A 263,002-nucleotide genomic window follows, 5' to 3' on the forward strand; every position below is an offset into this window, starting at 1 on the left:
CCCCATAGAATATAGTGTAACCCCACACAGAATATAATACACCCCCATAGATTATACTGCAAACCCCCATAGAATATAATACAGCCCCCCATATAATATACTGTAACCCCCCATAGACTATAATACAGCCCCCCATAGAATATAATGTAACCCCCATAGATAATACAGCCCCTCATAGAATATACTGTAACCCCACACAGAATATTAAACTTGGGCTGAAAGGTGGCAGATGAGGTTTAACAATGATAAATGTAAGGTTATACACATGGGAAGAAGGAATCAATGTCACCATTACACACTGAATGGGAAACCACTGGGTAAATCTGACAGGGAGAAGGACTTGGGGATCCTAGTTAATGATAAACTTACCTGGAGCAGCCAGTGCCAGGCAGCAGCTGCCAAGGCAAACAGGATCATGGGGTGCATTAAAAGAGGTCTGGATACACATGATGAGAGCATTATACTGCCTCTGTACAAATCCCTAGTTAGACCGCACATGGAGTACTGTGTCCAGTTTTGGGCACCGGTGCTCAGGAAGGATATAATGGAACTAGAGAGACTACAAAGGAGGGCAACAAAATTAATAAAGTGGATGGGAGAACTACAATACCCAGATAGATTAGCAAAATTAGGATTATTTAGTCTAGAAAAAAGACGACTGAGGGGCGATCTAATAACCATGTATAAGTATATAAGGGGACAATACAAATATCTCGCTGAGGATCTGTTTATACCAAGGAAGGTGACGGGCACAAGGGGGCATTCTTTGCGTCTGGAGGAGAGAAGGTTTTTCCACCAACATAGAAGAGGATTCTTTACTGTTAGGGCAGTGAGAATCTGGAATTGCTTGCCTGAGGAGGTGGTGATGGCGAACTCAGTCGAGGGGTTCAAGAGAGGCCTGGATGTCTTCCTGGAGCAGAACAATATTGTATCATACAATTAGGTTCTGTAGAAGGACGTAGATCTGGGGACTTATTATGATGGAATATAGGCTGAACTGGATGGACAAATGTCTTTTTTCGGCCTTACTAACTATGTTACTATGTAATATAATACACCCCCATAGATTATACTGCAAACCCCATAGAATATAATACAGCCCCCCATATAATATACTGTAACCCCCCATATAATACCGGCCCCCCCATAGAATACAGCCCCCCCCCCCCCCCCTGAGAATGGCCCCACAGTCTATTACTCACTCACTGATATATTTAAAACAAACACACACATCATCCTCACCTCTCCTCATGCCTCGCACTGCTCCAGGATCGGCTCCGGTCTCAGCGGCGGCACACAGTGGGTGCGCAATGAGGTGATGTTATCACGCACCCGCAGTGTCAGAGGCAGAGGGGAATAATGGGAGAGAGAGCGTCATCTGACTCTCTCCTCCATCATTTCTTTCAACTGGGCATAGTTGAATGCGGCGGCGGTGGCGGGGGAAGTTGGCTCTGGCGGCAGGCGGGCCCCCCTGACTCACGGGCCCCATAGCGGTGGTACGCCACTGGCTGGGGGTCCCTGAGGGAGTGGGGACCCTAGACAGCTGCCTGGTCTGCCTGCCGCTAACACCGGCCCTGCCCTGAGTGCGCGAAGACACTTTCCACAATAAACATGGGCTATTATCCTTACCCTTCCAGTACACATGACTATAGTTCTACACTGTTGTGGCAGATTGGAAAATGCACATTCTGGTCCCTTTTTTGTCCCCCCTTATATAAGCATATAAAATATGCATGAATTTGGTGTTTTTTCCCTTTAAGTGCAATTATACAACACATAAATTTCAGGGCAAATGATGACAATGCAGATATGGACTACTGGAATCACAGCAAAGAGGAGATATTTACAGAAAAGGAGACCCCATCTGATCCTAGTGAGTTAGAAGCAACATCTACTTCAACGAAGAACCAAATCTTTGGTAAGGCTAGACATGTATTTATATTTGACACATTACAAATAAATGGAGACATTTCACTTCTGCTTTGAAGAAGATTTAAAAGGATCTGTTTGGTTTTGGGTTAAAATTACACGGTGACTTTGGCGGCAACACAGGTCGTACTGCTAAAGATCTCTATGTTGTTACTAGACTGTAGCTTAAAGGGGTGGTCCGAAATCCAAATTAATTTTTATCCGAAGGGTAAGTTCACACTAGGCCTTTTTTCAGTGTTGTTTTCATGCTTTTTTTTTTGGAAATATTCAGCTGCTTTTTTCAGTAACAGCAATGTCTATGTCAATGCCTTGTGCCTCAAACCTTGTTCCTCTGAATTCATGCCTGCGCCCTGTGCCTCTGGCTTCATGCCTTTGATCTTTTGACTTGGTGCATTGTACCTCATACCTTTTACCTCTGACTTCATGCCTCGTGCCTCTGGCTTTGTGCCTCTGGCTTTGTGCCCCTAGAGCATGACTTATTGTAGTGGCATTTATTTAGGCCACTTTCATTAAGTCCAGAGCCCAGACTCCCTGTGTCGTTAATGTCAGTGTGAGCAGGTTGCGGGATGCAGTGACGGACAGGAGACAGAGCAAGGGTTAACGTATTTACTTAACAATAATGTACTCCATGCAGGGAGATAAAACAGTTCAACAAGAGTAATGCAGATAATATGAAATAGAGGGTATGCGGGGTGGGGGTAATGCAGGTTTACAATAGCAGTAAAAGTTCTTAAGGTGCAACTTATCAGACAACTTCCAAATTGTAGAGTTCATGAAACAAGCGATGGCGCCAACAACGGTTAGCATGGAGTTGATCCGATGTAGTCCTGAAGACCACGTCGAGCTGGGTCCTGGCGGCAGCGGTTATTCTCTGATGCCCTCTGTGCGATCCTTAGTCCAGGGGCAGCTGTGGTGAGGAGTAAGGCAATGACCACAGCGCTGTTGGGGCCCAACAAATATGCACCAGGAGGTCAGGGTACAGTTCACGGTCACACACCAAGTGCTTCTCAGACGGTATGTGCGTAGCAGCCTCTCGCCTGGTCCGTTTCGCACTTTGCTTTGCGGGGACCAACGGGTGCATGGCATGTCTCTGCTCACAGTTTCTGCGGGTGACAGCGGGGATACACGGACGCCGACCTGCGCTGCTACGGTGCTCGGAGGATGGAGCACTCACCTCCCCCTGCCGTGCGCTGTCTGTTCCCGCCGAGTCTGCCTGCTTCCGCACGCACTTTCTCTTTTTATCCTCAAACACGCTCCCTGCTGCCAAGTGCACAGGTTAGTCCAGTTCTGTAAGCTTTCCCCCAGACAGCAGGGGAGAGAGCCCCGACAGTTCCGGACCCAGCGCAAGGAAGGTACCCCCATCCTGGTCCTTCTGCTTACATCAGCACCACAGGAGTGATGATCCACGCTTCTCTATGAGGGGATCTGATGATGGTCTCAGCGTTGGTTATGACGGGGGATGTTACCTGCCAGACTGCGTATTTCCTTAGTTTCAATAGTGTCCAGCTCATTAGTTGAGACATAGAGATATAAGGATTCTGAATAAACGTCCATGTGCTCCAAGGTGTGTAATGTATAAGCATCCCAATGCTCTGCCTATTTATATAGTAAAATGTTATTGGTTTGATCTTTTGGCAATCCAGAGCCTCTGCCCTGCAGGACTTATTGTACTATGGTAAGCTGATCTGTAACCAAGGTTTAGTTTGAGCCCAGGAGGACTGGTGAAAGATCAGTCCTGTTTTATTAAGCACATGTGAGTTTATTATTTGTCTACAACAGTCCTCATTGCGTTAGTGGCAGTAGCTATCACCATACTTTTGCTGTGCAGTAGGAGGTGTTTAAGGTTTATTCTATGGCTGTTGTGTTTATACAAATAATTCATCTAACAATTATTGTGGCTCATTATTTGTGTTGGGGTACAACAGAGGAGTGTTTCACTTTCTCCGTTTCTGCGGTATAATTTGTTTTCCACATTTGAACTAAATATTAGGCATTATAGACATATACCAGGCACTCACTACGGTGATCTATAGTTGTCTATTTTCTCTTCTGATCTCACAAACCGGTTACTATATCTAGCCTAGTTCTTGCCCAGGACTTCGGTCCTTTTGGGCTTCTGTACCTGCACTTGTGCTGTTTCTCTGGAACTAGTCCTGTTGTGCTGTCCGGAGGGACATACTGGAAAAAGGGAATTCGATTTGCAGGCAATTCCTCAGGACAACACCCTTATTTATTATGTTTATCTTTAGGCTTACATAAAATCAATCTTTCTACTGATCGTTCATCCATCACGTCTCCATGGCACGAGATTGAGCTGGGGGCCATTAAAGTGTTTATCTTAAATATGAGTTTAAAGGGCTCGTATAGACCATTTGCATCCATCCTTCTGTGATACTTTGAAAAACACTGGAGGATGGATGTGGGAGCGGCCTCTTAACCCCTCGTGACCCTGTCCCATCATAGGCCAAGGAAGGACTTCCCTCTGGTGTGCTGTCCTGAGGGACTACCTTGAAATCTAATTACCAGTAGGTCTTATACCCTTTATACATATTATAAAGATAGACAAATCGATTTGCGGGACCCAGCTCCAGCAGCCATGTCAGTTGTCTGTAACCACTGTATGAGAGTGCTGCGAAGCGGCTCGTATCTGCCGTCATCTCCAGCTCCTTTTTTTATTAGCCGGACTGGCGTGCGCCGAGCCTACTAATCAGAAAGTGCAGGATTTGCGTGGTCACTGGAGCTGGGTCCTGTGAACTGATTCGCTCATCTCTTATGTAAGAATTGTATAGGAGAGAAATCACAATCTCCACCATTGGCTTGCGAGAGTCTCAGCAGAGTGCATGCCGTCATTGACTGCAGTCTGACTAGAGCTGTAGATCAGGGGTGTCAAACTGCATTCCTGGAGGGCTGCAAACAGGTCATGTTTTCAGGATTTCCTTGTACTGCACAGGTGATAATTTAATCACCAACTCATTATTTGTGTAGGTGATTAAATTATCACCTGTGCAGTACAAGGAAATCCTGAAAACATGACCTGTTTGCAGCCCTCCAGGAATGCAGTTTGACACCCCTGCTGTAGATACAAGTTGCCTTAAAGCAGCCCATGTCCGCTGCTGACAAAAAAATAATTCAAGAATTTACGAATATACTGTATTATGGAGTCTAGAGTAATTTCTACTGCCGTTACAGTTGCTTTGGAAATAAAAGGTTTAACGAAAGGAAAAAAAACCTTTTGCCTTTTTTTTCTTTATATGAAGAGTCCCTTTCATAACCACAACCACATTTGTTGAAGATTTTCTGTTTTGACAGATAGCGCGGATGTCTGCAGCAGCAATACATATTTCACAGGAGATGATAAGGCAAGTTTTAAGAAAATACTATACAGCTCTTTTATGTTTGCATACATCAAACAAAAGGTCAGCAGTCGCCTGCAATCCAGGTGTTGTGAAGCTACAACACCCAACATTCCCTCGCAACCTTTTGGGAGATGTAGGTTCCCAGGAAGTCTACTTGAGAACCACTAAATGCTGGGAACATCCTACAACAACTGCCGTTTTAGAGAAAGTTTGACCCAGTCATCTAGTCACCACAATTTATCCTTGCCATTGTTGCTTACATTCTTACTCTTATCCATTTTTCTTGCTTTCAACACATTAACTTCAAGAACTGACTGTTCATTTGCTGTAAGGGTGTTTCACATGTTTTCCTTACAGTTTATGCTTTAGTGCGGTTTTCTGAAATTTTAGAAAATCATTGCAAAATGTATGGGTTTGATTCATCATTTGCTCCTTTTTAAGTGTTTGTATTTTATGTCTTGTATTATTCATTACTGTTTTTCACCCCAAATTCCTCAAAATGGCGCAAGTCGTTGATGAATTTTGCCCTACATAAAATGTTTCTTTTTTCCCACGATCTTTTACCATTTTTTGTGTCTTTTTAGCAAAAAGTTGAGTAATTATTTTAAAATGTTGTGCATTAGTCTTTTACTGCTCCAAAATAAAAATCCGTGTGTATATAGGAAAAGGGAAAAAGTGGGAGAAAAATAAGTCAGCTCACCAGTCTCATGCAGATTTCAGTATATGTCCACACACGGAGCCGCCCTGATTAGAGGCGCAGTCCAAAGCCAGCAATAGAAGAAGAAAGTTCTCCAGCGTAGATCTTCATTAAAAAATCAGAAGACATGTTAAAACCAAAAATTAGGTCATATGCAACATAGAAAAGGGGTCCCTGGTGGTCCTCACCGGCGCGTTTCGACCATTCAGGTCTTATTCATGGTATAAAGACAGACCCACATCACTGACATTAAATACAAAAGGACGTAAGAACAACAGGTGCATTAATTAAAAACATCAGGAGAGCAATCACAAACACTCCAAGGATTAACCCTGTAGAAACCACATGAGCAAAGATTATAACATTGGAATCCTTGCGGTAATGAACCGGTAACTTTGAAAAACCACACTAATGAAACTTGTGAGCAGAGCAATGGTGGTAAATTTTTTTACTATAAAAGCCCACCAAAGATACTGGAATTAATTAGGACTAACAAAAAAAATCATATAGAAATTATTCTTACAAGGTCTACATGTCTATAAAAATTGATTAATCAAGTTGCAATATAAGATCCAGGCGTTTATTTAAACCTAGCGGCACTCTCGACTGGAGTCTAAATATGCAAAAGGATTCACGATGTAATACTTTTCGTCTATAGTCATAGTAAGCCCCCTGCCCCAACTACCTTAAGAGTGTCAGTATTACCAGCGTGGGTTATTTTGCAATCATTGGACACCGCTGAGATATTATGAGTCGCAGTGCTAGTAGCTTCGGAGAGGTGTTTTCGAAAACCTTTTAAGGGGACCTATAGTGTATCCCACATACTGAAGTCTACATATAACACATATATCTACAGGTAACTTTGACATAGGGGGAATAACCGAGACATGGTTAGATGAAAGCTATGACTGGGCAGTTAACTTACAGGGTTACAGTCTGTTTAGAAAGGATCGTAAAAATCGGAGAGGAGGAGGGGTTTGTCTCTATGTAAAGTCTTGTCTAAAGTCCACTTTAAGGGAGGATATTAGCGAAGGAAATGAGGATGTCGAGTCCATATGGGTCGAAATTCATGGAGGGAAAAATGGTAACAAAATTCTCATTGGGGTCTGTTACAAACCCCCAAATATAACAGAAACCATGGAAAGTCTACTTCTAAAGCAGATAGATGAAGCTGCAACCCATAATGAGGTCCTGGTTATGGGGGACTTTAACTACCCGGATATTAACTGGGAAACAGAAACCTGTGAAACCCATAAAGGCAACAGGTTTCTGCTAATAACCAAGAAAAATTATCTTTCACAATTGGGGCAGATTCCAACCAGAGGAGCAGCACTTTTAGACCTAATACTATCTAATAGACCTGACAGAATAACAAATCTGCAGGTGGTCGGGCATCTAGGAAATAGCGACCACAATATTGTACAGTTTCACCTGTCTTTCACTAGGGGGACTTGTCAGGGAGTCACAAAAACACTGAACTTTAGGAAGGCAAAGTTTGACCAGCTTAGAGATGCCCTTAATCTGGTAGACTGGGACAATATCCTCAGAAATAAGAATACAGATAATAAATGGGAAATGTTTAAGAACATCCTAAATAGGCAGTGTAAGCGGTTTATACCTTGTGGGAATAAAAGGACTAGAAATAGGAAAAACCCAATGTGGCTAAACAAAGAAGTAAGACAGGCAATTAACAGTAAAAAGAAAGCATTTGCACTACTAAAGCAGGATGGCACCATTGAAGCTCTAAAAAACTATAGGGAGAAAAATACTTTATCTAAAAAACTAATTAAAGCTGCCAAAAAGGAAACAGAGAAGCACATTGCTAAGGAGAGTAAAACTAATCCCAAACTGTTCTTCAACTATATCAATAGTAAAAGAATAAAAACTGAAAATGTAGGCCCCTTAAAAAATAGTGAGGAAAGAATGGTTGTAGATGACGAGGAAAAAGCTAACATATTAAACACCTTCTTCTCCACGGTATTCACGGTGGAAAATGAAATGCTAGGTGAAATCCCAAGAAACAATGAAAACCCTATATTAAGGGTCACCAATCTAACCCAAGAAGAGGTGCGAAACCGGCTAAATAAGATTAAAATAGATAAATCTCCGGGTCCGGATGGCATACACCCACAAGTACTAAGAGAACTAAGTAATGTAATAGATAAACCATTATTTCTTATTTTTAGGGACTCTATAGCGACAGGGTCTGTTCCGCAGGATTGGCGCATAGCAAATGTGGTGCCAATATTCAAAAAGGGCTCTAAAAGTGAACCTGGAAATTATAGGCCAGTAAGTCTAACCTCTATTGTTGGTAAAATATTTGAAGGGTTTCTGAGAGATGTTATTCTGGATTATCTCAATGAGAATAACTGTTTAACTCCATATCAGCATGGGTTTATGAGAAATCGCTCCTGTCAAACCAATCTAATCAGTTTTTATGAAGAGGTAAGCTATAGGCTGGACCACGGTGAGTCATTGGACGTGGTATATCTCGATTTTTCCAAAGCATTTGATACCGTGCCGCACAAGAGGTTGGTACGCAAAATGAGAATGCTTGGTCTGGGGGAAAATGTGTGTAAATGGGTTAGTAACTGGCTTAGTGATAGAAAGCAGAGGGTGGTTATAAATGGTATAGTCTCTAACTGGGTCGCTGTGACCAGTGGGGTACCGCAGGGGTTGGTATTGGGACCTGTTCTCATCAACATATTCATTAATGATCTGGTAGAAGGTTTACACAGTAAAATATCGATATTTGCAGATGATACAAAACTATGTAAAGCAGTTAATAAAAGAGAAGATAGTATTCTGCTACAGATGGATCTGGATAAGTTGGAAACTTGGGCTGAAAGGTGGCAGATGAGGTTTAACAATGATAAATGTAAGGTTATACACATGGGAAGAAGGAATCAATATCACCATTACACACTGAATGGGAAACCACTGGGTAAATCTGACAGGGAGAAGGACTTGGGGATCCTAGTTAATGATAAACTTACCTGGAGCAGCCAGTGCCAGGCAGCAGCTGCCAAGGCAAACAGGATCATGGGGTGCATTAAAAGAGGTCTGGATACACATGATGAGAGCATTATACTGCCTCTGTACAAATCCCTAGTTAGACCGCACATGGAGTACTGTGTCCAGTTTTGGGCACCGGTGCTCAGGAAGGATATAATGGAACTAGAGAGAGAGTACAAAGGAGGGCAACAAAATTAATAAAGGGGATGGGAGAACTACAATACCCAGATAGATTAGCGAAATTAGGATTATTTAGTCTAGAAAAAAGACGACTGAGGGGCGATCTAATAACCATGTATAAGTATATAAGGGAACAATACAAATATCTCGCTGAGGATCTGTTTATACCAAGGAAGGTGACGGGCACAAGGGGGCATTCTTTGCGTCTGGAGGAGAGAAGGTTTTTCCACCAACATAGAAGAGGATTCTTTACTGTTAGGGCAGTGAGAATCTGGAATTACTTGCCTGAGGAGGTGGTGATGGCGAACTCAGTCGAGGGGTTCAAGAGAGGCCTGGATGTCTTCCTGGAGCAGAACAATATTGTATCATACAATTATTAGGTTCTGTAGAAGGACGTAGATCTGGGGATTTATTATGATGGAATATAGGCTGAACTGGATGGACAAATGTCTTTTTTCGGCCTTACTAACTATGTTACTATGTTACTATGTATGTTACATTCTACCAAGTAGATAACTCCTTCAGAATTACAATTCATATATGTTTGAATAGGATATGTAATACCCGTCATGCTGGAAGTAAAACTATTAGTTTTTTTTTTTAACAAAATTGCAGTTTTTAAATGGATAGTGACCACATTTAAAAAAGCCTTTGTACGTTAACCAGATTTTCTTTTTTGTTGTAGTCAAATTACTGCTTGAATAGAGACATGGGGATAAGATATATCGTAAAGAAGGTGCCTTTTTTGGCTAAATAGCGAATGCGGGCTGTGGTGAAACACTACCTGAGTGGGTTGGGGAACATTCGCTTGGCATGGGATTTAAGCACTCAGGCACTATTTCTCCACTTAAACAGTCTATTCCAGTTTATTAAACATCATAAACCACATGACATACAGTCTATTTCATTACATCCATGAACTTATCACGACCATCAGTCTGTTCATGCAGCAGATAAATTTCTCTGCCATATATTACAATCCCTTTGTCCGGGGTTACCTTTCAGGAGCTTCACTCCTCACGCTGACTCCATGTCAGTCCTGGCTTTGCCACCACAGAAGCTGTCCCAGGCTCTGTAGGTCCACGGTCTCTCACGTGCTTCCAGGAAGACTCGACTCACAGAAGCTTCCAACACAGACCATCAGGACTCACACTCTCACCAGGTGCTTGCAGGACTCAAGTCCATCCCAGGACAATCTAACACCCTGAGCATTCAGATCAACGATCTCTCTAGGTGCTTCCAGGAAACCTCCACTCACAGGAGCTTCCAACACTGACCGTCCAGGACCTTGAACATGGACCAAACAGATCCTCTGACCATGTGACCAGACCTCAGTCACATTATATGGTTGTAACCACTCCCCTAGAGTGTGTGTGGTTAGCCAGTCCCGCCCTGCTTACCAGCTAACCCTATAAGCCCACCCTTATAAGTAAACACAACAAACTATTGTGGAACTATAAGTCCCAGCATAACCATATCATTTTGGGCTTACAGCACAGAGCACCTCTGCGACACATACCGGCCATTTACAATCCTGCCGGACTTGTCTCATCACCATAATTATGCCTCCAAGCACATCCTGAAGCACACACACAGCGTCCCCTGGCTGTAACATGGGTCACCGCACCACATACCCTCTCCCTCTGTTCAAACTTACGGGGTTGAACACATGACATAAACCATAGGTCCCGATACTGGGTACCCATTTCACATTGCCCTGCAAGTCGAGAGGAATGTCTCAGTTGGTTTTGGGCATCATTCAGCATCACACCTTTGTTAGGCCTCCCCCGCCCCCAGCGGTCAGTATGTTGGCCCTGGGCTTCAGCCCCCGAGTCACTATCCGTCTGTGTTACCAGACCCTTTTTAGTCAACCCACTTTCCAAGTGTACCCCTTCACGTGACCTTTCCATGGCCGACTCCTACTTTTGCAGTCATGAGTCCACCGTCCAGTCGAGCCTACTGTCTGGTCTGAATCGGACTCTTCATTACTAAGTCTGCTACCAGGTCTCCCACCTGGGTCAGTCAGCCTTGAGCTAACAGAGGAGTCACTACTTTGAACTCTTCAATTCTTTAGGGTATCTTTTTGTATCTCCATACCATGGGTTGGAAGTGGTCACCATCTTATATTCTGCAGCTGTTTATTAATCTTCAGATGATCCAGTCTTTGCTGCTCTATCTCCTTCAAATATGTCACCCGGTATTCATGAAGCATCCGAATGTTCCTAAGGCTTTCTACTGAGCCAATTACAACAAATGGAACCATCCCATCTTTACCAGTTACCTGGACTTCACCATCATCTGGAATCCTCACTCTTGCCACACCGGATCGATCTATTCACCAGGTCCTCCATCGCTTTTCCATATGTACCAATGACTTTCCTCACCAGATTTCTGGGTACTCGAACAACGTCTTCCACAAAGCCCAGCTGACTTTGAGCCTTCCTGGCATGCTCCAAACATCGAGAGGCTTCCTTATTCCTCACCAGGATCATCTGTTTCGTGCGAAGACATTGTAGGTGCATATCCTTCAGGATAGCCACCCGCTTCACTGTGACTTCCCTAGTGGACAGTATCACCAACTGTTAGTCTCTAGTGCCAGGTTCACACTATGCACTTCAACCACCTTCTTAAAGGCCTCATGCACACCTTCACCGGTACAGGCTTCTTGCACCTCTTTGGGTACATCTATCACGGTCTTGAAGAGCGAGGACTCACTCTCTTCATGAACAGACAGCTCCAGTTTTGCTACGGACCTGTTCCATCAAGACATCTGCCACGACCGGGTGACTGTCTTGTTCTGCTTTTAGCACCAATTCTTCCTCCGCTTTACACTCTTCCAGATCCCTAGCCAGGATGGACATTGGCAGCTCCACCTCGTTACCACTCTGGCACTGCAACTGTGAGTCTGCGACCACCATCTCCTTCTCTTGCAGAAGACCTCCTAACGTTTCTCTGAGCACTTCTACATCTTCCCTTAAGGCTTTATTCACACTTTGCCACATTGACAGGTGACCTCGGAGCTCAGAGACTTCCTTCTCCAGCTCATCCACCCTGTGCTCAGTTGCTTGTCTCCGATGCCTTAACTCGGCCTGTAAATCTGTCACCTTTTGCTTCTCATGAGACAACTCATTAGCGAGATCCTGGACTTCCTCTTTATCAATCTTCTCAGAGGGTGCAATTTGTTCAGCCCCTTTGCCTCTTTTACGTCTCCGGCGACGGGAGGAAGACTTGCCACTTGTACTTGAGTCAGCCATACTGCACTCTTTTCTGCTGGCGTCCTATCTGAATGGGAGTCACCACCACCTGGTCGGTCATCTTGGAACCAGCAGTCGCCACTTACACAGGTCATATTTTCTGGTATGGCTGCCCCACCATCCTGACGTCACCTTGTGGAGCACTGTCGTTCCCGTGTGTCAGTGTTTCTGTCAGCACACCATTGTACTCAGTCCTAGCGGATATAACCATATAATTTTGGGCTTACAGCGCAGAGCACCTCTGCGACACATACCGGCCATTTACAATCCTGCTGGACTTTGTCTCATCACCATAATTATGCCTCCAAGCGCATCCTGAAGCACACACACAGCGCCCCCTGGCTGTTACATGGGTCACCGCACCACAGGGCATTATCTAAAATATGTGCAAGTTTCGGATCATTATGTAGAATGGGAACATATTTCTTAATAATTTGAATAATTTCATCATATTAAGGACTATAATTCGTAGAAAAATTAATCATAACTGGGAGCATGCAACATCTTGGAGATTAGGGCTACTATATTGTCTCTTCCTATTTTTTCTACCATTGTTGGTATTTGTTTTATTTTTATTAATCATTTTTGTAGAAGAGGAATCTGGATTCACACCATTATTGGACAGTAATGTGTTTCTGTCTATTCTATTAACCACTGTTTTTGCCCTAGTTAAATTCCAGTTAGAATAGCCTCTATCGCTATGTCTAAGTGTTGCTAATTCAGCTTCCTGTTTATATTTCATTGCTGAACTACAGTTTCTTTTCAACCTAGTCAACTCACCCACTTGGTATATTCTTGATGACATGTTTAGGGTGACAGGAATGTGCCTTCAAAATCGAGTTGCTGTCAGTGGGTTTTCTGAAAGGGGAAATTGTTACCTTATCCGTAAACTTATCCACTGATAAAGAAATATCTAGATAATCAATAGAAATTTTAGACAAGGTAAAAGTGAAAGACAAATTAAATTCATTATTATTGATGTAACTGATAAAATCAGTGACCAAAGTGGTTTCACCCTTCCAAACCAATATGAAATCGGCAATATAGCGACCAAAAAATTCTATATTCTCAATAAAGGGATTATTTTCATTGAGGATGTGCTTCTCTTCCCAAACCGCTACAGTAATATTAGCTAGTGAAGGGGCGCACTTTCCTCGCATACTAACTTTATTTTGAATAAAAAATAAACCATCAAATGAAAAATAGTTATGGGTAAGTAAAAAAGAAACCAAAATAAAAGATTGAATCTCCTCCCTATAGGAGCTATATTTATCCAGAAAGTATGTCAAACTGGATAGAATAGTTTGATGCGGAATAGAGGGGTATAAACCCACCACGTCACAAGTTACCCAAGAAAAATGTTGAGACCACTGAAAGCCATCCAATGCGGAAATTACCATTTTTGTATCTCTAATATATCCAGGAAGGTTAATAACTAAAGGTTGTAAATAATGGTCGACCCATTCCCCAAAAATTTCAGAGAGTGAACCAATACCAGAAATAATAGCCCTAAAGGGGGAGGGAAAACATTTTTATGGATCTTGGGAAATGCATGATAAATGGGAGTCACAGGGTGTTTAAAAATCCGGCTTAAACTTTATTCCGGGAAAAGAGTAGAAGGGCTTTATTCAGGGCATGTCATAGTAAAAAGAGACAAAAAAAATGCAAGGTGAAAAAGGCGATAAAACCGCAAATAAAAAAAAAAAAAACTAAACTCACCAAATACTCTTCGTGGGAACATTACCATAGGGCTCATTCAAACTTCTGATTTTTCCACATCTGAGAAAAAAATACCAATTTTTTTGATCAGACTTTGATCAGAGAGTGGTTTGAGTGTCATCAGTTTTTCTCGTACATGGAGGAGAAAATAAGAAAGTTTCTCAACCTTCTCCATTTTGACAGTTCAAATTTGGTCTGATGTTTTTGATGGACCCATTCACTTGCATTGCTGATTTTGATCGGGCCCCCAGATCACAATCAAACATGTCTACGTGATTTTCTGTCGATCATTCGGCCTGCAAAATTGATCGTGAAAATCAATGTCTAAATCAGCCTTTGCATTGTATATCCAACCCTTGGCAGGTGGGGTTGTCATCAGATGATTAATGTTATTCACTTCACCTGTCAGTGGTTTTTGTCTGGGCTTCCACATTTAGGTATTTTAAGGCAATTTGTGAAACTAAAACCAATAATGGATCATAAATGGAAGTCACTTGAAAAAAGTGGGGTCCATTCATAAGGAAGTTTTTAACAAAATTATGTTATAAAACTCCTTGAAAACCATCTACCGCACTTTTTTTTAAAATCCATTCTTGACTTTGGCTTCAAAAACTACAAGTCCCCCTCTGAATGTGGAAACCCAACCTGTTGGTCTATGTTAGATATGAAGACATGTGTCACTAATACATGACACCTGCTACCGATGAACCCCGTAGAAATATTTTGTAATACTGTACGTACTAATAACGATGTTTGCGTTTTGTTATTAGTCTGCTAAAACTGAACTTCCCGAGAAGTTTCAAGTCATTACGACATCTTTGTCATACAGCATTATGAGCAGGATCGATGTAGATGAAGATCAAGTCCAAACATCCATGATTATTCCTTCTATAGAACAGGAGAGTGGAGAAAGTGAAAGAAACAGGAAGATACTGTTAGCATTAGATACAAATGCTGAAGTTCAGTCACTTATACCTGAATTAAAAAGACATTCAACGGAAAAGCCAATGAGTTTTCCAGAAGTTGAAGTTAAGAGAAAATGTAATAGGACAAGTGATGGGATAAATCTGTGGAACGTTTGGTCTATGAATCAGGAGCAGCAGTGCAGCTTGCTAGATAAGGCCAGCCGGGCTGAGGCCATTGTACTGACTATGCTGTTTCAGAATGGATCATCACAGCTTTGTCCAGCCAAGGTCAGTTTTCGTAATATATTTCAGACAATAAAATAATAATTGATTGAATGGACATTAATGTATACCTCCATTATATTGTCCACAGAAACAGGGATAAATACATCATAGTTGGGGTCCGCTAGAACACCTACTGATCATGAGAACCGTGGTCTAAAAATCCTTGTGCATGAGACCATTAAAACATACACACATGGGCAAAATTATTGGTTTTTTTTTGTTCAAATAAATTTTTATTAAGAATAACAGTACAATTAACATGTTTCATTTGCATTTTCAATACAGAGTATTTTTCCCCCCTCTCCCTTCAAACAGCCCCCTTCGATCCCAAAGCCCCCCTCCCCCACCCCACAAAGCAGCTCGTCTTGTTAATTACTGCCATCATTAAAACAATTGAGTGTCTAATCCCTCAACCAATCGTATAAGCCACACTTCACATTACTATCCCATAGCAATCCATGGAGACCACATTTTATTGAACGTTTCAGTTTTCCCTTTCTTCTTATAAATCCCCTTTTCTAGTGTCAGGCCCTGTTTTACGTACTGGAGGAATTCTCCTCTTGACGGCGGCTCTTCCCTAATCCAGTTTCTAGCTATCACCTTCCTAGCCATGTACAACAATCTAGCTATAGCTATCTTTAGATGTTTATCCACCCCAATCTCATCCACGCATCCCAACAAGCATACAACTGGATCCCTTGGCACCGTGCATCCATACGCACCTTCCATACGACTTAAAACTACCACCCAAAAGGCAACCAACCTCGGACATGTCCACATCATATGGAAAGGGCAAAATTATTGTTACCTTTCTGGTAAAGTACTAAAACCCCCTTAATGGTCACTGAAATAACATGAAACGGACAAAAGTAATTTCCAATTTAAATTTATTGAATATCAACTAATGAATATCAAACATTGCTTTTCAATTGTGGTCATGAGAAGAAAAAACTAATGAAAATGACCTGGAAAAAATGAAAATAATTCGACCACATGGACATGCTAAACTAAGGTTTGTTCTGTAATTAGCATGTCTACAAACTAGTAATCAGTCAGTAATGATATTGAGGGCGAAAAGTAGTCACTGTGCTTTTTAGGATCATGATTTGTACAACACTGAACATGGATCAAAGAACGCTAAGGAGAGAGTTATCTCAGCAGGTAAGAAAACAAATTATAGACCAACATGGTAAAGGTTAGAGCAATAAGATCATCTCCAAACATCTTGATGTTCCTGTTACTACAGTTGCACATATTTTTCAGAAGTTAAAGGTTTATAGGTGTATAGCCAACTTCCCTGGACCTGGCCTCAAGAGGAACATTGATGACAAATTGAACAGAAGTATGATGGTAACCCGAGAGCCCAGAACAACTTCTAAAGAGATTAGAGGTGAACGTCAGGTTCATCAGTGTCAGATCGCACCATTACGTCACTATCTTGGCCAAAGTGAACTTCATGGAAGATGACCAAGAAGGAAACCATGGTTGAAAGCAAATCATAAAAATGCGAGACTGAAATTTGCCAAACTGCATAGTGACAAACACAAAGCCTCTGAGAGAATGTCTTTAGGACAGATGAGACAAAATTGGAGCTTTTTGGCAAGTCACATCAGCTTTATATTCACAGATGCAAAAATGAAGCTTAGGAAACAACATTTAACTACTATTACACATGGAGGAGGCTTGGTGATGTTTTGAGGCTGCTTTGCTGCATCTAGCACAGGTTGTTTTGAATCTGTGCACAGTAAAATGAAATGCCAAGACTATGAAGGCATTCTGTAGCAATAAGTGCTGCCCAGTGTTAGAAAGCTTGGTCTGAGTAACAGGTCATGGGTCCTCCAACAGGATAATGACCCAAAACACACAGCCAAAAACATCAAAGAATGCCTAAGAGGAAAGCATTGGATTATTGTGAAGTGGTTTCTATGAGCCCTGATCTGCTGTCTGGCCGTGATCCAGGGGTATCTGTCTTTTTAGGCGTGCATAAAAGCACGGTCGGCTACAGTTTTGTGCATCTCTGAAAAGAAGGATACCGCTGAACAGAGGCCAGATGGAGTTCAGAGTAACTGCTGCCTCATTATAATGAATAGATCCCTCTGGGAATTTATCTATAAGTGTAATCATGATATTGACTCAATGGTTCTTGTCCAGAAATGAGTAGCAATGGATGTCGCTAAGTGAAAATTGAAAATCTGCCGTTGTAGTGCCCATACATTGTAGTGCCCATACATTGTTGTGCCCAGTATTTTATAGTGCCCAATACATTGTGCTAAACTCATGCTTCTGGAGACATGCACCCGTAAATTAAGCGGGCGCTCATCGCTATAGAAGTGCCAGACATACAACACTAAATGTGGTTTAGATACACTGGGGCTCAGAAGAGGGGGCATTTGGATTTGTGAGCACAGAATTCCCTGGATTTCGATTGGGGGCAAGGAGCCATAGCACTTTTCCAGAGCATTTGTGATACTAGTAATATAGAAGCCCAATATTTTCCATTGACAATTGACGGACCTGAGTGTGACTTGCTTTTTTTGTGGGTTGAGTTAAAGCTTTTATTGGGAACATTTTATATAACATTTTGGATCACACTTATCCTGTGCTCTACGCTGAGCACTTGCAGCGGGGTTGCCATCTAAATCTCCGAGTGATGTGATTAAAATAAAACCGCCGATGGGTAAAATTTCCAAAATGGGGTCACTTGAGGATGGATTCTGCCACTTGGGGGCTCTGGATATGGAGACCGCAAAGTATTCTACGAAAATTTGTTCAAGAAGCAAACAATGCTCTATCCCTCTTGAGTCTCGCCGTATGGCTTAGCAGTACTGTACAGCTTGTATAAGGGGTATTGCCATATTCAGCAGAAATTGTGTGACAACATTTTTGTGGTAAAAATGTTATTCACTGCTTAATGGTATACCTTTCTCTGACACCCCCGTTGTGTAAATTTAATCACTGCACCATTAGATTAATTCATTGAGAATTGCTGCTCTTTGACTTTGGAGGCTCTTCCAGTCTGTCATGGCTCCCGCAAACCATAGCAGCAATATCTGCGCTATAATATGGCGTTCCTTCCCTTCTGAGCTTTCCACTGTGCCTGAAAAGTATTTATCAATTACATGTAGGGTATTGGTGCACTCAAAAGAAAATGCACAATACAGTATGCTGCCCATTTTTTTTCCTATTTGCCCTCATAAAAACTACATTTGGGGCTAAAACAACATTTTAGTGGTAAAAACTTAATTATTCTTTCTTCACTGACCAATGGTATAAATTTCTGTGAGGTACATGTGTCAACATGCTCACTAGAAAAGGGAAAAAAATCCAGCAATTTCAAATAGATATTTTTTTTTTTTATATTACAACGTCACATTTCATAGATAATCTATAAAAAAAAATCCATGATGGATTTTTTATAGATTATATATTAAATGTGACGTTTTAATATATATATTTTTTCTATTTGGGGTTGCTGGATTTTTTACCTTTTCTATTGCACTCCACCCAGTATCCAGCTGGGAATCTATTATCTGTGGATCCCTCTGTGAATTTGTGGATCCGTGAGCTGCACTAAACTCTGGGAGAGCTGATGAGTATCCAATTTTTTTTTTGTCTATGATCACTGCACCCCTATCTGAATTAATTGAGAGGTGTAGTTTGTAAAATTGGGTCTCTTATCGGGGTTTCTGCTGTTCTGACACCTCAGGGGCTCTGCCAATGTGACATGCCACCCTAAGGTGAAGGTTAAATCAGCTGCACTCTCAATTATTTGCAAAATTATTTAATAAATGAAAATATTCACACCACAAAAGAAACAAAAAATAAATCTTGTGTGATAGGAAAAAAAATCAAGTAGCGTGTGACGATTCGACCTCGTCTGGGTCTTTTTCAAACAACGTTAAGGTTGATTATAATTGGCCCAATGGATGCTGTACGGTTTAAGGTGCTGGGGGTTTGCTTGGAGAAGTGGTGTCCTAGGAGCTATGTGAAGGTGCATGCTTCAGCAGCATCCACTGGGCCAATTATAATCAACTCTAGTGTTGTTTAAAAAAGACCCAGACGAGGTCGAAACGTCACACGCTACTTGATTTATTTGCCTATCTAAAAATCTAAACTCCAATCCGGCGCACCTTCCCTTCTGAGCTTTGCAGTGTGCCTGCAAAGTAGTTTTTGGCCACATATGGGGTATTGGCATACTCAGGAGAAATAGCGTAACAAATTGTACAATTCATTTTCTACTATTATTCTTTTTAAACAATAATAACTAGGGACCAAAGCAACATTTTAGTGGAAACAATGGTAATTTTCCATTTACCCAGGCCAATGTTATACAATTATGTGAATTGCTTGAGGATTAAAAATGACCACTACACCCCTAGAAGGATTTCTCAAAAGGTGTAGTTTCCAAAATGGGGTCACTTGAGGGGGTTTCTGCTGTTTTGGCATGTCATGGGCTCTTCAAATGTGACATGGCACCCGCAATCTATCACAATCACAATTCCAGCCCAAATTGTTCCAGAATTCAATTGGCACTCCTTCCCTTCAGAGTCCTGCTGTGGGCCCCAGAAATAGTTTCCCACCACATATAGGGTATCTGTGTACTCAGGAGAAGCTGTAAAACAAATTCTACTGTGCACTTTCTCCTGTTACCTTTGTGAAAATGAATAATTTGGGTCTAATGAACATTTTTGTGGGGAAAAAATTAAATTTTCATTTTTTTTTTCACATTTATTCAGTTCCTGTAAAGCATGTGAAGGGTTAATTAACTTCTTGAATGTGGTTTTGAGCATGTAGAGGGTTGCAGTTTTTAGAATGGTGTCACTTTGGGGTATTTTCTGTCACATAGACCCCTCAAAGACACTTCAAATTGGGATGTGGTCCCTAAAAATTGGTTTTTGTAAATTACCGATCACCTTTTAACCCCTATAATTTCTTAACAAAAAAAAAAATGTTTCAAAATGATGCTGATGTAAAGTAGACATATGGTGAATGTTTTTTATTAACTATTTTGTGTGATATATCTCTCTGGTTTAACCCCTTAATGACCGTCAATACGTCTTTTAACTGACCTGAGATATAAGAGAATAGCCTCCCCATACAGGTGACAAACCAGCAGCTGTCGGCTGTACACTATAGCTGACAACTTTCTGCATCAGCGACGATCAGTGTTGTCACCGTCCATATCTATTTAACACCTTAGATGCTGCTGTCAATAATGACTATATCATATAAATGGCTAACAGAGTGAGGGGGCATCCCCATTAACACCCAAAATCATGATTGTGTGGTCCTGATGTTTGCCATGGCAGTTCACAACCAAATAGCGGCCTTAGAGTCTGCCGGTTACAGCAACCTATTCAGAAGTTAGCAACATTTAGGTGGTAAAAATACACTTTTTCATTCCTGTCATGTCACAGGAAAGGTCAAAGAGGCCCGGCGCCTGCGCAGGAGCTGTGGCAGGAAGCAAAGAAGAGGATGTCATCGTATGAAGATGGGAGGCGCTAGACCCGCACCGCGACGCCCATCGGAACGGACTGGGACGCCCCTGGGTGAGTATAATCTAAAGGTACTGTCACACTAGACGATATCGCTAGCGATCCGTGACGTTGCAGCGTCCTCGCTAGCGATATCGTCCAGTGTGACAGGCAGCAGCGATCAGGCCCCTGCTGGGAGATCGCTGGTCGGGGAAGAAAGTCCAGAACTTTATTTTGTCGCTGGACTCCCCGTAGACATCGCTGAATCGGCGTGTGTGACACCGATTCAGCGATGTCTTTGCTGGTAACCAGGGTAAACATCGGGTAACTAAGCGCAGGGCCGCGCTTAGTAACCCGATGTTTACCCTGGTTACCATCCTAAAAGTAAAAAACCAAACAGTACATACTTACCTACAGCCGTCTGTCCTCCAGCGCTGTGCTCTGCTCTCCTCCTGCTCTGGCTGTGAGCGTCGGTCAGCCGGAAAGCAGAGCGGTGACGTCACCGCTCTGCTTTCTGGCTGCCCGGCGCTCACAGCCAGACCAGAGAAGCAGAGCGCCGAGGACAGACAGCGGTAGGTAAGTATGTAGCGTTTGTTTTTTTACTTTTTAGGATGGTAACCAGGGTAAACATCGGGTTACTAAGCGCGGCCCTGCGCTTAGTTACCCGATGTTTACCCTGGTTACCGGGGACCTCGGGATCGTTGGTCGCTGGAGAGCGGTCTGTGTGACAGCTCTCCAGCGACCAAACAGCGACGCTGCAGCGATCCGGATCGTTGTCGGTATCGCTGCAGCGTCGCTATGTGTGACGGTACCTTAACTCGTTTTTCTTATCTTTCAGGTTACATCTGGGGCCTTATCTACAGCATTACAGATAGTAGATAAGCCCCTGATGCCGGTAGCTTATAGGCGAATTTTGGGGTGACAGATTCCCTTTAATGTTTTTCTGTGGTATGACTATTTGGATTAACCCCTTCTCGGCATGCGCCATACTAGTACTGCTCTGCGATCGCACAGCCTCACACTGAGCACCGCGGCGATCGTGTGCGGGTGTCGGCTGTATGTGACAACTGACAACCCGCAGCACCACCGCTCGTGGGCATTTAACCCCTCTGATGCCACTGTCAGTAGTGACAGCGGCATAGAAAAGCACCGCGCAGGGAGGGGGCTTCCTGCATGCTTCCCTCAGAACAACGCGATGCGATCACGTTCTGAGGTTTTTCTTTCAGACTCCCGGTTCCAAGATGGCTGCGGGGTCCTGCTGGGAGGTGGCTTCTCAGCGCCTGCTAAGAGCAGGACCTGAAAAGCCTCCTTCACTGCCTGTCAGATCGCTAATCTGATACAGTGCAGAGCAAAGTGTCAGATCAGCCATCTGACACTATATAGTGAAGTTTTAAAAAAATATTAGCAAGTGTAAAATTAAAAAATAAATAAATATTTTCCCAATAAACATATTTATTTATGTAAATAGAAAAAAAATAATAAAAGTACACATATTTGGTATCACCACGTCTGTAACGACCCGCTCTATAAAACTGTCCCACTAGATAAACCATTCAGTGAACACCGTAAAAAAAAAAAAAACTAGGCAAAAAACAATGCTTTATCATCATACCGCCAAACAAAAAGTGCAATAAAATGTGATCAAGAAAAATAAAAAAAGTTATAGCTCTCAGAATAAAGCAATGCAAAAATAATTATTTTTTCTATAAAATAGTTTTTATTGTGTAAAAGCGCCAAAACGTAAAAAAGATATAAATGAGGTATCGCTGTAATCATACTAACCCAAGGAATAGAGCTGCCTTATCAATGTTACCACACGCGGAGCGGTATAAAAAAAACCAAAAAGCAATTCCTGAATTCCTGGTTTTGTTCATTCTGTCCCCCGAAAATCGGAATAGAAAGAAATCAAAAAATGTCATGTGCCCGAAAATGGTACCAATAAAAACGTCAGCTCGTCCCGCAAAAAAACAAGACCTCACATGACTCTGTCGACCGAAATATGAAAAAATTATAGCTCGTTTTCGCAATAAAAAGCGTCTTTTAGTGTGTGACAGCAGCCAAACATAAAAACCCGATATAAATCTGGTATCGCTGTAATCGCACCGACCCGAAGAATAAAGTCACCTAATCACTTACACCACACGATGAATGGCGTAAAAAATAAATAAAACCAATTCTTCATATGCTGTTGATTTTTTCATTCTGCATCCCAAAGATCACAGTAAGGCTTGGCACACATTTATCCTGCGCTCTGCGCTGAGCGCTTGTACATCTGTTAATGGAAATATAGGGGGCTTCCACGTTACTGGTAGCACAAAGGCTCTGGAAAAGCAAAATGGTTCCTCACCCGCCAAAAGAAATTCAGCAAATTCTCTGCTCCCAAATCCAAATGCCTCCACAATTCTGAGCCCCAGTGTGACTAAACAACATTTAGTGCCCACATGTTTGGCATTTCTGTAGTGAAGAGAGCCTGCCTAATTTACAGGTGCATGTCCCAAGAAGCATGAGCTGGGCATAATGCACTGGTCACTACAACGTACTGGTCACTACAATGGTAGTTTGCAATTTTCACTCAGCAACTGCTGCCTGTTTCTGGAAAACACGCATGGAGTCAAAATCGTCACTACATCTGTAGATAAATTCCCAAAAGGTTATTATTTCCCAATTGGGGTCACTTGAGGGGGGTTTCCACTGTTTAGGCACATCAGGGGCTCTCCAAACACGACATTGCGTCCGCTAATTATTCCAGTAAATTTTACATTCAAAAAGTCAAATGGTGCTCCTTCCCTTCCAAGCACTGTTATGCGCCCAAACAGTAGTATTTCCCCACATATGGGGTATCGGTGTACTCAGGAGAAATTGCATAATAAATATTATGGAGTAATTTCATCTGTTACCGTTATGAAAATGCAAAATATTGAGCAAAAAAAGTTTTATTTTGGGTTCAAGGTGCTCAATACACATCTAGATAAGTTCCCTAAGGGGTCTAGTTTCCAAAATGGTGTCACTTGTGGGGGCTTCCACTGTTTAGGCTTATCAGGGGCTTTTGAAACGCGACATGGCGTCCGCTAATTCCAGGATATTATACATTCAAAAAGTCAAATAACGCTCCTTCCCTTCCAAGCCCTGCCGTGCGCCCAAACAGTTGTTTTCCTCCACATATTGAGTATCTGCTTCCAAAGCGCTGCCAATATGCCCCGCGGACACATAGCCTAAGGGGTAATTTACTTCTTTACTAAATGAAAATGTAAATGAACTATGGATATGTGATGTCTATTTCTATTGTTTTTATGTTCAATAAAAATGTATCTGATTATTAAAAAAAAAGAAGGTGAAAACAGGCTGAAGGGGGTCAAGCTAAGGGAACCATAAGTTTTTTTTTCCAAGACATTCTCAGAATTTTTTTCTTTGTTTACTTTTTCTATTGAACCAAAAGTCAAAGGTAAAAAAGCAATGTCTGATTTTAATTAGTTGATATCCAGTAAATTGAAGTTTACTTTTGTCAGTTACCAGTTATTTCAGTGACCATCATGGTTTCTTCGTACTTTAACAGAAGGGTACAAACAATTTTGTCCATGTGTTTTGGACTTTAGGAGACCAGTTGTAATGAATGGTGATTATAGCAGACGGATCCCCAGCGATCATACGTTTCTCACATATCCCATCAATAATATTGTATATGGATAAACGCCTTAGGGCCTCATTCAGATGCCTGATTTTCACTAATTTATCCTGTTCGTGGTTTTCACATATATAACTTGTACCCATTAAAGTACATTCCCATATTCTTTTGCCGACTGTATATCCACACAAAAAAATCTCGGAGACGTGTCTATTTTTTATTATTGTCACAAATGAAAATCACCCATATAAGTCTATGGGTCTGTGAAAATCACAGACGGCACATTGATGGCATCAGTGTGCCGTCCGTCTACTGTCCATGATTAACAAAGGATGTGGGAAGCTTTCTAATTAATTTATTTTTCCATACAAGAAAATCACTGATGAAACTCTGATGGTACCTGACATACGGAGTAAACGCTGTTGAAACTGATCCAAACCACTGATGACACTAGAATAATTTCTATGTACGAGGGGGTACCAAAAAAACGAGAATTGCTTATGTAAAATTTTTATGTTCAAGATAACATCTTGAAAACATTAACCCCCTTAAAATATTGTCCATTAGATGATATGCACTTTCCCAACCATTTCTCCACTGTTGGAAACATTTTTTATATTCTTCTGAACTAATGCTGTTAAGGGCCTCCAGCAATTTTTTTATTAACCTCTTCTACATCCTGAAAACGCTTTCCCTTTAGGTTTTTCTTCATTCTTTGAAAGAAGAAGTCATTGCAGTAGGCTAGGCTGGGTGAGTAAGGGGGGGGGGGGGGGGGGCGAGAAACCGTTGTCATGCCGTTTTTCACCAAAAACTGGTTGATTTTCTACTATGTGTGTGCAGGCGCGTGTCATGATGAAGCAGCCAGTCCCCTGATCGATCGCCACAATTCAGGTAGTTTTTTTTCTCACTGCCTCATGCAATCGCTTCAGCTCTTGGAGATAGTAATGTTGGTTCACTGTGGTGCTCTGAGGAACAAATTTAATGGAACCGATTCCTTTGATGTTAAAAAAAAAAATCATCATGGACTTCAAATTTGATTTCACTTGCCATGCTTTTTTGATCTGGGCGATGATGCTGTCTCCTACTGGCTGGACTGCTGTTGGTGTAACACCACCACAGCCGTCATTCATGGCCTCTGCGCGCCGAGCGCCGCCTCCTCTTCATTAGCGTCCCCGGTGCCTGCGCTGTAAGTTCGAAGGGCAGCGCAACTGCGCATGCCCGAAAAAAAAGATAGCAGCGCAGGCGCCGGGAACGCTAATGAAGGAAGAGGAGGCGGTGCCCGGCACGCAGAGGCCATGAGTGACGGCTGTGGTGCGTCTGGATTAGGGGGGAAAGACCTGCCCCCGTGGCGATTTCGAGGTATGAGGGACAAATTTAAAAAAAGATTATTTCAGCAGTGTCAGGAACAAGAACTAAAAGAACTACCTTGTCAGAATGCAGCATTAGTGCTATTAGTGCTGCACAAGGTGGCTCTTTTAGTTACAAACGCCTGGGGGGTGACAACGATTCCTGTAACTGTCAATGAGACTTCCGCACCTCTCGACAGGTATTTTGGCCTACTCCTCAAGAGCAAACTGCTCCAGGTGTCTGGTGTTTGAAGGTTGCCTTTTCCAGATGACATGTTTCAGCTCTTTCCAAAGATGCTCAATAGGATTTAGGTCAGGGCTCATAGAAGGCCACTTCAGGATAGTCCAATGCATTCCTCTTAGCCATTCTTGGGTGTTTTTACCTGTCTGTTTTGGGTCATTATCCTGTTGCAAGACCCATGCCCTGCAACTGAGATCAAGCTTTCTGACACTGGGCAGCACATTTCTCTCTAGAATCCCTTGATAGTCTTGAAATTTCATTGTACCCTGCACAGATTCTAGACACCCTGTGCCAGATGCAGCAAAGCAGCCCCAGAACATAACAGCCTCCTCCATGTTTCACTGTAGGGGCAGTGTTTTTTTCTTGATATGTTTCATTTTTCCATCTGTGAAAATAGAGCTGATGTACCTTGCCAAAAAGTTCCATTTTGTCTCATCTGTCCATAGGACATTCTCCCAGAAGCTTTGTGGCTTGTCAACATGTGGTTTGGCTGATTCCAGTCTGGCTTTTTTATGATTTTTTTTTTCAACAATGGTGTCCTCCCTGGTCGTCTCCTATGAAGTCCACTTTGGCTGATACAATAACCGATGATGCGATCCGACACTAATGTTCCTTGAGTTTGATGTTCACCTTTAATCTGTTTAGAAGTTTTTCTGGGCTCTTTTGTTACCTTTCGTATTATCCGTCTCTTTGATTTGTCATAAATTTTCTTCCTGCGGCCACGTCCAGGGAGGTTGGCTACAGTCCCATGGATCTTACATTTCTGAATAATATGTGCAACTGTAGTCACAGGAACTTTGGAGATGGTTTTATAACTTTTACCTTTGACATATTTGTCTATAATTTTATTTCTAGTCTTCTGAGACAACTCTTTCCTTTGCTTCCTCTGGTCCATGTTGAGTGTGATACACAACGTGTCACCAAACAGCACAGTGAGTATCTGTAGCCCTATATACCGGCCACTCACTGATTCCAAGATTCTAGACACCTGTGATGCTAGTTAATGGACACACCGTGATTTAGCATGTCCCTTTTGTCACATTATTTTCAGGGGTACCATCATTTCTGTCCAGGCTTAATTCATGAGTTTTATTTTTTTTTTACAAATTCTGTGGAAGCATGGTTGAAAAGCAATGTCTGACTTTCACCTCTTCATTTTCATAGATCTTTTATTTATTATTACTTTTGTCAGATTCAAGTTATTTCTGTGACCCTTGTGGGTTTTTCTGTCACTAAACGAGGAGTACCAACAATTTTGACCACGTGTGTATTTCCTCTTTAGTTAATGTTATTATATTTTTAATTCATCATTATTTTAATCATCATTCTTGTTTAATTGTACTGTAAATGTAATGAATATTGTCTTGCACTTAGTTTATACCTAAATATTTTCTCACAGGATGGAACTACATTAATGAATGGAATTCTAGTACTAATTAAAAAGAAGAGAGATGATGTGTCTAGTAATGCAGAAACAGATAACGATGACAATAGTTACATTCATATGACTGTGACAGATAATAATTTGTGGGAAAAAGGTCAGACACAACATAACTTTTTAAGGTATGCTTATTTTTTATGTGACTCAGAATTATGTCATAACTGAATGACAACATTATTTTGTATTTTATCAACTCAATATTTTAGACATTGTATGTACCTCTGGACACTTTTACATATAAATACCTTAATTATTAGATTGCTCAAAACTTACATTAGATTACTATAACAAAAAATTATTTAGATCCTGGATTGTAAACCAGAGCTGAACTCACTATTCTGCTGGTGCAGTCACTGTGTACATACATTACATTACTGATCTTGAGTTACATCCTGTATTATACCCCAGAGCTGCACTCACTATTCTGCTGGTGCAGTCACTGTGTACATACATTACATTACTGATCCTGTACTGATTCTGAGTTACTTCCTGTACTGTTCCCAGACATGAACTCATAACTCTGCTGGTGCAGTCATTGTGTACGTACAATACATTGCTTATCTCATACTGATCCTGAGATACTTCCTGTATTATACTGCAGAGCTGCACTCACTATTCTGCTGGTGCAGTCACTGTGTACATACATTACATTACTGATCCTGAGTTACATCCTGTATTACACCCCAGAGCTGCACTCACTATTCTGCTGGTGCAGTCACTGTGTACATACATTACATTACTGATCCTGAGTTACCTCCTGTATTATACTCCAGAGCTGCACTCACTATTCTGCTGGTGCAATCACTGTGTACATACATTACATTACTGATCCTGAGTTACATCCTGTATTATACACCAGAGCTGCACTCACTATTCTGCTGGTGCAATCACTGTGTACATACATTACATTACTGATCCTGAGTTACATCCTGTATTATACCCCAGAGCTGCACTCACTATTTGGCTGGTGCAGTCACTGTGTACATACATTACATTACTGATCCTGAGTTACATCCTGTATTATACCCCAGAGCTGCACTCACTATTCGGCTGGTGCAGTCACTGTGTACATACATTACATTACTGATCCTGAGTTACCTCCTGTATTATACTCCAGAGCTGCACTCACTATTCTGCTGGTGCAGTCACTGTGTACATACATTACATTACTGATCCTGAGTTACATCCTGTATTATACTCCAGAACTGCACTCACTATTCTGCTGGTGCAGTCACTGTGTACATACATTACATTACTGATCCTGAGTTACATCCTGTATTATACCCCAGAGCTGCGCTCACTATTCTGCTGGTGCAGTCACTGTGTACATACATTACATTACTGATCCTGAGTTACATCCTGTATTATACCCCAGAGCTGCGCTCACTATTCTGCTGGTGCAGTCACTGTGTACATACATTACATTACTGATCCTGAGTTACATCCTGTATTATACTCCAGAGCTGCACTCACTATTCTGCTGGTGCAGTCACTGTGTACATACATTACATTACTGATCCGGAGTTACATCCTGTATTATACCCCAGAGCTGCACTCACTATTCTGCTGGTGCAGTCACTGTGTACATACATTACATTACTGATCCTGAGTTACATCCTGTATTATACTCCAGAGCTGCACTCACTATTCTGCTGGTGCAGTCACTGTGTACATACATTACATTACTGATCCTGAGTTACATCCTGTATTATACCCCAGAGATGCACTCACTATTCTGCTGGTGCAGTCACTGTGTACACACATAACATTACTGATCCTGAGTTACATCCTGTATTATACTCCAGAGCTGCGCTCACTATTCTGCTGGTGCAGTCACTGTGTACATACATTTCATTACTGATCCTGAGTTACATCCTGTATTATACTCCAGAGCTGCACTCACTATTCTGCTAGTGCAGTCACTGTGTACATACGTTACATTACTGATCCTGAGTTACATCCTGTATTATACCCCAGAGCTGCACTCACTATTCTGCTGGTGCAGTCACTGTGTACATACATTACATTACTGATCCTGAGTTACATCCTGTATTATACTCCAGAGCTGCACTCACTATTCTGCTGGTGCAGTCACTGTGTACATACATTACTGATCCTGAGTTACATCCAGTATTATACTCCAGAGCTGCACTCACTATTCTGCTGGTGGAGTCACTGTGTACATACATTACATTACTGATCCTGAGTTACCTCCTGTATTATACCCCAGAGCTGCACTCACTATTCTGCTGGTGCAGTCATTGTGTACATACATTACATTACTGATCCTGAGTTACATCCTGTATTATACCCCAGAGCTGCACTCACTATTCTGCTGGTGCAGTCACTGTGTACATACATTACATTACTGATCCTGAGTTACATCCTGTATTATACTCCAGAGCTGCACTCACTATTCTGCTGGTGCAGTCACTGTGTACATATATTACATTACTGATCCGGAGTTACATCCTGTATTATACCCCAGAGCTGCACTCACTATTCTGCTGGTGCAGTCACTGTGTACATACATTACATTACTGATCCTGAGTTACATCCTGTATTATACTCCAGAGCTGCACTCACTATTCTGCTGGTGCAGTCACTGTGTACATACATTACATTACTGATCCTGAGTTACATCCTGTATTATACCCCAGAGCTGCACTCACTATTCTGCTGGTGCAGTCACTGTGTACACACATAACATTACTGATCCTGAGTTACATCCTGTATTATACTCCAGAGCTGCGCTCACTATTCTGCTGGTGCAGTCACTGTGTACATACATTTCATTACTGATCCTGAGTTACATCCTGTATTATACTCCAGAGCTGCACTCACTATTCTGCTAGTGCAGTCACTGTGTACATACGTTACATTACTGATCCTGAGTTACATCCTGTATTATACCCCAGAGCTGCACTCACTATTCTGCTGGTGCAGTCACTGTGTACATACATTACATTACTGATCCTGAGTTACATCCTGTATTATACTCCAGAGCTGCACTCACTATTCTGCTGGTGCAGTCACTGTGTACATACATTACTGATCCTGAGTTACATCCAGTATTATACTCCAGAGCTGCACTCACTATTCTGCTGGTGGAGTCACTGTGTACATACATTACATTACTGATCCTGAGTTACCTCCTGTATTATACCCCAGAGCTGCACTCACTATTCTGCTGGTGCAGTCACTGTGTACATACATTTCATTACTGATCCTGAGTTACATCCTGTAAAATACCCCAGAGCTGCACTCACTATTCTGCTGGTGCAGTCACTGTGTACATACATTACATTACTGATCCTGAGTTACATCCTGTATTATACCCCAGAGCTGCACTCACTATTCTGCTGGTGCAGTCACTGTGTACATACATTACATTACTGATCCTGAGTTACATCCAGTATTATACTCCAGAGCTGCACTCACTATTCTGCTGGTGGAGTCACTGTGTACATTACATTACTGATCCTGAGTTACCTCCTGTATTATACCCCAGAGCTGCACTCACTATTCTGCTGGTGCAGTCACTGTGTACACACATTACACTACTGATCCTGAGTTACATCCTGTAAAATACCCCAGAGCTGCACTCACTATTCTGCTGGTGCAGTCACTGTGTACATACATTACATTACTGATCCTGAGTTACATCCTGTATTATACCCCAGAGCTGCACTCACTATTCTGCTGGGTGTTGTGACTTTGTAACTTTAATTCTTAAAATAGTTAAACTTAAGCTAAATGGGTTGTCCCCTTTCAAGAAACCCCTGTCCCTGGGTGCAGTTTATTATTAAAAAGCAACTTAGCACCTAGCTTATGAATTAAAACTAAAAAACTAATCTTATGTAAACTAAATAATCCTTTTGTGTTGTGGTCTTTTGATTACAGCAGCGTGCTACTCCACATCTTACAGAGCAAAGCTACGGTTATTTGTTTCAATGCTAAGGATTTTCTTCGTATGATTTACCAGAAGTTTATAAACTGCAGAAACGGTAAGATGCAAATGTAGGTGGGTGCAGAGGCAGCAGTTGTACCCCATTCTTAGAGGCTGAGGGGGTCCAGTGGTCCCTCTGGTACATGAAAAATACAGCAGTAGTACAAATGGCACATGATGGTGACAGGCGGGAATGAGGGCACAGTAACGGTTCTCGAATGATTTATCCTTTTTTGGTTGGTATGGGTTACTGCTCACCCTGTTGTGATGGAAATACCAGCTAGTTACCAAACTTATCTCTTCCTTTAAAGGGGTTCTGCCCAGACAACATCTAACCAACCCCTTTATATACTGTGCATTCAATCTGTCCAGCTGCACAGTGACTCAGTAGAAAATTTTGGTCTCTCCTATCTCAAAAGAACAGAGTAATTCCTACTACCTACTAGACTGCACACAATCCCTTAGGCTGGGTTCACATTACGTTATAGGCGTCCGTTAGACGGACTACGTTACACCGCGGCATAACGCGGTGTAACGCAGTCCGTTAACGCCACCGTTACTTCCTATGTCGGACGCATCGCTAGCACATGCCCACAATAGGCGTGCGCTAGCGATGTGCCGTCATTGAGTGACGGACCCTGGGACACGGGCTGCAGCGTTTCCAGATCAGTCACCACTAGCGCAGATAGAGCATCTGCTAGCTCTGCGCTAGCAATTTGGCATGTCGGCACTTGCATTAATGCAGCCCGTTAACGCATGTGTTGAACGGGCTGCTGTTAACGCAATGTGAACCTAGCCTTATAATAAGAGTCCCGGATAAGTGGTTGGTCGGTTCCCAAGTGAGGGATGTGGAAGTTTGGATTATTTTTATTTTCTTCCATGTTTTCTGCCCTTTATCGTGTTTATTATGAATGTTTTTTTAAACTCCATGTTATATTAATTGCTGTATTATTATTTTTACGTTTTTCCTCATAGATCTCATATGTTATTTATATTTTATTTTTAGTGGCACACAGCGTTATCTTAGATCCAAGAATAGCCGCCTGGCTTTTAAATCCAGCTGACAGCAATTCTTGCTTTGAAGATTTAGTGAGGAAACACTGTGAAACTTTGGACCCCGGCGTTGTAGGCGATGCTCCAGATAGTCGTGTTTGTATAATAAGTATTTCTGCTGTTGTATTAGATGTTTTCCACTATCACCTAGGCACAAAAATGCAGCAGTTGAAATTGATGAATTGACTAATATTGACAGATGCTATGTAGCAAAGGAAAGTTCCACCTGTAGGATTATTCTAATGTTTGTTGCATCATGCTTTTACATTGTTTATTTATTTATTATACTTTTCTTATATAGCGCTATCATATTCCACATCGCTTTACATACATTATCATCACTGTCCCCGATGGGGCTCACAATCTAGAATCCCTATCAGTTTGTCTTTGGAGTGTGGGAGGAAACCAAAGAACCTGAAGGAAACCCAAGCAAACACGTAGAGAACATACAAACTCCTTGCAGATGTTGTCTTTGGTGGGATTTGAACCACTGTGCCACCATGCTGCCCATTGGACAAATTTGCATTATCAAACAAATTATTTACCAATCTTCGGCCGCTGTAACAGATCGTTCAGTGCGCATAGAGTGCCATTTCTCTCAACAGTTTATGTCCTGTTTATACAAGATGATGCGCTGCTGAGAACGATGATCTTTTATGCAAACCCAAAAAATTATTTCACTTGACAATAAATGAGTTGATGGCATTTTGCTGCCTATGCACAATGAAAGTTAATCAATGGCAGGGATGGAGTTATACAGAGCTCATCACTGAGAGGACTAGCAGAGTTACAGCCGATAAAGCAGCGATATCATCAAAACTATAAGAAGCTGGACTCAGGGTCACTATCCTTATTTTATGCTGCCCTCAGATTGGGAAGCATAAATTTGGTGACAATTTTCACCTTTAAGAGTTCTGTTTCTGTGTTGTGTGTTTCAGCTCCATATCACTTGCAAGAAATTGTCTATTTTGTATCATCTGATGGTGAGTCTACAGCACAGGCTTCAGGTAAGAAAAGGTCTGTATACTGTCACATCAAGAGTTGCCTGTTTTGTTTTACTTACAGGAAAGATATATATCTTGGTACCGTGTTAGCCAGTAAATAGAAACATATTTAGAATTGAGAGTCCTCAATTAATGGCTAACTGAAAAGATGGTAACAGATTGCAGCTTTCGAGACTACTCAGATCTTTTCATCAGGCATAGACTAATACAACATCTGAAGAATCACATATTTATACACAACACAGCAGAGGGATAATGCAATATTGCACTTAGTATTTATCATTACTATAAGCCACATGTTAAGCATTATTATTATTTACTCTGTTGCCTCATTGGGGGGCACAGGACCATGGGTGTTATGATGCTGTCCACTAGGAGGCGACACTATGCATAATCTGAAAAAGATTAACCATGGTTCCTCCTCTGCAGTATACACCCCTGGACAGAGTTAGCCTTCTCCAGTTTTTGCTTAGTGTCGCATAGGAGGCACACCTAAAATTTCGTACTCCATTTTTTTTCCACGACGGGATTACAGATGAAGAAAAGTGGGTCTCCTGCGAGACTCCCGGCATGGCTCCTTCCTCAGCCCCCTATTGTAGGGTGCCCGGTTGAAGTCGAGATGGCTATTCCCCATGTTGCTCCTTCCCCAGTCCCTTGGGTGCTTGTTCGAAGTCGAGACCCCCTTCCTTCCCCAATTCCTTTTGGTTTCTGGGTTGAGGTTGAGGCGAGGATAAAGCTCCCTGAAGGTGACAGCAGCACCCTCCCTACTCCCCCTCTGGGGGCATTAGGTTGAGACACCTCAGGTAGGGTCTCTACAGGCCGCACTCTGCAGCTCCCAGCAGCATGGGCCAGCAAACTGCACCTGCATCCAGGGACCCCAGCCCAGCTGCAGGCTCCCGTCGGGGCCGGGGGGAGTGCAGGCAGGCATGGCACATCTGAGACAGAGGGCTCCCTGCGCCCTGTCTCTGTGGCAGCAGGGGGGACCCTTCAGCCCACCCCCCTACCACTTATAGCCCCACCGCTATCCTGCTTTTCAAATCCGGGAGGGTCCGGTTCAGATTCGATCCCCTCCCAGACTTCCGCTCCGGCCTGGAGCCCTCTTGGGCATCAGGCATCTACTTTAGTCCGCGGCTTCGGCCTAGCCGAGGCCACCGCCTTGTTTCTACCCCCCCCCGGCTGACAAATATGACACTCTACAGTGTCATAGAGGGGGCAGATCAAGACGGAAAGGGCGCTTTTTAACACAGCCCTGCCGCCTTTTTCTCCGCTCTCCGCCCCCTTTCTCCTTCTTCCTCTTCTCCTCGGCGGCCATTTCTGCTGCAGGACAAGAATAACCCTGCATCTCCCGGCGTCCAGGCCAGCCAGTCTCTGGGGGGCACAGGACTGTGGATCTTCGGCGCTGGACCTAGGGGCAAACTGGTGGGGTAAGATCACAGCTGGGGTTCTAACTCGGCTGTGATTCCATATTCCTCTGCATGGCCACCCCTGTAGGGCCCTCTGCATAGCCACCCCTCTTGCGCACTAATGCCGGGCTCAAGGTCCAAGAAAACCAGGCAGGACTGCTGTGATACATTCTGCACAGCCTGCAGGACCACTCTCCCCAGTGGCAGCACGTACCCGCACTGCCGGGATTGTATCCAGACTACTGTGTCAGAGCCCCAAGAAGCCCCTACCAACGCTTCGGTGTCTAATGCCACGCCGGAATGGGCTACTCAGATGTCGCAATCTATGACGCAGTCTATAGATAACCTAACCTCCACATTGCTTCAGGCTCTGCAGGGTCATGCCTCGGCTATGAACATTACCCAGCAAAGGGAGAGCTCGACTCAGGGACATGACGTCCCGGGCACATCCATGTCTAAGTCAGGACGTAAGCGGACCCACAGGTCACGTTCATCTGCGTCATCCCAAAGCACACGGTCATCCCCCTCTAGGGAGAGACACCATAGTTCCAGGTCACCTAGACCGTCCCCTACCAGGGACAGACAATGCAGATCTCCGCAGCGATCCCCGACCAGAGAAGACCTCCGCCGCAGTTCACCCACCAGGGGACGCCTCACTGATACACAGGATTCGGAAGCCATCTGTGACTCTGACTCAGACAAGGAAATGGAGGGGTCCCTGATCCCAATTCGCCCTAGCAATACAGCGCTAGTTGAGGACGTAATCTCTTCCATCCATCGGGTGCTGGACATTTCTGATCCGCCCCCGGAGGCCCCAGAACACACGATTTCCTTTGAAGGAGTTCTGAAACCGCCTGAAGGTCTTCTCTAACCACCCAGAGTTTAAGGCGATCCTTAAAAAGCAGCTCTCACAGCCTGAGAAGAAGTTAGCTGATCGCAAATATTTGGAGGCAAGGTACCCCTTCCCGCAAAAGAACACCAAAGAATGGACAGATCCACCCGAAGTGGACCCCCCCAGTCTCTAGACTAGCAGCACAGACCCTCCTTTCACTGCCAGATAGCTCAACCCTCAGGGATGCACCAGACCGGCAGGTAGAACGCATGGCTCGTTCAATTTTCGAGGCTGCAGGGGCCTCCCTGGCTCCCACGTTCGCTTCAGTTTGGGCTGCCAAGGCCATCATGGCTTGGGCCCAAAATTTACAAGCTGGCCTCCAAGCATCCGCTCCTGAGCTGTTGGACCAAGCGGTTCAAATAGCAGTTGTAGCAGATTACATGCTTCATGCAGCTCTGGATTCAGCAAGGGGTGTAGCGGGGATAGCATCAAACGCCATCACGATTCGGCGTATCCTCTGGCTGCGGGAATGGAAAGCGGACGCAGCCTCAAAGAAGTCCCTCACACACCTCCCGTATCTCACTGGGCGACTTTTCGGTGAAAAGTTGGACACAATGATATCCAACGCCACCGCGGGTAAGAGTACCTCTCTCCCTCAACTGAAACCTAAACGCACTTACAAGACGCGTAACCAAACCCGATTCCAATCCTTTCGGAATTCTTCGGGCTGGTACGTCTCGCGTCCAGCACAAATTTGTAACCGTTCCCCACGCAGGGACAACTCACGTTCGATGCAAAGGTCGGACAAGACCTGGCAGTCAAAAGCAGGCCAGTCAAAGCCCAAAGGAGGAAAACCTCAGACTTTGTCCTCATCATGACTCACGGACTCCAGAAGACATCCCATCCGTAGGCGGCCGACTTTTGCTCTTTCAGCAAGTCTGGCTGCCTATTACAGAAGACAGGTGGGTCAGGGAACTAGTGTCTTCCGGATACAAGATAGAGTTCGCTTCCAACCGACCGAAACGATTCTTCCTCTCTGTTCCCCCAAAACCGCCAGCCAAGGCTCGTGCCTTCCACCAAGCAGTTTCCTCACTTCTTCAAACAGGAGTCATAGTACCGATTCCCGCGACCGAGTGCTTCCGAGGGTTCTACTCCAATCTATTCGTAGTCCCCAAGAAAGGAGGCAGCGTACGGCCCATACTGGACCTAAAACAACTCAACAAATATGTACGGGTTCGTCACTTCTGCATGGAGTCCCTTTGGTCCATCATTGCGTCCATGGAGAAGGGAGAATATCTCGCCTCCATAGACATACAAGACCCATACCTGCATATACCGATTGCACCTGCCCATCAGAGATTTCTCAGGTTCACAATCGACCAGGACCACTACCAGTTCGTGGCTCTCCCGTTCGGACTCGCCATGGCTCCCAGAGTGTTTACCAAGGTCATGGCAGCCACCTCTGACCTTCCTGGGAATGCTATTCGACACCTCCAGGGGTCTGGTGCTCCTTCCCAAGGACAAGGCACTGGCTCTCCGCCTAGGAGTTTGCACCCTCCTCTGAAACCCCCCTCGATCTCTCCGGTTTGCCATGCGAGTCCTCGGCAGGATGGCGGCAGCAATAGAAGCGGTCCCATTTGCCCAGTTTCACCTCAGGCCTCTCCAACTAGCAATTCTCAAGTCCTGGGACAGGAATCCTTTTTCTCTCAACAGGGAGTTCCAGCTAACGTCGTCAACCAGGAGGTCCCTGCACTGCTGGCTCAAGCCCACCTCACTAGCAACAGGGAAATCCTTTCTCACAGGTCAATGGAAGGTCCTGACCACTGACGCGAGCCTGACGGGTTGGGGTGCGGTGCACCAACACCACAGGGCAAGTGGTCACCAGTGGAAGCGACCATGCCCATCAACATCCTGGAAATTCGTGCCATCCTCCTGGCGTTGAGAGCCTTCCGTCTCTAACTGGCAGCCTCTCACATCAGAGTATAGTCGGACAATGCCACAGCTGTGGCATATGTGAACCATCAAGGAGGGACCCGCAATACCCAGGCGATGCGAAAAGTGATACACATCCTCCACTGGGCGGAAGACACGGTCGGTGCTCTCTGTGGTCCACATTCCGGGTGTGGACAACTGTGAAGCAGACTTCCTCAACCGACAAGGAATGGACTCGGGAGAGTGGTCTCCATCCCGAAATTTTTCGCCAGATCTGCCATCACTGGGGGACTCCGGACGTGGACCTAATGGCATCCCACTTCAATGCCAAGGTCTCCAACTTCATGGCTAGAACACACGATCTGTGGTCGCTCGGAGCAGATGCCCTGGTTCAGGACTGGACCCAGTTTACAGCTTCTGTACATTTTTCCACCTCTCCCCCTGATATCCAGAGTGGTGAGGAAGATCAAGCAAGGAGGAGTTCCAACCATCCTAATTGCAATGGACTGGCCCAGACGTACATGGTACACCGACATCATACAACTTATATCAGACGCCCCCTGGCGTCTCCCCGACCACCCCGATCTTCTATCACAAGGCCCGTTCTATCACCAGAACTCAGGGGCTCTCAATTTGACGGCGTGGCCCATGAGACCTGGGTTCTAACCCAGGCAGGGCTCTCGCCGGACGTCATTGGAACCATGATCAGGGCACGGAAGCCAGCCTCTGCCAAGATTCATTACCGTACCTGGAAAGCTTTTTTTACCTGGTGCGAATCTCGTGGCCAGACCCCACTCGCTTATTCCCTCCACAAAGTACTTGGTTTTCTCCAATCGGGTCTGGAGGCCAGGCTGTCCCTGGGCTCGCTTAAGAGACGCATTGCTAACAAGTCGCATGTAAGGACTTTTTTTCAGTGGGTTTCCCGATTGGTTCCCCCCTACAGACGTCCACTAGAAACGTGGGACCTCAATCTGGTCCTGACAGCATTGAAGGGACCACCTTTTGAACCCCTTAGGGAGGTCCCACTCCGCCTTCATAGAGTGGAGAAGGCTCTGCATACGCTTGACCTCGTCAGGGCATTGCGTATATATGTGTCTAGGACTGCTCCCTTCCGGAAGTCTGATTCTCTTTTCCTTGTTCTGGAAGGTGACCGCCAGGGTCTGCCAGCTTCCAAAGCTACCCTTTCCAGGTGGATCAAATCCACCATACAAGAGGCCTACCGCCTTAAAAATTCTCCTCTTCCAGCCGGTATTACGGCACACTCTACACGGGCGGTAGGGGCCTCCTGGGCCATTCGGCACCAGGCTTCGGCACAAGTGTGTAAGACGGCCACTTGGACTAGCCTACATACGTTTACTAAACACTACAGAGTTAATACCCAGTCCTCAGCGGACGCGAGCCTGGGTAGACTGGTTCTGCAGGCGGCGGTGCCGCAAGTTTAGGAGCCTGTCTGCACAATATTCGTCCATTGCTTCCCACCCAGGGACTGCTTTGGGACGTCCCATGGTCCTGTGTCCCCCAATGAGGCAACAGAGTAAAGGAGATTTTTGTGTATTCACTGTAAAATCTCTTTCTCTTAGCCTCTAAACACAGCTCCCACCATGTTGCCCTTTACGGGCCGTTGTTACTGTTGAGTTCTCATATTGTTCTTTGAGCTTGTACATAGTGGCCTTCTTATAGGCATGGTTATGTTATTCATGTTACGTTCCTCCTAATGCTTTTGCACTAAACTGGAGAAGGCTAACGCCGTCCAGGGGTGTATACTGCAGAGGAGGAGCCATGGTTAATCTTTTTCAGATTATGCATAGTGTCGCCTCCTAGTGGACAGCAGCATAACACCCATGGTCCTGTGTCCCCCAATTAGAGGCTAAGAGAAAGAGATTTTACGGTGAGTACACAAAAATCTCCTTATTATTGTTATTATTATTTTGCAGGCAGAAGGATTGTGGGATTTGTTTTACACCATTGAGCTTCCACTTATTACTATTTTGGCTGGTAGGAATATATATTATTTTTAATAGTGCTTATTTGCTTTTATTTGTGTAATCAAAAGATCATTTAATATGCTTTAGTTTTTTTATTTTATTTATTTTTTCAGAATGAACCCAAACGTTTCTAATAATTAATAATATATTTGAAGGGGTTATCTGGCCATGCTCACTTCTTCATCACACATACCTGCCCGGATGCATGCACAATTAACAGGTATTGTGCATTTGTCCTGGTTGGCAGGATCATGCATGCATTACAGCAGGTTTTCTAGTCCTATAACAGCAAACTTTGGATAGGCCATCAAAATTAGATTTGAGGCGGTCTGACTATGATTGCCGAGTCCCCTAAATTGTCAGCTAGCTATAGTCTCATATTTGTTAAGTAGTGGCAGTGCTTGGTATGACAAGTTAGTGTCTTTCACTTAAAGCGGTTGTTCGGTCTAAAATGAAAAGTCTGCAGTCACTATGTGTGACTGCAGTCTTGTGAATCCCCCCAGCACACACACACACTATGTGCTATGAGGATCTGCATGTTTCTGAGCCAGGAACAGCGGTGATGTATGTGATATGCATACTCTCGTACAGAAGCAGAGGCGTAGCTAGGGTTTTGGCTCAGGGGGTGCGAAGCTTCTAAGTGGGCCCCTAACCAGGTAACCTTGATTACAACTGGGTGACGTACCTTAATAGTGGAGGAGAACCTCAGCAGATGACTGCGCTGTTGCTGAAAATAATCTCTCTATAAAGACCAATATTGATATTACCGCCATATGGTTAGTGGTAGATACCAGTCCTGCAGAACATATAAGAGATCACAGCACAGTTACAGATGGTGACTTACCGCTGACGTTCTTTCTGATGGAATCGTTCACTTTTCACGTCTTTTCCATCTGACCCAGACCGACACAACTTCTTCCACCCAGGACTCGTCTGCAGAGAATACAACAAACACACGTTTCACTTCTCATATTCCAGCAATCACCATCTATTCCCAACCTGCACAAACCCCTTATCCTGCTTACACCCCAATACTGAGCCGCTGCTGCCGTATGTGTCCCTATTATTGCACCTGCTGTGTGGTTCTCTGTACCTTCTAAATTCTAAAGCAACCCTCTAGAATATAGTAATGCCGGGTGCAAGTGCCCTAGAAAACAGTGCTCATATTTTGCCTCCTAGAAAGTAATAATGCCCTGTGTGCTCCATTGATAGTAACAGTAACCTGAGTTCCCCTATAACAATAAGTGCCCACTTTACATTTAATAATGTCCCGAGTCTCCCCTGTACAGCTCCCCTATACACAGTTTGATGCTCTCTTATACACAATATAATGCCCCCTCACTGTATAGTACCACCCACACATTATACTGATCCCTTAGTAGCCTCCAAACTGTTTGATGGCTCCAACACATTATGATGGCCCCTTCACTGTAATCCCCACACTCTACGATGGCCCCCCTCGCTGTAATCTCCACATTGTATGATGGCCCCCTAGATAGCCTCCATATAGTATAATGCACCAGATAGTCCTAAATGTAGTATAATGCACTCCCCATATGCCTCCATATAGTATTATGCACTCCCCATAGGCCTACTATATATTGTAAAATGCATCCCCCATAGGCAGACACTATAGCACAAGGCAGCCCCCATAGGCAAACTATACTGTATAATGCATCCCCCATAGGCAGACTCTATTGCACAAGGCAGCACCCATAGGCAGACTCTGTAGTATAAGGCAGCACCCCATAGGCAGACCCTGTTGTATAAAGCAGCACCCCCATAGGCAGACCCTTTAGTATATGACAGCACCCCTATAGGCAGACCCTGTAGTATAAGACAGCACCGCTATAGGCAGACCCTGTAATATAAGGCAGCACCCCTATAGGCAGACCCTGTAATATAAGGCAGCACCCCTATAGGCAGATCCCGTAATATAAGGCAGCACCCCTATAGGCAGACCCTGTAATATAAGGCAGCATCCCTATAGGCAGACCCTGTAGTATAAGGCAGCACCCCTATAGGCAGACCCTGTAATATAAGGCAGCACCCCTATAGGCAGACCCTGTAATATAAGGCAGCACCCCTATAGGCAGACCCTGTAATATAAGGCAGCACCCCTATACGCAGACCCTGTAATATAAGGCAGAACCCCTATAGGCAGTCCCTCTAGTATAAGGCAGCACCCCTATAGGCAGACCCTGTAATATAAGGCAGCACCCCTATAGACAAACCCTGTAAAATAAGGCAGCACCCCTATAGACAGATCCTGTAGTATAAGGCAGCACTCGTAAAAAAATAAATAAATACTCACCTCTCTTCCTCCGCAGCACAGAGCACCCGCTCATCTCCTGACAGCGGGCGCTGGCTTGTGACGTCATCGCGCCCCCTGTCAGTGTCTGCGTCGGTGACGTCAGACGCGTATACAGAAAATAGCTAGCGCACTACACTAATAAACTAGATAGGCCAATGGGGTGCAGAACTGATGGCTAATATACAAGATCATAAGCACACAAGAAACAGAGGCCACCAAAAATGTTCGCACACCACCAAAATAATGTGTAAAAGATACAAAAGCTTTATTGGTAACATACTTTAAAAACATTTAAAATCATGTACAACACCCTCCGTACATACATAATTATAATGGTGCCCACTGCGTGCAGCAAAAAACCATACAATAATGGAACGCATGCACAACCGTGCATGAATCCTAAGTACAATATCAAGATAATATGAAACACGCCGTATAATATGCTAGCATAGTGTGCACAATTCAAAATAATGAAAACCTGAAAGCAAAAGCCACCCCCACATAATGCATGGCCCCCGCACAATATCCCTATGAATCCAGGGAGTGAAACCTGGGAAACACACATTCGCCAGAAGACTCGCTACACTCATCAGGAGGGCGTTAAACTAGAAGAAGAGGGGACGGGAAGAAAAACATTAGACTCGAACAAAGACGACCCAGGAAAACATACTCAGAAGGGAGGTAAGAACATTTCTAAAACAATCCACAGTGAGGAGATTGGAACAAAACAAAATCCTCTAAACTGCATGCTCGCAAACGCCAGAAGCCTGACAAACAAGATGGAAGAACTAGAAGCAGAAATATCTACAGGTAACTTTGACATAGTGGGAATAACCGAGACATGGTTAGATGAAAGCTATGACTGGGCAGTTAACTTACAGGGTTACAGTCTGTTTAGAAAGGATCGTAAAAATCGGAGAGGAGGAGGGGTTTGTCTCTATGTAAAGTCTTGTCTAAAGTCCACTTTAAGGGAGGATATTAGCGAAGGGAATGAGGATGTCGAGTCCATATGGGTTGAAATTCATGGAGGGAAAAATGGTAACAAAATTCTCATTGGGGTCTGTTACAAACCCCCAAATATAACAGAAAGCATGGAAAGTCTACTTCTAAAGCAGATAGATGAAGCTGCAACCCATAATGAGGTCCTGGTTATGGGGGACTTTAACTACCCGGATATTAACTGGGAAACAGAAACCTGTGAAACCCATAAAGGCAACAGGTTTCTGCTAATAACCAAGAAAAATTATCTTTCACAATTGGTGCAGAATCCAACCAGAGGAGCAGCACTTTTAGACCTAATACTATCTAATAGACCTGACAGAATAACAAATCTGCAGGTGGTTGGGCATTTAGGAAATAGCGACCACAATATTGTGCAGTTTCACCTGTCTTTCACTAGGGGGACTTGTCAGGGAGTCACAAAAACATTGAACTTTAGGAAGGCAAAGTTTGAACAGCTTAGAGATGCCCTTAATCTGGTAGACTGGGACAATATCCTCAGAAATGAGAATACAGATAATAAATGGGAAATGTTTAAGAACATCCTAAATAGGCAGTGTAAGCGGTTTATACCTTGTGGGAATAAAAGGACTAGAAATAGGAAAAACCCAATGTGGCTAAACAAAGAAGTAAGACAGGCAATTAACAGTAAAAAGAAAGCATTTGCACTACTAAAGCAGGATGGCACCATTGAAGCTCTAAAAAACTATAGGGAGAAAAATACGTTATCTAAAAAACTAATTAAAGCTGCCAAAAAGGAAACAGAGAAGCACATTGCTAAGGAGAGTAAAACTAATCCCAAACTGTTCTTCAACTATATCAATAGTAAAAGAATAAAAACTGAAAATGTAGGCCCCTTAAAAAATAGTGAGGAAAGAATGGTTGTAGATGACGAGGAAAAAGCTAACATATTAAACACCTTCTTCTCCACGGTATTCACGGTGGAAAATGAAATGCTAGGTGAAATCCCAAGAAACAATGAAAACCCTATATTAAGGGTCACCAATCTAACCCAAGAAGAGGTGCGAAACCGGCTAAATAAGATTAAAATAGATAAATCTCCGGGTCCGGATGGCATACACCCAAGAGTACTTAAAGAACTAAGTAATGTAATAGATAAACCATTATTTCTTATTTTTAGTGACTCTATAGCGACAGGGTCTGTTCCGCAGGACTGGCGCATAGCAAATGTGGTGCCAATATTCAAAAAGGGCTCTAAAAGTGAACCTGGAAATTATAGGCCAGTAAGTCTAACCTCTATTGTTGGTAAAATATTTGAAGGGTTTCTGAGGGATGTTATTCTGGATTATCTCAATGAGAATAACTGTTTAACTCCATATCAGCATGGGTTTATGAGAAATCGCTCCTGTCAAACCAATCTAATCAGTTTTTATGAAGAGGTAAGCTATAGACTGGACCACGGTGAGTCATTGGACGTGGTATATCTCGATTTTTCCAAAGCGTTTGATACCGTGCCGCACAAGAGGTTGGTACACAAAATGAGAATGCTTGGTCTGGGGGAAAATGTGTGTAAATGGGTTAGTAACTGGCTTAGTGATAGAAAGCAGAGGGTGGTTATAAATGGTATAGTCTCTAACTGGGTCGCTGTGACCAGTGGGGTACCGCAGGGGTCAGTATTGGGACCTGTTCTCTTCAACATATTCATTAATGATCTGGTAGAAGGTTTACACAGTAAAATATCGATATTTGCAGATGATACAAAACTATGTAAAGCAGTTAATACAAGAGAAGATAGTATTCTGCTACAGATGGATCTGGATAAGTTGGAAACTTGGGCTGAAAGGTGGCAGATGAGGTTTAACAATGATAAATGTAAGGTTATACACATGGGAAGAGGGAATCAATATCACCATTACACACTGAACGGGAAACCACTGGGTAAATCTGACAGGGAGAAGGACTTGGGGATCCTAGTTAATGATAAACTTACCTGGAGCAGCCAGTGCCAGGCAGCAGCTGCCAAGGCAAACAGGATCATGGGGTGCATTAAAAGAGGTCTGGATACACATGATGAGAGCATTATACTGCCTCTGTACAAATCCCTAGTTAGACCGCACATGGAGTACTGTGTCCAGTTTTGGGCACCGGTGCTCAGGAAGGATATAATGGAACTAGAGAGAGTACAAAGGAGGGCAACAAAATTAATAAAGGGGATGGGAGAACTACAATACCCAGATAGATTAGCGAAATTAGGATTATTTAGTCTAGAAAAAAGACGACTAAGGGGCGATCTAATAACCATGTATAAGTATATAAGGGGACAATACAAATATCTAGCTGAGGATCTGTTTATACCAAGGAAGGTGACGGGCACAAGGGGGCATTCTTTGCGTCTGGAGGAGAGAAGGTTTTTCCACCAACATAGAAAAGGATTCTTTACTGTTAGGGCAGTGAGAATCTGGAATTGCTTGCCTGAGGAGGTGGTGATGGCGAACTCAGTCGAGGGGTTCAAGAGAGGCCTGGATGTCTTCCTGGAGCAGAACAATATTGTATCATACAATTATTAGGTTCTGTAGAAGGACGTAGATCTGGGTATTTATTATGATGGAATATAGGCTGAACTGGATGGACAAATGTCTTTTTTCGGCCTTACTAACTATGTTACTATGTTACTATGATGGAATAATATCCTAGACAAGAGAGCAAGTGTGTCCAAAATGAACCAACATACCCAGTAGGATCGTGAGCCAAGGATATGTAAAGACCCAAGGGTATGCACTAAAGAGGCACCAAGAGGCAGCGGCTCAGCTGTGAGGCTAGGCTACCGCAGGGCAGAGATGACCGGAGGGAAAGCCCAACGCGTGTCGCTGTACAAAGACAGCTTCGTCAGGGGAAGTGGTTGTACCATGTCCAACAAGGCTTTTTAAATACCTGATAATTGGTTGAATTGCCTGATTCGATCTGCAGCTGGCCGGAAGTGGGGACCGGAATACCGGAAGTGATGCAGAGAAGGGCCTTCCATGCCGCTTCCCTAGCATCCCAATCCATGCCAACTACAAGGATACAGACAAACCACTAAATATATAAAGTGTCTACTCTAATACCAAAAGGCTAGAGTGAGCCGTGTGCTGCCAAGCCCAAGAACAAACCCCATAAGGTGTTTAGAAAAATCCAAGCATATACAGAAAATAGCTAGCGCACTACACTAATAAACTAGATAGGCCAAGGGGGTGCAGAACTGATGGCTAATATACAAGATCATAAGCACACAAGAAACAGAGGCCACCAAAAATGTTCGCACACCACCAAAATAATGTGTAAAAGATACAAAAGCTTTATTGGTAACATACTTTAAAAACACTTAAAATCATGTACAACACCCTCCGTACATATATAATTATAATTGTGCCCACTGCGTTCAGACGCTGAGAGGGGGATGATGGGAGAAGGAGCGTAGCACTCCTCCCATGAATATGATCAGATGTATCGGCTAAGTGCCGGTACAGCTGACTTTCCGATGACTGGCAGGGGGCCGACTTCTGGCACCGGGATCCCCCCGCCTGCTCAGGGGCCCCATAGCGGCCGGGCGGCAGAGCAGGAAGATCGCGCCGATACAGTTGCAGTAGCGTAGCTCCGGGTCGGCCCCCTCAGAGCGTGGGGCCCTGGGCAACCGCCCCCTCTGCCCCCCCGGTACGCTACTGGGCAGAAGCCGTCTAGTTGGTCAGGTCACGCTCCATACAAATGTGTGTATTGATGTACTGATGGTGGTTCTGGTGATGTATTCATGTAAGTGCCTCTTTAAATTTTTTGCAGTCCTTGGGATTAGTTCATTATGACATTGTTGTCCTTGGATCAATACTGTACAATCATACTAAGATTGAGGAAGCTAAACTATGTGAAGTCATTACAAAGTTGTTCATTTCATCTTATGATATTCAGCCGTTGTTGTTGTAATTTTATGTAAAACTATGTGTTTATTTGGTTTCTAGCAATGGAAAATTGCTCCATAGTAATAAATCAAGAAGAGCTAAAGAGGACATCAGTGCTGTTAGGGGTAAATACAATGTGCTTTTTATTGTCATTCTGGCTGCTTTAAAGGTATATTATGAGATAACTTATGTACTATTATGTTTAGATAAAGCTGCGAGAAATGTTGCTTTTTGAGGGGAGGCAAACTTGTGACTTAAACCCCAGGAACAAACTGAAAGTCCTCAGAATTATTACTTTTTTTGCATTATATGTTATTTAGGCCCTATGGGGAAATTATTCGGTGGATAGATGGATATTGTCAGATAATGCTTGTTAAAGCAAGCTCTTTTGCAATTTTCAATTTGAGATATTAACACTTTTTTTGTTTACAGCTCGTTGTCTAGGAGGCGACCATCGCTGTTGTCTACCTTTTAAGTGCTGAGCTGAAGCTGACTGGGACTAGGAGGTAACAGCGCTCACCAACGACCCTGGCCAACTTCAGAGCAGCGCTTGCAAACTCAATGGAAAACAGCTTGTAAGCAACTGAGCATGTTCTGCTGTCTAGCAGAGGTGGTCAGTCTCCAAGGCAACGAGTTGTAAACAAAGAAAACGTTAAAATCTGAAGAACAGCTGAGGATTTTAATAAGCAGTAAATTGCAGATGGAATATTGCTTAAGGGGTTAAGAATTGCATTTTTCTGATGTTAGGGCGCTATAAATCTAGGAAGAATAATGTGTGGGTGTTATCCTTGAAATGTATAATTACAGATCCATCTTAAAGAATTGGAAAAAGAGGCACAACATGCTGCAGGACAAAAGTTCAGATTAACTAGCAATAATGAACTTCGGACAGTAAGTGTGTTTAAAATAATAAAATGTTGATAAGAGGCAAAGCCAGGAAAGAAAACACGAAAAGCGAGGGACACGCTGCATTAAGGTTTGTTTCCACAAGCAAATAATCTGCGTCCAGTTTTCATTTTTGTTTCTGTTTTTTCCCCCCCTTCTTCACAAAGCCATAACTCTTTTATTTTTCTGTCCACATACAGTACAGACCAAAAGTTTGGACACACCTTCTCATTTAAAGATTTTTTTGTATTTTCATGACTATGAAAATTGTACATTCACACTAAAGGCATCAAAATTATGAATTAACACATGTGGAATTATATACAAAAAAGTGTGAAACAACTGAAATTATGTCTTATATTCTAGGTTCCTCAAAGTAGCCACCTTTTGCTTTAATGACTGCTTTGCACACTCTTGGCATTCTCTTGATGAGCTTCAAGAGATAGTCACCGGGAATGGTCTTCCAACAATCTTGAAGGAGTTCCCTGAGATGCTTAGCACTTGTTGGCCCTTTTGCCTTCACTCTGTGGTCCAGCTCACCCCAAACCATCTCGATTGGGTTCAGGTCTGGTGACTGTGGAGGTCAGGTCATCTGGCGTAGCACCCCATCACTCTCCTCCTTGGTCAAATAGCCCTTACACAGCCTGGAGGTCTGTTTGGGGTCATTGTCCTGTTGAAAAATAAATGATGGTCCAACTAAACGCAAACCGGATGGAATAGCATGCCGCTGCAAGATGCTGTGGTAGCCATGCTGGTTCAGTATGCCTTCAATTTTGAATAAATCCCCAACAGTGTCACCAGCAAAGCACCCCCAGACCATCACACCTCCTCCTCCATGCTTCACGGTGGGAACCAGGTATGTAGAGTCCATCCGTTCACCTTTTCTGCGTCGCACAAAGACACGGTGGTTGGAACCAAAGATCTCAAATTTGGACTCATCAGACCAAAGCACAAATTTCCACTGGTCTAATGTCCATTCCTTGTGTTCTTTAGCCAAAACAAGTCTCTTCTGCTTGTTGCCTGTCCTTAGCAGTGGTTTCCTAGCAGCTATTTTACCATGAAGGCCTGCTGCGCAAAGTCTCCTCTTAACAGTTGTTGTTGTAGAGATGTGTCTGCTGCTAGAACTCTGTGTGGCATTGACCTGGTCTCTAATCTGAGCTGCTGTTAACCTGCGATTTCTGAGGCTGGTGACTCGGATAAACTTATCCTCAGAAGCAGAGGTGACTCTTGGTCTTCCTTTCCTGGGGCGGTCCTCATGTGAGCCAGTTTCCTTGTAACGCTTGATGGTTTTTGCCACTGCACTTGGGGACACTTTCAAAGTTTTCCCAATTTTTCGGACTGACTGACCTTCATTTCTTAAAGTAATGATGGCCACTCGTTTTTATTTACTTAGCTGCTTTTTTCTTGCCATAATACAAATTCTAACAGTCTATTCAGTAGGACTATCAGCTGTGTATCCACCAGACTTCTGCACAACACAACTGATGGTCCCAACCCCATTTATAAGGCAAGAAATCCCACTTATTAAACCTGACAGGGCACACCTGTGAAGTGAAAACCATTCCCGGTGACTACCTCTTGAAGCTCATCAAGAGAATGCCAAGAGTGTGCAAAGCAGTCATCAAAGCAAAAGGTGGCTACTTTGAAGAACCTAGAATATAAGACATAATTTCAGTTGTTTCACACTTTTTTGTTAAGTATATAATTCCACATGTGTTAATTCATAGTTTGTTGCCTTCAGCGTGAATGTACAATTTTCAAAGTCATGAAAATACCGAAAAATCTTTAAATGAGAAGGTGTGTCCAAACTTTTGGTCTGTACTTGTAGATATATTATGAGGACTTGTTTTTTGTGGGCAAGCTATATTTTTGAATGACAAATGGATGACCATTCATTTTACCACATAGTGTTCAGGAAAATGGGAATAAAGTGGCAAGAAATTGTGAAAAAAATGCAATTCTGACATTGTATCCCATATATTGGAAATATGATTCTACTCATCACTACGATTATGGCGATACCGAGCATTATCATTTTAGTAGTAAAAAAAAATCAGGAGTTTAAAATTTTTTATTTTTTTTTTTGGGGGGGGGGGGGTTGTGTAGCCATTTTCCAAGACCCATAACATTTTCATTTTTTGGTCAATGGAGCTGTGCGAATGCTTATTTTTTGCGAGGCAAGACTACGTTTTTATTAATACCATTTTGGGATATGTGTAACTTTTTGATAGTTTATTACAGCATTTTTTGTGCAATTGCAGCTACCAAGAAAAAAGTAATTTTGGCGTTCTTCAATTTTTTTCATTTACGGTGTTATATTTTGAGAGATCGCACTTTTCTCAAGCAGATATACCACATGTGTATTTTTTCTATTTTTTTTATATCTTTATTTTCAATGTGGAAAAAGGGGTTAAGTTGAACTTTTTTTCATATTTTTTTAAAAAACATTTTTTTACTTTTCGCTGTTCTTTTTTGTGTTTTTAAGAGTCTTGAAGATGCAGTCATCTGATCGCTTATGCATCTCTGAATATAGCAGAAATCACGGTCTCCTTTGAAGCCCAGCCACAGGCAGGGTTTCAAGGGAACTCCGTAATGGCAGGCACGGAGGTCATCAGCTGACCATCGGCGAGCCGCGATCACAGGCGCACTGATGCATGGAGAGAATGGCGCACACACATGCCAGCGTGTATTAATTGATGCTGTCAGAGATTAACAGCAGAATTTAACAAGTTAACAATCACAAGCAGAGCTCCTCTCTACCCTCGATTGTTAGCACTAGGTCCTGGCTCTAATACACAGCCATCACCTGCCAGGTATGGGGCGGGCTTGCCGCGTGAGCCCACTGCATACACCTGCTTCCAACTTGTGCCACACATGTATAGCGGATGTAGTGAAGGGGTTAGGCTACGTTCACACGATCCTGAATTTCCTGCGGATTTTTCAGGTCCTTTTTTGTAAAATCCGCAGTGCAAAATCAGTGCATTTTGCACTGCGGATTTTCCTGCGTTTTCTTCTGCGGATTCCTCTGCGGGTTTCCAACTGCACTTTCCTATTGGTGCAGTAGGAAACCCGCTGCGGAATCCGCAGAAAGAATTGACATGGTACTTCTTTTTTCCCGCAGCGTTTCCGCGCGGTTTTTCCGGGGACATTCAGGATCGTCGGCACAGCGGGTTTCGTTTTCCATAGGGATACATTGTACTGTACCCCACATGGAAAACGGCTGCGGATCCGCAGCAAAAACCGCACCGTGTGAACGTAGCCTTAGACTATAAACGATGCAACTACGTTAATGTTAGATTATCGACCGGTGGAAACAAAGACTTTCAGTAGATGTAAAGCTGAGTTTTGAACGGTGCTTGGACGAAGTAGGACTGACTTCTTTGTGAGATCCTTTTCTCCTTCCTTGATCATGATCTCAGTGACTCTTTACTTTCTACTAAGTTATTTCTACCTGATGAATAGTTGGCTGTTATGGCTGGCAATCAGGCAACACAGCGTGCAGTAATCAGCGCACATACAGAGATCTGGCAAAAACCCAAAACAATAGGACGAGCTCTGAGACGTGGAATCTCTGTAGACTGCAGTACCTGAACTGTCCTCACACAACTGGAAGCAGCAGTGGATTGCGCCTATCACTACCTATGCAACTCGGCACTGCCTGAGGAGCTGACTAGCCTGAAGATAGAAATACAAGCCTGACTTACCTCAGAGAAATACCCCAAAGGAATAGGCAGCCCCCACATATAATGACTGTTAGCAAGATGAAAAGACAAACGTAGGAATGAAATAGATTCAGCAAAGTGAGGCCCGATATTCTAGACAGAGCGAGGATAGCAAAGAGAACTATGCAGTCTACAAAAAACCCTAAAACGAAAACCACGCAAAGGGGCAAAAAGACCCACCGTGCCGAACTAACAGCACGGCGGTGCACCCCTTTGCTTCTCAGAGCTTCCAGCAAAAGATAATAACAAGCTGGACAGAAAAAACAGAAAACAAACTAGAAGCACTTATCTAGCAGAGCAGCAGGCCCAAGGAAAGATGCAGTAGCTCAGATCCAACACTGGAACATTGACAAGGAGCAAGGAAGACAGACTCAGGTGGAGCTAAATAGCAAGGCAGCCAACGAGCTCACCAAAACACCTGAGGGAGGACGCCCAGAGACTGCAATACCACTTGTGACCACAGAATTCACAACAGTACCCCCCCCTTGAGGAGGGGTCACCGAACCCTCACCAGAACCCCCAGGCCGACCAGGATGAGCCACATGAAAGGCACGAACAAGATCTGGGGCATGGACATCAGAGGCAAAAACCCAGGAATTATCTTCCTGAGCATAACCCTTCCATTTGACCAGATACTGGAGTTTCCGTCTAGAGACACGAGAATCCAAAATCTTCTCCACAATATACTCCAATTCCCCCTCCACCAAAACAGGGGCAGGAGGCTCCACAGATGGAACCATAGGTGCCACGTATCTCCTCAACAACGACCTATGGAATACATTATGTATGGAAAAGGAGTCTGGGAGGGTCAGACGAAAAGACACCGGATTGAGAATCTCAGAAATCCTATACGGACCAATAAAACGAGGTTTAAATTTAGGAGAGGAAACCTTCATAGGTATATGACGAGAAGATAACCAAACCAGATCCCCAACACGAAGTCGGGGTCCCACACGGCGTCTGCGATTAGCGAAAAGCTGAGCCTTCTCCTGGGACAAGGTCAAATTGTCCACTACCTGAGTCCAGATCTGCTGCAACCTGTCCACCACATAATCCACACCAGGACAGTCCGAAGACTCAACCTGTCCTGAAGAGAAACGAGGATGGAACCCAGAATTGCAGAAAAATGGAGAGACCAAGGTAGCCGAGCTGGCCCGATTATTAAGGGCGAACTCAGCCAACGGCAAAAATGACACCCAATCATCCTGGTCAGCGGAAACAAAACATCTCAGATATGTTTCCAAGGTCTGATTGGTTCGTTCGGTCTGGCCATTAGTCTGAGGATGGAAGGCCGAGGAAAAAGATAGGTCAATGCCCATCCTACCACAAAAGGCTCGCCAGAACCTTGAGACAAACTGGGAACCTCTGTCAGAAACAATATTCTCAGGAATGCCATGTAAACGAACCACATGCTGGAAGAACAAAGGCACCAAATCAGAGGAGGAAGGCAATTTAACCAAGGGCACCAGATGGACCATTTTAGAAAAGCGATCACAGACCACCCAAATGACAGACATCTTTTGAGAAACGGGAAGGTCAGAAATGAAATCCATCGAAATATGTGTCCAAGGCCTCTTCGGGACCGGCAAGGGCAAAAGCAACCCACTGGCACGTGAACAGCAGGGCTTAGCCCTAGCACAAATTCCACAGGACTGCACAAAAGCACGCACATCCCGCGACAGAGACGGCCACCAAAAGGATCTAGCAACCAACTCCCTGGTACCAAAGATTCCTGGATGACCGGCCAGCACCGAACAATGAAGTTCAGAGATAACTTTACTAGTCCACCTATCAGGGACGAACAGTTTCTCGGCCGGACAACGATCAGGTTTATTAGCCTGAAATTTCTGCAACACTCTCCGCAAATCAGGGGAGATGGCAGACACAATGACTCCTTCCTTGAGGATACTCGCCGGCTCAGATAACCCCGGAGAGTCGGGCACAAAACTCCTAGACAGAGCATCCGCCTTCACATTTTTAGAGCCCGGAAGGTATGAAATCACAAAATCAAAACGAGCAAAAAATAACGACCAACGGGCCTGTCTAGGATTCAAGCGCTTGGCAGACTCAAGATAAGTAAGGTTCTTATGATCAGTCAAAACCACCACGCGATGCTTAGCACCCTCAAGCCAATGACGCCACTCCTCGAATGCCCACTTCATGGCCAGCAACTCTCGGTTGCCCACATCATAATTACGCTCAGCAGCAGAAAATTTCCTGGAAAAGAAAGCACATGGTTTGAACACTGAGCAACCAGAACCTCTCTGTGACAAAACCGCCCCTGCACCAATCTCAGAAGCATCAACCTCGACCTGGAACGGAAGAGAAACATCAGGTTGACACAACACAGGGGCACAGCAAAAACGACGCTTCAACTCCTGAAAAGCTTCCACGGCAGCAGAAGACCAATTAACCAAATCAGCACCCTTCTTGGTCAAATCGGTCAATGGTCTGGCAATGCTAGAAAAATTACAGATGAAGCGACGATAAAAATTAGCAAAGCCCAGGAATTTCTGCAAACTTTTTAGAGATGTCGGCTGAGTCCAATCCTGGATGGCCTGAACCTTAACCGGATCCATCTCGATAGTAGAAGGGGAAAAGATGAACCCCAAAAATGAAACTTTCTGCACACCGAAGAGACACTTTGATCCCTTCACAAACAAGGAATTAGCACGCAGTACCTGGAAAACCATTCTGACTTGCTTTACATGAGACTCCCAATCATCTGAGAAGATCAAAATGTCATCCAAGTAAACAATCAAGAATTTATCCAGATACTCACGAAAAATGTCATGCATAAAAGACTGAAAAACAGATGGAGCATTGGCAAGTCCGAACGGCATCACCAGATACTCAAAATGACCCTCGGGCGTATTAAATGCCGTTTTCCATTCATCTCCCTGCCTGATTCTCACCAGATTATACGCACCACGAAGATCAATCTTAGTAAACCAACTAGCCCCCTTAATCCGAGCAAACAAGTCAGAAATCAATGGCAAGGGATACTGAAACTTAACAGTGATCTTATTAAGAAGGCGGTAATCAATACACGGTCTTAGCGAACCATCCTTCTTGGCTACAAAAAAGAACCCTGCTCCCAATGGTGACGACGATGGGCGAATATGTCCCTTCTCCAGGGACTCCTTCACATAACTGCGCATAGCGGTGTGTTCAGGTATGGACAAATTAAATAAACGACCCTTAGGGAATTTACTACCAGGAATCAAATCGATAGCACAATCACAATTCCTATGCGGAGGAAGGGCATCAGACTTGGGCTCTTCAAATACATCCTGAAAGTCCGACAAGAACTCTGGGATGTCAGAAGGAATGGATGACGAAATAGACAAAAATGGAACATCACCATGTACTCCCTGACAACCCCAGCTGGTTACCGACATAGAGTTCCAATCCAATACTGGATTATGGGTTTGTAGCCATGGCAACCCCAACACGACCACATCATGCAAATTATGCAGTACCAAAAAGCGAATAACTTCCTGATGTGCAGGAGCCATGCACATGGTCAGCTGGGCCCAGTACTGAGGCTTATTCTTGGCCAGAGGTGTAGCATCAATTCCTCTCAACGGAATAGGACACCGCAAAGGCTCCAAGAAAAATCCACAACGTTTAGCATAATCCAAATCCATCAGATTCAGGGCAGCGCCTGAATCCACAAACGCCATGACAGAATATGATGACAAAGAGCACATTAAGGTAATGGACAAAAGGAATTTGGACTGTACAGTACCAATAACGGCAGAGCTATCGAACCGCCTAGTGCGTTTAGGACAATTAGAAATAGCATGAGTAGAATCACCACAATAGAAACACAGTCTGTTCAGACGTCTGTGTTCTTGCCGTTCTACTTTAGTCATAGTCCTGTTGCACTGCATAGGCTCAGGCTTACTCTCAGACAATACCGCCAGATGGTGCACAGATTTACGCTCGCGCAAGCGACGACCGATCTGAATGGCCAAGGACATAGACTCATTCAAACCAGCAGGCATAGGAAATCCCACCATTACATCCTTAAGAGCTTCAGAGAGACCCTTTCTGAACAAAGCCGCTAGTGCAGATTCATTCCACAGAGTGAGTACTGACCATTTTCTAAATTTCTGACAATATAGTTCTACATCATCCTGACCCTGGCATAAAGCCAGCAGATTTTTCTCAGCTTGATCCACTGAATTAGGCTCATCGTAAAGCAATCCCAGCGCCTGGAAAAATGCATCAATATTACTCAATGCAGAATCTCCTGGTGCAAGAGAAAACGCCCAGTCCTGTGGGTCGCCGCGCAAAAAAGAAATAATAATCAAAACCTGTTGAATAGGATTACCAGAAGAATGAGGTTTCAAGGCCAAAAATAGCTTACAATTATTTCTGAAGCTCAGGAACTTAGTTCTGTCACCAAAAAACAAATCAGGAATCGGAATTCTTGGTTCTAGCATCGATTTCTGATCAATAGTATCTTGAATCTTTTGTACATTTACAACGAGATTATCCATTGAGGAGCACAGAGCCTGAATATCCATGTCCACAGCTGTGTCCTGAAGCACTCTAATGTCTAGGGGAAAAAAAAGACTGAAGACAGAGCTAAGAAGAAAAAAAAATGATGTCAGGATTTCTTTTTTCCCTCTATTGGAAATCATTGAATAGGCTCCTTGTACTGTTATGGCTGGCAATCAGGCAACACAGCGTGCAGTAATCAGCGCACATACAGAGATCTGGCAAAAACCCAAAACAATAGGACGAGCTCTGAGACGTGGAATCTCTGTAGACTGCAGTACCTGAACTGTCCTCACACAACTGGAAGCAGCAGTGGATTGCGCCTATCACTACCTATGCAACTCGGCACTGCCTGAGGAGCTGACTAGCCTGAAGATAGAAATACAAGCCTGACTTACCTCAGAGAAATACCCCAAAGGAATAGGCAGCCCCCACATATAATGACTGTTAGCAAGATGAAAAGACAAACGTAGGAATGAAATAGATTCAGCAAAGTGAGGCCCGATATTCTAGACAGAGCGAGGATAGCAAAGAGAACTATGCAGTCTACAAAAAACCCTAAAACGAAAACCACGCAAAGGGGCAAAAAGACCCACCGTGCCGAACTAACAGCACGGCGGTGCACCCCTTTGCTTCTCAGAGCTTCCAGCAAAAGATAATAACAAGCTGGACAGAAAAAACAGAAAACAAACTAGAAGCACTTATCTAGCAGAGCAGCAGGCCCAAGGAAAGATGCAGTAGCTCAGATCCAACACTGGAACATTGACAAGGAGCAAGGAAGACAGACTCAGGTGGAGCTAAATAGCAAGGCAGCCAACGAGCTCACCAAAACACCTGAGGGAGGACGCCCAGAGACTGCAATACCACTTGTGACCACAGAATTCACAACAGTTGGCCTCAGCAGCGTCCTGCCATTTGAAGCCTATCAGCTTCACACCCCTTAAGGCCTTGTCCAATTTCACAAAACTTTTTCTTATATACTCAGTTAATTGAAAAAAAACAAACAAACCCATAACTGTGCTTAATAACCCTGCCCGGGGCCAGCTCTGAGTATCTCCGGTCTCTGTTTGGCTGCATCAGGAAAAAATATTCTTTAGAGAGGGATAATTAGTTTAAATATAGTTGTTTCTAATCTAACACAATAAATACAAACAATATGTAGCATAGCTCAGCAAACATTATATACAAAACATGAATTCCTCTCTTGCTGTAAACTAATGTTGAGCGAATGGATTCGCATGACCTTGGGCCAGTGAGCAGATCACTATTCCATGGCCGACTTCTCTTGATTAACCGAGCTGGCGCAACGTCATTGTTGACATTACACATGACATTGCACAGCTAATCAAAAGAGGAGAATCGGATTGCCGACAAGTAGGAGGAGGTCTGTGGTGCTCCCGTCCATCAGCCATGGAATATTGGCTTTGGTGCTGGACCAGGGACCTGTATTATGAAGTTATAATTCTGTTTCTGTTATTTTAGATACTTTTTGAAAAGTTCCACCTGCACCTGAAGTGTAAAAATAAGCTTCCCCAGACAAACTTGGGTCATCTCTTATCTACGGCTGAGCCAGCGGTAATGTCAGTTTATGTGATGCTCTGTTTTCTGAGGACATTTCATATGGGGATGCATAGGCTTATATAATCGTAGGCAGGACCACCATATCCCATAATATTAAAGGGAATCTGTTAGCAGGTTTTTTTCTATGTAATCTGACAACAGCATGAGGTAGGGTGAGTCACTTAATTTACTGGGTGCAGCGGTTGCGATAGCATCGCAGTTTTCTTTGCTACAGATCTAGCAGAGATCAGTTGTTGAGCTATCTATAATCCGAGGTCTCGATATCACTAGAGTCTACATTGTAGCCTCCAGGTCACCCTTCAATGCGTGTTTTGCAAATGCTTCTTCAGAGAGTGTATAGCAAAAACCTGCTGACAGTTTCCCTAAGTCCTGGATTCTGAAGAAGAAGAGGCCTGCAGTCTCAAAGTAAGTGTGATGGCCCTCACACATAGCAGCTCACCGGCACTGGGACACGAGATGTCTGTAGGATGCCAAAGTGAGTGGAGACTGAAGCTCGACAATGACTACCTCGCTTGGTCATCTTAGAAGAGAACTTCATAAACACTACATTTCATCTGGATCTCCAGGACCTTGCCCTTCTATCCTGTATATTGATGACTAAGTGCAAAGTCTGATAAATGTTTTGATTTTTGTCTGGATAAATGTCCTCCATTACCTTTAAAGCACATTGCAACCTCTTTTCCGAACAGTCCAGGACACAGGCTTATTCACCACAGATTTGCAAACCTATGATCTGATTGCTTCTCTTGTAAGATATATATTATTAGTGTGCATATTTATATACCCCTATTGACATGACAGATGACAAAAGGTTGGTTGGTTTACATCTATCAGCTAAATATCCTGGTAATATAGCAAACCTGTCAGCTATACCCCATCCCACATCGTCATGTACATGTACGTTACTGCAAGGGTCTCTTCCCCTCTTCTTGACATCATCACCAAAAGAGAGAAGGAGGCATGTACGCATCAGTAATAAATGTGTGTTCAAACTAGATGGTTGCTATTGTAGATATATGACTAATCATGGTCAGCATTTTTGTTTGATATATAGACACTAGTGATGAGCGAGTGTGCTCGTTACTCGAGATTTCCGAGCATGCTCGGGTGTTCTCCCAGTGTTTTGGGCATGCTCAGAAATTACGGTATGTTCAAGTCGCCGCATCTGCATGATTTGCGGCTGTTAGATAACCTGAACACATGCAGGGATTGCCTGTTTGTTAGGGAATCCCCACATGTATTCAGGTTGTCTAGCAGCCGCAAATCATGCAGCTGTGGGGACTCAAACATAATTTCCGAGTACGCCCAAAATACTCGGAGAACACCCGAGCATGCTCGGAAATCTCGAGTAACGAGCACACTCGCTCATCGCTAATAGACACTGCTCAAAAAAATGAAAGTAATACTTAGTCCATGTTCACACGATGTCTGTTTGCCACAGTTTTATATATTCACTGTAGAATCACAGAATCTTTATTGCAATATTGGAAACGCTGCAGAACATACATCTTATGAACATTGCCTTAAACATCACAGTATAATACGAATGTCAATTGTACTTTAGGGATATCAATCTATCGAGTTAAGAAGCATAAAGGTACCTTCACACTGAACGATATCGCTAGCAATCCGTGACGTTGCAGGGTCCTGGCTAGCGATATCGTTGTGTTTGACACGCAGCAGCGATCAGGATCCTGCTGTGCCATCATTGGTCGGAGCAGAAAGTCCAGAACTTTATTTCGTCGCTGGACTCCCGCAGACATCGCTGAATCGGCATGTGTGACGCCGATTCAGCGATGTCTTCACTGGTAACCAGGGTAAACATCGGGTTACTAAGAGCAGGGCCGTGCTTAGTAACCCGATGTTTACCCTGGTTACCAGCGTAAACGTAAAAAAAACCAAACACTACATACTTACATTCCGGTGTCTGTCCTCCGGCGCTGTGCTTCTCTGCACTGTGAGCGCCGGCCAGCCGGAAAGCAGAGCACAGCGGTGACGTCACCGCTCTGCTTTCCGGCTGGCGCTCACAGTCAGTGCAGTAAAGCACAGCGCCGGGGGACAGACACCGGAAGGTAAGTATGTAGTGTTTGTTTTTTTTACCTTTTACGCTGGTAACCAGGGTAAACATCGGGTTACTAAGCGTGGCCCTGCGCTTAGTAACCCGATGTTTACCCTGGTTACCCGGGGACCGGCATCGTTGGTCGCTGGAGAGCTGTCTGTGTGACAGCTCTCCAGCGACCACACAGCGACGCTGCAGCGATCGGAATCGTTTTCTAGATCGCTGCAGTGTCGCTAAATGTGACGGTACCTTAAGCGATTGTGAACTACTTTCATCTGCTTTGTGCAAATTAAAGTGACAACAGGAGCACTGGAGGGTAACAGCAAAACAACAGCTAATAATGGGAATGGTTTTCCAGGAGGTGGCCACCGATAATGCTTCTCTTCTTTATTCTTTCATCTCTATTTATCCTTATTCTTCTCTAGTTTGAGATTTTGCTAGAGCCTTTGTTAATACTGGTAGCATGAGGCGGTACCTGCTGCCCATTCAGCTAGCCCAGCTCCTCCAGTATGACACAACTGTACAGTTTTGCTATGTCTTGCAGAAGAGAGGTATCTGCTCCTTTTAGTGCGAGGAGGATCTGGAGGAGCTGCTAGAGCCTTACAAAATAGACTCTTTAAGCTACTAGTGTGTATATTTCTGACCAAACTGTCCACTGGTGGACAAGGGCAGAAGAGGGCCCCTGTACAAGAACAATATATGGGACCTATGCAGCCCAAGAGCTCCTAAAAATGCAAAATTGCACCTGCTTTGGAGTTAGAAATGGCCCCAATTACCTCTTGGGCCCCTGTTCAACCGCACAGGTTGCACCAATGATATGTCCACCCCTGAAACTGTCAGACACAGTCTCCATGAGGGTGGCCTTAGGGCCCATCATCCTAAAGTAGAATCTGTGTCCACAGCTCGTCTGGCATTCAACAGAAAACACCAGATTGGGCAGGTCCGCCATTGGTGTCCCATTCACTTCACAGACAAGAGCACATTTGACAGATGGCAAAGAATCCAGAGACACAGTAGTAAACTTTATGATGACTGCAACATCATCCAGGAATGACCAGTTTGGTGGTGGATCAGTTGGGCTGGAGAGATATATTCTTGGAGGGTCACACACAAACCTCCATGTCATAGATGACAGTACCCACTGCTGTTAGGTACCAGATGAAATCTTCACAGCCATATTCAGACCATATGCTGGTGTATTGAGCCATGCTCTCTTCCTGGCACTGGACAATCTCCAGCTTCATGTAGCCAGAGTGTGCAGGCAGTTCCTGGATGACAAAGACATTGATGCCATTGACTGGCCATCACGTTCTCCAGACCTGAATACAAATGTATCCATGCAAATGATTCTGGCAAAAGCACCACACACTTTCCAAGAGCTCATTGTTGCCCCGATCCATGTCTGGGGGGAGATCCCCCCCAGGACATCATCCGTTGTCTCATCAGGAGCATGGCCAGACCTTGTCGAGAGTGCACACAGGCACATGAGGGCCATACGCACTACTCAGTCACATTATGAATTGTTCTAATGAAATGTATCAGCAAATACTTTCATCTATACAGTGCCGTGAAAAAGTATTCATTCCTTGTGAACTTTTTCATATTTTGTTCACATAATACCCACAAACCTAAATATATTTTATGTAATATATCAACACTAACTGTCAAGTATTTGTGCAGTAATTGATACAAGATTTTCTATGTTTTTCAAAATACAAATCTGAAAATTGTGAGTTGCATTTGTATTCAGCCCCCCTGAGTCACTACTTTGTAGGACCACTTTTCTCTGCAATTACTGCTGCAAGTCTTTTGAGGTCTGTCTATACCAGCTTTGCACATCTAGAGGTGACATTTTTGCCATTCTTCTTTGCACACTTACTCTAGCTCAGTGAAATTGGATGGAGGTGTCTATAAACAGCATATTTCAACTCTTGCCACGGGTTCTCAATGGGATTTTGATCTGCACTATGACTGGGCCATTCACACACATGAATGTGCTTTGATGTAAACCATCCATTATAGCTCTGGCAAGAGGTTTAGGGTTGTTGTCCTCTTCGGCGGTGAACCTACACTCCAGTCTCAAGTCTTTTTCAGCCTCTAACAGGTTTGCCTACAGGATTACCCTGTCTTTAGCTCATCTTCCCATTAAATCTGACCAGCTTCCCTGTCCCTGCTGAAGAAAGGCCTCCCCACAGCATAGTGCTGCCATCATCATATTTTACAATGAGGATGGGGTTTTCAGGGTGAAATGCAGTGTTAGTTTTTTTGGTTTTCAGCAACACTTAGCATTTTGCATTTAGCCCAAAAAGTTCTACCTTGGTCTCAACTGACCAGAGCACCTTCTTTCATATGCATGTGTCACCTACATGACTTTTTGCAAGCTGAAAACACAACATCTTATGGCTTGCATTCAAAAAAAGCTTTCTTCTTGCCAGTATTCCAAAAAGGCAAGATTAGTGGAGTATATAACTAGTAGTCCTCCTGTGGCCTGATTCTCCCACTTGAGCTGTGTAACTCTGCAGCTCCTCCACAGTGACCATGGGCCTCATGGCTGTTTCTCTGATTAGCGCTCTCCTAGGATGTCAGGTTAGGTGAACGGCCATGTTTTGGTAGGTTTGCAATTGTGCCATAATCCTTCCCGTTTTGGATGATGGATTGAACAGTGTTCCGTGAGATGTTCAGAGCTTTAGTGATTTTTTTTTTATAACCTAAACCTGCTTTACTCTGCTCCACAACTTTATCCCTGACCTGTCTGGTGGGTTTTCATGATGCTGTTTGATCGCTAATGTTCTCAAACAAACCTCTGAGGCCTTCAGAGAACAGCTGTAGTTATACTGAGAATACATTACACACAGGCGGACTCAATTTACGGATTATTTGACTTCCTGAGGCAATTGATCACACTGGATTTTGTTTAGGAATATCAGACTACAGGGAGATGAATACAAATACACATCACATTCATTAGAAAACCATGCATCATTGCCTTTACGCTTCACAAATACTTGTTACCTTGTGTTGGTACCACTAAAATACATTTAAATTTGTCGGTGTAACGTGATAAAACGTGGAAATGTTCACGGGGTATAAATACACTTTTCAAGGCACTGCATACAGTATACTGTATGTATGTATATATAAAATATATATTGTATATGCCTGTGTACAATTCAACATAAACTTTTCCATTAATACCCTAGTTAAATCAACTGAAAGACCTGCATCCTCTGCCTGGAATTGTTTTACAATTTAGACAAGTAAGATTATTTTTTTTATTTGCCCTTTTGTATATTTTGTTGTTGTTTTTTTTTTTACATTATTTAAATGCTTCTAGACTGCCCATACACTCTAGGCGGTTCCGCTTATAATCAGCAGTGATGTTGTAAAGCGATCCTGTTGCTGCAGAAGCAGAGATATGACTGTCAGAAACAGCTAGAGCCCTCATAGAGAAGGCACAGACTGTTTATTGATCACTGTGCATAGTGAAAGAGCAGGAGCTGCTGGGTCATAGCACTGCTATGTAGACAGGAGGCTGCATTTCCACTGTTACTAGTGCTAATTTACCAGCCCAGTTACAGGGGAAATAAGTTGAATATAAAAATATTTCAAAATTTAAATACCCCTCAAAGGTCTTTATGACCTTGTGGGGGGAGGCACAATGTGCAAAGTAAATGACAACTAAATAATAAAAAAGGTAAAAAATAAACAAAAAAATGCCACTGTCAATCCAAATTGTTGTAACTTTGTAGAAAAAAACTAAACTTAACCAATATATAAAAATATTTGTTACAAAATGAAAGAACACTTTTTTCATATGAGGAAAAAAGTGAGTGAGAATATCACACTAACATAAAAATGAATCCCTGGGTATCTTGAAAAAAAAGATTAAAAATTACTTTACTATCTGAACAAAAAAAAATGTTAAACATCATGTTTAAAAAAATGAAAATATCCCAGTCTTGAATTGGTTAATAATATCATAAAGTGTATTTCTATATTTTTACTTTTGGGAACGGATTTTCCAAAAATCAGCATTACATGTATTACACTGCTGGCTGCATGTCCTCATGATGTAATATGGCTGTATTATTGCCACATGTTGTACGGAGCCGTGATACATCACCCTCAGAGGTGCATAGAGCAAATACATAAATATTGTATAAAGCTAAATTTTGCATGCACCATATATAATACTTACCATTTTTACTGTGCTATCCTTGCCATAAAAAGTCTTTCATAAAGTGGTTAATATATTGTCACACTATTATTATATTTATACTTTTTTACAGATACAAAAAATAAAGTCAACATTTGTTGATGGGCTCTTAACCTACGTGAATAAGGTAGTAATGATAGTTCCTTAATGTGCTTAATTAATAAATTCAGCTTTTACAATTTTTCCTTTGAAAGTGGACTCTTTTTACATATTTATTAAATATACATTTCTTAAGAATTAGGCCAGGGTCACACTTGCATGTGCAATGCGAGAAACTCATCATTAACTGGAACTGCCGCCCTCACTTGGGACCGGAGCATTCAGCTGCATGTATTTCTATGCAGCCGCACGCTCCAGTCCCAAGAGCCGGCGGCAGTGCTGGGTATTGATGCACAAGATTCTCGAATTGCAAATACAAGTGTGACCCCGGCCTTAAACACAGAATTTGTAATTTAAAAAATTCAGACATGGGATTTCAAACGAAAAGAGTTGGGGGACAAAGGCTTATTGTCAGTGGTTCATTTCCATTTCAATTAATGTTATATGCCACAAATGCCTGGAGCCTTGTCCCAACTCTTAAGCTGCTGTGAGGGGTTGACTCACTCGACTGCTTGCAGAGGTAAACACAGGAATGCTTCTGGTAAACTGGTAAATCACCTGCTGGTTTATTACAGCACAGCATAGACCGTAGCAGGGTTAAACAAAGTAAACATGGCTTTTCTGACCTAATGGCAAAACGAAACAAATATAAAGTCTAATGGAGTACTTTTTTCTGCAAGATTCACCTGCAGGGAACACTCAATGTCCTCAGCTCCCCCTGGAGCTACCATCTGGAGAACAAAAACAGTGGCTGAACATTTAAGTCCCCAGTCACACCCTTGAGGTGGAGATATGGTGAGTAGGCCTCCTGCCCATCTCTCACCTACTCACCAAAAACCCAGTCCCTGATAATGGCTGGTTAACACGCCACATAACATGCTGGAGAGAAACTTGTGGGTTTCGGATCAAGAAACAAAGCAATGTTCGTCACAACACATACAGTGTCAGTGACCCGGTCACACTGGCCATACATATTAGATAGCCGTATATTGACACTTGCTCAGCCAAAAGCAATCTCTCCTGTCTCCCCCATACACAGGAATGCTCGACTCATCCATGAACTCCTTTGTTCTTTATGTGAGAGACACTGACAGACTCAAACTCAAATAGGCTTTATTGGCAGGACCAAAATACATTTAGTGTTGCCAAAGCAAGGAAAATAAATGTGACAGGGGAGAGGATTGGGGATTATGGGAATGGGGTGATTGGGCACAATTTGGGAAATAATAGTCCATTTGGTGTTTTAAGCTCCTCTCAGCTTATGACATATGATGACGTATTGGGCGGCGATCTCTTCTAGTGGGGCTTATCTCCCGGAGAATAAAGTATCACCTGTCAGAAATTCCAGATCCTTCCTTTTCCTGACATTATCTGTTGGGTTAGGCTTCTTTCTCTATTGCCTCATTGGGAGACACAGGAACCATGGGTATATGCTACTGCCACTAGGAGGCTGACACCATGCAAATAAAAAAGTTAGATCCTCCTCTACAGTGTACACCCCACCGACAGGAAGTAGGATATCCAGTTTAGCTTAGTGTCAGTAGGAGGTGGACACGGGTCTTTCATTAGAACCATATCTACCTCAGTGTGCGTCGTTCCTTTTCAGGTACCAGGGTGAACGGTCACTACTGTACTCCCACAATGAGACTATGAGTACGGTGTGTACTGCCACCCTGTATCCTCATACGTCTAGTCGGCAGGACCCCAGCCCCTAACACAGAAGAGTGTTCAGGTGATCCGGACCTGGTCCTGCCTCCATGCCCGTACCCACTCGCCCACCAGAGCCTGTCGGTCTGAGGAGACTAGAACGTCCCACATCACAGGTTTTCGGATGTCTGATCCATGCTGGACGGGGAGGTACTTTTCTTTCTCCCCAAGTCCTGGCGTCGGCAGAAGAAGATGAGAACATAAGAAGAAAGATCCTTTACTTCTTTCATACCTGAAGCCCCCCTTAAGCCATCCTTTCTGTAATTTTACCGAGGTTTTTAGCTTCGGGAGCTTTCCCTGCCCTTTCCGATGGCAGTGGGGGCACCGGGTATCCCATTACTGCGGCGTTTTTAGGCCTCCGCGTGCCCCCCCATGCTCCGGCGGTTATTTGCTGCAAATCTAGGTCCCGGCTTTTCTCAGGCCTAGTTGCAGCGCTGGCTCTGCCCCCCCATCCTCTCAACATCCAGGCGGGCTTTTCTCCCACCCGACTCTGTCTATACCCATTCCTGTGCAGGGCGGCTAGCTCCGCCCACTACCAGCTGCCCCAATTGGCCTGGGATCGCCGCCATCTTGCTGGGGAGCGTTCTCTGGAACCGGTGGCTATTCCCCCCCTTCCGACCTCTGAGAGCGGGTCCTTTCCCACCAGCGTGCGTCTTCACCGGCCAGGTTCCCCGCCTCCATCTTCCTGCTGGTGCCCTAGACCTGTGCCCTGATACCCGTCGCAGCTACAGCCTGGGAGCAGACTATAGGACACTACACCTGCTGTGAGTAGCACTGCTTAGCAGTCTGTCACTCCTTTCTGCATCTCTCCTGTTCACCTAACCTTCTGGCATTCTTTAGTAGGTATGCTTACCATGCCTAATCCTATAGGGGAGTGTTCACGTCCTCCTGCTCCCTCTTCTTCCTCTACTCCTGTCAGACACTTTGTGTGCTCTCTGGTAAATGGCAGGCTCCATTTAGGTTAGTCCTCTTCCCTCTTTCAGGGCTGCAGAATCTCCACTGTTCCCATCGCCCAGGAGTCCCTTCCTACCCCGGGTGAGCCCGAGACCCCTATCCCTGGGCGGTTTTCCTTTCTGTCGCAGTCTGTGGCGGACCTCCCCAGGGTGTCGCAGACCCTGGTGTCCGTGCTTGAAAGATTGTCCCTTCCAGCTCCCGCAGTTGCCAGTGGGTCACAGGATTGTCCGTCTGACCCCTTCTCAACACAGGCTGCAGAGATCCAAACAGGAGCGCCATTCTAAGTCCTTTTTCCCGCTCCATCTTGCCCTCTGTTTTGGCACGGCGAGATTCCTCTTCCAGATCCTCCTCTCCCGACTCGGGCGTGGCGTCCTCGGTTGCATTTTTCAGAGGATGATTCAGCCTTGGATTCAGTACAGGCCTCTAACAGGAGAGATATGGTACAGAGTCTTCTTGTTGCGGTCACCAGACCTTAGGCATCACGGATACCTCTACGGAACCCCCAGATTAGACAGTTTCGTTTAGACGGTCAAAACCAACTTCCAAGGTCTTTGCCCCACACAGTGAATATGTGGAGGCAGTTGCTAGGGAAAAGGTGAACCCCACCAGACGCTTTCAGAGAGGGAAGCGTCTCGGGATCCTATATCCCTTCTCCCCTGAGCTCTCTGCTAACTGAACTGCTTCCCTGGCAGTGGACCCACCAGTCTCCAGACTGCCCATCCACACGGTCCTCCCACTCTCTAATGCAGCATCCCTCAAGGATTCCAATAATAGATTTATAGAATCGCTGGTAAAGTCAGCCTTTGAAGCGGCTGCTCCTGCATTGTCCCTGGCCTCTGCCTCTACCTTGGTCTCAAGGGCCATAGCTAGAGGGGCCTAACAGCTTCGTAAGGACATTCAGGTCGGAACACCTCTGGGGGAAATAGCCGACCTTGCGGACCAGATTTCCTATGCAGGAAAATTTTTTATATCTGCCTCCCTAGAGGCCATGTATTGTGCAACTCAGGCATCCAGCAATATGTTGGCCATCCGGCAGAATATTTGACTCAAGGCATGGCAGGCAGACTTGTCGTCAAAGAAGTCCCTTTCTAGCCTCCCCTTCCATGGGGCCCGTCTGTTTAGATCCAATCTGGATCAAATTATTAAGGATGCCACGGAGAGGCACGATTTACCTCCTTCTTCAGCCCAACTCTTGCCAGCCTCCCCTAAAAAGGCAGTTCAGCTCCGTTTGGTCCTTTTGTGCCGTTTCGCGGTGACGAAGGTTCTGCTGGCCAGCACAGACTGCAGACTCGCCAGGTTTACAAAAAAAATAAAAAAGGGGACTTCCTTCAAGTCCACCCTTCCAGGCGCTCCCAAAACTCCCATGGTAGGTCCACCAGGTCCAGACCCGGCAGATCTTCCTCGGTACGACTCGTGTCAAGAGCCCAGCGTTTCTCCCAGGTTGGGCGGGCGTCTTTTATTTTTCAGGGTTGTTTGGGCTTGTCCCGGGGGAGAACGCCTAGGTCAAGGAGGTGGTATCCCCAGGATACATGTTAGGGGTCGCTTAGTGGCCCCGGGATTGCTTCTCCAAATCCCGCCCCCAAATGATCCTGCTCTGTTCCCAGGTTTCTTTGCGTCCATCCCTCTCTACTTAGTTCGGGGGTTATCGTTTCCATCTCATTGCGGGAACGCTTCACAGCTTTCTATTCAAACCTGTCTGTAGTGCCAAAGAAGGGCGGTTTGGTTTGGCCCATCCTAGATCTGAAGTCAGTGAACAGAAGGGTCCACCTGCGGCATTTCAGGATGAAGTCCCTCCGTTCAGTAATCGCTTCCATGGAACCACAGGAATTCCTGTGCTCCATAGATATCAAGACGCCTATCTCCATGTTTCTGATTTTCCCAGCACTCCATAGGTTCCTGCGTTTCGTGATGCAGAAGAATCATTTCCAGTTTGTCGCTCTGCCGTTCGGTCTCACGACCGTTCCCAGGGTCTTCACAAAGATCATGGCGACATTGATGGCCATTTTGAGGTTCAGGGGCCTAGTGCTCATTCCATACTTCGAAGACTTTCTCTTCAAGACTCTCAGGCCCAGGAGAGTCTGACCATCGTCCTTGACTCCCTGTCCCATTTCGGGTGCCTGGTCAACAGAACAAAGTCTTGCCTTGTCCTGATTCAGCGCCTTGTCTTCTTAGGCATGCTGTTCGACACCTGTCAGTTGAGGGTTTTTTCTCAGGGACTCACGGCGAGGAGAGGTGAGCAATTCTCCAGGACGGAGTTCGCTCTCTGCAAGGCCCTTGGCTGCCTTCCTTCCGTTCAGTAATGAATGGTAGCAGCGTCGGAGGCGATCCATTTTGTGCAATTCCATGCGATACCACTTCAGGACATCCTTTTTTCAGTGGGACTGGTCTGTGCCTTCTCTGTATCGTCCGATTCGGCTCTCCATAGTCAAACAGTCTCTCAGCTGGTGGCTGTCATCCCCTCTCTTTCTTCAGGGCCAGTCCTTCCTTACCGCCCATTGGCAGGTGGTGTCGACAGACACAAGCTTCCCGCCTGGGGTGCGATTTTTCGCCATCCGTCAGTGTATAGGGCATTGGTCGGAGTAAGAGTCCTCTCTGCCGATCAACATCCTTGAGATAAGAGCCATCCTTCTGTTCCTCCGTCACTGGGAAAGACTTCTCTGAGGTCTGTCAGTCAAAGTCCAAATGTCTGTTGCCACGGTTGTGGCATATGCCAATCACCAGGGAGGGACTCTGAGTCTCTTGGCAATGGCAGAGTTATCCAAGATCCTCCTCTAGGCAGAGGCGACGGTTCCAGCAATATCCGCAGTGCATTTTCCAGGTGTGGAGAACTGGGCCACTGACGCGAGGGCCTCGTGGCAGGAGAGTGGTCTCTGCTTCAGGAGGTCTTCCATCAATTTGCCTTTGATGGGGAACTCTGGACGTGGATCTCATGGTGTTCCAACTGATTAGGAAGGTTTCACAGTTAATTTCCAGATCCTGTGATCCTCTCGTGGTGGACGCCGATGCTTCGGCCATTCCTGGGTCGCAATTCATACTTCCCTATCTGTTTCCTCTCCTTCGTCCCAATCTGTTGAAGACCAATACGGAGGGGGTGTCCGTCACTCTGATCGCACTGGATTGACCCAGAAGGCTCTGGTTCACAGAGATCATCATTCTCCTCGCGAATGCCTCGTGGAGGCTCCCAAACAGGCCAGATCTTCTGTCCACAGGACCTTTCTGCCACCAGAGTTCTCAGTCGCTCAGTTTATCAGCGTTGCTGTTGAAACCATGATTCCTGAGAGCGTCTGGTTTCTCTGATCGGATGCTACGCACCATCATCCAGGCTAGGGAGTCATCTTCCAGGGTCTATTTCTGGACCTGAAAAGCCTATTTTGACTGGTGTGAGTACCATTACGTTCTGCCAATGACCCTGTCTCTTCCTTCCATGTTGGCTTTCTCCAGGTGGGACTTGATGCTGGCTTTGCCCTTAGTTCTCTAAAGGGCCAGGTATCAGTCCTTTACATTCTATTTCAGAAGTCTTTAACCTCCCATTCTCAGGTCAGAACTTTTCTTCAAGGTAGTGACGCATGTGGCTTCCCCGTTCCGGACACCCGTGGATCCCTGGGACCTCAATCTCATCATGGAGGCTCAATGGGGTTTTCTCCCTTTGAACCTCTCCACCAGGCCTCACGGTCTGTTCTGTCCGGGAAGGTGACGTTTTTTGGTGGCCATCACTTCCATTAGGTGCGTCTCGGCTTGGCGGCTCATTCCTGTCGCCCCATTTCTTGTTTTTTCAACAGAATAAGTTTTGTGGCCTCCGCCTTCTTTTCTTCCCAGGGTGGTGACCTCCTTTCACTTCAATGATCGTCCTTCCCTCCTTTTGTCCTGCTCCTACTCATTCTCTAGAGCATTTGCTGATCAGGCTAGACCTGGTCAGGGCGGTGAGGATCTATTTGTATAAGACCGCCTCCTTTAGGAAGACAGACCGTTTGTCATTCCACATGGTGCGCAAAGAGGTCTGCCGGCCTCCAAGGCTATGATTGCTCGCTGGATTGGAACCGCTATTCTGGAGGCTTACCTGGTTAACAGAGTGCCTCCTCCTCAGAAGTGCTCACTCACTCTAAAGTGCTCACTCACTCCTCCGCGGAAGTGCTCACTCTACCTGGGAAGTGGGCGCCTCCTGAGCGTTACACCATGGGGCATCCGCCCTACATCTTTGCAATGCGGCAACCTGGTCTTCCACAGATTTTCCAAATTTTATAAGGTCCATACCTACGCTTCGGCAGATGTCAGTCTAGGCAGAAGGATCTTGCAGGCGGCAGTGGTTTCTCCATCCTGAATGGAGTTTTCTGCTGTTCCCTCCCCAGGGACTGCTTTGGGACGTCCCATGGTTCCTGTGTCCCCCAATGAGGCAATAGAGAAAACAGCATTTTTGATTGCTTACCGTAAAATCTGTTTCTCGGAGCCTTCATTGGGGACACAGCACCCTCCCAAGTTGAACAGCTCTGTTTTATTGTGTTATATTGTTACAGTTTGAGTTTCTATCTTTTACGTGTTGCTTCTCCTACTGCTTTCTCACTAACTGAATATCCTACTTCCTGTCGGTAGGGTGTATACTGCAGAGGAGGAGCTATCTTTGTTATTTGCATAGTGTCAGCCTCCTAGTGGCAGCAGCACCCATGGTTCCTGTGTCCCCCAATGAAGGCTTTGAGAAACAGATTTTACGGTAAGCAACCAAAAATCCTGTTTTTACACTTACTGTGTTTTTTGCTGGCCGTATCGCCACAATTTTAACGAACTGCTGCAATAACGGACCACAAAAAACTTGCGGATCGCCATTTTTCAGGTTTCCAATACTATGGAAAAAGTATTGGAAACAAAAGGCGTTCTGCAAAACCGGAAGTCACAGTGCAGCAGCAGGACCGCTACCTCCATCTTTGTTTAAGGAGGAACAGGAGGAGCACTGCCAGAGCCCTGCAAAATGACCTCCAGCAGACCACAAATGTGCATGTGTCTGCATAAACGTTTAGAAACCGACTCCATGAGGATGGTTTGAGTGCCCGACATCCACAGATGGGGGTTGTGCTCACAGCCCAACACCGTGCAGGACACTTGGCATTTACCACAGAACACCAGGATTGGTAAATTCACCACTGGCGCCCTGTGCTCTTCACAGATGAAAGCAGGTTCACACTGAGCACATGTGACAGACGTGACAGAGTCTGGAGACGCTGTGGAGAGCGATCTGCTGCCTGCAACATCCTTCAGTATGACCGATTTGGCAGTGGGTCAGTAATTGTGTGGGGTGGCATTTCTTTGGAGGGCCGCACAGCCCTCCATGTGCTCCCCTGAGGTAGCCTGACTGCCATTAGGTACAGAGATGAGATCCTCAGACCCCTTGTGAGACTATATGCTGGTGCGGTTGGCCCTGGGTTCCTCCTAATGCAGGACAATGCCAGACCTCATGTGGCCAGAGTGTGTCAGCAGTTCCTGCAAGATGAACGCATTGAAGCTATGGACTGGCCCGCCCGTTCCCCAGACCTGAATCCGATTGAACACATCTGGGACATGTCTCGCACCATCCACCAACATCACGTTGCACCACAGACTGTCCAGGAGTTGGCAGATCCTTTAGTCCAGGTCTGGGAGGGAATACCTCAGGAGACCATCCGCCGCCTCATCAGGAGCATGTCCAGGCGTTGTAGGGAGGTCATACAGGCACGTGGAGGCCTTTCATTTCCTTGTCTTGAGGCATTTCCACTGAAGTTGGATCAGTCTGTAACTTCATTTTCCACTTTGATTTTGAACATCATTCCAACTCCAGACCTCCGTGGGATATTAGCTGTGATTTACGTTGATAATTTTTAGGTTTTATTGTTCTCAACACATTCCACTATGTAATGAATAAAGATTTACAACTGGAATATTTCATTCAGTGATATCTAGGATGTGGGATTTTAGTGTTCCCTTTATTTTTTTGAGCTGTGTATATTAATAATTTGACAACCGAATGTTACCTCCTCCTTTGTCAGTACAGTGTGCACTCATAGCCTGACACTACCAGCAATGACTCAAGATTAAAAACGTCACATTGACAATGAGAATTATGTGAATCCAAGTATTTATATTCCTGTCTTATATTTTAGGGCTGTGTGTCTCCAACCTGGAATCAGACCGGGACTGTCAGCGGCAGACTTTCTGCAAAACATCCAGTACGTTTTGTATTATGTTGATTCATAAGGCCAAAAAGCAAACTAAGGAAAGACCAGTATATATAACTATACCTGCAGTAATGTAAACATCACTGAATGCTCCTACATGAGTAGCAATGACAGGATTAAAGGGGTTGTCCAGTACTAATTTTTATATTAAAGTCGTTTTCACGGTGAGGTAAAAGAAAAAGGTTATCTACAGTACCATCGCTGTTTTTTCGCATTATTGCCTGTGTCCCCCTGTTAACAGGTATGTGGATGCAACAACGCAGAGAAAGATGACACAGTGGTAACTTAACCAACAGATATTTATTTTATTAATTTAATTGTGTCTATGGCACAATATGAAAGGGTAAAGCAAGCAGTGGAATTACAGTAAATTATTATGAAGTGTGAAACAGCAATTGGCTACACTGGGTATTAGGACACTTCTATTAACACACTTTGTTTTGTAATGTGTCACGGTTCGGTAGCCATGAGCGAAGTACTTGTTTGTTACATCCTGGCATGTTAGGCTACTTTCACACATCAGGTTTTCAGGCAGGATCCGGCGAATTTTTGAAAATACGGATCCGTTGCAAATAGTGAAAAACTGATGCAACTGATCCGTTTTTTTTTTAGAGAGAGAGAGAACGGAAAATGTGCATGATTTCAATGGAAAAAATGCATGAGAAACCGGATTCGGAGGCCGGATTCATCATTTCACATCTCAGTTTCATACGTTTTTCGCCGGATCCGTCACTGTGCGTTTTTTCGCCGGACAGAAAAAACATTCCTCTGTACGTTTTATCCATCCGCCGGAAACAGCGGAAACTAGATATCAGTAGTGAGCAATTATTTTAATGATAGTGCTGTGACAGAGTCACTGGCAGAGTGGTAGAAAGGAGATATGTGTTACTGCGCTTAATGGCGTCAGTGATATTATTATTATTATTATTATTTATTATTATAGCGCCATTTATTCCATGGCGCTTTACATGTGAGGAGGGGTATACATAATAAAACAAGTACAATAATCTTGAAAAATACAAGTCACAACTGGTACAGGAGGAGAGAGGACCCTGCCCGCGAGGGCTCACAATCTACAAGGGATGGGTGAGGATACAGTAGGTGAGGGTAGAGCTGGCCGTGCAGCGGTTTGGTCAATCGGTGGTTACTGCAGGTTGTAGGCTTGTCGGAAGAGGTGGGTCTTCAGGTTCTTTTTGAAGGTTTCGATGGTAGGCGAGAGTCTGATATGTTGTGGTAGAGCATTCCAGAGTAGGGGGGATGCACGAGAGAAATCTTGTATGCGATTGTGGGAAGAGGAGATAATAGGGGAGTAGAGAAGGAGATCTTGTGAGGATCGGAGGTTGCGTGCAGGAAAGTACCGGGAGACGAGGTCACAGATGTATGGAGGAGACAGGTTGTGGATGGCTTTATATGTCATGGTTAGGCTTTTGTACTGGAGTCTCTGGGTGATGGGGAGCCAGTGCAGGGATTGACAGAGGGGAGAGGCCGGGGAATAGCGGGGGGACAGGTGGATTAGTCGGGCAGCAGAGTTTAGAATAGATTGGAGGGGTGCAAGAGTGTTAGAGGGGAGGCCACAGAGCAGGAGGTTACAGTAGTCAAGGCGGGAGATGATGAGGGCATGGACTAGGGTTTTTGCAGATTCTTGGTTTAGGAATGTGCGGATCCGTGAAATATTTTTGAGTTGGAGGCGGCAGGAAGTGGAAAGGGTTTGGATATGTGGTTTAAAGGAGAGATCAGTGTCAAGGATTACCCCAAGACAGCGGGCTTGTGGGACTGGGGAGAGTGGGCAGCCGTTTACTGTAATGGATAGGTTCGTTGGGGAGATCGCGTGAGATGGGGGAAAGATGATGAATTCTGTTTTGTCCATGTTAAGTTTTAGAAATCTAGTGGAGAAGAAGGATGAAATAGCAGACAGACATTGAGGGATTCTGGTTAGTAGGGAGGTGATATCTGGTCCAGAGATGTAGATCTGTGTGTCGTCAGCATAGAGATGATACTGAAAGCCGTGAGATTCTATGAGCTGTCCCAGGCCAAAGGTGTAGATGGAGAAGAGCAGGGGTCCTAGAACTGAGCCTTGCGGGACTCCGACAGATAGGGGGCGAGGTGAGGAGGTGGTGTGTGAGTGGGAGACGCTGAATGTACGGTCAGTTAGGTATGATGAGATCCAGGATAGGGCCAATTCTGTGATGCCAAGGGATGAGAGGGTCTGCAGCAGCAGGGAATGGTCCACTGTGTCAAAGGCAGAGGACAGGTCCAGGAGGAGGAGGACAGAGTAGTGTCGCTTGCTCTTGGCGGTTAATAGGTCATTGGTGACCTTAGTTAGGGCAGTTTCAGTGGAGTGGTGTGACCGGAAGCCTGATTGAAAGCGGTCGAAGAAGGAGCAGGAAGATAGATGGGAGGACAGTTCAATATGGACATGTTGTTCCAGTAGTTTTGAGGCAAAGGGGAGAAGTGATATAGGGCGATAGCTAGATACAGAGGATGGGTCAAGAGAGGGCTTTTTGAGGATAGGTGTGATTGTGGCATGTTTAAAGCTTGAGGGGAAAATGCCAGTTGTTAGTGATAGGTTAAAGAGATGGGTTAGGGTTGGGATGAAGACTGTGGTGAGGTTTGGGATGAAGTGGGATGGGAGTGGGTCAAGTGCACAGGTGGTGAGATGCGATCTTGAGAGTAGAGTGGAGAGTCCGTCTTCTGTAATGGTGGAGAAGTTGGTTTTGGAGGTGGAGGGCTGGGTAGTTGGGAGGAAGGGTTCTGGGGGTTGTTTACTAAAATTGTCTCTGATGTTCTCAATTTTCTGCTTGAAAAATGAGGCGAAGTCTTCAGCTGAGATGAGTGGGGAGGGAGGAGGTGCTGGGGGACGGAGGAGAGAGTTGAAGGTGTTGAATAACTGTTTGGGGTTGTGAGACAGGGAGGATATGAGAGATGAGAAGTAGGTTTGTTTTGCTGTGGCGAGCATGGTTTTGAAAGCAGTGAGGGACTGTTTGAATGCGATGAAGTGCTCGATGGAGTGGGATCTTTTCCATCTGCGCTCAGCAGCTCTGGAAGCTCGCCTCAGTTCTTTTGTCATGCTGGTGTGCCAGGGTTGTCTGTTGATTTTGCGAGCTTTGGTATGTGTGATATGAAACCAGAACATTTTTTTCTCCAGCACACTATGTGTTGAGAGGGTTAAGTTGCATAAAAGGGCTGGTTTTATGTGGACCCTCATAGAGCGGGTGGGAGAGGGTCCACTTTATCTCCTGGGTAGGCCTGCCAGGACCTGCGTGATGTCATGATCATGTGATCCATCACATGATGGAAATCAGAGGCTTAGGTTTAAATAACCGAACTCTACAGGCAGCTGGTGTTCAGCTAGCCAGGAGAAAGGAGTCTCCAGAGGGGTTGTGGCTTGTTGTGCACAGACTGAACCGGTACTACTCCAGAGCTGGGTGCCACCTGCAACATACAGATGGTGTTGCAGCACTCTTGTTTTTTTCTCTTTTTGATTGTTTGGACCGGTTTTAGCCAAAAAGGCTGAGTTTTGTTTCCATGAGTTGGTTTATGCTGCCTGACAAGAGACGGTGTACACAGTTTTTCCCTACCTCTCTGTGCCGCCACGAGAGTGAACTACCACAGTGCCTTTTATCAATCATTCTGCTCAATTCAGAAACCACGTACCAGAAATTCACTATTATCGTATGTTTTCCCCCTCTTAGTCCGGATTCAGACTAGTTTAAAAATAATCGTCCATTTTTCATCCTGAAAACTGGGACGATTTTCATCCGTATTGTCATCAATGTGTCCGTATTTTATGTTCCTGTGAAACCCATGTGACTTCCTTATTTATAAATCATTCTAAAATGTACATTATCAAATACTGTTTCCTATGTTAATATTGTACATGTATCTTTAAACAGGTCTGCTTTTGAGCCTTCATAACTGTAAAGACTTTTTTTGCCCAATCAAAAGACAACGTTTTCAGCCTAAATTTTTAACAATGAGGGAGTTTGATGTAAAAAAAAGAAAATTTTGGTATTTGTTTTCCTAGGTGTAAAAGTCCAAAGTACCCTTAGATGTTAAAATATGGTGTCAGTGGAGGCCTGTAATTTTAGGGCTGAATACTTAAAATTATGGGCTATAGACAAGGCCAGCTCTCCTGTAGTAATACCCATGGAGTCTGGCTATCTATGTGCTACCCAGTAATATGTCTATGTTGTTTTTTGCCACATGTATCAAGTTTTCACAACATACACTTCTAAGGCTTATTTGGTATTTGGCATCAGTGTTTGTATACCAAAACTAGGAGTAATGGCTGACCTTCACCTTACCAAAACAACTGAATGGCTTTCCCTCCCTGTCATGAGTTTACTGTGACAGAGAGGAGCCAGAAGACCACATTAAATGGTGCAAGTATATTTTGGCAGTGCAGGGGTTAATCTGCTCAGTTGAGCTCTTGGAAGCTTTCCTGCATTGAGGTTCTCAGCTTTGCACTGTTAGCCTCTCCCATCTCCTATATAATCTGGGCCCTGGCTAGCACTCATTGCCAGAGATAGCTTATGCTGCATGGTTAGGAGATGCTGGTTTGGGGTTGTTATTTGAGAAGAGGTTTGGTGGATTTATCTGAGACTGTTGCTAGGTTTTGGGCCTGTGCTAATTCCCCTCCTTCTCCTACTTTTGTTTTACCCCATCCGCCACTCCCTGGTGTTTACCTCTGTTGTTTCTGTTAGTATATTTGTATGATTGGTAATGTCCTTTATCCCTGTTTATATTACCCTGTTATACCATAATACACCAACCAGTCTATTACTACCCCATCTTCCCTGGGTAGGGTAAAGTTACAGACTGAGAGCGGAAACAGAAGCTAAGGCAAAGTACGTGGCCCCGGCATCTTCACCATCAAAAGTAATCAGAGGAACAGGGCTAGCCAGTGCGCCCCTAGCTTTAGATACAGGGAAAGAGCCCCTGGTCCTGGGACACCTGACAGAGTTGTGATGATACCCCTATCTTCCCTATCCCTATTATCATATCATATATAGCTCTGGAAAAAATTAAGAGACCACCACATCAAAACCCTGTCATGGGCAGCCCCTTCTCCAGACCTGAACCCCATTGAAAACCTCTGGAATGTAATCAAGATCATGATGGATAGTCACAAGCCATCAAACAAAGAAGAACTGCTTATATTTTGGGCCAGAAGCAATGTGAAAGACTGGTGGAAAGCATGCCAAGACGCAGGAAAGCTGTGATTAATAATCATGGTTATTCCACAAAATATTGATTCCTGAACTCTTCCTGAGTTAAAACATTAGTATTGCTGTTTCTAAATGATTATGAACTTGTTTTCTTTGCATTATTTGAGGTCTGAAATCACTGTTTTTTTTTTTAAAAATTTGACCATTTTTCTTTGTCAGAAAAAAAAATGCAAAATATATTGCTTGGAACTTCAGAGACATGTTGTCAGAAGTTTATAGAATAAAAGAACAATTTACTTTTTACTCAAAAATAATAAAGAGAAAAATCAGACAAACTGATCATTTTGTAGTCGTCTCTTAATTTTTGCCAGAGCTGTATTTGTCATTACCTATCCACTAGATAAAATGCTGCTGAAGATATTTTATGTGTAATTTTATCTCTTTGTCTTGTAGAACATCCAAGGTGTTTCAAAGTTTTCACTTCAGTTTGAGAAGAAGCAACACTTACAAGGTGAAATAACGGATTTTTGCTTAAAATAACATTAAAAGCAAAGGGCTTGATTGATAATGCAGCTTTTGCCAGGATTCTGGCATAAAATGCCAAGTCAGGTTGTACAAAAACCTTTATTTTGCAACTTTTGGCATTCTTCACGCTAGTGCTGGCCAGCTTCACCAACTTTTAGAAAATGGATGGAGCAGAAGAAGAACAGGGCAAGACAACATAGCTTCATAATTTACGGCACAAGGTGGTGTAAATTATCACAGAAATATACGGCAGCCCTTGGCTGGCGGATATTTCTAGCGGTGGCGAACAGCAGTCGAACGATCCGCCAAATTCATTACAGAGGCTCACACCTCTTAGTGAATTCGATCAATTGCACCCCAGCATTCCCTTCATTAAGACTGGCGTGCAAAACGCCATTCTTAAAGAATAGGGCACAAAATATTTGTGTTTATATTTTCATGTAAGAAAATGATTGCATATGTAGAAATTTACCTAAAAATTTTCATTATAAGGGAAAGGCATTGAATGGGACAAGTATACAAGCCATATTTCTAAAGTATCTATATACATAATTGTCTAAGGGGTACTTCCATCTGTCTGTCTGTCCTTCTGTCACGGATACTCATTGGTCGTGGCCTCTGTTTGTCATGGAAATCCAAGTCGCTGATTGGTCGCCGCAAAACAGCCACGACCAATCAGCGACGGCCACAGTCCGGAAGAAAATGGCCGCTCCATACTCCCCGTAGTCAGTGTTCCCGGCGCTCCGCTCCCCGCAGTCAGTGTCCCCGGTGCTCCGCTCCCCGCAGTCAGTGTCCCCGGCGCTCCGCTCCCCGCAGTCAGTGTCCCCGGCGCTCCGCTGCTTACTCCCCGCAGTCAGTGTCCCCGGCGCCCGCTCCATACTCTCCTCTGGTCACCGCTAACACAGGGTTAATGCCGGCGGTAACGCATTCCGTTACCGCTGCTATTAACCTTGTGTGTCCCCAACCTTTTACTATTGATGCTGCCTATGCGGCATCAATAGTAAACGAAAGTAATGTTAAAAATAGTATAAAAACAAAAAACCTGCTATACTCACCCTCCGTTGTCCGCTGAGCCCGCTCGCGCCTGCCGCCATCTTCCTTTCCCAGCGATGCTTTGAGAAATTACTCATAAGACCTAGCGGTCTCGCGAGACCGCTAAGTCATATGGGTAATTTCGCAAAGCATCCTGGGAACGCAAGATGGCGGCAGCTGCGCGCCCATCTGCACAGCGCCGTTGCGTCCCAGGAAGCGGAGAGACGGGATGCTGAGGAGCAGCGACCAGAATGGTGAGTATGTTAAACTACAAGGGGCCCTCGGATCGTTAGGTGAGTATGTTTATTTTTTGAACCTGTGACATACGTGGCTTGGTAATATACTACGTAGCTGGGCAATATACTACATGGCTCTGTGCTGTATACTACAAGGCTGTGCAATATACTACGTCGCTGTGCAATATACTACGTGGCTCTGTGCTGTATACTACGTGGCTGGGCAATATACTACGTGGCTGGGCAATATACTACGTGGCTGGCCAATATACTACGTCGCTGTGCAATATACTACGTCGATGGGCAATATACTACGTGGCTGGCCAGTATACTACGTGGCTGGGCAATATACTATGTCGCTGTGCAATATACTACGTGGCTCTGTGCTGTATACTACGTGGCTGGGCAATATACTACGTAACTGGGCAATATACTACGTGGCTGGGCAATATACTATGTGGACATGCATATTCTAGAATACCCGATGCGTTTGAATCGGACCACCATCTAGTCTACTATATAATTGTCTAAAGGTCACTTCTGTCTGTCCTTCTGTCACGGTTCATTCGCTGATTGGTCTCGGCAGCTGCCTGTCATGGCTGCCGCGACCAATCAGCAACGGCCACAGTCCGAATAGTCCCTCCCCTACTCCCCTGCACTCACTGCCCGGCGCCTGCTCCGTAATCCCCTCCACTCACCACTCACACAGGGTTAATGGCAGCGGTAACGGCCCGTGGTGTAATGCACTCCGTTACCGCTGCTATTAACCCTGTGTGTCCCCAACTATTTACTATTGATGCTGCCTATGCAGCATCAATAGTAAAAATATGTCATGTTAAAAATAATTTAAAAAAAAACAAAAAACTGCTATACTCACCATCCGCCGCCTTTCGCGCCCCTCGCCACGCTCCCGGGACCGATCCATTGCAAGAGGCAACTTCCGGTCCCAGGGCTGGTGTGCGACAAGGACCTGCTGTGATGTCACGGTCATGTGACCGCGATGTCATCATAGGTCCTGCTCACACCAGCCCTGGGACCTGAAGCTGCCGCTTGCAATGGAGCGGTCCCGGGAGCGTCCCGAGGAGCGGGAAAGGCGGCGGATGGTGAGCATAGCAGGACTTCAACGGGCCTTCGGAAGGTGAGTATATGTTTATTTATTTTTTTAAGTCTCTATACTACGTGGCTCTGTGCTGTATACTCCGTCGCTGTGCAATATACTACGTGACTGGGCAATATACTATGTGGCTGTACAATATACTTTGTCGCTGTGCAATATACTACGTGGCTGGGAAATATACTACGTGACTGGGCAATATACTACGTGACTGGGCAATATACTACGTCGCTGGGCAATATACTACGTGGCTGGGCAATATACTATGTGACTGGGCAACATACTACGTGGCTGGGCAATATACTACGTGGCTGGGCAATATACTACGTGGCTGGGCAATATACTATGTGGCTGGGCAATATACTACGTGGCTGGGCAATATACTACGTGGCTGGGCAATATACTACGTGACTGGGCAATATACTACGTGACTGGGCAATATACTACGTGGCTGGGCAACATACTACGTGGCTGGGCAATATACTACGTGGCTGGGCAATATACTACGTGGCTGGGCAATATACTACGTGGCTGGGCAATATACTACGTGGCTGGGCAATATACTACGTGGCTGGGCAATATACTACGTGACTGGGCAATATACTACGTCGCTGGGCAATATACTACGTGGCTGGGCAATATACTACGTGACTGGGCAACATACTACGTGGCTGGGCAACATACTACGTGGCTGGGCAACATACTACGTGGCTGGGCAATATACTACGTGGCTGGGCAATATACTACGTGGCTGGGCAATATACTACGTGGCTGGGCAATATACTACGTGGCTGGGCAATATACTACGTGGCTGGGCAACATACTACGTGGCTGGGCAACATACTACGTGGCTGGGCAACATACTACGTGGCTGGGCAATATACTACGTGGCTGGGCAATATACTACGTGGCTGGGCAATATACTACGTGGCTGGGCAATATACTACGTGGCTGGGCAATATACTACGTGACTGGGCAATATACTACGTGGCTGGGCAATATACTACGTGGCTGGGCAATATACTACGTGGCTGGGCAATATACTACGTGGCTGGGCAATATACTATGTGGCTGGGCAATATACTACGTGGCTGGGCAATATACTACGTGGACATGCATATTCTAGAATACCCGATGCGTTAGAATCGGGCCACCATCTAGTCAAGATATAATTACCATTTTTAATTTTTCATTTCAATGGTGTCAGATCTGGCATACAGTGAAAAAGGTCCAGATTCAAGTAACTGAGTTCTGTGGAGGAAAGTCCACATTCTGTTTGTTTTTCACAGTTATCACCAACTCTATAAAAAGCATGGTGCTGCCCACATCTCCCGCACAGCAAGAAAAAAACGCTTTTAGCAACTGTGCCAATTCTCATGCTTTCTATCTTGCCATTCACTATTTTTCTACTTTACGAGCATACCTACAGCACTATAGGAGCTGGAACTTCCTTTTCACTCACCTCCCAACATGTATTTCTCTTGTCGTTGTCCAATGGTTTGCCTGTCTACACTGGAAGCCCGCCATCATGACAGACAGGGGCAGAGGGACAATGACCCAGCCCCACTTACTGTAATTTGTCTCAGTTGTTTAGTTGCTGATGTCAATAATCTAACTTTCCATAAATAAATCAATATTCATTTTTAATTTAAAGGTAAAACCGATGAAACAATAACTATTAACCCCAGGTCCATGTTTGTGTCCTCTAAGGACCATTCATTTCTTGCAGCAGGTAAGTTCCTCAGTATGCTGGATATCTGTACCATAATTTTGGATTTGTGTTAATTTTGTCTGCGTTTTTTTTGCGGATTTGCTGCGTTTTTTTACCACTGCGGTTTTCTATAATGGAATGGGTACAAAAATGCTGTAGATTCGAAAAAAAGAAGTGACATGCTACTTCTTTTAGGCTATGTGCACACGTTGCAGTTTTTACCACGGAACCGCAGCGATTTTGGAACCGGACCACCGCGTGCAGCGCCGAGGAGATCGGGACGTCAGAGGGTGAGTATAACCATTTTTTTTTTTTTTTTTTTACATTACTATTGATGTTGCATATGCAGCATCAATAGTAAAACAAGTGCAGGAATAAAACCCGCAGCGGAAACCGCAAGACAAAACGTGATAAATCTGCAGGGATAACCGCAGCGGTTTTGCCCTGCAGATTTATCAAATCCGCTGCGGGAGAACCCGCAGGGACCCGAACCTACGTGTGCACATAGCCTTAAACTGCAGCGTTTCCGCAGCGGATTTTCCGCAAAGTGTGCACAGCATTTTATTATTTTCATTGACTTACGTTGTACTGTAAATCAATTGCGGATCAGCAGCGTTTCTGCACCGCAAAAAAACGCTGCGGATCCGCAGAGAATCCACATAGCCTAAGCCTGAATATCCGAAAGAGACAACACCTGGATATGTAATCCAAGATTCATTAATTAAGAAACATATGTGTGAAAGTCAAAAGTACAAAAAAATGTTAATTAAAACATATATATATATATATATATATACCGTATATACTCGAGTATAAGCCGACCCGAGTATAAGCCGACCCCCCTAATTTTGCCACAAAAAACTGGGAAAACTTATTGACTCGAGTATAAGCCTAGGGTGGAAATGCAGCATTTACTGGTGAATTTCAAAAATAAAAATAGATCATTATTTCCCCATAGCTGTGCCATATAGTGCTCTGCACCGTTCATTATTTCCCCATAGCTGTGCCCCATATAGTGCTCTGCACCGTTCATTGTGCCCCATTGCTGTGCCCATATACGGTGCTCTGCACCGTTCATTGTGCCCCATTGCTGTGCCATATACGGTGCTCTGCACCGTTCATTGTGCCCCATTGCTGTGCCATATACGGTGCTCTGCACCGTTCATTGTGCCCCATTGCTGTGCCATATACGGTGCCATATGCTCCCTGCATGTCCCACATATATACACAGCTCTGCCGCCTGCATGTCTCACATATATACACAGCTCTGCCGCCTGCATGTCCCACATATATACACAGCTCTGCTCCCTGCATGTCCCACATATATACACAGCTCTGCTCCCTGCATGTCCCACATATATACACAGCTCTGCCGCCTGCATGTCCCACATATATACACAGCTCTGCTCCCTGCATGTCCCACATATATACACAGCTCTGCTCCCTGCATGTCCCACATATATACACAGCTCTGCTCCCTGCATGTCCCACATATATACACAGCTCTGCTCCCTGCATGTCCCACATATATACACAGCTCTGCTCCCTGCATGTCCCACATATATACACAGCTCTGCCGCCTGCATGTCCCACATATATACACAGCTCTGCTCCCTGCATGTCCCACATATATACACAGCTCTGCTCCCTGCATGTCCCACATATATACACAGCTCTGCTCCCTGCATGTCCCACATATATACACAGCTCTGCTCCCTGCATGTCCCACATATATACACAGCTCTGCTCCCTGCATGTCCCACATATATACACAGCTCTGCTCCCTGCATGTCCCACATATATACACAGCTCTGCTCCCTGCATGTCCCACATATATACACAGCTCTGCTCCCTGCATGTCCCACATATATACACAGCTCTGCCGCCTGCATGTCCCACATATATACACAGCTCTGCTCCCTGCATGTCCCACATATATACACAGCTCTGCTCCCTGCATGTCCCTCATATATACACAGCTCTGCTCCCTGCATGTCCCACATATATACACAGCTCTGCTCCCTGCATGTCCCACATATATACACAGCTCTGCTCCCTGCATGTCCCACATATATACACAGCTCTGCTCCCTGCATGTCCCACATATATACACAGCTCTGCTCCCTGCACCGTTCATTGTGCCCCATAGAAATCTCTGCCGCCGCCGCTGCTGCAATAAAAAAAAAAAAACACATACTCACCTCCCTTGATTGCAGCTCCCGGCGTCTCGTTCCGGCGCCTCCATCTTCCCGGTGCCTCCATCTTCCCGGCGTCTCTGCTCTGACTGATCAGGCAGAGGGCGCCGCGCACACTATATGCGTCATCGCGCCCTCTGCCTGAACAGTCAGAGCGCAGACGTCGGGAAGATGGAGGCGCCGGCCGGGAAGATGGAGCGACGCCCGGCGGCTGGAACGAGGACAGGTGAATATGACATACTCACCTAGTCCTGGCGATCCTCGCGCTGTCCCTCTGCCTGGTCTTCGGTGCCGCAGCTCTTCCTGTCAGCGGTCACCGGCACCGCCGATTAGAGGAATGAATAGGCGGCTCCGCCCCTATGGGAGGTGGAGCCGCTTATTCATATCTCTAATGAGCGGTCCCACGTGACCGCTGAAGAGAGGAAGAAGCTGCAGCACAGAAGACGGGGAGGAAGGCAGGGACAGCGCGAGGATCGCTGGGACTAGGTAAGTATACCTCAGCGCCCTCACCCCCTCACCCGCCGACCCTGCCACCCACATTGACTCGAGTATAAGCCGAGAGGGGCACTTTCAGCCCAAAAATTTGGGCTGAAAATCTCGGCTTATACTCGAGTATATACGGTATATATATATATATATATACAGTGGGGCAAAAAAGTATTTAGTCAGTCAGCAATAGTGCAAGTTCCACCACTTAAAAAGATGAGAGGCGTCTGTAATTTACATCATAGGTAGACCTCAACTATGGGAGACAAACTGAGAAAAAAAAATCCAGAAAATCACATTGTCTGTTTTTTTTAACATTTTATTTGCATATTATGGTGGAAAATAAGTATTTGGTCAGAAACAAAATTTCATCTCAATACTTTGCAATATATCCTTTGTTGGCAATAACAGAGGTCAAACGTTTTCTGTAAGTCTTCACAAGGTTGACACACACTGTTGTTGGTATGTTGACCCATTCCTCCATGCAGATCTCCTCTAGAGCAGTGATGTTTTTGGCTTTTCGCTTGGCAACACGGACTTTCAACTCCCTCCAAAGGTTTTCTATAGGGTTGAGATCTGGAGACTGGCTAGGCCACTCCAGGACCTTGAAATGCTTCTTATGAAGCCACTCCTTCGTTGCCCTGGCGGTGTGCTTTGGATCATTGTCATGTTGAAAGACCCAGCCACGTTTCATCTTCAATGCCCTTGCTGATGGAAGGAGGTTTGCACTCAAAATCTCACGATACATGGCCCCATTCATTCTTTCATGTACCCGGATCAGTCGTCCTGGCCCCTTTGCAGAGAAACAGCCCCAAAGCATGAGGTTTCCACCACCATGCTTTACAGTAGGTATGGTGTTTGATGGATGCAACTCAGTATTCTTTTTCCTCCAAACATGACAAGTTGTGTTTCTACCAAACAGTTCCAGTTTGGTTTCATCAGACCATAGGACATTCTCCCAAAACTCCTCTGGATCATCCAAATGCTCTCTAGCAAACTTCACACGGGCCCGGACATGTACTGGCTTAAGCAGTGGGACACGTCTGGCACTGCAGGATCTGAGTCCATGGTGGTGTAGTGTGTTACTTATGGTAGGCCTTGTTACATTGGTCCCAGCTCTCTGCAGTTCATTCACTAGGTCCCCCCGCGTGGTTCTGGGATTTTTGCTCACCGTTCTTGTGATCATTCTGACCCCACGGGGTGGGATTTTGCGTGGAGCCCCAGACCGAGGGAGATTATCAGTGGTCTTGTATGTCTTCCATTTTCTAATTATTGCTCCCACTGTTGATTTCTTCACTCCAAGCTGGTTGGCTATTGCAGATTCAGTCTTCCCAGCCTGGTGCAGGGCTACAATTTTGTTTCTGGTGTCCTTTGACAGCTCTTTGGTCTTCACCATAGTGGAGTTTGGAGTCAGACTGTTTGAGGGTGTGCACAGGTGTCTTTTTATACTGACAACAAGTTTAAACAGGAGCCATTACTACAGGTAATGAGTGGAGGAAAGAGGAGACTTTTAAAGAAGAAGTTACAGGTCTGTGAGAGCCAGAAATCTTGATTGTTTGTTTCTGACCAAATACTTATTTTCCACCATAATATGCAAATAAAATGTTAAAAAACAGACAATGTGATTTTCTGGATTTTTTTTTTCTCAGTTTGTCTCCCATAGTTGAGGTCTACCTATGATGTAAATTACAGACGCCTCTCATCTTTTTAAGTGGTGGAACTTGCACTATTGCTGACTGACTAAATACTTTTTTGCCCCACTGTATATATACTAGATGGTGGCCCGAATCTAATGCATCGGGTATTCCAGAATATGCAAGAAAAGAGGAGGGGGGAGAGGGAAGGTTAGGAGCTTGACACGCCGAGATATACATCTGTAAACCGTTGCAAATGAATATAGCTGGTGGGTGCGCCAGAAAAAAAACTCCCACATCATGGCTATCAATAAAAGGTTTTTTAAATGTTCTGGTAACAGATGTAATGTCTGCCAATTTGCAGACAACAAAAGAACTACTTTTTCCTCGAATCACAATGTTACTTATAATATAAAATCATTTATTAATTGTGATTCTGACCACGTCATATACTGCATAAAATGTAAGGCTTGCAACATTTGCTATATAGGTTACACCACAAGGAAAATCAAAAAAAGAATTTCAGAACACATAGCAAATATAAATAACAATAATTCAGGCTATTCTGGGCCTACGAAACATTTTATTTCTGTACATAAAGGAGACCTATCAGATTTTTCATTTTTTGGCATAGAAAGGGTTAGTCAGTCACCTAGAGGTGGAGATTGGAAGAAACAATTAGCACTGCAGGAAGCCTTTTGGATTCTGACTTTAGACACTAAACATCCACACGGTATGAATTACAGGAATGACCTTTTTTACATATATTGAACTAACAGATAGATCTTGCGGCAATTTAAAGTATATATTTATGCAATTTCAGTGTATTTGAAATAGGAGAAAAAGTCTTGTTATGTGTGTCTAGCTGCAGCTTTTTTCAATGTAATTGATTGCTATGTCTGTGATTGGTTCCTTGCTATATATAAACCTGTTCATCTATATGGTATTAGTTCCTATGACTAAGGGCGCCGTGGTGCGCCAGAAACGCTTCAGGCAGAGAGAGTCTCCCTCTCTCTTTTTTAATATTGTTTTTTAAAATGCTTCAATAAATTTTGGTTATTTTACTTACACTGGATGGACGTGCTGGATATTCCCTTTTTCGTTCTTCTATTCCAGAATATGCATGTCCATGTAGTATATTGCCCAGTCATGTAGTATATTGCCCAATAACATAGTATATTGCCCAGTCACGTAGTATATTGCCCAGCCACGTAGTATATTGCACAGCCCACGTAGTATATTGCCCAGCGACGTAGTATATTGCCCAGCCACGTAGTATATTGCCCAGCCACGTAGTTTATTGCCCAGCCACATAGTATATTGCCCAGTGACGTAGTATATTGCCCAGTTACGTAGTATATTGCCCAGTGACGTAGTATATTGCCCAGTGACGTAGTATATTGCTCAGTCACATAGTATATTGCCCTGTCACGTACTATATTGCCCAGCCACGTAGTATATTGCCCAGACACGTAGTATATTGCCCAGCCACGTAGTATATTGCCCAGCCACGTAGTATATTGCCTAGTGACGTAGTATATTGCCCAGCCACGTAGTATATTGCCCAGTCACGTAATATATTGCCCAGCCACGTAGTATATTGCCCAGACACGTAGTATATTGCCCAGCCACATAGTATATTGCCCAGCCACGTAGTATATTGCCCAGCCATGTAGTATATTGCCCAGTTACGTAGTATATTGCCCAGTGACGTAGTATATTGCCCAGTCACGTACTCTATTGCCCAGTCACGTAGTATATTGCCCAGTGATGTAGTATATTGCCCAGTGACGTAGTATATTGCCCAGTCACGTAGTATATTGCCCAGTGACGTAGTATATTGCCCAGGCACGTAGTATATTGCCCAGCCACGTAGTATATTGCCCAGCCACGTATTATATTGCCCAGCCACGTAGTATATTGCCCAGCCACGTAGTATATTGCCCAGCCACGTAGTATATTGCCCAGACACGTAGTATATTGCCCAGCCACGTAGTATATTGCCCAGCCACGTAGTATATTGCCTAGTGACGTAGTATATTGCCCAGCCACGTAGTATATTGCCCAGTCACGTAATATATTGCCCAGCCACGTAGTATATTGCCCAGACACGTAGTATATTGCCCAGCCACATAGTATATTGCCCAGCCACGTAGTATATTGCCCAGCCATGTAGTATATTGCCCAGTTACGTAGTATATTGCCCAGTGACGTAGTATATTGCCCAGTCACGTACTCTATTGCCCAGTCACGTAGTATATTGCCCAGTGATGTAGTATATTGCCCAGTGACGTAGTATATTGCCCAGTCACGTAGTATATTGCCCAGTGACGTAGTATATTGCCCAGTGACGTAGTATATTGCCCAGGCACGTAGTATATTGCCCAGCCACGTAGTATATTGCCCAGCCACGTATTATATTGCCCAGCCACGTAGTATATTGCCCAGCCACGTAGTATATTGCCCAGCCACGTAGTATATTGCCCAGCCACGTATTATATTGCCCAGTGACGTAGTATATTGCCCAGCCACGTAGTATATTGGCCAGTCACGTAGTATATTGCCCAGCCACGTATGTCACAGGTTAAAAAATAAAAAATAAACATATACTCACCTTCCGAGGGCCCCTTGTAGTTCGGTCACATGACCGTGACGTCACGGCAGGTCGTTCTCGCGCAGGCCCTGTGATGACGTCGCGCTCACATGACCGTGATGTCATGGCAGGTCCTTCTCCCATACCATCCTTGGCACCGGAACGAGGTGCGATTTTCACGCACAAATTTATCCGTGTGTCATCCGTATGGCTTCCGTATGGCGATTTTTTTCTCGCAGGCTTGCAAAATGGACATATCATGGATCCATCGGCTCAAATATTCTTAAAAACATATATATATATATATATATATATATATATATATATATATATATATTTAATTCAGCACTAGATAGCAGAAAAGCCGGTAATTGAATTGCCGGCTTTTCCTATCTCCTTCACAAACCCGACATGATATGAGACATGGTTTGCATACAGTAAACCATCTCATATCCCTTCTTTTATTACATATTCCTCTTTAGTAATGTAAGAAGTGTCTTTGTGTCAAATTTGGGGTCTCCAGCTATTAAATTAAAGGGTTAAATCCCAGAAAAAATTGGTGTGGGTTCCCGTGCAATTTTCTCTGCCAGAGTGGGAAAGCCGGTGACTGAGGGCAGTTATTAATAGCCTAGAGAGGGACCATGGTTATTGGCCCCCCCCCCCTGGCTAAAAAATCTGCCCCCAGCCACCCCAGAAAAGACACATCTGTAAGATACACCTATTCTGGCACTTGGCCACTCTCTTCCCATTCCCGTGTAGCGGTGGGATATGGGGTAATAAAGGGTTAATGTCACCTTGCTATTGTAAGGTGACATTAAGCCAGGTTAATAATGGAGATGCGTCAATTATGACACCTATCCATTATTAATCCAATAGTACGAAATGGTTAATAAAACACACATTATTAAAAAGTATTTTAATGAAATAAAGACACATGGTGTTTTAATATTTTATTATACTCTTAATCCCCCTGAAGACCCTGGTCACCTGAACGAAGTTAAAAACAAACAACAATATTCCATACCTTCCGTCGTTACAGTCTTGTCCCACGCTGTAAATCCATCTGAAGGGGTTAAATCATTTTACACCCAGGAGCTCTGCTAATGCAGCTGTGCTCCTGACTGTAAAACTTGGTGAATGAATGGAATGAAGGGGAATGTACTGTAGTTACCTCGAGTCGCGGTGATGCCCCCCTGCTGGATGAACTCATATGAACTTGAGCGTGGGAAAATATTCTGAAAAGTTCCCAGGCTATAAATGTATATACCTATACTATGTGTACACATTTATTCTACCTATTCTATTCTGTCAGTGTGATTTTACTGTACACCGCGCTGAATTACCAGCTTTTCTATAGAACACCGCTGCGCATTTCTCGCAAGTCACACGCATGGTCCGTGTGTAATCCGTAATTTTCTCACCCCCATAGACTTTAATTGGTGTATTTTTTGCGCAATACGCTGACAAACGCAGCATGCTGCGATTTTCTACACCCATAACATACCGTATATTACGGATGCGTACTATACGGCAGAAAGGAGCTGCCCCATAGGGAATCATTGGGCCGTGTGCAATGCGTATTTTCTGGACGTATTTTCTGCGCTCATACGTCTGTAAAACTCGCTAGTGTGACGCCGACTTAAGTGGAGGAGGGGGCACCACCAGCACATCGGAAGGCAGGGTTAGCATGGCCAAAATGTGTAAACCATTCCACGCACACCACAACATCCGGCACCACAATCTCATACAGTCCATATTAGCAGGAGGCAGTGTTTTCACAACATGGTGGAAGAGTAGGTGTCCACATGTCTCCAAGTTATAACTGATGGGTCTGCCCCATATACAGTTAGGTCCATATATATTTGGACAGAGACAACATTTTTCTAATTTTGGTTATAGACATTACCACAATTAATTTTAAACCAAACAATTCAGATGCAGTTGAAGTTCAGACTTTCAGCTTTCATTTGAGAGTATCCACATTAAAATTGGATGAAGGGTTTAGGAGTTTCAGCTCCTTAACATGTGCCACCCTGCTTTTAAAGGGACCAAAAGTATTTGGACAGATTCAATAATTTTAAATAAAGTGTTCATTTTTAGTACTTGGTTGAAAACCCTTTGTTGGCAATGACTGCCTGAAGTCTTGAACTCATGGACATCACCAGATGCTGTGTTTCCTCCTTTTTGATGCTCTGCCAGGCCTTCACTGCAGTGGTTTTCAGTTGCTGTTTGTTTGTGGGCCTTTCTGTCTGAAGTTTAGTCTTTAACGAGTGAAATGCATGCTCAATTGGGTTGAGATCAGGTGACTGACTTGGCCATTCAACAATATTCCACTTCTTTGCTTTAATAAACTCCTGGGTTGCTTTGGCTTTATGTTTTGGATCATTGTCGATCTGTAGTATGAAACAACGACCAATCAGTTTGGCTGCATTTGGCTGGATATGGGCACACAGTATGTCTCTGAATACCTCAGAATTCATTCGGCTGCTTCTGTCCTGTGTCACATCATCAATAAACACTAGTGACCCAGTGCTACTGGCAGCCATGCATGCCCAAGCCAGCACACTGCCTCCACCATGTTTTACAGATGATGTGGTATGCTTTGGATCATGAGCTGTACCACGCCTTTGCCATGCTTTTCTCTTTCCATCATTCTGGTAGAGGTTGATCTTGGTTTCATCTGTCCAAAGAATGTTCTTCCAGGACTGTGCTGTCTTTTTTAGATGTTTTTTAGCAAAGTAAAGTCTAGCATTTCTATTCTTGATGCTTATGAGTGGCTTGCACCGTGCAGTGAACCCTCTGTATTTACTTTCATGCGGTCTTCTCTTTATGGTAGATTTGGATATTGATACGCCGACCTCCTGGAGAGTGTTGTTCACTTGGTTGGCTGTTGGGAAGGGGTTTCTCTTCACCATGGAGATTATTCTGCGATCATCCACCACTGTTGTCTTCCATGGGCGGCCAGGTCTTTTTGCATTGATGAGTTCACCAGTGCTTTTTTCTTTCTCAGGATGTACCAAACTGTAGATTTTGCCACTCCTAATATTTTAGCAATTTCTCGGATGGGTTTTTTCAGTTTTCGCAGCTTAAGGAAGGCTTGTTTCACCAGCATGGAGAGCTCCTTTGACCGCATGTTTACTTCATAGCAAAACCTTCCAAATGCATGCACCACACCTCAAATCAACTCCAGGCCCTTTATCTGCTTAACTGAGAATGACATAACGAAGGGATTGCCCACACCTATCCATAACATAGCCTTGGAGTCAATTGTCCAATTACTTTTGGTCCCTTTAAAAACAGGGTGGCACATGTTAAGGATCTGAAACTCCTAAACCCTTCATCCAATTTTAATATGGATACCCTCAAATGAAAGCTGAAAGTCTGAACTTCAACTGCATCTGAATTGTTTTGTATAAAAAAAATTGTGGTAATGTCTATAACCAAAATTAGAAAAATGTTGTCTCTGTCCAAATATATATGGACCTAACTGTAAGTTTTGGGTCTCCTTTGGCCTGCTCTGCAGCAAGTGTCATGTTGGAACGTGTGTTTAGCACGGCAGGGGGTGTCATCACAAACAGGCACATCCACCTGTCCACAGCCAACGTGATCAAGGCGTGGATCCCACAGGACTTGACCGTACCTTTGGCTGGACAACTATATCAGCCACACCCAGCCGTGGTTAGATTCTATTTGTTATTCGTTTAATTTTGTGGCCTCCCCCACCAAAAAGAAAAAAAAAAAATAAGTAAGGTGTTGGCTACCTCCTCCTCCGCCTCTGCTATGTCCACCTTCACTTCCTCATCGTCCTCAGCTTGGATCTCAGCCTCCTGGTTCAAGATAATATATTGTTTTTGTAGTTAATGTCTGTTATTTTAATAAATTTTAATTATTTTAATTAATTTTAATCCCCTTAAACATGAAAAAAAAAAAGCAACTAAAAAAATAAAAATACCTAAAAAAAATGTTGGCTACCTGCTGCTTGTACTGTTATACCTACATCACAGCATGTACCTCATCTTCCACTTGGACCTCGACCTCCTGGTTCAAGATAACTGTTTGGTTTTCTATTTTATTCTGTGTTATTTCCATTATTTCCCCTTAAAAATGAAAAAAATAAAATAAAATAAATACCGATAAAAATAGAAAAATATACAAACTGTTGACTACCTCTACTTGGCCTCTTACACGTACATCGCCACCTCCACCTCGATATGGAACTCGTCTTACTGGTTCAAGATCATTATTTTTATTTATTTTAAGTGAGTGCCCTATCCCCTCACAACAGAGCCCCTTTAAGTAATCTCTCTATACACATTTTTTTGCAGGGCAATTGTCCTGCTCTTACCTCCATTTTGCTTCCTTTTGCAGCACCCTGCCCTTTACTACCACCAGTTTACAGCACAAATTTTCAGGCACCCATTGCCTCTCGGGTGAAACCTGAATCAGCATCTGAGGCTGAACTTATCAATTTTTAAACCTTTTTCTGTGAGGGGATTATGCCTCATGCTCCGTGTGTTAAATTTTAACGCCCACCCCCAAAAAAGTTTGCATAATCGTCCAATCCAGATTGGTGCTAAAGGCCCTAATTCAGGCGTGGTTGCCTGCTTTGAACAGGAATTTTTTCAAGGTAAACTCTTTGGGATTCGGAACTCACTATGTTTTCCTCAGATGCATTTGTAGTACACAGTATTGGAGTATACTGTTCTGAACATTTAAGGTACATGCCCTATGCTCCATGGGTGAAATTTAGTGTAATCTTATGTGTGGGTATTGTCCCCCATGCTCTGTGGGTGTACTGTGCTCCATGCTCTGTGGGTGACATTTTTACCGGGACTGGAGGTAGCTAGCCTCGGTCTCTGTGGGGGCACTGTTAAAATTTTTATGTTATTCATTTACTTCCTATTTTACCATGATTGCTATGGTTACAGAACCCTTTTGAGTCATTGTCCTATCCACATATGTTTGCAGGGCAATTGCCCTCCTTTTACCCCCATTTTGCTTCCTTTTCCAGCCCTCTAACTCTATTGTCTGTTTTGTAGCCATTTAACAGCTCTGAAGTTTGGGTCCCCATGGGGTATGGGGTTCGGGATCCAGGATCAAGGTTGTGACTCTAAACAGACTTAAAAAAAAAAAAAGTTTGCCCTAACCAGCCGAATATGGACATCCATGGGTTTGCTTATCTATAATCGAGAAATATTGGATTTGAGATGAGCCGGAAATGAGCTCATCGCTGACCCCCGTCACATGATCGGGGGTCAGCGATGCATCAGAATGGTAACCATAGAGGTCCTTGAGACCTCTATGGTTACTAATCCCGGCTAGCTGTGAGCGCCACCCTGTGGTCGGTGCTCATAGCACACCTGCAATTCAGCTACATAGCATGGATCTGATGATCGCTGCTATGTAACATAGTAACATAGTTAGTAAGGCCGAAAAAAGACATTTGTCCATCCAGTTCAGCCTATATTCCATCATAATAAATCCCCAGATCTACGTCCTTCTACAGAACCTAATAATTGTATGATACAATATTGTTCTGCTCCAGGAAGACATCCAGGCCTCTCTTGAACCCCTCGACTGAGTTCGCCATCACCACCTCCTCAGGCAAGCAATTCCAGATTCTCACTGCCCTAACAGTAAAGAATCCTCTTCTATGTTGGTGGAAAAACCTTCTCTCCTCCAGACGCAAAGAATGCCCCCTTGTGCCCGTCACCTTCCTTGGTATAAACAGATCCTCAGCGAGATATTTGTATTGTCCCCTTATATACTTATACATGGTTATTAGATCGCCCCTGAGTCGTCTTTTTTCTAGACTAAATAATCCTAATTTCGCTAATCTATCTGGGTATTGTAGTTCTCCCATCCCCTTTATTAATTTTGTTGCCCTCCTTTGTACTCTCTCTAGTTCCATTATATCCTTCCTGAGCACCGGTGCCCAAAACTGGACACAGTACTCCATGTGCGGTCTAACTATGGATTTGTACAGAGGCAGTATAATGCTCTTATCATGTGTATCCAGACCTCTTTTAATGCACCCCATGATCCTGTTTGCCTTGGCAGCTGCTGCCTGGCACTGGCTGCTCCAGGTAAGTTTATCATTAACTAGGATCCCCAAGTCCTTCTCCCTGTCAGATTTACCCAGTGGTTTCCCATTCAGTGTGTAATGGTGATATTGATTCCTTCTTCCCATGTGTATAACCTTACATTTATCATTGTTAAACCTCATCTGCCACCTTTCAGCCCAAGTTTCCAACTTATCCAGATCCATCTGTAGCAGAATACTATCTTCTCTTGTATTAACTGCTTTACATAGTTTTGTATCATCTGCAAATATCGATATTTTACTGTGTAAACCTTCAACCAGATCATTAATGAATATGTTGAAGAGAACAGGTCCCAATACTGACCCCTGCGGTACCCCACTGGTCACAGCGACCCAGTTAGAGACTATACCATTTATAACCACCCTCTGCTTTCTATCACTAAGCCAGTTACTAGCCCATTTACACACATTTTCCCCCAGACCAAGCATTCTCATTTTGTGTACCAACCTCTTGTGCGGCACGGTATCAAACGCTTTGGAAAAATCGAGATATACCACGTCCAATGACTCACCGTGGTCCAGCCTATAGCTTACCTCTTCATAAAAACTGATTAGATTGGTTTGACAGGAGCGATTTCTCATAAACCCATGCTGATATGGAGTTAAACAGTTATTCTCATTGAGATAACCCAGAATAACATCCCTCAGAAACCCTTCAAATATTTTACCAACAATAGAGGTTAGACTTACTGGCCTATAATTTCCGGGTTCACTTTTAGAGCCCTTTTTGAATATTGGCACCACATTTGCTATGCGCCAGTCCTGCGGAACAGACCCTGTCGCTATAGAGTCCCTAAAAATAAGAAATAATGGTTTATCTATTACATTACTTAGTTCTCTTAGTACTCGTGGGTGTATGCCATCCGGACCCGGAGATTTATCTATTTTAATCTTATTTAGCCGGTTTCGCACCTCTTCCTGGGTTAGATTGGTGACCCTTAATATAGGGTTTTCATTGTTTCTTGGGATTTCACCTAGCATTTCATTTTCCACCGTGAATACCGTGGAGAAGAAGGTGTTTAATATGTTAGCTTTTTCCTCGTCATCTACAACCATTCTTTCCTCACTATTTTTTTAAGGGGCCTACATTTTCAGTTTTTATTCTTTTACTATTGATATAGTTGAAGAACAGTTTGGGATTAGTTTTACTCTCCTTAGCAATGTGCTTCTCTGTTTCCTTTTTGGCAGCTTTAATTAGTTTTTTAGATAAAGTATTTTTCTCCCTATAGTTTTTTAGAGCTTCAATGGTGCCATCCTGCTTTAGTAGTGCAAATGCTTTCTTTTTACTGTTAATTGCCTGTCTTACTTCTTTGTTTAGCCACATTGGGTTTTTCCTATTTCTAGTCCTTTTTTTCCCACAAGGTATAAACCGCTTACACTGCCTATTTAGGATGTTCTTAAACATTTCCCATTTATTATCCGTATTCTTATTTCTGAGCATATTGTCCCAGTCTACCAGATTAAGGGCATCTCTAAGCTGGTCAAACTTTGCATTCCTAAAGTTCAGTGTTTTTGTGACTCCCTGACAAGTCCCCCTAGTGAAAGACAGGTGAAACTGTACAATATTGTGGTCGCTATTTCCTAGATGCCCAACCACCTGCAGATTTGTTATTCTGTCAGGTCTATTAGATAGTATTAGGTCTAAAAGTGCTGCTCCTCTGGTTGGATTCTGCACCAATTGTGAAAGATAATTTTTCTTGGTTATTAGCAGAAACCTGTTGCCTTTATGGGTTTCACAGGTTTCTGTTTCCCAGTTAATATCCGGGTAGTTAAATTCCCCCATAACCAGGACCTCATTATGGGTTGCAGCTTCATCTATCTGCTTTAGAAGTAGACTTTCCATGGTTTCTGTTATATTTGGGGGTTTGTAACAGACCCCAATGAGAATTTTGTTACCATTTTTCCCTCCATGAATTTCGACCCATATGGACTCGACATCCTCATTTCCTTCGCTAATATCCTCCCTTAAAGTGGACTTTAGACAAGACTTTACATTGAGACAAACCCCTCCTCCTCTCCGATTTTTACGATCCTTTCTAAACAGACTGTAACCCTGTAAGTTAACTGCCCAGTCATAGCTTTCATCTAACCATGTCTCGGTTATTCCCACTATGTCAAAGTTACCTGTAGATATTTCTGCTTCTAGTTCTTCCATCTTGTTTGTCAGGCTTCTGGCGTTTGCGAGCATGCAGTTTAGAGGATTTTGTTTTGTTCCAATCTCCTCGCTGTGGATTGTTTTAGAAATGTTCTTACCTCCCTTCTGAGTATGTTTTCCTGGGTCTTCTTTGTTCAAGTCTAATGTTTTTCTTCCCGTCCCCTCTTCTTCTAGTTTAACGCCCTCCTGATGAGTGTAGCGAGTCTTCTGGCGAATGTGTGTTTCCCAGGTTTGTTGAGGTGTAGTCCGTCTCTGGCGAGGAGTCCATCGTACCAGTAATTCACACCGTGGTCCAGGAATCCGAATCCTTGTTGTCTGCACCATCGTCTTAGCCAGTTGTTTGCATCAAGGATCCTGTTCCATCTCCTGGTGCCATGCCCATCTACTGGAAGGATAGAAGAAAAAACTACCTGTGCATCCAGTTCCTTTACTTTCTTCCCCAACTCTTCAAAGTCTTTGCAGATTGTCGGTAGGTCCTTCCTTGCCGTGTCATTGGTGCCAACATGTATCAGAAGAAATGGGTGGACGTCCTTGGAGCTGAAGAGCTTTGGTATCCTATCGGTCACATCCTTCATCATCGCACCTGGAAGGCAGCATACTTCTCTTGCAGTTATGTCCGGTCTGCAGATGGCTGCTTCTGTGCCTCTCAGTAGTGAGTCTCCCACCACCACCACTCTTCGTTGCTTCTTGGCTGTACTTTTTGCTGTCACTTGTTGCTGTGTGCCCTTTACTTTTTTGCTTGCTGGTATTGCTTCATCCTTAGGTGTGCCATCTTCATCCTCTACAAAGATTTGATATCGGTTCTTCAGTTGTGTGGTTGGTGATTTCTCCATGGTCTTCTTGCTTCTTTTGGTCACATGCTTCCATAGCAGAGGCGATCGAGTTGTGCCTGCTTCTAGCCTCCTATGGAGCCTATTGAAGCATGACAAAAGTAAAAAAAAAAAAAGTAAAAAAATGTGAAAAAAATAAAAAAAATATAAAAGTTTAACCCCTTTCTGCCATTGGACGTAATATTCCGTCCATGTGGGGTGGGCCTTAATTCCCAAGGACGGAATATTACGTCCAGCGCGATCGGCAGCCCTCACGGGGGAAGCGCCGCCGATCACGGCCGGGTGTCAGCTGCTTATCGCAGCTGACATCCGGCACTATGTGCCAGGAGCGGTCACGGACCGCCCCCGGCACATTAACCCCCGGCACACTGCGAACAAAGATGATCGCGATGTGCCGGCAGTGCAGGGAAGCATCGCGCAGGGAGGGGGCTCCCTGCGTGCTTCCCTGAGACCCCCGCAGCAACGCGATGTGATCGCGTTGCTCCGGGGGTCTCCTACCTCCCTCCCTGCAGTAAGTCCCGGATCCAAGATGGCCGCGGATCCGGGTCCTGCAGGGAGGGAGGTGGCTTACCAAGTGCCTGCTCAGAGCAGGCACTTGGTAACGCTGCACTGCTCTCAGACAGATCGGTGATCTGTCAGAGTGCTGTGCAAACTGGCAGATCACCGATCTGTATTGTCTTCCCCTGGGACAAAGTAAAAAAGTAAAAAAAAAAATTTCCAAGTGTGTAAAAAAAAAAGAAAAAAAAATCCTAAATAATGAAAAAAATATATATATATTATTCCCATAAATACATTTCTTTATCTAAATAAAAAAAAACAAAACAATAAAAGTACACATATTTAGTATCGCCGCGTCCGTAACGGCCCGACCTATAAAACTGGCCCACTAGTTAACCCCTTCAGTAAACACCGTAAGAAAAAAAAAAAAAAAACGAGGCCAAAAACAACGCTTTATTATAATACCGCCAAACAAAAAGTGGAATAACACGCGATCAAAAAGACGGATATAAATAACCATGGTACCGCTGAAAGCGTCATCTTGTCCCGCAAAAAATGAGCCGCCATGCAGCAACATCAGCAAAAAAATAAAAAAGTTATAGTCCTCAGAATAAAGCGATGCAAAAATAATTATTTTTTTCTATAAAATAGTTTTTATCGTATAAAAGCGCCAAAACATAAAAAAATGATATAAATGAGGTGTCGCTGTAATCGTACTGAACCGAAGAATAAAACTGCTTTATCAATTTTACCAAACGCGGAACGGTATAAACGCCTCCCCCAAAAGAAATTCATGAATAGCTGGTTTTTGGTCATTCTGCCTCACAAAAATCGGAATAAAAAGCGATCAAAAAATGTCACGTGCCCGAAAATGTTACCAATAAAAACGTTAACTCGTCCCGCAAAAAACAAGACCTCACATGACTCTGTGGACTCAAATATGGAAAAATTATAGCTCTCAAAATGTGGTAACGCAAAAAATATTTTTTGCAATAAAAAGCGTCTTTCAGTGTGTGACGGCTGCCAATCATAAAAATCCGCTAAAAAACCCGCTATAAAAGTAAATGAAAAAAATGTATTTATTTCCATTTTCCCATTAAGGTTAGGGCTAGGGTTAGGGCTAGGGTTAGGGCTAGGGCTAGGGTTAGGGCTTGGGTTAGGGTTAGGGCTAGGGTTAGGGCTAGGGTTGGGACTAGGGTTAGGGCTAGGGTTAAGGCTACAGTTAGGGTTGGGGCTAAAGTTAGGGTTAGGGTTTGGATTACATTTACGGTTGGGAATAGGGTTGGGATTAGGGTTAGGGGTGTGTCTGGGTTAGAGGTGTGGTTAGGGTTACCGTTGGGATTAGGGTTAGGGGTGTGTTTGGATTAGGGTTTCAGTTATAATTGGGGGGTTTCCACTGTTTAGGCACATCAGGGGGATCTCCAAACGCGACATGGCGACCGATCTCAATTCCATCCAATTCTGCATTGAAAAAGTAAAACAGTGCTCCTTCCCTTCCGAGCTCTCCCGTGTGCCCAAACAGGAGTTTACCCCAACATATGGGGTATCAGCGTACTCGGGACAAATTGGGCAACAACTTTTGGGGTCCAATTTCTCCTGTTACCCTTGGGAAAATACAAAATTGGGGGCTAAACTGTAGTGAAACACTTGGGGGCTCAAAGTTCTCACAACACATCTAGATAAGTTCGTGGGGGGGGTCTAGTTTCCAATATGGGGACACTTGTGGGGGTTTCTACTGTTTAGGTATATTAGGGGCTCTGCAAATGCAATGTGACGCCTGCAGACCATTCCATCTAAGTCTGCATTCCAAATGGCGCTCCTTCCCTTCCGAGCCCTCCCATGCGCCCAAACGCTGGTTCCCCCCCACATATGGGGTATCAACGCACTCAGGACAAATTGGACAACAACTTTTGGGGTCCAATTTCTCCTTTTACCCTCGAGAAAATACAAAACTGGGGGCTAAAAAATAATTTTTGGGGGAAATTTTTTTTTTTATTTTCACGGCTCTGCGTTATAAACTTCTGTGAAGCTCTTATTGGGTCAAAGTGCTCACCACACATCTAGATAAGTTCCTTAGGGGGTCTACTTTTCAAAATGGTGTCACTTGTGGGGGGTTTCAATGTTTAGGTACATCAGTGGCTCTCCAAACGCAACATGGCGTCCCATCTCAATTCCTGTCAATTTTGCATTGAACGGTCAAACGGCGCTCCTTCCCTTCCGAGCTCTCCCATGCGCCCAAACAATGGTTTACCCCCACATATTGGGTATCAGAGTACTCAGGACAAATTGTGCCACAACTTTTGTGGTCCAATTTCTTCTCTTACCATTGGGAAAATAAAAAATTGGGGGCGAAAAGATAATTTTTGTGAAAAAAAAATGATTTTTTATTTTTACGGTTCTGCATTATAAACTTCTGTGAAGCACTTGGTGGGTCAAAGTGCTCACCACACCTCTAGATAAGTTCCTTAGGGGGTCTACTTTCCAAAATGGTGTCACTTGTGGGGGGTTTCAATGTTTAGGCACATCAGTGGCTCTCCAAACGCAACATGGCGTCCCATCTCAATTCCAGTCAATTTTGCATTGAAAAGTCAAATGGCGCTCCTTCCCTTCCGAGCTCTGCCATGCGCCCAAACTGTGGTTAACCCCCACATATGGGGTATCAGCGTACTCAGGACAAATTGCACAACAACGTTTGGTGTCCATTTTCTCCTGTAACCCTTGGTAAAATAAAACAAATTGGAGCTGAAGTAAATTTTTTGTGAAAAAAAGTTAAATGTTAATTTTTATTTAAACATTCCAAAAATTCCTGTGAAGCACCTGAAGGGTTAATAAACTTCTTGAATGTGGTTTTGAGAACCTTGAGGGGTGCAGTTTTTAGAATGGTGTCACACTTGGGTATTTTCTATCATATAGACCCCTCAAAATGACTTCAAATGAGATGTGGTCCTTAAAGGGAACCTGTCACCTGAATTTGGCGGGACTGGTTTTGGGTCATATGGGCGGAGTTTTTGGGTGTTTGATTCACCCTTTCCTTATCCGCTGGCTGCATGATGGCCGCAATATTGGATTGAAGTTCATTCTCTGTCCTCCGTAGTACACGCCTGCGCAAGGCAATCTTGCCTTGTGCAGGCGTGTACTACGGAGGACAGAGAATGAACTTCAATCCAATATTTCAGCCAGCATGCAGCCAGCGGGTAAGGAAAGGGTGAATCAAACACCTGAAAACTCCGCCCATATGACCCAAAACCAGTCCCGCCAAATTCAGGTGACAGGTTCCCTTTAAAATAAAATGGTGTTGTAAAAATGAGAAATTGCTGGTCAACTTTTAACCCTTATAACTCCCTAACAAAAAAAAATTTTGGTTCCAAAATTGTGCTGATGTAAAGTAGACATGTGGGAAATGTTACTTATTAAGTATTTTATGTGACATATCTCTGTGATTTAATTGCATAAAAATTCAAAGTTGGAAAATTGCGAAATTTTCAAAATTTTCGCCAAATTTCCGTTTTTTTCACAAATAAACGCAGGTAATATCAAAGAAATTTTACCACTATCATGAAGTACAATATGTCACGAGAAAACAATGTCAGAATCACCGGGATCCGTTGAAGCGTTCCAGAGTGATAACCTCATAAAGGGACAGTGGTCAGAATTGTAAAAATTGGCCCGGTCCATAACGTGCAAACCACCCTTGGGGGTAAAGGGGTTAAATCACCCTCCTTTCGCCCCATTCAAAATAAATCAATAAAAGAAAATAATCAAACCTACACATATTTGGTAACGCCACATTCAGAATCATCCGATCTATCATTAAAAAAAGATTAACCTGATCGCTAAAAGGCGTAGCGAGAAAAAAATTCGAAACACCAGAATTACGTTTTTTTTGGTCGCCGCGACATTGAATTAAAATGCAATAACGGGTGATCAAAAGAACATATCCGCACCAAAATGGTATCATTAAAAACGCCAGCTGGGTACGCAAAAAATAAGCCCTCACCCGACCCCAGATCCTGAAAAATGGAGACGCTACGGGTGTCGGAATATGGAGCAATTTTTTTTTCTTTTTAAGCAAAGTTTGGAATTTTTTTTCACCACTTAGATAAAAAATAACCTAGACATGTTTGGTGTCTATGAACTCGTAATGACCTGGAGAATCATAGCGGCAGGTCAGTGTTAGCATTAGTGAACCTAGCAAAAAAGCCAAACAAAAAACAAGAGTGGGATTGCACTTTTTTGAAATTTCACCACACTTGGAATTTTTTTTTCCCATTTTCTAGTACACAACATGCTAAAACCAATGATGTCGTTCAAATGTACAACTTATTCCGCAAAAAATAAGCCGTCACATGGCCATAGTGACGGAAAAATAAAAAAAGTTATGGCTCTGGGAAGGAGGGGAACGAAAAACGAACACGGAAAAACGGAAAATCCCAAGGTCATGAAAGGGTTAATCTCGATATGTTTCAATTCTGTCTCTTCATACGAAATAATTAAATTGATGAGTAACAACAAATACTCCTCCACAAAGTTTTCAGAATAAATATGTTTTCAATGTGGTAAGGTCCCAACAGGCCTTTATTTTCCGTGTAACAAACTTCCCAATGGAAGCCATTTGCTCTTTCAATGTACCATTGCTGTTTGCATCTATGCCACATGTGAAAATTATTTTGATTAATAATGGTTTATCTCATTTAGCTGCTGTTCATATTATATAATCATATGTAAATTTTAATTACGGTAACATGTTTTGGTATTTTTGACTTTCACACATATATTTGATAATGAATCTTGGATTGCATATACAGGTGTTGTCTCTTACGGATTTTCAGGCTTAGACTAAGGATCATGTAGGTCCGAAACGCGTTGCCTGAGACTTGTGTGCTTTCCCCCTTTACCATTGCTTTGTACCGCTGTGCTAACTAATCTTGTTTTTACCTTGGATTAATAATGTCTTTTTTTATGGATGAAAGGAGTCCCGGCTTCTCGTGCCTTGCGCAGGCGTGTACTATGGAGGACAGAGAATGAACTTCAATCCAATATTTCGGCCAGCATGCAGCCAAAGGGCAAGGAAAGGGTGAATCAAACACCCAAAAACTCCGCCCATATGACCCAAAACCTGTCCCGCCAAATTCAGGTGACAGGTTCCCTTTAACATTATGCAGCCATTTTGAGATTCAACATAAATGCACCAGCCTCATCAGGTCATCAAGAGATTTATTTAATAATACATGAACCCTACATTGTGCAGTCTGGTGACAAATCCCTTAACAAAATCAGATAACAAATAGTTCAGTGCAATAGGATTTTCAACTGTAAAGCACATCACACAAGGAATGTTTTATGGTTGTGCCTATGTGCATGAAATACTAGTGCCCACAAGATGGAGTCCTCTGCCTGCACACCCTGTGAGCTTCTTCTGTAATAGCTTACACCATGTTTTACTGCAACAAAAATTACACTAGTTTTATGCATTAATAGTCTGAGGCCAGAACAATTTTTTTTTCAGTCTATGAATGAGGGCTTGTTTTTTGCAGGCATGCCCTAGTTTTTTTTTTTTTGTTGCTATTTTTGAGGAGTGCATATGGCAAGATTACCAGAAACCAGCATTTTGATTTTCTTTTTAGTGTTTTTTTTTTCTTCAGAATTTAGACAGTTAGGGTATGTGCGCACGATCAGGAATTGGCATCGCTTCGGACGCAGCACATGTCAGCTGCCTCCAAAGTGATGCCAGCTATTGAACGTAGGTGAATCCGCATGTGTTCATTGAACCGTGTGGATTCACCGGGTCCAATACATTGTACGGGTGAAATTTATGTTGCGGAGGCTCATTTCTCCGCAAGATACATAGACATGCTGCGGTCTGGAGAGACACAACGCAGTCTGTCTCCGCGGGTGAGCCACGGGCGTCTCTGGACGTATAGTGGGCATAAGATTTCTTGAAATCCCATCCACTATGCTGTAACATCTGGACGCTTAGGGTTGGACGCTGCACAAGTACGCAGCATCCAACCCGCAGCGTTTACTGATTGTGTGCAAGTCCTTCAACGAATGTGCTCATGCAAAATATACGCAACCACCTCTCCACTGGTCAAACACTTAAAAACAGGTCACAGGAATCACACGCAGATAAGAACAAGGCGGAAGTAACCAACTTGTCGTAAATGTTTATTTCCCTAATGTGTGAACTGGAGGGATGGATTTAACAGAAGGATACAATATATAGAACAGAGTAAATACCGTATGAAATACAATGTTGTTATCAGCACACCACGATTCTTATAGAAAATCCTCTATACTAGCTAATCTCCAATGCTGATAGTGTCCACAAGTATATAAAATATTATAACAAAGTTCCCCTTCCTTCCTTCTAGGTCCTAGCAGGAGCTTCCGTTTTTTCCTGCTAGGCCGTAAGTCCTTCTGACAAAGTCAAGCAATATTCTCTGCTGCACCGCCCCAGACTGCTGGAAATAATGGCCTGCCTCACTCGTGCCTCCACTACACCGCCATGGACGTTCATTCCCTGGTCGGGGTTCCCACCGGATTTTGAGTGCTTGACCTGCAATGGTCGCCTATCGGGCCTGGACGAACGAGAGCTGGGTCTTGGAATGGCGCATACTATGTATTAGATCTTGCCTGGCGTGGATCTGGACCTCAGGTTTTGATGTTTTGGGTTGCTTCATGGACCTTGACTGGCATCGTCTGGACCCTGCTCACAAGCACAGCAATACCCGCTGGTTCAGCTCATCATGGGATCTCAGTCTCAGTGTCCCCTTGCACACACTTCCTCTCACCTGTGGGTGCTAAATCTCTTCCAATCTTCCTGTTCTGGCCTTGTAAATCAGGAAACTGTATCGTCAAGTCCACATGACCCAGTGCTCCGCGTAGATTCTTTCTCCCTGAAACTCTTCCTCTTCCTGTTAGTTCCGCAGGGTTCCAATTGGGCAGTAGGTGGCAGTCTCCACACACAAATGCTGTACAGTGCTGAGGAATATTATCTTTTGCAGCACACCCTCTTACATTCCTCCTCCCTTAATGCTTCCCAGTCCTATGAGGAGGGGAAGCTTTGAGTGATCCTATCTCTGCCAGACATTGAGTTCATTCACAGGTCTTCTGCCCAATATGTTCCCATACAAACTCGTCATCTCAATAGAGGGCTTTGTGCACTCCACAGAGAATTGTCTTCCACCCCATCTTTTAACTCTGTTGAGAGTCGTGTTGACATCTCCCAAGATCCTGTAGACACAGCGAGCCACTCCTCTTCGTCACCAGCAGTCTCCTATACGGTGGCATCATGTGGTTTTTCTGGAGGCTTTATCCTTCTAGTCTCTACTGTTCTAGAGAGGCAGGGGTTTCTTCGTCGCCTTTGGACCAGACTTCATAGATGTGATTGTTCGGATCCCTCATCGTGACTCGGTATGGCACTGCCTCTCAGCGATAGTCCAGCTTGTTTCTTGGCCCATACGAACATCCGGTCTACCGGCTGAAGCGGTTCTTCATGGATCGAGGACCCGCCCCCTTGTGATTGAATTCTCAAAATTTCTGCTCCACCATCCGTCTCATTGTCTGCAATCGGTGCCTATGTTCTCGGACCCAAGTGTTCAGACTGCTCCTTGGATATTTGTCTTCAGGTTTCAGCTCTAACTCTGTAATTTCTTAACCATTCCAGATGAATAACAGCATGTGTGGTGTGTATCAAGTAGTTATATGGATTTGATTATTGTAAACACACAACAGTTCTGCGATGAACTGGGTCATCTCATCTTCCTACATACCCAAAAGAATTTGTATTCAAAGAATAATATGTATAACAAATTTTATTTGATAATTAATCACACAATAAAAGATTTTTACAAGATTGCACAACACATGATTAAAAAACAAAATAGAAAAATATGTATAAATACCTATATATGTATGAGGGGAACGAGGTGTGCAAGATGGAATATCATAATAGGGAATGCATTTCATACATAAACATATGTATTGTGCAATCATGTAAAAAAAATTATTGTGTGATTATCAAGTAAAATTTATTATACATATTAATCTTTGAATACAAATTATTTTGGGTGTGTAATTTGCTTATGTTTGGTATTCAGGATTTCTGTTACAATATTTTTGGTATTTCTTTTCTATATAGGTTTTTCTTTTTCATCTCATCTTCCTGTCTTCTTCCAAAGTTCGCAACATTTGTACAAAGTTCTGTTGAAGCGCTCACGAGCTCCATTCACTTGGGGGTGGTATAGCGTAGTGCAAGACTAATCGATCCCGTAGAGGCAGTGCAGCTCTTCCATTACAGTCCCTTGGAACCAGGCCCCTTGGTCTAAGTGTATCCGCTTTGGGCATGCATATACAAGAATGAAGTCCAAGCAGATGGCCCGGGCTGCCACCTTTGCTGTCTGGTCTATGGTGGGGGCCACTACTGAGACCTCAGTGAAGTGGTTGGTCATCACTAAGCAATATTTATAGCCATTATGGGATGTCCTGATCATCAGAAAGTTGACCATTAGTACTTCTAAGGGTGCAGAGGTCCGAAAAGCTTGGATTGGGACTCTCTGCTCTGTCAGTTCGCACTGTTGACACCTTCAACAGGTCTCTTCCACCATTTGCCTTAGTTGAGGCCAATACACCAGTTGCTGAGTTGCTGCAACTATCTGAAGGTCTTCTCAGTACCGAAGTGAGCTCCTTTTTCATGAACTTCTTTGCCGCCATCCATTCTGGAACCACCACTTGCCAGGTGAAGCCGAACTCTCGGTGTAACTGGATTCTTCAGTGTAGCAGGCTGTTTCTCATGAAGAGCCTTTCTCACTGTCCCAGGATCTGTAAGGTACTTGCAGACAAAACGGTTCTTCCCTCCTTGTCAGTCTTCTGGTCTAAGGTGACCCACTCTCGTTTCTTCGCTAGCTCAGGATTGGAATGCTGCAGTTGTACCCACTCGTGCCTGCGGCGACCCAGAATCTGGGTGGTGTGGTACATCGGCTCACTCTGCTGCACACGGATGTAGACACAAGTACACTGCGGCTTTAAGAACTTCCTTTGGTTTAATCAAGGTGTACACCAAAAATCAAGGTGTAGTAAAGCAAATATAGCCCTCTGGGCAAAAACCGTAAAGCAAAAGGGTGGCAGAAAGCACAATCCTTCTGAAGAGCGGGGTTCCTCCCGCTAACGGCTAGCAAGAATACACACGGTTCAGGTTTGTAGCATAAACTTTCCTGGAGTGCTTCCTCTCCAGGCACACACTGAATACTGAAAGCTTAGGCAGCCAGCCATTTAAGCCCCAGACCATGTAACTGATCACATGATTGTGACATCACCAAGGTCCTGTCAGCACACGGCAGTGCTTGGCTCTGTAGGTGGAGATAAGGTGGACATTCTCCCACCTGCTCTATGAATGTCCACATAAAAAACAGTCCATAATATAACTTGATGTCACGCCGCCTCCGCTGCCGCCTTCCGCACCCGGTTATACTTACGTTTCCTCGGCATCCCGACGCGGCTCTCCTGCGGCGTCCTCCCTTCAGCGCTCCCTCCCGACCTCCCTGGCATGCTCATCAGGTGCGCGCGCATGCCAGGTTCTGTTCTGCGCATGCGCACCTCTAATCCCTGCTGGCACTTTCTGTCCTGTCCTCTCTATCGTCTTGGAGGACTCTCTTCCCCCGGAAGTAAGGCGCAGCGCTACTATATCTTCCTGTCTGCACCTCACCCCTGTGCCTGATGATCACTTGTGTTTCTCAAGTGCTCCTGGCCGCACGTGTATTCTGTGCATCTCCTGGTTCCCTTATTCTGTGCTCTGTTATCTCTCCGCAGAACCTACGTCGCCCTGCAGTTCCTGTGTTCCTACGGTCCCTGTGTCTCTGCAGTCTCTGTGTCCCTGCAGTCCCTGTCGCCCTGCAGTTCCTGTGTTCCTACGGTCCCTGTGTTTCTGCAGTCTCTGTGTCCCTGAAGTCCCTGTCGCCCTGCAGTTCCTGTGTTCCTATGGTTCCTGTGTCCCTGCTGCCTCTGTGTCCCTGTCGCCCTGCAGTTTCTGTTTTCCTGCAGTCCCTGTGTCTCTGCAGCCTTCATGTTCCGGCAGTCCCTGTCTCCCTGCGGTCCGTGTGTCTCTGCAGTGCCCATCTGTCCTGAGTCCCTGCGGTATTCTGTCTGTCCTGTCTCTCTTCCGTTCTCGCCAGTCTTAGTTTCTCTTCCACTCCTCTGGTCCTGAGTCTTCGTTTGCTTCTCCCCTTGTTCCCACCTTGGTCCCCCAGCTTCCGTGGCGATAGTCCCTCACGGTCCTGCCCCTAACTCTCCCTATATAGGGGGAGGTCTATCTGGTCAGCTCCTCCGTGGGGGGATCGTCGTCACGGTCTAGTGGGTCCACCTTTTCTACCTGAGTATCCTCACACTTAAACCCTCACAACACGTAGTGTGCTGGCAGAAACTACTCTGGTTTCACATCACTGACGCCATTATGCGCAGTAACACATATCTCCCTTCCATCACTTCACCAGTGACTCTGTCACAGTGGGTTTGAGCACATCTCCTGATTCTTGGGCGGCTACAACGGGTGCCACAAATTGCTTGAAGTTCGGAGTTTCATCACCTTCCAACTCATCTGGGTCCTTCCGCTGCTCCGCATGCGTCACCTGAGACAGCACGTCTGCATGTGTGTTCTCGGACTTCGACCAGTAAGAGATCTTGACCTTGTGTAAGCAGGTTCGGAAATGCAGCAACGCAGGGATTGCAGAACAATGCTGTATAACAATATTTTTTAATTTTTAACAAAAGGATGAAACTGATCTCTTCGCAGGGAGTTAATGCACAATAAACAAGAATCAAGGGGGTTAACCCCTTACCAACCTCCGCCGTACTATTACTGAGGAGGTCGGATCCCCTGCTTTGCTGTGGGCTCCGGCGTTGAGCCCACTTCAAAGCCAGGACATGTCAGCTGTTTTGAACAGCTGACATGTGCCCACCGCTATTAGCTAGTTAAATGCCGCTGTCAAATGCTGACAGCAGCATTTAGGGTGGTTTCACACTTGCGTTTTTGTCTGCGTTTTTTGCACAAAAAAACGCATGCGTTTTTTTTCCTATATTTAACATTGAAAGCACATGCGTTTTTTTGCTGCATGCGTTCTTTTTCAGAAATGCAACTTGTAGTATTTTTGAGAGGCATTTTTTTAACACATAAAAACGCATGCGTTTTCATGCGTTTTTTTGTGTCAAAAAATACATTGGAGTCAATGGAAACGCATGCGTTTTTAAGCACGTGTTTGTTTGCAAAAAAACAGAAAACACACTGATATGCCACCCCCCACCATAAAGGTGATAAAGGGATCCTAACCCTAACCCTAAAGGGATCCTAACCCTAACCCTAAAGGGATCCTAACCCTAACCCTAAAGGGATCCTAACCCTATCCCTAACCCTACCCCGATCCTAACCCTACCCCTAACCCTAACCCTAAAGGGATCCTAACCCTACCCCTAACCCTAATCCCTTTAGGGTTAGGGTTAGGATCCCTTTAGGCTTAGGGGTAGGGTTAGGATCCCTTTAGGGTTAGGGGTAGGGTTAGGATTCCTTTAGGGTTAGGGTTATGATCCCTACCCCTAACCCTACCCCTAACTAGTTCTGTTTATAGTGGGTTTTTTACTTTATTTTGATGATTGGCAGCTGTCACATTTCTCAGCATGCGTTTAAAAAACGCAAACGCATGAAGAAACGCATGTAAACGCGTCAAAACGCTGCGTTTTTTTCACCACATGCAAAAACGCATGCGTCAAAAAAACGCAGCGTTTGCACGCGTTTACATGCAATTTTTCACCATGCGTTTTTTTTTTAAACGCATGCGTTTTGAAACGCAAGTGTGAAACCAGCCTTAACCGGCGCTTCCAGACGCGCGGCCGGAAATGAGCTCATCGCCGACCCCCATCACATGATCGGGGGTAAGCGATGCGTCGGCATAGTAACCAGAGGTCTCCTTGAGACCTGTATGGTTGCTGATGCCGGATTGCTATGAGTGCTACCCTCTGACCTTTCCCGGCGCCTGCGCACTGCAGTAGTTTGCTCTGCCCTCAACAGAGCAGACAAAGTGCGCCGGAGCCGGAGCCGCAGCGAGAAGACAAGAGGACGTCATCGTAAGAAGATGGGAGGCCCCAGACCGGACCGCGGCGCCCATCGTACCGGGACCACCCCTGGGTGAGTATAATCTAACCTCTTTTTCTCATCTTTTAGGATACATCGGGGGCTTATCTACAGCATTACAGAATGTTGTAGATATGCCCCTGATGCTGGTGGGCTTAGCTCACCTTCGATTTTGGGGGTGACTGGTTCCCTTTAAGAGTAACACTCTACAGCTTGAGAAGAAGTGATCCGTGCTGAAGACGATACTAACAAGTGAAGGAAGAGAGCCTGTAATACTTATAAGCACCACAAAATCATGTCCCCAAAATGTTTGGTAAAACAAACATTATGTCTCGTTTTAATATTAATATTTATCACAGTGCTTGCATTGAGAACAAAAATCCCAAATGCATAATGTGAGAAACCCGATTTCTGGTGAAAATACCACCAAGACAATCCGAACTCACTATCCGCTCAAAACAAATTATATTGCCAGGAGGAAGAACTGAGCATCGATGAACAATATAGATCAACTTTATTCAGAAACTTCACATAACATATCATTACATATCAAATATATTCAAATAATATGAACAAAGATGGCCGTTGGTGATAAGCTGAAAAACATAACCCCCATATCCCTACTCCCTCTCCTTATGATATCTACCCACCTGGGTATACATATCAGACCCCTGCCCACCCCTCCCAAAAAGAAAGGGGAAAGTAGGACACTGGACACTAGTATCGATCTCAGTGAAACCACAAGTATGTCCACCCGGAGAAACATAAACCCATATGTGCCATATAGAATAATAAGTTACAACCTCATAAGGTACCAGAAATAATAAAGCTAGCGCAGGGATAGTGCCAAAGTTTGACCGGTCTAAAGGTAGGTAGACAAAAAGTGTCAGTGTCATTAACCCCTTTACCCCCAAGGGTGGTTTGCACGTTAATGACCGGGCCAATTTTTACAATTCTGACCACTGTCCCTTTATGAGGTTATAACTCTGGAACGCTTCAATGGATCCTGGTGATTCTGACATTGTTTTCTCGTGACATATTGTACTTCATGACAATGGTAAAAATTATTTGATATAACCTGCGTTTATTTGTGAAAAAAACGGAAATTTGGCGAAAATTATGAAAATTTCGCAATTTTCCAACTTTGAATTTTTATGCAATTAAATCACAGAGATATGTCACACAAAATACTTAATAAGTAACATTTCCCACATGTCTACTTTACATCAGCACAATTTTGGAACCAAAATTTTTTTTTGTTAGGGAGTTATAAGGGTTAAAAGTTGACCAGCAATTTCTCATTTCTACAACACCATTTTATTTTAGGGACCACATCTCATTTGAAGTCATTTTGAGGGGTCTATATGATAGAAAATACCCAAGTGTGACACCATTCTAAAAACTACACCCCTCAAGGTGCTCAAAACCATATTCAAGAAGTTTATTAACCCTTCTGGTGCTTCACAGGAATTTTTTGAATGTTTAAATAAAAATGAACATTTAACTTTTTTTCACAAAAAATGTAATTCAGCTCCAATTTGTTTTATTTTACCAAGGGTAACAGGAGAAAATGGACCCCAAACATTGTTGTACAATTTGTCCTGAGTATGCCAATACCCCACATGTGGGGGTAAACCACTGTTTGGGCGCATGGCAGAGCTCGGAAGCGAAGGAGTGCCATTTGACTTTTCAATGCAAAATTGACTGGAATTGAGATGGGACGCCATGTTTCGTTTGGAGAGCCCCTGATGTGGCTAAACATTGAAACCCCCCACAAGTGACACCATTTTGGAAAGTAGACCCCCTAAGGAACTTATCTAGAGGTGTGGTGAGCACTTTGACCCAACAAGTGCTTCACAGAAGTTTATAATGTAGAACCGTAAAAATAAAAAATCATATTTTTTCACAAAAATTATCTTTTTGCCCCCAATTTTTTATTTTCCCAAGGGTAAGAGAAGAAATTGGACCCCAAAAGTTGTTGTACAATTTGTCCTGAGTACGCTGATAGCCCATATGTGGGGGTAAACCACTGTTTGGGCGGATGGGAGAGCTCGGAAGGGAAGGAGCGCCGTTTGACTTTTCAATGCAAAATTGACAGGAATTGAGATGGGACGTCATGTTGCGTTTGAAGAGCCACTGATGTGCCTAAACATTGAAACCCCCCACAAGTGACACCATTTTGGAAAGTAGACCCCCTAAGGAACTTATCTAGAGGTGTGGTGAGCACTTTGACCCACCAAGTGCTTCACAGAAGTTTATAATGTAGAACCGTAAAAATAAAAAATCATATTTTTTCACAAAAATTATCTTTTTGCCCCCAATTTTTTATTTTCCCAAGGGTAAGAGAAGAAATTGGACCCCAAAAGTTGTTGTACAATTTGTCCTGAGTACGCGGATACCCCATATGTGGGGGTAAACCACTGTTTGGGTGGATGGGAGAGCTCGGAAGGGAAGGAGCGCCGTTTGACTTTTCAAAGCAAAATTGACAGGAATTGAGATGGGACGCCATGTTGCGTTTGAAGAGCCACTGATGTGCCTAAACATTGAAACCCCCCACAAATGACACCATTTTGGAAAGTAGACCCCCTAAGGAACTTATCTAGAGGTGTGGTGAGCACTTTGACCCACCAAGTGCTTCACAGAAGTTTATAATGCAGAGCCGTAAAAATAAAACAAAATTTTTTTCCCACAAAAATTATTTTTTTAGCCCCCAGTTTTGTATTTTCCTGAGGGTAACAGGAGAAATTGGACCCCAAAATTTGTTGCCCAATTTGTCCTGAGTGCGATGATACACCATATGTGGGGGGAACCACTGTTTGGGCACATGGGAGGGCTCAGAAGGGAAGGAGTGCCATTTGAATGCAGACTTAGATGGAATGGTCTGCAGGTGTCACATTGCATTTGCAGAGCCCCTAATGTACCTAAACAGTAGAAACCCCCCACAAGTGACACCATTTTGGAAAGTAGACCCCCTTAGGAACTTATCTAGATGTGTGCTGAGCGCTTTGACCCACCAAGGGCTTCACAGAAGTTTATAATGGAGAGCCGTAAAAATAAAACAAAAATTTTTTCCCACAAAAATTATTTTTTAGCCCCCAGTTTTGTATTTTCCCGAGGGTAAAAGGAGAAATTCGACCCCACAATTTGTTGTCCAATTTGTCCTGAGTGCGCTGATACCCCATATGTGGGGGGGAACCACTGTTTGGGCGCATGGGAGGGCTCGGAAGGGAAGGAGCTCCATTTGGAATGAGGACTTAGATGGAATGGTCTGCAGGTGTCACATTGCATTTGCAGAGCCCCTAATGTACCTAAACAGTAGAAACCTCCCACAAGTGACACCATTTTGGAAACTAGACCCCCTAAGGAACTCATCTAGATGTGTTGTGATAGCTTTGAACCCCCAAGTGTTTCACTACAGTTTGTAACGCAGAGCCGTGAAAATTAAAAAAAAAAATCTTTCCCCCCAAAATTATTTTTTAGCCCCCAGTTTTGTATTTTCCCGAGGGTAAGAGGAGAAATTCGACCCCAAAAGTTGTTGTCCAATTTGTCCTGAGTGCGCTGATACCCCATATGTGGGGGGGAACCACTGTTTGGGCGCATGGGAGGGCTCGGAAGGGAAGGAGCTCCATTTGGAATGAGGACTTAGATGGAATGGTCTGCAGGTGTCACATTGCATTTGCAGAGCCCCTAATGTACCTAAACAGTAGAAACCTCCCACAAGTGACACCATTTTGGAAACTAGACCCCCTAAGGAACTCATCTAGATGTGTTGTGATAGCTTTGAACCCCCAAGTGTTTCACTACAGTTTGTAACGCAGAGCCGTGAAAATTAAAAAAAAAAATCTTTCCCCCCAAAATTATTTTTTAGCCCCCAGTTTTGTATTTTCCCGAGGGTAAGAGGAGAAATTCGACCCCAAAAGTTGTTGTCCAATTTGTCCTGAGTACGCTGATACCCCGTATGTTGGGGGAAACCAACGTTTGAGCGCATGGCAGAGCTCGGAAGGGAAGGAGCGCCATTTGGAATGCAGACTTAGATGGAATGGTCTGCAGACGTCACATTGCGTTTGCAGAACCCCTAATGTACCTAAACAGTAGAAACCCCCCACAAGTGACCCCATATTGGAAACTAGACCCCCCAGGGAACTAATCTAGATGTGTTGTGAGAACTTTGAACCCCCAAGTGTTTCACTACAGTTTATAACGCAGAGCCGTGAAAATAAAAAAATCTTTTTTTTTCCCACAAAAAATATGTTTTAGCCCCGAGTTTTGTATTTTCCCAAGGGTAGCAGGAGAAATTGGACCCCAAAAGTTGTTGTCCTATTTGTCCTGAGTACGCTGATACCCCATATGTTGGGGTAAACCCCTGTTTGGGCACACGGGAGAGCTCGGAAGGGAAGAAGCACTGTTTTACTTTTTCAACGCAGAATTGGCTGGAATTGAGATCGGACGCCATGTCGCGTTTGGAGAGCCCCTGATGTGCCTAAACAGTGGAAACCCCCCAATTATAACTGAAACCCTAATCCAAACACATCCCTAACCCTAATCCCAACAGTAACCCTAACCACACCTCTAACCCTGACACACCCCTAACCCTAATCCCAACCCTATTCCCAACCGTAAATGTAATCTAAACCCTAACTGTAACTTTAGCCCCAACCCAAACTGTAGCCCTAGCCCTAACCCTAGCCCTAACCCTAGCCCTAACCCTAACCCTAGCCCTAACCCTAGCCCTAACCCTAACCCTAGCCCTAGCCCTAACCCTAGCCCTAGCCCTAACCCTAGCCCTAACCCTAGCCCTAACCCTAGCCCTAACCCTAGCCCTAACTCTAACCCTAGCCCTAATGGGAAAATGGAAATAAATACATTTTTTTAATTTTTCCCTAACTAAGGGGGTGATGAAGGGGGGTTTGATTTACTTTTATAGCGGGTTTTTTAGCGGATTTTTATGATTGGCAGCCGTCACACACTGAAAGACGCTTTTTATTGCAAAAAATATTTTTTGCGTTACCACATTTTGAGAGCTATAATTTTTCTATATTCTGGTCCACAGAGTCATGTGAGGTCTTGGTTTTTGCGGGACGAGTTGATGTTTTTATTGGTAACATTTTCGGGCACGTGACATTTTTTGATCGCTTTTTATTCCGATTTTTGTGAGGCAGAATGACCAAAAACCAGCTATTCATGAATTTCTTTTGGGGGAGGCGTTTATACCGTTCCGCGTTTGGTAAAATTGATGAAGCAGTTTTATTCTTCGGGTCAGTACGATTACAGCGACACCTCATTTATATCATTTTTTTATGTTTTGGCGCTTTTATACGATAAAAACTATTTTATAGAAAAAATAATTATTTTTGCATCGCTTTATTCTCAGGACTATAACTTTTTTATTTTTTTGCTGATGATGCTGTATGGCGGCTCGTTTTTTGCGGGACAATATGTCGCTTTCAGCGGTACCATGGTTATTTATATCTGTCTTTTTGATCGCGTGTTATTCCACTTTTTGTTCGGCGGTATGATAATAAAGCGTTGTTTTTTGCCTCGTTTTTTTTTTTTTTTTCTTACGGTGTTTACTGAAGGGGTTAACTAGTGGGCCAGTTTTATAGGTCGGGCCGTTACGGACGCGGCGATACTAAATATGTGTACTTTTATTGTTTTTTTTTTTTTATTTAGATAAAGAAATGTATTTATGGGAATAATTTTTTTTTTTTTTTTTTCATTATTTTGGAATATTTTTTTTTATTTTTTTTACACATTTGAAATTTTTTTTTTTTACTTTTTTACTTTGTCCCAGGGGGGGACATCACAGATCAGTGATCTGACAGTTTGCACAGCACTCTGTCAGATCACTGATCTGATAGGAGTGCAGGCTGCTTCACAGTGCCTGCTCTGAGCAGGCTCTGTGAAGCCACCTCCCTCCCTGCAGGACCCGGATCCGCGGCCATCTTGGATCCGGGGCTGGAGGGAGCAGGGAGGGAGGTGAGACCCTCGCAGCAACGCGATCACATCGCGTTGCTGCGGGGGGCTCAGGGAAGCCCGCAGGGAGCCCCCTCCCTGCGCGGTGCTTCCCTGTACCGCCGGCACATCGCGATCATCTTTGATCGCGGTGTGCCGGGGGTTAATGTGCCGGGGGCGGTCCGTGACCGCTCCTGGCACATAGTGCCGGATGTCAGCTGCGATAAACAGCTGACACCCGGCCGCGATCGGCGGCGCTCCCCCCGTGAGCGCTGCCGATCGCATATGACGTACTATTGCGTCCTTGGGAAGTAAAGCCCACCCCACATGGACGCAATAGTACGTCTAATGGCAGAAAGGGGTTAAGGTAACAGGTGAGAACCTATGCACACAGCGGTGCCATTGCTGCTGGCACTGTAACAAACAGATGGAAAATCATAAAACGCCAGCCACAGGACAAGGACTCACCTAAAACACGGGCAGGGTGGAGGGGCAGTCGGGAGGTGGTCCCCGACGCGCGTTTCGCGGCTACACACCGCCGCTTTCTCAAGGGGATAACTCTAAAATGCTCAAAAGGACCTTGAAATAGCCCCTGACCCAGGTCACATGGCGCCCGGCGGCCAATAACAGTAGCGCTATCGGCGCATGCGCACTGCGTCCGACAGGTCCCGGCAGTGCAAACGGGCGTCACAGCAAGCACGCAGATGCAGGAGAAGCCTGCAATCAGCGAACAAGCCGTGCAGACGCCCGTGCACACCGGGACAAGGCGGCACACAGCGCGATGCACACTGCCACTGATGTGAATACAAAATGGTGACTCTAGACAATCAGATGCAGTTGCATCGATCCAAAGTCCGCCCGCCTCACCCCCAGCTTCCAAAAGGAATCGAAATACCCATCAGACTCCAATCCCACAGTACACAAAAGTGGGACACGGAGACGCACAACAGAAAACATATATAACAAAACTATTAGAACAAATACAAAAACTGATAATAATAAACAAACAAAAAACTAAATTTCTGTGCGTTGGTTGACTGATACGGCCAACATGCTCCTTGCTTCATGCATGTATTGTCCGTCATGTTCACTTGCGCCGTAATCACAGTCGATGGGGTCTTTACATCATGGGAGGGATGGTAATGAGAATTCGCAGGGCCACAGGGCAATATAACAAGGAACACCTCTGGGCATCACATCACTCCGGTTGACTATTAGTATGAATATGTAGAAAAGAACAACAATTAAAATCACATAAAAAAAGATTAAAACAGCATAAAAACAACCACCCGACTGCAAACGGGTATGGAGGACCGGGTAGAGAGGATTATAACTACTGTAATAGCCTCAGGAACGCAGGAGGTACACAATATAGACAACCACACCATGAGCAGAAGGCGGAGCAGTAATCATAAGTAGGAGGAAAAACTCAATGCCTCATTTAGGCCATTTGGTGCCATAGTGCCCAGTTGCACTATCCATTTTGTTTCTTTTTGTGCCAAAAATTTCTTATTGTCCCCACCTCGAACTCCCAGATGTAAAACGTCAATACCTCTCACCTTTAATAATTTTGCATCACAATTGTGGTGCAGTCTGAAATGGCGGGGTATTGATTTAAGTTCAGCAATGTCCGGCCCCGTCCTGGCCGCACCAATGTCCCGCACATGCTCACGGACCCTGACTCTCAGTTCCCGAGTGGTTAAGCCCACGTACACCATGGGACAGGGGCACGTGGCATAATAAACCACATTGGTTGTGCCACAAGAGATCCACTCCCTGATATCATATTTTTTAGTTCCATCCGTGGACATAAAGCTAGAGCATCGCAGGACATTGGTGCAGGCAAGACAGTGCCCACAGGGGAAGCATCCCACATTAGGCCCCCTTGTTCCAAATGGGTTGTTCGGGGTGGGGACATAATGGCTACGCACCAATAAATCGTTTAAATTTTTACACCTCCTCGATGTCATCTGTGGGTTAGGGCCAAGGGAGGTCGCCAGGGAGGGCTTGGTCTTCAAGACAGACCAATGTTTGGCAAGGATGGAGCGCATATTACCCCACTCGTGGTTGTAAGTTGAGATAAAACGAATGGGATTGGCCCCATCCCTGTTAGTCCGCTTAGCGGACGGATGTAGAAGAGTCTCACGTGGGTAGATATCATAAGGAGAGGGAGTAGGGATATGGGGGTTATGTTTTTCAGCTTATCACCAACGGCCATCTTTGTTCATATTATTTGAATATATTTGATATGTAATGATATGTTATGTGAAGTTTCTGAATAAAGTTGATCTATATTGTTCATCGATGCTCAGTTCTTCCTCCTGGCAATATACAGTGCTTGCATTGCAGTTTTTTTTTTTATTTCTTTTCAGATTTCTCACAGATAGAGCTACGTTTACTTGCTCACTTTTCTGCTGATCCAGCACTATTGGAATTGTTTCATGAAACAGCGAGAACTGACGTATTTACAAACCTGGCTGCCCAGTGGTAAGTAGAAGATATTCCATCTCACACTGATGTGGTAGGTAATTAGAAAAGAAAATTGAAAAATAACTAATAACTAGAACAAAGTTGGCTTGATCTTTTTAAGATGATGAATTAAACAAATGTTTATACAAATGAAACATTTCATATAAGTTTTTAACTTTTTAAACTGCAACGATAGAGTTGCAAACCGTTCCAAATTAGTAAAACAAAAAGTGACCTTTTTTAAGAAGAAAGCCTGATAATAGTCAAAATTTTGGCACAAATCTGCGATCTATTTTGATTTGAATGCTATTAGAGCTAATGGATAACACTTGTCTCCATGTTTTGCTATGGGCCATGCCCATGTCCAATTTTTTCCTCTGGCTGTAGGGGGAAAAAATCATTGCATGCCCCAGTTTGATGTGATATTTGGATTGCACTCAGCCATGCAAGTCAATGAGTCCATGGAAAATATTAGACTGCAGTTCGGTGACATATGAGTGCAGTCCGATTTCCACGGATTAATGCAATAGAACAAGATAAAGACATTTTTTTCTCCATCTTCTCCTCATGTGAGAGAATCGGAGCAACCTAGGCTGACACTCTGTTCAAGCTATGTTTGATCACAGAGTAATTTGCATAAATACCTGATTTTCTCAGATTAGAATACATATGGTCACCTGCACCTAGCCTTAGACAGTACTAAATGTGTCACATTTAGTAAAATGGATATGAACATTGCTCCGTCTTCTTTCATAGAGTAAATACCCATGATGTGTTTTTGGTGAATTTTTTTATCTACATATTTTCTTAGTTAAAGAAAAAAATCACAGTGGGTATGAGATGTTTAAAAATCCCATCAACTTGGTTGGAACTGTAAGACCCTGCATTTTTTCCAACGTGAAAATGTGCAGCGGAAAAAATGCACTAAATACTCATCATGGAAACTTAACTTTACAGTTCCAGCAAAGTGGATGGGATTTATAGAAATCTCATACCTAGTGTGCTTTTTCTTTAAGCTGCGTAAAACTGAACTGTGTTGCATTATTGAAATCTGCAACGTCAATTTCTCTTGTCGGTACGGTGAGTTTTACGTGTAGATTTTCCCCACAGAATTGCATTAGATACAGAAAATTTACAGATAATATCCTCACATGTCTGTATCAATAAACCTCTTCAAAACTTCACAACATCGACCCAAGCGAGGAACTCTCTCCAGGAAGAAGGTGTTTCAGTACCTAAGCCTACCATAAAGAGAAGACTTTATGAGAACAAATAAAGATGGTTCACCACAAAGTGAAAACCATTAATCAACCTTAAAAACAGGAAGGCCAAATTAGTCTTTGCCAAAAAATATCTAAAGAAGCCGCCTGTCATGATCCAGTAAAGGGTTTGTTTCTGATTATTCTCTCCCCGGGATGAGGGGGTTAAAGGGACACTGTCACCTGAATTTGGAGGGAACAATCTTCAGCCATGGAGGCGGGGTTTTGGGGTGTTTGATTCACCCTTTCCTTACCCGCTGGCTGCATGCTGGCTGCAATATTGGATTGAAGTTCATTCTCTGTCCTCCATAGTACATGCCTGCGCAAGGCAAGGTTGCCTAAGAAATGCCTAAGTCTGAGTAACTGTCGAGGAGGTTGCCCAGACTCTCAGGTAGTTTTGTGCTCATCTCTTAAATTACTGTTGGAAGTGGAACTTTGTATCAAGAAAGGTTGTTCAGCTCTTGTGGATTGTGGGTCATCTTTAAACTTGATTGACTCTGATTTGTAAAATAGGGACAGTCAGGTTGGAAAACTCCCATTAATATTGTGGCCATTGATAAAACACACCTCACTAAGAATGTTGTTAAGTTTATCTATGATAAGTTGTTCCTTAAGGTGGGGTCCTGTCATCAAGAACATATTACATGTTTTATTATGAACAATCTACCTGCGGGGCTGGTGTTGGGGTTTCCCTAGTTACTGTTGCATAACCCGGTCATTGATTGGGAATCTCGAAGCATTGTTAATTGGGGTCCTAATTGTTCTAAAGATTGACTTGTTAATGTGTCTGTGTCATCTGTCAGTCTGGAGGGTATTCCGGAGTACCTGAAGGATTTTGAGGATGTATCTCTGAAAAGGAGGCTGAGGTTCTACCACCACACCGCCCAATCGATTGTTCTGTTAATCTCATCCCTGGTGCCAAACTGCCCAAAGCCTGTTTATACAATCTCTCCGCCCTGAGCGGGCGGCTCTAAAGGAGTATATCTCTGATAGTCTTCGGAAAGGGCACCTTCGCCCCTCTGTTTCTCCTGTGGCGGCAGGATTCTTTTTTGCGAAGAAAAAAGATGGTGGTTTACGCTCATGACTCTATTTTCAAGAATTAAACAAGATCATCGTGATGAATACTTACCCCTTCTCACTTATTCCTGATTTTTACAATCAATTGTCTGGGGCCAGGTGGTTCTCTAAGCTAGACCTCGGGGGAGCATATAATGTCATCCGCATGCTGGAGGGGGATGAGTGGAAACCGGCTTTCCTCACCTCCAAGGGCTTGTTTGAGAACTTGGTTATGCCCTTTGGTCTGACTAACGTGCCAGCGGTATTTCAGAATTTCATTAATCATGTTTTTTTAGATTTCATTGGGCACTTCATGGTGGTGTTTCTGGATGATATCCATATATATTCTCCCGATAAAAGGAAATATATGCGTCTTCTCCGTTATGTCCTCCTGAGGCTCAGGGAGAACTCTCTCTTTGCTTTACTGGAGAAATGTTCATTTTTTTTGTGCAAGAATTGTCCTTTCTGGGTTTTAATTTGTCTGCTGAGGGGTTTCGCATGGACCCTGGAAAGGTACAGGTTATTGTTGATTGGGTGCAGAGATCTCAAGGGTCTTCAGAGATTTTTGAGTTTTGCCAATTACTATAGAAAATTAATCAAGGGGTTTTCACAGGTGGTTAATCCCCTCACTGATTTAACTCGGAAGGGGGCTGATATAAAAAATCGGTCAGCTCCAGCATTAGCGGCATTTTCTTCTTTAAAAAAATGCTTTATGTCTGCCCCTGTACTGATTCAACCTGATCTGTCTAAGCCATTAATCATGGAGGTGGACGCCTCAGAGGTGGGAGTGGGGGCGTTGTTATCTCAAGGTCCCACCACGTTAACCAATTTAAGACCCTGCGCCTTCTTTTCTAAAAAGTTTTCCTCTGCTGAAAGGAATTACAATGTGGGTAACCGGGACTTACTAGCCAATAAATTGGCTTTTGAATAATGGAGGCATTTTTTGGAGGGGCTGTCCATCGAATCACAGTCATCATGGACCACAAGAACCTGTCTTACATTGAATCGGTCAAACGTTTAACCCCAAGGCCGCGAGGTGGTCCCTTTTTTTTCTCTATTTCAGTTTTCCATCACTTTTAGACCTGAATCCAAGAATGTGAAGGCTGATGCCTTATCCCGCAGCATGGATCCAATATCTCCTCCTGAACCTCCTTCCTCTATTCTTCAGCATCGGGTGGTTGTGGCTGGAGTTTCATCGGCGTTAGAGCGGGAGATTCGGGAGGCCCAGTCTCTTGCTCCTCCGTTCACGCCGGATAATACGTTTTTTGTGCCTGTCCAGTATCGGTATAGGGTGCTCCGGGAATTCCATGACTCGGCTCTTAGTGGCCATCCGGGAATCTCGGCCACGCGCAAAGCCATCGCTAGTAGGGATGGGGGAACCCGAACTGTAAAGTTCGGGACCGTACCGAACACATAGTGAAGTTCAGTCATAAAAAAAAACCAACAGAAAATTAATAATAAACATTATAATTATACTTACCTGTCCAGCAACCCGTCCTCCTGTCTCTCCACCGCATCTGCTTCCGAGGCCACTCATTACCTTCTGCCGGTATTCACTGCACTCGGCAGTCTTTGGCTCTTTCCAGCAGTGTTTGTGCGGTGACGTCACCGCACAAACATTCCTGGAAAAAGCTAAAGACTGCCGAGTGCAGTGAATACTGCCGGCAGTTAATGAGTGGCCCTGGAAGCAGATGTGGCCGGGAGACAGCGGGACGGGAGGACGCGTCCCTGGACAGGTGTGCCTGTCAGTGTGGTCTCTGATAAAAGGGTAAAATTTGTATCTACTGTAAGTTCTGGAGGGCTTTTTGTAAAAGGCTGGGTATCAGTTTGACCTTTTCCTCAGCCTATCATTCTGAGACCAACAGTCAGACTGAGAGGACCAATCAATCTTTGGAGCAGATTTTATGGTGCCTTGCCATGTCTCGTCAGGATGATTGGTGCTCTTCATTACCATTGGCAGAATTCGCATTTAATAATCGCATTAATCAATCCACTGGTACTTCCCCGTTCTTTTGCAATTATGGTTTTCACCCCCATTTTGGTGAATTTTCTCGGCTGGATTCGGCGTGTCCTGGTGTTGATGTTGCCATTCATCGGTTGGGGAAGGTCTGGGAGGAGGTCCAAAGGATCATTGGGGAGGCTCAGTGCAAGCATACATTTTTTGCTGATAAACAACTGTCGGTGGGGCCAGAATTCCAGGTAGGGGTAAGGTATGGTTATCCACTAAGAATATAAGGTTGAGGATTCCTTCTGCTAAGCTGGGCCCCAAGTTTATTGGACCTTACTAAATTTTGGAGGTAGTTAACCCTGTTGCCTTTTACCTGCACTTGCCCCATCTCTGTGGATCCCAAATGCATTCCAAAAGGCTCTTTGAAACCATGGGTATCCTTCTTAGGGGACTCTCCTTCTCGTCTGCTTCCTGTTTTGGTGGATGATCAGACCGAGCATGAGGTGGAACAGATCGTGGTTTCTCCGATGCTCCACCGTTCACTTCAGTATCTGGTCCATTGGAAAGGTTACGGTCCTGAGTTCTTGGGTACTGTCTCGCTCTGTCCATGCGGATCGGTTGGTCCGGGCTTTTCATGCTCGGTATCCGGGGAAACCTGGGGGTCCGGTGGCCGCCATTGAGAGAGGGGTACTGTCATGATCCAGTCCGGGGTTTGTTTCTGATTATTCTCTCCCTGGGATGGTCATGCGGGGGTTAATCTTCCTGGCCTTGTTTTGGGATCTGTCTGGCTATTTCAGTCCGCTGTTACCTGCTAGCAGTGTCAGTTATATTATAGTTCCTGTGTCTGGCTTGAGCAGCTAACCCCATTATACCCTGATTTATCATCTGCCTGTTTACCTAGGTCCCGTTCCTGTGTTCCCCTGTGACTCCACTTGTTGTAGTACTCGCTCTCCGTGTTGTGCCCCCTTGGTATTTGACTCGGCTTGTCCTCTGTCCTGTTTGACTGTCTTGCGTCTCTGGCTTTCCTGCTCCTGAACAGCTCTGACTTCTTTGGCTTGTTTCTGACCACGTGTATTGCTGTGACCTGTGGTACTTCATTCCTTTCATTATTTACTTCATTCTGTTGCTGACCTGGCTCTTTCTGACAACTTTCGCCACCTAGTGGCTCCTGCCTGCTGCTCTGTGATTTCACTGTGAGTGTACCTTCACCCGCACCCCCTGGTGGAGGTTGTGTGCTACTGCGCTGCAGCAGGCATTACACCGCCCAGGTCTGGAAAAGCATTCTTTAGACAGTTGAAACTAATATCAACCTATACCAGAATGATGGGAAGACGACAGGATTGGGACGGCTCATGATCCTCGGCACAGCACATCCTCTTCACATGACACATGATGGAGGCAGTGTGATGGCATGGGCATGCATGGCTTCTAATGGCACCGGTTCACTAGTGTTTAACCCCTTCATGACCCAGCCTATTTTGACCTTAAAGACCTTGCCGTTTTTTGCAATTCTGACCAGTGTCCCTTTATGAGGTAATAACTCAGGAACGCTTCAACAGATCCTAGCGGTTCTGAGATTATTTTTTCGTGACATATTGGGCTTCATGTTAGTGGTAAATTTAGGTCAATAAATTCTGCGTTTATTTGTGATAAAAACGGAAATTTGGCGAAAATTTTGAAAATTTCGCAATTTTCACATTTTGAATTTTTATTCTGTTAAACCAGAGAGTTATGTGACACAAAATAGTTAATAAATAACATTTCCCACATGTATACTTTACATCAGCACAATTTTGGAAACAAAATTTTTTTTTGCTAGGAAGTTATAAGGGTTAAAATTTGACCAGCGATTTCTCATTTTTACAACGAAATTTACAAAACCATTTTTTTTAGGGACCACCTCACATTTGAAGTCAGTTTGAGGGGTCTATATGGCTGAAAATACCCAAAAGTGACACCATTCTAAAAACTGCGCCCCTCAAGGTACTCAAAACCACATTCAAGAAGTTTACTAACCCTTCAGGTGCTTCACAGCAGCAGAAGCAACATGGAAGGAAAAAATGAACATTTTACTTTTTAGTCACAAAAATTATCTTGTAGCAACAATTTTTTTATTTTCCCAATGGTAAAAGGAGAAACTGAACCACGAAAGTTGTTGTCCAATTTGTCCTGAGTACGCTGATACCTCATATGTGGGGGTAAACCACTGTTTGGGCGCACGGCAGGGCTTGGAAGGGAAGGAGCGCCATTTGACTTTTTGAATGAAAAATTGGCTCCACTCTTTAGCGGACACCATGTCACGTTTGGAGAGCCCCCGTGTGCCTAAACATTGGAACTCCCCCACAAGTGACCCCATTTTGGAAACTAGACGCCCCAAGGAACTTATCTAGATGCATAGTGAGCACTTTGAACCCCCAGGTGCTTCACAAATTGATCCGTAAAAATGAAAAAGTACTTTTTTTTCACAAAAAAATTCTTTTAGCCTCAATTTTTTCATTTTCATATGGGTAACAGGATAAAATGGATCCTAAAATTTGTTGGGCAATTTCTCCTAAGTACACCAATACCTCACATGTGGGGGTAAACCACTGTTTGGGCACATGGTAAGGCTCGGAAGGGAAGGAGCGCCATTTGACTTTTAGAATAAAAAATTATCTCCATCGTTAACGGACACCATGTCGCGTTTGGAGAGACCCTGTGTGCCTAAACATTGGCGCTCCCCCTCAAGTGACCCCATTTTGGAAACTAGACCCCCCAAGGAACTTATCTAGATGCCTAGTGAGCACTTTAAACCCTCAGGTGCTTCACAAATTGATCTGTAAAAATGAAAAAGTACTTTTTTTTCACAAAAAAATTCTTTTCGCCTCAATTTTTTCATTTTCACATGGGCAATAGGATAAAATGGATCATAAAATTTGTTGGGCAATTTCTCCCGAGTACGCCAATACCTCATATGTGGGGGTAAACCACTGTTTGGGCACTCGGCAGGGCTCGGAAGGGAAGGCGCGCCATTTGACTTTTAGAATGGAAAATTAGCTCCAATTGTTAGCGGACACCATGTCGCGTTTGGAGAGCCCCTGTGTGCCTAAACATTGGAGCTCCCCCACAAGTGACCCCATTTTGGAAACTAGACCCCCCAAGGAACTTATCTAGATGCATATTGAGCACTTTAAACCCCCAGGTGCTTCACAGAAGTTTGTAACGCAGAGCCATGAAAATAAAAAATAATTTTTCTTTCCTCAAAAATGATGTTTTAGCCTGGAATTTCCTATTTTGCCAAGGGTAATAGGAGAAATTGGACCCCAAATGTTGTTGTCCAGTTTGTCCTGAGTACGCTGATACCCCATATGTGGGGGTAAACCACTGTTTGGGCGCATGGCAGGGCTCGGAAGGGAAGGCACGCCATTTGGCTTTTTAAATGGAGAATTAGCTCCAATCATTAGCGGACACCATGTCACGTTTGGAGAGCCCCTGTGTGCCTAAACATTGGAGATCCCCCAGATATGACCCCATTTTGGAAACTAGACCCCCAAAGGAACTAATCTAGATGTGTGGTGAGGACTTTGAACCCCCAAGTGCTTCACAGAAGTTTATAATGCAGAGCCATGAAAATAAAAAAAAAAATATATTTTCTCAAAAATGATCTTTTAGCCTGCAATTTTTTATTTTCCCAAGGGTAGCAGGAGAAATTTGACCCCAAAAGTTGTTGTCCAGTTTCTCCTGAGTACGCTGATACCCCATATGTGGGGGTAAACCACTGTTTGGGCACACGTCGGGGCTCAGAAGGGAAGTAGTGACTTTTGAAATGCAGACTTTGATGGAATGGTCTGCGGGCGTCACGTTGCGTTTGCAGAGCCCCTGATGTGCCTAAACAGTAGAAACCCCCCACAAGTGACCCCATTTTAGAAACTAGACCCCCCAAGGAACTTATCTAGATATGTGGTGAGCACTTTGAACCCCCAAGTGCTTCACAGACGTTTACAACGCAGAGCCGTGAAAATAAAAAATCATTTTTCTTTCCTCAAAAATGATGTTTTAGCAAGCATTTTTTTATTTTCACAAGGGTAACAGGAGAAATTGGACCCCAGTAATTGTTGCGCAGTTTATCTTGAGTATGCTGGTACCCCATATGTGGGGGTAAACCACTGTTTGGGCACACGTCGGGGCTCGGAATTGAGGGAGCACCATTTGACTTTTTGAATACGAGATTGGCTGGAATCAGTGGTGGCGCCATGTTGCGTTTGGAGACCCCTGATGTGCCTAAACAGTGGAAACCCCTCAATTCTACCTCCAACACTAACCCCAACACACCCCTAACTCTAATCCCAACTGTAGTCATAACCGTAATCACACCCCTAACCACAACCCTAATTCCAACCCTAACCCTAAGGCTATGTGCCCACGTTGCGGATTCGTGTGAGATTTTTCAGCATCATTTTTGAAAAATCCGCGGGTAAAAGGCACTGCGTTTTACCTGCGGATTTTCCGCGGATTTCCAGTGTTTTTTGTGCGGATTTCACCTGCGGATTCCTATTGAGGAACAGGTGTAAAACGCTGCAGAATCCGCACAAAGAATTGACATGCTGCGGAAAATACAACGCAGCGTTTCCGCGCGGTATTTTCCGCACCATGGGCACAGCGGATTTGGTTTTCCATAGGTTTACATGGTACTGTAAACCTGATGGAACACTGCTGCGAATCCGCAGCGGCCAATCCGCTGCGGATCCGCAGCCAAATCCGCACCATGTGCACATAGCCTAATTCTAAAGGTATGTGCACACGCTGCGGAAAACGCTGCGGATCCGCAGCAGTTTCCCATGAGTTTACAGTTCAATGTAAACCTATGGGAAACAAAAATCGCTGTACACATGCTGCGGAAAAACTGCACGGAAACGCAGCGGTTTACATTCCGCAGCATGTCACTTCATTGTGCGGATTCCGCAACGGTTTTACAACTGCTCAAATAGAAAATCGCATTTGTAAAACCGCAGTGAAATGCGCAGAAAAACGCGGTAAATCCGCAGCGGTTTAGCACTGCAGATTTATCAAATCCGCAGCGGAAAAATCCGCAGAGGACCAGAATACGTGTGCACATACCGAAACCCTACCCCTAACCCTACCCCTAGCCCTAACTCTACCCCTTACCCTACCCCAACCCCAGCCCTAGCCCTAACCCTACCCCTAACCCTACCCCTAACCCTAGCCCTAACCCTAGCCCTAACCCTATTCTAACATTAGAATAGGAAAAAAAAAAATTCTTTATTTTTTTATTGTCCCTACCTGTGGGGGTGACAAAGGGGGGGGGGTCATTTATTATTTTTTTATTTTGATCACTGAGATAGATTATATCTCAGTGATCAAAATGCACTTTGGAACGAATCTGCCGGACGGCAGATTCGGCGGGCGCACTGCGCATGCGCCCGCCATTTTGGAAGATGGCGGCGCCCAGGGAGAAGACGGACGGACCCCGGCAGGATCGGTAAGTATGATGGGGTGGAGGGGAGCACGGGGGGGGATCGGAGCACGGGGGGGTGGAACGGAGCACGGGGGGGTGGAACGAAGCACGGGGGGGTGGATCGGAGTGCAGGGGGGGTGATTGGAGCACGGGGAGGGTGATTGGAGCACCAGGGGAGCGGACAAGAGCACGGGGGGAGCGGAGCACAGGACGGAGGGGAGCCGGGGCAGTGTACCGGACAGATCGGAGGGCTGGGGGGGCGATCGGTGGGGTGGGGGCACATTAGCGTTTCCAGCCATGGCCGATGATATTGCAGCATCGGCCATGGCTGGATTGTAATATTTCACCAGTTATAATAGGTGAAATATTACAAATCGCTCTGATTGGCAGTTTCACTTTCAACAGCCAATCAGAGCGATCGTAGCCACGGGGGGGGGGGGGGGGTGAAGCCACCCCCCCTGGGCTAAACTACCACTCCCCCTGTCCCTGCAGATTGGGTAAAATGGGAGTTAACCCTTTCACAAGATCTGCAGGGATGCGATCTTTCCATGACGCCACATAGGCGTCATAGGTCGGATTGGCACAGACTTTCATGACGCCTACGTGGCGTCATGGGTCGGGAAGGGGTTAATGATGATGTGACTGAAGACAGAAGCAGCCGGATGAATTCTCAAGTGTACAGGGCGATACTTTGTGCTCAGATTCAACCAAATGCAGCAAGGTTGATTAGACAGAGCGTCACAGGACAGATGGAAAATGTACCGAAAACATATTGGAAAGCAAAGAAGTGGAATATACTACAATGACCGAGTCAGTCACCAGTTCTCAGCCCCATCGAGCAGCATTTCACATGCTTAAAACAAAACCCACAAACAAGAAACAAGAAGTCAACTGTATTAATGGCGTCAAAGCAGCACAAAGTAGGAAACCCAGCGTTCAATGACGTCCACGGCTTCCAGACTTCAGGCAGTCATTGCCTGCAATGGATTCTCTATGAAGTATTAAAAATGAACATTTTATTTATGGTAAAGTTAATTTGTCCAATTACTTTTGAACCTCTGATATGAGGAGGCTTTGCAGAAAAATGGATGCAATTCCTAAATGTGTCGCAGGATATTATTGTTCAACCCCTTATATTAAACCTGAAGATTTTGTATCACAGTTGTTCCATTCTACTGTAAATCCAACATAACGGCTTGTAAAGCTCAAACCACGAAGATTTGGCAACTGTCCAAATATTTCTGGGCCTATCTGCATTCTTCAGCCTTATTTACATATCAATATAAATGTTATTTTTTATAACGGAAGAACGGACTGACCATGTGAAGGTGTTAACAAAACCGAGAAACAGAAAACTACAGTCATAAAGCCCATTAGAAGTAACCAAAATATAAATCTTTATTATTATCATCGAAGCAGGAAAAAGGGACAAATAGGGCTAAAAAGAGTAAAACTAGATGTTAACAGGATCCAAAAAATCGCCAAGGGCAAGCATGTCACAGGCATTAAGTACATATATCATCAGTAAACATGTACGATCCATTATAAAAGGCAATCCAGAAATAACAAAAAATTATAATAAATACAAATACCTTAATGGATTGCAATAGCAGGATCGCTGTATGCACGCCCATCCGCACGTTTCGGTCAAAAGACCTTCCTCAAGGGCCTTTATTCAGCCTTATTTACATAATTTACATATCAGTATAAATTTTATTTTTATAATGGAGGAACAGACTGACCATGTAAAGGTGTTGCTGGACTTCTCTTTGAAAGCGTTATATGCCCATAATATAAATAGTTTTGGGGAGTAAAATCCTGCTGACAGATTGCCTTGAAGGCTGGGTTCACATTGCGTTAATGGCAATGCATTGACGGCATCCGTTACGTAGCGGCACTAACGCTATGTAACGGATGTGTTAGCGCACCCATTAACTGCCATTATGTAGCGCATCGCTAACGCATGTCATAATTGGCATGCGTTAGCGATGTGCCGTCATTCTGCGACGGACCTTCGGACGCAGTCTGCAGCATTTTCGGGTCTGTCACCGCTAGCACAGATAGAGCATCTGCGCTAGCGCGATCGCATAAACGCGATCTTTTTCGGCACTTGCGTTAACGCAGTCAGTTTAACGTATGCGTTGAACGGACTGCACTAACACAATGTGAACCCAGCCTAATACTTCATGTATACTTTACTATTGATTCCCATGTAAGCCTATGGATATTTATGAGTGTAATACCCAGCAGTCCATATAAACATGAGTGTTATGTACTGTCACTGAATATGACTTGTTTTTTCTGAACTACTGAAATATGGGTGAGGGTTTGGAGACTGCACATAGTCCTTAAATACCAGGATCAATGAACATTTTCTATGGTTGTGGAGCATTTCTAACGTTTTAGTTACTGAGGGACTAATACCCAAAACCTTGATGTCAGATAAATGTAAGAGCACTTGTCTGCCTCGTGAGGGCTAATAGCATATAGTTGCCTTGCTCATTACATTTCTTTTACTATATATACAAAATGGACAAAAGTACTGGGATACATGGGTGTACCTGTAAGGGGTTGCAAAGACTGTAAAGATCCCCCACCCTTTTCTAGGTCCAATGTTGATAATTGCATATGTTTGAATATCTACTGCTGCTATGTACAGTACATAATGTTATTTACCTGATGCTTCTATGTATATATGTTATGTAGATAGGGAGAGTGTAGTACTCACGTTAGCCCACTAGAGGGGGGCATTATAGGAACTTAGTATAGAAACTAGTTAACATAGGAGGGGTCTACTGTAAGTAACACAGGAGTATTTCCTGATAGGACTCAGTCGCGCAAAGGGAGCCCAGGCAAGGCAGTCGAGCCAGGGAACCCAGGCAAGGCAGTCAGGCCAGGGAGCCCAGGCCAGGCAGTTGAACCAGGGAGCCCAGGCAAGACAGTCCACCAGGGAGCCCAGGCAAGGCAGTCGGGCCAGAGAGCCCAGGCAGGTCAGCTGGGCCTGGGAGCCCCCAGCTATGCAGTGGGCCACGCAATGTTCAAGGGCTAGCCCAGTCGTCCAGGAGCAGAAGTGACAACACAAGTGGGAGCAGAAGTGACAGCAGAAGGAACAGCAGAAGTGAGAGCAGATGTGACAGCAAAAGTCACCGCAGAACAGAAACGCAGGTCGCTCCAAGATGTGGCGGCTTACTGCGTGGGCAAATGTCCTTTTGTCTTTTGCGAAACGAACTTGGGAACTCCTGAAAGTAGTTGAGCTGGACAGGTAGAACCCTGCAGTACCAAACGAGATGGTACGACCTGGGAGCATACTGGGAGATGAGAGGAGAAGCACAGGGAAAGTGAAGGATGCATACTATGTGAATTTCCATGTCATTGCTGTGATTTATCTGAATGTGCTGAGGATGGATTCAAGTAAATTTGTTTGTTTAAAGTTGGAACTAGACTCTGTGCACAAATAGAGACAATCGTTGGGAGTGAGCCTGCAGCAGGCCAGAGGTGATACTGAGGGTGCAGAACGCAGAGAGACAGGTATGCTGACTAAGGGACATTGTATTCATCTGGCGGGAGACCAGGGCACATGTAAACAGATATTCTCAGCCACGACTACAGCCATGGCCCTCAGATACACGGCCACAGTGAAACCACACAACCGCTATGGAGAACATGAGCTGGGGGGGACCTGGTCCCAACAGGAACCAACTGGAGGTGAGCAGTATTTTTTTGTTTTGTCTTTCTGTACTTTTATATTGTAATGTTGTCAGATCATTTGGTGTGGGGTCTGGAGGTGCAACATACTGTGTAGGGGACTGTGAGGTCTGTCATAATGTATTGGGGCTGTGTACACCATCATAATGTTTGGGGGGCTGTGAGGACCATAAAACTGAGTAGGGGCATCATATTTTGTGGTGGGATCGAGGACCATCATATCATGTGAGGACATCATACTTAATAGGTGGTGTACTATATACTAATCATTATAGCGAGGGGAGTAAGTGTTGGGGAATAATTCTATTAGGAAGTCATTATACAGGCATTATTCAGTGGTTGCGTTAGTGTGGGGTACCATACTGTGGAGGCTTTCTGTGGGTGGGTCAAACAGTGCTTGTGAGGGATGTCGTGAGTCAAATTGTGTGGGGGAATTTACTGTGGGGTATCAAATTGTGTCTAGGAATTTTTTTTTTTAAATCATACTGTATAGTATAAATATATATATATATATATATATAGTATAAATATACTGTATATATATAAATATATTGTACATATATAGTAACATGAAAGTGGTATCATACTGGACAAGAATACAGTGCCCCATTACATGTCCAATGGTCCATTACCTTGGTTGGTGCCCCATGACATCCCATTTTAAGTCTACAGGCATTAATATGAAGCTGGTCCCCCTTTGCATCTATAACAGCTCCCACTCTTCTTAGAAGGCTTTCTACAAGATTTTGACAGTGTCTTGAGGAATTTTTGTCTATTCATCTAGAAGAGAATTTGTGAACTCAGGAAATTATATTGGACAGGAAGGCCAGGCTCACAGTCTCCATTTTAGTTCATCCCAAAGAGTTAAGCTCCAGTGATGTTCTTCCACACTAAACTCCAACCATAGCTATAGTTGTGCTCAAAAGTTTACATACCCCGGCAGAATTTTTTCTTTCTTGGCCTTTTTTCAGAGAATATGAATAACGCCAAAACTTTGTCTCCACTCATAGAGGTTGGGTGAAGTCATTTATTGTCAAACTACTGTGTTTTCTCTTTTTAAATCACAATGACAACCCAAAACATCCAAATGACCCTGATCAAAAGTTTACATACCCTGGTGATTTTTGCCTGATAACATACACAGAAGTTGACACAAATGGGTTTGAATGGCTAGTAAAGGTAATATCCTCACCAGTGACCTGTTTGCTTGTAATAAGTGTGTGTGCATAAAAGCTGATTGAGTTTCTTTGATTCAGACAGACTCTTGAATCTTTCATCCAGCCACTGATGTTTCTGGATTGTGAGTCATGGGGAAAGCAAAAGAATTGTCAACGGATCTAAGGAAAAAAGTAGTTCAACTGTAGAAAACAGGAATCTAAGGAATTGATAATGCCAGTCAGCAGCGTTCAAACTGTGATTAACAAATGGAAAATCAGGGGCTCTGTAAAAATAAACCACGGTCAGGTAGACCAACAAAAATATCGTCCACAGCTGCCAGAAACATTGTTCGGGATGTAAAGAAAGACCCACAAATAATATCAGCTAAAATACTGGACTTTCTGAAAACTAGTGGTGTGGCTGTTTCAATATGCACAATAAGGAGGCACTTGAAGAAAAAAGGGCTGCATGGTCGAGTCGCCAGAAGAAAGCCATTACTGCGCAAATGCCACAAAGTATCTTGCCTACAATATGCAAAACAGCACAGAGACAAGCCTCAAAACTTCTGGAACAAGGTAATTTGAAGTGAGGAGACCAAAATAGAACTTTTTGGCGACAACCATAAACGTTACATTTGGAGAGAGGTCAACAAGGCCTATGATGAAAGCAAAACCAATCCTACTGTAAAGCACGGCGGTGGATTGCTGATGTTTTGGGGATGTGTGAGATAGAAAAGCATAGGAAACTTGGTCAGGGTTGAAGGAAAGATGAAAACAGCACGTTATTCTGGAGGCGAATTTGCTATTATCAGCCCGGAAGCTGTGCATGGGACGTACTTGTACGTTCCAACATGACAACGACCCAAAACACAAGGCCAAGTCGACCTGTCATTGGCTACAGCAGAACAAAGTGAAGGTACTGGAGTGGCCAACTCAGTCTCTTGACCTCCTCCCAGTCTGGGGAGATCTCACGCACGCAGTTCATGCTAGACAGCCCAGAAATTTACATGAACTGGAGGCTTTTTGCCAAGCAGAGTGGGCAGCTTAACCATCAGTGATCCTGGGGTAACGGACCTGCTGCGATTAAAACACATGAATTGGCCAATTTATGCACTAAATGCTCTAATTTTTTCATATTTCTAGTGCAGTAATTTCATATTTCATGTTTGCATGTTTTGGCGCCGCAGTGTGCTGCCTTATTTATTTGACTGTATATGAGTTGGTGACTCTAGGTTCAGCACCTGTTCACACTTAGTCTATGTTTGGATGTGACAGTCAGTTTTTTGAAATTTGTATTCATTAGCCTTCTGACTGAGCACTCCGCCTCTTAGCCACAGGTGTTTTAATCGCAGCAGGTCCATTACTCCTCCACAGAGAGAGAGAAATTTAGTCTAAGAAGAGGATTCACAGTAGGTACCCATTCAGATGGAGACGTTTATTCTCAGCGAGGAAAGGAAAGTCTAGGACCTGGTATATGAGAGATGCCTTAATGTGGCTACCAGGTACACATGAATTGGCCAATTTATGCGCTAAACGTTCTCATTTTTTCATATTTCTAGTGCAGTAATGCAGTTCAAATTTCATATTTCATGTTTGCATGTTTTGGCGCCGCAGTGTGCTGCCTTATTTATTTGACTGTATACAAGTTGATGACTTTTGGAAGTGCATTTGAACAGCAAGGTTGATTGCTGTTGAGGGGAACTAGAAAAAAAAAAAATCTATAAATCTTCAGCAGAGCGAGTGTGAGCGAACTGAGTGTGGCCTGAGCGTAAGTGTGGACGGCGGTAAGTGTGACTTGTGATTCAGTGAAGAGGTATTTGGAAAGCCTTTAACAAATACCTGTGTGAATTGGTGTGAGTTGCTGAATTGGGGGTAGCTATATTCATAAGGGTTAACTTAGGGTGGGGGCTCATAGTTAAGGGTTTATAAGGGGCAGCTGTTTGGGGCTCAAGTCCTTTTTGGAAGTGCATTTGAACAGCAAGGTTGATTGCTGTTGAGGGGAACTAGAAAAAAAAAAAATCTATAAATCTTCAGCAGAGCGAGTGTGAGCGAGCTGAGTGTGGCCTGAGCGTAAGTGTGGACGGCGGTAAGTGTGACTTGTGATTCAGTGAAGAGGTATTTGGAAAGCCTTTAACAAATACCTGTGTGAATTGGTGTGAGTTGCTGAATTGGGGGTAGCTATATTCATAAGGGTTAACTTAGGGTGGGGGCTCATAGTTAAGGGTTTATAAGGGGCAGCTGTTTGGGGCTCAAGTCCTTTTTGGAAGTGCATTTGAACAGCAAGGTTGATTGCTGTTGAGGGGAACTAGAAAAAAAAAATCTATAAATCTTCAGCAGAGCGAGTGTGAGCGAGCTGAGTGTGGCCTGAGCGTAAGTGTGGACGGCGGTAAGTGTGACTTGTGATTCAGTGACTTTGGAGTCAGGGAGTTTCCAAGGGAGGAATTACTGAATTGCTGTCTGTTTTTTATTAATACTTTGTATTTATTTTTATTTTTTTTATTGAACTGTTCTGTCTGGTGCAATCCCCATTAGGAAATGTGCTCCACGATTGTTAATGCCATCCAGTGCACATCTTGCCACATGTATGCAGTCCTTGAGCAGCCGATCGAGGGTGCATACTGCTGTGCGAGATGTGAGCACGTTGTGCATTTGGAAACCCAGATTCTGACTCTAAATGTGCAGCTGGCAACACTGAGATCCATAGACAATATGGAGAGGAGTCTTCTGCTCACGGAGCAGACGCTCAATGGGACAGATGAGGGGGGGGATGGTGGGATGGAGCTGCAGGACAATGAAGTAGCAAGCTGGCTGACAGTTAGGAAGCGGGGTAGAGGGAAGAGTGCCAGGGAGGCTAGTCCTGATCTGGAACACCCCAATAAGTTTGCTAAGTTGGCAGATGAGGGGGGTGCCAGTACAGGGGTAGCACTGCTGCAGCCAGGCATGTCCTCTGAAAGCCGGGAAATAGGAAATAGGGAATAGGGAAATAGGAGAGCAGGGCAGGCCAGACAGGTGCTGGTAGTGGGCGACTCAATTATTAGGGGAACAGATAGGGCAATCTGTCACAAAGACAGGGATCGTCGAACGGTGTGCTGCCTACCTGGCGCTCGAGTCCGACACATCGCTGATCGGGTGGACAGATTATTGGGAGGGGCTGGTGAGGACCCAGCGGTCATGGTGCACATTGGCACTAATGACAAAGTTAGAGGTAGGTGGAAGGTCCTTAAAGATGATTTCAGGGAATTAGGCTGCAAGCTGAAAGCAAGGACCTCCAATGTGGTATTTTCCGAAATACTGCCGGTACCACGTGCCACGCCAGAGAGGCAACGGGAGATTAGGGAGGTTAATAAGTGGCTCAAGAATTGGTGTAGGAAAGAGGGGTTTGGGTTCCTGCAGAACTGGGCCGACTTCTCAGTTGGCTACAGGCTCTACGCTAGGGACGGGCTGCACCTCAATGGGGAGGGTGCAGCTGTGCTGGGGGAGAGAATGACTAGAAGGTTGGAGGAGTGTTTAAACTAGGAATTGGGGGGGAGGGTATTCATTTTATAGGAGGGGAAGATAGTGCAGACAGAGACCTGGGCACAAATAAGGAAGTTGGGGGTGGCGGTGGCATGGGGGGTGGGGTCAGAACAGTTAATAATTTAAGAAATAGAAGTACAGAGAGGAACATCAAGTGCATGTATACTAATGCCAGAAGCCTCGCCAACAAAATGGACGAATTAGAACTAATGTTGTTGGAGCATAATTATGACATGGTGGGGATATCTGAAACGTGGCTGGATGAGAGCCATGACTGGGCTGTTAACTTGCAGGGCTATAGCCTGTTCAGAAATGACCGTACAGATAAGCGAGGGGGAGGGGTGTGTCTATATGTAAAATCATCCTTAAAACCCATCCTGCGTGATAATATAGGTAAATTTAATGAAAATGTAGAATCCCTGTGGGTGGAGATAAGGGGAGGGGGAAAAAATAATAAATTACTGATAGGGGTTTGTTATAAATCTCCAAAAATAATGGAAGCATTGGAGAATATCCTCGTAAAGCAAATAGATGAAGCTGCGACTCAAGGAGAAGTCATTATTATGGGGGACTTCAACTACCCTGAAATAGATTGGGGAACAGAAACCTGCAGTTCCAGCAAAGGTAATCGGTTTTTGACAATTATGAGAGACAATTACCTTTCACAACTGGTTCAGGACCCAACAAGAAGGGGGGCACTGCTAGACCTAATATTAACCAACAGGCCAGACCGCATATCAAATATAAGGGTTGGGGGTCACTTGGGAAATAGCGATCACAAAATAATAAGTTTTCATGTATCCTTTAAAAAGATGTGTAGTAGAGGGGTTACAAGGACACTAAACTTCAGGAGGGCAAATTTCCAACGGATGAGAGAGGATCTTGGTGCAATTAACTGGGACGATATCCTGAGACACAAAAATACACAAAGAAAATGGGAGACGTTTATTAGCATCCTGGATAGGACCTGTGCACAGTATATACCGTATGGGAATAAACATACTAGAAATAGGAGGAAACCAATATGGCTAAATAGAGCTGTAAGGGGCGCAATAAGTGACAAAAAGAAAGCATTTAGAGAATTAAAGGAAGTAGGTAGTGAGGAGGCAATAAATAAATACAGAAAATTAAATAAATTCTGTAAAAAGCAAATCAAGGCAGCAAAGATTGAGACAGAGAGACTCATTGCCAGAGAGAGTAAAAATAATCCTAAAATATTCTTTAACTACATAAATACTAAGAAACTAAAAAATGATAGTGTTGGCCCCCTTAAAAATAGTCTGGGTGAGATGGTGGATGAGGATGAGGAAAAAGCCAATATGCTAAATGACTTTTTTTCATCAGTATTTACACAAGAAAATCCCATGGCAGACAAAATGTCTAGTGATAAAAATTCCCAATTAAATGTCACCTGCTTAACCCAGCAGGAAGTGCGGCGGCATCTAAAAATCACTAAAATTGACAAATCTCCGGGCCCGGATGGGATACACCCTCGAGTACTGCAGGAATTAAGTACAGTCATTGATAGACCATTATTTTTAATCTTTAAAGACTCCATAATAACAGGGTCTGTGCCACAGGACTGGCGTATAGCAAATGTGGTGCCAATATTCAAAAAGGGAACAAAAACTGAACTCGGAAATTATAGGCCAGTAAGCTTAACCTCTACTGTGGGTAAAATCCTGGAGGGCATTCTAAGGGACGCTATACTGGAGTATCTGAAGAGGAATAACCTCATGACCCAGTATCAGCACGGGTTTACTAGGGACCGTTCATGTCAGACTAATTTGATCAGTTTCTATGAAGAGGTAAGTTCCGGATTGGACCAAGGGAACCCAGTGGATGTAGTGTATATGGACTTTTCAAAAGCTTTTGATACGGTGCCACACAAAAGGTTGATACATAAAATGAGAATAATGGGGATAGGGGAAAATATGTGCAAGTGGGTTGAGAGCTGGCTCAGGGATAGGAAACAAAGGGTGGTTATTAATGGAGCACACTCGGACTGGGTAGCGGTTAGCAGTGGGGTACCACAGGGGTCAGTATTGGGCCCTCTTCTTTTTAACATATTTATTAATGACCTTGTAGGGGGCATTCAGAGTAGAATTTCAATATTTGCAGATGACACTAAACTCTGCAGGGTAATCAATACGGAGGAGGACAATTTTATATTACAGGATGATTTATGTAAACTAGAAGCTTGGGCTGATAAATGGCAAATGAGCTTTAATGGGGATAAATGTAAGGTCATGCACTTGGGTAGAAGTAATAAGATGTATAATTATGTGCTTAATTCTAAAACTCTGGGCAAAACCGTCAATGAAAAAGACCTGGGTGTATGGGTGGATGACAAACTTAAATTCAGTGGCCAGTGTCAGGCAGCGGCTACAAAGGCAAATAAAATAATGGTATGCATTAAAAGAGGCATAGATGCTCATGAGGAGAATATAATTTTACCTCTATACAACTCACTAGTTCGACCACACATAGAATACTGTGCACAGTTCTGGTCTCCGGTGTTTAAGAAAGACATAGCTGAACTGGAGCGGGTGCAGAGAAGAGCGACCAAGGTTATTAGAGGACTGGGGGGTCTGCAATACCAACATAGGTTATTACACTTGGGGCTATTTAGTTTGGAAAAACGAAGTCTAAGGGGTGATCTTATTTTAATGTATAAATATATGAGGGGACAGTACAAAGACATTTCTGATGATCTTTTTAATCATAGACCTGAAACAGGGACAAGGGGGCATCCTCTGCGGTTGGAGGAAAAAAGGTTTAAGCATAATAACAGACGCGGATTCTTTACTGTAAGAGCAGTGAGACTATGGAACTCTCTGCCGTATGATGTTGTAATGAGTGATTCATTACTTAAATTTAAGAGGGGACTGGATACCTTTCTGGAAAAGTATAATGTTACAGGGTATATACACTAGATTCCTTGATAGGGCGTTGATCCAGGGAACTAGTCTGATTGCCGTATGTGGAGTCGGGAAGGAATTTTTTTCCCCAATGTGGAGCTTACTCTTTGCCACATGGGTTTTTTTGCCTTCCTCTGGATCAACATGTTAGGGCATGTTAGGTTAGGCTATGGGTTGAACTAGATGGACATATAGTCTTCCTTCAACCTTAATAACTATGTAACTATGTAACTATGACTAGGTTCAGCACCTGTTCACACTTAGTCTATGTTTGGATGTGATGGTCAGTTTTTTTAAATTAGTGCTGCAGGACCAGTTAGTGACAGGCTTGTGAGACGTGCTGCTGAAACAGGCTTTGCAGGGAGCGCTTGCGGGTAAATCCGCGCATGACTTTTTCCGAAGTAGGGAGTGAAGATTGCACACGTGAGCAAGAGCAGGGGGTGGCAGTTCCAGTGGGCAAGGTCCGGAACGGAGAGGTATCTACGATAATGGCTACTACACCCCAATGGGTGGAAGAGTTGCGAAAGGAGATCCAGTATACACGCGAATAGTTGGCTGTTTCAAAAAAGGTACCCACAGTCACCCCAAGTTCAGTTGGGAATAGAAGTGAGCTGGTTCCCCATTGTGAGGCAAGAGTGCCTCACCGAGGACAGCTCTGTAGAAACCGAACATATAGCTCAGGGTTGCGCCCGATGGAGTAGGCCTCTTCAACGCCGTCCATTAAACTAGGGTGCTCTGAGCCTGGGGGACACCGCTAGGAGCATGAACAGTCAAGGAAGAGTATTAGAAGTCCCACAGATCTCGTTTCCATATGACCTCTCGTCTGGACTGAGATGCATGGTCGGGCTGTACGCTGTCTGGATGATACGGGCTCACAGGTGACCACAATGCCCGAAGCATACTTTTGACGACATTTCACAGAGGCAATGTGACCTGAATGGGGCCCGGTGATCAAATTAACGGCTGCCAATCACTTGCCCATCCCGGTCGCAGGGGTGGCCTGGATGCACATTACGGTCTGTGGTAAAGATTAGGCAGAAAGGGAGTGGTGCTGACAGCTGAAGATGCGAGTGAGGGACACAATGTCACGTTACGCATGAACGTGTTAAAAGAATTCGGGAGTCTTCTTATCAACATGTCCCTAGACATGTTTCTAAGACAGTGGAGCCCCTACATCCTGCAAAGGAGGGTTTTTCAGCAGCTAATCTAGGTGGCTCAAGCCCAAGAGACCTCCAGTGGTGGGAAAGTAATTGCTCGAGCTTCTATCAATCGAGTTTTGCCGCCGAGACAAACAGTGCTTACCCTACCCATCCAGGCCTGTACCCCTCTGGAAAGAGTCGAGGTTCATATTGAGCCCACCAATGCAGAACAACTACCTCTGGGGCTACTAGTGGCACGAACGTTAGCTAATGTGCACGACGGAACTGTCCTTGTACGTTGTCAATTTGGAGGAAGTGATATCACGCTCCCACCCAGAAGTTGAAGTGGCCCAAGTCGTGGGTATGCCAGAAGAATTAATATTGCCACAGGCTGTGCACAGTAAAACAGGGAGATCCTTGGACGGTGGCTGTAGATACTACTCTGGTGCTCGAGCCTCAACATCTGCGAGATGGACAGTGAATTTTAGAACAAATGCGGGCTGAGCTCACCGAACTCATGTCACAGCCGGTCCAGCAAGTGGAAGCTCTGTTAGGGTGTTACCGGGGTGTGTTTGCGCGTCACAAAGACGATTTTGGTTGCACCACAGTGATCACGCAAGAGATTCCAACTGAGAACACCGCACCCATAAGAGAACGATACCGCCAAATTCCACCACAAATATATCAGGAGGTGAAAGGAATGCCAGGAGGTCAGATGCTGCAAAATAGTGTAATTCGAGAGTCAGAAGCCCATGGGCTGCCCTTATCGTGCTGGTGCAGAAGAAAGATGGTGCGCTGCGTTTTTGTGTGGACTACCGTAAATTCAACGCTTGCACTGTACGAGATTCCTATCCGCTACCAAGAATTGAGGAGTCCCTGTCCACCCTGGGAAATGCCAAAAATTTCTCCACGTTAGATCTAGCCAGTGGCTACTGGCAAGTACCAATGTCTGTGCAGGATCGAGTAAAGACAGCTTTTATATTTCCCATGGAATTATATGAGTTCAATTGGATGCCGTTTGGTCTGGCTAACGCTCTGGGTACGTTTCAACGACTAATGGAGAGGTGTTTAGGCGACCTAAATTTCAAGGCAACTCATTTATTTGTATGATATCATTGTTTATGCTGCTTTGTTTGAGGAACATTTCCGAAGACTGGAACAAGTGTTGAGCCGCCTTCAACAGCATGGATTAAAGATAAATCCTCAGAAATGCCATCTGTTCCGCACCCAAATCGAATACTTGGGACATGTAGTTTCTGCGGAAGGAGTGAGACCGTGCGGCGCCCCAGGGTCCTGGTTGTCGCAGTGGTATTGCTTTCCTCTGGGGGAGAGTGATACTGCGTTTGGAGGCAAAGAAGGATAACTGCATCCAGGTATCACAAACATGCAACACATTCACTCTCCAGGTCGCCAGGGGTAGCTTCTGCTCCTATTTATTAGGGCATATTTTATTTATATAGTATATATATATTGTAGTCTGTAGGGAAAGTTAGTCAGTTCCAGACAGGCGTTAGTTCCTGACAGAACTCCAGGCAGGAGTTCTGTAGGGGTTCAGTTCCAGACAGTAGTCTGAGGAGGACAGAAGGTTAAAGGAGCTGTACATGCCCTCAGAGCTGCAGCTCCCAGAAAGAGACATTGAAAGGCAGAATTGTATTGCAGCGAGCGTGAAGGAAGTTGAAGCAAAGGAGAGGATACCAGAAGGGGATCAGCCCCGCTCAGGCTGCCTCCTTCTGAGGCGCAAAATCCTGGTAGCCGGAACACCGAGGGAGTAAGGACCTCTACGCCTTATTTCAGAGAACGGCAGGACAGCTAATTGCAGGTTACCTGTCCGCACCTACACCCAGGAGGCACGGTGACACCTACAGAGCCGGGTTATCTAAGAAACCCTATAAACAGGCTCAAGTCACCAGTCATACGAGTTTCGTCCTATCCTATATGGGGGACAGAGAGCGCGAAACATCGTATCTGTGAGACCCTTATGTGAAGCCATAGGCAGTAAGGGACTACACCACTGCAGCGCAAGGGAAGGCTACTGATTTCCACCTGGACAAGGGAACTCTGGGCTTGCCTCCAAACCGGCCGGACTCTGCCTGCCCTGTGATCTGGTACCCTGAACTGTGGATGCTGAAGTCTTCAGTAAAGGTAAAGAGACTGCAATCTTGTGTCCTCGTTCTTCACTGCGCCATTCACCATACCACCATCTACACACCGGGAGGCCCTGGGGACATACTTCACCTGTGGGAAAGTATAGCATCTAGCTGCCATAACATCACCCCAGCGGACCCTTTAAAGCAGCGTTGGTCACCGTGACTGAATACCACAGGTGGCGTCACGAACATAAACTTTATCCCTTTAAAGAACTTTTCCTTTTATACGGACATCCCACGGCCATGGACCGGGTCAACCACCGTGACATCCCCCTGTGAACCGAAGGACCCGGTACCGAATACCCCACGGCCCTTGGGGGCGACCCAACGTCTCCTGAGAAAATTGCGGCAGTGCAAGATTAGCCCACCCCAAAGACTGCAAAAGATGTGTGGTCCATCTTAGAACTCACTGGATACTTTAGCTGATTTGTGAAGAACTTTACTCACATTGTGAACCTGCTGTTAGAACTGTTGAAGGGAGTGCCGTCCAATGGGGAGAGCGTCAGGGGGAAGCGTTTTGAGCCCTGAAATTGTCTCTGACCGAGGACCCAGTGCTTGCCTATGCTGACTTTTCCCAGCTGTTTATCCGTCATACTGATGGAAGCTTGCATGGACTCGGAGCTGTGCTGTCCCAAATCCAGAGCGGAAAGGAACAAGTGATCGCCTACACAAGTCGGTCCCTCCATGACTCTGAAAGAAACCCGGATAGCTACAGTTCCTTTAAGCTAGGGCTGTTGGCGTTCATGTGGGCCATGAAGGAGAATATTTGTCTGGCTCCGAAGTTTTGGTACGCACAGATAACAACCCTTTAGCCCATCTGGAAAAGGCAAAACTTGGGGCGTTGGAGCAATGTTGGGTGGCTCAGATGGCGAAGTTCCGATATAAGATCACCTATAAGAGAGGCGGTGAGAATACCCACGTTGATGCCTTATCCTGAGTGACCCATAGGAAGCCTGGACCTAACCGGGACGAAGAGCTGGAGGCTGAAGAAGTCCCTGAGTTCCGAGATTCTGCCAGGACAGTTGCAGCTATGCTGGATCAGGTGTGGATAGCACCCAGAGTGTGCATTTTGGGGCAATCTTGTGACGAGTGGGTCCAAATATAGCAAGAAGACGAAGATCTCACTCGAATGAGGCAATGAGTGTCGACAAAGTGATTACCCAGCCAGAAGGAGAGAGATGCTCTGTCCCCTGGAGCCCTGCAGATGTTGCGGCAGTGGGAAAGACTACAATTGAGGAACGGAATATTGTGTCAGATAGTTTAACTACAGTGGGAACTGGGCGTCACCTGGCAGATGTTGATCCCCGAAGCTTTGCTATCTATGGTGGCCACAGAAGTACATGAAAGAGGAGCTCACTTCGGTCCAGAAAAGATCATCTATTGAAGGCTGTAGTAGAGGAGACCTGTCGGCTATGTAGAAACTGTGAATTGGCCAAGCTGCCAGAAGGTTGCTTGGTAATGACAGATCACTTCACGAAGTTTTCTGTTTTGACCCGTCTACGAGATGCGACCTGAGGGAGATGAGAACACTGCCAATCGAATAGTTAATCGAAATATGTTACGGCCCTGCTTGTCCAAAGATCCTGACTCAGTTGAGGAGGTGCCAAATGTTCCAGAAATAGTCCCGTCAGTTGTAGTTGATTGTAAAGAAGAAGAACGCCCCCAACAGCCTCCGGTAAATTTAGCAGAGAGGCAAATGCCTGTGGTACCCGAAGCAGCCATCCCAGAGGAAATGCATATACCTCTGTCCTCACCTGTACAGCCTGATTAGACTACTCAAATGGACTCAACTACTCCTTCTGACTTATGGCGCTCCGTACGAGCAACAGCTGTTTGACGGCAAATAGTTCAAAGACTAGAAGAGTGTCAACGTGAAATAAAGAAACACCCGCCCGTGGAATGGCGAGTAAAAAGAGGAGGGGAATGTAAGAAGATGAACTGGACCGGGGGTACCTCTCTTGCGCCGGTTCTGGAACTGTCGGGACTGTCACTATTGTTGCACGGGGGAGAGCGTTCTGGCCTGGACCGACCTATGCACTTGTCAGCAGGAGGCGGGTCAGAGATAAAAAGGGCTGCATGCGGGAAAAAGACAGGAGTCCTGGCGGGAAGTCAGAGCACGCAGCAGGGTGAGGTGCAGGCCTTGTTAGCGGAGCATCTCGTGAGCGCAGACCCACCTTGCACATCCCCTGTGACCGTGTCCACTGCTGATGGACATCAGACTGCTATGCACCCGTCGTCCTCCGTTCCTGGAGGTGACTCACACGTGAGTCCAGTGACTGCTGCGTGCGTGCGGCCTAGCCAAGATCAGGTGACTGGGCCAGAGTATCTTGACTCCTCACCCGCATACACTGCGGAGCAGAGCCACGCTCCAGCGGTATCGCATATAGAGCTGAGATCAGTACGAGGAAACCGCGGGAACGGGAACCCGCCTACTACAGCAAAGACTCTCTACCTGCATCGTGGAACCAGACCTCCGTCTACCCTGGATGACCCTGGGACATCACGTGCCACCGTTGGAGACTGAGATGCAGCAATCAAGAAGCCGACAGACTGATAAGTTTACTCTTTTTCTCCTTTGGAAATTCATCTAGCCCCTGTTTGTCCTATGTATCCCTCCAGTTCCAGTATTGCTAAATACCCTTCCTCCCATACTCACTTTCTCCCTGCGTGAAGATTACATCTGTTAATAAGTTTGTTAACTCTTGATCTGCCTCCTGTCCGTGGCGACATCCCGATTCCTGCAGTTCTACATAAGGGTGGGAATTTTTGGGGCTTAGGGACTGACAGCATAAAAAAACTCCGTCTGATGTCAGATGCAAGCAACTCCTGTCCGATTATATCTGTGAGGGTTCCAACTGATGAAGTGAGATCATTCCAATTTTTAAGTCATCGTTATAATCGTTTTCTTCTATTTTAGTATCTTATAGGGATAACCGCTTTCAATAAATCTTTGATGTAAATCCCCTGCTTGTCACTTAAAGTTACGTAGAAACTGTTCCGATATGAACAACTTTAAGGGACAAGCTTTCGCAAAAAGGGCCATCCCGGTAAGATCCTAACAGAAGTGTATCAAGGAGCCCCGACTTAAAAATCACCCTATTTAAAAGAAAAACAATAATGCAGGATTGCGCATCATAAACACGGACCGCTCCTGGCACAATAACCCCTGGAACACTGTGATCAAGCATGATCACAGCGTTCCGGCGGCATAGGGAAGCATTGCGCAGGGAGGGGACTCCCTGCGTGCTTCCCTGAAACCCTCGGAGCAAAACGATGTGATCGCATTGCTCCAAGGGTCTCCTACCTCCTCGCTGCAGGCCCCGGATCCAAAATGGCCGTGGGGGGCCTTCCGGGTCCTGCAAGGAGGCGGCTTGCAAGCGCCTGCTCAGAGCAGGCGCCGGCAAGCCTCCCTGCAGTGCCTGTCAGATCGCTGATCTGACACAGTGATCTGACACTATATGATCAGCGATCTGACACTATATAGTCATGCCCCCCTCCCGGGACAAAGTAAACCAGTAATAAAAAAAAATCTAAATAAAGGAAAAAAAATATATTGTTCCAATAAATACATTTCTTTATCTATATAAATAAAAAAAGCAATAAAAGTACACATATTTAGTATCGCCGCATCCGTAACGACCCGATCTATAAAACTGTCCCACTAGTTAACCCCTTCAGTGAACACCGTAAAAAAAAACGAGGCAAAAAACAATGCTTTATTATCATACTGCCGAACAAAATGTGGAATAACACGCGATCAAAAAGAGGGATATAAAAAAACATGGCACCTCTGAAAACATCATCTTGCCCCGCAAAAAACGAACCACTATACAGCATCATCAGCGAAAAAATTAAAAAAGTTATAGTCCTCAGAATTAAGCAATGCAGATATAATTATTTTTTATATAAAATAATTTTTATCGTATAAAAGCGCCAAAACATAAAAAAATATAAATGAGGTTTCGCTGTAATCGTACTGACCCGAAAAATAAAACTGTTTTATCAATTTTACCAAACATGGAACGGTATAAACGCCCCCCCCCCCCCCCCCAAAAGAAATTAATGAATTGCTGGTTTTTGGTCATTCTGCCTTGAAAAAATCGGAATAAAAAGCGATAAAAAAGTGTCACGTGCCCGAAAATGATACCAATAAAAACGTCAACTCGTCCTGTATAAAACAAGACCTCACATGACTCTGTGGACCAAAATATGGAAAAATTTTAGCTCTCAAAATGTGGAGACGCAAAAACAATTTTTTGCAATAAAAAGCGTCTTTTAGTGTGTGGCAGCTGCCAATCATAAAAATCCGCTAAAAAACCCGCTATAAATAGTAAATCCAACCCCCCTTCATTTACCCCCCTTAGTTAGGGAAAAATAATAAAATTAAAAAAATGTATTTATTTTCATTTTCCCGTTAGGGTTGGGACTAAAGTTAGGGTTAGGGTTCGTGTTGGGGCTAAAGTTAGGGTTAGGGCTAAGGTTAGGGTTGGGGGCTAAAGTTAGGGATGGGGTTAAAGTTAAGGATAGGGTTTGGATTACATTTACTGTTGGGATGAGGGTTAGGGGTGTGGTTAGGGTTATGGTTGGGATTAGGGTTATGGGTGTGTTGGGATTAAGGGTATGGTTGGTGTTGTGAATTCTGTTGTCGGGCTCCCTCCTGTGGTCATGAATGGTACTTCGGCTGGTTCTGTCCATGGACTTCCTCTGGTGGGTGTTTCTGAGTTTCCTTCCACAGGTGACGAGGTTAATTCATTAGCTGGCTGCTCTATTTAACTCCACTTAGATCTTTGCTCCATGCCACCTGTCAATGTTCCAGTATTGGTCTAGTTCACTCCTGGATCGTTCTTGTGACCTGTCTTCCCAGCAGAAGCTAAGTTCCAGCTTGTATTTCTTTGGTTTGCCATTTTTCTGTCCAGCTTGCTATTTTTATTGTTGTCTTGCTTGCTGGAAGCTCTGGGACGCAGAGGGAGCGCCTCCGCACCGTGAGTCGGTGCGGAGGGTCTTTTTTGCGCCCTCTGCGTGGTCTTTTTGTAGGTTTTTGTGCTGACCGCAAAGTAACCTTTCCTATCCTCGGTCTGTTCAGTAAGTCGGGCCTCACTTTGCTAAATCTATTTCATCTCTGTGTTTGTATTTTCATCTTTACTCACAGTCATTATATGTGGGGGGCTGCCTTTTCCTTTGGGGAATTTCTCTGAGGCAAGGTAGGCTTTATTTTTCTTTCTTCAGGGCTAGCTAGTTCCTTAGGCTGTGCCGAGTTGCATAGGGAGCGTTAGGCGCAATCCACGGCTATTTCTAGTGTGTTTGATAGGATTAGGGATTGCGTTCAGCAGAGCTCCCACGTCCCAGAGCTCGTCCTTTATTATCAGTAACTATCTGGTCATTCCGTGTGCTCTTAACCACCAGGTCCATTATTGTCCTGACCACCAGGTCATAACAGGTTGGGATTAGGGTTAGGGGTGTGTTTGGGTTAGGGTTTCAGTTAGAATTGGGGGATTTCCACTGTTTAGGCACATCAGGGGCTCTCCAAACGCGACATGGCGTCCGATCTCAATTCCAGCCAATTTTGCATTGAAAAGTCAAACGGCGCTCCTTCCCTTCCAAGCTCTGCCATGCGCCCAAACAGTGCTTTACCCCCACATATGGGGTATCAGCATACTCAGGACAAATTGCACAACAACTTTTGGGGTCCAATTTCTTCTGTTACCCTTGGGAAAATAAAAAATTGGGGGCAAAAAGATCATTTTTGTGAAAAAATATGATATTTTATTTTTACAGCTCTTCAACTTCTGTGAAGCACTTGGTGGGTCAAAGTGCTCATCACATATCTAGATAAGTTCCTTAGGGGGTCTACTTTCCAAAATGGTGTCACTTGTTATGGGGTATCAGCGTACTCAGGACAAATTGCACAACAACTTTTGGGGTCCAATTTCTCCTGTTAGCCTTGGTAAAATAAAGCAAATTGGATCTGAAGTAATTTTTTTGTGAAGAAAAGTTAAATGTTCATTTTTTGTTAAACATCCCAAAAATTCCTGTGAAACACCTGAAGGGTTAATAAACTTCTTGAATGTGGTTTTGAGCACCTTGAGTGGTGCAGTTTTTAGAATGGTGTTACACTTGAGTATTTTCTATCATATAGACCCCTCAAAGTGACTTCAAATGTGATGTGGTCCCTAAAAAAAAAAATGGTGTTGTAAAAATGAGAAATTGCTGGTCAACATTTAACCCTTATAACTCCCTAACAAAAAAATTTTGGTTCCAAAATTGTGATGATGTAAAGTAGACGTGTGGGAAGTGTTACTTATTAAGTATTTTGTGTGATCTATGTGATTTAAGGGCATAAAAATTCAAAATTGCAAAATTTTCGCCAAATTTCCGTTTTTTCACAAATAAACGCAGGTAACATCAAAGAAATTTTACCACTATCATGAAGTACAATATGTCACGAGAAAATAATGTCAGGAACATCAGGATCCGTTCAAGCATCCAGAGTTATTACCTCATAATGGGACAGTGGTCAGAATTGTAAAAATTGGCCCGGTCATTAACGTGCAAACCACCCTTGGGGGTAATGGGGTTAATATAATTTCACAACGGGGCCTCTTGCTGGAGTCTGGCACCAAGAGAACCAGAGAAATGGATTTCTCCTGAACCATGTGGACTAGCTAGCCTGAGTCTAAATTCATTAGAAACCTAAATTCAGTATAAGATGATTGATGTGTGTGCCGTTACTCTGCTAGGTTCTCCAGCGAAGATATGATAATAATAAGTTTGGCTGGCAAATCTGTAACTCTGAGGAAAGGGGAGGGCGATGGGAACTCAACACTCTTTAGTGATGTCACAAGCCTGCAAGTTTAAGTCACTGTGGAGCGCCCCCGTGGGCCGTGGGGTACTCGGTACCGGGTCCTTTGGTTCTCAAGGGGGATGTCATGGTGGCTGACCTGGTCCGTGGCCCTGGGATGTCCGTGTAAAAGGAAAAGGTCTTTAAAGGGGAAGTGTTCGTGACACCACCTGTGGTATTCGGTCAGGCTGACCGACGTTGCTTAGGGGTCCACTGGGGTGATGTTATGGCAGCTAGATGGTATACCTTCCCACAGGTGAAGTGTGTCCCCAGGGCTTCCCAGTGTGTAGATGGTGAATGGTGAATAGGCACAGTGAAGAACGAGGACACAAGGTTGTAGTCTCTTTACCTTTTTACCAGAGTCCAGAGCACCAGATCACAGGGCAGGCAGAGTCCGGCCTATTTGGATGCAAATCCAGAGTCCCCTTATCCAGGTAGAAATCAGTAGCCTTCCTCTAGCACCTTGATGTTTTACCTTACTGCTAAGCTTCTCATAAGGTCCTCACAACTGTTGTAGATGTTCTAGATGTTATGTATTTCTCTCTGTCCCCCGATGGATAAGACAAACCCGTATGACTGGTGGCTTGAGGCTTTTTACAGGGACTCTAGCACGCTGCGACCCCAGAGGGGTGCCACCGTGTCTCCTGGGTGTAGGGCGGATCAGTAACTTGCAGTTAGCTGTCCTGCCGGTCTCTGGAGCAAGGCATAAAGGACTGTTGCTCCCTCAGTGTTCTGGCTACCGGATCCTGCGCCTTAGAAGGAGGCAGCCTGTGTAGGGCGGAAATCCTTCTGGTTTCCTCTCCTTTTGCTATGACTTCTCACTTTCTACAATACAGTTCGCTGTTCGTGTCTCTTTCTTAGGATGCTGCCGCACGTGGGGCAGGCACAGCTCCGTGGCCTTCTGTCTAGGCCTCTGACAGGATCCCACCCTGGCAGCAACCAACTGGGTGAAGCCCAGCCAGCTTCTGACTGACTTCCTTTCCAGACCATCAGTTTTACCTAATTGTGAGAAGTGCCCTAATAAATAGGACCATAGCTCCCCCTGGTGGACTGGAGTATGAAGTGTGTTGTGTGTTGGTGTTACTTGGCAGTGAGATCCCCTTTATTGCCTCCAAACATAACATCACTTCCCCCTAGAGGGAAATGACATTACTGCAACAACCAGGTCCCTGGGGCACTGCAACTGCACTCAGCCCGGCCTTCACACTTGCCTGGGACCTCAATGCACCAAGACCCGCTGATGAATTGGGATATATGGCTCCACTTACCAGTATGGTTAGCTGGAATGATCTAAGCCACATGTGAGTGTGATTTTCTGTTTAATCCCTTTTTTATGTGATTGCTTTATACATACTTTGTCTCATATTGTAAAATCTTTATATACCGTTTATAAACACTGCCTATGTCTTTTTATGGAGTAAAATATAAATTTACTTGTTCATTTTCCATGCTCTAAAACCCTAAGTCTTCTGAAGTTAATTACGCTACTAATTTGGGTTGGCTCGAACCCCTCTGTGAGAAATCTGAGCTGGTGGCAGCGAAATGTGTTCTGGGCTAGGTGGGTGCAGCTAGCAGCAATGGAATGGGGTTTCATAAGCTATTGTCTGGCTGCGGCCTGAGCATTTATAATTGCCTCACTGAAGCGTGCCTGCTAGCCGGTCCACAGTGAAGCAGCCCGTCCGGTGACTAATTATCCTAGGTGTAGTTCCCTGACTGACCTGAGGGTAAGGGGGCACCGGAGAGCTGCAAGTTCTGAAGCGGAACTAGAAAGTGGAATATACATAAATCCCTGCAGTTCGTGATATATTGTAGCAGCAGTGGGATAACTAAAGTAAGCCCCTGCGGTAAATTGATAGGTCAATAGCCTTGTTTGTGTTTTCGTTACATTGTAGCAGTGGTGGGATAACTAAGATAAGCCCCCCTGCGCATGTGATAGCCGTATGCTGGCCAAAGGTCACCCCCGATTCGTGACAACTATTTAAATGGGACCAGGCATTTACCTGACAGGATACTTTAGTTACCATGTGATAAGGTTGAGTCCTCCACTCTGGTTGGTGTATCCCCTGATGAGTCTCACAAAGGAATGAACATTGATACGGGAATCCGCCAGTATGTTTTTGCTATGTAATCTGTGAGCAGCATTATGTAGGGGTAGAGACCCTTATTCCAACAATGTGTCACTCACTAGGTTGCATAATGTTATTTCAATGAAATCCGTGTTTTATCAGCAGGAGGTTATCACTACAGGACTAGTTGTCTTGTGCTATGTAGTCCTTCTGATCTGTATAACCCCGCCCCATCCACTGATTGGCAACCTTCTGCCTATGCACAGTGTACACACTGGTGTGGGTGGGGTTATATACAGAAAGCTGCCAATCAGTAGCGTGGGCCGGGTTATACACAGAAATCTGTCAATCAGTGGTGTGCGTGGGGTTACACACAGCTCAGCATTCAGAAAACTGGTAGATTTTCAGCCGAAAAAACTGATTTTATCAAAACTGCACAAGGCAGTTCAGTAAGTGAAACACCACTGGAATCGGTATCTTTGTCCCTATACCATGTTGCTCTCAGATGGGGTAGGAAAAAACGTGACAGATTACCTTTAAGGGATTAAACCATGACATTCCAATACTTCATTTTCCCTGGTGGTGGCGCTGCAAGGAAATTGAGCAAATCGGTGTATAATTACCCCATAGTTGAACTAAACAGTTCAAAATACCCTGCAGAGACAGGGACGTTTGGAGCTCAGAGCAAGTAAATTAAACTGAATGACCCTTATTCGATTCTAAACTTGCTAAATAAAGGCGCTTCACCTTAAAGGGAACCTGTCACCCCGAAAATCGCGGGTGAGGTAATCCCACCGGCATCAGGGGCTTATCTGCAGCATTCTATAATGCTGTAGATAAGCCCCCGATGTTACCTGAAAAAGGAGAAAAAGACGTTAGATTATACTCACCCAGGGGCGGTCCCGCTGCTGGTCTGGTCAGATGGGCGTCTCCGGTCCGCTGCGGCGCCTCCTATCTTCTTTCCATGACGTCCTCTTCTGATCTTCGGCCACGGCTCCGGCGCAGGCGTACTTTGCTCTGCCCTGTTGAGGGCAGACAAAGTACTGCAGTGCGCAGGCGCCGAGCCTCTGACCTTTCCGGCGCCTGCGCACTGCTGTACTATCCTCTGCCCTCAACAGGGCAGAGCAAAGTACGCCTGCGCCGGAGCCGTGGCCGAAGATCAGAAGAGGACGTCATGGAAAGAAGATGGGAGGCGACGCAGCGGACCGGAGACGCCCATCTGACCAGACCAGCAGCGGGACCGCCCCTGGGTGAGTATAATCTAACGTCTTTTTCTCCTTTTTCAGGTAACATCGGGGGCTTATCTACAGCATTATAGAATGCTGCAGATAAGCCCCTGATGCCGGTGGGATTACCTCACCCCCGATTTTCGGGGTGACAGGTTCCCTTTAAATGTTTTGTTTTCAGCTTGCCTTCAGTAATACAAGATGTACTGGATTCTAAAGTTTCCCTTTCATTTTTTCCCTCCAAACCAATCAACTGGAAAAGAAGAAGCTGTATTAAATAACACAGCTACACAGGAGCAAAGAATACCCCAAAAAAACAGATGGCCGTCTCATCTGGTGTCCATCTAACTCACAATATGTGAGTTTACAAACAAGGAAATAGCACGCGGACCCCCGCTCATTATTTGGCTAAGCGTAGCATAGTCTTACAGCAGTTTTTTCTGGCTGGGGATGGTGTGTAGGCTGAATGTCTCTCCTGCACCTCAACAGTTCTGAACAGATCAAGGAATCCAGCAGAACATAACGATTTAAGCTCGATACCAAGGCAGCCTGATATGTCAAGCAGGAAATTCTTGATAACAGCGCAAGTAATAAATCAGAGAAAACAGACAGTGTCATGATCATGGTTTGTGGAACCACTGTGTCATGAACCGCAGAGAGCCTGGAGGGGTGTGACTAAAGGTACCGTCACACTGAACGATATCGCTAGCGATCCGTGACATTGCAGCGTCCTGGCTAGCGATATCGTTCAGTTTGACACACAGCAGCGATCAGAATCCTGCTGTGATGTCGTTGGTCGCTGCAGAAAGTCCAGCACTTTATTTCGTCGCTGGACTTCCTGCTGACATCGCTGAATCGGCGTGTGTGACGCCGATTCAGCGATGTGTTCACTGGTAACCAGGGTAAACATCGGGTTACTAAGCGCGGCCCTGCGCTTAGTAACCCGATGTTTACCCTGGTTACCGGGGACCTCGGGATCGTTGGTCGCTGGAGAGCTGTCTGTGTGACAGCTCTCCAGCGACCAAACAACGACGCTGCAGCGATCCGGATCGTTGTCGGTATCGCTGCAGCGTCGCTTAGTGTGACGGTACCTTTAGCAATCACCTGACTGTTCACTAGAGCCTCTGATGGTGAGGTTAGACTTGGCTCCCAATGAGCGCCAGGTGCCACTCCAGGACAGACCAACGGTCCTGCAGCAGCTGGAGCTGAAGGACAGACTGGATGGAGCAGCAGGTAGAGCTTGTATCAGAGTGCAGCTGACCAAGTTCGTATCAGAGTGCAGCAGGCAGGATTTGCTTCAGAGTGCAGCAGGCAGGATTTGCTTCAGAGTCCAGCAGGTAGGATTTGCTTCAGAGTGCAGCAGGCAGGATTTGCTTCAGTGCAGCAGGCAGGATTTGAACTTGGAGTACAACATGCAGGATTTGCACTTATTGTACAGCAGGCAGGACTTGCACTGGTATGCCACCCTACACAACATAGACTGAAACAGGAAGGTTGCTCAGGCACCTACCCAGTGAGGAGGATGCAATATATGCATAGTGTTTCATAGGCATTGGCTGGGGAACAAATAGCAAGTGCGCGCGCTGGCCCTTTAAGAGGGCGGGAGCGCATGCATGCGAGACCCAAGGACATGGCCAGAGGACCGGCTGGAAACATGCCGAGCATGGGGAAGGAAAGAACCGTCTGCAGCATGGTTGAGTGAAGGGACACGCCGCCGACCATGCCTGTCAGAACAGGGATCCGGCTTGGTGCTAACACACAGAAATGTCAAACTGTGAAATATAATGAAGTCATCTATGGTCGTGTTTGATTCCTAGAGCGTGGTGAATTGTACCTCTTTCTGATCAGGAGATTGGAAGATGACAAGAAGAAAACTTACATTTAATTCACAATACTCCGGAAACGTTCACATACATTCGTTCCTTCAGGTTGTTTTTTGAGTTGCAGTGAAGGGAGGAATAACTAAATGACTGCATTCCCACATGACCACATTGGTTGGCAGAGCGTTTGTGAGTTGCCCTTATAGAAGTGATGTTGTTTGGCTGTGACTAGGATATGCCATGACTTTTTGATTGAGATGGGTCTTGATTTTGGGGCCAGAACCTAACCTGAACAAGAAGAAGATGCAGTGCTAGTTTAGTTCTGCACACCCTTCTAAGTTTTCTCTGCACATCGTTCCTTCCAGCTACCAGCATGTTCAAGAAACTATCACCAGACCCATTCACTTGAATAATGTCATGCTGGTGTGAAAGAATGCCAGGGTCAAAGTCATAGCCATGGAAACTGGGGCATCTGTGCCCTGGCCTCCCATCACATGAAAACAATGTCCAATACTTTGCATACCTGGGGCTCCACTTTCTCCGCTGTCAGGGTCCCCTCTGCTCTGCTCTAGGCTCCCTTTAGACGGTGTTGCATAGATTGAGGCACAGTCCTTTTCAACTTTCAAATAAACAATTTTACTATTTTCTTTACACAGCGCTTCCATATTCTTCACAGCATTTACAACAGGATTCACATTACACATACCTTCTTCTTTCCCTGCACTTTCCTTCCTATCACACAACACGTACCCGGGTCGGACCATACCGCACGGTTCCTCAGCATCCTCTCAATTCAGCTTTGCTACAGTTAGACCTTCCTTAGTCTGTTTCGCCCCAGACAAGAGAATATCTGCCTCCGAAGTCAGTTGCCACTTGGCGAGTGATCTGCCCATCTGTACTGTACTTCGCAGCGACACAGCGTACTGTTGGTCCAAGCTTACTGCATCTGAGTGTTCCTTCAGCCTTTTAGCCTTGGTTCTGAGGGCATCTGCCCATGCTGTAAGCTGCCACATCATGGAGCTACCTGAGTCCCTGTCCTGTCACTGTTTCTGTCTTTATTCTCTTTTTCTGCTGCTGTACTGGCCTACTGCTGACCAGGCCCGATGCTGCGGATGGCTGGGCTTCTCCCTTGATGAACGTTGCATGGCCACTGCTATCATCCTGGGCACTTAAGCCAGTGCAGGTGGTTTGGGCACCTTGGCTCGACTGACTGAAATCAGGAAGTCTTCCCTCCTAACTGCAGCTGACCCCTCCTATCTGCAACTATGTACACTATAATACCCCATCTAGTGTCTTAACTGGGATTCTGCACTTTCCCTATAATAAGGCATACATTGTAAACATACAAACAGGGCAAAGACATACAGTAACAGCAGCATAAAAGGACATCACAGCAATTATTATACATAAAAAATACAATTAGAACCGCATCAATACAAGGGAAGGGGGTGGAGTATTACACGGTCTCAGTACACCCCTTACACTGAAATTCCTTGTGTAGCCAGTCAGTCTATTCCTATATTAGTGATGACAAATTACTTGGATATGCAATCACTTAATGATCACTGGGGATTGGACCTTTAGGGTCCTAACCAATCCTGAGAATGAACAAGCTGCAGCGCTGCATCTTCTTCACAATTTTTCCTGCAGCACTCCCCACCACTTAGCTGGGCTGTGGGAACTGAAACTGGCCCCACAAACTTGAATGGGACCACACAGCAACAAGTAGATGGGAAAACCCCAGGGCAAAAGAAAAGCTGTGAAGGGAATGCAGCGCTGTACCCTTTTCATTCTAAGGATTGGTGGGTGCACTAGAGTTCGGATGCCTAGGTATCATTGATGGGGTTGTCCCACAAGCAGAGTATATTTTAATTAATAGATCTTGGAATAATAATAATTTCCACAATTGGATGTGTTAAAAAAATGTTAATATGCAGAGATAATCTTATAAATGTGCCCCTACAGTCTTATTTGCTGTGTCTGACCATGCAGAGCTGCTTCGGTTAATAGTCTGCACAAATCACAGGTCCGGGCCAGGAAAGGTAGCATAAATCACTTATAATAATTAGGTAATCCTCACAAAGCGCACAGTGTGCGCTGTCAAGATTCTCCGATGCCGGCCGCGAGTGGTCATGAGATTGCGAATGTATGCTATATTCCGTCTAGATGTGTCTGGCCTTGCCAACCTGTACTCTTAGGTTGGACAATCACTTTGACTTTTTTTTCTTTTCTTGCTTATTTGGGTATGTAGAAACCCTTCCTTGGGGCATGTTCAGACAAATATATTTTTTGTCCATCTGTGTGGAAAAAGACAGCGCACGTCCCAAAAGTAGCCTATGCGCTAAGTAGTTCGCATGGGCTATGATTTATACAAAGCATGAGTCCCTGAGAAAAAAATAACATATAATATCTACAAAGAATCACTGCATTTAGGTACAACAGAAGATGAACTTTATTAACTTAAAGGATAAAATCACAGTTACCGTATTTTTCGCTTTGTAAGACGCTCCGGATTATAAGACGCACCCCAAATTTTGAGGAGAAAAATAGGAAAAAACTATTTTTTAATAAATTGGTGGGGCGTCTTATAATCCATGCGTCTTATTACTTACCAGGGGTTGTGGTTGTGGTGGATCAGGGTCCCAGGCTCGTTGCCGGAGGCAGGAGTGGAGCATTGCTGCAGGCTGGGATGAGGGGGTCTGCAGGGGGCTCCTGTGCTGCAGGGGGGCTCCTGTGCTGCAGCCTGGGATGAGGGGTCTGCAGGGGGCTCCTTTGCTGCAGGCTGGGATGAGGGGTCTGCAGGGGGCTCCTGTGCTGTAGGGCTGTCTCCGGTGCTGCGGGGGGCTCTGGTGACATTTTGTGAAAGACCAGAGCCCCCCGGCAGTTCTTCCATGCGTTCCAGTATGACTAATTCCGGGAAAATGGCCGCCGGAATCTCGAGAGATGAGATCTCAGCGCTGAAATCTCATCTCCCGAGATTCCGGCGGCCATTTTCCCGGAGTCAGTCATACTGGAACTAACTCCGGGAAAATGGCCGCCGGAATCTCGAGAGATGAGATCTCAGCGCTGAAATCTCATCTCCCGAGATTCCGGCGGCCATTTTCCCGGAATTAGTCATACTGGAACGCATGGAAGAACTGCCGGGGGGCTCTGGTCTTTCACAAAATGTCGCCAGAGCCCCCCGCAGCACCGGAGCCTTCAGCATCACCCGGGGCAGCAGCGGACAACCCCGGCAGTGGCGGCGGACGACAGCGGCGGCAGGCGGTAGCGGCGGCGGACACCCCCTCCTCCCAGCCTGTAATGGTAAGCGGTATATCCGCTTTGTTAGACGCACCCACATTTCCCCCCCAAATTTGGGGGAAATAAAGTGCGTCTTACAAAGCGGAAAATACGGTATATAAAAGGTGATTGCATAATGAAAGAAAGTCCAGAAAAGATTTAGGATGATGATATGTACAAATAAAATAATCTAGAATTAATGAATAATGAGCTTAAATAGTAATGATAAAATGCAATATTATACTATGTATCGCCATATATAATGATTGAAGGTAGACACAGTAGGTATTCAACAAAAGGATAATATAATCTTCAAAAATAATAAAATTAATAATTTTAATAATAAATTAATGTGGAAATCCGTGTGATAAACAGTTTTCCCTCAAAAGATGGAAAAATAGTAACATAACAAGTGCAAGATCTTATCATATCTCATAGTGAGTACATAATACATGATGGCTATTACCAATAAATGCCTGACGCGCGTTTTGCTAAGTCTTCTTCAATAGGCGAATTCAAAAATGGAAATGAAAAAACACTCTTCTCTGGACTTTCTTTCATGATGTATTCACCTTTTATATAACTATGATTTTATTCTTCGAGTTAATAAAGTTCATCTTTTGCTGTACATATATGCAGTCATTCTTTGTAGGTATTATATTTATATGCATTTTTATAGCTATATTTTTCTTAGATATTCTTTTACACTGGCCCTGTGTCTATCTGCCATCTGTCTGTAGGCTTTTAAAAAATAAAATAATGTTGTATCATAGACTAGTCTGGTCAACTTTACAGACCAGACTACAGCAAGTTAATAGCAACCATCTGGCCAGCTGGTGTGTCGTTGCACTCATCTGGAGTTCAAAAGGCAAAGCTGGCACTGCTTGCAGCATAGGAGAGCGCACAGTTTGGGTCAGCGCTACAACTATGCTGCTGGTCCAAACTGTCAATCAGTCAGGAGCACAATGCTGCCCGGCAAGCAGGAAGCAGAAGGTTGTGGAGCCATACATTCCTGAAAACAACCCCATTAAATGTAATGACAGTCATGCGTGTAACATAATTTAGTATTTTGCAGAATTTTTTTTTTGGCCATATTGTCAGTGCACATTTTTTTCTTTACACAGGAAAGCTACAGCGTATGAAAATATAACCCAAGCTGATCGAGAACAAGCAAAGAGAGTAGTGTACTCTGTCATCTATGGAATTGGTGAGAACAGTTCTGAAATTGGTTGCTTGGTAAATAACATATATCATATATGGTGGCATAGGTGACAGATGTTTGATTCCCGATAACCAGCTGCTGAGACCTCCACCTAACCCAAGCAAAGGTAATCTGTGTTAGTTGATCAATGGCGAGCATGTATGACCAACACCCCCATAGGCACTGTATTGGACAGTGGTCGCACATGCTCACTACTGCTTTTTTCACACTAGAAACTTTAATTGGAATTGATGTACAATCAGTAAAAAGACTGAATCTAGACTTATATGCTTAGGATGCTGCTTCTGGAGCCTCCATGACAGATCCTAGCTGAAAATACAGATCAGTATGCTCCACTATTCTGTTCGGTAAAATGGTGGATATCAGACAGAAGCCCCATGGGTGGACACAGTCCGAAGAAGGCCCCTGTGCAAGAACTGTACATGGGCCCTTTACAGTCCAGTAACTCATCATAATGCACCCATTTATATAAGCTGCTTACTGTTCTTGGAGGTGGCAGCACCAATGGTATGCCCGCCCTAGAGGAGTCTGACGAATCCCATCATAGTCATGGTGCTCCTCATGTAACAGACCCGGCGCTACCATTAATTTAATTGTTCGGTGCACAATAATAGAATTAAACACGAATGTGAACAAATCCTTGGCAATGACGCAGGAAATTAAGAATTCCGTCTTATCATCTGTCTAATCTTCTTATAATTGTGCTTATATTACAGGAAAAGAGCGACTTGCTGAATGCCTGGGCACAACACCTGCTGAAGCTAATACATTTCTGGAGCGTTTTCTTCAAAAGTACCGAGTGTCTGACTTCACTCAGAAAGTTATACAGGAGTGTGACATTAAGGGTACGTTCACATTCACTTACTTTTGGACCGAGTGCTGTCCACATAAAAAACTGACATCGCATGGACCAATGTTATTCATCTGGACTGTTCAGATGACAAAATTACAGCATGCACTATTGTCTTCAGTGTTTTGACTTGTTTATTTGATTTACTTATTCATGTATTTGTATGCTAAAAAATAAGATGCCACATGGATCATCCTGTATAATAGCAGATTTTTACCAGTACTTTGCAATTATTAACCTAGGAAACTGCATTTGGCCTTATAAATTGTATTACAGGTGCATTTCACAAAATTACCTCATAATTAAAAGATCCCACCCTCAGTCTTATGTTATGTATAATCTGCGTCAGTGCTCTCTGTGCAAGTGGCGCTGAGTCGATGGCGTAAATAGGAATAGGCATAGCTAAGGTAGAGCAAGCAAGCCCATGAGTTCTAGCAAACTCAGCATCAGCCATACTGACTCCATCTCCACGATCTACAAACACAGAAATGTTCTCAATCCTGCTGTCTAGCACCACCTCTGCTGTCAGGACAAATCAAGAATTACAGGTTGAAGATGAATATACCCCCTGATTATCAAACTCCATGCTACTAAGGGTTATTTGAGTCTCTTTGTATTTAGGAATCAAAGGACAGGCCCCAATAAAATGTCCCTTCTTCCCACAATAAAAAATACACGTCCTTTTTTTTGTGAATGTCAGGGGAGACATACGACACAGAAGCGCCTCCTAACTGCATGGGTTCCTCTAACTCCACAAGTATAGGTTCACCCCTGAACCTTCCCCTGACACAGGGGTATTGTCCTGGAAAGAGTGCTCAGGAGAAGGTGGTCTTACTCATTTATCCTGCAGGCGTCTATGCAACCGTTTAGCCAAAGACATGGCAGCCTCCAATGACTAAGGAGTTTCCTACACTGCCAAAGCATATTTTAACCTTTGAGTAAGACCTTGACAAAATTGGCCCACCTGCGGAATTCTGAGTTATAAGTATCCACTGAACGATTTCCTTGGTGAAGGCGATGGAGCCTGGATTTAGCCAAGGAAATGTGGTCAGGATCATCATAGATAAGGGCTAAAGCCCTTAAAACCTTTCTAGGGACTGGAAACACATAGACTCATGTGGCAGAGAAAAGGTCCAGGATTGAGAATCCCTCTGCAACAGTGAAATTACAATGCCCACTCGTTGCTCCTCATCCCCAGAGGAGTAAGGACGAAGTTTAAAATAAAATTTGCATGCTTCTTTAAATACAAAAAATCTGTCCCTACCTCCTGAAAACCTTTCCAGGAGGACAATTTTGGATTCAAGCTGGACAGGCCTACCCACACAGTCCCCCACAGTAGGAGTCTGCAGCCGTTGCTACTGAATCTCAGAACGAAGGTCAGTCACCTCCAGTGACAAGCTCTGCAGCTGCCCTGCCAGCACAGAAACGGGATTCATGAACCCGAAAAAAGAAAAAAAAAACACACAAAAAAAAGACAAAAAAAACCACACTGAAAAAAAAGGAAAAAAAAACAAACAAGTGTCAGTTTTCATGTTTTTTTGTTGCTTGACAAAAATGTATGGCGTGTGCTAATGTCACGCTGGATGAAGAATAAGTTAGCGCACAACAATGGGAATAGGTAGCCCAAACACTAGGAAAGGGGGAAGTGGAGACCCCTGTGCAGAGTTAAAATCACCCTATCTGCCCTAAACGTCCCCATATAGGTTTTACACCTATCGCTGTGCAGGAACCTAATCCCTGCCTGACCATAGCGATTAGCCCTACATAGGGAGGGGATGAGGTGTGTGCTAGTCAGTCCTCACTACAACCAAAGACAGCAATCCTACAAGGGTCCTCAAAGAAAGACACAAGCCGTCTGCTAGAACCTCCAACAAGACTGAGGCACGTGTGAGCTGACACCCGCACCATGCTGCAGCAATTGAATATATTTAAACCTTCACTCGAGGTGCGTGATTAGCAGAAGAAGGTGGAGGTAACTATTGGGTCCCAGAGGAAGAAGGATATCGCTCCATACCAGTGATGCCAAAATTAAGAAGGTCCTTGAGCTAAAAGCAAAGATCTTCTACAGCCGGATCCAGGATGACTGACTGTCACACCTGACACACCCGTGACAGTAGTGGGTATATCATCTTATGGACGTTTCTTTCACAGTGTAAAGCATTTTCACACACAGTATCCTTCCACTGTAGTCTGCTCCAGGGCCAGTGAAGCACATAATTTTGTCCTGCTTTGTCACAGCTCAGCTCATCGCCACAGTCCTGTTCAGCAAGTCTCTCTACTTACTCAGTGGTTCTGCATCCTATTTCTTCCACTACTGGCGCCCTGGATCTACCGCTCGGGACCACCCACTAATCACACAAACTCAGTAGTGTTTAGGTTTGTTAACTTCAGCGTTTTGCAATCTCAGGGTGTCTCGTGACACATTGTCCTATCCAAAGGTTAAAGGGCACTCTGTCTCTTTGGTCATTTCAAGGTCGAGTTACTTCCTTGTCCCTTAGTCTACTTTGCTGTAGTTCACCCACAATGGCAGCACTGCTCAAAGACACTTCCTACTTCTACTTGAACTTGTCCCTATCTGCCTAACTACAGGAAGTGGTTTCTTTCCCTATCACTAAGCCCTTACCACTATGGGCTAATCCTGACCATTAGCATTATCTTACCTTAACGTCACTACCTAAGCTACAGTCACTATCTTATCCTACCTACCTTATGTCCCAAGTCCTAAACTATGTCTTACCGTACACTTAACCTATAAAGTACACTATGTCCTACACTATTTATTACCAACATTATTGCATCAAGAACATATCACATGACACAATACATACAAAGACGCAAGACATGATACACATATGCGATTGGTGTTTTCACAGGTAGGAACATGACAGTCCAGTCCACACTGCTTACAGCTGTGACGTAATACAATATATAATCAGGGCCGTATTTGCCACTAGGCACTTGAGGGCACGTGCCTAGGGCGGGGACAGGCAAGGGGGCGGCACCTCAGCAAGGTTTTTTCTTTTTTCTCCTTTTTTTTTTTTTTTTTTAAATACTAGTCCTGTGCGTCCCTTCCCGAAGAGTAGACAGGGGGCGGCAGAGCGGCAGCCAGAACATGTGATGCTGGTGCCGACTCTCCCTACTTCCCCTGCTGAGACACAGTGACCCCCTGCTCACAGCCTCACTGGTGCCCGGCAGAATGTGACTGCTGAGGTGGTGGAGCAGCGGCGCCCTGTGTCCCGACCCTGGGTCCTGTCCTGGACTCACATTGCTAGCCTGGAGGACTCGCAGTAGAGCAGTACATACACAGTAAGTAGTGTACTGTCTCTGTAATGATCTCCCTCCTAGCTCCTGCCCGCGCGCTGCCTGCTGCAATGCACAGCTCTGTCTGTGACTCACCTCACGGTCCTCACCCCTTCCCTTACATTGAGACAGCCTCATTTCTGACTGTACTAGTGCCTGAGGCTGGAGGAGCCGTGCAAACACAGCAGCCCTTGAATGTTTGATCTTTGCTCCCGGCAGACTGATCCAGAGAGTGAGTGGTGGGGGTGGGGTATAATACACCCCCACTCACTCTATCTGGGTCCTAGGAGCAAACATTGCCAGTGCTGGTGTATGTGCCTGTATGTATGTGTGTAAATAGAAATAGCGCGTGCACAATTAGAGATGGTGCAAAAGGTAGGTTCCCACACCTAGGTAGAACATGAAGTGATAAACCTTTGCACTCAACTTAATGCTCAGGTGAACTTTATTGTAGTACTTAAAACGTTTCGGTCCAAAACATACAGGACCTTCATCAGTAACTACAAAGTGAAATAAATATATACATAAATACAGTGTAGTGAAAAAAAATAAAGTATATACAACATATGTACAACAATTATACAAAATCCTGTCAGTATATAATGTAACTGAGCCACGGCCGAAGATAGGGTCATATAAGGAAAATGTGTATTAAGACAAAACGTCATGCAGACCGAGAGAAATAACATCTGGCACCAATACGTATTAAGAAAAAAGTGAGAGAAAAAATACAGGATGGAAGAAACATACCGTACTAGTGGGTAAATGAAGGGATGGAACAAACTAATCCCAGAACTGGGGCACGGGCAGCGCCTATATGGAGAATCGTGAGGGGTGTTATATAGAAGCAACCACATCTGACAGCCCAAGCTATAATAAAGGGAAGCCATACCTGAAGTAACCCTGAGTAAAGCGCCCAAAAGGCTAAGGAAAGGGAAAAAGATGTATATATAAACATCCAAAAGGTTACCATATGTCAAGGGAGAATATAAGTATACGAGTCTAAGTGTATACACATAGTATATTACCTGCGGGATGATGACAGAATGTGCCCTGTAAAGACGCGGTGTCCCCCGCTAGTCTGTGGTAAGGCCGGCAAGTACGCTAACATATAGGAAGGAGGCGTGTCCCGGAAGGTGATGCGCACGAATCAGAGAGCGCTAAATGTGGGCGGAAGTGACGCCGTGGAAAGAGCAACAGGCGCGTCTCCTAGGAAACGCGGTGTAACGCCGGTAATAAGTCCGCAAGTATGAGCGAGCGCAACCTAAGAAGCCCGCCCCCCGGAACGAGGCGCGGCATAGGTGGTTCCTGGTGGGGATATAGCGCTACACAGAGAGACAACAGAGGGGAGGACCTATGATGAAATGACGTAGCCACAGTGGGTGTACACATAAATAGAAAGCACATGCTAAATAGTGTGTCTCCGTGCTCTACGGCATAACAGACGTGCAGTGGGTATAATCCAGTGGTACAGAGTCCGGGCGGTGATGTGACAGCAGAGGCAGTATAGCAGAGGTATACTTCAATAAAGACGACTCTATAATAGAAAAAAGAAAGTTAGAACCAGAAAACAAGGCACTTCTGTATAACAAATACTGCATACATGAACAATGGTAACGAGCCTAGATAAAGAACTAGTGACACCAGGGATAACCCTGAAGGGCTACGCAAAGTAACATGTGGCTGCTAAGTCAACTAGTGATACTGTAGAGCCGAGCACATATAGAGACATACATAACCTTATGTAAATACACGTGTAACCTTACCGAGACACCCATATGCTACTAGGACAAGAAATGCCTAAATCTACTTGAGGTATAAGAACATATAGAAAAAAGTGAATCACACAAACATATGTGGACAACTAAGACCGGGCCCAAAACATAAGGGGGGGGGTTCCCGACTACAAAAAGGCTGCCAGGTCGTAGTCCCTATTCAGGCCCTTAGGGTATAGGGTGTCCAGAGTGTGAATCCAAAAGGCCTCTCTGCGTTTTAGGTGAGAAATTCTATTCCCTCCCCGTCTGGGCATAGGGACATGCTCAATGACCTGGAATTTGAGCTGTGGGACGGTGTGGCCCTTATCACTGAAATGTGCGGGGACGGGTAATAACAAATTTTGGCAACGTATAGTAGATTTATGCTTTGAGATTCGATTGCGGATGGCCTGCGTAGTTTCACCCACATATAGTAAGCCACACGGGCATTTAATGATGTAGATGGCCCATGAAGTGTCACAGGTGAAAAAATCTGGTATAGGGAAAATTTTACCCGAATGGGGATGGTGAAATGAAGAGCCCTTGAGTACGTTGTTACACTGGGAACAGTGGAGGCAAGGGAAGGTTCCTATACGTGGAGTTTGTAGGAACCGTTGGCGTGGTATCAATTTGTTGGTGCCAATATCAGCTTTCACCAGTGAATCTTTAAGGTTTGGAGCCCGTCTGAAGCAGGGAAGGAAAGGTTCATGGAATTCAGGAACCTCCGGGTGAGCACTTGATAGGAGATGCCAATGTCTACGGATAGACTTGTGTAAGATAAATGCGAAAGGGTGAAACGAATGGACGAAGGGGATGCGTTTGGCTGTTTTATGAGGTCTCGGTTGAGAGGGGGCCAATACTGTCTGAAGTGTAGAGGCTGGATAGCCACGTTGTGAAAATTTAGATGCCATTTCACGCAACCTGGTAGGGCGGAGTTCTGGGTCCGAAACTATTCTGGAGACTCGATGGAATTGGGACCGAGGTATAGATTGTTTAGTAGAGGGAGGATGAAAGCTGGTAAAGTGTAGTAGGCTATTGCGGTCGGTGCTTTTGGTGTATAGGTCTGTCGAGATGGCCCCATCCGGTTTGCGTATAACCATCGTATCCAGGTAGTTGATCTTACTGGGATCATGGGACATAGTGAAAGAAATCCCGGGCCAGGCTGTATTAAGCCACTCGAAGAAGGAAGCGAGGGCTTCCAATGTGCCCCCCCATATGCAAAACACGTCGTCTATGTAGCGCTTCCATAGGAGAACGCTGGATAGAAACATCGGGTTGGGGTAAATCTTACTCTCCTCAAAGTCGGCCATGTAACAATTAGCATAGGGGGGTGCTACATTGGAGCCCATCGCGGTGCCACGGACCTGCAAATAGAAATCATCCTGAAACATGAAGTGGTTAGACGTCAGAATCACAGTTAACAGTTCAATGCATAAGTTGACCTGGTCATTGTGGAGACCAGACTGTGTTAATAACTTATGAACCGAGTTTATCCCATCTATATGTGGTATAGAAGTGTAGAGATCTTTGACATCCATAGTTACTAGTAAGGCTGTAGGTGGGATATCATTAAGACCCTGTAAGACTGTTAGAAAAGCCCCTGTGTCAAGGATGTAAGATCTAGATTTCTGTATCAAGGGTGTCAGGATTTTCTCGAGATATACAGCTAGAGGAGATAAAATAGAATCAGTGGAGGCCACTATAGGCCTCCCTGGGGGGTTCTCCAGGTTTTTATGTATTTTAGGAATGGTATAGAAGACCGGGGTAACCGGATTGGAATTGGTTAGAAAGTCACAAGTTTTGGAGTCTAAAATACCTAAGGAGGTGTATTTGGTAAGTATATCTGAAATGCTCTGACGAATGGATGCCGAGGGGTCCCCAGGGAGTATGCGGTAAATGGATGTATCATTCAGTTGTCGGGAGATCTCACGTAAATAGTCTGTCTTATTCATGACCACTATGGCCCCGCCTTTGTCAGCCGGTTTAATGACTATGTTCCTATCCTCCTGAAGCCCTCGTAGAGCCTGGCGCTCAAGAGCGGTTAGATTGGGGGGGTAAAATAGTTTACCTCTATTGATATCATCTTTTAATTGATAGAAAGAGGTTTGAACAAACCCAATGAAGGTCTCCATGGCATGGGACCCATGGGGAGGCCTAAAACGGCTCTTCTTATGTAACCCCAAACTACGAGCCGACATGATAGAAGGAGAAACATCAATCAGAGGGGGTGGAGTTGTAGAAAAATATGCTTTAAGCCTAAGTGTCCGGAAAAACCGCTGCAGGTCCATTTCCAAATCAAAGGTACGACAGCGATAAGCAGGACAAAAGGATAATCCTTTTTGTAAAACATTGTGTTCCGCCACCCCCAGAGTTCTGTCTGAAATGTTAATCACCAGCGGGTCCCTACCTGGGATCTCGTGACTCGTGCTGGATCTGGAGTGCGTCCTGTGTCCACGGCCCCGCCTCGTTGTTTTCTTCGTGGTGGACGTTGACGTTGTCCTAAAAAATGTGGTAGGGAAGCTGGAGGGTCGTTGCGTTCCTGTTCTGAACCCGAGGAAGCGTAGTCAAAAGATGAGCGGGGGGAGGGACGAGATGGATACCGTCGGTTGGAGGAGGCGTCCTGCCATCTGTAGACTTGATTCCGTTCGTAATCTGCCGTGTCTCTACTAAACTTGATTCTCTTCCTTTCCTCTGTTTCGCGGCGATGTCTTTCGATATTCTTGGAGATCTGCTCCTTCAGGGAACTCAGTTCCTCAGGAGCTCCTGTTGTCAAGAGTTGAGCTTCAATCGTTTTGATGTTCTCCGAACTCGTGGCGATGGCTTTCTGTAGGTGCTCAATAGTCAAAGTAATAATATCGAAAGAACATTTATTAAGAATCTGTTCATATTTGGTACAGTAGTCAGGAGAGTCCCGAAACAGTGTGGGATGGAGAGGTACTCGGAGGCCCCTAGGGATCCTCCGTACCCGAAGGTATTCCGTGAGAGTGGCACAGTGAAGCTCTATATTAACAAAGTGGCGGAGCTCTCGCTCCAGGTCACGTCCCCGTGTTTCTCTCGGTGGAACTTTCAAGAACTCACAACTCAGTATAGAACGTGCCAGAATGTTAGAAGTCTCCTCTGCATTATAGGAGAAGGTGGTCATGACCCACTAATGTGCTACGCGTAAGGGGATATACCGTAAATAGAAATAGCGCGTGCACAATTAGAGATGGTGCAAAAGGTAGGTTCCCACACCTAGGTAGAACATGAAGTGATAAACCTTTGCACTCAACTTAATGCTCAGGTGAACTTTATTGTAGTACTTAAAACGTTTCGGTCCAAAACATACAGGACCTTCATCAGTAACTACAAAGTGAAATAAATATATACATAAATACAGTGTAGTGAAAAAAAATAAAGTATATACAACATATGTACAACAATTATACAAAATCCTGTCAGTATATAATGTAACTGAGCCACGGCCGAAGATAGGGTCATATAAGGAAAATGTGTATTAAGACAAAACGTCATGCAGACCGAGAGAAATAACATCTGGCACCAATACGTATTAAGAAAAAAGTGAGAGAAAAAATACAGGATGGAAGAAACATACCGTACTAGTGGGTAAATGAAGGGATGGAACAAACTAATCCCAGAACTGGGGCACGGGCAGCGCCTATATGGAGAATCGTGAGGGGTGTTATATAGAAGCAACCACATCTGACAGCCCAAGCTATAATAAAGGGAAGCCATACCTGAAGTAACCCTGAGTAAAGCGCCCAAACGGGTAAGGAAAGGGAAAAAGATGTATATATAAACATCCAAAAGGTTACCATATGTCAAGAGAGAATATAAGTATACGAGTCTAAGTGTATACACATAGTATATTACCTGCGGGATGATGACAGAATGTGCCCTGTAAAGACGCGGTGTCCCCCGCTAGTCTGTGGTAAGGCCGGCAAGTACGCTAACATATAGGAAGGAGGCGTGTCCCGGAAGGTGATGCGCACGAATCAGAGAGCGCTAAATGTGGGCGGAAGTGACGCCGTGGAAGGAGCAACAGGCGCGTCTCCTAGGAAACGCGGTGTAACGCCGGTAATAAGTCCGCAAGTATGAGCGAGCGCAACCTAAGAAGCCCGCCCCCCGGAACGAGGCGCGGCATAGGTGGTTCCTGGTGGGGATATAGCGCTACACAGAGAGACAACAGAGGGGAGGACCTATGATGAAATGACGTAGCCACAGTGGGTGTACACATAAATAGAAAGCACATGCTAAATAGTGTGTCTCCGTGCTCTACGGCATAACAGACGTGCAGTGGGTATAATCCAGTGGTACAGAGTCCGGGCGGTGATGTGACAGCAGAGGCAGTATAGCAGAGGTATACTTCAATAAAGACGACTCTATAATAGAAAAAAGAAAGTTAGAACCAGAAAACAAGGCACTTCTGTATAACAAATACTGCATACATGAACAATGGTAACGAGCCTAGATAAAGAACTAGTGACACCAGGGATAACCCTGAAGGGCTACGCAAAGTAACATGTGGCTGCTAAGTCAACTAGTGATACTGTAGAGCCGAGCACATATAGAGACATACATAACCTTATGTAAATACACGTGTAACCTTACCGAGACACCCATATGCTACTAGGACAAGAAATGCCTAAATCTACTTGAGGTATAAGAACATATAGAAAAAAGTGAATCACACAAACATATGTGGACAACTAAGACCGGGCCCAAAACAAAAGGGGGGGGGGGTTCCCGACTACAAAAAGGCTGCCAGGTCGTAGTCCCTATTCAGGCCCTTAGGGTATAGGGTGTCCAGAGTGTGAATCCAAAAGGCCTCTCTGCGTTTTAGGTGAGAAATTCTATTCCCTCCCCGTCTGGGCATAGGGACATGCTGAATGACCTGGAATTTGAGCTGTGAGACGGTGTGGCCCTTATCACTGAAATGTGCGGGGACGGGTAACACAAGGGGGCATTCTTTGCGTCTGGAGGAGAGAAGGTTTTTCCACCAACATAGAAGAGGATTCTTTACTGTTAGGGCAGTGAGAATCTGGAATTGCTTGCCTGAGGAGGTGGTGATGGCAAACTCAGTCGAGGGGTTCAAGAGAGGCCTGGATGTCTTCCTGGAGCAGAACAATATTGTATCATACAATTATTAGGTTCTGTAGAAGGACGTAGATCTGGGTATTTATTATGATGGAATATAGGCTGAACTGGATGGACAAATGTCTTTTTTCGGCCTTACTAACTATGTTACTATGTTACTATGTTACTATGTAATAACAAATTTTGGCAACGTATAGTAGATTTATGCTTTGAGATTCGATTGCGGATGGCCTGCGTAGTTTCACCCACATATAGTAAGCCACACGGGCATTTAATGATGTAGATGGCCCATGAAGTGTCACAGGTGAAAAAATCTGGTATAGGGAAAATTTTACCCGAATGGGGATGGTGAAATGAAGAGCCCTTGAGTACGTTGTTACACTGGGAACAGTGGAGGCAAGGGAAGGTTCCTATACGTGGAGTTTGTAGGAACCGTTGGCGTGGTATCAATTTGTTGGTGCCAATATCAGCTTTCACCAGTGAATCTTTAAGGTTTGGAGCCCGTCTGAAGCAGGGAAGGAAAGGTTCATGGAATTCAGGAACCTCCGGGTGAGCACTTGATAGGAGATGCCAATGTCTACGGATAAACTTGTGTAAGATAAATGCGAAAGGGTGAAACGAATGGACGAAGGGGATGCGTTTGGCTGTTTTATGAGGTCTCGGTTGAGAGGGGGCCAATACTGTCTGAAGTGTAGAGGCTGGATAGCCACGTTGTGAAAATTTAGATGTCATTTCACGCAACCTGGTAGGGCGGAGTTCTGGGTCCGAAACTATTCTGGAGACTCGATGGAATTGGGACCGAGGTATAGATTGTTTAGTAGAGGGAGGATGAAAGCTGGTAAAGTGTAGTAGGCTATTGCGGTCGGTGCTTTTGGTGTATAGGTCTGTCGAGATGGCCCCATCCGGTTTGCGTATAACCATCGTATCCAGGTAGTTGATCTTACTGGGATCATGGGACATAGTGAAAGAAATCCCGGGCCAGGCTGTATTAAGCCACTCGAAGAAGGAAGCGAGGGCTTCCAATGTGCCCCCCCATATGCAAAACACGTCGTCTATGTAGCGCTTCCATAGGAGAACGCTGGATAGAAACATCGGGTTGGGGTAAATCTTACTCTCCTCAAAGTCGGCCATGTAACAATTAGCATAGGGGGGTGCTACATTGGAGCCCATCGCGGTGCCACGGACCTGCAAATAGAAATCATCCTGAAACATGAAGTGGTTAGACGTCAGAATCACAGTTAACAGTTCAATGCATAAGTTGACCTGGTCATTGTGGAGACCAGACTGTGTTAATAACTTATGAACCGAGTTTATCCCATCTATATGTGGTATAGAAGTGTAGAGATCTTTGACATCCATAGTTACTAGTAAGGCTGTAGGTGGGATATCATTAAGACCCTGTAAGACTGTTAGAAAAGCCCCTGTGTCAAGGATGTAAGATCTAGATTTCTGTATCAAGGGTGTCAGGATTTTCTCGAGATAGTCCCTGGTGTCACTAGTTCTTTATCTAGGCTCGTTACCATTGTTCATGTATGCAGTATTTGTTATACAGAAGTGCCTTGTTTTCTGGTTCTAACTTTCTTTTTTCTATTATAGAGTCGTCTTTATTGAAGTATACCTCTGCTATACTGCCTCTGCTGTCACATCACCGCCCGGACTCTGTACCACTGGATTATACCCACTGCACGTCTGTTATGCCGTAGAGCACGGAGACACACTATTTAGCATGTGCTTTCTATTTATGTGTACACCCACTGTGGCTACGTCATTTCATCATAGGTCCTCCCCTCTGTTGTCTCTCTGTGTAGCGCTATATCCCCACCAGGAACCACCTATGCCGCGCCTCGTTCCGGGGGGCGGGCTTCTTAGGTTGCGCTCGCTCATACTTGCGGACTTATTACCGGCGTTACACCGCGTTTCCTAGGAGACGCGCCTGTTGCTCCTTCCACGGCGTCACTTCCGCCCACATTTAGCGCTCTCTGATTCGTGCGCATCACCTTCCGGGACACGCCTCCTTCCTATATGTTAGCGTACTTGCCGGCCTTACCACAGACTAGCGGGGGACACCGCGTCTTTACAGGGCACATTCTGTCATCATCCCGCAGGTAATATACTATGTGTATACACTTAGACTCGTATACTTATATTCTCCCTTGACATATGGTAACCTTTTGGATGTTTATATATACATCTTTTTCCCTTTCCTTAGCCTTTTGAGTGCTTTACTCAGGGTTACTTCAGGTATGGCTTCCCTTTATTATAGCTTGGGCTGTCAGATGTGGTTGCTTCTATATAACACCCCTCACGATTCTCCATATAGGCGCTGCCCGTGCCCCAGTTCTGGGATTAGTTTGTTCCATCCCTTCATTTACCCACTAGTACGGTATGTTTCTTCCATCCTGTATTTTTTCTCTCACTTTTTTCTTAATACGTATTGGTGCCAGATGTTATTTCTCTCGGTCTGCATGACGTTTCGTCTTAACCCCTTCCCGACCTTTGACGCATACGCTGCGTCATGAAAGTCGGTGCCATTCCGACCCATGACGCAGCATATGCGTCATGGAAAGATCGCGTCCCTGCAGGCCGGGTGAAAGGGTTAACTCCCATTTCACCCGATCTGCAGGGACAGGGGGAGTGGAAGTTTAGCCCAGGGGGGGTGGCTTCACCCCCTCGTGGCTACGATCGCTCTGATTGGCTGTTGAAAGTGAAACTGCCAATCAGAGCGATTTGTAATATTTCACCTAAAAAACTGGTGAAATATTACAATCCAGCCATGGCCGATGCTGCAATATCATCGGCCATGGCTGGAAACACTTATGTGCACCCACCCCACCCCTCCGATCGCCCCCCCAGCCCCCCGATCTGTGGTCCGCTCCCCTCCGTCCTGTGCTCCGCTCCCCCGTCCTCCTGTCCGCTTCCCCCGTGCACCAATCACACCCCCCGCGCTCCAATCAAACCCCCCCGCACTCCGATCCCCCCCGCACACAGCGACCCCCCCGTGCTCCGATCCACCCCCCCCGCACAGCGATCCCTCACCCTGTGCTCCAATCCTCCCCTCGTGCTCCAATCCTCCCTCCTGTGTTCCGATCCACCCCCCCCCATGCTCCGATCCACCCCCCCGTGCTCCGACGCCCCCCCCGTGCCCTGATCTCCCCCCCTTATACTTACCTAGCCGCCCGAGGTCCGTCCGTCTTCTTTCCTGGGCGCCGCCATCTTCCAAAATGGCGGGCGCATGTGCAGTGCGCCCGCCGAATCTGCCGGCCGGCAGATTCGTTCCAGAGTGAATTTTGATCACTGAGATATAACCTATCTCAGTGATCAAAATAAAAAAAATAGTAAATGACCCCCCCCTTTGTCACCCCCATAGATAGGGACAATAAAAAAAATAAAGAATTTTTTTTTTTTTCACTAAGGTTGGGGTAAGAACTAGGGGTAGGGTTAGGGGTAGGGTTAGGGCTAGGGTTAGGGTTAGGGCTAGGGTTAGGGTTAGGGTTAGGGTTAGGGGTAGGGTTAGGGGTAGGGTTAGGGCTAGGGTTAAGGTTTCGGTATGTGCACACGTATTCTGGTCCTATGTGGATTTTTCCGCAGCGGATTTGAAAAATCCACAGTGCTAAACCGCTGCCGATTTATCGTGGATTTACCGCAGTTTTTCTGCGCATTTCACTGCGGTTTTACAACTGCGATTTTCTATTGGAGCAGTTGTAAAACCGCTGCGGAATCCGCAGAAAGAAGTGACATGCTGCGGAATGTAAACCGCTGCGTTTCCGTGCAGTTTTTCCGCAGCATGTGTACAGCGATTTTTGGTTCCCATAGGTTCACATTGAACTGTAAACTCATGGGAAACTGCTGCGGATCCGCAGCATTTTCTGCAGCGTGTGCACATACCTTTAGAATTAGGCTATGTGCACACGGTGCGGATTTGGCTGAGGATCCGCAGCAGTGTTCCATCAGGTTTACAGTACCATGTAAACATATGGAAAACCAAATCCGCTGTGCCCATGGTGCAGAAAATACCGCGCGGGAACGCTGCGTTGTATTTTCCGCAGCATGCCAATTCTTTGTGCGGATTCCGCAGCGTTTTACACCTGTTCCTCAATAGGAATCCACAGGTGAAATCCGCACAAAAAACACTGGAAATCCACGGTAAATCCACAGGTAAAACGCAGTGCCTTTTACCCGCGGATTTTTCAAAAATGGTGCTGAAAAATCTCATACGAATCCGCAACGTTGGCACATAGCCTTAGGGTTGGGTTGGAATTAGGGTTGTGGTTAGGGTTAGGGGTGTGTTGGGGTTAGGGTTGTGGTTAGGGGTGTGTTGGGGTTAGGGTTGTGATTAGGGTTACGGCTACAGTTGGGATAAGGGTTAGGGGTGTGTTGGAGGTAGAATTGAGGGGTTTCCACTGTTTAGGCACTTCAGGGGGTCTCCAAACGCAACATGGCGCCACCATTGATTCCAGCCAATCTTGTATTCAAAAATTCAAATGGTGCTCCCTCACTTCCGAACCCCGACGTGTGCCCAAACAGTGGTTTACCCCCACATATGGGGTACCAGCATACTCAGGACAAACTGCGCAACAATTACTGGGGTCCAATTTCTCCTGTTACCCTTGAGAAAATAAAAAATTGCTTGCTAAAACATCATTTTTGAGGAAAGAAAAATGATTTTTTATTTTCACGGCTCTGCGTTGTAAACGTCTGTGAAGCACTTGGGGGTTCAAAGTGCTCACCACATATCTAGATAAGTTCCTTGGGGGGTCTAGTTTCCAAAATGGGGTCACTTGTGGGGGGTTTCTACTGTTTAGGCACACCAGGGGCTCTGCAAACGCAACGTGACGCCCGCAGACCATTCCATCAAAGTCTGCATTTCAAAAGTCACTACTTCCCTTCTGAGCCCCCACGTGTGCCCAAACAGTGGTTTACCCCCACACATGGGGTATCAGCGTACTCAGGAGAAACTGGACAACAACTTTTGTGGTCCAATTTCTCCTGTAACCCTTGGGAAAATAAAAAATTCTGGGCTAAAAAATTATTTTTGAGGAAAGAAAACGTATTTATTATTTTCACGGCTCTGCGTTATAAACTTCTGTAAAGCACTTGGGGGTTGAAAGTGCTCACCACACATCTAGATAAGTTCCTTTGGGGGTCTAGTTTCCAAAATGGGGTCACTTGTGGGGGGTTTCTACTGTTTAGGCACACCAGGGGCTCTGCAAACGCAATGTGACGCCCGCAGACCATTCCATCAAAGTCTGCATTTCAAAAGTCACTACTTCCCTTCTGAGCCCCCACGTGTGCCCAAACAGTGGTTTACCCCCACACATGGGGTATCAGCGTACTCAGGAGAAACTGGACAACAACTTTTGTGGTCCAATTTATCCTGTAACCCTTGGGAAAATAAAAAATTCTGGGCTAAAAAATTATTTTTGAGGAAAGAAAACGTATTTATTATTTTCACTGTTCTGTGTTATGAACTTCTGTGAAGCACTTGGGGGTTCAAAGTGCTCACCTCACATCTAGATAAGTTCCTTTCGGGGTCTAGTTTCCAAAATGGGGACACTTGTGGGGGGTTTCTACTGTTTAGCCACATCAGGGGCTCTGCAAACACAACGTGACGCCCACAGAGCATTCCATCAAAGTCTGCATTTCAAAACGTCACTACTTCACTTCCGAGCCCCAGCATGTGCCTAAACAGTGGTTTACCCCCACATATGGGGTATCAGCGTACTCAGGAGAAACTGGACAACAACTTTTGGGGTCAAATTTCTCCTGTTACCCTTGGGAAAATAAAAAATTGCGGGCTAAAATTCATTTTTGAGAAAATAATTTTTTTTTTTTATTTTCATGGCTCTGCGTTATAAACTTCTGTGAAGCACTTGAGGGTTCAAAGTGCTCACCACACATCTAGATAAGTTCCTTTGGGGGTCTAGTTTCCAAAATGGGGTAATTTGTGGGGGATCTCCAATGTTTAGGCACACAGGGGCTCTCCAAACGCGACATGGTGTCCGCTAATGATTGGAGATAATTTTCCATTTAAAAAGCCAAATGGCGTGCCTTCCCTTCTGAGCCCTGCCGTGCGCCCAAACAGTGGTTTACCCCCACATATGGGGTATCTGCATACTCAGGACAAACTGGACAACAACATTTGTGGTCCAATTTCTCCTATTACCATTGGCAAAATAGGAAATTCCAGGCTAAAAAATCATTTTTGAGAAAAGAAAAATTATTTTTTATTTTCATGGCTCTGCATTATAAACTTCTGTGAAGCACCTGGGGGTTTAAAGTGCTCAGTATGCATCTAGATAAGTTCCTTGGGGGGTCTAGTTTCCAAAATGGGGTCACTTGTGGGGTAGCTCCATTGCATAGGCACACAGGGGCTCTCCAAATGCGATATGGTGTCCGCTAACAATTGGAGCTAATTTTCCATTCAAAAAGTTAAAAGGCGCGCCTTCCCTTCCGAGCCCTGCCGTGTGCCCAAACAGTGGTTTACCCCCACATATGAGGTATCGGCGTACTCGGGAGAAATTGCTCAACAAATTTTAGGATCCATTTTATCCTATTGCCCATGTGAAAATGAAAAAATTGAGGCGAAAATAAATTTTTTGTGAAAAAAAAAGTACTTTTTCATTTTTACGGATCAATTTGTGAAGCACCTGAGGGTTTAAAGTGCTCACTAGGCATCTAGATAAGTTCCTTGGGGGGTCCAGTTTCCAAAATGGGGTCACTTGTGGGGGAGCTCCAATGTTTAAGCACACAGGGTCTCTCCAAACGCGACATGGTGTCCGCTAACGATGGAGATAATTTTTCATTCAAAAAGTCAAATGGCGCTCCTTCCCTTCCGAGCCTTACCGTGTGCCCAAACAGTGGTTTACCCCCACATGTGAAGTATCGGTGTACTCAGGAGAAATTGCCAAACAAATTTTAGGATCCATTTTATCCTGTTGTCCATGTGAAAATGAAAAAATTGAGGCTAAAAGAATTTTTTTGTGAAAAAAAAGTACTTTTTCATTTTTACGGATCAATTTGTGAAGCACCTGGGGGTTTAAAGGGCTCACTATGCATCTAGATAAGTTCCTTGGGGCGTCTAGTTTCCAAAATGGGGTCACTTGTGGGGGAGCTCCAATTTTTAGGCACACGGGGGCTCTCCAAACGTGACATGGTGTCCGCTAAAGAGTGGAGCCAATTTTTCATTCAAAAAGTCAAATGGCGCTCCTTCCCTTCCAAGCCCTGCCATGCGCCCCAACAGTGGTTTACCCCCACATATGAGGTATCAGCGTACTCAGGACAAATTGGACAACAACTTACGTGGTTCAGTTTCTCCTTTTACCATTGGGAAAATAAAAAAATTGTTGCTGAAAAATCATTTTTGTGACTAAAAAGTTAAATGTTCATTTTTTCCTTCCATGTTGCTTCTGCTGCTGTGCAGCACCTGAAGGGTTAATAAACTTCTTGATTGTGGTTTTGAGTACCTTGAGGGGTGCATTTTTTAGAATGGTGTCACTTTTGGGTATTTTCAGCCACATAGACCCCTCAAACTGACTTCAAATGTGAGGTGGTCCCTAAAAAAAATGGTTTTGTAAATTTCTTTGTAAAAATGAGAAATCGCTGGTCAAATTTTAACCCTTATAACTTCCTAGCAAAAAAAAATTTTGTTTCCAAAATTGTGCTGATGTAAAGTAAACATGTGGGAAATGTTATTTATTAACTATTTTGTGTCACATATCTCTCTGGTTTAACAGAATAAAAATTCAAAATGTGAAAATTGCGAAATTTTCAAAATTTTCGCCAAATTTCCGTTTTTATCACAAATAAACACAGAATTTATTGACCTAAATTTACCACTAACATGAAGCCCAATATGTCACGAAAAAACAATCTCAGAACCGCTAGGATCCATTGAAGCGTTCCTGAGTTATTACCTCATGAAGGGACACTGGTCAGAATTGCAAAAAACGGCAAGGTCTTTAAGGTCAAAATAGGCTGGGTCATGAAGGGGTTAATACACATTTTCCTTATATGACCCTATCTTCGGCCGTGGCTCAGTTACATTATATACTGACAGGATTTTGTATAATTGTTGTACATATGTTGTATATACTTTATTTTTCACTACACTGTATTTATGTATATATTTATTTCACTTTGTAGTTACTGATGAAGGTCCTGTATGTTTTGGACCGAAACGTTTTAAGTACTACAATAAAGTTCACCTGAGCATTAAGTTGAGTGCAAAGGTTTATCACTTCATGTATGTATGTGTGTGTCTGTGCGGTGCTGTATGTGTGTGCGGGCAGCAGAGCTGTATGTGTGTGCGGGCAACAGAGCTGTATGTGTGTGCGGGCAGCAGAGCTGTATGTGTGTGCGGGCAGCAGAGCTGTATGTGTGAGTGTGCGGGCAGCAGAGCTGTATGTGTGAGTGTGCGGGCAGCAGAGCTGTATGTGTGAGTGTGCGGGCAGCAGCAGAGCTGTATGTGTGAGTGTGCGGGCAGCAGAGCTGTATGTGTGAGTGTGCGGGCAGCAGAGCTGTATGTGTGAGTGTGCGGGCAGCAGAGCTGTATGTGTGAGTGTGCGGACAGCCGAGCTGTATGTGTGAGTGTGCGGGCAGCAGAGCTGTATGAATGTGTGTGTCTGTGCGGTGCTGTATGTGTGCGTGCACGGGCAGCGGAGCTGTATGTGTGTGTGCATGGGCAGCGGAGCTGTATGTGTGCGTGTGCGGGCAGCAGAGCTGTATGTGTCTGTGTGCACGGGCTGCGGAGCTGTATGTGTCTGTGTGCACGGGCTGCGGAGCTGTATGTGTCTGTGTGCACGGGCTGCGGAGCTGTATATGTCTGTGTGCACGGGCTGCGGAGCTGTAAGTGTGTGTGCGTGGGCAGCGGAACTGTATGTATGTTTGTGGAGCTGTGTGTGTATGCGGAGCTGTATGTATGTGTGTGTGTCTGTGGGGTGCTGTGTGTGTGTGTGTGTGTGTGTGTGTGTGTGTGTGGAGCTCTATGTGTGTGTGGAGCTGTCAGTGCCAGTGTCCCGGACCAACTTTTTACTATTGATGCTGCCTATGCAGCATCAATAGTAAAAAGATAAAATGTTAAAAAACATTACCAAAAATAAAAAATTATGCTATTCTCACCTTCCTCCGTCCACCGATGCGCGATGCTGCCACCAGCTTCCGTTCCCAGTGATGCATTGCGAAAGTACCCAGATGACTTAGCGGTCTAGACCGCTAAGTCATATGGGTAATTTCGCAATGCATCACTGGGAACGGAAGCTGGCGGCAGACCGCTAAGTCATCTGGGTAATTTCGCAATGCATCACTGGGAACGGAATCTGGCGGCAGCATCGTGCGCATCGGTATAGCTGAGTTCGGGGTACACAAAATACACTATTGTAACGCACAGCTCAGGCCCTATTTAACAGTATTTTACAGGTTCCCTTTAAGATGAGACAAAAAAACACTGCTAGCAGCATTTTTTTTCCGTTGCTGCAAGTACCGCATTTACCGGATCGCGGCAAAACCGCAAGTGCGGCACATATCTGCAAGTCCCACAGGGAATGAATGAGGCCGAACGCAGTGTTGCCGTAAGTGATGTGTTACATGGCAGATGCAGAAAAACTGCCCGATCTGCCGCGAATGGTAAAAATCGCTGATGTGAAAGTAGCCTAAGTCACTGCTGACAGTGTCTGCATTGGTCATAGTCACCAATGGGGGAGGCAGCACGAAAAGTGCCTAGGGCAGCAAAAACTCTAAATACGGCCCTGTATATAATCTCACTGTAGCCGCGTAGATCATGCATGCGCGCACTGCAGCCTGTTAACTCCATACTGTTAGAATAATATTTTCATAATATATCTTCATTTGTAATGAAAACAAATAATCAGAAGGCAAATGAGTTTAATTGGAAATATAATCATACATCTAGAAAACACGCAGCGATTTCCAAGAAAATGTTGGCTGTGGCATGCAAAATTGGTTTCTGTGAAAGCCACATGGGTAGGTAAAACAGGGGTGAAATGAAAAGCGAGAGGCAATAACAGGAACGCCACAAGATTCTTGTTTCATTTTACAAACCAAAAGTTTGTCAGTCGTCTCACATGTCTGCTCTGCAAAAATATTCATTCACTGCATAAGCCAAGATCTAGGTAAGTAATAAACCAATTAGTGCACAAAGTATTTTAATATTAGATGCGATTTTCTAAAAAATTACATAATGATGATAATAAAAAAATAATGGCTATTAATACTGTGTCTAATGAGCCGCACAAGTTCTCGATTAACTACCCTTCCCAACTTGCCGATTTTCCAGTTTTGCACTTTTTTTCTCCATTCTTTTCCAAGAGCCATAACTTTTTTTTCTTTTTTCTTTAGGTCTTTAGAGCCGTTTGAGGGCTTGTTTTTTATGGGACGAGTTATACTTTTGAATGACACCATTGCTTTCACCATTCAATTTACTGGAAAATGGGAAACAAAAATTCCAATTACAGGGAAATTGTGTTTTCACAACATTGATTGTGCAGTGCGATACCAATCATGTACAGTCCTCTTTTACTTAAGTGATGGAAAAAAGTTTGGACATTTGTAAAACAATATATATACACATAATGTTGCTTGTGTCGCCATTTTGCGATATTTGTGATTTTTTTTCATTTTTTGGTTTATGGAGATGTGTGATGGCTTGTTTTTTGTATGTAGGGAGCTGATGTTTTTATTGTTACCATTTTGGGGTAGATACAATGTTTTGATCTATTCTTATTTTTTTTCTTTATAGTGTTATGGCAACCAAAAAAATGCAATACTGGCCTTTTATTTGTTTTCTATTCACAGCATCTACCAGTTGGGTTAATGAATTTAATATTTTGCCATATCAAACTTTTATGGACTCATCGATAGCACATGTCTATTTTTTAATTTTTATTATTTTTTTGTTAATGTGGAAAAAGTGGTGAGATTTAATTTTTTTTTTTTTTAACATTTTTTTTTAAACTTAGTGTATGGGTCCATGTAAACACATATAGCACACGGATGACATCTGTGTGATGATTGTGTGACAAATACGTGAATAGAATGCAGAATAGAAATTAAAGATTTTTATGTGATAAATACGGTATGTAGAATGATAATAGATATACAGTATGCAGTAGCTTGACAGATATACAGGTGCTTCTCATAAAATTAGAATATCATCCAAAAGTTAATTTATTTCAGTTCTTCAATACAAAAAGTGAAACTCATATTATATAGAGTCATTACAAACAGGGTGATCTATATCAAGTGTTTATTTCTGTTAATGTTGATGATTTGCCTCAGTTCTTTTCGATTGCACTGATATGGTGGCAATTGGGGTAATAATTTATTGGGTTGATATCAGCTGTGATTTGTCAACTGGTATCAACCCTTGGGGCTAGTAATGCAAATGTGTCTTATCAGGCACCCCCCCATTACTAGACCAGTAATAAATAGGAAAAACACACACACACACAAAATACTTTATTGAAATAAACACTTCACTAAACTTTCCCTCGTCATAGCTTTATTGAAAAAAAAAGGAAAAAATCCCACGCAGGTCCAACATAGTCCGCCGAATATGGAGCCTATGGAGCCTTGTTCTGACACTCCATAGACTTTGCCAGCAAATGGATGAGTCGATGAGGGATGGATGGATGGATAAATGAGGGAGAGATGAATGAAGGATAGAGGGATGGATGAGTCGATGAGGGATAGATATATGAGGGAGGGACACATGGATGAGGGATGGATGGGATGGATGAATCGATGAATGAGGGAGTGAAGAACGGATGAATGGATGGATGAGGGAGGGATGGATGGATGAAAGGGATGGATAAGGGAGGGATGGATGCACACAGCACATTATACTTACCTATATAGATCCAGAAACACATGGGCTACTTGCACATTGAACAAGTCTGTAGGAACCTGTTCACACACCACCAAGAAACATGAAGACACAAAAGAGCACAGTGAGGTCAAAAATACTCTGTTGTAAAAAAAAAAAATCACAGTAATAAGCAAGTGCTAATCAAAAGATGGAAAAAACAGGGTATTTAGTTGATACGTTTTTTTGCAAAAAAATGTATACTTAGCTGCTCCACCAATCGTCAAGGTATACCCATATAGAGCAGTCCTAACTAATGTATATAATCCCTATCTGATGTATACCTATATAGAAGCCTTATCCTAACTGGTAATCCAATAAGCTGATTTATTCCCCTGATGCATTGGACTGTGTGCTGCACTGGGAGCCTGGAGCAGGAGTCATGGGGTGGGGTCTGGCAGAGACTGGATGCATGATGTCTGTGGGAGACTCCACATACGGAGGAAGGGGCTTTGGTCAGATGAGACCAAAATTCTACTTTTTGGCCACAATGGTACAGGGAGGGCGCTATGTCTGGCGCTAAACCAACACAGCTCATCACTCCAAGAACACCATTCCTACAATGAAACATGGTGGAGGCAGCATCATGCTGTGGGGATGTTTTTCAGCAGCATGGACAGGGAAAATGGTCCAAGTCTTCCTGAGCAAAACCTGTTTCAGTCTGTCAGTGCTTTGAGACTGTCTTGTTGGAAGGTGAGACTCCGTGCCAATGACCCAAAACCTACTGCAAAAGCAACACTCAAGAGGTTTAAGGGAAAACGTGTAAATGTTTTGGAGTGGCCTAGTCAAAGCCCAGACCTTAATCCAACTGAGAATCTGTGGTCAGACTTGAAGATTGCTGTTTACCAGAGGAAACCATCTAACTTGTAGGAGCTGGAGAAGTTTTGCCTTGAGGAATAGGTAAAAATTCCAGTGGAAAGCTCATAGAGACTTATCCAAAGCGACTTGCAGCTGTATTTGCAGCAAAAGGGGCTCTACAAAGTACTGACTTTAGGGGGTGAATAGTTTTACAGACTGATGTCTTAAGTTACTTTGTCCTGTTTCTTGTTTTGATTCAGAATTAAAAGAAAACCAAATGATCACAGTTGTAGGCATGTTCTTTACATGAACTGATGCAAACCGTAAAAAAAAAAAAGTGAAATTCAAGGTTGGGAAGTAGAAAAACACAAAAAATGCCAAGGGGGGTTTAATAAGTTTGCAAGTCACCATAGGAGGTCAATTAATCTACCCATGTTTTTGGAGATTAGAAATTACAGTTGTGGCCAAAAGTATTGACACCCCTGCAATTCTGTCAGATAATACTCAGTTTCTTCCTTAAAATGATTGCAATCACAAATTCTTTGGTATTTTTATCTTCATTTGTTTGTCTTAAATGAAAAAGCACAAAAGAGAATGAAGCAAAAAGCAAAACATTGAATATTTCACACAAAACTCCAAAAATGGGCCAGACAAAAGTATTGGCACCCTCAGCCTAATACTTGGTTGCACAACCTTTAGCCAAAATAACTGCGACCAACCGCTTCCGGTAACCATCAATGAGTTTCTTACAATGCTCTGCTGGAATTTAGACCATTCTTCTTTGGCAAACTGCACCAGGTCCCTGATATTTTAAGGGTGCCTTCTCCAAACTGCCATTTTTAGATCTCTCCACAGGTGTTCTATGGGATTTAGGTCTGGACTCATTGCTGGCCACCTTAGAAGTTTCCAGTGCTTTCTCTCAAACCATTTTCTAGTGCTTTTTGAAGTGTGTTTTGGGTCATTGTCCTGCTGGAAGACCCATGACCTCTGAGGGAGACCCAGCTTTCTCACACTGGGCCCTACATTATGCTGCAAAATTTGTTCGCAGTCTTCAGACTTCATAATGCCATGCACACAGTCAAGCAGTCCAGTGCCAGAGGCAGCAAAGCAACCCCAAAACATAAGGGAACCTCCGCCATGTTTGACTGTAGGGACCGTGTTCTTTTCTTTGAATGCCTCTTTTTTTCTCCTGTAAACTCTATGTTGATGCCTTTGCCCAACAAGCTCTACTTTTGTCTCATCTGAAGTGGGGTCTTCCTGGGTCTCCTACCATACAGTCCCTTTTCATTCAGACGCCGACGGATAGTACGGGTTGACACTGTTGTACCCTCGGACTGCAGGGCAGCTCGAACTTGTTTGGATGTTAGTCGAGGTTCTTTATCCAACATCCGCACAATCTTGCGTTGAAATCTCTTGTCAATTTTTCTTTTCCGTCCACATCTAGGGAGGTTAGCCACAGTGCCATGGGCTTTAAACTTCTTGATGACACTGCGCACGGTAGACACAGGAACATTCAGGTCTTTGGAGATGGACTTGTAGCCTTGAGATTGCTCATGCTTCCTCACAATTTGGTTTCTCAAGTCCTCAGACAGTTCTTTGGTCTTCTTTCTTTTCTCCATGCTCAATGTGGTACACACAAGGACACAGGACAGAGGTTGAGTCAACTTTAATCCATGTCAACTGGCTGCAAGTGTGATTTAGTTATTGCCAACACCTGTTAGGTGCCACAGGTAAGTTACAGGTGTTGTTAATTACACAAATTAGAGAAGCATCACATGATTTTTGAACAGTGCCAATACTTTTGTCCACCCCCTTTTTTTTGTTTGGTGTGGAATTATATCCAATTTGGCTTTAGGACAATTCTTTTTGTGTTTTTTCATTTAAGACAAATTAAATGAAGATAATAATAACAAATAATTTGTGTTTGGAATCATTTTGAGGAAGAAAATGAGTATTATCTGACAGAATTGCAGGGGTGTCAATACTTTTGGCTACAACTGTACATAAAAATACCCACATACATAGCATAACAGCCCTTTTATAAATGTCACTTTTATTAGTTATTCACTTTCATTTTTATGTTTTTGAAAACATTTTTATTACCGTTTTGTAGGATTTGTGATTTCGCTCATGGGACGCAAAAGGCCTCTCCCTCATATAAATTCAAGAAACTATGGCTTAAGGGCTCAGGCAGAAAGGCAAGCTGTCAATTTTGTCATCCAAGGTAAGAAATGGTAAAAACACGCATATTCAGGATGCAGGGATTAAAGAAACTTTAAAGGTAAAGTTAGGGGCTTCAGATTTCTGCAACTGAAAAATTAATTTTATACATGTGAATAATATTGTTTATTCAGTAAGCAACAATGCTGCAGAAACATCCACATTCACTTGTATTCACTGGATTAGCAGTGGCGTACTAACAAAAATGGACCACTCGGTTGGTATGGGGAACCATTGCCCCCACCCATCATTTTATCATCAAGCCTATCTGAATCCTCAAGGATCTCTCACACCACCATATTATCCGTCCAAGTATCTGACAAAACATTGGATTCCACTCGGACCAATACGCATACGTCTTGGCGCATAAGTCAGAGAAAAAAAATTACCGCATTTCTGAGGTTAAATCTGATATTGGGATCATACTTGGCTAATGAGTGCATGGAAATCATCAGACTGCACTCGGATGACATCTGATTGCAGTCAGATTTCAACACACTGACACAATGGAGAAGATGGAGATTTTTTGTTCTCCATTTGCTCCTCACATTGTGCTCTGATTCTATCATCTGAGAGAATCAGATCACACTATTCTGATCAAACTCTGATCAGAATGTAATTTGCATAATCGGCCCAATTCTCTCAGATGAGAGAATCTATGGCCGACTGACCCTATCCTTTGGATGCCGATACAGTTGAATATATCCCACTCACCATAATGTGTCTGCACCCATCACCTTACGCACTCTCCATACCTTCGCTCCCCATACTGCGTTCGTGCCCATCTCCACCACTCATTATACTGTGTCTGCAACTAATCCCCCCCATACCATACCTTCCAACTTTTACATAATTTGTTTAATTGTCAAGTGATTTTCATTATTTTATTTTAGAAATTTTATAGGATGAAAAAATCTCTTATTCTCCCTCTAGAATACAAATAGATTACAAAATTCTCCTATGAGTATCAGGGTACGCTGTGGCTCATTTGTAGAGCTGCAACATGCAGACACAAAGATACAAGTATCGGGGAGACCTGATCAGAGAAGAAGCAGTGATTATATAATTTAATTTATTCACTGAGCAGAGAGGAGCTATGCAGTGATGAAGACGTGGTAGAGAAGAGAGATGAGTATAAAAGACATGATGGGCTGGTTGGAAGCTATGACCTATACTGTTTCCTCAAACATGCCCACATCTCCCTAACTGCTCCTCATACTGTGTCTTCAATTTTCTCCTGCTCCCCATATTGTGTCTCCACCTGTCCGTTCCTTCTCAAAGTTGTGTCCTTAAATCTTCCCCGTTACACTAAATCTCCCTCCATTATACTGAATCTTTGGTGTCTTCAGCTGCACTGGAGCACTTACCACTGATGTTCTTTGAGTACCTCTGTGCCCCAGCGAGTGATATCAGTAGCAGGTACACAGGACCTGATCATGCTGCTGGCGTCGCCCCTTGACAGCTGGCACAGAGAACGGCTGATTCAAAGTCCAGGGGACATCAAAATGCAACCTCAGAGTGACACCACTGCATTAGGCAGCCTGACGGCTCCCAGGGCAGATACCCCCTCCTAGATGTGCCTCTGTGTGGGACTATTTTCTGTATGGTGTGTGTGGGGAAACTGTAGGATCATCATACTGTATTTGGGGCTGTGGTCGCCTTGTAGTCTGTGTGGGTGTTCTCTAAATGCATCATACTGTTAGTGAGCTGTAGGGCGGCATTATACTGTGTTAGGGGGCAATGTTGGGTCACCATACTATGTTGAGTTGTATTCTTTATTGGGTGCACTATGTGGGCATCATAGTGTGTTAAGGGCATTGTGGAGTCATAATGCTCAGCATGTGGGGTATTGTTGGGAAACTTACTGAGGAGTTATCATACTGTGGGGGGCAATAAAAGTGGTATTGTAATGGGTGAGACTAAGTGGTAACTAATTGGTTTCAAAAGTGCAAAATGATTGCAAGTAGGGCAATAGTAGGTCCCTCGCTCTATCTTTAAAAGTTGGGAAGTATGCTCTTCATGTTTTAATTTTCATGTTTTAATTTTTTTTTTTACCATGGAGAAACATATTTGGAAAACACCTGAAAACTCCATATGAGGAGCATGAAAAACCAGCACTGTCCTAAAGAAAAACAAAACAACTAAAAAATAATACATGTCTGCTCAGTTTCGAAAAAGACTGTTTGTGACGATCCGTACAAAAACAAAAGTGGACCCTCTGGACCGTGACGACGATCCCCTCACGGAAGAGCTAGCCAGATAGACCGCCCCCTATACAGGGAGCGTTAGGGGCAGGCCTGTGAGGGACTATTACCACGGAAGCTGGAGGACCGAGACGGAAAAAAGAACGAGAAAACGGACTGGCGGGAGCGGAAGGGGACACAGGATAGGTGGATAATTCAGCACTGTAGCAACAGTGACAATGGCGAGCGCACTGCAGAGACCAAGGGACTAACCAGGTACACAGAGACACAGGGAATGACGGGAACACGCCAAAGACACAGGAACAGACGAGGTACCATAGAGACAAAGGGACCGACAGGGACATGGCAGAGACACAGGAATTGGCGTGGTACCGCAGAGACACAGGGACAGACGGGAACACCACAGGGATTCTGGAACTGGCGGGATACTGTGGAGAAAGAAGAGACCCAAAGTTAGAGAGCATACAGTGCACGGGGGCCACGGGCGGCCAAGAGCACATGAGAGCACAAATGAGCATCAAGCACAGAGGGGAGGCAGAAAGCAGTATACATACCGGCGCGGAGAACACTTCCGGGTAACAGTCCTCCAGGAGGATAGAGAGGACGAGAAGGAGCGCCCGGCAGGAGGATCAGAAGTGCGCATGCGCAGTGCTGAATCTGGCATGCGCGTGCCCGACGAACATCAGAGGCCGGGATCGAGCGCTGAGAGGAAGACGCCGCAGGAGAGGAGGCGAGCCGGAACACCGAAGACAGGTGAGTATGAGTGGGCGGAGCTGGTGGCAGCGGCGGCGGCATGACAGTTTAATAATTCATTAACAAACAATTTTAAAACAGTTCCATTTGAAAACTGCACGGATGCATGCACACAAGAGGTGATCTGCCACATGATAGCCATATCTCAGCTGTGTGGTAGGACCTAACCCGTATATGGTACAGCTGCATAGTCTAACATGAAGCACCTATTCTTTATGAAACAGTTGTTTCACAGTTACAGTTTGCTGGCAATCTCTTCAGCAGCACCTTCTTCACACCGCAACAATCTGTGTCACTCTATTAGTAGCTCAGCACATACAACTGAGTCGCCTGCCAGGGCTGTGGGGTACCCAGTACCGGGACCGGTGTTAACAGGGAGATGTCACGGTGGCGACCCGGTCCATGGCCCTGAGTGCCCATGTAAAAGGGAAATTGAATAAAGTTTATGTTCGTGAAGCCACCGGTGGTATTTGGTCAGTGAGGACCGACGCTGCTTTAAGGGGTTCTATGGGGCGATGTTATGGCAGCTAGATGGTATAACTTCCCACAGGTGAAATATATACCCAGGGCTCCCGGTGTGTGGATGGAAGATGGTGAATAGTGCAGTAAAGAACAAGGACACAAGTTTGCAGTCTCTTCACCTGGTTTATTGAAGACTTCAGGCAGCCACGGTCCAGGGCACCAGATCACAGGACAGGCAGGGTCTGGCCGGCTTGGATGCGAATTCAGAGTCCCTTTTGCCAGGTGGAGTTAAAAGCCTTCCTCATAGCGCTGTGGTGTTGTAGTCCCTTACTGCCTATGGCTTCTGATAAGGTACGCACGGTTCTTTCTGTCCTCCATGAAGGTGGGACATAAACCTGTATGGCAGGTGATTCGAGCCTTTTTGCAGGATCTCTATCATGACCCGGGCTCTATGTGTCACTGTGCCTCCTGGGTGTTAGGGCGAACAGGTGACATGTAATCCAGCTGTCCTGCCAGTTTCTGCTGTCAGTCTTAGAGTCCCTCACAACCTCTGTGTTCTGGCTACCGGTAATCTGCGCCAGCCAGGGAGGTAGCTAATGCACTGCTCTGCTCCACTGGTATCACTCTCCTGTGCTTAGCTCTCCTGCTCGCTCACTACAATCTGTTCGGCTTTCGGTATTATCTCTGTCCAGGGGCTGCAGCACTTTCTCGTGGCTGCATAGCTCCTCATACGTTCTTCCTGCCTCAGACTGCTCCAGTCTGCTCTCCGGCACTATCTGACTAACTTTCCCTCCAAACAAACCACAATATATCTCTATATGCAGGGGAGTCACCTATAAATAGGATCAAAAGCTCCCCTTTGTGGCCTGGAGTGTGAACATGTTGCATGTCTGTGTTACCTGGTGAGAGTTATCCTTCATCGCTTCCAAGCGTGACATCACTCTCCCTATGAGGAAAGCAATACAACTGTGACAACCAGGACCCTGGGGCATCACACAACCACCACTTACAGTCATGTCTCTTTGGAATGGCCATGTCACTGTCAATAACACACATAGCACTAATCTTCATACTCAGGAGATTATCTGCCTCACTCCTCAGGAGCAGATGCATTCTCTGCATTGAGGAATAAGCCTTGATGCTATACTTCGGTGTGGCAGTATTTTCTCATGCAGATGAGCTGGTCTACCTTGCTCCACTGTCTTCCTTACAAAGCTCTACATTTGTGCATCTTAACCACTTCCCAATGTGTTATGTTTATGAGCATCATGAGCCAGGTGCAAGTGTTCGGAGTAGACCTGTCATGATCCATTTTTGGATTTGTGGCAGCTCTGGTTCCACTCAGTTTAAAACTTTTTTCCTTTTGGATCATCGGTGATTAATGTCAGTTTTTCCCTGCTGGCTATCTGATGTTACTGCAGTGCTGGTGGGTCAGCTTATGCAGGTGGTGACCACTCCCACCATCCTTTTAAACGTCACCTGATGCATCAGCTGACTGTTGGTGACACAGTTTCTTTCTGGAGACTAGCCTAGCAGGACCAGCTCTTTGGTGTCAGCCACGTCTGGTGATTGGAGTCCAGTTGCTGTTATCTGTGGTGTGGAACTTAGCAGCGGTGTTCATAAGCCAAGGCTGGGTTCACATTAGCGTTTCTGTGCGCAACGTATGATCCGCATGAGTCATGCGTACATATCTTTAAAAAGCACAAAATATGAATGGCACTAGGTGTTATCGCAGCAGGCGGTGTAGCCGCAGCCTGAGGATTCCACTGCAAGACTCCTATAGCACGTATATAGTCTGCAATGTTCGGGTGGTGCTCAGCATAAAAAGCAGTGAACAAATATCCAAGGAGAAAAAGGAAAATGCGGCACTCACCCAGGTAGATTGCGAATCAAAGTCCTTTATTCATCATAACGTAACAACGGACATAGTAAGGAGAGGCGGCTGGGAGAGATCAGCGGTGCGGGGAGAAAGAACAGGACTACGATCGTTTCGCGCTTGTGCGACCTTGTTACGTTATGATGAATAAAGGACTTTGATTCGCAATCTACCTGGGTGAGTGCCGCATTTTCCTTTTTCTCCTTGGATATTTGTACATATCTTTAACATGGTGTATGCAGGTACATGTGTACGCACGCGTTGTTTCGTGGTGTGTGGCGGTTTATGGCAAACATTTTTTGAGGCGTAAATATTACGCAATCACGCGCATGCAGATGATTGCGGATGAATGTGTCAAAAACGCATTACTGTCTATGGAAATGCATTGGTACGCAAGGACTTGTGTACTAATGGGTTCGATATGCATGCTTACTTTAGACTGCGCATGTCCAGGAAATTATGTCACCAACTCCACATAAAAAACGCAAACGCATGCCAAAATGCATTTAAACGCATGCACAAGCAGCGTTTTTTGGTGTCATTCGTAAGATGATAAAGAGGCATAAGCACAGAAAAATTGAGGGAGGGAAGGGAAGGGGAGAATAAGGGGGTATAGTTTGATTCGTATAAATGGGAGGGAAGATGAAACAACTAGGTATAACAAACCATAATAGGCACACGTTTAAATAATGAAACATATATCCAATCTTGTGTAATCTCCAGAAAACCTATGAGGAAGGACTAGAATCATTTGTATAATTATGTTGAGTAAGGGAACTTATAATGTGGGAGGGGCAACAGGAAGGTAGACATCATTTGTAGCCTATACCTACGTATGTAAAAAAAACTTATATTGAAACTCTAGATTGTAGCTGTTTCCATGGGGCCCAAGTTATGTTGTAGGTCTCATGGGAGTGAGTTTCCCAACTGGTGAGTTCTTCCAACTTATCTGCAGGGATGAAGCTAGTGCTCCTTGCCGGCCGGTGCACTAGCCGGGGCAGTAATAGGTGACTACTAGGGACGAGGTATCCCGACAGCGGCGGGGGGAAGGACCCACATAGGGCATTAGGTGAGTGCAGGGACAGGCTCAGGTTTGAACTCAGGTGGTGACCATCTCCCTTTCCCTATGGGTAGGACTTTCCTCTCACCTTTTCCATCACATTGTTTGTGAGTTGTGCCGTCCATTGACCGACCACCTATTGGGTCGGGTCACACTGTGACAAGACCCCTCAAAAAGATGCCACATGTGAAACACGTCAGGGGTGTCTTTTAGGCCCACACAGGTTGTATTTACATCTTATATAGTTTTATGTTTCTCTGTGTCTGATATGCATATTCACTAGTCATGTTTGCTTTGATGTTATCTATGTGCGACTATGCACATATGCATGCGCTCCATTAATTTGATTTTGTAGGATTCCCTCTACTCTATTGTGAATGTATGCATATGTGCTCTTTCACACAGTGGACATTTAAGTGCTTGTCGCCAAAGTAAGGGATATATAGGTATGTATTTACTTGTTTCCTCTATTATTCAACTAATGCATTCATTTGATTCATTGATTTCATGGCAGAAAGCATGGCATATTCATTCTTATTTATACTCTGGGTTTAATGACAGCAAGACATATATTTAGATGTTCTATCTTTGTCTGACATTCTCCATTTTTAAATGGTTTTATTTTTGTTATTTGAATTTTAATCTGATGTAATATTCAATAAAATGTTTAGGTTTTACTTGGTGGTGTTACTCCAATTTTGTATAGGATAAATCCTGTCTTCTTAGGTGCGCACTATTCAGTGGTGTATTGAGCGATCAGTGGGGTCTCAAGACCCGGACTCCCTCCAACCTGCAAGAGATTAAAGCGCTCGCTAAATACAGTCATGCCAAAAGTGTTGAGACCCTTGAAATACTTCCAGGAAATGAAATATTTCTCCCAGAAAATTATCGCAATTACACGTTTTGTTCTACACATTTTTATTTTGTTTGTGTATATTGGAACAATCCAAAAAAAAGAGAGAGAGAAAAAAAAAAAACGCAAATTGGACATAAACTTCAAACAAAACCCCAAAAATGCAATGGACAAAATAGTTGGCACCTTTCCAAAATTGTGGGTTAAACAACTTTGTTTCAAGCATGTGATACTTGTTACACAAAATGAGAATGCTTGGTCTGGGGGAAAATGTGTGTAAATGGGTTAGTAACTGGCTTAGTGATATAAAGCAGAGGGTGGTTATAAATGGTATAGTCTCTAACTGGGTCGCTGTGACCAGTGGGGTACCGCAGGGGTCGGTATTGGGACCTGTTCTCTTCAACATATTCATTAATGATCTGGTAGAAGGTTTACGCAGTAAAATATCGATATTTGCAGATGATACAAAACTATGTAAAGCAGTTAATACAAGAGAAGATAGTATTCTGCTACAGATGGATCTGGATAGGTTGGAAACTTGGGCTGACAGGTGGCAGATGAGGTTTAACAATGATAAATGTAAGGTTATACACATGGGAAGAAGGAATCGATATCACCATTACACACTGAACGGGAAACCCAGTGGCGTAACTACCGCGGTCGCAGCGGTCGCCATTGCGACGGGGCCCGGCTGGTCAGGGGCCCTCCGCCCGGCAGGTCAGAGGCACCGGCCGACACCATGTTGCAGTGCAGGAGGAGATCCCTCCGCACGGCAACAGTCCCAGGCGTATCTAGTGGGAGGGGGCAGCCGGGGTATGGGAGAGGAACTTGGAAGCAGCTCCAGTCAGCACTGTGAGACTGTGACAGTGTCTACTGCTCTGAGCCCCAGGACTGAAGGGAAGAGCGGGGGAGGTGCGGGACATGACAGCGGTGTGCAAGCAGGAGAAGCTGAGGAGCTGCAGGTTAATATCAGTCTCCCCTTTACCAGAGAGGAGTGTGAGATGTGTGTATGAGCTGGTGTGTTTGTGTGTGATATCTAGAGTGTGTGTGTGTGTTATATATGTAGTGTGTGTGTGTGTGATATCTGTAGTGCGTGTGTGTGCGCGTGTGTGATGTCTGTAGTGCGTGTTATATATGTAGTGTGTGTGTGTGAGTGATATCTGTAGTGTGTGATATCTGTAGTGTCTGTGTGATATCTGTAGTGCGTGTGTTATATATGTAGTGTGTGTATGACATCTGTAGTGTGTGTGTGTGTGATATCTGTAGTGTGTGTGTGTGTGATATCTGTAGTGTGTGTGTGATATCTGTAGTGTGTGTGATATATGTAGTGTGTGTGTGTTATATATGTAGTGTGTGATATCTGTGTAGTGTGTGTGTGATATCTGTAGTGTGTGTGTGTGTGTGTGTGATATCTGTAGTGTGTGTGTGATATCTGTAGTGTGTGTGATATATGTAGTGTGTGTGTTATATATGTAGTGTGTGTATGACATCTGTAGTGTGTGTGATATCTGTGTTGTGTGTGTGTGTGATATCTGTAGTGTGTGTGTGTGTGATATCTGTAGTGTGTGTGTGATATCTGTAGTGTGTGTGATATATGTAGTGTGTGTGTGTTATATATGTAGTGTGTGTATGACATCTGTAGTGTGTGTGATATCTGTGTAGTGTGTGTGATATCTGTGTAGTGTGTGTGTGATATCTGTAGTGTGTGTGTGTGAGATATCTGTAGTGTGTGTGTGTGATATCTGTAGTGTGTGTGATATCTGTAGTGTGTGTGATATCTGTAGTGCGTGTGTTATATATGTAGTGTGTGTATGACATTTGTAGTGTGTGTGATATCTGTGTAGTGTGTGTGTGATATCTGTGTAGTGTGTGTGTGTGAGATATCTGTGTAGTGTGTGTGATATCTGTAGTGTGTGTGTGTGTGTGTGTGAGATATCTGTAGTGTGTGTGTGATATCTGTAGTGTGTGTGTGTGATATCTGTAGTGTGTGTGATATCTGTAGTGTGTGTGTGATATCTGTAGTGCGTGTGTGATATATGTAGTGTGTGTATGACATTTGTAGTGTGTGTGATATCTGAGTAGTGTGTGTGTGATATCTGTGTAGTGTGTGTGTGATATCTGTAGTGTGTGTGTGTGTGTGAGATATCTGTAGTGTGTGTGTGTGATATCTGTAGTGTGTGTGTGTGATATCTGTAGTGTGTGTGTGATATCTGTAGTGTGTGTGTGATATCTGTAGTGCGTGTGTGATATATGTAGTGTGTGTATGACATTTGTAGTGTGTGTGATATCTGTGTAGTGTGTGTGTGAGATATCTGTGTAGTGTGTGTGTGTGTGTGTGTGTGTGTGTGATATCTGAAGTGTGTGTGTGATATCTGTAGTGTGTGAGAGGCAGGGGCGTAACTACGACAGACTGACAAGTCAGGGGCCCGATAGGTCAGAGGCACCCGACTCCCCCCGTCGCAGCCGCCGCAGTGAACTATACCGGCGTTTATGATGCCGGTACAGTTCAAAGCAATGATGGAGGAGAGAGCGTCAGCTGATGCTCCCTCTCCCATCATTCCTCTCTGCCTCTGACACTGCGGGTGCGTGATGACATCACTTCATCGCGCATCCGCTGTGTGTGGGGCCCAGGCAGTGCAGCATCTGCACAGGTGATGGTGGCCGCCATATTGGCAAAGCCTGTGGTGCCTGCTGGGACCGGGAACAGGTGGTTCCGGAGCTAGTGGGGGGCACGTGGACCAAGCCGCCCAGGAGGGGGATACCGCAGCAGCTCAGCCATATGGAGGATCCGGGGATGAACATGGAGGTGTACGGGACCGGCGGAAGTGAGGTGTGTCTGCTGCCCGTGCCCCCAGCGTCCCTGGCCCCCTGTGACACCAGCCCCGTTTCCTCCCTGCTGTCCCGTGCCCCATGTCCTAGTAGGTCCCTAGGTTCAGGTCATGGTGCTCCTCTGGGCTCCCCGTACACACCTTGTTCCTCCTCCCCTAGTCTCCCAGTGCTCCTCATCTCCCATGCCCTGAGTCCTCCTGCACCCCCCATGCATTCCCTGCCCCTTGTCCCCGTGTGACTCGTCTGCCCTGCTCTCAAGTCTCCCCTGTCCCCTTTCTCACCGTGTGTTCTCCATCTACCCTGTCCTTGTAATCCCTGTGCCCCCTTCTTCCCTCCTCCCAAGTCTCCCCCCCATCTTCTTCTGTCCCCTTGCGTCCCTATCTACTCTGCCCTCGGAGTCCCCTTGTGTCCTCTTGTGCCTGTCTCCATTGCACCCTAGTCCCCGTGTGTCCCATTGTGCCCTTCTCCCCTTCCTCTTGGTCCCTATGAGTCCCCTTGTGCTTCTATCCCTTGTCCCCGTGTGTAGCCTTGTGTCAGTGTCTCTTGCCCACTAGTCCCTGTGTGTCCCCTTGCGCCTGTCTCCCTTGTCCCCTTATGCTTGTGTCCCTTGTCCCCGTGTGCCAGTCTTCCTTGCCCATTAGTCCCTGTGTGTCCCCTTCTCAGTCTCCCTGGCCAACTAGTCCCTGTGTGTCCCCTTGTGCCAGTCTCCCTTGTCCCCTTGTGTCAGTCTCCCTTGCCCACTAGTCCCCTTGTAACCTTCTTCCCTGCCTCCTAGCCCCCATGTGTCCCCTTGTGCCTGTCTTCCTTGCTCCCTAGCCCCCCTATGTTACCATTGTGCCTGTCTCCCCTACTCCCCTTGTGTCCTTGTCCCCTGCCCCCTAGTCACCATTTGCTCATGTCTTTCTCACTGCCCCGGTATGGAGGGGCTGCATTATACTGTGAGGGGGGCTGCATTATATTCTATGGGGGTTACATTGTATTATATGGCAGGGCTGCAGTATACTCTGTGGGGTGGCTGTATTATACTATATGTGGGCTGCATTATGCTGAATCGAGGACTATGGGGAATATATTATACTATATGAAGAACTATGGTCCATCATACTATGGGAAGTGAATTGTACAACATGGATGACGATGGCGGTGCATTATACTATATGGAGCAATATGAGGAGTGTATTATACTATATGGAGGACTGAGCAGTGTATTTTAATATATGGAGGACTATGTGGAGTGTATAATACTAAATGGAGGACTGAGGAGTGTATTATACTATATGGAGGACTATGAGGGGTGCATTATACTATATGGAGCACTATGAGCAGTGTATTATACTATATGGAGGACTGAGCAGTGTATTTTAATATATGGAGGACTATGTGGAGTGTATAATACTAAATGGAGGACTGAGGAGTGTATTATACTATATGGAGGACTATGAGGGGTGTATTATACGATATGGAGGACTGAGCAGTGTATTATATTATATGGAGCACTACGAAGAGTGTATTATGCTATATGGAGGCTATGAGGAGTGTATTTTAATATACGGAGGAGTGTATTATACTATATGGAGGACTGAGGAGTGTACAATACTATATGGGGGACTATGGGGAGTGTATTATACTATAAGGAGTACTATACGGTGCATTATACTTCATTCTCCTCATTCTCCCATGACTTCTATGTTAGCCCCTGATGAGTATAATGGTTTATTTTCTTTTATACATTACATAACAATGGCAGTACGGGGGACAAATATATGCCAGGATGGGGCACTGGATAGTTATGCAACTGAGGTCACACTATACAACTTTGCAATAAAGCTATAGTGTGCAATATTAATAGGGAAAATGTGAATTTGGGTGGAAAATATTTTGGCATGGTGGGGGGCCCCATTTGAAAGTTCGCACCGGGGCCAATAACTTTGTAGTTACGCCACTGGGGAAACCACTGGGTAAATCTGACAGGGAGAAGGACTTGGGGATCCTAGTTAATGATAAACTTACCTGGAGCAGCCAGTGCCAGGCAGCAGCTGCCAAGGCAAACAGGATCATGGGGTGCATTAAAAGAGGTCTGGATACACATGATGAGAGCATTATACTGCCTCTGTACAAATCCCTAGTTAGACCGCACATGGAGTACTGTGTCCAGTTTTGGGCACCGGTGCTCAGGAAGGATATAATGGAACTAGAGAGAGTACAAAGGAGGGCAACAAAATTAATAAAGGGGATGGGAGAACTACAATACCCAGATAGATTAGCGAAATTAGGATTATTTAGTCTAGAAAAAAGACGACTGAGGAGCGATCTAATAACCATGTATAAGTATATAAGGGGACAATTGTTATGATCAGGTGGCCTTGGAGCAGCATGAAAAGACCTTCGCTGGAGCAGTGGTAACTTTACTGACCGCAAACCCTGATCCTATCAGCGCAACTAGAAGTAGCCGTGGGGTGTGCCTAACCAGACCTAGACACCGCCTAAGGACTAAATATCCCTAAAGATGGAAATAGGAAAACTCTCTTGCCTCAGAGTAGATCCCCAAAGGATAGGCAGCCCCCCACAAATAATGACTGAGTAGGAGAGGAAAAGACACACGTAAACAGAAAACAGGGATAAGCAAAGGAGGCACTTCTACCTAGATAGGAAAGGATAGTACAGGATACTATGCGGTCAGCATAAAACACTACAAAATATCCACAGCAGATAAATACAAAAACTCCACCACCTAACTAAAGATGTGGAGAGTATATCTGCGACTCCAGCGAGTCCAACTAACATAGTAACATAGTAACATAGTTAGTAAGGCCGAAAAAAGACATTTGTCCATCCAGTTCAGCCTATATTCCATCATAATAAATACCCAGATCTACGTCCTTCTACAGAACCTAATAATTGTATGATACAATATTGTTCTGCTCCAGGAAGACATCCAGGCCTCTCTTGAACCCCTCGACTGAGTTCGCCATCACCACCTCCTCAGGCAAGCAATTCCAGATTCTCACTGCCCTAACAGTAAAGAATCCTCTTCTATGTTGGTGGAAAAACCTTCTCTCCTCCAGACGCAAAGAATGCCCCCTTGTGCCCGTCACCTTCCTTGGTATAAACAGATCCTCAGCGAGATATTTGTATTGTCCCCTTATATACTTATACATGGTTATTAGATCGCCCCTCAGTCGTCTTTTTTCTAGACTAAATAATCCTAATTTCGCTAATCTATCTGGGTATTGTAGTTCTCCCATCCCCTTTATTAATTTTGTTGCCCTCCTTTGTACTCTCTCTAGTTCCATTATATCCTTCCTGAGCACCGGTGCCCAAAACTGGACACAGTACTCCATGTGCGGTCTAACTAGGGATTTGTACAGAGGCAGTATAATGCTCTCATCATGTGTATCCAGACCTCTTTTAATGCACCCCATGATCCTGTTTGCCTTGGCAGCTGCTGCCTGGCACTGGCTGCTCCAGGTAAGTTTATCATTAACTAGGATCCCCAAGTCCTTCTCCCTGTCAGATTTACCCAGTGGTTTCCCGTTCAGTGTGTAATGGTGATATTGATTCCCTCTTCCCATGTGTATAACCTTACATTTATCATTGTTAAACCTCATCTGCCACCTTTCAGCCCAAGTTTCCAACTTATCCAGATCCATCTGTAGCAGAATACTATCTTCTCTTGTATTAACTGCTTTACATAGTTTTGTATCATCTGCAAATATCGATATTTTACTGTGCAAACCTTCTACCAGATCATTAATGAATATGTTGAAGAGAACAGGTCCCAATACTGACCCCTGCGGTACCCCACTGGTCACAGCGACCCAGTTAGAGACTATACCATTTATAACCACCCTCTGCTTTCTATCACTAAGCCAGTTACTAACCCATTTACACACATTTTCCCCCAGACCAAGCATTCTCATTTTGTGTACCAACCTCTTGTGCGGCACGGTATCAAACGCTTTGGAAAATCGAGATATACCACGTCCAATGACTCACCGTGGTCCAGCCTATAGCTTACCTCTTCATAAAAACTGATTAGATTGGTTTGACAGGAGCGATTTCTCATAAACCCATGCTGATATGGAGTTAAACAGTTATTCTCATTGAGATAATCCAGAATAACATCCCTCAGAAACCCTTCAAATATTTTACCAACAATAGAGGTTAGACTTACTGGCCTATAATTTCCAGGTTCACTTTTAGAGCCCTTTTTGAATATTGGCACCACATTTGCTATGCGCCAGTCCTGCGGAACAGACCCTGTCGCTATAGAGTCACTAAAAATAAGAAATAATGGTTTATCTATTACATTACTTAGTTCTCTTAGTACTCGTGGGTGTATGCCATCCGGACCCGGAGATTTATCTATTTTAATCTTATTTAGCCGGTTTCGCACCTCTTCTTGGGTTAGATTGGTGACCCTTAATATAGGGTTTTCATTGTTTCTTGGGATTTCACCTAGCATTTCATTTTCCACCGTGAATACCGTGGAGAAGAAGGTGTTTAATATGTTAGCTTTTTCCTCGTCATCTACAACCATTCTTTCCTCACTATTTTTTAAGGGGCCTACATTTTCAGTTTTTATTCTTTTACTATTGATATAGTTGAAGAACAGTTTGGGATTAGTTTTACTCTCCTTAGCAATGTGCTTCTCTGTTTCCTTTTTGGCAGCTTTAATTAGTTTTTTAGATAAAGTATTTTTCTCCCTATAGTTTTTTAGAGCTTCAATGGTGCCATCCTGCTTTAGTAGTGCAAATGCTTTCTTTTTACTGTTAATTGCCTGTCTTACTTCTTTGTTTAGCCACATTGGATTTTTCCTATTTCTAGTCCTTTTATTCCCACAAGGTATAAACCGCTTACACTGCCTATTTAGGATGTTCTTAAACATTTCCCATTTATTATCTGTATTCTTATTTCTGAGGATATTGTCCCAGTCTACCAGATTAAGGGCATCTCTAAGCTGTTCAAACTTTGCCTTCCTAAAGTTCAATGTTTTTGTGACTCCCTGACAAGTCCCCCTAGTGAAAGACAGGTGAAACTGCACAATATTGTGGTCGCTATTTCCTAAATGCCCGACCACCTGCAGATTTGTTATTCTGTCAGGTCTATTAGATAGTATTAGGTCTAAAAGTGCTGCTCCTCTGGTTGGATTCTGCACCAATTGTGAAAGATAATTTTTCTTGGTTATTAGCAGAAACCTGTTGCCTTTATGGGTTTCACAGGTTTCTGTTTCCCAGTTAATATCCGGGTAGTTAAAGTCCCCCATAACCAGGACCTCATTATGGGTTGCAGCTTCATCTATCTGCTTTAGAAGTAGACTTTCCATGCTTTCTGTTATATTTGGGGGTTTGTAACAGACCCCAATGAGAATTTTGTTACCATTTTTCCCTCCATGAATTTCAACCCATATGGACTCGACATCCTCATTCCCTTCGCTAATATCCTCCCTTAAAGTGGACTTTAGACAAGACTTTACATAGAGACAAACCCCTCCTCCTCTCCGATTTTTACGATCCTTTCTAAACAGACTATAACCCTGTAAGTTAACTGCCCAGTCATAGCTTTCATCTAACCATGTCTCGGTTATTCCCACTATGTCAAAGTTACCTGTAGATATTTCTGCTTCTAGTTCTTCCATCTTGTTTGTCAGGCTTCTGGCGTTTGCGAGCATGCAGTTTAGAGGATTTTGTTTTGTTCCAATCTCCTCACTGTGGATTGTTTTAGAAATGTTCTTACCTCCCTTCAGAGTATGTTTTCCTGGGTCGTCTTTGTTCGAGTCTAATGTTTTTCTTCCCGTCCCCTCTTCTTCTAGTTTAACGCCCTCCTGATGAGTGTAGCGAGTCTTCTGGCGAATGTGTGTTTCCCAGGTTTGTTGAGGTGTAGTCCGTCTCTGGCGAGGAGTCCATCATACCAGTAATTCACACCGTGGTCCAGGAATCCAAATCCTTGTTGTCTGCACCATCGTCTTAGCCAGTTGTTTGCATCAAGGATCCTGTTCCATCTCCTGGTGCCATGCCCGTCTACTGGAAGGATAGAAGAAAAAACTACCTGTGCATCCAGTTCCTTTACTTTCTTCCCCAACTCTTCAAAGTCCTTGCAGATTGTCGGTAGGTCCTTCCTTGCCGTGTCATTGGTGCCAACATGTATCAGAAGAAATGGGTGGACGTCCTTGGAGCTGAAGAGCTTTGGTATCCTATCGGTCACATCCTTGATCATCGCACCTGGAAGGCAGCATACTTCTCTTGCAGTTATGTCCGGTCTGCAGATGGCTGCTTCTGTGCCTCTCAGTAGTGAGTCTCCCACCACCACCACCACTCTTCGTTGCTTCTTGGCTGTACTTTTTGCTGTCACTTGTTGCTGTGTGCCCTTTTCTTTTTTGCTTGCTGGTATTGCTTCATTCTTAGGTGTGCCATCTTCATCCTCTACAAAGATTTGATATCGGTTCTTCAGTTGTGTGGTTGGTGATTTCTCCATGGTCTTCTTGCTTCTTTTGGTCACATGCTTCCACTCATCTGCTTTTGGAGGTTCTCTGACACTTTTTTCACCTTCTGTGACCAGTAGAGATGCTTCTGTTCTGTCTAGAAAGTCTTCATTCTCTTTGATGAGTTTCAAAGTTGCTATTCTTTCTTCCAGACCCCGCACCTTTTCTTCTAAAAGGGCCATTAGTCTACACTTCTGACAGGTGAAATTGGATTCTTCTTCTGGTCGATCTGTGAACATGTAGCACATGCTGCAGCTCACCATGTAGGTTGTCACATCTGCCATGTTGCTCCTAGATCCTGCTGACTTGCTGTGTGTTTTCCTTCTTGTGTAATCTACTCAGCCAAGCTCTGGGTGATGCTTTCGAAGCAGCTGGTCCCGGCTGTACCCAACGATCTTCTAGCTTAGGGAGACTTCGCTTCTCCCAGAAGGCACCTGGAATATGCAAATTAGCCTCCTGAAGCTTGAATCCCTGGTTTGGTGATGCTTTCGAAGCAGCTGGTCCCGGCTGTACCCAACGATCTTCTAGCTTAGGGAGACTTCACTTCTCCCAGAAGGCACCTGGAATATGCAAATTAGCCTCCTGAAGCTTGATTCCCTGGTTTGGTGATGCTTTCGAAGCAGCTGGTCCCGGCTGTACCCAACGATCTTCTAGCTTAGGGAGACTTCGCTTCTCCCAGAAGGCACCTGGAATATGCAAACTAGACTGAGAAAAACATCAGGCACAGTCTAGCAGGAACAAAATAGAAACAAGATAAGCACAGAAAATAAACACACAGCAGTGTGTCTAAAAAATGAAGCAAACACTTATCTTAGCTGAATTGGCAGCAAGCAGGAGAGGCCAGGCAGGGAACCAACACTTCCAAATGAACATTGACTACTGGCAAGGACTAATGAGTCCTGCACAGCTAAATACCCCAGTCAGAATTGCAATTAGCCGAAGCACCTGTCCAAGACTGCTGCTCAGGAATAACTGCATTACCATCAACAACCACCGGAGGGAGCCCAAGAGCAGAATTCACAACAGACAATACAAATATCTCGCTGAGGATCTGTTTATACCAAGGAAGGTGACGGGCACAAGGGGGCATTCTTTGCGTCTGGAGGAGAGAAGGTTTTTCCACCAACATAGAAGAGGATTTTTTACTGTTAGGGCAGTGATAATCTGGAATTGCTTGCCTGAGGAGGTGGTGATGGCGAACTCAGTCGAGGGGTTCAAGAGAGGCCTGGATGTCTTCCTGGAGCAGAACAATATTGTATCATACAATTATTAGGTTCTGTAGAAGGACGTAGATCTGGGGATTTATTATGATGGAATATAGGCTGAACTGGATGGACAAATGTCTTTTTTCGGCCTTACTAACTATGTTACTATGTTCAGTCTTATCTGTGGCAAGTAACAGATGTGGGCAATATGAAAATCACACCTGAAACCAGATAAAAAGGGGAGAAGTTGACTCACTCTTTGCATTGTGTGTCTGTAAGTGCTTCACTAAGCATGAACAACAGAAAGAGTAGAAGAGAACTGTCTGAGGACTTGAGAACCAAAATTGCTTAACAATATCCACACCGTTAAGGTTACAAGTTCATCTCCAGAGATCTTGATGTTTCTTTGTCTAGGCTGCACAACATAAGACACTTTAGCTAATCTCCCCGGATGTGGATGGCAGAGAAAAATTGCTGAAAGGTTGCAATGCAGGATAGTCCGGATGGTGGAAAAGCAGCCCCAATCAAATTCCAAAGAAATTGAAGATTTCCTGCAGGCTCAGGGTGCATCATTGTCAGGGCATAGTATCCATTAACATTTGAATGAAATGAAACGCTACAGATGGGCCCAGACATGTGCTGGCTTAAGCAGGGGGACACATCTGGTACTGTAGGATCTGAGTCCCTGGCAGCGTAGTATGTTACTGATGGTAGCCTTTGTTACGGTGGTGCCAGCTGTATGCAGGTCATTCACTAGGTTCCCCCATATGGTTCTGGGATTTTTTCTCACTGTTCTTATGATCATTTTGACCCTACGGGGTGAGATCTTGCGTGGAGCCCCAGATCTAGGGAGTTTATCAGTGGTCTTGTATGTCTTCCATTTTCTTATTATTGCTCCCACGGTTGATTTCATCACACCAAGCTGCTTGGCTATTGCAATTTCAGTCTTTCCAGCCTGGTACAGGCTACAACTTTGTTTCTGGTGTCCCTCGACAGCTCTTTGGTCTTCACCATAGTGCAGTTTGGAGTGTGACTGTTTCAGATTGTGGACAGGTGTCTTTTATGCTTATAACAAGTTCAAACAGATGCCATTACTACAGGTAATGAGTGGAGGACTGAGGAGCCTCTTAAAGAAGAAGTTACAGGTCTGTTAGAGCCAGAAATCTTGCATGTTTTTAGGTAACCAAATACTTATTTTCCACCATAAATTGCAAAATAAATCTTGCCAAGTCAGACAAGGTGATATTCTGGATTTGTTTTCTCATTTTGACTCTCATAGTTGTGGTCTACCTAAGATGTCAATTACAGGCCTCTCTCATCTTTTTAAGTGGGAGAACTTGCACAATTGGTGGCTGACTAAACAAATACTTTTTTTCCCAACTGTATGAGAGACCTGGAGCCATTTCTATAAGAAGAGTGTCCAAAATTCCAATTGAGAGGTGTAAGAAGCTTGTTGATGGTTATAGGAAGTGACTTATTGTAGCTATTTATTCCAAAGGATGTGCAGAATGTGCAACCAAATATTAAGTTGAGGGTGCCAACAATTTTTTTGGCCCATTTTTAGGGTGTTGTGTGCAATTTGCCTTTTTTTCCTCTATTTTTGTGTTGTTTAACCCCTTAGTGACCGAGCCAAATTTTTGAAATCTGACCAGTGTCACTTTATGTGGTAATAACTCTGCAACGCTTCAACAAATCCCAGTGATTTTGAGACTGTTTTTTCGTGACACATTATACTTTATGATAATGGTAAATTTTGTTCAACATTTTTTGTGTTTATTTATAAAAAATATCAAAAATTTGAGAAAAATGTTAAAAAATTAGCAATTTTCTAAATTTGAATGATTATCCCTTTAATCCAGATAGTAATACAACAGCAAACCATTAATAAATAACATTTCCCACATGTCTGCTTTACATCAGCGCCATTTGTAAAATGTTATTTTATTTTGTTAGCATTTTAGGAGGTTTAAAAATGTAGCAGCAATTTTTCATTTTTTCAAAGAAATTTACAAAATTTATTTTTTTAGGGACTTATCCATGTTTGAAGTGACTTTAGGGGTCCCATATATTGGGAAACCCACAAACGTGATACCATTTTAAAAACAGCACCCCTAAACATATTGAAAACTGCTGTCAGGTAGTTTATTAACCCTTCAGGTGCTTTACAGGAATTAATGCAAAGTGGTATAACAGACATGAAAATGTGTATTTTTACCACCTAAATGTTGCTAACTTCTAAACAGATTACTACAGCCGTCAGACTCTAAGGCCGCTATTTGGTCATGAATTGCCATGGCAAACATCAGGACTACAAAATCATGATCTGAGACCACCAATTGGGATAAAGATGAAGCCCCCACACTCTGTTAACCATTTATAATGATGTAGTCACTATTGACAGCAGCATCTAAGGGGTTAAACAGATTTAGATGGTGCAAATACTGATCGTGGCTGGTACAGCAAGTTGTCAGCTATAGTGTACAACCGACAGATGCTGGATTGTCATCTGTATGGGGAGGCTATTCTCTTATATCTCAGGTCAGTTAAAAGACGTATTGGCGGTCATTAACCCCTTCCCGACCTTTGACGCCACGTAGGCGTCATGAAAGTCGGTGCCAATCCGACCCATGACGCCTATGCGGCGTCATGGAAAGATCGCGTCCCTGCAGATCGGGTGAAAGGGTTAACTCCCATTTCACCCGATCTGCAGGGACAGGGGGAGTGGTAGTTTAGCCCAGGGGGGGTGGCTTCACCCCCTCGTGGCTACGATCGCTCTGATTGGCTGTTGAAAGTGAAACTGCCAATCAGAGCGATTTGTAATATTTCACCCATTATAATGGGTGAAATATTACAATCCAGCCATGGCCGATGCTGAAATATCATCGGCCATGGCTGGAAATACTAGTGTGCCCCCACCCCACCCCTCCGATCGCCCCCCCAGCCCTCCGATCTGGCCGGTACACTGCTCCGGCTCCCCTCCGTCCAGTGCTCCGCACCCCCCCGTGCTCTTGTCCGCTCCCCCCGTGCTCCAATCACCCCCCCGTGCTCCAATCACCCCCCCTGCACTCCGATCCACCCCCCCGGTGCTCCGTTCCACCCCCCCGTGCTCCATTCCAGCCCCCCCGTGCTCCGTTCCACGCCCCCCATGCTCCGTTCCACCCCTCCCGCACTCCGATTCCCCCCCCCGTGCTCCGATCCCCCCCCCGTGGTCCCCCCCCACCCCATCATACTTACCGATCCAGCCGGGGTCCCGTCCGTCTTCTCCCTGGGCGCCGCCATCTTCCAAAATGGCGGGCGCATGCGCAGTGCGCCCGCCGAATCTGCCGGCCGGCAGATTCGTTCCAAAGTGCATTTTGATCACTGAGATATAATCTATCTCAGTGATCAAAATAAAAAAAATAATAAATGACCCCCCCCCTTTGTCACCCCCATAGGTAGGGACAATAAAAAAATAAAGAAATTTTTTTTTTTCCACTAATGTTAGAATAGGGTTAGGGTTAGGGTTAGGGGTAGGGTTAGGGGTAGGGTTAGGGGTAGGGTTAGGGCTAGGGTTAGGGCTAGGGTTAGGGTTAGGGCTAGGGGTAGGGTTAGGGTTAGGGCTAGGGGTAGGGGTAGGGGTAGGGTTAGGGTTAGGGTTAGGGCTAGGGGTAGGGGTAGGGTTAGGGTTAGGGCTAGGGTTAGGGTTTCGGTATGTGCACAAGTATTCTGGTCCTCTGCGGATTTTTCCGCTGCGGATTTGATAAATCCGCAGTGCTAAACCGCTGCGGATTTATGGCGGATTTACCGCGGTTTTTCTGCGCATTTCACTGCGGTTTTACAACTGCGATTTTCTATTTGAGCAGTTGTAAAACCGCTGCGGAATCCGCACAAAGAAGTGACATGCTGCGGAATGTAAACCGCTGCGTTTCCGTGCAGTTTTTCCGCAGCATGGGCACAGCGATTTTTGTTTCCCGTAGGTTTACATTGAACTGTAAACTCATGGGAAACTGCTGCGGATCCGCAGCGTTTTCCGCAGCGTGTGCACATACCTTTAGAATTAGGCTATGGGCACACGGTGCGGATTTGGCTGCGGATTCGCAGCAGTGTTCCATCAGGTTTACAGTACCATGTAAACATATGGAAACCAAATCCGCTGTGCCCATGGTGCAGAAAATACCACGCGGAAACGCTGCGTTGTATTTTCCGCAGCATGTCAATTCTTTGTGCGGATTCCGCAGCGTTTTACACCTGTTCCTCAATAGGAATCCGCAGGTGAAATCCGCACAAAAAACACTGGAAATCCGCGGAAAATCCGCAGGTAAAACGCAGTGCCTTTTACCCGCGGATTTTTCAAAAATGGTGCGAAAATATCTCACACGAATCCGCAACGTGGGCACATAGCCTTAGGGTTAGGGTTGGAATTAGGGTTGTGGTTATGGTTAGGGGTGTGTTGGGGTTAGGGTTGTGGTTAGGGGTGTGTTGCGGTTAGGGTTGTGTTTAGGGTTATGGCTACAGTTGGGATTAGGGTTAGGGGTGTGTTGGGGTTAGTGTTGGAGGTAGAATTGAGGGGTTACCACTGTTTAGGCACATCAGGGGTCTCCAAACGCAACATGGCGCCACCATTGATTCCAGCCAATCTCGTATTCAAAAAGTCAAATGGTGCTCCCTCACTTCCGAGCCCTGACGTGTGCCCAAACAGTGGTTTACCCCCACATATGGGGTACCAGCATACTCAGGACAAACTGCGCAACAATTACTGGGGTCCAATTTCTCCTGTTACCCTTGTGAATAAAAAAAAATGCTTGCTAAAACATAATTTTTGAGGAAAGAAAAATGATTTTTTATTTTCACGGCTCTGCGTTGTAAACGTCTGTGAAGCACTTGGGGGTTCAAAGTGCTCACCACATATCTAGATAAGTTCCTTGGGGGTCTAATTTCTAAAATGGGGTCACTTGTGGGGGTTTCTACTGTTTAGGCACACCAGGGGCTCTGCAAACGCAACGTGACACCCGCAGACCATTCCATCAAAGTCTGCATTTCAAAAGTCACTACTTCCCTTCTGAGCCCCGACGTGTGCCCAAACAGTGGTTTACCCCCACTCATGGGGTATCAGCGTACTCAGGAGAAACTGGACAACAACTTTTGGGGTCCAATTTCTCCTGTAACCCTTGGGAAAATAAAAAATTCTGGGCTAAATAATTATTTTTGAGGAAAGAAAACGTATTTATTATTTTCACGGCTCTGCATTATAAACTTCTATGAAGCACTTGGGGGTTCAAAGTGCTCACCACACATCTAGATAAGTTCCTTTGGGGGTCTAGTTTCCAAAATGGGGTCACTTGTGGGGGGTTTCTACTGTTAAGCCACATCAGGGGCTCTGCAAACGCAACGTGACGCCCACAGAGCATTCCATCAAAGTCTGCATTTCAAAACGTCACTACTTCACTTCCGAGCCCCGGCATGTGCCCAAACAGTGATTTACCCCCACATATGGGGTATCAGCGTACTCAGGAGAAACTGGACAACAACTTTTGGGGTCAAATTTCTCCTGTTACCCTTGGGAAAATAAAAAATTGCAGGCTAAAAGATCATTTTTGAGAAAATAATTTTTTTTTTTTTTCATGGCTCTGCGTTATAAACTTCTGTGAAGCACTTGGGGGTTCAAAGTCCTCACCACACATCTAGATTAGTTCCTTTGGGGGTCTAGTTTCCAAAATGGTGTCATTTCTGGGGGATCTCCAATGTTTAGGCACACAGGGGCTCTCCAAACGTGACATGGTGTCCGCTAATGATTGGAGCTAATTTTCCATTTAAAAAGCCAAATGGCGTGCCATCCCTTCCGAGCCCTGCCGTGCGCCCAAACAGTGGTTTACCCCCACATATTGGGTATCTGCGTACTCAGGACAAACAGGACAACAATATTTGGGGTCCAATTTCTCCTATTATCCTTGGCAAAATAGGAAATTCCAGGCTAAAAAATCATTTTTGAGGAAAGAAAAATTATTTTTTATTTTCATGGCTCTGCGTTATAAACTTCTGTGAAGCACCTGGGGGTTTAAAGTGCTCAATATGCATCTAGATAAGTTCCTTGGAGGCACACAGGGGCTCTCCAAACGCGACATGGTGTCCGCTAACAATTGGAGCTAATTTTCCATTCAAAAAGTCAAATGGCGCGCCTTCCCTTCCGAGCCCTGCCGAGTGCCCAAACAGTGGTTTACCCCCACATATGAGGTATCGACGTACTCGGGAGAAATTGCCCAACAAATTTTATGATCCATTTTACCCTACTGCCCATGTGAAAATGAAAAAATTGAGGCGAAAAGAATTTTTTTGTGAAAAAAAAGTACTTTTTCATTTTTACAGATCAATTTGTGAAGCACCTGAGGGTTTAAAGTGCTCACTAGGCATCTAAATAAGTTCCTTGGGGGGTCTAGTTTCCAAAATGGGGTCACTTGTGGGGGAGCGCCAATGTTTAGGCACACAGGAGCTCTCCAAACGCGACATGGTGTCCGCTAACGATGGAAATAATTTTTCATTCAAAAAGTCAAATGGCGCTCCTTCCCTTCCGAGCCTTACCATGTGCCCAAACAGTGGTTTACCCCCACATGTGAGGTATTGGTGTACTCAGGAGAAATTGCCCAACACATTTTAGGATCCATTTTATCCTGTTGCCCATGTGAAAATGAAAAAATTGAGGCTAAAAGAATTTTTTTGTGAAAAAAAAGTACTTTTTCATTTTTACGGATTAATTTGTGAAGCACCTGGGGGTTCAAAGTGCTCACTATGCATCTAGATAAGTTCCTTGGGGCGTCTAGTTTCCAAAATGGGGTCACTTGTGGGGGAGCTCCAATTTTTAGGCACACGGGGGCTCTCCAAACGTGACATGGTGTCCGCTAAAGAGTGGAGCCAATTTTTGATTCAAAAAGTCAAATGGCGCTCCTTCCCTTCCAAGCCCTGCCGTGCGCCCAAACAGTGGTTTACCCCCACATATGAGGTATCAGCGTACTCAGGACAAATTGGACAACAACTTTCGTGGTTCAGTTTCTCCTTTTACCATTGGGAAAATAAAAAAATTGTTGCTAAAAGATAATTTTTGTGACTAAAAAGTAAAATGTTCATTTTTTCCTTCCATGTTGCTTCTGCTGCTGTGAAGCACCTGAAGGGTTAATAAACTTCTTGAATGTGGTTTTGTGCACCTTGAGGGGTGCAGTTTTTAGAATGGTGTCACTTTTGGGTATTTTCAGCCATATAGACCCCTCAAACTGACTTCAAATGTGAGGTGGTCCCTAAAAAAAATGGTTTTGTAAATTTCGTTGTAAAAATGACAAATCGCTGGTCAAATTTTAACCCTTATAACTTCCTAACAAAAAAAAATTTTGTTTCCAAAATTGTGCTGATGTAAAGTAAACATGTGGGAAATGTTATTTATTAACTATTTTGTGTCACATATCTCTCTGGTTTAACAGAATAAAAATTCAAAATGTGAAAATTGCGAAATTTTCAAAATTTTCACCAAATTTCCGTTTTTATCACAAATAAACGCAGAATTTATTGACCTAAATTTACCACTATCATGAAGCCCAATATGTCACGAAAAAACAATCTCAGAACCGCTAGGATCCGTTGAAGCGTTCCTGAGTTATTACCTCATAAAGGGACACTGGTCAGAATTGCAAAAAACGGCAAGGTCTTTAAGGTCAAAATAGGCTGGGTCATGAAGGGGTTAAGGGGTTAAAAAAAAAAACCATAATGGAAATAAACATGTGTATAACAAAACATGTGTAATTGCAATAACTTTCTGGCAGAAATACTTAATTTTCTGGAATAATTTCAAGGGTGCCAACACTTTAGGCCATGATTGTATAATTCTTCAGTATGACATTTACAGGGTAAAAATGCAACTCAGGTGAACAGAAGACATTTGCATGGCAAAGGGTCAGTGGTAATCCATAGCCACCAACAAATGCTATGGACATAACCTGAGGGACCACGTAACATGTGAGTTTTTTTGGGATGGTAGCGGACTCTCTCAGTCCTCTTACAAGCAGACCTATTTAAATGCTGAGGAATAAAACACATTTTCCAAAAAAGGAAGGTGTTAGCAAACGGAAACCTGAAGGCAGCAGATTATATAGAGCAATCACTTAATTACATTTCTGTGTATAATAATATATTTCTACATTTGGTTTTAATATATTATTCTGAATGGGGTTCAATGTGATTTTATTTTCCAGGATCTGCCGCTGATTTGTGCAAATTGGCTATGATTAAAATTTCTGCGTCACTCACATCATCTTTCCACATAACGGCGAGGTTAGTAGACGTTAATATAAATGTAAATCAGTTTCGCTTATTTTATTATTATTTCTGGTTGGCAATGGAAATCTGTACCTGTAACTAGTGCAAATCATTTACACGTTACATAGAACAGTTTCAGGAGAAAACGGAGTGATAAAAATAAAAGAAGACTTCATGGTGTAAAAAAATGCACATCATTTATTTTTATTGAGGCAGGTATACACTGGAATTATGGAAATCACAGGTTGGATAGATATGTTAATGATATGCAAATAAATAATTTTAAAAAAATCAGTTTTGACTTGAGTATGAGTGCCAGCCACACACAGGAACAAGCAAAACATAAAACACTGACAAAAGTAAATCTTTTATTAATGCAAGTTCTATGAGCATGTTGTATCTCAGTTATTCAAAGCTGCTTCAAAAATGGATTTACACTGTGACCAATAATTTTACTGATGCTTAATAAATTTCTTCCAGGCTTATTGCACAGATTCACGACGAATTGTTGTTTGAAGTGCAAGATTCTCAGCTACAAGAATTTGCCGGTAAAATCAAAGATATAACCTGGCAAAATATTAACAAATGTATTAGTTTGATATTTTAATCTGTGATGTCGGTCACTATAGAGGCATACCAGTCACCATCTTAAAGAAGTAGGCCACTACTTTTTTATTGAAAGCCTATCATAAGGAAAGGCCAACAATAAATGATCAGTTGGGGGTGCCACACTCCGTACCCCCGAGGATCAGCATCGGCAGTGGTTGTAAGTTCTCGGATACCTTCTGAATATAGCTGCGCTGTCAAAACTATAGAATAAGGTAATGATCTGCAGTGCACGGCAGTGGCCACTACAGAAATGACAAAACTGCTGTACATTAATATATATACAGTACAGACCAAAAGTTTGGACGCACCTTCTCATTTAAAGATTTGTCTGTATTTTCATGACTATAAAAATTGTACATTCACACTGAAGGCATCAAAACTATGAATTAACACATGTGGAATTATATACTTAACAAAAAAGTGTGGAACATCTGAAATTATGTCTTATATTTTAGGTTCTTCAAATTAGCCACCTTTTGCTTTGATGACTGCTTTGCACACTCTTGGCATTCTCTTGATAAGCTTCAAGAGGTAGTTACCCGGAATGGTTTTCACTTCACAGGTGTGCCCAGTCAAGTTTAGTAAGTGGTATTTCTTGCCTTGTAAATGGTGTTGGGACCATCAGTTGTGTTGTGCAGAAGTCTGGTGGATACACAGCTGATAGTCATACTGAATAGACTGTTAGAATTTGTATTATGGCAAGAAAAATGCAGCTAAGTAAAGAAAAATGAGTGGCCATCATTACTTTAAGAAATGAAGGTCAGTCAGTCCGAAAAATTGGGAAAACTTTGAAAGTGTCCCTAAGTGCAGTGGCAAAAACCATCAAGCGCTACAAAGAAACTGGCTCACATGAGGACAGCCCCAAGAGTCACCTCTGCTTCTGAGGATAAGTTTATCCGAGTCACCAGCCTCAGAAATCGCAGGTTAACAGCAGCTCAGATTAGAGACCAGGTCAATGCCACACAGAGTTCTAGCAGCAGACACATCTCTACAACAACTGTTAAGAGGAGATTTTGTGCAGCAGGCCTTCATGGTAAAATAGCTGCTAGGAAACCACTGCTAAGGACAGGAAACAAGCAGAAGAGACTTGTTTGGGCTAAAGAACACAAGGAATGGACATTGGACCAGTGGAAATCTGTGCTTTAGTCTGATGAGTCCAAATTTGAGATCTTTCGTTCCAACCTGTTATGATCTGGTGATTAGGGAGCGACATGCGTCTAGCTCTGAGCAGGTGGCAACTATACTGACCGCAGTCCCTAAGCTCAACACAACACTAGAAGCAGCCGTGGAATGCTCCTAGGCATCTCGTCACAGCCTAAGAGCTAACTACCCCTAAAGATAGAAGCAGGAAAACTATCTTGCCTCAGAGAAAATCCCCAAAGGATTGATTAGCCCCCCACAAATAATGACTGTGAGAGGAGAAGGAAATGACATACGTAGTATGAAACAAGATTTAGCACAGGAGGCCACTTCTAGCTAAATAGAAATAGTACAGAACAGAACGCTGTGCAGTCAGTAAAAAAAAAAACTAGAAAAAGTCCACCGCAGAGAAATGCAAAAATCTCCACACCTGACTAAAGGTGTGGAGGGCAAACTCTGCTGCCCAGAGCTTCCAGCTTAACTGAATAGATCCATACTGAAAAGCTGGACAAATGAACAAAAACAAAGAAAGTGCTGAACAACAAGTCCACAACAAGAGAACCGCAAAAGGACAAGCAAGGACTTAGCTTTTGATGAACTGGTCAGAGTGTCAGGAAAGTCCTAAGAGCAATGACTCCAGGCAGGAACAATTGACAACTAGCATTGAATGAGGGATAAGGCCAGACTAATATAGCCGAGCCAGAAAGACGATCAGTGAAAACAGCTGCTGAAGCTAAATCCAAGAAGCAGCCATACCACTCAAAACCACAGGAGGGAGCCAAAGAGCAGAACTCACAAAAATGCTACTTACAACCACTGGAGGGAGCCCAAGAGCGGAATTCACAACAGTACCCCCCTTAAGGAGGGGTCACCGAACCCTCACCAGAGCCCCCAGGCCGATCAGGATGAGCCAAATGAAAAGCACGAACCAAATCGGCGGCATGAACATCGGAGGCAACAACCCAAGAATTATCCTCCTGGCCATAACCCTTCCACTTGACAAGATATTGAAGCTTCCGCCTCGAAAAACGAGAATCCAAAATTTTCTCAACCACATATTCCAACTCCCCCTCAACCAACACCGGGGCAGGAGGATCAACAGATGGAACAACGGGCACCACATATCTCCGCAACAAAGATCTATGGAAAACATTGTGGATGGCAAAAGAGGCTGGAAGGGCCAAACGGAATAGACACAGGATTGATAATCTCAGAAATCTCATAAGGACCAATAAACCGAGGCTTGAACTTAGGGGAAGAAACCTTCATAGGAACATGACGAGAGGACAACCAAACCAAATCCCCCACACGAAGCCGAGGACCAACACACCGACGGCGGTTAGCAAAACGCTGAGCCTTTTCCTGGGACAACATCAAATTGTCTACCACATGAGCCCAAATCCGCTGTAACCTGTCCATCACAGAATCAACACCAGGACTATCAGAAGGCTCAACCTGCCCTGAAGAAAAACGAAGATGGAAACCAAAATTACAAAAGAAAGGCGAAACCAAAGTAGCCGAACTGGCCCGATTATTAAGGACAAACTCGGCCAACGGCAAGAAAGTCACCGAATCATCCGGATCAGCAGACACAAAGCATCTCAAATAGGTTTCCAAGGTCTGATTAGTTCGCTCAGTTTGGCCATTGGTCTCAGGATGGAACGCCGAAGAAAAAGACAAATCAATACCCATCCTAGCACAAAAGGTCCGCCAAAACCTGGAAACAAACTGGGAACCTCTGTCAGACACAATATTCTCCGGAATGCCATGCAAACGAACCACATGCTGAAAAAACAATGGAACCAAATCAGAGGAGGAAGGCAATTTAGGCAAAGGTACCAAATGGACCATTTTAGAGAACCGGTCACAAACCACCCAAATAACAGACATCCCCTGGGACACAGGAAGATCCGAAATAAAATCCATGGAAATATGCATCCAAGGCCTCTCCGGGACGGGCAAAGGCAAAAGCAACCCACTAGCGCGGGAACAGCAAGGCTTGGCTCGGGCGCAAGTCCCACAGGACTGCCCAAAAACACGGACATCACACGACAAGGAAGGCCACTAAAAGGACCTAGCAACCAAATCTCTGGTACCAAAAATCCCAGGATAACCAGCTAACACTAAACAATGGACCTCAGAAATCACCTTACTCGTCCATCTATCAGGAACAAACAGCTTCCCCACAGGACAGTGGTCAGGCCTATCAGCCTGAAATTCCTGAAGCACCCGCCGCAAATGAGGGGAGATGGCAGAAAGAATCACCCCTTCCTTAAGAATGCCAACCGGCTCAAGGACTCCAGGAGAATCCGGCAAAAAACTCCTAGAGAGGGCATCAGCCTTAACATTCTTAGATCCTGGAAGATATGAGACCACAAAATCAAAACGGAAGAAAAACAGGGACCACCGAGCCTGTCTAGGGTCCAGCCGCTTGGCCAACTCAAGGTAAATCAAATTCTTATGATCGGTCAAGACCACAATGCGGTGCTTGGCTCCCTCAAGCCAATGTCGCCACTCCTCAAATGCCCACTTCATAGCCAACAACTCCCGATTGCCGACATCATAATTGCGTTCCGCAGGCGAAAACTTTCTGGAAAAAAAAGCACACGGTTTCATCAAAGAACCATCAGAATCCCTCTGAGACAAAACGGCTCCTGCCCCAATCTCAGAAGCGTCAACCTCAACCTGAAAAGGAAGAGAAACATCCGGTTGACGCAAAACAGGGGCAGAAGTAAATCGGCATTTAAGCTCCTGAAAGGCCTCAACAGCCTCAGAGGACCAATTAGTCACATCAGCGCCTTTCTTCGTCAAATCGGTCAGGGGTTTAACCACACTAGAGAAGTTGGCAATGAAACGGCGATAAAAATTAGCAAAGCCCAAAAATTTCTGAAAACTCTTCACAGATGTGGGTTGAATCCAGTCATGAATGGACCTTAACAGGATCCATTTCTATAGACGAAGGAGAAAAAATAAACCCCAAAAAAGAGACCTTCTGAACTCCAAACAGGCACTTAGACCCCTTCACAAATAGAGCATTATCACGAAGGATCTGGAATACCATCCTGACCTGCTTCACATGAGACTCCCAATCATTGGAAAAAATCAAAATATCATCCAAATACACAATCAGGAATTTGTCAAGATAATTGCGGAAAATATCATGCATGAAAGACTGGAACACCGATGGAGCATTAGAGAGCCCAAATGGCATCACAGGGTATTCAAAATGGCCTTCGGGCATATTAAATGCAGTCTTCCATTCGTCACCCTGTTTAATATGAACAAGATTATATGCCCCTCGAAGGTCAATCTTGGTAAACCAACTAGCCCCCTTAATCCTAGCAAACAAATCAGAGAGCAAAGGTAAAGGATATTGGAATTTGACCGTGATCTTATTAAGGCGGCGATAATCAATACAGGGTCTTAAGGAGCCATCCTTCTTGGCAACAAAAAAGAATCCCGCTCCCAATGGTGACGAAGACGGCCGAATATGCCCCTTCTCTAAAGACTCCTTAACATAGCTCCGCATGGCAGCATGCTCTGGCACAGACAGGTTGAAAAGTCGGCCCTTAGGGAACTTACAGCCAGGAATCAAGTCAATAGCACAATCACAGTCCCTGTGTGGTGGAAGGGAACTGGACTTGGGCTCATCAAATACATCCTGGAAATCTAACAAAAATTCAGGAACATCAGAAGAGGGGGAAGAGGAAATTGACATCAAAGGAACGTCACCATGTACCCCTTGACAACCCCAACTAGTCACAGACATTGATTTCCAATCCAGCACTGGATTGTGTACTTGTAACCATGGAAAACCCAGTACAACAACATCATGTAAATTATGCAACACCAGAAAACGGCAATCTTCCTGATGTGCAGGAGCCGTGTACATAGTCATCTGCGTCCAGTACTGAGGTTTATTCTTGGCCAATGGTGTAGCATCAATACCCCTCAAGGGTATGGGACTCTGCAAAGGCTGCAAAGAAAAACCACAGCGCCTAGCGAATTCTAAGTCCATTAAGTTCAGAGCAGCGCCTGAATCCACAAATGCCATGACAGAAAAAGATGACAATGAGCAAATCAGGGTCACAGACAGGAGAAACTTAGGCTGCACAGTAGTAATGGTAACAGATCTAGCGACCCTCTTAATACGCTTAGGGCAATCAGAAATAGTATGAACAGAATCACCACAGTAAAAACACATCCCATTCTGACGTCTGTATCCCCTCTGTTCCGCTCTAGTCAAAATCCTATCACATTGCATGGGCTCAGGACTTTGCTCAGAGAATACTGCCATATGGTGCACCACTTTGCGTTCGCGCAGGCGCCGATCAATCTGAATGGCCAGAGACATAGATTCGCTCAAACCAACAGGCGTGGGAAACCCCACCGTAACATCTTTAAGGGCTTCAGAAAGACCCTTTCTGAAAATTGCTGCCAGAGCGTCCTCATTCCATTTAGTGAGCACAGACCATTTTCTAAATTTCTGGCAGTATAATTCTGCCGCTTCCTGACCCTGACACAGGGCCAACAGTGTTTTCTCAGCATGCTCTACAGAGTTAGGTTCGTCATACAATAATCCGAGCGATTGAAAAAATGCATCTACATTAAGCAATGCCGGATTCCCTGACTCAAGTGAGAATGCCCAGTCCTGAGGGTCGCCACGTAGTAGAGAAATAACTATCTTTACTTGCTGAACAGGGTCACCAGAGGAACGGGGTTTCAGAGCAAAAAACAATTTGCAGTTATTTTTAAAGTTCAAAAACTTAGATCTATCCCCATAAAACAAATCCAGAGTCGGAATTCTAGGCTCTAAGGCCGGAGTCTGAACCACATAATCTTGAATACTCTGTACTCTTGCAGCAAGCTGATCCACACGAGAAAACAAACCCTGAACATCCATGCCTGCATCCAAATCCCGAATCACCCAGAGATCAAGAGGAAGGAAAAAGACAAAACAAACTAAAGAAAAAAAAAATGGCTCAGAACTCTTTTTCTCTTCCTTCTTTTGAGAGGCATTCAGCTCATTTTTGGCCAGTTGTACTGTTATGATCTGGTGATTAGGGGGCGACATGCGTCTAGCTCTGAGCAGGTGGCAACTATACTCACCGCAGTCCCTAAGCTCAACACAACACTAGAAGCAGCCGTGGAATGCTCCTAACTCGGCCTAGGCATCTAGTTACAGCCTAAGAGCTAACTACCCCTAAAGATAGAAGCAGGAAAACTAACTTGCCTCAGAGAAAATCCCCAAAGGATAGATTAGCCCCCCACAAATAATGACTGTGAGAGGAGAAGGAAATGACATACGTAGTATGAAACAAGATTTAGCACAGGAGGCCACTTCTAGCTAAATATAAATAGTACAGAACAGAACGCTGTGCAGTCAGTAAAAAAAAAACTAGAAAAAGTCCACCGCAGAGAAATGCAAAAATCTCCACACCTGACTAAAGGTGTGGAGGGCAAACTCTGCTGCCCAGAGCTTCCAGCTTAACTGAATAGATCCATACTGAAAAGCTGGACAAATGAACAAAAACAAAGAAAGTGCTGAACAACAAGTCCACAACAAGAGAACCGCAAAAGGACAAGCTAGGACTTAGCTTTTGATGAACTGGTCAGAGTGTCAGGAAAGTCCTAAGAGCAATAACTCCAGGCAGGAACAATTGACAACTGACATTGAATGAGGGATAAGGCCAGACTAATATAGCCGAGCCAGAAAGACGATCAGTGAAAACAGCTGCTGAAGCTAAATCCAAGAAACAGCCATACCACTCAAAACCACAGGAGGGAGCCAAAGAGCAGAACTCACAAAAATGCTACTTACAACCACTGGAGGGAGCCCAAGAGCGGAATTCACAACACCAACCACCGTGTCTTTGTGCGACGCAGAAAAGGTGAACGAATAGACTCTACCTGGTTCCCACCGTAAAGCATGGAGGAGGTGTGATGTTGTGGTGGTGCTTTGCTGGAGACACTGTTGGGGATTTATTCAAAATTGAAGGCATACTGAACCAGCATGGCTACCACAGCATCTTGCAGCGGCATGCTATTCCATCCAGTTTGCGATTAGTTGGACCATCATTTCTTTTTCAACAGGACAATGACCCCAAACACACCTCCAAACTGTGTAAGGGCTATTTTACCAAGAAGGAGAGTGATGTGGTGCTACGCCAGATGACCTGGCCTCCACAGTCACCAGACCTGAACCCAATGGAGATGGTTTGGGGTGAGCTTGACCGCAGAGTGAAGGCAAAAGGGCCAACAAGTGTTAAGCATCTCTGGGAACTCCTTCAGGATTGTTGGAAGACCATTCCTGGTGACTACCTCATGAAGCTCATCAAGAGAATGCCAAGAGTGTGCACAGCAGTCATTAAAGCAAAAGGTGGCTGCTTTGAAGAACCTAAACAACAAAGAACCCCATATATGGAGATCGAGATCAAAAAAATGAAAATATATATATTTGCACATATATCAATAGGGTTCAATAATCATATGAAACAGAAGCATAGTAGAGTGTAAAATACCTTTATTAAATTTAATGGTAAGAGAGTGGCACTACAAAATTGTGCCTGTACTTGGAGACAAATACCAAATTTGTGCTTAGAAAACAATTTTTTATATGAATATGTAAAAAATATATCTAATATATAAGTAGCACAAATAGAACGGACACAAACAAAAGGGAGAAATAAATACATAGAAAAAAAAATATAGAAAAAAATTTCATCAGCAGAAAAAAAAATCAATCAATCACTTGAACCATGATGCGTGCAACTAGGCATTCAGGGGCATATATGTATATGCAAAAAAGAAAAGACAGCCAACACAATAGCAATCTAATAGTGCATATAACTGTGCACTCAGGGGCATATATGTATGTGCAAAAGAATATATAATAATAGCAAGCAAATAGTGCAAGCAACAGTGCAATCAAATGTATAATCAAAGATATAAATAACCATGTGCGGTAAAAAAAATATATAAGTAAATATATATATGTGCAAAATTGCAAAAAAAAGTGCAAAAGGGAATACCGTATTTTTCAGACTATAAGACGCACCGGACCATAATACGCACCCCAAATTTGGGGTGAAAATTGCAGAAAAAAAGATTTTTTATAAGATGGGGGTCTGTCTTATTGTCCGAATTTACAGTATCTTACCTGAGGGCTGGCTGTTGCAGAGCAGGGTCACAGGAGGCATGGTGTCGGCAGAGGTGGGGTGATGCGGTATGGCGTGCACCTGAGCAGGGTCCCTTCCTGCTTAGTTGGGCGACGCCATGGCCTGGTGTCCATGGGGGGTTGCAGCAGTGGTGTGGCGACGGCAGAGGTGCGGGGATAATGAGCGGTATGGCGTGGACAATGACCTCAAACACACCTCCAGGTTGTGTAAGGGCTATTTGACCAAGACGAAGAGTGATGGGGTGCTACGCCAGATGACCTGGCCTCCACAGTCACCAGACCTGAACCCAATCGAGATGGTTTGGGGTGAGCTGGACCGCAGAGTGAAGGCAAAAGGGCCAACAAGTGCTTAGCATCTCTAGGAACTCCTTCAAGATTGTTGGAAGACCATTTCCGGTGACTACCTCTTGAAGCTCATCAAGAGAATGCCAAGAGTGTGCAAAGCAGTCATCAAAGCAAAAGGTGGCTACTTTGAAGAACCTAGAATATAAGACATAATTTCAGTTGTTTCACACTTTTTTGTTCAGTATATAATTCCACATGGTTAATTCATAGTTTTGATGCCTTAAGTGTGAATGTACAATTTTCATAGTCATGAAAATACAGAAAAATCTTTAAATGAGAAGGTGTGTCCAAACTTTTGGTCTGTACTGTATATATGGTGGTATATCACTATTAACTGGCACCAATATCTATTCAAAAAGTTGGTGTCCTACCATAGTGTTCTGCAGTATTAGGAAGGCGTCATTTGTCACTTGTCATCTGCACGAGACTGCATGATCGGCTATTGAACTGTTCATAAGACAGCCCGTAAAAATCTGGAGACAAGGTGACACAGCATTGTGCTTTCCTAGCACTTCTGCCACTTTATTTAACAGGTTATGTAGTCAGACTAATGGGAAATCATATGTAAGGTTAATATTTATTGCACAATGCCTTTTTTTAATAAGTGCATTTCCCTTATGTTTCTAGAACTTGTTAAACACATAATGGAATCCTTACAACACGCCGACGGCATTGATCTAAAGGTAAAAGAGTTGCTACAATGGAGATCAATAAAGGTGACATTGTACAAATTAAAAAGGATCACTTATGGGAACATAAAACCGTGACAGTAGGTGGAATTATAAGACATTTTTATAGTAAATCAGACGATTTCCCCCAGTATTATAGTGACACAGATTTCACTTTTTATTTTATGAAAATCTGATGAGATTCTCTTCTCTGCAAGGGGATGAGAGGCTAATTATATACAGCAACTAAATGGCAAAGTTGGTTTATCCTGTTTTGCTATTTCGTAATCTTGCTGGTCCATAGAATACAATGGAGGAATTGACATCCCCATTTTTTCACATAAATTCACCAAAAGAAAATCACAAACATAGTGAATTAATGCATTCCAACAGACAGTGAATCAGCGAAACGCAAATCGAGCAAAAACGCAAATCAAGAGAAAATGTTCTACACATTCAGCCAGGAGCTTGAACTTTGTTTCGCACAGAATATTGTATCTATCAGCAATTTAATAAGATGTCCCTGTGTATTATGCAGCCCAGATAATGAAGGAAGATACAGCTGCTTTTATAGGGTTAAGGAGGCCGTAGCTGCTTGTAAAGGCTTAAGCTGTAAGGGGAGGAAATAGCTGCATGTAAAGGGTTAATTTGCAAAGTAAAGAATTCGATGCCTGTAAAGGGTTAGATATAGGGGACAAAAACAGCAACAGGAGGCAGTAAGAATTTGCCACAGTTGCTGTTTCCAACCTTCTTCTCCTGCTGCTTCACACAAGGATTAATCTAATATTGCCTCTTTGATAACATTCAGCTGACAGCCGCACAGATTTCCCATGTTTCCACATTGCACTTCCATTCTCCACCTTCTGAAACAGTTTTATCTTCCAGGTTGGAAGCAGAAAGTCTCACACTTGTGGTAAAATAGTGAGACACCAGAGAGCCCTGACTTCAGTCTCCCTTTCCTAAAGGGCTCCTTATATGAATTAGTGAACTAACTTTTTTCATGAGCTGGTCAGCTTCCCAGAAGCATGCTGAGCTTCAGTTCCGCATTGTATTTGCAGAGATCCCTTGTAAGATAATGACTGTCCTATCACAGACACATAAGTACTCTGTCAGTACAGCAAACTGCCATGACCAGAAATGTGACTACAAACCTAAGGGGAGAGGGTTAACATCAGAATAATCAGAAATTTGCACCACCCCTCAGAAAAAAAGAAAATATGTATTTTGGAAGATCTGTTTTAACATATAAAGAGGGTTCTCACTGTTAATACAAAATGTAAAAAATATTGGAAATCTTCTTTACCATGATTTTAAGTATTTGTACGTTTCACTGATGCAGTTTCGTTTAACGCCTCCTAAGAACCAGACATTCATGTCTCCCTAGGTCCCTTTGAAAGTAACGCTAAGCTCTGGAAAATCCTGGGGAAGCATGACCGAGCTTCAAGTGCAGTAGAAGAACGGCGTACACATGTCTTATTTGGTAACCTCATACTTACCCGGCCTGCACTGATTCTGTTATGAATCACTAAGCCATTACTCAGCTGGGTCTTTCATCAGAACCTAATAGGTGGCATGTAAATTTCTCTTATATACTTCCCTCTGTAGCCTGAGATACCAGCGCATTGTACTTTTTGTAGTCATGGTACCTAGACAGGAGTTATGGTTATTAAATAAAAGCTAAATTAAGTGTTGGCTGTGTAAGTACATCACTATTTCCTATCACTGAAGAAATATATATCAAGAAGATGCTTTGCTTTCTGATATGATTACGGATAGGTTACTGCATACTGATAAGCTGATTTTAAAGGTATTAGTTCTCATGATTGCATTACATATCAGCAGTAGAATAACAAAGGGTGCGACCACAACTGGGCCCATGGAGTCAGGGAACCCCCTCCAACGTCAGCACCATTTTCAGTTTAAAGGCCGGTGTCCCACTTGCAACTGCAATGCGAGAAACTCGCGTGAGTCTCTCACCTCAATACCCGACACTGCCGCCGGCACTCGAGACCAGAGTGTGCGGCTGCATGTATTTCTTTGCAGCTGAACGCTCCGGTCCGAACCGCCGGTGGCAGTGTCGGGTAGTGAAGCAAGAGACTCGCGCGAGTTTCTCACATTGCAGTTGCAAGTGGGACACCGGCCTAATATGCATCCTCAGACACACTATCAGCCAGAATTTATTGGAGCGCAGAGAACCACTGGCTCCCTGGCACCACAGTAGCTGCACCACAATAGGCAGACAGACTACCGACCAATCACAGGCTGGCAGCTGATGGCGTGCCTATTGTGGGTGGCGCATGATGTTACTGCCAAATATCACCCGCCCCCTGCACCAGCTATAGAGGAGGAAGAGCACGTTACTCGCCGTGGGAACAGAGACAGGTGAGAGGAATCATTTTTTGTATTTATTAATGTGTTGCTGAAGAGGATTGGGGACATTATTACAGGAAAGGGACAGGACTTGGGACATTATTACAGGATGGGAGACTTTATTACTGGCAGGAGCCAGGACGTGGGACGTTATTAAAGGATGAGGGACATTATTACAGGAAAAGACCCAGGACGGGGGACTTTATTACAAGATGGGGGATATTGTTACTGGAAGGGGCCAAGATGGGTGACATTATTGCAGTAAAGGGGCCAGAACATGGGACATTATTACAGGATGGGGGGTATTATTACAGGAAAGGACCCAGGATGGGGGACATTATTACAAGATGGGGGACATTGTTACTGGAAGGGGCTAGGATGGGTGACATTATTACAGGAAGGGGCCAGGATGTGGGACATTATTACAGGATGGGGGACATTATTACAGGAAAGGACCCAGGACAGGGGACATTATTACAAGATGGGGGACATTGTTACTGGAAGGGGCCAAGATGGGTGACAATATTACAGGAAAGGGCCAGAACGCGGGACATTATTACACAATGGGGGACTTTATTACTGGCAGGGGCCAGGATGTGGGACGTTATTGTCACGATATGGTATGAAATATCATATAAGTAGTTTCTCTTGTTAGCAGGCTGAGGGCTAAAAAAAAGCCCCCCTTCCCTTTCACTCAGCCAAGAGCTTTCCTTGCCAATGTACATGGGGGAAGAGAGTTTTATTGTCCCTAGGAATTTTTACGACCAGGCTAGAATCTTCCTCCAGCAGGAACTGGATTAGAAATCTCTAGAATCCATGGAAGTTCTTTGTTCTGTTTTTGTAAGATATTATGCAAAACATTTAAGTTAAGAACACGAAAATATATATTCTTAATCTCCCTCGGTGGATCTACCCATCACTCTAAACACGGGCTTCTAACTCCATCTGGTAAAGAAGTAGGGATTTCTCTGTAAATATGTATCCCAGATAGGACATATTTGATCTCATTAGAATGCCCACGTTAATCCGAGATGAATGCTGGGTTTGTTATGACTATGACATGTTTTGTAGTGAAGTTATAGAAAGTAGATAAATTTAAGGTTGAAGTACTCAGAATGTAGAGAGAGGAGGGTCTGGATAAGCCAGCCTTTCTGTGATGTCACAGGCTGCAGGTTTTTAAGTTCCTGGCAGGCTCCCAGCAGAGTCTTCTTGTCTTTTTCCTGGAGAGCCCTGAGCACGTCCAATGAGCTGGGACGTATGGAAGCTCTACTAACCTGGTTGCCTGCAATGCTTTGAAAACATGTGAGTGTTATCTTTTCTCCTGTAATCCCTTTATGTTATAATTACCTTGTACATATTTGCAATTGTCTCATTTGTAACATCCTTGTAAAATAATTTTGATAAAACAAAATAATAATAATTATTAATATACTAGATACAATAATTAATATACTAGATTCGTTCTCCTGTTCTAAACGTACCCTGTCTCCTGAAGGGAATTACGCTACTGTTTTGGGTTAGCTTCGGACCCGTTAAATCGAAGCTGGTGGCAGCGATACCGTGTGCAGGCTTTTGGGTGATGTTGTAGCGACTGCGGCGTTGATAATTATTGTTTCTGCCTGAGTGGGAGTATATTATCGCGTCGCTGCAGCGTGCCCAATAGTCAGTACATAGCAGGCAGCCTGTCTGGCGACTAATTACCCAGGGTGCAGTACCTAATCTGACCTGAGAGTAAGGGGGGCGCCAGAGAGCTGCAAGTGTTAAGTGGAACTGTAAGCGGGATATACATAAATCCCTGCAGTTCGTGGTATATTGAAGAGCAGTGGGATACCTAGAATAAGCCCCTGCTGTAAACTAAGAGGTCAATAGCCTTGTGTGTGTTTTTTCATCACATTGTGGAGTGGAGGGATAACTAAGATAAGCCCCCCTGCACATGTGATAGCCGTCTGTTGGCCTAAAGTCACCCCGATCCGTGACGTAGGGGTGATGGTAACGGTGTGAATCGTGACAGTTATTACAAGATGGGGGACATTATTACAGGAAATGACCCAGGATGGGGGACATTTTTACTGGAAGGGGCCAAGATGGGTGACATTATTACAGTAAAGGGGCCAGAACTTGGGACATTACAGGATGGGGGACATTATTATAGGAAAGGGGCCAGGGCTTGGGACATTATTACAGAATGGGGGGTATTATTACAGGAAAGGACCCAGGATGGGGGACATTATTACAACATGGGGGACATTGTTACTGGAAGGAGCTAGGATGGATTACATTATTACAGGAAGGGGCCAGGATGTGGGACATTATTACAGGATGGGGGACATTATTACAGGAAAGGACCCAGAACAGAGGACATTATTATTACAAGACTAGATGGTGGCCCGACTCTAACGCATCGGGTATTCTAGAATATGTGTGTACAGTCATGGCCAAAAGTTTTGAGAATGAGACAAATATTAATTTTTCCAAAGTCTACTGCTTCATTTTTTCTAATGGCAATTTGCATATACTCCTGAATGTCAGAGTGATCAGCTTAACAGCAATTACTGTACTTACAAAGTCAATATTTGCCCAGAAAATGAACTTTAACCCCCAAAACACATTTCAACATCATTGCAGTCCTGCCTTAAAAGGAGCATCTAACATCGTTTTAGTGATTGATCCATTAACACAGGTGTGGGTGTTGATGAGGACAGGGCTGGCGATTAATTAGTCATGAATAAGTAAGAATGACATCACTGGACACTTCAAAAGGAGGCTGGTGCTTGGTATCATTGTTTCTCTTCAGTTAACCATGGTTATCTCTAAAGAAACACGTGCAGCCATCATTGCACTGCACAAAAATGGCCTAACAGGGAAGAGTATCGCAGCTACAAAGATTGCACCTCAGTCAACAATCTATCGCATCATCAAGAACTTCAAGGAGAGAGCTTCCATTGTTGTCAAAAAGGCTCCAGGGCGCCCAAGAAAGACCAGCAAGCGCCAGGACCGTATCTTAAAACTGTTTCAGCTGCGGGATCGGACTACCAGCAGTGCCGAGCTTGCTCAGGAATGGCAGCAGGTTGGTGTGAGTGCTTCTGCACGCACTGTGAGGCGGAGACTCTTTGAGCAAGGCCTGGTTTCAAGGAGGGCATCAAAGAAGCCACATCTCTCCAGAAAAAAACATCAAGGACCGACTGATATTCTGCAAAAGGAACAGGGAGTGGACTGCTGAGGACTGGGGCAAAGTCATTTTCTCTGATGAATCCCCTTTTCGATTGTTTGGGACATCTGGAAAACAGCTTATTCGGAGAAGAAGAGGTGAGCGCTACCACCAGTCTTGTCTCATGCCAACTGTAAAGCATCCTGAAACCATTCATGTGTGGGGTTGCTTCTCAGCCAAGGGAATTGGCTCACTCACAGTCTTGCCTAAAAACACAGCCATGAATAAAGAATGGTACCAGAATGTTCTCCAAGAGCAACTTCTCCCAACCGTCCAAGAGCAGTTTGGTGCCCAACAATGCCTTTTCCAGCATGATGGAGCACCTTGCCATAAAGCAAAGGTGATAACTACATGGCTCATGGAACAAAACATAGAGATTTTGGGTCCATGGCCTGGAAACTCCCCAGATCTTAATCCCATTGAGAACTTGTGGTCAATCATCAAGAGACGGGTGGACAAACAAAAACCAACAAATTCTGGCAAAATGCAAGCATTGATTATGCAAGAATGGACTGCTATCAGTCAGGATTTGGTCCAGAAGTTGATTGAGAGCATGCCAGGGAGAATTGCAGAGGTCTTGAAGAAGAAGGGTCAACACTGCAAATATTGACTTGCTGCATTAACTCATTCTAACTGTCAATATAACCTATTGGTACTCATAATATGATTGCAATTATATTTCTGTATGTGATATAAACATCAGACAAACACTAATAAAAACCAGAGGGCAGCAGATCATGTGAAAATATAATTTTGGTGTCATTCTCAAAACTTCTGGCCATGACTGTAGTTTATTTATGAAGATTTAAGAATAATGCAATGAATACACAGGATTTCCAAGTAAAATATATACATTATCAGTGAAGCGGTGTTTAAATCCCGCGCCGAGATCACTGATTGGTCGTGGACAGCCGGGCAAGACCAATCATCGCAGCGGGGTTTAAATCTCGCTAATTGGTCGTGGCCGACCGGGCGCAACCAATCAGTGAAGCGGTGTTTAAATCCAACACCAATATCGCTGATTGGTCACATCCGGCCGGGCGCGACCAATCAGTGCAGTGGGGTTTAAATCCCGAGCCAATATTGCTGATTGGTTGCGGCCGGCCGGGCACGACCAATCAGCGAAGCGTGGTTCAAATCCCATGCCAATTCGCGGCCGGACTGCGCCAACATCGCTGATTGGTCGCAGCCGGCCGGGCGCAACCAATCAGCAAAGCATGGTTCAAATGCCACACTAATTCGCGGCCGCACTGCGCCTGTCGCTGATTGGTCGCAGCCGGCCGGGCGCAACCAATCAGCAAAGCATGGTTTAAATCCCGTGCCAATGTCGCTGATTAATCGCGGACAGCTGGCGAGACCAATCAGCGATGCGGGATTTTCATTACAGAAAAACAGACAGAATTAGACGATTATATAGTAGTTACCCGATGCATTAGGATCGGGCCACCATCTAGTATTCATATAAACATTGGTGCTTACATTTATGTTTTACCCATTAGACACACTGCCATTGTTTTTCTCCTGTCTTTATTTTAAGAGTCAAAACTTTATTAGTCATCTATCGCTGTATGACAGCTTGTTTTCTACAGGATGACTTATAGTTTTCAAAGACACCATTTATTTTACCATATGATAAACTTAAAAACGGGGAAAATTTTTATTCTCTCACACACTGTCCTCCATGTTGTTCTCTCCCTCACAGACTGTCCTCCATGTTATTCTCTCCCTCACAGACTGTCCTCCATGTTATTCTCTCCCTCACAGACTGTCCTCCATGTTATTTTCTCCCTCACACACTGTCCTCCATGTTATTTTCTCCCTCACACACTGACCTCCATGTTATTCTCTCCCTCACACACTGTCCTCCATGTTATTCTCTCCCTCACACACTGTCCTCCATGTTATTCTCTCAAAGACACACTGTCCTCCATTTTATTTTCTCCCTCAGACTGTCCTCCATATTATTCTCTCCCTCACACACTGTCCTCCATGTTATTCTCTCCCTCACAGACTGTCCTCCATGTTATTCTCTCAAACACACACTGTCCTCCATTTTATTTTCTCCCTCACACACTGTCCTCCATGTTATTTTCTCCCTCACAGACTGTCCTCCATGTTATTCTCTCCCTCACACACTGTCCTCCATGTTATTCTCTCAAACACACACTGTCCTCCATTTTATTTTCTCCCTCAGACTGTCCTCCATATTATTCTCTCCCTCACACACTGTCCTCCATGTTATTCTCTCCCTCACAGACTGTCCTCCATGTTATTCTCTCCCTCACAGACTGTCCTCCATGTTATTCTCTCCCTCACAGACTGTCCTCCATGTTATTCTCTCCCTCACAGACTGTTCTCCATGTTATTCTCTCCCTCAGACTGTCCTCCATGTTATTCTCTCCCTCACAGACTGTCCTCCATGTTATTCTCTCCCTCACAGACTGTCCTCCACGTTATTCTCTCCCTCACAGACTGTCCTCCATGTTATTCTCTCCCTCACAGACTGTCCTCCATGTTATTCACTCCCTCACACACTGTCCTCCATATTATTCTCTCCCTCACACACTGTCCTCCATGTTATTCTCTCCCTCACAGACTGTCCTCCATGTTATTCTCTCAAACACACACTGTCCTCCATTTTATTTTCTCCCTCACACACTGTCCTCCATGTTATTTTCTCCCTCACAGACTGTCCTCCATGTTATTCTCTCCCTCACACACTGTCCTCCATGTTATTCTCTCAAACACACACTGTCCTCCATTTTATTTTCTCCCTCAGACTGTCCTCCATATTATTCTCTCCCTCACACACTGTCCTCCATGTTATTCTCTCCCTCACAGACTGTCCTCCATGTTATTCTCTCCCTCACAGACTGTCCTCCATGTTATTCTCTCCCTCACAGACTGTCCTCCATGTTATTCTCTCCCTCACAGACTGTTCTCCATGTTATTCTCTCCCTCAGACTGTCCTCCATGTTATTCTCTCCCTCACAGACTGTCCTCCATGTTATTCTCTCCCTCACAGACTGTCCTCCACGTTATTCTCTCCCTCACAGACTGTCCTCCATGTTATTCTCTCCCTCACAGACTGTCCTCCATGTTATTCACTCCCTCACACACTGTCCTCCATGTTATTCTCTCCCTCACACACTGTCCTCCATGTTATTCTCTCCCTCACACACTGTCCTCCATGTTATTCTCTCAAAGACACACTGTCCTCCATTTTATTTTCTCCCTCAGACTGTCTTCCATATTATTCTCTCCCTCACACACTGTCCTCCATGTTATTCTCTCCCTCACAGACTGTCCCCTCCATGTTATTCTCTCAAACACACACTGTCCTCCATTTTATTTTCTCCCTCACACACTGTCCTCCATGTTATTTTCTCCCTCACAGACTGTCCTCCATGTTATTCTCTCAAACACACACTGTCCTCCATTTTATTTTCTCCCTCAGACTGTCCTCCATATTATTCTCTCCCTCACACACTGTCCTCCATGTTATTCTCTCCCTCACAGACTGTCCTCCATGTTATTCTCTCCCTCACAGACTGTCCTCCATGTTATTCTCTCCCTCACAGACTGTCCTCCATGTTATTCTCTCCCTCACAGACTGTTCTCCATGTTATTCTCTCCCTCACAGACTGTCCTCCATGTTATTCTCTCCCTCACAGACTGTCCTCCATGTTTTTCTCTCCCTCACAGACTGTCCTCCACGTTATTCTCTCCCTCACAGACTGTCCTCCATGTTATTCTCTCCCTCACAGACTGTCCTCCATGTTATTCTCTCCCTCACACACTGTCCTCCATGTTATTCTCTCCCTCACACACTGTCCTCCATGTTATTCTCTCCCTCACAGACTGTCCTTCATGTTATTCTCGTTCTAGTATATGTATGTAGTTTATTTATGAATGCTGATTGGTCGAGGCCGGCCGGGCGAGACCAATCAGCGACGCGGGATTTCGGTTACAGACAAACAGACCCTTAGACAATTATATATATAGATGGGGGACATTGTTACTGGAAGGGGCCAAGATGGGTGACAATAATACAGGAAGGGGCCAGAACGTGGGACATTATTACAGAATGGTGGACATTATTACAGGAAGGAGCCAAAACAGAGGACATCTGACCAACATATTGATGTGGGCCCCATGTAAATTTTGCACCGCAGTCCATACAACTTTAGTTACGCCATTGAGTATTGGTTTACATTGAAACTGTGAATTTCTTCAATAGTCTTGTTGCTCTGTCTTTATGGTCTTGCAGGTGCACTATGGAGAGGTATAGAGGAACTAATAAGTTGTAATAGGCTGCAGATAAGTACATGGTGTGCTGTCACAGGCCCATTGAAATGCATTAGGATCACCAGAAAGAAGTCAATATTATAGGAGATCTGACATGGCTGTGGCAATATTCACACATGGGGTGATGGCAGACTCACAAAATAAAAACATACAGTAGGGCCCAATTCATTTAGGTGTTTTCACCAGTTTTCTGGTGTAAAAGACCTTGAAATGCTGCAAAATATTCCCTTTAAACTATCTAGAGAGCAAGATTACAGAAGTTGCAAGAGGTGGGCCTGTGTTCTTAAAAATGCCAGGGCTGAATTTCAGTCCCAGTCCTTCCCTGGGTATCGGTGTATGCAGGAGAAATTGCACAGCAAACTTTGTGGTTCATTTTCTATTTTTGCCTTTGTTAAAATAAAGAAAACTGGTTCTGAAATAAAATGTTTGTGAAAAAAAAGTTAAATGTTCATTTTTTTTCCTTCCACATTGCTTCAGTTCCTGTGAAGCACATAAAGGGTTAATTAACTTCTTGAATGTGGTTTTTAGCACCTTCAGGTGTGCAGTTTCTAGAATGGTGTCACTTTTGGGAATTTTCTGTCATGTACACACCTCAAAGTGACTTCAAATGTGATGTGGTCCCTAAAAAAAATGGTGTTGTAAAAATAAGAAATCGCTGGTCAACTTTTAACCCTTATAACTTCCTAACAAAAAAATTAGTTTCCATGCTGATGTAATGTAGACATGTGGGAAATGTTATTTATTAAGATTAAAAATTAAAAGTTTGAAAATTGCAAAATTTTCAAAATTTTCACCATATTTCTGTTTTTTCGATAAATAAATGCAAGTCGTATCGAAGTTTTACCACTAACATGAAGTACAATATGCAGTAAATAGTAATAACGGTCCTAGGAGCGCTGGAAATGAGACCAAAACAAGGATTTTAGTGTTGAACCACAACGCGTTTCAACGGTTAAACCGTCTTCATCAGGTGGAAGTTTATTAAAGGAGAACAGGAAGGGGTATTTAAACAAATAGCAACCAATAAAATTTGCAGTCAGCAGGTCACATGATAAGAACAAGTCACATGAAAAAATAGTAAGGTCACATGATAAAATCACAATTGGAACAAAACTATGTATATATAAAAAAAGATTAAATAAAGCCCCTAGACCTGATTAAAATATAAAACATGGTAAAATGCAAAAAATAAGACAACATATAATAAAATTACACTATAAAACAACTATAAATTGATTAAAAACAGAGAGATCACTTGTTAACCCTTTCAATGGTAAGATTTAACCCTTCAGGCGCCAGAGTCCCCAACTTAAAAATCCAGAAACTTTCCCTATTAATCAAGCTCCCATACCGATCAGATACATTTTCTGGTATAAAATCTATAATCGTCAGTTTCAGAGATTCTAAAATTTTTTGGTGCTTGGTTAAAAAATGCTTTGATAGGCTATGCAACATAAAACCATTCCTAATATTTTGGCGATGCTTGTTCAGTCTTGCGTGCATGGTCTGTATAGTCCGTCCAACATATTGGAGCCCACATCCGCATTCTATTAGATATACTACAAATGAGGATTGACAGTTGACATGGTAGTTGATTCTGTAATTAATATTAGTAGTATTGGATGTGAATTCTTTAACACCATTTTTGATGGAGTTACAACACAGACATTTTGCAGATCTGCAAGCAAAACAGCCGGGATTTTTTGTTAGCTGGGTCGCGGATGTGGCACTGGGGCTAATAACTGTATTGCTGGGTGCAACTAGGTTGCGGAGTGTGCGATTCCGCCTATAAATTATTCTGGGGTGGGTAGGGATGTGACCTGAGAATATCGGGTCACCTTCCAATATGAACCAATATTTTTTCAAAAGTCTATGGATAGTGGCATGAGATTAATTAAAGGTAGTAACCAAGCTCCACTTGGCCAATTCAGAGGTCCCAGATTTAGCACCCCGACTAGTTTTACTTTTAATTTTCTGTATACATTCATATTGGGACAATATTCCTGTTTTAGAAAGGGCGTCTTGAACCAGTTTTTTAGGGTAGCCTTTTTGTAAAAAACGTTGCTCTAAGACTTTGGCCTCTTCAAAAAAATCCTTGTCTCTTGTGCAATTTTTTCTTATGCGCCAATACTGCCCATACGGGATGTTACAGATCCATTTGGGAAGGTGTCCACTATTAAAATTCAAGTAACTATTCACATCCACCTTTTTAAAGTGTGTAGTGGTGGAGAAACAGCCCTCAGTGTCAACATGTACCATTAGATATAAAAATTGAATTGAGGAGCGTGAGAAATTAGCTGTGAAGGTAAGACCCCAAGAATTAGAGTTGAGACTGTGAACAAATTCAAGGGCTTCCAATTCAGTGCCTGTCCAAATTAAAAAGAGATCATCTATGAAGCGACGATAAAATTCAAGCTTACCAGCAGCCACACGGGACTGCCTGTAGTTGGCATTACTGAACCAACCTCTCTTGTTACACCCCCGATTTTACCAGTAGTCTACACTATTGAACCAATTAGTCTGCCAATAAATAATTTGGTTGATTCTTCCTTTGTGAGTACCCTTTCAGTTTCTCCTATCTCTAACAAAATTCTGCATAATACCAAAATCACTCATTTTTTTCAGTTGGCACCCGGCAACCAGTCAAAAATAAAAAGAAAACGAGAGCACGAGGATGTAGGGGCAAGAGAAAATCCAAAAAAAACCTTCGGGCTCTCCCTAAATCTGCTACTGAACTAACAAGCATCTTCAATTTATCAGACTATAGTCTCAATAACGATGAAAGGTCACTGCTTGAACGTGGTCTATTCTTCTGTCCTGACTCGCCCCTTAATGCTTTTAGTCTTTATTAGGATTTGAATGATTTTATTAGGAAACTTACAGTACAGAGACACTTCTTGATTGATGGTAAGAATAAGCCAATGAACTCTGTATCTAATTTGACAACTAATAAGGCTGACTCTTTTCTACATGTAGACCCCAAAACCACCTCAAGCCATTTTTATCCCCTCCATCACAGGGGATCGCACATTGAAACATTCCAGCAGCTCATCTTTAAAGAAATTCGGTCATTACCTTTATTTAAAAAGAAAAATGGTAACCTTACTATAGGTGAGAAAGCGGCCGTGAAATCCCTAAGGGAAAATGCGAATATTATTATCAAGAATGCTGACAAAGGGGGAGGAGTGGTGGTCATGAACAGAAACTGGTATACTCAGGAGGGTTTTAGAATTCTAAATGATTGTGAATTCTATGTAAGATTGGACCAAGATATCTCCGCAATAACTTTTTCTGAGTACAATAATTTTATAAAAGGAGCTTATTCTTTGGGTCTTTTTAATAAGAAAGAATTCAGATTTCTTAATATCTCTCGTTACAGAATTCCATTTTTTTATTTTTTGCCCAAGATACATAAGAATCCCTCTAATCCCCCAGGTCGCCCCATTATCTCCGGTATTAACTCAATCACCAGCAACTTATCTCACTTCGTAGATTTATTTTTGCAGAAATATGTTGTCAGTCTTGGGTCATACCTTAAAGATTCATCTGACCTGATTGATACTCTCCAGGCTTTCCCCCGTGTCCCTAATTGTGTCCTCATAACAATGGATGTTCAAGCCCTCTACTCCAATATACCCCATGATCGGGGTGTAGAGGCGGTTGAACATTTCTTGTCTTTGGATGATCAAATGCCTGAACTGCAAAGAACTTTTTTGTTGGATGCTATTAAGTTTGTTCTACATAATAATATTTTCACTTTTGAGCATTTCTTTTATCGCCAGATAAAGGGCTGCGCGATGGGGACGAGATTCGCCCCTAGTTACGCAAATCTGTTTATGGGGGCTTTTGAGTCCGTCCTCATCGCGCAGTCCCGTGTGGCTGCTGGTAAGCTTGTTTTTTATCATCGCTTCATAGATGATCTCTTTTTAATTTGGACAGGCACTGAATTGGAAGCCCTTGAATTTGTTCACAGTCTCAACTCTAATTCTTGGGGTCTTACCTTCACAGCTAATTTCTCACGCTCCTCAATTCAATTTTTATATCTAATGGTACATGTTGACACTGAGGGCTGTTTCTCCACCACTACACACTTTAAAAAGGTGGATGTGAATAGTTACTTGAATTTTAATAGTGGACACCTTCCCAAATGGATCCGTAACATCCCGTATGGGCAGTATTGGCGCATAAGAAAATATTGCACAAGAGACAAGGATTTTTTTGAAGAGGCCAAAGTCTTAGAGCAACGTTTTTTACAAAAAGGCTACCCTAAAAAACTGGTTCAAGACGCCCTTTCTAAAACAGGAATATTGTCCCAATATGAATGTATACAGAAAATTAAAAGTAAAACTAGTCGGGGTGCTAAATCTGGGACCTCTGAATTTGCGAAGTGGAGCTTGGTTACTACCTTTAATCAATCTCATGAAGTACAATATGTCACGAAAAAAATAATCTCAGATTTTTGCAAATTTATAAAAAAAAAAAACAAAGTCTTCAGCCCCTTTGCTCAGTATTGAGTCGGGCGCCGCCCCCTCCGCGCTGTTTTCCAATGAACTCCGGCGCCTGCACTGTTTAGTACTGGCTGGGGCAGGCGCAGTGAGCTCTGGCCGTCTGACCTCTGATGCAGTCTTGCAGACTGCGCCTGTGCGGCCGCCCTGCTTGTGAATCCCAGCCCCGCACTCTGCATAATGCATAACACACTGCGGGGCTGGGATTCACAAGGTGGGCCGCCGCACAGGCGCAGTCTGCAAGACTGCATGTGAGGTCAGACGGCCAGAGCTCACTGCGCCTGCCCCAGCCAGCACTAAACAGCGCAGGCGCCGGATTTCATTGGAAAACAGTGCGGAGGGGGTGGCACCCGGCGCCGAAGAAGATTTGAGTGACTGAAGTGTGGCATGTGCAGCAGGGGGGTTAAGACCTGCCTCCAGGACCAAAGACAGGTATTTTGGCGAAATTATAAAACGCTTTATTTTGGCTTTAACTGCACCAATATCAACCTGTTTTTTACATCTTTTACTAGCACTTGCGGATTACTGCAACATTTTTTCAAACTGAGTGTTTTTGGTTTTACTATTCTCTTTTGTGTCTTCAGGTTTCTTGGTGGTGTGTGAACATGATCATACAGACTTGTTCACTGTGCAAGTAGCCCATGTGTTCCTGTTTCCATAATTGTTCTCTTGTGTCTACAAGACTGGGGAGTTCCACCACTCCTCTTGGGCTATCTGCACAAAAGCTGTTCTACCCTGTATGCACACATGGATTTTTCCTCTCTGAACCCTGTTCACACAGGTTATATACAGATGATCAGGTTTTTAAATACATCAGATAGGGATTGCATACATTAGTTAGGACTGCTCTGATAAGGGTATACCGTGAAGATTGGTAGAGCAGCTTAGTATACATTTTTTGCAAAAAACGTATCAACCAAATACCCTGTTTTTTACATCTTTTACTAGCACTTGCGGATTACTGCAACATTTTTTCAAACTGAGTGTTTTTGGTTTTACTATTCTCTTTTGTGTCTTCAGGTTTCTTGGTGGTGTGTGAACATGATCATACAGACTTGTTCACTGTGCAAGTAGCCCATGTGTTCCTGTTTCCATAATTGTTCTCTTGTGTCTACAAGACTGGGGAGTTCCACCACTCCTCTTGGGCTATCTGCACAAAAGCTGTTCTACCCTGTATGCACACATGGATTTTTCCTCTCTGAACCCTGTTCACACAGGTTATATACAGATGATCAGGTTTTTAAATACATCAGATAGGGATTGCATACATTAGTTAGGACTGCTCTGATAAGGGTATACCGTGAAGATTGGTAGAGCAGCTTAGTATACATTTTTTGCAAAAAACGTATCAACCAAATACCCTGTTTTTTACATCTTTTACTAGCACTTGCGGATTACTGCAACATTTTTTCAAACTGAGTGTTTTTGGTTTTACTATTCTCTTTTGTGTCTTCAGGTTTCTTGGTGGTGTGTGAACATGATCATACAGACTTGTTCACTGTGCAAGTAGCCCATGTGTTCCTGTTTCCATAATTGTTCTCTTGTGTCTACAAGACTGGGGAGTTCCACCACTCCTCTTGGGCTATCTGCACAAAAGCTGTTCTACCCTGTATGCACACATGGATTTTTCCTCTCTGAACCCTGTTCACACAGGTTATATACAGATGATCAGGTTTTTAAATACATCAGATAGGGATTGCATACATTAGTTAGGACTGCTCTGATAAGGGTATACCGTGAAGATTGGTAGAGCAGCTTAGTATACATTTTTTGCAAAAAACGTATCAACCAAATACCCTGTTTTTTACATCTTTTACTAGCACTTGCGGATTACTGCAACATTTTTTCAAACTGAGTGTTTTTGGTTTTACTATTCTCTTTTGTGTCTTCAGGTTTCTTGGTGGTGTGTGAACATGATCATACAGACTTGTTCACTGTGCAAGTAGCCCATGTGTTCCTGTTTCCATAATTGTTCTCTTGTGTCTACAAGACTGGGGAGTTCCACCACTCCTCTTGGGCTATCTGCACAAAAGCTGTTCTACCCTGTATGCACACATGGATTTTTCCTCTCTGAACCCTGTTCACACAGGTTATATACAGATGATCAGGTTTTTAAATACATCAGATAGGGATTGCATACATTAGTTAGGACTGCTCTGATAAGGGTATACCGTGAAGATTGGTAGAGCAGCTTAGTATACATTTTTTGCAAAAAACGTATCGACCAAATACCCTGTTTTTTACATCTTTTACTAGCACTTGCGGATTACTGCAACATTTTTTCAAACTGAGTGTTTTTGGTTTTACTATTCTCTTTTGTGTCTTCAGGTTTCTTGGTGGTGTGTGAACATGATCATACAGACTTGTTCACTGTGCAAGTAGCCCATGTGTTCCTGTTTCAATAACTAAAAGAGCCACCTTGTCAGAATGCAGCATTACTGCTGCACAAGGTGGCTCTTTTAGTTTATAACGGCTGGAGAGGGTGACAGAGGCCCTTTAAAGTACTTTTTAATTATATGTAATAAAAGTAGTTTTTTTTACCAACTATACTGATGTCTTGCACTTGTTCTTTAGAGGTTTGTTTTTATTTTACAATATGTCTCTCTACTTGTAATATATGTACTGTGCTCCACTCTGCCTATACTATGTGTATGTTCCCATTTTCTGCCTGTACTACATGTTCTGTAGTGCTGTCATCTTGTGTTATATGTAGTGATGAGCGAGTATACTCGTTGCTCGGGTTTTTCCGAGCACGCTCGGGTGATCTCCGGGTATTTGTAACTGCTCGGAGATTAAGTTTTCATCGCCTCAGCTGAATGATTTACAGCTACTAGCCTGCTTGAACATATGTGGGGATTCCCTAGCAACCAGGCAACCCCCACATGTACTGAGCCTGGGTAGTAGCTGTAAATCATGCAGCTGCCACGATGAAAACTAAATCTCTGAGCAGTCACAAATACCCGGAGACCACCCGAGCGTGCTCGGGAAAACCTGAGCAACGAGTATACTCGCTCATCACTAACTATATGTACAGTGCTATACTGCTCTCTGCCTGTGCTATATGTTCTGGACTGCTCCCTTCCTATACTGCATGTACTGTACTGTGATCTGCCTATGTTATATGTTCTGGACTGCTCCCTTTCTGCACTATATGTGCTACAATGCTTTCTTCCTGAAATATATTAAATATGTACTGTACTGCTCTCTACCTGTACTACATGTACTGTTCTGCTCTCAACCTGTACTACATGTACTGTACTGCTCTCTACCTGTACTACATGTACTGTACTGCTCTCTACCTGTACTACATGTACTGTAGTGCTCTCCACCTGTACTACATGTACTGTACTGCTCTCCACCTGTACTATATGTACTGTACTGCTCTCTACCTGTACTACATGTACTGTACTGCTCTCTACCTGTACTACATGTACTGTACTGCTCTCTACCTGTACTCCATGTACTGTACTGCTCTCTACCTGTACTACATGTACTGTACTGCTCTCTACCTGTACTACATGTACTGTACTGCTCTCTACCTGTACTACATGTACTGTAGTGCTCTCCACCTGTACTACATGTACTGTACTGCTCTCCACCTGTACTACATGTACTGTACTGCTCTCTACCTGTACTACATGTACTGTACTGCTCTCTACCTGTACTACATGTACTGTACTGCTCTCCACCTGTACTACATGTACTGTACTGCTCTCCACCTGTACTACATGTACTGTACTGCTCTCCACCTGTACTACATGTACTGTACTGCTCTCTACCTGTACTACATGTACTGTACTGCTCTCTACCTGTACTACATGTACTGTACTGCTCTCTACCTGTACTACATGTACTGTACTGCTCTCTACCTGTACTACATGTACTGTACTGTGCTCTATTTGTGTTATTTTCACTAACACTATATTTATCACTCTTTGATTAGTCCATTCTTGTTAGTGACACTAATGATTTCATGAAGTGTTATGAGGAATTTAAGCATCTTCTTCATCTGTATCTATTGGTAGTGGAAATGAAAAGCGTTGTGAAGACGTTTGCAATATTAAATGTACTAGGCACTGCAAAATATTGTCTCCTGGGTTGTCATTAAAAACCAGTAGGAGGTGGACACCATGTTTCTCTTAAAAACTTTATGAACCTAAATCTTGTGATTAAAGAAAATGTTACGGACATCAGACACAAATGATTCTGTCCTACGGAGTGCAAAGTCTGAAATCATGTCTTATGATATGCTGAGGATGCGTTAAACAGGCTGCCTGAGATTAGAAATAAATGTTTACTTTTTTTCCTAGAAATATTGCCAACCTTGCACTTAAGTGGGACTTGCGGATAAGGTGGTGCTGTGTTTGGAATGAAAAAGTAGACCATTTTTTCTAATCTCGGCAATTCCTGATGATGATATAAATGGTTACTGTACTTTAAAGACTACTATCGCTTATTAGATAGTGATACGTAGACGATCAACAAATCACTTTATAATTAAAGTTGTGCCCTCCTTGGAAAAAAAATCTCCCCAAAAATCACCCACTCTTGTAACTTGCTGGTTACTGCCTGTTGTCGAAAGTAATCTGTGCCTAGCAGCAGAGATATTGAGGCTGATTACAAGGTGTGTAGGGTCTCTGTCTCTCTGTGTAATGCTAATGCCAGCTGGGACGCTGGTATACTCACTGCCCCTGCCGCGTAGCATGTGCCTTGGCATGCTTCCTGGTTCTCTGTTTTTCCAGCTGTGCGCCTAGTATGCGCGTGTGCGGCCCTGTTCTTTAAGGTGCAGTGCATGCACCTGCAAGATGGTCACCAGCCAATAGCTGGGAGGTGTTTAGTATAAAAGGCACACTCCTCAATAGGGAGGTGTGTCACGATATGGTATGAAATATCATATAAGTTTAGTTGCTCTTCAGCTCATGAGGTGGGCTAAACCCCCCCTTCACTAGCTGACTCTCCTTGTTTCTCTCTGGGCTATGGACTGTATGCTAGAAGGGGGTTTTATTGCCCTGGGGTCATAAATTCCAGGCTCGGACGAAAGTCCCTCACCCCTCCCACCTGCACCAGCTAGAACAGGAAAAATGGCTCCAAAATTCATGAAAGATCCTTTGTTTGGTTTTTGTACGATATTATGCACCATGTTTACATTAGGAACATGAAAATATATATTCGTATTCCCACTCGGTGTATCTACACATCCCTTGAAACTCGGGCTTCTAACTCCATCTGGTAAAGAAGTAGGGATTTCTCTGTAAATATGTATCCCAGATAGGACATATTTGATCTCATTAGAATGCCCACGTTAATCTGAGAGGAATGATGAGTTTTTTAGGACTCTGACATGTTTTGTAGTGAAGTTATAGAAATTAGAGAGAATAGTTTAAAGTTTAGGCAGAATGTAGAGAGAGGAGGGTCTGGATAAGCCAGCCTTTCTGTGATGTCACAGCCTTAATGTTTTAAGTGTCTGGCAGGCTCTGAGGAGGCTCTTTCTGCTTGATTTCTTGTCTTCTCCTGGAAGAGCCCTGCTCACGTCCAAATGAGCTGGGACGTATGGGAAAAACTCCACTAGCCTGGTTGCCTGTCACGCTTTGAACATGTAAGTGTTGCTTTTTCTCATTTATTCCCTTTATGTTATAATTACCCTTGTACATATTTGCAATTGTCTCATTTGTAACATCTTTATAAAATATTTTTGATAAAGCACTGCCTAATTTTTCAATGGGATATACTATTATATGTTAGTTCATTCTCCTGTTCTAAACCGTACCCCAAGTCTCTTGAAGAGAATTACGCTACTGTGTTGGGTTAGCTTCGGACCCGTTTAATCGAAGCTGGTGGCAGCATACGTTTTGTACCGGGTAGTTGGGTGGCGTTATAGCGACTGCGGCATTGATAATTATTGATCCTGCCTAAGTGGGAGTAGTTATCGCGTCGCTGCAGCGTGCCCAATAGCCAGTACATAGCAGGCAGCCTTTCTGGCGACTAATTACCTAGGGTGCAGTACCTAATCTGACCTGAGAGTAAGGGGGCGCCAGAGAGCTGCAAGTGTTAAGTGGAACTGTAAGCGGGATATACATAAATCCCTGCAGTTCGTGGTATATAGAAAAGCAGTGGGATACCTAAAATAAGCCCCTGCTGTAAACTAAGAGGTCAATAGCCTTGTGTGTGTTTTCTCATCACATTGTTAGCAGTGGAGGGACAACTAAGATAAGCCCCCCTGCACATGTGATAGTTGTCTGTTGGCCTAAAGTCACCCCGAATCGTGACCAATTGGTGACAGCGGTCAGGGGAATCGTGACAATTGGTGGCAAGGCGGTGGGATATCTTAGAGCATTAGTGATTTGGTTTGAGCAATCATTCCTCTCACTAAAAACTTGCAGAAAGTTTGGAGAACGAACTCAGTGTTTTATTAGTCTTGAAACAATTGCGTACGGGTAATTATCCCCTCCCTTTCTCTTCGTTTTTCTATCCTATCTTTTATTTGGCAACCATGGCTGCGAAAGGGGAAGCCTGGTACAACCAGCAGAAGAAGGACATTCTTGCTGGGATATGCATGTACCATGGCCTGAACCCCCAGGGTAAGACCAAGACTCAAATGGTCGCTGAACTGGTGCAATTTGAAGCCGACCAAGCCAGGTCACAGAGCCCAGAGGCCGCAGAAGCCAGCACCAGCGAACATGGTGCTGCAGCAGAGGTCCAACCACTGAATGCCGGCCCTGTTAGCAATCCGGGCGAATTGGACCCCCACCTGCAGGCGGCCTTGGAAGAACTCCCCACTGATGACCATGAGGGACGCCTACGGCTGATTCAGCAGTATCGGCAGGAGGCCCGAGCCGAACGAGAGGCCCAGCGAGAGGCCGAGAGAGCCGAGCGCCAAGCCCAGCGAGAACATGAACTGGAGATGCTCCGGCAGGGGGGATGCCCTCCACCGCCCAGAGACGTGAGCCCAGCAGCGCTCAGATACCGAAGCCCCGGCCCGATCACTTCCCTGTTATGGAGCATGACGGAGACTTGGACACTTTTCTGCGGGCCTTTGAGAAAGCCTGCAGACAGTACCGGCTGCCTACAGATGAATGGGCACGATACCTGACACCAGGGCTGAGAGGTAAAGCTCTGGAGGCGTTTGCTGCCCTCCCTCAAGAACAAGATGGTGACTATGAGGCCATCAAGCAGGCTCTGATAGCCAAGTACCAGCTTACACCCGAGGTGTACCGTAGAAAGTTCCGGACCCTCCAACGTGGCCCACACGACAGCTACAGTGATGTGGTGCATGGACTGGGGACCCACTTTGACCAGTGGACCCAAGGACTGTCAGTGACCACCTTTGCACAGCTGCGAGACCTGATGATCAAAGACCAGTTCTTTCATCTTTGCCCAGCTGAGGTGCGACAGTTCGTGATGGACAGAGAACCCAAAGATGTGACGAAAGCAGCGCAGATTGCCGATGCCTATGAGGCCAACCGTAGATCGGAAGTGCGGAAGCCAGTCACCACCAGCTGGAGAGGGGGTAAGCCTGCAACCAACGCCAGTACCCCTGCCAGCCAACACACCAGAGGTCCTGGCCCCGTGGCCAACAGCACCAGACCTACCACTGAACCTCGCAAGTGTTACACCTGCAATAAGACTGGTCATCTCAGTCCCTCCTGCCCAACCAAGCAGAAGAACACCCAAGCCAAGGCCCCAGGGCCTAATGCAGCAGTTCTTTTGGTGGGTGGTGTGGTTGGGAGGGTGTGTGACAATGTACAGCCCGTCACTGTGGGAGGCCATGTTGCTACAGGCCTCAAAGACACCGGGGCTGAACGAACCCTCATCCGACCCGAACTGGCGGCCCCTGAAGAAATCATTCCGGGGAAAACCCTAACTGTCACTGGGATTGGGGGCATCAGCTGTCCCTTACCGATGGCCCGGGTTTTTATTGATTGGGGTGCTGGGAGTGGGGTGAAGGAAGTGGGGCTGTCTGATAATTTGCCCACTGATGTTTTGTTGGGGACTGATTTGGGGAGGTTGGTTGCCCACTACGTCACTGATACCCCTCCCCAATCTACTAATAAGGGTAACGTTAACCCTGATGATGATGATGATGGGACATCGCATGTGTTACCTGACCATGCTTTATCTTCTAATGATGCATCTATTAACCATTTTTTTCCTAGGATTGATGGTGAAAATGTTGTACCTGTGCCAGCTGAACCTGATAATGATTTTGCTGTGAAGGTTAATGTGTCCATAGGTACAGGCGTGCCCAGCCACGTCGCTCTGCGGAGTGAGACGGCTGAGGAACCCCTAACAGGGGCAAGTGTCGGTGCTACAGGAAATGGGGAGATGCATGGGAACCGTGAGGAAGGTGAGGCCATGAAAGTGACCAGTGCCACCGAGGAAGGTAACTGGCCCATATAGCACTGCCCCTGGAGTGTTGGGGGTGGATGGGGAGGTAGAGCCCATAGCAGCGCCGGCTGATGGGACTGTAGAAACCCCCGGGGAGACAGCCTACGTAGCTGCTGTCACCCGCAGTCAGAGTGCCCGGAACGCAGATAACTGTCTGCCTTCCGGACCCTCCTCAGTCACCACTGTGACTGAACCAGAGGTGGACCCAGAGCAGGTCCAAGAGGGTTCCCGTGGGGAAGGGACCCTGACGTCGCTTCTGGCTTCCCCTAGCCAGGAGTTTCAGGCCGCTCTGCACACAGATGCGAGCCTAGAGAGTTTGAGACAACTTGCCGGGACGCACTTCTCCGAGGCTGATAAGGAGAAGGTGTTCTGGGAACAAGGAAGGTTGTACCAGGAGACAGTACCCGGAGAATCACAAAAGGAGTGGTTGAGGGAAAGAGCTGGTCGTCCCGCAGCAATTCCGGGGTGAGTTGTTGCGGATTGCCCATGAGATCCTGCTAGCTGGACACTTGGGGATCAGCAAAACTAAGGCCCGGCTGTCTCAACACTTCTATTGGCCTAAGATGGGGACAGATGTGTCAAACTACTGCCGCTCCTGTGTCACCTGTCAAAGAGTGGGGAAGGCGGGGCCTGCTATTAAGGCTCCCCTGATCCCTTTGCCAGTGATAGAGGAGCCTTTCCAGAGGATCCCGGTGGACATTGTGGGCCCGCTGGCCGTCCCCAGCAGCTCTGGAAAGCAATACATCCTTACTGTGGTAGACTATGCTACCCGGTACCCAGAGGCAGTAGCTCTGTCGTCAACTAGGGCGGATAAGGTGGCGGATGCCCTGTTGGCCATCTTTTCACGTGTAGGGTTTCCCAAGGAAATGCTTACTGATCAAGGGACCCAATTTATGTCTCGCCTAATGGAGGCTCTCTGTAAGAGAATGCAGGTGAAGCACCTGGTATCGAGTGCGTATCACCCACAGACCAATGGCCTGTGTGAACGCTTCAATGGTACCCTTAAACAGATGCTATGCATGCTGGTTGAGACTCAAGGGCGCGACTGGGAGCGGTACCTCCCACACCTGCTGTTCGCTTACCGAGAGGTTCCGCAGGCCTCGACGGGGTTCTCCCCCTTCGAGCTCCTGTACGGCAGGCGAGTCCGGGGACCCCTAGGGTTGGTAAGAGAATCCTGGGAAGAGGAGCTGAACCCTTCGGAAGTGTCCATAGTGGAGTATGTCATGCGCTTCCGTGACAAGATGCAGACCTTGACGCAGTTGGTGCATGACAACATGACGCAGGCTCAGGCTAATCAGAAGCACTGGTACGACCAGAACGCCCGGGAGCGGACCTACCACGTGGGTCAAAAGGTGTGGGTGCTGGTCCCCGTACCAACGGATAAGCTTCAGGCAGCCTGGGAGGGCCCGTACGTCGTCCACCAACAGCTCAACCCAGTCACGTACGTGGTCACGCTTGACCACGCTCGGGGTAGGCGAAAGGCCTTTCACGTCAACATGATGAAGGCTCATCACGAACGTGAACCTTTCGTCCTACCGGTCTGCAGCTTGCCCGAAGACGGGGAGGAAGACACCCTCCTGGACATGCTGGCCCAAGCCAAGGCCAATGGGTCCATCGAGGACGTGGAGGTAAGCGCTTCGTTAACTGAACCCCAGCGGGTGCAGTTGCAAACCACACTGGAACCCTTCCGGGTCGTGTTCTCCAACCGACCTGGGAGGACTGAGTTAGCCGTCCACGAGGTGGACACCGGGAATCACGCCCCACTACGGCGAACACCCTATCGAATCTCTGACCAGGTGCAGCAGATTATGCGCCAAGAGATCGATGAGATGTTACAGCTGGGGGTGATTCGAAGGTCAAAGAGCGCGTGGGCATCACCTGTAGTTCTCGTGCCAAAGAAGGACCGGACCACCTGGTTCTGCGTGGACTACAGGGGGCTCAACGCCATCACAGCCTCGGATGCGCACCCAATGCCGCGCATCGAGGAGCTGCTTGAGAAGTTAGCTGGCGCAAATTACCTAACAATAATGGATCTGAGTCGAGGATACTGGCAGATTCCCCTGAGCCCCGAGGCGCAGGAGAAGTCCACCTTTATCACACCCTTTGGACTGTACGAGTCCACGGTCATGCCCTTCGGCATGAAGAATGCCCCTGCCACTTTCCAGCGGATGGTCAACCTCCTGCTTCAGGGACTGGAGAAGTACGCCGTGGCGTACTTGGATGACATTGCCATCTTCAGTCTCTCCTGGGAGGAACACCTGCAGCATCTCGAGGAGGTGCTCAGGCAAATTCACCAAGCAGGACTGACTATCAAGCCCGGAAAGTGCCAGATGGGCATGAGGGAGGTTCACTACCTGGGGCACCGGGTAGGCGGGAACACCCTGAAGCCAGAGCCTGACAAAGTGGGAGTGATCGTGAACTGGCCCACTCCCGTGACCAAGAAACAGGTGATGTCCTTCTTGGGCACTGCAGGGTACTATAGGCGCTTCGTACAGCACTATAGTAGCCTGGCAAAACCTTTGACGGACCTCACCAGGAAGAAGCTACCCCACATCGTCAACTGGACAGATGGCTGTGAGGGGGCCTTCCAGGCGTTGAAAACCGCACTGTGCAACGCCCCTGTGTTGAAAGCAGTCGACAGCAGTCGACCGTACTTGGTGCAGACCGACGCCAGCGAGTTTGGCCTTGGTGCTATGCTCAGCCAGGTTGACTCGGAGGACCAAGAGCACCCCGTGTTATACCTGAGCCGGAAACTTTTGCCGAGGGAAGTGGCCTACTCCACAATCGAGAAGGAGTGCCTGGCCATAGTCTGGGCCCTGCAGCGCTTGCAGCACTACTTGTACGGTCGCCCCTTCACTGTGGTGACCGACCACAACCCTTTGCGCTGGCTAAACGCCATTTGTGGAACCAACGGCAGGTTGCTACGCTGGAGCCTTGCCCTTCAGCAGTTTGACTTCACCATTGAACACAAAACTGGCAAAGAGCATGGGAATGCAGATGGACTCTCCCGCCAGGGTGAACCTACTGAGGTGCCCATGAAGGCATACCGTGGGGTACTGCCTCCCTAGCGCACACCAAAAGATGGAGGATATGTTATGAAATACATAAGTTTAGTTGCTCTTCAGCTCATGAGGTGGGCTAAATCCCCCCTTCACTAGCTGACTCTCCTTGTTTTTCTCTGGGCTATGGACTGTATGCTAGAAGGGGGTTTTATTGCCCTGGGGTCATAAATTCCAGGCTCGGACGAAAGTCCCTCACCCCTCCCACCTGCACCAGCTAGAACAGGAAAAATGGCTCCAAAATTCATGAAAGATCCTTTGTTTGGTTTTTGTACGATATTATGCACCATGTTTACGTTAGGAACATGAAAATATATATTCGTATTCCCACTCGGTGTATCTACACATCCCTTGAAACTCGGGCTTCTAACTCCATCTGGTAAAGAAGTAGGGATTTCTCTGTAAATATGTATCCCAGATAGGACATATTTGATCTCATTAGAATGCCCACGTTAATCTGAGAGGAATGATGAGTTTTTTAGGACTCTGACATGTTTTGTAGTGAAGTTATAGAAATTAGAGAGAATAGTTTAAAGTTTAGGCAGAATGTAGAGAGAGGAGGGTCTGGATAAGCCAGCCTTTCTGTGATGTCACAGCCTTAATGTTTTAAGTGTCTGGCAGGCTCTGAGGAGGCTCTTTCTGCTTGATTTCTTGTCTTCTCCTGGAAGAGCCCTGCTCACGTCCAAATGAGCTGGGACGTATGGGAAAAACTCCACTAGCCTGGTTGCCTGTCATGCTTTGAACATGTAAGTGTTGCTTTTTCTCATTTATTCCCTTTATGTTATAATTACCCTTGCACATATTTGCAATTGTCTCATTTGTAACATCTTTATAAAATATTTTTGATAAAGCACTGCCTAATTTTTCAATGGGATATACTATTATATGTTAGTTCATTCTCCTGTTCTAAACCGTACCCTAAGTCTCTTGAAGAGAATTACGCTACTGTGTTGGGTTAGCTTCGGACCCGTTTAATCGAAGCTGGTGGCAGCATACGTTTTGTACCGGGTAGTTGGGTGGCGTTATAGCGACTGCGGCATTGATAATTATTGATCCTGCCTAAGTGGGAGTAGTTATCGCGTCGCTGCAGCGTGCCCAATAGCCAGTACATAGCAGGCAGCCTTTCTGGCGACTAATTACCTAGGGTGCAGTACCTAATCTGACCTGAGAGTAAGGGGGGCGCCAGAGAGCTGCAAGTGTTAAGTGGAACTGTAAGCGGGATATACATAAATCCCTGCAGTTCGTGGTATATAGAAAAGCAGTGGGATACCTAAAATAAGCCCCTGCTGTAAACTAAGAGGTCAATAGCCTTGTGTGTGTTTTCTCATCACATTGTTAGCAGTGGAGGGACAACTAAGATAAGCCCCCCTGCACATGTGATAGTTGTCTGTTGGCCTAAAGTCACCCCGAATCGTTACCAATTGGTGACAGCGGTCAGGGGAATCGTGACAAGGTGCTAAAGCAACAAGTTTCATTAGTGTGTTAGTGGTGTACAGGGGTGGATTAAGGGTAGCCAGGGCCCCAGGCTGTTCAGACACTGTGGGCTCCCGGTCATGTGAAGGGGTCATGCGACGGGGTCATCATATACCTGAACCAGATTATTCCAGAAAAATAGTTGCTGTGTGAAACTATAACCTGTCAAACATCCATTGATCTAGTCAATTTACCCTTCAGTTAGGAAGAAAAAAAACACACAATACTATCACCATAAGTGCCAGTATTCACAGGAGATCTGTGCTTAGTATGCAGTGTCTGTGTAGAGGTAATACAGTAATAACCGGTGACATTATACACAAGACCTCTGTATATAGTATACAGTGTATAGTGTCAGTGTATAGGTAACACTGACTCACCAGTGACGTCCCTAGGTGAAGTCCTTCATCTTTCATCCAGCACAGACCGCCATCACTTCATTCAGCCAGGACTCGTCTCTGCAGGAAATAACACAGTTATCTCTAGCTCTGCTTGCGAACACCTTACTTAATTTTTCAAAACTTCTACATTACACCACATGAAGAAAAAGAGACGACATAGTGTCACTCTGCACAGTAACAGGACCGCCCCCCCCCCCCCATTTAAAACAGTGTCCTCAAAAAATAATATAATTACATCACTGCAGTAATAATATCCCTTAATTAGCCCCTATGGTAATAATAATATCCCCCATCCGGGCCCCATGTATCTCATTCCTGTTCTCCCATCCTGCCCTCATGAGTATCCATTCTGCCCTATATGATCTCCCCATCCTGCCCCATATGATCTCCCCATCCTGCCCCAGATGATCTCCCCATCCTGCCCCATCAGTCTCCATCGTATCCATCCTGCCCCATGATCCTGCACGATCTGTCTCCAATCCTGCCCCATGTCTTTCATTCTGCCCCATGTCTCCAATCCTGCCCCATCTGTCTCCAGTCCTGCCCCCAGTGTGTCCAGCATCTCTGCCCCCAATGTGTCCAGCATCTCTGCCCCCAATGTCCAGCATCTCTGCCCCTAGTGTCCAGCATCTCTGCCCCTAGTGTCCAGCATCTCTGCCCCTAGTGTCCAGCATCTCTGCCACCAGTGTCCAGCATCTCTGCCACCAGTGTCCAGCATCTCTTCCCCTAGTGTCCAGCATCTTTGCCCCCAGTGTGTCCAGCATCTCTGCCCCAGTGTCCAGCATCTCTTCCCCAGTGTCCAGCATCTCTTCCTCTAATGTCCAGCATCTCTGCCCCTAATGTCCAGCATCTCTTCCCCTAGTGTCCAGCATCTCTGCCCCTAGTGTGTCCAGCATCTCTGCCCCCAATGTCCAGCATCTCTGCCCCCAGTGTCCAGCATCTCTGCCCCTAGTGTCCAGCATCTCTGCCACCAGTGTCCAGCATCTCTGCCCCCAGTGTGTCCAGCATCTCTGCCCCTAATGTCCAGCATCTCTGCCCCCAGTGTGTTCAGCATCTCTGCCCCCCATGTCCAGCATCTCTTCCCCTAGTGTCCAGCATCTCTGCCCCCAGTGTGTCCAGCATCTCTGCCCCTAGTGTGTTCAGCATCTCTGCCCCCAGTGTGTCCAGTATCTCTGCCCCCAATGTGTCCAGCATCTCTGCCCCAGTGTCCAGCATCCTGTCCCCAGTGTCCAGCATCTCTGCCCCAGTGTGTTCAGCATCTCTGACCCCAGTGTGTCCAGCATCTCTGCCCCCAGTGTGTCCAGCATCTCTGCCCCCAATGTGTCCAGCATCTCTGCCCCCAGTGTGTTCAGCATCTCTGCCCCCAATGTCCAGCATCTCTTCCCCTAGTGTCCAGCATCTCTGCCCCAGTGTGTCCAGCATCCTGTCCCCAGTGTCCAGCATCTCTGCCCCCAGTGTGTTCAGCATCTCTGCCCCAGTGTGTCCAGCATCTCTGCCCCCAGTGTGTCCAGCATCTCTGCCCACAGTGTGTCCAGCATCTCTGCCCCCAGTGTGTCCAGCATCTCTGCCCCCAGTGTGTCCAGCAATATGCCCCCAGTGTCTCCAGCATATTGCCCCCAGTGTGTCCAGCAATCTGCCCCCAGTGTCTACAGCATATTGCCCCCAGTGTGTCCAGCATCTCTGCCCCCAGTGTCCAGCATTCTGACCCGGGACCCCCGGATTGCCGTTCGCAATAAAAAAAAAGTTCTCCTCACCTGTCCACGCTCCTTCGGTGAAACTCTCTCCTCGCAGCTGAATCGCGCACTCGCCGGCGACTGACAATGAAATCAGACGCTGGCAATGTGCGCAATGCGGCTGATGGCAGCTGCCAGCCTTCGATTGGTTGGCGGCTGTTAACTATTGACGTACGGGCGCGCGCCCGCACATCAATAGCGTTTAACTGCCGCAGTGCTGGTAGGGGCCTGATGAGCAGATGAGACGGGGCCCGATGCGGCCCCCCTCTGCCCATCGGGCCCATACGCCAGTCAGGGCAGTAATGCCCTGATGGCGGCTGCAATCTGAGCGGTAGCCCAGGGCCCCCCTACACCACTGCGCCCTGGACTAACGCCCAGATTGACCCTATTATAATCTGCCCCTGGTGGAGCAACTAGTGAGTTGTTAGGTCCCCGTGTATTGGTGTGGTCAGTATCCTTAACCTGAAGTCTCTGGTCCTAGTATGACCAGTCCTGAACCCATAGTCCTTGGTCCTTGCATGGCCAGTCCTGAACCCGTAGTCCCTGGTCCTTGCTTGGCCAGTCCTGAACCCGTAGTCCCTGGTCCTTGCTTGGCCAGTCCTGAACCAGTAGTCCCTGGTCCCTGTGCGTCCAGTACTTGAATCTATATCTGAGACCCTGTGTCTGAACGTGTGCCTATCCGTGTATTACTGCTAGTGTGACGGCAGCCTAAAAGTTAGATTTTTCATTCCAGGAACAAACAAAAAAAACTTGAAAAATGACAGCGGTGATTGTCTAATAATATTATGGAATAAATCCCATCAGGCAGGTTCAGCTTTGAAGATTTATTGTAACATTATGTACATCAGCAGAATACGTACATATCATTTTTGTAAGCATCTGATTCTTTGTAGAAAACTAAACACTGAAATGTTATGCAGCAAAATGAAAATTAAACATCGCAGCTAATCCGATATTCACAGTAACATCGGCCATCGGGGTCGCGCATTCCCCTTGCACAGCCGGAGATGGGGAGACAGATGAGTTCCCACGGATCATTTCTTCATAAGCTAAGTTCACACTGGGCGTTTTTGTTGCGTTTTTTTTTTCTGCAGCAAATCCTGAGTGCTTGGCAGGAAAGACGCTGCTGCAAAAACGCAGGTTGTGCAGCAAAAACGCAGGTTTTGCAGCTTTTTTTATGTTTTTTATGCTTTGTTTATTTTTTCATATGTTTTTTCCATTCAAATCAATGGGTGAAAAACGTTGAAAGAAGTGGCATGCCATATGTTCAAAAAACGCAGCAAAGCACAAAATACTGACGACAAAAAAAAAAAAAGGTGAGTGCATGAGATTTCTGAAATCCCATAGACATAGCAGGTACTGCCAAATGCAGCTGAAAATTAACATAAAAAAGTAGCAAAAACGCCCAGTGTGAACATAGCCTTACAAAGTGAAGGCAATCCACATCGAATACACTTTTATGCATATATAATGACCGAGAACATGAAGGTAATGACCAGAACCTTAATAGAAATCCTCTTGGGAGCACAGTGACGCTGGCTACACAGTAATGTTATAAAATGGAGCAGACACTATGGAATCTTTTGGAATCGAATGTAAAATGTTCACATTTCCCAGGTACTGACACGGTGTAGACTAAATTATCTTACGTTGCTATTAATGATGAGCGAGCATGCTCGGATAAGATGTTATCTGAGCATGCTCGTGTGTTAACAGAGTATCTTCGGCGTGCTTGAATAATATGTGTGAGTCTACAGGGAACCGCAGCACATTCCCATGGAGCCACATTGTGATCCCATTGTTCTAGAGCTCAGAATCTCTAGAACACGGATCCCACCTGCCATCTTGCTATGCTGCATCCTAGTGATCCAGACACGGAAATAGCATAGTGCTTTTTCTTACATTTTAATATTTATTGTTTCAGCTCATCAGATATACAGTTAGGTCCATATATATTTGGACAAAGACAACATTTTTCTAATTTTGGTAATAGACATTATCACAATGAATTTTAAACTAAACAATTCAGATGCAGTTGAAGTTCAGACTTTCAGCTTTCATTTAAGGGTATCCACATTAAAATTGAATGAAGGGTTTAGGAGTTTCAGCTCCTTAACATGTGCCACCCTGTTTTTAAAGGGACCAAAAGTAATTGGACAATTGACTCCAAGGCTATTTCATGGACAGGTGTGGGCAATCCCTTCGTTATGTCATTCTCAATTAAGCAGATAAAAGGCCTGGAGTTGATTTGAGGTGTGGTGCTTGCATTTGGAAGGTTTTGCTGTGAAGTAAACATGTGGTCAAAGGAGCTCTCCATGCAGGTGAAACAAGCCATCCTTAAGCTGCGAAAACAGAAAAAACCCATCCGAGAAATTGCTACAATATTAGGAGGCGCAGAATCTACAGTTTGGTACATCCTGAGAAAGAAAAAAAGCACTGGTGAACTCATCAATGCAAAAAGACCTGGGCTCCCACGTAAGACAACAGTGGTGGATGATCCCAGAAAAATCTCCATGATGGGGAGAAACCCCTTCACAACAGCCAACCAAGTGAACAACACTCTCCAGGAGGTCGGCGTATCCATATCCAAATCTATCATAAAGAGAAGACTGCAGGAAAGTAAATACAGAGGATTCACTGCACGGTGCAAGCCACTCATAAGCATCAAAAATAAAAAGGCTAGACTGGACTTTGCTAAAAAACATCTAAAAAAGCCAGCACAGTTCTGGAAGAACATTCTTTGGACAGATGAAACCAAGATCAACCTCTACCAGAATGATGGAAAGAGAAAAGTATGGCGAAGGCGTGGTACAGCTCATGATCCAAAGCATACCACATCATCTGTAAAACACGGCGGAGGCAGTGTGATGGCTTGGGCATGCATGGCTGCCAGTGGTACTGGGTCTCTAGTGTTAATTGATAATGTGACACAGGACAGAAGCAGCCGAATGAATTCTGAGGTATTCAGAGACATAGTGTGTGCTCAGATCCAGCCAAATGCAGCCAAACTGATTGGTCGTCGTTTCATACTACAGATGGACAATGACCCAAAACATAAAGACAAAGCAACCCAGGAGTTTATTAAAGCAAAGAAGTGGAATATTCTTGAATGGCCAAGTCAGTCACCTGATCTCAACCCAATTGAGCAGCATTTCACTTGTTAAAGACTAAACTTCAGACAGAAAGGCCCACAAACAAGCAGCAACTGAAAACCACCGCAGTGAAGGCCTGGCAGAGCGTCAAAAAGGAGGATACACAGCGTGTGGTGATGTCCATGAGTTCAAGACTTCAGGCAGTCATTACCAACAAAGGGTTTTCAACCAATTACTAAAAATGAACATTTTATTTAAAATTATTGAATCTGTCCAATTACTTTTGGTCCCTTTAAAAACAGGTTGGCACATGTTAAGGAGCTGAAACTCCTAAACCCTTCATCCAATTTTAATGTGGATACCCTCAAATGAAAGCTGAAAGACTGAACTTCAACTGCATCTGAATTGTTTTGTTTAAAATTCATTGTGGTAATGTCTATAACCAAAATTAGAAAAATGTTGTCGCTGTCCAAATATATATGGACCTAACTGTACTCGTCTTCTATGACGTAAGATGAAGTAGCTCATTACGAGATCAGGACATGTATAGAAGCATTAAACGGGGCTGCAGAGGATTGGAAAAACAATTCAAGACACAACCATGGAAAAGTGTGGCGCTATAGATGAAAAAAAGCATCAGATTTTTCTCTATTAGGGTAGGTGTACACGCTGTCTTCTAGACACTGGTGTACCCGCAGAGTTTTTGAAAGGAAAAGTTGGTGGCGTTTTTCCTAGCTGCCTTCTCTGTGGCTTTTTCTTTTTTCTTAATCATGTACAGTGCCTTGCGAAAGTATTCGACCCCTGGAACTTTTCAACCTTTTCCCACATATCATGCTTCAAACATAAAGATACCAAATGTAAATTTTTGGTGAAGAATCAACAAGAAGTGGAACACAATTGTGAAGTTGAATGAAATTTATTGGTTATTTTAAATTTTTGTGGAAATTCAAAAACTGAAAAGTGAGGCGTGCAATATTATTCGTCCCATTTACTTTCAGTGCAGCAAACTCACTCCAGAAGTTCATTGTGGATCTCTGAATGATCCAATGTTGTCCTAAATGCCTAATGATGATAAATATAATCCACCTGTGTGTACTCAAGTCTCCGTACAAATGCACCTGCTCTGTGATAGTCTCAGGGTTCTGTTTGAAGCACAGAGAGCATCATGAAGACTAAGGAACACAACAGGCAGGTCCGTGATACTGTTGTGGAGAAGTTTAAAGCCGGATTTGGATACAAAATGATTTCCAAAACTTTAAACATCCCAAGGAGCACTGTGCAAGCGATCATATTGAAATGGAAGAAGTATCATACCACTGCAAATCTACCAAGACCCGGCCGTCCCTCTAAACTTTCATCTCAAACAAGGAGAAGACTTATCAGAGATGCAGCCAAGAGGCCCATGATCACTCTGGATGAACTGCAGAGATCTACAGCTGAGGTGGGACAGTCTGTCCATAGGACAACAATCAGTCGCACGCTGCACAAATCTGGCCTTTATGGAAGAGTGGCAAGAAGAAAGCCATTTCTCAAAGATATCCATAAAAAGTGTTGTTTAAAGTTTGCATCAAGCCACCTGGGAGACTCCAAACATGTGGAAGAAGGTGCTCTGGTCGGATGAAACCAAAATCGAACTTTTTGGCAACAATGCCAAATTATATGTTTGGCGTAAAAGCAACGCAGTTCATCACCCTGAACACACCATCCCCACTGTCAAACATGGTGGTGGTGGCAGCATCATGGTTTGGGCCTGCTTTTCTTTAGCAGGGACAGGGAAGATGGTTAAAATTGATGGGAAGTTGGATGGAGCCAAATACAGGACCATTCCTGAAGAAAACCTGTTGGAGTCAGCAAAAGACCTGAGACTGGAACGGAGATTTGTCTTCCAACAAGACAATGATCCCAAACATAAAGCAAAATCTACAATGGAATGGTTCACAAATAAACGTATCCAGGTGTTAGAATGGCCAAGTCAGAGTCCAGACGTCAATCCAATCGAGAATCTGTGGAAAGAGCTGAAAACTGCTGTTCACAAACGATCTCCATCAAACCTCACTGAGCTCGAGCTCTTTGCCAAGGAAGAAGGGGCAAGAATTTCAATCTCTCCATGTACAAAACTGATAGAGACATACCCCAAGCGACTTGCAGATGTAATCGCAGCAAAAGGTGGCGCAACAAAGTATTAAGTTAAAGGGGCTGAATAATATTGCACGCCCCACTTTTCACTTTTTAAATTTCCATAAAAATGTAAAATAACCAATAAATTTCGTTCAACTTCACAATTGTTTTCCACTTGTTGTTGATTCTTCACCAAAAATTGACATTTGGTATCTATGTTTGGAGCATGTAAGACCAGTAGAAAGAACGCGGCAGCACTCACCGGACCTGTGATCAAGTCTTGTCTTTATTAGAAAGCATGTAGAACCATCTTCACGGCACGGGGGAGTGGAGGAGCAAAGGAGGTGAGTGGGGAAAGGAAGATGGCCGTTTCACGCCAAACAGGCGCTTCTACGGGTCCACCGGTTTGGCGTGAAACGGCCGTCGTCCTTTCCCCGCTCACCTCCTTTGCTCCTCCACTCCCCCGTGCCGTGAAGATGGTTCTACATGCTTTCTAATAAAGACAAGACTTGATCACAGGCCGGTGAGTGTTGCCGCGTTCTTTCTACTAGTGTTATATGGTATGTTCCTGTTTTTCTACGCGAGCACCTCCCGAGACTGTCAGTGTAGTGTTCCATTATTAAGGACTGAGTGTGTACCGAACCTCGCTTCAGGCTGTGCTGCTGCGTTTTTCTTTTTTGGTAGATTGGTTTGAAGCATGATATGTGGGAAAAGGTTGAAAAGTTCCAGGGAGCCGAATACTTTTGCAAGGCACTGTAGATAAAATTATACTTTGAAGAATGGTCGGGTCACTTCTTTTAGCCTCTTTGCGGCTAACAGAAGCCTAAAGATGCTAAAAGAAACTTGTACAGCAAGTCGTTTTGACATTACTATGCATATGTTCATTCTTTTTAGTGTTTTTCTGCGCTTTTTGGGGGCAGGTTTAAAGAGTAACGAGTACACTCGCTCATCACTACTCCACTATCATTAGCTATGGAAGGCATTTCTTCTATAAAATTAAAGGGGTTGTCCATATGGACATCATAGAGCCCCCCACTTCTATAAGCTACAGCAGAAAGTCACTGCAAAGGGTGCACTTCTGTGGAGGACTATATATTACACAGTCACCCATTGATAAATTGGGTTCTGTGTAATACCACATTCCACCAGCAGTGGCCGCTGTAGGAGAAATGTGGGGAAGTAACCAGACTCGGTCCCGCTGATCGACCGTGCAGATACATTTTTAAAGGGGAATGTCAGGATTATTGCTTCTATTATCTACTGATATTTTAGGGACAGCGAGGTATAACTTTCAGAATCTTAAAAAATTAACATCTTTAAAAAAAATATGCAAAAATATTATTAGTATCTCAACCAGATGATTACTACTAGCCAAGCAGTGATTATGTATTCTGATCATCAAATGTTTCCTTTGTGACATGTCACCAGGGCTGCCATCAGGGCATTAGTGCCCTGACTGGTGTATGGGGCCGGTGGGCAGAGGGGGCCCGCATCGGGCCCCGTCTCATCTGCTCACCGGGCTCCTACCGGCAGGCTGAACCGGGCCCTTAGCGGCGGTGCAGCAACACTATTGACGTGCGGGTGCCGGCCCGCACATCAATATTTAACAGCTGCCAGCCAATCGGATGTTAGCCGCAGCGCACACGTTGCCGGCATCTGACGTCAGTGTCCAGAAAGTACACACTTCAGCTGAGTGGAGGGAGCTTCGCCTTCGCCGCAGGAGCGCGGCCAGGTAAGAACTTTTTTTTTACTATTGAGAGCAGCGATCCGGGGGGCCTGGGGCAGAATTCTGGAGACATGGGGCGGGGGGCAAAATGCTGGACACACTGGGGGCAGAATGCTGGAGACACTAGAGGCAGAATGCTGGAGACGGGGGGCAGAATACTGGACACACTGGGGGCAGAATGCTGGAGCACTGGGGCAGAATGCTGGACACACTGGGGCAGAATGCTGGAGCACTGGGGGCAGAATGCTGGACACACTGGGGGCAGAATGCTGGAGCACTGGGGGCAGAATGCTGGACACACTGGGGGCATAATGCTGGAGACAGGTGGGGCAAGAATGGAGATACGGGGCAGAATGAAAGACATGGGGGCAGGATTGGATCATGGGGCAGGATGGATACGATGGAGACAGATGGGGCAGGATGGGGAGATCATATGGGGCAGAGTGGATACTCATGAGGGCAGGATGGGAGAACATATGGCTGGAGCCAGGAATGAGAGAGACGGGGCCCAGGATGGGGAATATTATTACCATAGGGGCTAATTAAGGGAAATTATGCAGTCATGTATTCATTTTATTTTTTGAGGATACTGTTTTAAATGGGTGGGCGGTCCTGTTACTGTGTAGAGTGATACTATGTCGCCTCTTTTTCTTCATGTGGTGTAATGTAGAAGTTGGGAAAAATTAAGTAATGTGTTCTGCAAGCAGAGCTGTGAGATAACTGTGTTATTTCCTGCAGAGACGAGCCCTGGCTGGAAGAAGTGATGGTGGTCTGTGCTGGATGAAAGATGAAAAACAAAGATGAAGGACTTCACCTAGAGACATCACTGGTGAGTCAGTTTGTTACCTATACACTGACACTATACACTGTATACTATATACAGAGGTCCTGTGTACAATGTCACCAGTGTTCACTGTATTACCTATACATTGGGCAGCACGGTGGCGCAGTGGTTAGCACTGCAGCCTTGCAGCGCTGGGGTCCTGGGTTCTAATCCCACCCAGGACAACATCTGCAAAGAGTTTGTATGTTCTCTCCGTGTTTGCGTGGGTTTCCTCCGGGCACTCCGGTTTCCTCCCACATTCCAAAGACATACTGATAGGGATTCTAGATTGTGAGCCCCATCAGGGACAGTAATGATAATGTGTGCAAAACTGTAAAGCACTGCGGAATATGTTAGCGCTATATAAAAATAAAGATTATTATTATACATTATATACAGAGCTCCTGTGTATAATTCCACCAGTGATCACTGAATTACCTATACATTATATACAGAGGTCCTGTATATAATACCACCAGTGATGATCACTATTACCTGTACAAGACACTGCATACTACAGTACACATAGTACAGATCTCCTGTGTATAATGGCTCTCATGGTGATATTAGTATTGTGGTTTTTTTTATTGCTGATCAGTATTGTAGTAGTAATATGTGGTCTGGACATGGTGTTGCGGTATTTGTCCCTTGTATGTGCTATTTGATCACTTTGTGGTGGTAATATGTGGTCTGGTCATGGAGCGGTGGTATTTGTTCTTTGTATGTGATATTATACGATCACTGTGGTGGTAATATGTGGTCTGGACATGGAGCGGTGGTATTTGTTCTTTGTATGATATTATTCGATCACTGTGGTGGTAATATGTGGTCTGGACATGGTGCGGTGGTATTTGTTCTTTTAAATCTTCAGAGACGGAATGGCACTAGGTCCATAGAACTCACAGCAGGAGACACTACAATCACGTTTCCCCATTCACTTGCACACAGTCAGAAGCAACTGGATTTCAGGTGCTCAGCTTGATTGAAGCACTGTATATCAAATATCAAACGAAAAAATAGAAGACAGCGGCACTCACCAGTTTGCTGATTTCGATGTGTTTAATCCAATATGCAGATTATCTGAAAGCACATACTGAGAAATAGCGAGGGTGCGGGGAGTGCAGGTGGACGACGGCCGTTTCGTGCAATCAGCACTTCTACGGGTCCATGACATGGACCCGTAGAAGTGCTGATTGCACGAAACGGCCGTCGTCCACCTGCACTCCCCTCACCCTCGCTATTTCTCAGTATGCATTTGTTCTTTGCATGTGATATTATTCGATCACTGTGGTGGTAATATGTGGTCTGGACATGGTGCGGTGGTATTTGTTCCTTGTATTTGATATTATTGGTCATTTTAAAAATTGAAAAGTAAAAATATACCTAAATTGTATTGCATATTTTAACAAATATTTAGTAGGTTACAGCAGAGTAGGGCCCGGCCCAAAGTGTCTACCGTGTTATGGTGGCGGCTTAAAAAAATCTTTTGGCCAAATCAAAAGCTGCCGGCTATATGTATGATCTGGTGATGGGAACTGTTAATGTGTGATAGGTGAGAAGTGGAGTTTTTCCAAGAGAGAGCGGTGGGACTGTGGACAGTTCGAGGGGTCGAGCATGGAGGCGGGGCTGGGGTGGAGCCTGCGCGGAGTCTCAAGGGGGCCCCAAAAATTTTGCCAGTATGGGGCCCCGAAATTTCTAGTGGCAGCCCTGCATGTCACACTGGTGGCGCTATACCCTTCGGGAGAGTGAACAGGACCAGCTAGCTAATAAACAGTTTTTGCATATGAATAAGCAAATAAAATCAGACCGATGAGTGGATAGACAGAGTGAGCTCTTCCGGAGCACATTCATGATGGCCTCATGTGAATAGGGTCCTTATTGCTATGTACACAAGTACATTCACAGACGGTCTCACACGCCTGTAATCTAACTGCACTGAGAGCCAAAGGCTAAAATAAAACTTATTTTATTCCACAGCCAATTTTAGATGAGCTTCAAGCATCGGCAGCAAATGACACAATACTAATCAAACATGCGAACATTAAACTTTAGAGAAAACCTGGGTTTCCTCCGGGTACTCCGGTTTCCTCCCACATTCCAAAGACATACTGATAGGGAATTTAGATTGTGAGCCCCATCGGGGACAGCGATGATAATGTGTGCAACCTCTGTAAAGCGCTGCGGAATATGTTAGCGCTATATAAAAATAAAGATTATTATTTATTATTATGGCAGGAAATGATATCCCTATCAAACATTATTCAGCATTTTCTTTTTCCAGAAACAGATTTTCTAAATTCTTTCCCATAATTTACTTTTTAGCAAAAATATTTGGTAAAAATATATAGAGTGAACTATGCTGGATTATTTTAAAATGCCACATTTTACAGTGCTTTCTCACTTTTTGGATGGTCCCTTTTTTGTTAAAGGTTTATTCCTATCTTCAAAGAGGGTATAATTAGAAAGTGCTTGTAAAATGAACAACTTTCCATTTTGCTATTTATTAAAATTTGACACTGTTCTTTGCTTCACAGCCTGTTGCCTTAGGGGACTTGCCACCGCTGTGGTCTAGAAGTAGTGGCCAAAAATGTGCAGTGCTTACAAGCTCTTTCCAATAGAGCTTGTAAACACTGCACCAAAATTGGCTGGGGAAGTTGAATGGAGAAGCTGGCTGGGGAAGTTGGATGGAGAAGCTGGCTGGGGAAGTTGGAAGGAGATGCTGGCTGGAGACGTTGGCTGAGGAAGCTGGCTGGGGAAGTTGGATGGAAAAGCTGGCTGGGGAAGTTGGATGGAGAAGCTGGCTGGGGAAGTTGGAAGGAGATGCTGGCTGGAGACGTTGGCTGAGGAAGCTGGCTGGGGAAATTGGCTGAGGAAGCTGGCTGGGGAAGTTGGCTGAAAAAGCTGGCTGGGGAAGTTGGCTGAGGAAGCTGGCTGGGAAAGTTGGATGGAGAAGCTGGCTGGGGAAGTTGGAAGGAGATGCTGGCTGGAGACGTTGGCTGAGGAAGTTGGATGGAAAAGCTGGCTGGGGAAGTTGGCTGAGGAAGCTGGCTGGGAAAGTTGGATGGAGAAGCTGGCTGGGGAAGTTGGATGGAAAAGCTGGCTGGGGAAGTTGGCTGAGGAAGCTGGCTGAGGAAGCTGGCTGGAGACGTTGGCTGAGGAAGCTGGCTGGGGAAATTGGATGGAGAAGCTGGCTGGGGAAGTTGGATGGAAAAGCTGGCTGGGGAAGTTGGCTGAGGAAGCTGGCTGGAGACGTTCACTGAGGAAGCTGGCTGGGGAAGTTGGATGGAGAAGCTGGCTGTGGAAGTTGGATGGAAAAGCTGGCTGGGGAAGTTGGCTGAGGAAGCTGTCTGGAGACGTTGGCTGAGGAAGCTGGCTGGGGAAGTTGGATGGAGAAGCTGGCTGGGGAAGTTGGATGGAAAAGCTGGCTGGGGAAGTTGGCTGAGGAAGCTGGCTGGAGACGTTCGCTGAGGAAGCTGGCTGGGGAAGTTGGATGGAGAAGCTGGCTGTGGAAGTTGGATGGAAAAGCTGGCTGGGGAAGTTGGCTGAGGAAGCTGTCTGGAGACGTTGGCTGAGGAAGCTGGCTGGGGAAGTTGGATGGAAAAGCTGGCTGGGGAAGTTGGATGGAAAAGCTGGCT

At 44.6% G+C, this 263,002-nt stretch overlaps 1 protein-coding gene across 3 annotated transcripts; it reads left to right on the forward strand.

Annotated features, from left to right (window-relative positions):
* The first annotated feature begins 14,934 nt into the window (after nt 1-14,934).
* POLN (DNA polymerase nu) lies at nt 14,935-223,838 on the forward strand. Of its 3 annotated transcripts, XM_069744878.1 has the most exons (21): nt 14,935-15,343; nt 27,423-27,586; nt 31,368-31,471; nt 32,420-33,473; nt 39,572-39,632; nt 46,886-46,950; nt 47,633-47,716; nt 57,424-57,516; nt 62,782-62,838; nt 63,871-63,924; nt 72,683-72,748; nt 78,379-78,436; nt 82,487-82,564; nt 119,480-119,594; nt 160,233-160,315; nt 161,047-161,175; nt 186,121-186,231; nt 212,164-212,242; nt 212,708-212,775; nt 222,126-222,181; nt 223,551-223,838. In XM_069744878.1, exons 4-21 carry the CDS (start codon nt 33,447-33,449, stop codon nt 223,617-223,619), a joined length of 1,353 nt encoding a protein of 450 aa, XP_069600979.1. In that variant the 5' UTR covers nt 14,935-15,343; nt 27,423-27,586; nt 31,368-31,471; nt 32,420-33,446; the 3' UTR covers nt 223,620-223,838. The 3 variants fall into 3 exon arrangements, with proteins under 3 accessions (XP_069600979.1, XP_069600980.1, XP_069600981.1); XM_069744879.1 differs by lacking the exon at nt 82,487-82,564; XM_069744880.1 differs by lacking the exons at nt 14,935-15,343; nt 27,423-27,586; nt 31,368-31,471; nt 32,420-33,473; nt 39,572-39,632 and adding an exon at nt 39,391-39,525.
* Nucleotides 223,839-263,002: the final 39,164 nt, after the last annotated feature.

This window comes from Ranitomeya imitator, chromosome 1 (assembly GCF_032444005.1).
Source record: "Ranitomeya imitator isolate aRanImi1 chromosome 1, aRanImi1.pri, whole genome shotgun sequence".
Classification (NCBI taxonomy): Eukaryota; Metazoa; Chordata; class Amphibia; order Anura; family Dendrobatidae; genus Ranitomeya; species Ranitomeya imitator.

Bases quoted from the DNA above. Each gene is read 5' to 3' on its own strand.
- POLN (XM_069744878.1), top strand. From the start codon at position 33,447: ATGGTGAGTCTACAGCACAGGCTTCAG. The intron at 212,243-212,707 runs GTTAGTAGACGT...AATTTCTTCCAG, and splicing joins TCTTTCCACATAACGGCGAG to GCTTATTGCACAGATTCACG. The intron at 222,182-223,550 runs GTAAAAGAGTTG...ATGTCTCCCTAG, and splicing joins CCGACGGCATTGATCTAAAG to GTCCCTTTGAAAGTAACGCT.